General features: G+C 40.3%; 2 protein-coding genes across 12 annotated transcripts; one reads left to right on the top strand and one right to left on the bottom strand.

Moving 5' to 3' along the window:
- Nucleotides 1-29104: 29104 nt before the first annotated feature.
- ZPBP (zona pellucida binding protein) lies at nucleotides 29105-167354 on the bottom strand. Of its 11 annotated transcripts, none has more exons than XR_015163268.1 (9): nucleotides 167030-167270; nucleotides 163124-163204; nucleotides 153409-153534; nucleotides 143579-143728; nucleotides 123537-123755; nucleotides 104682-104758; nucleotides 83714-83891; nucleotides 62581-62671; nucleotides 29105-29315 (listed from the first exon to the last, which is right to left on the bottom strand). XR_015163268.1 is itself a non-coding variant. In XM_086398602.1 (8 exons), exons 1-8 carry the CDS (start codon nucleotides 167154-167156, stop codon nucleotides 29221-29223), a joined length of 1053 nt encoding a protein of 350 aa, XP_086254728.1. In that variant the 5' UTR covers nucleotides 167157-167354; the 3' UTR covers nucleotides 29105-29220. The 11 variants fall into 11 exon arrangements, 6 of the variants coding, with proteins under 6 accessions (XP_086254728.1, XP_086254729.1, XP_086254730.1 ...); XR_015163269.1 differs by having other exon boundaries at nucleotides 166914-167119; XM_086398602.1 differs by lacking the exon at nucleotides 62581-62671 and having other exon boundaries at nucleotides 167030-167354.
- Nucleotides 167355-169387: 2033 nt separating this feature from the next.
- Nucleotides 169388-233921, top strand: SPMIP7 (sperm microtubule inner protein 7). Its single transcript, XM_086398610.1, has 9 exons — nucleotides 169388-170780; nucleotides 179159-179256; nucleotides 202188-202264; nucleotides 205410-205548; nucleotides 207361-207428; nucleotides 220932-220973; nucleotides 222289-222396; nucleotides 232442-232549; nucleotides 233701-233921. The coding sequence occupies exons 1-9, from the start codon at nucleotides 170222-170224 to the stop codon at nucleotides 233822-233824; spliced, it is 1323 nt and encodes a 440-aa protein (XP_086254736.1). The 5' UTR covers nucleotides 169388-170221; the 3' UTR covers nucleotides 233825-233921.
- Nucleotides 233922-288358: the final 54437 nt, after the last annotated feature.

Consider the following 288358-nt stretch of genomic DNA (forward strand, 5'->3'; position numbering starts at 1 on the left):
TACTGGAGTGGGTCGCCATATCCTTCTCCAGGAGATCTTCCTGACCCAGGAATTGAACCTGAGTCTCTTGTGTCTCCTGCGTTGCAGCAGATTCTTCCCCCACTTGCCCCGTTAGTGGCACCACTGATTACAGCACATGGTTTCTCTGGCCAGTGTAATTTGGAACATAATGCTCTCACTAGATGCCCACTCACTAGCACTCTAATGGCTGATGCAGTCATTTTCCCTGAATAATCTGGTTTACAGCGAGCAATACACATATTCTAGAAAAAAATGCATTTTTATGGTTCGTCTTTTCACATTGCAACTGCCACTCCTCACTGTTCCATGCTCCTCACTGCAAATCAACCTCCCAGTCTACTTTATTTTCCTAAACATAGATTTCCATTTTGACTGAATTCTCCCAACTGCACACAGAACTGCCAGACTCCTCAGCATGGCAGACTAGCATCTTCACAAATAGGTCCAGGTCCACACTCCGACCCAGCCACTGGCTCATAGCACTTAGGCCCTGGGGGCCTCAGACAGTGCTCTGAGGATGTCTCAACCTCCCACCCCTGCCTTTTCAGTGCTGGGAGAGTGGAGCCACTTTTCAGGATGAACCTTAAGGGTCATTACTTGTGAGGAGCCTTCCTTCGTCCAGATTCTATGGTCATTCTATGCCCCACCATACTATTCACTTGGTATCTTATTTTAGCATGCTTTACTTTCTAAAATTAAATTATTGTTGATTTACAATGTTATGTTAATCCTGCTGTACAGCTAAGTGATTTAACTGTACATATAAGCACATTCTTTTTTGTATTCCGTTGTGGTTTATCACAGGATACTGAATACCGTTCCCTGTGCTGTACAGCAGGACTTTGTTGTCTATCCATTCTCTATATAATAGTTTGCATCTGCTGACCTCACACTCCCTATCCATCCCTCCCCCACCCCGCCCTCTCTCGGCAGCCACAAGTCTGTTCTCTATGTCTGTGAATCTATTTCTGTTTCATTGATAAGTTCTTCTGTGTAATATTTTGGATTCCACATATAAGTGATATCACATATTCATCTTTATCTTACTTCATTTAGTACAATCATATCTAGCTGTATCCATACTGCTGGAAGTGGCATTATTTTGTTTTCTAAGGCTGAGTAATACTCTATTGTATATATACCACATCTTCTTTATCCATTCCTCTGTCAATGAACATTTAGTTTGCTTCTGTGTCTTGGCTATTGTGAATAGTGTATTTAAGCATGATTTCAAAATCATATCATACTTTGCCTTATGGTTCATTTTATTTTTACTCTGTTCTTTAAAAGCTCTTTGATTCAGGCTATTAGCCAATCCCTACTGTTGCAGAGTTTAGGTTCAGCAGCCATAAGACAGTCATTGGCCATTTCTGATGTAAGTCAGGGAAGTTTAGTGAAGTGAAAGTCGCTCAGTTGTGTCCAACTCTTTCTAACCCCATGAACTGTAACACGCCAGGTTCTGCCCATGAGATTCTCCAGGCAAGAATACTGGAGAAGGTAGTCTTTCCCTCCTCCAGGGAATATTTTGGTGTAAACTTTCTGATGCTGAACATAACTATTTCTTATACTGAGGAGACACTGGTACTCACTGATGATAAAGCAAGTCTACAGTTTTGGTATTTATTTCCTGTTTTTGGAATGTAAATCTCTTATTTTAGACCTTCTTACACAGTTGTGAGTGCTCCTGCACATTTGAACTTTTTACATGATTAAACCACTCGATAGTATCTAATGAATCAATGAATCAATGAACTGAGTTATCAGTACAGAAAAGTTTCCATTCAGTTCAGTTCAGTTCAGTTGCTCAGTCATGTGTGACTCTTTGAAACCCCATGGACTGCAGCAGCCAGGCCTCCCCGTCCACTGCCAACTCCTGGAGTTTACTCAAACTCATGTCCATTGAGTCAGTGATGCCATCCAACTATCTTATCCTCTGTCGTCCCCTTCTCCTCCCACCTTCAATCTTTCCCAGTATCAGGGTCTTTTCAAATGAGTCAGTTCTTCACATCAGGTGGCCAAAGTATTGGAGTTTCAGCTTCAACATCAGTCCTTCCAATAAATATTCAGGATTGATTTCCTTCAGGATGTACTGGTTGGATCTCCTTGCAGGCCAAGGGACTCTCAAGTCTTCTCCAACACAACTGTTCAAAAGCATTAATTCTTTGGCCCTAAGCTTTCTTTATAGTCCAACTCTCACATCCATACATGACTAGTGGGAAAACCATACCTTTGACTAGATGGACCTTTGTTGGCAAAGTAATGTCTCTGCTTTTTAATATGCTGTCTAGGTTGGTCATAACTTTCCTTCCAAGGAGCAAGCGCCTTTTAATTTCATGGCTGCAATCACCATCTGCAGGGATTTTGGAGCCCAGAAAAATAAAGTCTGTCACTGTTTCCCCATTTTCCATGAAGTTATGGGACCAGATGCCATGATCTTCATTTTTTGAATGTTGAGCTTTAAGCCAACTTTTTCACTCTCCTCTTTCACTTTCATCAAGAGGCTTTTTAGTTCCTCTTCACTTTCTGCCATAAGGGTGGTGTCATCTGCATATCTGAGGTTATTGATATTTCTCCCAGCAATCTTGATTCCAGCTTGTGCTTCTTCCAGCCCAGCGTTTCTCATGATGTACTCTGCATATAAGTTAAATAAGCAGGGTGACAATATACATCCTTTCCCTATTTGGAACCAGTCTGTTGTTCCATGTCCAGTTCTTGCTGTTGCTTCCTGATCTACATACAGATTTCCACAGCCTATTGGAAAAGTGTTAAAAATTTATGGTTGTCTATATTTAGGGCTTTCCCATTGTCTCAGTATGTAAAGAATCTGCCGGCAAGTGTCAAACTTCAATCTGAATTTGTAAAGAACCTGCTGTTCTAACCTAACATAGAAATGTGGCAATTAAGTCCACATGCCTAATTTTAAAAGTAATAAATCTCATTGAACATTAAGTGACACATGACAGTCATGCCAGCTGAGAATACTCAACCGAAGTTTCACTAACATTCAGAAAACGTAAATGAAAATGTGGTCTAACTGCTTGGCACATGGGCATTTTTTGGTGTAAGGAATACATTTTATTTAATTCCTACCTGTTAGGTTCAGATAAGTACACAAAGCCTGTGGCTGCCACATGATTTAGACACAGAATCAAAAATAATCAGGATTTTTGAGCACATTATTGACAAAGTCTGATGAATAAAAAAAATTTTTTAATAGTTACACCTAAGTTTTAATTCAATTTTCAGAAAATATAAACATTTCTCAATTTTACATAACATTTAATAATTAATTTCTTACTTTAAAAAATCTTGGAAATAATTTCAGGCAAACTGTTCTTCAATATACTTTCTTAGCATATTTGTTTTCCCATTTTACTTACCTTATCAAAAGAACACAACTATTTTTCTGTATAATTTGAGGGGTTTTTTTTCTTCATAAGCATATATTTTCCTATAATTAAAGAGTGAAAATATGCAGTAATATGTATAGTTATATACATATTACATATATATACATATTACATATGTATACATATATACATATTACATATATATACATATATAGTAATATAAATAGTTAGTAAACTAACAGACTAGTTTATTTCATAGTCTGAAATAACCCATTTAGGCAATCAAGAAACACAAATTGTAAGCCAAGAATTATGCAATTTACCCAGGCAGGATTTAACGTATCTTTTTTTTTTTTTTTTGGCAGAAAAGTAAATGTAGACTCAGAAATTAAAAAACTGACTCTAGTTTCAGCCTACTCACTCAATGATGGAACCAGATTCTACTTTATACCAGAGCCAGAGACTTGAAGTCTTATCATTTGCTTTAATAGCAGACACTCTAGTAATTAGAGAGAAATTTCCAAAATGCTCTTCTACTCTAACCCACAAACATACAGGGAATGAACAGCCACAGATTCCTCTAATTCAGCTATGGTGATTTTGACAGTTGTGAGACTGAAATTTTTTCCTCACAAAATATGACTCTCTAAAGATTCGGAGAAGGCGATGGCACCCTACTCCAATACTCTTGCCTGGAAAATCCCATGGACAGAGGAGCCCAGTAGGCTGCAGTCCACGGGGTCGCTCAGAGTCAGACAGGACTGAGCGACTTCACTTTCACTTTTCACCTTCATGCATTGGAGAAGGAAATGGCAACCCACTCCAGTATTCTTGCCTGGAGAATCCCAGGGACAGGGGAGCCTGGTGGGCTGCTGTCTATGGGGTCGCACAGAGTCAGACACGACTGAAGTGACTTAGCAGTCTAAAGATTTGTCATATGATTTTTACTTCTAACCAAACTGTACCAGCATCCCTTGTTAAGAATGTTCAGTAATCAGTGGTGTTTTATATCTTGTTTAGGTATGGTTCTTGCATTGAAATGTATAAAATGTGACCAAATATTAGGACTCATCTTCCTGAAACTAAGCCAGTTTTATGATATGCAGCACAACAGACATTTCAGATTCTTTCATCTGATTTCTTCCTTTTGTCAACTCTGCTGTATCAATGCGGGGATGGTGGATGACTTGTCTATATTTCAGTGTTGGGACTGAAGCCACATCTGTCTGGTCCATTTCTCTGCATGGGTCGTAGTCAGGGCTGGAATGGGTGGTTCCACCTTCATCAAATTTTCCAGGGCAGCATCTACTGACCTTCCTTAACCACTGAAGTCATATTACAGATATTTTTTGAGTGTATCCTGTATGATGAGTATGGTTTAGGCCTGGAAGACCAAAAAATACCTGGCCTTTTGGCCCAGGGAGCTCTTGTTTAGGACACCGACTCTTTGTGATTCCATGGACTGTAGCCTGCCAGACTCTGTTGTCAATGGGATTTCCCAGGAAAGAATACTGGAATGGTTGCCATTCCCTTCTCCAGGGTATCTTCCTGACCCAGGCATCAAACCCGGGTCTCCCATATAGCAGGCAGATTCTTTACTGTCTGGGCCTTAGGTCAGTAAAAACAGCTCTGGCATCACATTCCACTTTGAACTTTTGCACTAAAGTCATAAATTTGCATCAGTACCACCATTTAAAATTTAAAAACCTCACGATCTCCTGATATATAGTAGGGAGTGAATTACGAGGTTAAGATCGTATGGAACCAAGAACAGTATTAAGTGCTTTCTTGGGTTAGTTATACTCCACCCACATTTTATTTTCATTTAATCCTTGTAAACTTTAGTTTAATATAAATTAATTATAAATGTAATCTGCCCACATTGTGCATGTGCTCAGTCACTCAGTTGTGTCCAACTCTATGGACTGTAGCCCACCAGGCCCCTCTGTCCTTGGAATTTTCCAGGCAAGAGTACTAGAGTGCATCGCCATTTCCTTCTCCAGGGGATCTTCCTGACCCACAGATCACACCCACGTCTTGCATCTCCTGCATTAGCAGGTGGATTCTTTACCATTGTGCCATCTGGGGAAAGCCCAATATGCCTACATTCCATGTTTAATCTGTGGTTTCAAAGCACTTGTTAAGTCTCAAAACAAAGGCAAAGACTGTCCCCATTGGTAACAATCACAGCGGTGGTGATGGTGGTTTGGGGCAGTGAGAAGGTCCCTCTGGGCATCAGTCTTGACTGGCCAGGTCAGTCCAGCGGCCGCCACCCTCCATTTTTCTCTAAAAGAATTTCTACTTAAAAATAGGCATCAGTGCAATAAAGGATATTATTTCCTATCTTTTTATAGATTTGGATTAATTATAATGAATCAATACCATAAAAGGTACAGATCTTACAAACAGAAACACTAAAGAATCAAAATGTGTCCTCTATTTATGCAAAAAAAATTGAACGTCTTTACATAGAGAAGAGACTGGTGGTCACCAAGAGAGAGTGAGGGAAGGATGGACTGGGAATTCAGTCTCAGCAGAGGCAAACTGTTACAGACAGGATGGGTAACAACACGGTCCTGCTGCGTCCTACAGGGAACTACAGTCAACATCCCATGATAACTGTAATGGAAAAGAATATTAAAAAAGAAGGTATATATATATACGCTGCTAAGTCGCTTCAGTCATGTCCGACTCTGTGCGACCCCATTGACAGCAGCCCACCAGGCTCCCCCGTCCCTGGGATTCTCCAGGCAAGAACACTGGAGTGGGTTGCCATTTCCTTCTCCAATGCATGAAAGTGAAAAGTGAAAGTGAAGTCGCTCAGTCGTGTTCGACTCTTCACGAACCCATGGACTGCAGCCTACCAGGCTCCTCCGTCCATGGGATTTTCCAGGAAAGAGTACTGGAGTGGGGTGCCATTGCCTTCTCAGTTATACATACATACATACGTATGTATGTATGTATGTATAACTGAATCACTGCTACACAGAGAGGTAATTAACACAATATTGTAAATCAAATGTACTTCAATTAAAAAGAAAAAACTGAATGTCTTTAAAATAAACATAATGTGCTTTTTTAGTACAATAAGCAACATGCCTATACTTTAAAGGACAGATAAGGCTATATAATAAGGGAAACATAAATGAAATTATTAATTTGTATCTGGAACCAAAAGGTGGAAATTTATACTAGTATAGATTTTTAACAGTGTATTAGAAAATTTTAAAATATTGAGAAGCATGATTTTCCCTTAAGGAAAAAAAGACATTTTAAAAAGCAGTCTTTTTGTGAGATAATTTCCCTCAATTTATTCCTCAGAATTATCTATATTTTCCAGCTGGACATTTTCTTCCCATATATGCATTGCATCTAAACAAATGGATGAACAGTTATGCTCTGAGTTCACTGAGATCTGAAGTATAAGTATAAGCAGCATCAGATTAAAACAAAACAAACAAAAGACAAGCAATGCATCACTGGGTAGACATTTCTTTTATGTCTGACATCAAAGAAAGTTAGATGGAAGCAGTAAAAAGTGTGCAGAGCAGATTGAAAGAGATGCCGCATGGTGGACTTTGCCATTCTAATTTGCCCATGTAATTCATAAGGTCTATAACCATTTGCTCATAACTATAAGCATAACCTGTATATACACATGTGTATTTGTGTTACTACTTATCATTTAATTTTTATATAATTGCAGATACTGATTCCATAGATCCAATATTTGAAAATAAAAAAAAATTTTAAAGGGCATCATTTATAAGTATGTGTGATGACTTATAAGGTAACAGGTGAACATCAAACCATAGGTCTCTGTTTTCATTTTTAGCAGACTGTTGTAGGGATTGTACTCACTGCATTTATGAATTACACAGTTTCCTGTAGACTGAGGTGATATATATATGTATTTTTAGTACAATAAACAACATGCCTGTACTTGAAAGGACAGATAAGGCTACATAATGTGGGAAATGCAAAGGAAACTATTAATTTGGATCTGGAACCAAAATGGAAAGGTGGAAATAGTCAATACTTTATAATAAAACATTTTTGAAGATTCTATTTAAGTAAAAGTATTGTCTTAATTTGGATTTCCCAGGTAGCTCAGTGTGTAAAGAATCTGCCTGCAATGCAAGAAACACAAGAGATGCAGGTCCGATCCCTGGGTCAGGAAGATCCCCTGGAGGAGGACATAGCAACCCATTCCAGTATTCTTGCCTGGAGAATCCCATGGACAAAGGAGCCTGGCAGGCTACAGTCCACAGGGTCGCAAAGAGTTGGACATGACTGAAGCGACTGAGCACAGCACAGCAAAGGACTCATTTTATGCCTCTAAAATATATAAATTTAAAACATACAATAACTTAGTTGTACCCCATTAATATATAATATCTGCCAATAATATGTTTTATAATACTTTAACTATGTACGGAGCTGATTTTATAGGATTAGGTCCAATGTGCATGCATTGGTTTAAGGGTATGTGTGTTGAGCAGATTTATTAAGTGAACGATTAAGCTGGGTTTTGCACTTCCACACAGAGTCACATTTAAAAGAATACTTCTAAAATATTTCAGGCTTTTAAACTCTATTAAACAAGAAGAGTAATATGTGTGTCATTAAAAAAATACTCAAAATGCTACAAATACTTTGATTTATTTCAATATAATCCTCAAGACTTAAATATACACTGTGGTTTTCACTTCTTATTTAAACAAAGGATGGACATTACACTGAAGCAGTATCTATAATAGAAACATCCCACGGTACAGACAGTAATGACAAGGCATTCTCACTTTGTCACTTCTAAAATTAAATGCAATGCTCACTAAGCTGCATAACTAGAAATAAGGTCTAATAATCAGTAAATACCTTGCAAATTTTCACTAGTTTCCTTCATGTTAGCTTGGAGGAAGAAGTCTTTAAAAAGAAACAAAAAACAAAAATTTTCAATTTAAAGCTAAGAATGTCACATTCTTGAATTGGAAGATTAGTTAACTTAGAAAAATTTTCCTGTCAAAAGCAACAAAAAAATATGGGCAGAAGATATAATTCTTTTGGTATCAAAAGGAACCATGGAATTCTGAAGACAGTGTGGGTCTTCAATGTGCTAAAGGAAAACCACTGCCACCTTAGATTTCATATGCAGAAACAGTACCCTCCAGACTGCAGAATGCATGCGTGCCTTATTAAGATGTCATATTTACTGATGCTTTTATCATTTTTACAATGCCAAGTCATAGTATGATTTAACTCCATTTACCTCTTCCTTATGTATGTTATTTAATGCACTTTAATTCTATGCACTTTAACCTTGTCTTTACTATTATTTTTCTGATACTCATTATTCATTTAGCTATATCCCTGTATTTGCTATTTTACTATTTTTCATTTGATCTTTCATTGAAAATCATATTTTTTCTGCAATACTTTTTGGTATCTCTTTTAGTGAATTTCTATAGTTAGTGATTTTTTTCAGTTTTCATTTAACTGAAAATACCTTTATGTCAACTGCATTCTTAAAATATAAGGATATAAGATGGTAAAAAAATAAACATTAGATCTAGATAAAAATATATATGATAGTTTATACAGTAGTATTTTTATATATAACTGGTAAAATGAATAGGAGACAAAATACTCTTTTATAAAAGAGACATTTACCAACCTGATTAACTTCATTAACAAGGCTGACCTGGTGGACATGTACATAATTTTTCCTTAAAAAATTACATAATACATACTGTTTTTACAAGTACATGTGGAAATTTATAAACAATGACTTTAGACTGAGCTACAAAGAAGTCTCAACACATAAAGAACTGACATCATCCAGACTGTAAATCCTGACAACAGTTCAATTAAACTATAAATCAATAAGAGCTAAGTAAAAAGTCTCCATATGTTGCTAATAGAATTCCAAATATCCCAGAGGACAAATGAGATGTCACAGTAAAAATTATACATCTAATGGACAAAAAGAAAGACAAGGCACAAATAACGTCAGGAATGGAAAAGGCAGTCACTTGAGACTTGCAAAATATTAAGATAGTAAAATTATACTTCAGGAGACATCTGGTTCTGCCAGACAGAGCAGTTCCATTCCTCCAAGATTCTTCCTCTTATTACTAAAAACCCTGGACATAACAAAGAAACAAAAGACAACTCTGGAAATTCCAAAGAAGCAGGAGGCCGCCTAAGTGAAGTGGGATTTGAGGAGCACCACGGAAAGAGTTCCCTGGTTTCCTTACTGCCTCCCCTAGAATCCAGACCCACCACAGGCACAGACAAAAGTGCTCCAAGAAAGGCTGAGCATGGGAAGAGGATGACCAATAGCAGGAGACTTTTTGCCCATACCTCACTTACCCTGGGTGCACACCCTCAGAAAAGTGTATCCCGCCCTTGGTTTCAGCAGCCTTGGCCCTCCCACCTGCCCTCCACCTGAAGAAGCAGATGGCATTCCTGATCCTCTACTGGGTGGTGAGGTGTTCACTCCTGCACCTTCTACTCTGTGGAGTGGTCCCAGAGTGGTCCCATCCCTGGCTGGCTACTCTTCTGGGCAGGATTGCATGCCTAGAGGTCAGGGCTCCTGAGAAGCAGTGCTGAACATAATGGCTGAACAGTTATTCAAAGGACGGCCCGTTGAAAGAAGATAAATCAGCGACTTGCTATCAAGTTGCTGCGTCCTTGAGGAGCAGGGCTGTACTGGGGACTCAGTGTTGGTCTCTGTTTCAGGCAGGCTGACATGAGCTAGAAGAGTCCAGGAAAACGGGACTCCATGCCGCTGGGGGCACATGTAGCTTCACCTCGCTGTCCTGGCTCTTCTGTCCATGTGTCCACATGGGGTTCTTGTGCTGCCAATGATGAAAGCCAAGTGTCACCTGGTTGGAACATTTTACCCACTTGCTTGTTCAAGGCTCTTCCAGAGTACATGCCCCATCTATCCTGGGCACTGCGGTCCTCAGTTCACTCTGCCACAGGACACAAAGGTGCTTGGACACGCCACTGAGAACCCCAGCCTTCCTCTCTGTGTCCAGAGTGCTCGGAACCCAAACTCCTCTGAACATTAGAATCAGTCCCTCTGACCTGAGTCACCTCTGTTTTAACATGTTGATTCAAGAGCATGAGGTGGAAGTTCCAGGTTACAGTTTAATACAAGTGTTCCTACCTTGGTAAATACTATAGAATATCTCTAAACTAGCAGAGTCCATAGCTGCAGAGGCCAAGAGGCAGGTTGGCCAGTAGACCTGCAGGGTAAATGTTAGAAGCCGCATCTGTCACCTGCCCCCCAACACACACACAATCTTTTTTTTTTTTTTTTTTATGGAATTTATTTATTTTTTTTTATTCTTCCAATTTTATTTTATTTTTAAACTTTACATAATTGTATTAGTTTTGCCAAATATCAAAATGAATCCGCCACAGGTATACATGTGTTCCCCATCCCGAACCCTCCTCCCTCCTCCCTCCCCATACCATCCCTCTGGGCCGTCCCAGTGCACCAGCCCCAAGCATCCAGCATCATGCATCGAACCTGGACTGGCAACTCGTTTCCTACATGATATTTTACATGTTTCATTGCCATTCTCCCAAATCTTCCCACCCTCTCCCTCTCCCACAGAGTCCATAAGACTGTTCTATACATCAGTGTCTCTTTTGCTGTCTCGTACACCGGGTTATTGTTACCATCTTTCTAAATTCCACATATGTGCGTTAGTATACTGTATTTACGTTTTTCCTTCTGGCTTACTTCACTCTGTATAATAGGCTCCAGTTTCATCCACCTCATTAGAACTGATTCAAATGTATTCTTTTTAATGGCTGAGTAATACTCTATTGTGTATATGTACCACAGCTTTCTTATCCATTCATCTGCTGATGGACATCTAGGTTGCTTCCATGTCTTGGCTATTATAAACAGTGCTGCGATGAACATTGGGGTACACGTGTCTCTTTCCCTTCTGGTTTCCTCAGTGTGTATGCCCAGCAGTGGGGTTGCTGGATCATAAGGCAGTTCTATTTCCAGTTTTTTAAGGAATCTCCACACTGTTCTCCATAGTGGCTGTACTAGTTTGCATTCCCACCAACAGTGTAAGAGAGTTCCCTTTTCTCCACACCCTCTCCAGCATTTATTATTTGTAGACTTTTGGATCGCAGCCATTCTGACTGGTGTGAAATGGTACCTCATAGTGGTTTTGATTTGCATTTCTCTGATAATGAGTGATGTTGAGCATCTTTTCATGTGTTTGTTAGCCATCTGTATGTCTTTTTTGGAGAAATGTCTATTTAGTTCTTTGGCCCATTTATTGATTGGGTCGTTTATTTTTCTGGAGTTGAGCTGTAGGAGTTGCTTGTATATTTTTGAGATTAGTTGTTTGTCGGTTGCTTCATTTGCTATTATTTTCTCCCATTCTGAAGGCTGTCTTTTCACCTTGCTAATAGTTTCCTTTGATGTGCAGAAGCTTTTAAGGTTAATTAGGTCCCATTTGTTTATTTTTGCTTTTATTTCCAATATTCTGGGAGGTGGGTCATAGAGGATCCTGCTGTGATGTATGTCGGAGAGTGTTTTGCCTATCTTCTCCTCTAGGAGTTTTATAGTTTCTGGTCTTACGTTTAGATCTTTAATCCATTTTGAGTTTATTTTTGTGTATGGTGTTAGAAAGTGGTCCAGTTTCATTCTTTTACAAGTGGTTGACCAGATTTCCCAGCACCACTTGTTAAAGAGATTGTCTTTAATCCATTGTATATTCTTGCCTCCTTTGTCGAAGATAAGGTGTCCATATGTGCGTGGATTTATCTCTGGGCTTTCTATTTTATTCCATTGATCAATAATTCTGTCTTTGTGCCAGTACCATACTGTCTTGATAACTGTGGCTTTGTAGTAGAGCCTGAAGTCAGGTAGGTTGATTCCTCCAGTTCCATTCTTCTTTCTCAAGATCGCTTTGGCTATTCGAGGTTTTTTGTATTTCCATACAAATTGTGAAATTATTTGTTCTAGCTCTGTGAAGAATACTGTTGGTAGCTTGATAGGGATTGCGTTGAATCTATAAATTGCTTTGGGTAGTATACTCATTTTCACTATATTGATTCTTCCAATCCATGAACATGGTATATTTCTCCATCTATTAGTGTCCTCTTTGATTTCTTTCACCAGTGTTTTATAGTTTTCTATATATAGGTCTTTAGTTTCTTTAGGTAGATATATTCCTAAGTATTTTATTCTTTCCGTTGCAATGGTGAATGGAATTGTTTCCTTAATTTCTCTTTCTGTTTTCTCATTATTAGTGTATAGGAATGCCAGGGATTTCTGTGTGTTGATTTTATATCCTGCAACTTTACTGTAGTCATTGATTATTTCTAGTAATTTTCTGGTGGACTCTTTAGGGTTTTCTATGTAGAGGATCATGTCATCTGCAAATAGTGAGAGTTTTACTTCTTCTTTTCCAATTTGGATTCCTTTTATTTCTTTTTCTGCTCTGATTGCTGTGGCCAAAACTTCCAAAACTATGTTGAATAGTAATGGTGAAAGTGGGCACCCTTGTCTTGTTCCTGACTTTAGAGGAAATGCTTTCAATTTTTCACCATTGAGGATAATGTTTGCAGTGGGTTTGTCATATATAGCTTTTATTATGTTGAGGTATGTTCCTTCTATTCCTGCTTTCTGGAGAGTTTTTATCATAAATGGATGTTGAATTTTGTCAAAGGCTTTCTCTGCATCTATTGAGATAATCATATGGTTTTTATTTTTCAATTTGTTAATGTGGTGTATTACATTGATTGATTTGCGGATATTGAAGAATCCTTGCATCCCTGGGATAAAGCCCACTTGATCATGGTGTATGATCTTTTTAATGTGTTGTTGGATTCTGATTGCTAGAATTTTGTTAAGGATTTTTGCATCTATGTTCATCAGTGATATTGGCCTGTAGTTTTCTTTTTTTGTGGGATCTTTGTCAGGTTTTGGTATTAGGGTGATGGTGGCCTCATAGAATGAGTTTGGAAGTTTACCTTCCTCTGCAATTTTCTGGAAGAGTTTGAGCAGGATAGGTGTTAGCTCTTCTCTAAATTTTTGGTAGAATTCAGCTGTGAAGCCGTCTGGACCGGGGCTTTTGTTTGCTGGAAGATTTTTGATTACAGTTTCAATTTCCATGCTTGTGATGGGTCTGTTAAGATTTTCTATTTCTTCCTGGTCCAGTTTTGGAAAGTTGTACTTTTCTAAGAATTTGTCCATTTCTTCCATGTTGTCCATTTTATTGGCATATAATTGTTGATAGTAGTCTCTTATGATCCTTTGTATTTCTGTGTTGTCTGTTGTGATCTCTCCATTTTCGTTTCTAATTTTGTTGATTTGATTTTTCTCCCTTTGTTTCTTGATGAGTCTGGCTAATGGTTTGTCAATTTTATTTATCCTTTCAAAGAACCAGCTTTTGGTTTTGTTGATTTTTGCTATGGTCTCTTTTGTTTCTTTTGCATTTATTTCTGCTCTAATTTTTAAGATTTCTTTCCTTCTACTAACCCTGGGGTTCTTCATTTCTTCCTTTTCTAGTTGCTTTAGGTGTAGAGTTAGGTTATTTATTTGACTTTTTTCTTGTTTCTTGAGGTGTGCCTGTATTGCTATGAACTTTCCCCTTAGGACTGCTTTTACCGTGTCCCACAGGTTTTGGGTTGTTGTGTTTTCATTTTCATTCGTTTCTATGCAAATTTTGATTTCTTTTTTGATTTCTTCTGTGATTTGTTGGTTATTCAGCAGCGTGTTGTTCAGCCTCCATATGTTGGAATTTTTAATAGTTTTTCTCCTGTAATTGAGATCTAATCTTACTGCATTGTGGTCAGAAAAAATGCTTGGAATGATTTCTATTTTTTTGAATTTACCAAGGCTAGCTTTATGGCCCACACACACAATCTTAAGTACAGAAGTGACTCTGTATACTATCGTCATACAGGAAGGGCCTGTCCTTCCACTTTGCCCTTCTTCAAATAATCACTATAATTCTGTAGGTGAAAGTCAGTGAGGAGAATGTGGCCAGTTGCTATTGGTCACTGATTCAGAGCATAGATCACACCCAAGAATACATTACCTGAGCTCCACCGAGTGATCCATTCAGGCGGCACCAGAAGAGTCTTCACCAGACCAACCTACCATCCTGTTAGTAAGGATGTCTCACAGCAACAGGGAATAGGGTACGGCCAGGACATTGTAAGAGCACAAGTCTATTGCCAGGATTTACCTCCTATAGAATGAACTCAACAGCAGTGTTACGGGGAACATAACCACAGCAACAATGGCATTTGGTAAGTGGTAAAGTATCTGCCTGCAATGCAGGAACCATGGATTTGATCTCTGGGTCAGGAAGATCCCCTGGAGAAGGGCATGGCAACCTACTCCAGTATTCTTGTCTGGAGAATCCCATGGACAGAGCAGCCTGGAAGGCTACAGTCCATGGGGTCACAGAGAGTCAAACAGGACTTAGTGACTTAATCACCATTACAAACCTGCAGGCAGTGGTTTTGGCAGAGATATTGGAACACAGACCTGTACCCTGTTCCAGAATGAACAAAGTCCAGCCCCTGTCATAATGGTCTTGGTGCCCCACTGCTGCACTCGCTACCTGGGCAGCTGGCCACCTCCCTGGTAAAAGCTGCCATAATGGGGGCTTCTTGTTGGAAGATAAGGCTCTCAGAACATGTTGCAGCCAGGTTGTGTCTTGATAAACAGACAGATCTTGCATCTTTGTCACCATAGCAACTTGGTTCATGGTGAGGGAGAGAGGCAGACCACTGTCCACAGAGCTGTTTGTCACCTTGGTCATCAGGTGGTCAGGCTCTCCCAGCTGACTTCACCTTCAGTGTGTTTATTTCAGGAGATCTCGTCACACACATTTCCTCCTTGTCACCAAATTTCCAATCCTGTCCCACTATACTTTTGCTTACTGCTGAAGAATTTATGCAGATCCCGATGTCTAATCAACTCTCATTTCTGACCAAGTGGAAACAAAAGGGCACAGCTTAAAGTCTGTCTCTTGGGATTATTTCCCTCCCCTACTGTTAGGGGAACACCTTGAGTATGGCTTAGAACTGTCTACTTCTGGGTGCTTCCAACATATTGTGTACAATCTTCTATAAATCAGGCTAAAACAGTTTCTCCCCAGTGAATATGTCACAGAGATCCCTGTGAGGTCACAGGTGCAGGTGTGGTGAGGAGGCAGGAGTGGGAACCAGGGGAGTTGGAGCACAAGCCTGCGGGAGCCGCCCAAGCCCTTCCCCTGCACACCTGTCTGGCTCGCCCGTGGCTGGTCACATGGGGAACACCAGCCTGGGTGGGGAGCAGCATGTGCAGGGCCTGCAATGGCTACAGAGCCATCTCTTGCTCTGAGTCTCATTCAAAACTGGCAGCTTCGTAGGTAACTTAGTAAATGAGCAAGAGAAACACATTAGTAGAAATAAATACTGATTCCAAAACCAAGAGAACTCCCCTCTTTGGCTTTGTTTCCCCTTTCTTACTGGAAGCAGCCAGATGAAGAAATTTTTCCACAGTCATGGAAGGAGATCGACAAAACCCCTAGAAATGTCATCAAGGTGGCAGGCTCCTGAATTCCTGTGGGGCATATATCCAACTTTCTGACACGTGTATCTTACCACATGGTGGAAGAATATGATAATTCCTGTTTACCACTGCAACCAGCACGGTGCCTTTCGTGTAGGGGGTCAACCTGTGCGCCTTGGAGTGCCAGCTGTCTGCACTTGGAACCTGGCATGTCCTGCAGCAGGACAGTAAAACTGTTATTTCTGGATGCCCAGCTGAAAGCAAACTGCTTCTGGTGGACTTCAAAGAAGAAAGCATTCACCAGATCAGCAGCTGTGGACCACATATTAGCCTATTTCAATTTATTCTAGTAAATAAATGACTGGAAAGGAAGTTGCAACTGGAACCTCACCTAATGGGTTGGATGGTCATTCTCTAAGGTCCAGCATCTTCTGCGCAGGCCAGAGAGATGATATGGGTATGATGATGTGTGAGGAATCACTATCCTTCATCTTCTAGTCTTTGAAAACAGAACTAATCTCCTAAATCCCTCCAGAAATGCAACGTTGCTTTTCATTTATTATTTTCATAGGCAGGGACAGTTCTAGGGATTCCACCGGGCCTTTCCAGTCTGTTTCATTGTTCATGGAACCAACAAGAGGAATTCATCCAGCTGCTATTTTAACTATGTATCCTGGAACTCGGAAAAGTAGGCCATGCAGTGGATCACGGGACCCATCCAGCCCACTGATCCCATACTCCTTTACTAGCCCCCACCCTGAGCAGAGTGGTGTTCAGATCCTGGCAGTAACATCAGTTGAGAGCCAGACTCAAGTAACCTCCAAAGTACTCAATATTTTTCACTCTCTATTATGCATCCATTTTAGCAAATGGCCATGGGTTTCTCTGGGAAGGCTGGTGAAATGTGCAGCATAAATCTTGGGCAGCATGGCAGTCATTTCTGAAGAGCCACTGCGGCTGCCTGTGCCCCAAGGTATCTGTCAGACTGTGAACTGATTCAGTTCTGGCGATTAGCTAAGAAGCCAGGATTCTCAGCAGGCCTGGAGCTGATGAACCAACCCAAGTTTGAATTCAACAGACTGAACTGCCCTCCAACTCCTTCAGTCCTGGGGGCGTCATGAGCAACACAACAAGATCCCTAGCTAGATATACCAACACAACTAGATCAGGATCTAGTCATCCTGATCGCTGTCTCAGCCCTAACATCCACCTGCCTCCAGCCTCTGCACAGCCTTTCTGCAGGATGCCATCACCCTCCAGTGATTCATGGAGTTCATTTCAACTTCCGTCCCTGTACCACAAAGGGCTGTAGAGACATAGGCCTCACGAATGCCAGCACTCTCTTCACCAAGAACTATTCCGAGCCCTAGAAAGGAGTGGCCTCTGGGCTGATCAGGAGCCAATAATAGGGGGGTCAGTATAGAAAGTATATATAAAAAGTCCACGTAAGCATTCCAGCCTCCCTTAGCTGTCAGATGCTTTACTCAGTATGCCAAGTAATTCCAGGCTGTCAGCTTTGTTCAGGGCAACCCACTGCTGGGTTCAGAGTCCAGTAAATTAGACAAATAAGCAAATTGTGAGTGTGTTTCTCAGCTGTTTGAATAACATTCTGAACCCAGGCTCTCTGGAGATGACACTCACAATACTTTCAGCTGACCCAGCTTGTGCACCCTCCACTCTGGCTGCACTCACTGAAGGCCTACTCCCTGTGCACTGGTTGTTGTTCAGTCACTAAGTCATGTCTGACTCTTTGCCACCCAATGGACCTGCAGCAGAATGCCAGGGTCATCTATCCTCAACATTCTCAAACTCAAGTCCATTCAACCATCTCATCCTCTGCTACCCTCTTCTTCTTTTGCCTTCAATATTTCCCAGCATCAGGGTCTTTTCAAATGAGTCAGGCTTTTAGCATCAGGTGGCCAAAGTATTGGAGCTTCACCTTCAGCATCAGTCCTTCCACTGAATATTCAGGGTTGATTTCCTTTAGGATTGACTGGTTTGATCTCCTTGCTGCCCAGTGGACTCTCAAGAGTCTTCTCCAGCACAATTCAAAGCATCAACTCTTTGGTGCTCAGCCTTCTTTATGGTTCAACTCTCACATCCATACATGACTACTGGAAAAATGATAGCTTTGACTATATTTTTTGTCAGCAAAGTGAGGTCTCTGCTTTTTAAAATGCTGTCTAGGTTTGTCACAGCTTTCCTGCCAAGAAGCAAGCATCTTTTAATTTCACGACCGCAGTCACCACCCACAGTGATTTTGGAGACCAAGAAAATAAAATCTGTGTCCACTGATTCTACTTTTTCCCCTTCTGTTTGGCATGAAGTGATGGGAACCTATGCCATGATCTTAACGTTTTTATTTATTTGGCTGTGTTGGATCTTAGTTGTTGCACACGGGATCTTTGGTCTTCCTTGCAGCATGTGGGATCCATTTCCTGACTAGGGATCGAACCCCAGGCCCCCTGCACTGGGAGCATGACATTTTAGCCACTGGACCACCAGGGAAATCCCATGATCTCAGTTTCTTAATGTTGAGTTTTAAGCCAGCTTTTTCACTCCTATTTCACCCTCATCAAGAGGCTCTTTTAGTTCCTCTTCATTTTCTGCCATTAGAGTGGTATCATCTGCGTATCTGAGGTGGTTGATATTTCTCCTGGCAATCTTGATTCCAGCTTGTGATTCATCCATCCTGGCATTTTCATGATATATTTGCATATAAGTTAAATAAGCAGAGTGACACTATACAGCCTTGTCTTACTCCTTTCCCAATTTTGAACCACTCAGCTTTTCCATGTCCAATTCTAACTGTTGTTTCTTGACCCGAATACAGATTTCTCAGGAGACAGGTAGATGATATGGTATGCCCACATCTTAAAGAATAAAGAAATTCTTGAAAAATGTTCCAGTTTATTGTGATCCACACAGTCAAAAGCTTTAGCACAGTCAATGAAGCAGAAGTTTTTCTGGAAATTCCTTACATTTTCCATGATCCAACAAATGTAGAAATTTGATCTCTAGTTGCTTTACCTTTTTGAAACCTAGCTTGTATACCTGGAAGTTCTCTGTTCACATACTGCTAAAATCTAGCTTGAAGGATTTTGAGCATAACCTTACTAGCACATGAAGTGAGAAAAATTATACAGTAGTTTGAACATTCTTCCACACTGTCTTTCTTTGGAATTGGAATGGAAACTGAAATTTTCCAGTCCCGTGGCCTCTGCTGAGTTTTCCAAATTTGCTGGTATATTGAGTGCAGCACTTTAAAGTCACAGCATCTTTTAGGATTTGAAATAGATCAGCTGGAATTCCAGCTAGCTTTGTTTGTAGTAATGCTTTCTAAGGCCCACTTAACTTCATATTCCAGGATGTCTGGCTCTAGGTGAGCTGATCACACCATCATGGTTATTGGAGTCATTAATATATTTTTGTATAGTTCTGTGTATTTTTGCCACCTATTCTTAACCTCCTCTGCTTCTCATAGGTTCTTAGTGTTTCTGTCTTTACTGTGCCTATCTTTGTATGAAATGTTGAAAACCGATCTCTCCAATTTTCGTAAAGAGATCTCTAGTCTTTCCCACTGTATTATTTTCTTCTGCCTTTATACTGTTCATTTAAGAAGATCTTCTATTCTCTCCTTGCTATTCTCTATAACTCTGCATTCAGTTAGGTATATCTTTCCCTTTCTCCCTTGCCTTTCACTTCTCTTTTTTCCTCAGCTATCTGTAAGGCCTCCTCAGACAACCATCATGCTCTTGCATTTCTTTTTCTTCGGGATGGTTTTGGTCATTGCCTCCTGTACAATGTTATGAACCTTCATCCATAGTTCTTCAGGCACTCTGTCTACCGTATATAATCCCTTGAGTCTATTTGTCACTTCCATGGTATATTCAAAAGGGATTTGATTTAGGTCATACCTGAATGGCCTGGTGGCTTTTCCTGTGCATGCACGCTAAGTTGCTTCAGTTATGTCTGACTTTTTGTGACCCTATGAACTGTAGCCCACCAGGCTCCTCTGTCCATAGGGATTCTCCAGGCAAGAATACTGGAGAGGGTTGCCATACCCTCCTCCAGGGGCTCTTCCAGACCCAGCAATCGAACCTGCATCTCCTGTGATTCCTGCATTGCAGGCGAATTATCTATTGCTGAGCTACCAGGGAAGCCCATGGTTTTCCCTACTTTCTTCAATTTAAGCCTGAATTTTGCAATAAGGAGCTCATAATCTGAGCCTCAGTCAGCTTTGGTCATGTTTTTGCTGATTGTATACAGCTTTTCCATCTTCAACTGCAAAGAATATAATCAATCTGATTTTGGTACTGACTTTCTGGTGATGTCCACATGTAGAGTCACATCTTGGGTTGTTGGAAAAGGGTGTTTGCTATGACCAGTGTGTTCTCTTGATGAAACTGTTAACCTGCTTCATTTTGTACTCAAAGGCCAAACTTTCCTGTTATTCCAGGTATCACCTGACATCCTTCTTTTGCACTCCAACCCCTTATGATGAAAAGGACATCTTTTTTTTTTTTTTTTTTTTGGTGTTAGTTCTAGAAGGTCTTGTAGGTCTTCATAGAACCGGTTAACTTCAGCTTCTTCAGCATCAGTGGTTGGGGCATAGATTTGATCAAAGTGATGTTGAATGGTTTGCCTTGAAAAGGAATCAAGATCTTTGTTGTTTTTGAGACTCACTCAAACTCTTTGTTGACTATGAGGGCTACTCCCCTTCTTCTAAGGAGTTGTTGCCCACAGTTGTCATTGTTCAGTTGCTCAGTTGCATCAGACTCTTTGTGACCCCAAGCATGCCAGGCTTCCTTGGCATGCTTCCCTTTACTATTTCTTGGAGTTTGCTCAAACTCAGGTCCATTGAGTCAGTGATGCTATCCCACCATCTCATCCTCTGTTGCCCCCTTCTCCTCCCGCCCTCAATCTTTCCCAGCATCAGGGTCTTTTACAACGGGTTGGCTCTTTGTATCAGGTGGCCAAAATATTGGAGCTTCAGCATCAGTATTTCCAATGATTATTCAGGGTTGATTTCCTTTAGGATTGACTGGTTTGATCTCCTTGCTGTCCGGGGACTCTCAAGAGCCTCTCCAGCACCACAATTCAAAAGCATCAGTTATTTGGTGCTCAGCCTTATTTATGGTCCAACTCTCACATCCATACATGACCACTGGAAAAACCATAGCTTTGACTAGATGGACCTTTGTCGGCAAAGTAACGTCTCTACTTTTTAATACGCTAAGTTGTCATAGCTTTTCTTCCAAGGAGCAAGTATCTTTGATTTCATGGCTGCAGTCACCATCCGCAGTGATTTTGGAGCCCAAGAAAATAAAGTCTGTCTTATTGTTTCCCCATCTATTTGCCATGAAGTGATGGAACTGGATGCCATGATCTTAAGTTTTTTGAATACTGAGTTTCAAGCCAGATTTTTCACTGTCCTCTTTCACTTTCATCAAGAGGCTCTTTAGTTCCTCTTTGCTTTCTGTCGTTAGGGTGGTGTCATCTGCATATCTGCTGCTGCTGCTGCTGCTGCTAAGTCGCTTCAGTCGTGTCAGACTCTGTGTGACCCCATAGACGACAGCCCATCAGGCTTCCCCATCCTTGGGATTCTCCAGGCAAGAACACTGGAGTGGGTTGCCATTTCCTTCTCCAACTCATGAAAGTAAAAAGTGAAAGTAAAGTCGCTCAGTTGTGTCCGACTCTTAGTGACCCCATGGACTGCAGCCTACCAGGCTCCCCTGTCCATGGATTTTCCAGGCAAGAGTACTGGAGTGGGGTGCCATTGCCTTCTCAGCTGCATATCTGAGGTTAGTGATATTTCTCTCGGCAACCTTGATTGCAGTTTGTGCTTTATCCAGCCTGGCATTTCTCATAATGCATTCTGCATAGAAGTTAAATAAGCAGGGTGACAATATACAGACTTGATGTACTCCTTTCCCAATTTTGAACCAGTCCATGATGCTTGGAAAGACTGAAGGCAGGAGGAGAAGGGGATGACAGAGTACAAGATGGTTGGATGGCATCACCAACTCAACGGACATGAGTTTGAGCAAGCTCCAGAAGATGGTGAAGGACAGGGAATCCTGGCGTGCTGCAGTCCATGGGGTCACAAAGAGTCAGACATGACTGAGCAACTGAACCAAAACAACAACTGCTCCATGTCCAGTTCTAACTACTGCTGCTTGACCTGCACAAAGGCTTCTCAGAAGGCAGGCAAGGTAGTCTGGTATTGCCAACTCTTGAAGAATTTTTCACAGTTTGTGTTGTGATCCATACAGTCAAAGGTTTAATGTAGTCAATGAAGCATTAGTGGATGTTTTTCTGGAATTCCCTTGCTTTCTCTATAACCCAGTGGACAGTGGCAATTTGATTTCTGGTTCCTCTGCCTTTTCTAAACTCAGCTTGTACTCAGTTTCAGTTCACATACTGTTGAAGCCCAGCTCGAAGGATTTTGACCGTTACCTTGCTAGCATGTGAAATGTCCACATTATATATTATATAAATATATCTATATCTAATATATCAATATCTATATATCTGCTGCTAAGTCGCTTCAGTCATGTCTGACTCTGTGCGACCCCATAGACGGCAGCCCACCAGGCTCCCCTGTCCCTGGCATTCTCCAGGCAAGAACACTATCTCTCTATATATACAAAGTAGTAGATATAATGGTCATCTGAATTATATTCGCCCATTCCCATCCATTTTAGTTCACTGATTCCTAAGATGTCAGTGTTCACTCTTGCCATCTCCTGCTTGACCATGTCCAATTTACCCTGATTCGTGGACTTAAAATTCCAGGTTCCTATGCAATTATTGTTCTTTACAGCACCAGACTTTACTTTCACCACCCAACACATCCACAACTGAGCATCATTTCTGCTTTGACCCAGCCGCTTCATTTTTCTAGAGATACTAGTAAATACTCTCCGCTCTTCCACAACAGCATATTGGACACCTTAAGACTGAGGGGGCTCATCTTCCATATCAAAGCTTTTTGTCTTTTCATACTGTTCATGGAGTTCTTGAGGCAAGAATACTGAAATGGGTTGCAATTTCCTCCTCCAATGGACCATGTTTTGTCAGAACTTGTTACTATGACCTACCCATCTTGGGTGGCCCTGCACACACAGTTCATAGCTTCATGGAGTTACACAAGCCCCTTCATCACAAGCCTGTGACCCATGAAGGGGGGCATTGGGTACATACTCTATTGCTGCGTAACACATCACTGTATGCTTCATGACTGGAAACAATCCTGTTTTCATCCCTGTTTGTAAGGAGAGGAGTCTGAGCTATGGTTCAGAGAGGTCCTCTGCCCAGGACAGAGCTGTTGGCAGGGGTTGGCTGGGCTGGGTGCCTTTCTACAGGAGGGTGTCCTCTTCTAAGCTCATGTAGTTTCTGGCAGAATCCAATTCCTTGCGGTCTAAGGACTGAAGCACTGCTTTCTTGCCAGCTGATAGCAGGGGCTGCCTTCAGCTCTCTGAGCCCCCTGCAGGTCCTTACCAGCTGGTCTTCTTATAGGTCCACTCATGACACAGCAGCTCCTTCTGTGCCAGCAGGAGTTTCTCTTGCTCCAGGACACTAATACAGAGCCTCATGTAATACAATTGTGCAAGTGACTCTGTCATCTTTGATACCTTCTATCGTCTAAAATCAAGTCACAGGTTCTACCCACATTCAAGGAGAGAGAGGATTATACAAGACATAACTAACTGGAAGGGTCCCCACTGGGTAATTCTGACACAACCAATGCACATCCCTGATAAGCCAGCAAATACAATTTTCTATACATACTGTAGGTAACCCTTGGAAACCAAACACCCATGGAACTGCTAGGATTCAAGCTTAACCAAGCTTACCCTTGTGGCTCAGCTGGTAAAGAATCTGCCTGCAATGTGGGAGACATGAGTTCGATTCCTGCATTGGGAAGATCCCCTAGAGAAGGGAAAGGCTACCCAATCCAGTTTTCTGGCCTGGAGAATTCCATGGACTGTATAGTCCATGGGGTCACAAAGAGTCAGACACAACTGACTGACTTTCACTTTCACTTTCAAGCTTACCAAGTGTTATCTATTATATGTATCAGAAGATGCTCAACCTCATCAGTACTCCAAAAAAGAAAAAAACATGAGAAACTATTTCCATCTGTTGAAATAAGTCATTTTAAAAATGAATTCAGAGAGGGTGTGGTGAAGTATGTACTCTGATATATATCATTGGTGGGACTATGCTGCTGCTGCTGCTACGTTGCTTCAGTCGTGTCCGACTCTGTGCAACCCCAGAGACAGCAGCCCACCAGGCTCCCCCATCCCTAGGATTCTCCAGGCAAGAACACTGGAGTGGGTTGCTATTTCCTTCTCCAATGCATGAAAGTGAAGTCGCTCCGTTGTGTCCAACTCTTAGCAACCCCATGGACTGCAGCCTACCAGGCTCCTCCATCCATGGGATTTTCCAGGAGAGTACTGGAGTGGGTTGCCATTGCCTTCTCCGTGGTGGAACTATAAATTGGTACAATTCTTTAGGAAAGAAATCTAGCAAATGGTCCTAAGGATTATAATATTCTACTTCTGGGTACTCAGCATAGAGAAGACTTAAAAATACCCAAGTATTAAGAAAGAAGATGTTAACTATAATGCTATATAGAACAGTAAAAATCTGGAAGCAGCAGCAATGTCCAACAACTAGAAATGTTTCACCATATTAATTTTGCTGAAATGTATCAAATGTAATAGTCATTAAAATTATGTTGGTGATTTAGTCACTAAGTCATGTCCGACTCTTTGTGAGCTTATAGACTGTGTAGACCTCCAGGCTCCTCTGTCCACGGGATTCTCCAGACAAGTGGGAGTGGGTTGCCATTTCCTTCTCCAGGGGATCTTCCTGACCCAGGAATTGAACCCAGGTCTCCTGCACTGCAGGCAGATTCTTTACTAACTGAGCTACAAGGGAATCCCAAAATTATGTTGAGGTGAATACAATTCTACAGAAAACATTATATATTAAGGGACATACTGGCTGCATATGCATGAATAAAGAATTCACACAAATGTAGGAAATTTCCCCAAATGTTAACATTGCTGACATCCAGGTTATGAAGCAATAAGTGGTATTCTCCCCCTACTTCTAATTTCCTCTGTTTTACCTATTTCCTATAATGAATGAACACTCTACCAATTAGCATGCTTTTGGTTGCAGAAAACCTAACTTGCTTTAACTAAAGAAGCTTTTGTATCTCACAGAGCTGGGGTATCCAGGACAGGCTGGGATTCAAACAAAATAAGGGCAGTGATTCATCATCACCATCAAGGCCCAGCTCTTCCTGAGTCTCCACTCTGGGTCCTCAGTGTGGGCTCCATCCTCAGGGCATTCACCTCACAGTTTCAACAAAACAGAGGTCAGAGAAAAGCCACATGCTGACTGGCTAAGAAGGACAGTTCTCTGGAGTAAACAAACTTGGTGTTCCACTGGGAAGAAGGTGGGCGAGTAGATACTGAAGAGATGAGCAACAGTGTCTTCCCCAAATGGTTACTCTTGTCATTTGTCAAAATATGTTTACTGCTTCCAGGATTTCCCAAAGTAATTCATTTCATTGCAGAAAATCTGGAAAACAGATGGTATCAAAAAAACCTCACACAGGAATCTATTACAAAGAATGGTCACCCTTAACATTTTGGTTCATTGTGTTTTAAGACCTAAAATTTTAATATTTTATTTTTTAAATTAATTTTTATTGGAGTATAATTGCTTTACAATGCTGTTAGCTTCTGCTGTACAGCAAAGTGAATTGGTTATATGTACACATATAGCCCCTCTTTTCTAGATTTCCTTCCCATTTAGGTCACCACAGAGCACTGAGTAGAGTTCCCTGTGCTATACGGTCCGTTCTCATTAGTTATGTGTCTTACACAAGTATCAGTAATGTGTATATCTCAATCTCAATCTCCCAATTCATCCCACCCCCCTCTTCACAACCCTTGGTGTTCATATGTTTGTTCTCTACCTTTGTGTCTCCATTTCTAAACTCTATATAGTACTACATAACATGCTACCACATGGAAACAACATAATTTATTTAACCATTTTGCTCTTGTAGATAATTTCTATTAATTCCATTTTCATTATTAGTAACCCTAGATGGAATATTTCACCTGATCTCTAATCTGCTTCCTTTGGATAGTGTCCTTTAAGTGAAATTACTGGACCAATATTACATATTGCCAAATGAGTACATATTACACATCTATAATGAGAAAAAATCTAAAAAATAAAATACAAAATGGAATCATATTTGCCATAACTTCACAGGTCAATGTAAACATCAGACTGTGTAATTTAAGAAAAGTTTCGATAAAAATAAATCATTATATAAATGCAAGATATTATTTTGATATTAACAAAAATAATAAACATCGAAACTGCCTTATGTCAACAATCTATCTTAGGGATTAGTTGATAGTTTTTAATCATACACATTGTCAACTGCTTACAACTTTCAACATTCCACAACCAATCTGTCAATACGATAGAGGCAACTTTTATCTTAGTTTTAAAGCATTTATATTGATGGGACATTAATAATCTATTAAGTAACTGAAAACTTACTAAGCTCATAGCTATGTGCTATGAAGAAGGCTAGGAAACTAGGAATACTCTGGTATTAATATTGTTGAATGTGAAAGACAGACATACAGGCAACTAAAATAAATGTGACACGTGATCAAACAGGGCAAAGAACATTTCACTATGGGACCCAAGAAAGAGAAATAATGAACATTTCTCTTTCTTCTCCTAGTCTATTCTCTGTTTCAGTTTCTACAAACTGTTCTCTCTGCCTGCACGCTTAAATCTGGCCTGCTCCGCCCCGTCATTTGCGTGGCCCTGCTTCTGGCCAGCCTCCGTGAGGTGAGAATCTGTAGCTGGCCGTGATCGCCCTGCCCCTTGTCCCCTCTCACCCTGAGTCCTTCTGCCCTCCTCTGCCCACACCACCGCAACACCCCATGCTGCTTCCCAGTTGATCCTGGTCACTCCTTACAAAGACGCATGGGAAATTCAAGTCCTCTGAGCTGTTAAAGAAGAAGAAGAAACTAATCCCAACTCAGGGAGTACAAAGGAAAGAATACGTATCCCAATTCATCATACTATACAATGTAGAAATTTGGAAACTCAAGGAGGCTGCACTGCTTTCACAGATGGAGACTTAATAGGTCTTTTACAAGCTACAGAAAGCATGTGCTAGAAGAACAATAAGCTACCCAAACAGTGAAACAGCAGAAACATGTTACTTAAGGGTAGAAATAAGGTTCCTGAAAAACCTCTCAAAAATAGAGGAAAACAATTACAAAACGATTACAGTCCAAAGGCCTGTTAGAGAAACATCACTAGGGCTCACAAAGAAATGTCATTTCCCTTGCCTCTGTATTTCTGTGAGAATTCCAGGTAACACTTACCTACAGGGAGAACAAATGAGAAGCTAATATAGTAACTGGACCTTTCAAAATGCCATGCAGGGCCTCAGGGTCAGTAAATGCCTCTCTGTAAACTGTCCAGTGTCCTGCACACTTGTGCCCAGATCCAACCTGTGTGCATTTGCCATTCACATGTGTTCATGTCTCAAGAAAGGAAAGATGAAGAGAAACACAGGAAACATTCCAAAGAGAGTATAATAAAGCTGATACAAGTATAATAAAGCAGTAAGTATAAAACTGAGAAGCTACTGATTCTGTGATTTACTCATGTATTTTCCCTGTAATTAATGTCTAAATTTGTGGCAGTTTTTCATATTGGAACACAACACCCCAGGGTGAGAGAGTGTGAGGTGGCTGTAGCAATGCCTGTCACAGATGCTTTAACAGTGAAGGAGTAGAAGAGCTGCTGGACTCTCATCCTTAGAGAGGCTGTTGGGGAAGGGGTTGCTTAGCTCCTCTTTGTCTCCACAAAAGCTCAAATGGCGAATTATTTATTCATTTTTTAAAGACATGCATTTCTTTATTGGGCTGCACTGGGTCTTAGTTGTGGCACGCAGCAGAGACTGTCTAGCTGTGTGTGGGCTAGTTGCTCTTTGGCATGTGGCATCCTAGTTCCCCGAGCAGGGATTGAACCTGTGTCCCCTGCATTGCAAGGCAGATTCTTAACCACTGGACCACCAGAGAAGTCCTTCAAATGTTAATTTAGGCACCTACAATGACTGCTTTATTCTAAGATGTTAAAAAGATAATTTGAGGGACTTTAAACTGAAAAGTTTAAGATCACCACAGTGAACTGTATTAAAAATCCATAATGTGTTTGGGGGTATGTGTCTGTATGGGTCTAGGTCTTAACTAAAGTAGCTAAAAATTGCAATAATAAGACTTGGAGTTTTAAAAAAGTGACTTTGAGCTATGAAAGTTCAAACTGCAAGGAATAAAATTACATAAAATTAAAGAAAAGAACTGAAACAAGCTGAAATTACAATTACTGTAGAAGAATATGGTGGCCTCAGATTAGTTAACATACAATAATGACAACACCTTGCCAACAAAGGTTCGTCTAGTCAAGGCTATGGTTTTTCCAGTGGTCATGTATGGATGTGAGAGTTGGACTGTGAAGAAGGCTGAGTGCCGAAGAATTGATGCTTTTGAACTGTGGTGTTGGAGAAGACTCTTGAGAGTCCCTTGGACTGCAAGGAGATCCAACCAGTCCATTCTGAAGGAGATCAGCCCTGGGATTTCTTTGGAAGGAATGATGCTAAAGCTGAAACTCCAGTCCTTTGGCCACCTCATGCGAAGAGTTGACTCATTGGAAAAGACTCTGATGCTGGGAGGGATTGGGGGCAGGAGGAGAAGGGGACGAAAGAGGATGAGATGGCTGGATGGCATCACTGACTCGATGGACGTGAGTCTCAGTGAACTCCGGGAGCTGGTGATGGACAGGGAGGCCTGGCGTGCTGCGATTCATGGGGTCGCAAAGAGTCAGACACGACTGAGCGACTGAACTGAACTGAACTGAATGACAAAATGGGCAATTTTTGAAAAATAATAAAAACCTTTTGGGTTAACCTAATATAGTATATTTGAAATTATCTTAAATACAGTGACCCAAGAAATATTTTGGAGTCATATGTAGGTCTGGCATTAATGAATAAAGATTATTGGCTGTTCTGTGTATAAAGAATTTGGATATACAGCATTTCAATTAAAATGACATCTTTTTTTTTGTAAAATCTAATACATTTAATTTTGGCATAATAGTGATTTATTATATATTAATACTTCAAAAATATACTTTTGTGTTTGACAAACCATCGACGAGCTCAAAATGGACCTATAAACATGCTTTTGCTCCAAACACCAGGCTGCTATTGCACTGAAGGCAGTGAATTCCATCACGGGAGTTATAAGATCCAGGGCTGCAGATTACTGTGAATAAAAAATAAGTTAATAAGTAACAGTCTCCTAATGCCATGTAGTTTAACTTTAATGGAGAATACATTTTCAAAGAAGATTTTTTTTTTTCTTTTTGGTTTTAAATGTGGTAAAATGCACATAACATAAAATCTGCCATTTTAACCATTTTTTTTTATTATTTGTTTGTTCATCAAGTATTTTATTTTTTTTATACTTTTTTTAAAATTTTATTTTATTTTTAAACTTTACATAATTGTATTAGTTTTGCCAAATATCAAAATGAATCCACCACGGGTATACATGTGTTCCCCATCCTGAACCCTCCTCCCTCCTCCCTCACCATACCATCCCTCTGGATAGTTGAGTAGTGTCAAGTATACTCAAATCATTGCACAACTAATCTCCAGAACTTTTGCATCTGGGACAAACTGCACCTCTACACCCATTAAACACCTCCTTATTCCCCCTTTTCTAGGTCCTGGCAGCCACCATTCCACAATTTGTTTCTATGAGTTTGACTCCTCTAAATGTCTCATGTAAGCTTAAGCCAAGACAGCCCACAGTGTTGACATTAGAAGGCTTATTGGCCATCCTGGAAATTCTAGAACAATGTGACTACCAGATGGTCCATAGTAAGCATACTCCAGATGTATAAAGACAGCCGCAAATATGGGAAGGACTTGCAGATTATTTTTAACAATCATCTGGTTTCAAATTCTATTTCTATCATGGGCTAAAAGTGTAATTTTAGAAAAACTACTTATCCTAAAATGTAACTCAGTTTGGTCATCCCTAACATAAGGATCTATCATGAGTATTACCAATGCTCCTTCTGCATGATGAGAAATAAAGAAAGGTAGAAAGAAACCAATACGTTATGTTAAATACATTCTTTTTGTTGACTAAGTTTGGGATCCTGGGCAAAGTAGTCAATTCTCTTAGTTCTAGCTTCCTCATTTCTTGGCCACCTGATACGAAGAACTGACTCATTTGAAAAGACCCTGATGCTGGGAAAGATTGAAGGCAGGAGGAGAAGGGGACAACAGAGGATGAGATGGTTGGATGGCATCACTGACTCAATGGACATGAGTTTTAGTAAACTCTGGGAATTGGTGATGGACAGGGAGGCCTGGCATGCTCCAGTCCATGGAGTCACAAAAAGTCGGACATGACTGAGCAACTGAACTGAACATTTCTAAAAGAGGTACAATGACAGTCAAGTCATAGTGTTATTGTGAGGACTGAAATCAGATGACTTACAAAAGAAAACACCAAGTTTGTGACAAGCATTGACTCAACAAATGCTTAGCCCTGTGCACTGCATGGCTGCTATCTTCACCCACCTCTTCTACGTGTGTACTGCCGTGAAGGTCATGGGAAGACATCAGCCCTCTAACAGGGCTTGGGTCTCCGATTTTCCTATCGCATATGTCATCAGCCAAGGGACCACAAAGATGTTAATAAGAGCACATCCAAGGATGGGTTATCATAGGCCATGAAATAAGATTTTTTTTTTTAGTGCCGTAATTTTAATAATACATGTCACTGATTGGATCTGGGTCATATTATATTATTTAATTTCATATTTCTTTCAAAATACATATTTTCTCAAATTGGGAAATATCTTAACCATCACTCAGAGAAAGTATTCTCTGTTCTAGGTTTCATAGAGTTCCTCGGTTTTAATAGATATTTTATTTGGAAATTAATGTTCCAGATGGAAAAAAAATTGGTAAACAAAATTAAATTGATTTGCTGCAGTAATAAGAAGAGTATTTAAAGTAAAAATGCATGTGGTAAAATTCTAATGATATAGTGTTTCTCAAAGAAGTGTGACCATGGTACACATTCTCTCAAAGAAGCATATTAATATTTCTTGAAGCACAAATATGGAAAGACTGAGCAAAGGTATTAAAAATGTTAAATCATTAAACATGGAGAACAGAAGCCTACATGAAGTCTTACACACATATTTTTACATGACTGTCACAAACAGAACAGAAACTGGCATAAAACCATTGAAACCAAAGCATAAATAATGATATTCTAATAAATATTCTTATATTTAAACAGCTTTCATAATACTGTATATGTATATTGTTTAGTCGCTAAATCATGTCCAACTCTCTTGTGATCCCATGGATTATAGACTGCCAGGCCCTCCTGTCCATGGGATTTCCCAGGCAAGAACACTGGAGTGGGTTGCCATTTCCTTCTCAAGGGGTCTTCCTGACCAAGGGATTGAACCTGTATCTCCTGCATTAGCAGGCAGATTCTTCACCACTGAGTACCAGACCAGGGCCCTTATCTGTAACACTCTCTCCTAGGATATATTCTGAAATATTTTGTTCTCTCTTAAGCAAAATTGAGGAAAAATGCTAAAATATTATTAAATTTAAAGTACAAAATTAGTGAAATTATCTTTCAGGTTTGAGTCTCAGGGAATGGAATATCTCATAGCTACAATTAAAAGAGTAGCCTAATTAAATTTTGATTATTTCAATAAGAAGAGAAGGAACCATTGGTGACTAATCAGTATCAACATATAAAGAAATGGTAAGGAAATACAGGAAAAAAATCTCCATGAATTTTAGATGGGGACTAATTTCTTTAAAAAGAAAGTGACTAGCAATAATAGAAAATAATTGATTCATTTAGTATTAAAATTAGAAACTTAATAAAAAGAAATAAAATTGACAATAGTCAAGCAGGAAACCTAGGAAATAGTTGCAGCTATGTAGCCATCAGAGGACTATCATTCAGAAAACATACATAATTCATATCAATCAATGAGAAAAGGACAGAAAATTAAAAACAGGCCCAAAAGAGAAAATACAAATATCCAATGATTGCTACTTTATTGATCCATAGAATAGTGCTCAGACAAATCAAGAATTTGGGACACACAAATAAAGATCAAACTATAAGACACTGAGCATGCTCTTAATGAGAAGTTCAACTAGGAAATCCCTTGAGATGGGAGCTTAGCATTTTCTTGCAACATCAGGATTAGAAAAAGATGGCGACCATCTCTACTTCCATTGAACACAGTACTGAGTCTTGCCCAGAACAATTAGACAAGAAAAAGGAAGCAAATTCAAATGGTAAAGGAAGAGTGAAGCTATCCCTGTTTTTAGTGGGTATGATCCAAATGGCCAGCATCCACTGGATCATAGAAAAACCAACAGAGTTCCAGAAAAACATCTACTTCTACTTTATTGACTATGCCAAAGCCTTTGACTGTGTGGATCACAACAAACTCTGGAGAATTATTAAAGAGATGGGAATACCAGACCACTTGACCTGCCTCCTGAGAAATATGTATGCAGGTCAGGAAGCAACAGTTAGAACTGGACATGGAACAACAGACTGGTTCCAAATAGGAAAAGGAGTACGTCAAGGTTGAATATTGTCACCCTTCTTATTTAACCTATATGCAGAGTACATCATGAGAAATGCTGGGTTGGATGAAGCATAAGCTGGAACCAAGATTGCCGGGAGAAATATCAGTAACCTCAGATATGCAGATGACACCACCCTTATGGCAGAAAGTGAAGAAGAACTAAAGAGGTTCTTGAAAGTGAAAGAGGAGAGTGGAAAAGGTGGCTTAAAACTCAACATTCAGAAAACTAAGGTCCCATCACTTCATGGGAAATATATGGGAAAACAATGGAAACAGTGACAGACTTTATTTGGGAGGGGGGCTCCAAAATCACTGCAGATGGTGACTGCAGCCATGAAATTAAAAGACGCTTGCTCCTTGGAAGGAAAGTTATGACCAACCTAGACAGCATATTAAAAAGTAGAGACATTACTTTGCCAACAAAGGTCTGTCTAGTCAAAGCTATGGTTTTTCCAGTATCGTGTATGGATGTGAGAGTTGGTCTATAAACAAAGCTGAGTGCCGAAGAATTGATGCTTTTGAACTGTGGTGTTGGAGAAGACTCTTGAGAGTCCCTTGGACTGCAAGGAGATCCAACAAGTCCATCCTAAAGGAGATCAGTCCTGAATGTTCTTTGCAAGGACTGATGCTGAAGCTGAAACTCCAATACTTTAGCTACCTAATGTGAAGAACTGATTCCTTAGAAAAGACCCTGATGCTGGGAAAGATTGAAGGTAGGAGGAGAAGGAGATGACAGAGGATGAGAGGGTTGATAACATCACTGACTCAATGGACATGAGCTTCAGCAAACTCTGGAAGATGATGAAGGACAGGGAAGCCTGGTGTGCTGCAGTCCATGGGGTTGCAAAGGGTTGTACATGACTGAGCGATCAAACTGAACTGATCTCATATGAAGAAAATCCTAAAGATTCCACACTAAAAAATATTGACTGATACAACATTCAGCAAGGTTGCAGGATACAAAATTGACATGCAAAAATCAGTGGTGTTTCTATAGACTAGACAATCTGTAAAGGAAAGGAAAAAAAAAAAAAAAGCAGCTCTACTTACAACAGCATCAAAAATATATGCTATTGTAACTTCACCATGGAGGCAATTTCTTGTGTACTGAAAACTACCAAAAATTGCAGAAATAAACCAAAGACAAATAAACGGAAAGATATCCTATGTTCTTTAGTATTTAATGTTATTAATATGTCAGTACTACTAAAAATTACCCATGAAATCTCTGTCTCTGAAAACTATAGATTCTATGAAATCTCTATCAAAATCTCAGTGGTGGTATTTTCAGAGACAGAAAAATCCATCACAAAACTCATTTGAAATCTCAAGGGATTCAAAATAGCCTAAGCAGGAGGTCGTCCTAAGATGGTGGAGGAATAGGATGGGGAGACCAGTTTCTCCCCCACAAATTCATCAAAAGAACACTTAAACGCTGAGTAAAATCCACAAAACAACTTCTGAATGCTGGCAGATAACATCAGGCACCCAGAAAAGCAGCCCATTGTCTTCGAAAGGAGGTAGGAAAAATATAAAAGACAAAAAAAGAGACAAAAGAGGTAGGGACGGAGCTCCATCCCGGGAAGGGAGTCTTAAAAAGAGAGGTTTCCAAACACCAGGAAACACTCTCACTGCCAAGGCTGTGCCGAGCCTTGGAAGCACTGAGGGCAACATAATAGGGAGGGAAAAATAAGTAAGTAATTAAAACCCACAGATTACGAGCCCAACAGTAACTCAACCAGCGGAGAAGCAGCTCAGACGCCTGCACCCGCCACTAGCAAGCGAGGCTGGGTAGGGAGGCGCTGGCTGCATTGCTTAGACTAAGGTTCGGGCCTGAATGCCCCCAAGGGTAATCAGAGCGAACTAATTTGGGCTAGCAAACCAGACTGTGGGATAGCTACCATGCGAAAAGCCCTAAGACACCGCCAGGCCCGCACACAGAAGGGCTGAACAGAACTAGCCAGCTGCAGACCATCCCCCTCTGGTGACAGGCAGCCAGTGCCGGAAGGGAGCAATCACAGCCCCAGAGAGACATTATCTACCAAACTGCAAGCAGGCTTCTTTGCTAACTAAGACTTCTTGGGGTTCTGGACAGTCATCCGCCTGAGAAGGTGCACAAGTTGTACACCCAGAAAACCGAGCGGCAGGGACGGGAGAGGTGATAAGTCGCAGTGACCGCGCTCGCCAAACACCTCATCACCCGAGCTGCTCGGAGCTGGGAAGGGCACAAAACACAGGCCCAACAGAGTCTGCGACTCTGAGGACTACCCGAGTGCCTGAACCTGAGCAGCTTAGACCTGGGAGGTGCATGCAGCCCAGGGCCAGCCTCGGATGGTTCCCGGTGGAGCAACCTAGAGCCTGAGCTGTGTGGGCAGGGAGGGTGCACACACCATGAGTGGGGGCAGGCCCAGTGTGGCTGAGACATTACAAGTACACGCCAGTGTTATTTGTCTGCAGCGTCCCTCCCTCCCCACAGCACAACTGAACAAGTGAGCCTAAAAAAGTGGCCACCACCGCCCCTTTGTGTCAGGGCGGAAATCAGACACTGAAGAGACCAGCAAACAGAAGCTAAAACCGAGCGAACCGCCTTGGAAGTGATAGGTGCAATAGATTAAAACCCTGTAGTTAGTACCGACTACATAGGAAGGGGCCTATAGATCTTGAGAAATATAAGCCGGACCAAGGAATTATCTGAAAATGAACTGACCCCACACTGCCCACAATACCACCGGAGAAAGTCCTAGATATATTTTTACTATTTTTATGATCATTATTTTTCTTTTCTTTTTTTAAATTTTTAAGTCCTCTATTACTCCTTTAATTTTTATAACCTACTATTACTTTTCCAAAAAAAGACTATTTTTTAAAGCACACTTCATACATATATATATTTAACAACTTTTGTGACTTTGTTTTTTTTCTTCTTCTTCTTTTCTTTAATATTGTATTTTTGAAAATCCAACCTCTACTCTAGAATTTTAATCTTTGCTTTTTGGTATTTGTTATCAATTTTGTACCTTTAAGAACCCAACCTTCGGTACCCATTTTTACTTGGGAGCGAGATTACTGGCTTGACTGCTCTCTCCCCCTTTGGACTCTCCTTTCTCTCCACTAGGTCGCCTCTGTCTTCTCCCTCCCCCTTCTCTTTTCTACCCAACTCTCTGCATCTCTGTGTATTCCAGATGGTGAAGGACACTTAGGGAACTGATTACTGGTGGGATCTGTCTCTCTCCTTTTCATTCCCGCCTTTTATCCTCCTGGCCACCTCTGTCTCCTTCCTCCCTCTTCTCTTCTCTGTATAACTCCATGAACATCTCTGAGTGGTCCAGACTGTGGAACGCACATAAGGAAGTGATTACTGGCTAGCTTGCTCTCTCCTCTTCTGATTCCACCTAATCTCATTTGGGTCACCTCTAACTCCCTTCCTCTCTCTTCTCTTCTCCATGTAACTCTGTGAACCTCTCTGGGTGTCCCTCACTGTGGAGAAACTTTTCATCTTTAACCTAGATGTTTTATCAATGGTGCTGTACAGAAGGAGAAGTCTTGAGACTACTGTAAAAATAAGACTGAAAACCAGAAGCAGGAGGCTTAAGTCCAAATCCTGAGAACATCATAGAACACCTGACTCCAAGGAACATTAAGCAATAGGAGCTCATCAAACGCCTCCATACCTACACTGAAACCAAGCACCACCCAAGGGCCAGCAAGTTCCAGAGCAAGACATACCACACAAATTCTCCAGCAACACAGGAACACGGCCCTGAGCTTCAATACACAGGCTGCCCAAAGTTACTCCAAAACCACTGACATCTCATAACTCATTACTAGACACTTCATTGCACTCCAGAGAGAAGAAATCCAGCTCCACCCACCAGAACACCAACACAAGCTTCCCTAACCAAGAAACCTTGACAAGCCACGGATACAACCCCACCCACAGTGAGGAAACTCCATAATAAAGATAACTCCACAAACTGCCAGAATACAAAAAGGCCACCCCAAACTCAGCAATATAAACAAGATGAAGAGAGGAGGAATACCTAGCAGGTAAAGGAACAGGATAAATGCCCACCAAACCAAACCAAAGAGGAAGAGAGAGGGAATCTACCTGATAAAGAATTCTGAATAATGATAGTGAAAATGACCCAAAATCTTGAAATCAAAATGGAATCACAGATAAATAGCCTGGAGGCAAGGATTGAGAAAATGCAAGAAAGGTTTAACAAGGACCTAGAAGAAATAAAAAAGAGTCAATATATAATGAATAATGTAATAAATGAGATCAAAAACACTCTGGAGGCAACAAATAGTAGAATAACAGAGGCAGAAGATCGGATTAGTGAAATAGAAGATAGATGGTAGAAATAAATGAATCAGAGAGGAAAAAAGGAAAACGAATTAAAAATGAGGACAATCTCAGAGACCTCCAGGACAATATTAAACGCCACAACATTCGAATCATAGGAGTCCCAGAAGAAGACAAAAAGAGACCATGAGAAAATACTTGAGGAGATAATAGTTGAAAACTTCCCTAAAATGGGGAAGGAAATAATCACCCAAGTCCAAGAAACCCAGAGAGTCCCAAACAGGATAAACCCAAGGCAAAACACCCCAAGTCACATATTAATCAAATTAACAAAGATCAAACACAAAGAAAAAATATTAAAAGCAGCAAGGGAAAAACAACAAATAACACACAAGGGAATTCCCATAAGGATAACAGCTGATCTTTCAATAGAAACTCTTCAAGCCAGGAGGGAATGGCAGGACATACTTAAAGAGATGAAAGAAAATAACCTACAGCCCAGATTACTGTACCAAGCAAGGATCTCATTCAAATATGAAGGAGAAGTCAAAAGCTTTACAGACAAGCAAAAGCTGAGAGAATTCAGCACCACCAAACCAGCTCTCCAACAAATGCTAAAGGATATTCTCTAGACAAGAGACACAAAAACGGTGTATAAACCTGAACCCAAAACAATAAAGTAAATGGCAATGGGATCATACTTATCAATAATTACCTTAAATGTAAATGGGTTGAATGCCCCAAACAAAAGACAAAGACTGGCTGAATGGCTACAAAAACAAGACCCCTATATATGTTGTCTACAAGAGACCCACCTCAAAACAGGGGACACGTACAGACTGAAAGTGAAGGGCTGGAAAAAGATATTCCATGCAAATAGAGATGAAAAGAAAGCAGGAGTAACAATACTCGTATCAGATAAAATAGACTTTAAAACAAAGGCTGTAAAAAGAGACAAAGAAGGACACTACATAATGATCAAAGGATCAATCCAAGAAGAAGATATAGCAATTATAAATATATATGCACCCAACATAGATGCACCACAATATGTAAGACAAATTTTAACAAGTATGAAAGGGGAAATTAACAATAACACAATAATAGTGGGAGACTTTAATACCCCATTCACACCTATGGATAGATCAACTAAACGAAAATTAACAAAGAAACACAAACTTTAAATGATACAATAGACCAGTTAGACCTAATTGATATCTATAGGACATTTCACCCCAAAACAATGAATTTCACCTTTTTCTCAAGTGCACATGGAACTTCTCCAGGATAGATCACATCCTGGGCCATAAATCTAGCCTTGGTAAATTAAAAAAATTGAAATCATTCCAAGCATCTTTTCTGACCACAATGCAGTAAGATTAGATCTCAATTACAGGAGAAAAACTATTAAAATTCCAACATATGGAGGCTGAAGAACATGCTGCTGAATCACCAACAAATCACAGAAGAAATCAGAAAAGAAATCAAAATATGCATAGAAATGAATGAAAATGAAAACACAACAACCCAAAACCTATGGGACACTGTAAAAGCAGTGCTAAGGGGAAAGTTCATAGCAATACAGGCATACCTCAAGAAACAAGAAAAAAGTCAAATAAATAACCTAACTCTACACCTAAAGCAACTAGAAAAGGAAGAAATGAAGAACCCCAGGGTTAGTAGAAGGAAAGAAATCTTAAAAATTAGGGCAGAAATAAATGCAAAAGAAACAAAGGAGACCATAGTAAAAATCAACAAAGCCAAAAGCTGGTTCTTTGAAAGGATAAATAAAATTGACAAACCATTAGCCAGACTCATCAAGAAACAAAGGGAGAAAACTCAAATCAATAAAATTAGAAATGAAAATGGAGAGATCACAACAGACAACACACAAATACAAAGGATCATAAGAGATTACTATCAGCAATTATATGCCAATAAAATGGACAACGTGGAAGAAATGGACAAATTCTTAGACAAGTAAAACTTTTCAAAACTGAACCAGGAAGAAATAGAAAATCTTAACAAAATAGCCTAAGCAAATTTGTGAAAGAATACAGTTGAACATCTCACACTTGCTGATTTAAATACTCCAAATCTACAGTAATTTAAATGGCCTGATACTGGCATAAAGACAGAATCATAGACAAAAGGAATAGAAAGCTTAGAAATAAACTCTCAAATAATTTTTAACAAGGATACCAAGATCATCCAATGAGGAAAGGACAGTTTTTTCACAAATGGTGCTGGGAAAACTGACATGAGAATGAAGGAGGCTGCACTCTCAGCTTACACAATATATATAAAAATTAACTCACAGACCATAAGAGCTAAAACTGTAAAATTCTTGGAAGAAAACAGAAGAAGCTTTATGACTTCAGATTTTACAATTATTTTTATGACACCAAAATACAGGTTGAGAAAGGGTGAAGAAGGGTTTAACAGAGGATGAGATCATTGGATGATATCACTGATTCAATGGCAATAAGTCTGAGCAAATTGTGGGAGATAATGAAGGACAGGGAAGCCTGTGTGCTGCAGTAAACAGTCCAACACAACTTGCCAACTGAACGTTAACAAAAGCACAAGGACAAAGGACAAACAGATGAAGTGAACTACATCAAAGACCAAAACTTTTTCTTGAACCAAGGAAATACCACGTAAGGACAATGGGACAGTGACCCCCTATGCCACCTGCAAGCCAGAAGAGCACTCATTGGAAATGAGTCACCAATACCTCAAACTTGGTGTTCCAATCTTCACAAGTGCAAAAAATGAATTTCTGGTGTTCAATCCATTCAGTTTGGAATTTTGTTATGTAGCCCAACGTAATACAGTATTGGAGAAGGCAGTGGCAATCCACTCCAGTACTCTTGCCTGGAAAATCCCATGGATGGAGGAGCCTGGTAGGCTGCAGTCCATGGGGTCGCTAAGAGTCGGACACGACTGAACGACTTCACTTTCACTTTTCACTTTCATGCATTGGAGAAGGAAATGGCAACCCACTCCAGTGTTCTTGCCTGGAGAATCCCAGGGACGGGGGAGCCTGATGGGCTGCCGTCTATGGGGTCGCACAGAGTCGGACACGACTGGAGCAACTTAGCAGTACAGTATTTATCTAAAAGAACCAGAAGCAGGATCTTGAAGAGGTATTTGCACACCCATGTAATAAGTGTAGCGTTATCCAAAATAGCCAAGGGACGGAAGCAACCCAATGTCCACTGACAGATGAAGGGATAAAGACAATATGGCACACACACGTGGATAAAGAAAATGTATTAATGTGGGAATATGAACTTACAAAAAGTGCTGTGAAATGGGATGAAAATGTGTTATGGGCACACATTATACATGTTGGAGGTGGGAATGTGATACACACACACACACAAACGCTGTGGAATATTATTTAGCCTTAAAAAGGAAGGAAATTCTGACATATCCTACAACACAGATGCCAAGTTAAATAAACCAATCACAAAAGGACAAATGCTGTATGATTTCATTCACACAGGTGCCTGGAGCAGTCGTATCTACAGGGACAGAAGAAGCACGACGGTTGCCAGCACCGAAGGGGAGGGGAAATGGGGAGTCAGGGTCTCATAGGCACGGAAGTTCAGTTCAGGAAGATGAAAAAGTTCTGGACGTGAAAGGTATTAACACACAACAGAGTGAATATGCTTACTGCCACTAATTTGTACTTTTTAATATGCTTAAAATATTAAATCTTTGAAATATTTTACCATAAAAATGTGATGCGTGAAATACTCATCAGATAGCCAATATTTAAAAGTTTAGTTATGTCAAGAATGACAAACCTAGACAGTGTGTTGAAAAGCAGAGACATTACTCTGCCAACAAAGGTCCATACAGTCAAGGCCATGGTCTTCCCATTGGTCACGTATGGATGTGAAAGCTGGACTATAAAGAAGGCAGAGCACCAAAGAATTGATGTCTTTGAACTGTGGTGCTGGTGAAGACTCCTGAGAGTCCCTTGGACAGCGAGGAGATTAAACCAGTCAATCTTAAGGGAAATCAACCCTGAATATTCATTGGGAGGATTGATGCTGAAGCGCCAGTATTTTGGTCACCTGATGCAAACAGCTGACTCACTGGAAAAGTCCCTGATGCTGGGAAAGATTGAGGGCAGAAGGAGAAGGCCGTGTCAGAGGATTAGATGGCTGGATGTCATTACTGATGCAATGGACATGAACTTGGACAAACTTTGGGAGATGGTGAGGGTAGGGAGGCCTGACATACTGCAGTCCATGGGGTTGCAAAGAGTCAGACACAACTAGGCAACTGAAAACAACAGGCCAAGAACTGGCAGAGATATAGAACAATAGGATATGTCCTACACTGCTGTTGTAAAAGTGTTTTCTAAATTTGATGTATTGATCCAGTTTGACATATTTTAATGTATTTCTTAAAGTCCAATATTAGCCAAAGACTTATCATATACAAACAAAAATATTCACAACACCACTGTTTGTCACAGCAGTAAAACTGAAGAGTAGAAAGAAATTTCAACCAACAATAAAACAGATATATCTCCCTTGATATATTCATAAAATAAGAGTATTACACCCAGAAAAGAAAAAAAAATTTAATTGTGCTGTAACCACAAAAATGTGAATGAATCTCACAGATATAATTTTCAATAACATGAATCAGTTAAACTAGCATATCACTGGACAGATTCTCAGACTGAATTTTTAAAAATTCAACTTTATGCTGTTAATGGAAAAATGTAAATTTTAAACAAATTAATCTATACCCGCACTGAACTCACAAATAAAACCTCAATGATTTTATGTTACTTGACAAATCAATTAAAAGAAAAAAGGAAGGCTATTTACCCTACATATCAAGATATTTAATTACAAGGGAATAGTAAAACAAAAAAGAGGATCCTGTAAAAGACATATATATATATATATATATATATATTTATGTGAATGTACACATATGTGTTCAGTTCAGTTCAGTTGCTCAGTCGTGTCCGACTCTTTGCGACCCCATGAATCACAGCACGCCAGGCCTCCCTGTCCATCACCAACTCCCGGAGTTCACTCAGACTCACGTCCATCGAGTCAGTGATGCCATCCAGCCATCTCATCCTCTGTCGTCCCCTTCTCCTCCTGCCCCCAATCCCTCCCAGCATCAGAGTCTTTTCCAATGAGTCAACTCTTTGCATGAGGCGGCCAAAGTACTGGAGTTTCAGCTTTAGCATCATTCCTTCCAAAGAAATCCCAGGGCTGATCTCCTTCAGAATGGACTGGTTGGATCTCCCTGTAGTCCAAGGGACTCTCAAGAGTCTTCTCCAACACCACAGTTCAAAAGCATCAATTCTTCGGCACTCAGCCTTCTTCACAGTCCAACTCTCACATCCATACATGACCACAGGAAAAACCATAGCCTTGACTAGACGGACCTTTGTTGGCAAAGTAATGTCTCTGCTTTTCAATACGCTATCTAGGTTGGTCATAACTTTCCTTCCAAGGAGTAAGCGTCTTTTAATTTCATGGCTGCAGTCACCATCTGCAGTGATTTTGGAGCCCCGAAAAATAAAGTCTGACACTGTTTCCACTGTTTCCCCATCTATTTCCCATGAAGTGATGGGACCGGATGCCATGATCTTTGTTTTCTGAATGTTGAGCTTTAAGCCAACTTTTTTATATGTGTATATACATGTAATTTGTGTGTATATATATATATCATATAGGTATACATGTACATACACATGTAAGTATACACACACACACATATGTGCCCTTATTTCATGGATCTGAGAGTAAAGAAACACAATTTGAAACAATAAAAATACATTACTAGAGAATTTTTTCCTGGTTGTGAGGCTGGTTAAGACTTTTATAAGAGGAAACAGAGAAAATAAACAATTAGACTTATACAATATTAAACCAAAAAGTGTACCACGGAAAAATGTTTACAATGATAAAAAAAAGTAGCAAAGAATTCTAGTACTAGCTATATTGAATTAATCAATCTGTAGAAAACAATGATAACATGTGAAAGAGGAAACACATTATTTGACAGCACTGCAGGGTAGCAAAGACAGGCTAATACTAGTCAGGTTACCTGAAGGAAGAAAACTGTGCTGGGGAAAATCGCTGTCATAACCCATTTCAGCAGTGAGCCCTGATCAGTCCATATGGCACGTGGGTGGCGAAAACTGAAGCAAAAATCATGTCTAATTGGTTACAAAAAATAGGAGGACAGACTTCTGGGCCACCAGAAGATAAGGTAAGTAATGGGAGAAATTCAAGGTAACAGGCAGAAACAGAACAAGAGTTCTAAAATCTGTATATAAACTCCATACACATGACTGGCTGCTGTGTGGCCTTCACATGAGTCAATAATATTATAAGAAGTTCAAAACCAGAAAGAGTTGGAAAGCTGAACAAAGAAGATGCTGCCCACAGTGGAAGAGGCAGTTTAGATTTTGAATCTAGCATATTATTCGAATATAAATCAATACTCTTTAGAGGAAGAAAAATTCTTCCTCTATGTATGTAGAAGACTCTATGTATGTATGTATGTAGAAGACTCTACATACCACTATCAATGAGGTGGATGAAACTGGAGCCTATTATACAGAGTGAAGTAAGCCAGAAAGAAAAACACCAATACAGTATACTAACGCATATATATGGAATTTAGAAAGATGGTAACAATAATCCTGTATACGAGACAGCAAAACAGACACTGATGTATAGAACAGTCTTTTGGACTCTGTGGGAGAGGGAGAGGGTGGGATGATTTGGGAGAATGGCATTGAAATACGTATAATATCATATATGGAAGGAGTCGCCAGTCCAGGTTCGATGCACGATACTGGATGCTTGGGGCTGGTACACTGGGACGACCCAGAGGGATGGTATGGGGAGGGAGGAGGGAGGAGGGTTCAGGATGGGGAACACATGTATACCTGTGGCGGATTCATTTCAATATTTGGCAAAACCAATATAATATTGTAAAGTTTAAAAATAAAATAAAATTAAAAAAAAAAGCAGAGCTATCACTTTGCCATAAAAATCATTAGATTGTTAAAGATACAGAAAATTAACACATAGTCAAGAAAAAAACTCTAATAAAAACATTCAAAATAACACAGATGTGGTAGTTAGCACATAAGACTTTAAAGCAGCAAGCGTAAGTGTATCTGCCTGCAATGCAGGAGACCCAGGGTCGATTCCTGGGTCAGGAAGATCCTCTGGAGAAGGAAATGGCAATCCACTCTAGTATTTTTGTCTTGAGAATCAGATGGACAGAGAAGCCTGGTGGGCTACAGTCCATGGGATCACAAGAGGTGGTCACGAGTTAGTGATTAAACCACCACCACCCTGGTTCAATTTCTGGGTTGGGAAGATCTGCTGGAGAAGAGATAGGCTACTCACGCCAGTATTCTTGGGCTTCCCTTGTGGCTCAGCTGGTAAAGAATCCCCCTGCAATGCAGGGGACCTGGGTTTGATCCCTGGGTTTAGAAGAGTCCCTGGAGAAGGGAAAGGCTACCCATTCCAGTATTCTGGCCTGAAGAATTCCAAGGACTGTATAGTCCATGGGGTCACAGAGAATCAGACATTACTGAGTGACTTTCACTTCACTCACTTCATTCAAAATACAACAATTAAAAATTTTAGATCCCAAAAGTAAAATACCTGAAGTAAAACAAAACAAACCTGGATGTGCCTAACAGCAGAATAAAGACAAAAATAGAATATGTCAGTAAACACAAAGACTTATCTATTTATATAAACTGTTCATTAAGAAGAGAAATAAAAGTTTAAGAATAGATCAACATCAGCACTGCTACTGGCAGCTCCAAAAGGTAGTCCAACTAAAGAAAAATGAGTGATCAAGCAAAAACTTTCAGAAATAATTTTTAGAAGAAGTCTTAAAAACAAGCAAGATACAGGAAATAGTAAAATGGCATAAATAAGTCCTTTCTTGTCAGTAATTACTTTTAATGTGAATGGATTAAACTCTACAATCAGAACACATAGAGACTGGCAGAATGAATTAAAAAAAACATGATCCAACTATATGCAATTTCTGGAAGAGATTCACTTTAGACCAAATGAAGCAACTAGGTTGAAAGAGAAAAAGATATTCTATGGAAATTGTAATTTTTAAAAAGCTGGGACTTATTCAGTCTAAATAGACTTTAAGTCTAAAACTGTTATAAGAGAAAAAGGAAATTACATATTCCTAAAAGGATTAAATCACCAAGAAGATACAATAATTATCAAAACTATTTCACACCAAAAACAGGTACAGAAAATACATAAAGCAAACACTGACAGGATTAAGGGAGACATAGATAGCTCTACAATAATAATTGGAGATTTCATTACCTCACTTCCAATAATAGATAGTTTCTAGACAGAGGATTAAAACAGAAACAGAATTTGACAACTCTATAAACCAACTAAATTCAATAGATATACCTAACACTTCATTTACAGAAACAAAATATCCATTTTTATCAAGTACACATGGATTATTTTCTAGGATGGACAACATTTTAGGACACAAGACAATTATTCATAAGTTAAACGGCATCACACAAATCATCTACGATCACAAGAGAATGAAGCTACTGAAGAAATCAGTAGCATAAGTAAAAGTGGAATGCTCACAAAAATGTAGAAATTAAACAACACACTCCTAAAAGGCCACCAGGATAAAGAAGATATCAAAAGGGAAACTGGAAAACATATTGAGAATTAGAATGAAAACAGAACACACCAAACCATATGAGATTAAGTGAAAGCAGAGGAGTATTTATCATCACTACATGCCTACACTGAAAAAACAAAAGAGAAAGATCCTAAATTTATAAGATAACTATATACCTGAATGGATGAGAAAGTGAAAGTGAAAGTGAAGTCGCTCAGTCGTGTCCGACTCTCTGCACCCCGTGGACTGTAGCCCACCAGGCTCCTCCGCCATGGGATTCTCCAGGCAAGAATACTGGAGTGGGTTGCCATTTCCTTCTCCAGGAATGGATGAGAAAGGAGCAAACTAAATCAAAAGTGGCAGAAGGAAGAAAACCTTTTAGAAAGATTAAAGTGAATATTAATGACAGAGGGAATTTAAAAAATAGAGAAAAGCAAGGGAAAGAAAAGTCAAGTTTTGTAAAGACTAAAACAACTGACAAGCTTCTAGCTAGATAAAAAAAAAAAAAAAGATGATGATTCAAATTTCTAAAATCAGAAAACACAGGACATCACTACCAAACTTACAGAAATAAAAAGGATAAGCCAATTCTAAGAAAAATTATATATGAACAAATTTGGTAAGCTAGACAAAAATGAAAAATATCTGGAAACACATGCACTACAAACTGAAGAAGAAACAGAAAATCTAAAGAAAACTGTAACAAGTAAAGATATTCGGTTATTAACTGAAAACTTCCAATAATGAAAATCTCAAGGTAAGATGACTTCACTGATGAATACTACCAAATAGTTAAAGAAAAATTAAACCAATTCTTCTCAAACTATTTCAAAAACAGAAATAAAAAAACACTTTTGAATCAATCTGTGATATCAAAGTCAGACAGAGATATTACTAAGACAATGAAATAAAAGGCAATAACTCTTGAATGCAGATGCAAACATCCTCAACAAAATACTAGTAACAACTTGCAGCACTATATGAAAATGTCACCGTAATAAAGTGGGGTAAATCCGAGGAACCAAAAAGGTAACTAAATGTATAAAAATTCAATCAAAGTAATACATCATACAAACATAAGGGGGGGAGGGACTACATAATCATCTCAATTGACGCAGATAAAGAATTTGATAAAATCCAAAACACTCAATAAACTAGGAATAAATTGAAAAAATTCAAACTAACGAAGGCCTTTATGAAAAATGCAAAGGTAGTAGCATCGTTAACAGTTAAATATTGAAAGTTTTCCCCCTAAGGTAAAGAACAAGGCAAGGATATTCTACAGAAAGATCTAGAGAGAGCAATTAAGCAAGAAAAAAGAATAAAAGGCACCTGAATTATAAAAGAAAAAGTTATTTATCTAACTGTAGCTTACAAGATTGTGTGGGTGTATATATACACATGGCAGGGATGGGAAGAGGGAGAGAAGGAGTAGGAAACAGGGAGAGAAACCTGAGAACACATAGACAGTCAGTTCAGTTCAGTTCAGTTCAGTTCAGTCGCTCAGTCGTGTCTGACTCTTTGCGACCCCATGAGTCACAGCACACCAGGCCTCCCTGTCCATCACCAACTCCCAGAGTTCATTCAGACTCACGTCCATCGAGTCAGTGATGCCATCCAGCCATCTCATCCTCTGTCGTCCCCTTCTCCTCCTGCCCCCAATCCCTCCCAGCATCAGAGTCCTTTCCAATGAGTCAACTCTGCACATGAGGTGGCCAGAGGACTGGAGTTTCAGCTTTAGCATCATTCCTTCCAAAGAAATCCCAGGGCTGATCAGCTTCAGAATGGACTTGTTGGATCTCCTTGCAGTCCAAGGGACTCTCAAGAGTCTTCTCCAACACCACAGTTCAAAATCATTGATTCTTCGGCACTCAGCCTTCTTCACAGTCCAACTCTCACATCCATAAATGACCACAGGAAAAACCATAGCCTTGACTAGATGGACCTTTGTTGGTAAAGTAATGTCTCTGCTTTTCAATACGCTGTCTAGGTTGGGTATAACTTTCCTTCCAAGGAGTAAGCGTCTTTTTAATTTCATGGCCGCAGTCACCATCTGCAGTGATTTTGGAGCCCAGAAAAATAAAGTCTGACACTGTTTCCACTGTTTCCCCATCTATTTCCCATGAAGTGATGGGACTGGATGCCATGATCTTGGTTTTCGGAATGTTGACCTTTAAGCCAACTTTTTCACTCTCCTCTTTCACTTTCATCAAGAGGCTTTTGAGTTCCTCTTCACTTTCTGCCATAAGGGTGGTGTAGTCTGCATATCTGAGGTTATTGATATTTCTCCCGGCAATCTTGATTCCAGCTTGTGTTTCTTCCAGTCCAGCGTTTCTCATGATGCACTCTGCATATAAGTTAAATAAGCAGGGTGACAATATACAGCCTTGACGTACTCCTTTTCCTATTTGGAACCAGTCTGTTGTTCCATGTCCAGTTCTAACTGTTGCTTCCTGACCTACATATAGGTTTCTCAAGAGGCAGGTCAGGTGGTCTGGTATTCCCATCTCTTTCAGAATTTCCCACAGTTTTTTGTGATCCACACAGTCAAAAGCTTTCGCATAGTCAATAAAGCAGAAATAGATGTTTTTCTGGAACTCTCTTGCTTTTTCCATGATCCAGCGGATGTTGGCAATTTGATCTCTGGTTCCTCTGCCTTTTCTAAAACCAGATTGAACATCAGGAAGTTCACTGTTCATGTATTGCTGAAGCCTGGCTTGTAGAATTTTGAGCATTACTTTACTAGCGTGTTGAGATGAGTGCAATTGTGCGGTAGTTTGAGCATTCTTTGGCATTGCCTTTCTTTGGGATTGGAATGAAAACTGACCTTTTCCAGTCCTGTGGCCACTGCTGAGTTTTCCAAAATTGCTGGCATATTGAGTGCAGCACTTTCACAGCATCATCTTTCAGGATTTGAAATAGCTCAACTGGAATTCCATCACTTCCACTAGCTTTGTTCGTAGTGATGCTTTCCAAGGCCCACTTGCCTTCACATTCCAGGATGTCTGGCTCTAGGTGAGTGATCACACCATCATGATTATCTTGGTCGTGAAGGTTTTTTTGTACAGTTCTTCTGTGTATTCTTGCCACCTCTTCTTGGTATCGTCTGCTTCTGTTAGGTCCATACCTTTTCTGTCCTTTATCGAGCCCATCTTTGCATGAAATGTTCCCTTGGTATCTCTAATTTTCTTGAAGAGATCTCTAGTCTTTCCCATTCTGTTATTTTCCTCTATTTCTTTGCATTGATCGCTGAGGAAGGCTTTCTTATCTCTTCTTGCTATTCTTTGGAACTCCGCATTCAGATGCTTATGTCTTTCCTTCTCTCCTTTGCTTTTTGCTTCTCTTCTTTACACAGCTATTTAAGGCCTCCTCAGATGGCCATTTTGCTTTTTTGCATTTATTTTCCATGGGGATGGTCTTGATCCCTGTACAATGTCACAAACCTCATTCCATAGTTTGTCAGGCACTCTGACTATCAGATCTAGGCCCTTAAATCTATTTCTCACTTTCACTGTATAATCATAAGGGATTTGATTTAGGTCATACCTGAATGGTCTAGTGGTTTTACCTACTTTCTTCAATTTAAGTCTGAATTTGGTATAATAAGGAGTTCATGATCTGAGCCACAGTCAGCTCCTGGTCTTGTTTTTGCTGACTGTATAGAGCTTCTCCATCTTTGGCTGCAAAGAATATAATCAATCTGATTTCGGTGTTGACCATCTGGTGATGTCCATGTGTAGAGTCTTCTCTTGTGTTGTTGGAAGAGGGTGTTTGCTATGACCAGTGCATTTTCTTGGCAAAACGCTATTAGTCTTTGCCCTGCTTCATTCCATATTCCAATGCCAAATTTGCCTGTTACTCCAGGTGTTTCTTGACTTCCTACTTTTGCATTCCAATCCCCTATAATGAAAAGGACATCTTTTTGGGGTGTTAGTTCTAAAAGGTCTTGTAGGTCTTCATAGAACCATTCAACTTCAGCTTCTTCGGCATTACTGGTTGGGGCATAGACTTGGATTACTGTGATACTGAATGGTTTGCCTTGCAAACGAACAGAGATCATTCTGTCGTTTTTGAGATTGCATCCAAGTACTGGATTTCGGACTCTTTTGTTGACCATGATGGCTACTCCATTTCATCTGAGGGATTCCTGCCTGCAGTAGTAGATATATAATGGTCATCTGAGTTAAATTGACCCATTCCAATCCATTTTAGTTAGCTGATTCCTAGAATGTCAACATTCACTCTTGCCATGTCTTGTTTGACCACTTCTAATTTGCCTTGATTCATGGACCTGACATTCCAGGTTCCTATGCAATATTGCTCTTTACAGCATCAGACCTTGCTTCTATCACCAGTCACATCCACAACTGGGTATTATTTTTGCTTTGGTTCCATCCCTTCATTCTTTCTGGAGTTATTTCTCCATTGATCTCCAGTAGCACATTGGGCACCTACTGACCTGGGGAGTTCCTCTTTCAGTATCCTACCATTTTGCCTTTTCATACTGTTCATGGTGTTCTCAAGGCAAGAATATTGAAGTGGTTTGCCATTCCCTTCTCCAGTGGACCACATTCTGTCAGATCTCTCCACCATGACCCGCCTGTCTTGGGTTGCCCCACGGGCATGGCTTAGTTTCATTGAGTTAGACAGGGCTGTGGTCCTAGTGTGATTAGATTGACTAGTTTTCTGTGAGTATAGTTTCAGTGTGTCTGTCCTTAGTATGATCTAATTGTTTCCAACACAGAGGAGACTTTAAACCTAAATTACCATAGCCTGGTGTTATCTATATAAATCCATCCCATAATTGTGGGAGATTTTTTCCTCCTTTGCTGAAACTTTTCTTGTTGCTCTGATTGAGCTTGAGTAACAGAAAAAAGCTCAAATTTATGGCCAGAGTCAGAGCAGGCATAATTAATTGGCCCAGTGAGGGGATCCCATCTAGTAATATCACAGTAACCTGAATATGACTATAATTTTTTTATAAAGTAAATTTTCTCAGGGCCAACCAGTTAGAGTCTTGTAGTAGAGAAATTTAACAAGGTAACCTGGAACTAGACACAGGTAATTGGCCACAAACCCAACAACTGAATTGATTTCTAAAACTAGCATAGAATCAGGCCTATGATTATATGTGTTTATATACACATGGCAGGGAGGTGGGGATGGGAAGAGGGAGGGAGGGAGTAGGAAAGAGGGAGAGAAATCTGAGAACACATAGATATTACTAGAGCTAAAAAAGGAATTCAGCATGCAAGATACAACATCAACACACAAAAAATCAGTTACATCTATACAGCAGCAGTGAAAATTTCTAAAATTTTATTAGGAAAACAATTTTATCTGCATGATAATCCACAAAAAAAATCCAGATGTAAAGTTAACCAAGGAGGTGAAAAACTTGTACATTAAAATTATAAAACACTACTGTAAGAAATAAGAGACCTACATAGAGGGAAAGACATCCTATGTTCTGGAACTGGAAGACAGTATTATTGAGATCACAGTATGCTGCTGCTGCTGCTGCTAAGTCGCTGCAGTCGTGTCCAACTCTGTGCGACCCCATAGACAGCAGCCCACCAGGATGCCCCGTCCCTGGGATTCTCCAGGCAAGAACACTGGAGTGGGTTGCCATTTCCTTCTCCAGTGCATGAAAGTGAAAAGTGAAAGTGAAGTTGCTCAGTCATGTCTGACTCTTAGCGACCCCATGGACCGCAGCCTACAGGCTCCTCTGTCCTTGGGATTTTCCAGGCAAGAGTACTGGAGTGGGGTGCCATTGCCTTCCCCGAAGATCACAGTAGAGTCCAAAGCAATCTACAGATCCAATGTATTCTGAATCAAAATCCCGCCAACTTGTTTTGAAGAGTTGGAATGATAATCCTCAAATTCACATGGAATTTCAAGGGGGTCTCAAATATACAACATAGTGTTGAAAAAAATGAACAAAGCTAGAGTACTCACAAATTTCAAAACTCCTTACAAAGCTACAATAATCAAAACAGTATCAGTTGGTCAGTTCAGTCAGTCAGTTCATTCGCTCAGTCGTGTCCGACTCTTTGCAACCCCATGAATCTCAGCATGCCAGGCCTCCCTGTCCATCACCAACTCCCTGAGTTCATGCAGTTATACATATATTCTTTTTCAGACTCTTTTACATTATAGATTACTACAAGATATTGAATATAGTTCCCCATTATATAAAGTAAGTTCAGTTCAGTTCAGTCACTCAGTCGTATCCAACTCTTTGCAACCCCGTGAACTGCAGCACGCCAGGCCTCCCTGTCCATCACCAACTCCCGGAGTTCACTCAGACTCATGTCCATCGAGTCAGTGATGCAATCCAGCCATCTCATCCTCTGTCGTCCCCTTTTCCTCCTGCCCCCAATCCCTCCCAGCATTAGACTCTTTTCCCATGAGTCAATTCTTCACATGAGGTGGCCAAAGTACTGGAGTTTCAGCTTTAGCATCATTCCCTCCAAAGAAATCCTAGGGCTGATCTGCTTCAGAATGGACTGGTTGGATCTCCTTGCAGTCCAAGGGACTCTATAGTACTATAAAATGATAGAACATACACAAATGGAATAGAACTGAGAGTCTAGAAATAAACTCGTACATCAACAGCAACTGATTTTCAACAAGGATGACAAAATCACCCAAAGTGACCTTTCTAATGAAAGGTCCCAGGACAACTAGACAACCACATGAAAAGAATAGGTCTGGACCCCTAACTCAAAATGCTTTCTAAAAATTACCACAAATATTTTTCTTTGAGAAAAAGAAAAGTGGTAGATTTTTTTTTACAATTTTGGATTTCACAACAGTTTTTCTTAGATATGACACCAAAAGCATGAGCAATAAATAAGAAAAAGATAAACTGGACTTAATGAAAAAACTTCTATGCACAAATGGACATTATCAGTAAAGTGAAAAAAATATCTGAGAATAGATAAATATTTGCAAACCATACATGGGCTAAATAAAGAGTATGTAAATAGTCCTTAGAACTCAACAAGAATAAGACAAAAACCCAACTTAAAAAATGAACAGAGGACTTGCCTAGACATTTGTTTGAAGATGTAAAAATGGCCACCAAGTATAGGAAAAAATGCTCAGTATCATTAGTCACTTGGGAATACACAGATACTACTAAGTCAATACTAAGATACTACTTCACACACAAGGACAGCTACAATTTTTTAAAGGAAAGTAACAAGGGTTGAGGAAAAATAGACACCCTTGTATATTATTAGAAGCACTGTAAAATTTTGCATGCACTGTGCTTAACAGTTTGACAAGTACTCAAAAAGTTAAACAGAGTTGCCATATAATCCAGAGTAATTTCATTCTTAGTATATAATCAAGACTTGAGAATGAATACTCAAGAAGATGTATGCATCTCAATGTTCACTGCAGCACTGTTCACAATAGCCAAGACATGGGAGCAACCTAAATGTTCATCAACACAAGAATGGATAAATAAGATGTGGTACACATGTACAATTAGATATTACTCAACCATTAAAAAGAATGAAATAATGCCATTTGCAGCAACATGGATGGACCTAGAGACTGTCATACTGAGTGAAGTATGTCAGACACAGGAGAAATATCATGTGCTATCCCTTATATGTGCAATCTATACAAATGAATTCATTTACACAACAGAAACAGACTCGCACAGACTTCTGAGAACAAACAACGGTTGCCAGGGCGAAAGATGGGGTGAGGGTTAGTCAGGGAGTTTGGAGTGGACATGTACGCACTGCTGTTATCTAAAATGGATAATGAACAAGTTCCTAAATTACAGAACAGGGAACGTGGCTCAATGTTATTGAGAGAGTTAATTCTTAGGTAGGTTGATAAGAAGTCCAGGGTCTCCAAGGAGGAGAAAGGGGTCTGGGGCTCTCTCTCAAGGAGGAGAAAAGGAGAAACTTTTTTTTCTGCATTCCTTAGTCCTAGCCACATAAAGCTTTTTCTTTTTTTAATCCTAAACTAATGATTACACAACAATTCATGTCTTGTTGAGACTCTGTACTAAGAATTATATAACAACAATGTACCCTGCTTGAGGATGTGTTTCTTCTTCTTAAGACCCTTCAGACTAATCCTGTCATCTTAAAATGTATATTATGGAAGTGTGTCTGGTAAGATTTTTTCCATTGTTAGTTCTAATCCCATTATCTTAAAATGTAAACTGTGGGAATGGGTCTGATAAGATCTTTACAATCTTGAGACATTCTTGTGATTTACTGTAATAATCAATTGAAAAAGTACATAGCTCCTTTGCTAAGGCTAGCAAGGGGGCACTCTCGGTCCCAATTCTGATGTCCATGTGAGAAGCTTTCTCTGCCCCTTTTTATTTTTATTTTTTTTAAATTTTATTTTATTTAACTTTACAATATTGTATTGGTTTTGCCATATTATCAAAATGAATCTGCCACAGGTATACATGTGTTCCCCATCCTGAACCCTCCTCCCTCCTCCCTCCCCATACCATCCCTCTGGGTCGTCCCAGTGCCCCAGCTCCAAGCATCTAGTATCGTGAATCAAACCTGGACTGGCGACTCGTTTCATATATGATATTATATATGTTTCAATGCCATTCTCCCAAATCATCCCACCCTCTCACTCTCACAGAGTCCAAAAGACTGTTCTATACATCAGTGTCTCTTTTGCTGTCTCGTATACAGGGTTATTGTTACCATCTTTCTAAATTCCATATATATGCATTAGTATACTGTATTGGTGTTTTTCTTTCTGGCTTACTTCACTCTGTATAATAGACTCCAGTTTCATCCACCTCATTAGAACTGATTTAAATGTATTCTTTTTAATGGCTGAGTAATACTCCATTGTGTATATGTACCACAGCTTTCTTATCCATTCATCAGATTTTTACGATCATTCTTTCTTCTTTTTTTTTTTAATTAAAAAAATTTTTTTAAGTCCCCTTTTTATACTTAATAAAACTCTGCTACACAAAAAGCTCTTGAATGATCAAGCCTTGTCCCTGGTCCTGAAGTTAAATCTTCTTTGGAGACCATGAAGCCATCATCGTTCACAGTAAGCCATCATTATGTGGCAGCCTGGATGAGAGAGGGGTTTGGGGGAGAATGGATACATGTATAGCTGAGTCCCTTTGTTGTCCACCTGAAACTATCACAATATTGTTAATCAGTTATACTCTAATATAAAATAAACAAGTTTTTTAAGTTTATTTTTTAAAAACCCTGAAAGGTGAAAAAATAAAAAAGGAATTATTTACCATTTTGCCTGAAATAACCAAAACATATTAATAACCATAGAAATGTATGTAAAATGATTTTCAAGAAACCAGACATCAAACCACAAGTGACAGTGATCAGAAGGGACAGATAAGAAACAAAATACATGAGCTCTACAACTGCTCTGAGAGCTGGACAATAAAAAAGGCTGATTACCAAAGAATTGATGCCTTTGAACTGTGGTGCTGGAAAAGACTCTTACAGAGTCCCTTGGACAGCAAGAAGATCGAATCAGTCAATCCTAAAGGAAATCAACCCTGAATATTCACTGGAAGGACTGATGCTGAATTTGAAGCTCCAATGCTTTTGACCACCTGATACAAAGAACTGACTCATTAGAAAATACCCTGATGCTGGGAAAGACTGCAGGCAGGAGGAGAAGGGGACAACAGAGGACAAGATGGCTGGATGGTATCACCGACTCAACAGATATGAGTTTGAGCAAGCTCCAGGAGACGGTGAAGGACAGGGAGGCCTGGTGTGCTGCAATCCATGGGGTCGCAAAGAGTTAGGACATGACTTAGTGACTGAACAACAACAACTGTTGTAGCTTATTGCCTTCAGTGAGTTTCCAAATTATGGCAAAGGAAACTGCGGTGCAGCTAAGCAAACTGAACTGAAGAGAAAAAACTGAAGTCCAAGAAGAAAAATGCAGTTAGCATTCTTTCCGTGAACCAGAAAGGAGAGAACTTCAGAGACAGAGAGCTCTGGAGATGAGTAGAACATCTTGCTTGAATATAACAACAGAAGCCAACATATGTGTCTGAGGAAGTGACCTGAATCTGGTGAAAGGACTATCAATTTTGATAACACTAGAGGAAAGGGTAACTGGCAATAACTCAGGGTGATGAGGAACAGTGTCTGTTCCCAACAACCAGAATGGAAAATTTATATTCAAAAGGCATTGGGTAGAGCACTTAGCGAAGTCATATAAAATGAACAGCTTTAGACTGAATACTGAACCAGAACATCTAATAAAATTAGAAAAGAAATGATCAAGTTGTCTTTGATAATGTATTAATTACATCTGAAAAGAAAGAAGACAAAATTCACAGGAATATAAAATTATTTAGCCCCAAATAAGATAAAATCACTATATTTGGAACCTACACAAAAATTATGAGGGGTGAAAAAGGGGCAAGAAAACACATAAAAAAGGGAATAATCAAATAAAACTAAACTAGAAAACAGGAGGTAAAATATTTGTATACTAAAAACTACAACACAGTGCTGAAAGAAACAACAGGAGGCCTAAACAAATGGAAATTTATTCTGTGTTCACAGTAGGAAGACTTAATATTAAGATATCAATAGTACATAAAGCAATCTAGTGATTCAATGCAACCTCTAGGAAAATATCACCATGGTTTTTTAAGAAAGAAATTTAAAATTCTCAATTAATATTAAATTGCAAATGGTCCTGAATAGCTAAAACACAGTTTTGAAAAACAACAAACCTGGAGGAGCCATATATCCTCATTTCAAAACAAACTACAAAGCACTAGTAATTAAAGCAGACAGACCTATAGACCAATGGAATATAAATAAACCTATTCATTTATTACCAACTGATTCTTGATAAGGGTGCCAAGTCCATTCAATGTGAAAATTAGTATCCTCAATAAACGGTGCTCAGAAATTTGTATTTCTACAAGCAGAAAAATGAAGTTGGATGCTTAACCCCATACAGATATCAACTGTGACTTAACTACAAGAGCTAAAAATTCCTAGAAGAAAAGATAGGGCTAAATCTTCATGCCACTGGATATGGCAACAAAATTTTTTAAAAATGGATAAACTGGAGTTCATTAAAAGTACAATTTCTGCATATCAGAAGATGTTATCAACATCTCTGTCAAATGGTTAAACAGATGTTAACATGGTCTGTCTCAACTGGCACAAGACAAGCACCAATCATCAGAAAGCTGGAGGGACTATATTAATATCTAACACAGTGGACTTCAGTGCAACCAGCATAACCGGAATGAAAGGTGCATCAGTACGTAATGATGGAGACTCAACTGATCAAGAAAAAAAATAGCAATCCTAGGTACCTATAATTACTGAGTTTCAAAACAGTCCAATCCACAATTACAACTTTGAGTTTCAACATTTCACTCTTACAAATTGATTTAACAAGTGGAAACCAGAACAAGAGAGATAAAGAAAACTTGACTTCTACCTTAAATGCCAGAATAAATATTTTTAAAGAGGACATGGAAACATTCATCAAGATGGGCCATACACTTCTCAAAACAACTAAAAATGCCAAGTAATATACAGCATGTTTTCTAAATAGGAAAAAAAATAGTTAGAAATCAACACTACAAAGATACACTGGAAATGATAAATTATATCGGAATTAAATAGGATACTACAAAAAGAGCCCTGGGACAAATAAAATTACAAAGAAAATTAGAAAACATTTTGTACCAAGTGAAAAACTTAAATAGTGGGATGAAGGTAAAACAAGGGCAGGGAAAAACATATAGCCTTAAATACTTATATAAGAAAAGAAAAAGATATAAATCAATGTAATATGCTGCTCTCTTAAACTAAATAAAGTGGAGCACATTGTTTCAGATGAGAAAGAGAGCAAAAATATTTTTAAAATGTTTAAGTAAGATCAGATATAAGAAAGAAATCAGATAAATGAAAAATTCAATAAACTAAAAGTTGGCTCCTTGAAGATACTAACAAAATCCATAAATTTCCAACTAGAGCTTGTAAAACCAGGAACAAATTAGTCAAGATAAATGAGTAACACCAGAATGATGGAAGAAATATCACTACAGATTCTATGACATTAGTGGTAAAATAAGATAATACTGCTAAGTTTGTGGAATAGATTTGACCATTTAAAGAAAACGGACAAACATCTTGCACATAAAATTATAAAAATGGACCCAGAAAAGCCAAAAAGCACTTTGTCGATTAACCGTTTTAATTACAACTCTTCCCACAGGGAGCTACAGTTCGGCTGTGGTGGTGGTCTAATGCCAAATGCTGAATGGGCTAGTGCCCTTTCAGCCCAATGGTTATGACTAAAACTAGAACTAAAAACGAAATAACTACCTCAGGGTCTCTAAAAAGCAAAGACTTTAGGTGAATTTGTAAAGGTAGTTAAGAGAAGCAACTCACAGCAAGACAAGTGTCTCATTTATTTTAATTTTCTCTCTCAGCCATGCCACCAAGGTTGACTGATTTGCAAAGCATTGCTGTACAGGCAGATAAAACTTCAACTGAAGACATGACACACTTCTGGTCAATGGAATCAAGGAATAAAGCCCAGAGAGACAACAGGGTGAGAGGGAAGTCTTGGAGGCAACTGATGCTAAGAAAGAGTTCCCTTACTTCTGTATATGAGCCTGTACAAGACTCAGCAAAATTCCTGTGCCACATGTACACTACATAGACCCAAGCCAACATACAAAGACTTTAGAGAACTAAACTTAGATCTGAAACCATACAAATTGCTGTCTAACTCCTGAACATATAATCAGGGAAAAGACCCCAAACCAGCAATAACAAAGTCTTTGAGAAGAATTGAACTGGATTTGAATTAGATTTCCTACTAAAACAAAAACATCAACCTTTTCCAGATGATTATAACAGAATTCAGAGGATATACAACATAACATTCACTAGTTATAATGTTAGAAAGTAAATCAACATCTAAAAATCCAAGAAAATGTGACCTATTAACAAGAGAAAAGATAAACAAATGCTAACCTCAAGATAACAGATGCTTGAACTATCAGACAGTATCAGTCTAAGGTAGATAAATAAATAAACTGAAGAACAGACAGAAAACCTTGAAAAACACTAAACCCTCAGGCACCTATATTACAGTAGCAATAGGCATAATATATGGGTATCACTGTCAATACTGAAGAAGAAAAGAGAAATAGTTAATCTAGCAATATATATAAATGATATTACATAATTTGGTGAAAGACAAATTCACAGATTCAAGGATCTCATAGAATCCTAAACAGGTACTATTTTTTTAAATGTCTAAAAATATCACATTCAAAAGGTTGACAATATATAATAAAAATCCAGAAAGCAGTTGGACAGAAATGACAAACTATATACAAGGAAACAATAATTCAAGAGACTGTAGATTTCTAAATCAGAGTCTGCAGTGGTCAGAAGACAGTGGAACAACAGTTTTAAGAACTGAAAAAAAAAAAAAAAAAAAAAACTTCAACCCAAAATTCTATACTCAGAGAAAATATCCATCAAAAAATGAAGAACAGAGATCTATAAATAGAGAAGTATCATCTTTAGACAGAGAAAAGTTAAGACAATTTGCCACCAGCATACCTGCTCTACAAGAATTGTTGAGGAAATTCTTTTAGATGACATAATATCTGAAAGATACTATGTGAAAGATAATATCTGGCAGACAACATCTGGAAGAGGAAACTTCCATCAGCAATGGAAACATCTGGATAAATACGAAAGACTATTTTCTCCTTAAGTTATTTAAATATGTAAGATTATTAAAAGTAAAAATCACAATAGGGTTTGGAGAACTTTTCAGTGTGAAAAGTGAAAGTAAAAGTCAATCAGTTGTGTCCACCCCATGGACTATACAGTCCAAGGAATTTTCTAGGCCAGAATACTGGAATGGGTAGCCTTTCCCTTCTCCAGGGGATCTTCCCAACCCAGGGATCGAACCCAGGTCTCCAGCACTGCAGGTGGATTCTTTGCCACCTGAGCCACAAGGGAAGCTGTTTCAGTGTACCAATAAGTAATAAATATGATTATAAAATAAATAGCAGTGAGATGGTACCCAGATAAGGGATTTCAAGCATTGTAATGTTTCTACATTTTTGTGGACTGGTGTAATATCAACTCTTAAGTAGACAATGAAATTTTAAATTTGTATAGTCTTTAGACTACCAAAAACATATAAAAAGTACAGTCAAAAAGGAAATTAAATGAATCAAATACAACTAAAATGGCATTAAGTGTTTTAACTATAATACTTAAAATAATCAAATAATATAAAAAAGGCAGCTTAACTAATTGAAAATGTTATAAGAAAAAACAAATGAGCTAGAATAGCTAAGACAACTTTGCAAGAGAATAAAAGAGAATCACACTACCCAATCTTAGTACTCAGTAGCTACAGTACAGTACAAGTTTTGGTACAAAAACTGACACAAAGATCAATGAAACAGATCACCTTCCTGAGTAACCCATCAAATATTAAAAGATGAAATAATATCAGTTTTACAGAAACTCTTTTGGAAAATAAAGTTGGAGGGAAAATTGCCCAAGTCATTTTATGATGCCAACATAACTGTATTTCATAAACATGACAAAAACATTTAAAAAAATAGATGAATACTCTTGTTGAAAAAGATATAAATATTAACAAATGAAATAAAACAGTAAGTCAAAAGAATAAAAGATCACGATTGGTAGAGTTTATCTCAGGAATGCAAGGTTAGTTCAACATTAGAAAATCAACCAACGTAAATTTCTATACTAATATAATAAAAATGTATTTTTTAAAAATTCAGATAAAGAATGGGACAAAATTCATTAACTACTCATGATCATGACTTTAGAACAGCAGGAGACTGGGCTTCCCTGGTGGTACAGTGGTTAAGAATCTGCCTGCCAATGCAGATTCAATCCCTGCTCTGGCAAGATCCCAAATGCTACAAGGCAGCTAAGCCCATGAGTCACAACTACTGAGCTCACACACCTAGAGCCTGTGCTCTTCAACAAGAGAAGCCACTGCAATGAGAAACCCGTGCACTGCAACAAAGAGTAGCCCCTGCCTGCCACAACTAGAGAAAGCCTGCACACAGCAATGAGATCTAGTATGGCCAAAAATGAACAAATACATCTTAAAAAAAGAAAATAATAGTCAGGGACTACACCAAGCTGAAAACAAGTATCTAAGACAGTCCTAGTGCTAATATCATTCTGAAAACAAAAAAGTTATCTCTAATATTGGAAACAGGATAAGAATGCCTGTTTTTACTCAACACTGTATTGGAAGACCTAGTCTTGGCAATAAAACAAGGAAAAAAATGGCACAAATACCAGAAAAAATAAAATTTATTTGAAGATGATATATTTATTCTTGAAAAAATATATATAGGGTCTAGAAAATAATTATGAGCTCTCATCATTTGAATTAAACAGAGACACTGGATCCAGGTTAATATTTAAAAATCAACTGTATTCTTATATGTTATAGTAATTCAGAAACACAGAATAAGCAAAGAAATTTTTAAATAAAGTACTTACTATGCTGCTAATTCGCTTCAGTCATGTCCGACTCTGTGCGACCCCGTAGACGGCAGCCCACCAGGCTCCCCCGTCCCTGGAATTCTCCAGGCAAGAACACTGGAGTGGGTTGCCATTTCCTTCTCCAATGCATGAAAGTGAAAAGTGAAAGTGAAGTCGCTCAGTTGTGTTCAACTCTTAGCGACCCCATGGACTGCAGCCCACCAGGCTCCTCCATCCATGGGATTTTCCAGGCAAGAGTACTGGAGTGGGGTGCCATTGCCTTCTCCAGTACTTACTATAAAGCTACATTAATAAAGACACATGGTATTGGTGAAATGATAAATATAAGGATAAGTGGACCAGAATTAATTCAGTATAATTTTTGACTTTTGACAGCAGTACCAAGGAGCTTCCCAGGTGGCGCTAGTGGTAAAGAATCTGCCTGCCAATGTAGGAGACGTAAAGATGTGGGTTCAATCCCTGGGTCGGGAAGATCCCCTGGAGGAAGGTATGGAAACCCACTCCAGTATTCTTGCCTGGAGAATTCCATGGACAGAGGAGTCTGGCAGGCTACAGTCCATAGGGTCACACAGAGTCGGAAACAATTGAAGCAACTTAGCACGCACCAAGGAAAATGTAATGAGAAAAGAAAAGTCTTCCACAAATGGTTCTGGATCACCAAGATGGGCTACCTGTATTGTGAAAAATGAATACTGACCCTTATCCTCATACCAAACAGAAATATTAATTCAAGCATAGACTTAAATGCTCAAGCCAAAAGTACTAAATAAAAAGCACAGTAGAAATCTTTGTGACATTAGGGTAGGAAAAGTTTTATTAAATCACAAAAATGAACCACAGAATAAAAAAAAAAAAACAACTTAATAAACTGGACTTTTTCAACTTTTGCTTTGAAAACAAAACTACAAGCCTTAGTCTGGAAGAATATATTCATAGTATATATATCAGAAAATAACTTTTGTCTATACTAAACTAAGAACTCTGTAACAACTCAGTAAGACAAATAACCCACTTTAAAAACTGCAAAGATATTTGAACAGACATTGTGCAAAACAAAACCAACATCCAAAAGAAACTTGAAAATATCTTATTAAAAGAAAAATTAAAATTAAAACCACAATGAGATACCACTACACATACACAGATTAGAATGGTTAAAATTAAAAAGAGTGACTACTCTATGCTTTGGAAAATATTTATTAAATAGAACAACAGGAACTCCACAACTTTGCTGGTAGAACATGAAAATTTTACAGCCACTTTAAAAATAATTTGGCTTTTTTTAAAAAATAAAGTTAAACATAAACTTACCGTATGACCCAGCAATCGCAGTCATAGGTATTGTCCACACAAAGACTTGTACAGGAATGTTCATAGCAGCATTATTTGTAATGGCCTAAAACTGGAAACAACCCAAATGTCCATCATCAGCTGAATGGATAAACAAATGTGGTATATCCATACAATGGACGACTACTCAGCAATAAAGAGGAGCAAACTATTACTACACGCAATAATACTGATGAACCTCAAAATCATTATGCTGAGTGAAAGAATTCAGACAAAGATTATATATTGCATCAGTTCAGTTCAGTTCAGTTGCTCAGTCGTGTCCGACTTTTTGCAACCCTATGAATCGCAGCACGCCAGGCCTCCCTGTCCATCACCAACTCCTGGAGTTCACTCAGACTCACGTTCATCGAGTCAGTGATGCCATCCAGCCATCTCATCCTCTGTCGTCCCCTTCTCCTCCTGCCCCCAATCCCTCCCAGCATCAGAGTCTTTTCCAATGAGTCAACTCTTCGCATGAGGTGGCCAAAGGACTGGAGTTTCGGCTTTAGCATCATTCCCTCCAAAGAAATCCCAGGGCTGATCTCCTTCAGAATGGACTGGTTGGATCTCCTTGCAGTCCAAGGGACTCTCAAGAGTCTTCTCCAACACCACAGTTCAAAAGCATCGATTCTTTGGTGCTCAGCCTTCTTCACAGTCCAACTCTCACATCCATACATGACCACAGGAAAAACCATAGCCTTGACTAGACAGACCTTTGTTGGCAAAGTAATGTCTCTGCTTTTCAACATGCTGTCTAGGTTGGACATAACTTTCCTTCCAAGGAGTAAGCGTCTTTTAATTTCATGGCTGCAGTCACCATCTGCAGTGATTTTGGAGCCCAGAAAAATAAAGTCTGACACTGTTTCCCCATCTATTCCCCATGAAGTGATGGGACCGGATGCCATGATCTTTGTTTTCTGAAGCCAACTTTTTCTAAGCCAACTTTTTCTAAGCCAACTTTTTCACTCTCCACTTTCACTTTCATCAAGAGGCTTTTGAGTTCCTCTTCACTTTCTGCCATAAGGGTGGTGTCATCTGCATATCTGAGGTTATTGATATTTCTCCTGGCAATCTTGATTCCAGCTTGTGTTTCTTCTAGTCCAGCGTTTCTCATGATGTACTCTGCATATAAGTTAAATAAGCAGGGTGACAATATACAGCCTTGACATACTCCTTTTCCTATTAGGAACCAGTCTGTTGTTCCACGTCCAGTTCTAACTGTTGCTTCCTGACCTGCATACAGATTTCTCAAGAGGCGGCAGGTCAGGTGGTCTGGTATTCCCATCTCTTTCAGAATTTTCCACAGTTTTTTGTGATCCACACAGTCAAAGGCTTTGGCATAGTCAATAAAGCAGAAATTGATGTTTTTCTGGAAACCTCTTGCTTTTTCCATGATCCAGCGGATGTTGGCAATTTGATCTCTGGTTCCTCTGCCTTTTCTAAAACCAGCTTGAACATATACTGCATAAGTCCACTTATTAAAAATTATAAAATGTATGTAAATATGTAGTGATACAGAGCAGAATATCAAAGTTAGCCTGGGAATGGATATTGAAGGACTGATTACAAAAAGGTATAAGCAAAGTTCAGGATTATGGCAGAGATCCTCTTCTTTATCACAGTAATAGTTTCATGGATGAATACAGTCCAAGTCATTAAACTGCGTAATTTCAACATGTATACTAAATTGTATGTCAATGTTGAGCCCAAACAAAGCAAGTTGCAGAAGTTATTTAAGATAAGACACTACTCATTGATTATCATGCAAACCAATTATTTGCTAGTGTTGACTGCTACAATAGGGTTGAAAGCATAAAATCCTGAAGTTTGGTAAAAAATATCAAATTCTGATAATAGATATATCTGAGCAGAAGCAAAGACAATAGATTGTCGAGGCCTTCACAGGAAGCGTCACCTGTGTTCTAGTTAAATCACTTTAGCGTGGCCTTGCTAAAACTCATAGTTCTAAGTGTTTATTTTTTATTTTTAGGAGTTTTCATACCCATTCTTCTCACATATGAATAAAGACAGTTTCAGTGCTTTATTTACAGTTTTCATGGTCTTGATTTCTTATTAGTCTTCCTAGAATGTTCAGAAAAGTATTCACCAAAAGTGGTGAGGGTTGGCATTCCTTTTCTCTTCCAGTTGTCAGGGCCCACAGGCTTTCCCAACTAGGTGTGATACTAGTTGGAGGCTTTTCAGAGATGCCATTAATTGGATTGATAAGGGAAGTATCAGTCAGTTTAATACACGTTTACTTGGAAACTCAGGAGGAGAAAAAGTAGTTAATAGGAAAATTTTTTTTTCCTTCTTCACATTTTTTAGCCTAGTATTTTTTTTTAATTTTATTTTATTTTTAAACTTTACATAATTGTATTAGTTTTGCCAAATATCAAAATGAATCCGCCACAGGTATATATGTGTTCCCCATGAATAAATACAATTTTCCAAATTTGAAGATCACTTAGTCCACAAATCCAAGAAACTCAACAACAAACTACTAACAAAGAATCACAAAAAAAAACACCACCAAAATGCATCATATTTATATTCCTCAAAAGCGTAATAAAAAGAAAATCTTAAAAGAATTCTCAAAAAAAAAAAAAAACCATATTCCTCCACATATTGCATAGAGAAACAAAATGAGGATGATACAGATTTCCAACTGGAACAATTCAAGTGAGAATACAGGGTCAACATTTAAATATGTTCAATATCCAGTATACAAAACTTTCAAAAATGAAAACAAAAAAATATGACTATTCATCAGTAGCAAACTCACACCAGAAGAAATGTTAAATAAAATCCTTCAGGCCATAGGAAGAGAATTGTACATGGAATTGAGTCTACACCAAGAATGAAGACTAACTGATAGGATAATTAGATGGGTAAGTACTGTAGAATATTCTTAAAGAAATGGGAATACCATACCACCCTATCTGCCTCCTGAGAAACCTGTGTGCAGGTCAAGAAGCAACAGTTAGAACTGGACATGGAACAACAGACTGGTTCAAAATTGGGAAACAAGTATGTCAAGGCTGTATACTGTTACCCTGCTTATTTAACTTAAATGTAGAATATATCATAAGAAACACTGGGCTGGATGACTTACAAACTGGAATCAAGACTGCTGGCAGAAATATCAACAACCTCAGATATGCAGATAATACCACTTTAATGGCAGAAAGCTAAGAGGAACTAAAGAGCCTCTTGGGGAAGGTGAAAGAGGAAACTGAATAGCTGACTTAAAATTCAATATTCACAATATGAAGAACATAGGATTTGGTCCCATCACTTCATGGCAAATAGATGCGGAAAAAGTGGAAACAGTGTCAGATTTCATTTTCTTGGGCTCCAAAATCACTTCAGAGGGTGACTGCAGCCACAAAATTAAGACACTTGCTCTTTGGAAGAAAAATCTAAACAGCGTATTAAAAATCAGAGATATCACTTTACCGACAAATGTCCATATATGTCAAAGCTATGGTTTTTCCAGCAGTCATGTATGGATGTGAGAGTTTGGCCATAAAGAAGGCTGAGTGCTGAAGAATTGATATTTTTGAACTGTGGTGTTGGAGAAGACTCTTGAAAGTCCCTTAGACAGCAAGGAGATCAAACCAGTGAATTCTAAAGGAAATCAACTCTGAATACTCACTGGAAGGTCTGGTGCTGAAATTGAAACTCCAATACTTTGGCCACCTGATGGGAAGGGTCGACTGACTGAAAAAGATCCTGATGCTGGGAAAGACTGAGGGCAAGCGGAGAAGGGGATGACAGAGGATGAGATGGTTGGATGGTATCACCAACTCAATGGACATGAATTTGAGCAAACTTAGGGAGATAGTGAAGGACAGGGAAGCCTGGCGTGATGCAGTTCCTGAGGTCACAAAGAGTCGGATATGACTTAGTGACTGAACAACAAATACATGTAACTTTTTCTTATTATTTTTATCCCCATAAAAGATAAACTGTTTAATAAACAGAACAACAGTGTGGGATTTGTGACACAGGTAAGCTAAACTGGATGGATGTCAACAATAAGGAGGGGAAGAAATGGAAGTATATTTTAAGATGCTTATACTTTATATGAAGTGGTATAATAATAAATACAGACTGTGATAAATTAATGACATACACTATAAACCTAAAATAACCATTACAATAAAAACACACAGAGTTGTAACAGGTCAATAAGCCAGATATGTAGAAGAACAAACACTTCAACTGATTTAATCGAATGCAGAAAAATAGTAAAAAAGGAACAAAAAATAAGTTGGGGAAACATAAAGTGGTGAGATGATACACTTGAACTTGACAATAAGAGCAGTTATAGTAAATTGGGTTTAAAGATCCCAATTAAAAGACATATTTTATAAACAAATTGAAACATTTATCTTTTCTCTATATCTAAACTCTCCAGAGATTGGAAGCTCTTATTTTCCAGTAACTTTATAAGTTAGGAAGGTTATCTCAATAACAGGTACAGAAATCTCAAGGAATTTTGGAGACCCTGAGAAGGGAGGAAATTACTTAGATCTGTTAGGCAAAATCTGTGATAGCCTCTGACATGGCTTTCCGCAGGGAAGTGCGCCGACTGTGACAGACCATGCAGAAGCATGGCCGAGAGGAGCTACCCCTCGCCCGATGTCAGGGGTGGCAGCCGGGAGGAGCTACCCCATGCCCGAGGTTAGGGGCGGCGGCTGAGAGGAGCAACCCCACGTCCAAGGAGCAGTGGCTGCACGGGCACAAGAGGGCTGACAGGAGCTACTCCACATTCAAGGTCAAGAGGGGTGGCTGTGAGGAGATATCCCTCGTCCAAGGTAAGGAGCAGTGGCTGCACTTTGCTAGAGCAGCCGTGAAGAGATATCCCACGTCCAAGGTAAGAGAAGCCCAAGTAAGATGGTAGGTGTTGCGAGAGGCATCAGAAGGCAGAAACACAAACCATAATTACAGAAAACTAGTCAGTCTAATTACACGGACCACAGCCTTGTCTAACTCAATGAAACTAAGCCAAGCCCTGCAGGGCCACCCAAGATGGGCAGGTCATGGTGGAGAGGGCTGATGGAATGTCGTCCAGTGGAGAAGGGAATGGCAAACCAATTCAGTATTCTTGCCTTGAGAACCCCATGAACAGTATGAAAAGGCAAAATGATAGGATACTGAAAGAGGAATTCCCCAGGTCAGTAGGTGCTCAATATGCTACTGGAGATCAGTGGAGATATAACTCCAGAAAGAATGAAGGGATGGAGCCAAAGCAAAAAGAATATCCAGCTATGGATGTGACTGGTGATAGAAGCAAGGTCCAATGCTGTAAAGAGCAATATTGCATAGGAACCTGGAATGTCAGGTCCATGAATCAAGGCAAATTGGAAGTAGTCAAACAGGAGATGGCAAGAGTGAATGTTGACATTCTAGGAATCAGCGAACTAAAATGGACTGGAATGGGTGAATTTAACTCAGATGACCATTATATCTACTACTGTGGGCAGGAATCCCTTAGAAGAAATGGAGTAGCCATCATGGTCAACAAGAGTCTGAAATGCAGTACTTGGATGCAATCTCAAAAATGAAAGAATGATCTCTGTTCATTTCCAAGGCAAACCATTCAATATCATAGTAATCCAAGTTTATGCCCCAACCAGTAACGCTGAAGAAGCTGAACTGTTCTATGAAGAGCTACAAGACCTTTAAGAACTAACACTCAAAAAAGATGTCCTTTTCATTATAGGGGACTGGAATGCAATAGGAAGTCAAGAAACACCTGGGGTAACAGGCAAATTTGGCCTTGGAATACGGAATGAAGCAGGGCAAAGGCTAAAAGACTTTTGCCAAGAGAACACACTAGTCATAGCAAACACCCTCTTCCAACACAAGAGAAGACTCTACACATGGATAACACCAGATGATCAACACCGAAATCAGACTGATTATATTCTTTGCAGCCAAAGATGCAGAAGCTCTATACAGTCAGCAAAAACAAGACCAGGAGCTGACTATGGCTCAGATCATGAACTCCTTATAGCCAAATTCAGACTGAAATTGAAGAAAGTAGGGAAAACTACTAGACCATTCAGGTATGATCTAAATCAAATCCCTTATGATTATACAGTGGAAGTGAGAAATAGATTTAAGGGACTAGATCTGATAGAGTGCCTGATGAAATATGGACGGAGGTTCGTGACATTGTACAGGAGACAGGGATCAAGATCATCCTCAGGAAAAAGAAATGCAAAGAGGCAAAATGGCTGTCTAAGGAGGCCTTACAAATAGCTGTTAAAAGAAGAGAAGTGAAAAGCAAAGGAGAAAAGGAAAGATATAAGTATCTGAATGCAGAGTTCCAAAGAATAGCAAGAAGAGATAAGAAAGCCTTCCTCAGTGATCAATGCAAATAAATAGAGGAAAACAACAGAATGGGAAAGACGAGAGAACTCTTCAAGAAAATCAGAGATACCAAGAGAATATTTCATGCAAAGATGGGTCGATAAAGGACAGAAAAGGTATGGACTTAACAGAAGCATAAGATATTAAGAAGAGGTGGCAGGAATACACAGAAGAACTGTACAAAAAAGATCTTCATGACCAAGATAATCACAGTGGTGTGATAACTCACCTAGAGCCAGACATCCTGGAATGTGAAGTCAAGTGGGCCTTAGAAAGCATCACTGCAAACAAAGCCAGTAGAGGTGATGGAATTCTAGTTGAGCTATTTCAAATCCTGAAAGATGATACAGCGAAAGTGTTGTACTCAATATGCCAGCAAATTTGGAAAACTCAGCAGTGGCCACAGGATTGGAAAAGGTCAGTTTTCATTCCAAACGCAAAGAAAGGCAATGCCAAAGAATGCTCAAACTATCACACAATTGCACTCATCTCACATGCTAGTAAAGTAATGCTCAAAATTCTCCAAGCCAGGCTTCAGCAATACATGAACCATGAACTTCCAGATGTTCAAGCTGGTTTTAGAAAAGGCAGAGGAACCAGAGATCAAATCGCCAACATTCGCTGGATCATGGAAGAAGAGAGTTTCAGAAAAACATCTATTTCTGCTTTACTGACTATGCCAAAGCCTTTGACTGTGTGGATCACAATAAACTGTGGAAAATTCTGAAAGAGATGGGAATACCAGACCACCTGACCTGCTGCCTCTTGAGAAACCTATATGCAGGTCAGGAAGCAACAGTTAGAACTGGACATGGAACAACAGACTGGTTCCAAATAGGAAAAGGAGTACGTTAAGGCTGTATATTGTCACCCTGCTTATTTAACTTATATGCAGAGTACATCATGAGAAACACTGGGCTGGAAGAAGCACAAGCTGGAATCAAGATTGCCAGGAGAAATATCAATAACCTCAGATATGCAGATGACACCACCCTTATGGCAGAAAGTAAAGAGGAACTAAAAAGCCTCTTGATGAAAGTGAAAGAAAGAGGAGAGTGAAAAAGTTGGCTTAAAACTCAACATTTAGAAAACTAAGATCGTGGCCTCTGGTCCCATCACTTCATGGGGAATAGATGGGGAAACAGTGGAAACAGTGTCAGACTTTATTTTGGGGGGCTCCAAAATCACTCAGATGGTGACTGCAGCCATGAAATTAAAAGACGCTTACTCCTTGGAAGGAAAGTTATGACCAACCTAGATAGCATATTCAAAAGCAGAGACATTACTTTGCCAACAAAGGTCCGTCTAGTCAAGGCTATGGTTTTTCCTGTGGTCACGTATGGATGTGAGAGTTGGACCATGAAGAATGCTGAGTGCCGAAGAATTGATGCTTTTGAACTGTGGTATTGGAGAAGACTCTTGAGAGTCCCTTGGACTGCAAGGAGATTCAACCAGTCCATCCTAAAGGAGATCAGTCCTGGGTGTTGTTTGGAAGGACTGATGCTAAAGCTGAAACTCCAGTACTTTGCCATCTCATGCGAAGAGCTGACTCATTGGAAAAGACTCTGATGCTGGGAGGGATTGAGGGCAGGAGGAGAAGGGGACGACAGAGGATGAGATGGCTGGATGGCATCACCGACTCAATGGATGTGAGTTTGGGTGAACTCTGGGAGTTGGTGATGGACAGGGAGGCCTGATGTGCTGCAATTCATGGGGTCGCAGAGTCAGACACGACTGAATGACTGAAGTGAAACAATGGTTTTCCTAGCCCTGAAAGGCTTTATTTTAAAAGTTTAGTCTGACAGCAAAAGAGACACAGATGTATAGAACAGTCTTTGGACTCTGTGGGAGAGGGCGAGGGTGGGATGATTTGGGAGAATAGCCTTGAAACATGTATAATATCATATGTGAAATGAATTGCCAATCCAGGTTTAATGCACCATACAGGGTGCTAGGGGCTGGTGCACTGGGATGACCCAGAGGGATGGTATGGGGAGGGAGGTAGGAGGGGGGTTCAGGATGGGGAACACATGTACACCCATCACAGATTCATGTTGATGTATGGCAAAACCAATACAGTATTGTAAAGTAATTAGCCTCCAGTTAAAATAATTAATTTATAATTAAAAAAAAAGTTCAGTCTGAGACTCTATAAAAGTCTCAGCAAAGCACAAAAGTCTATGATCAATTATGGTTATATAAGTCATCAGGCCAAGTTTATTGAGAACAGATCTATACTACAAACAGGTCTTAATTTGGTTAGATTTGGTACAAATGATGGTGATTTTAAGGAGGAAGAGATGTTTCAATGAATGTTAAATCCCAGTTTGTTAATGGAGGCTTTTCTTCTAAGCCTCAGTTATCTACTAAGACTAACAACTAAGTCTTAGTTATCTACTAAGACTCATTTCCTGGATAGTTCTTTGCTGTTAGGGTATATTAATGTAAAAATTGAACTGAATTATTAAAGAACTTTAATAATGGCTTCCCTGGTGGCTCAGACGGTAAAGCCTGCAACGCGGGAGACCTGAGTTTGATCCCTGGGCTGGGAAGATCCCCTGGAGAAGGAAATGGCAACCCATTCTAGAACTCTTGCCTGGAAAATTCCATGGACAGAGGAGCCTTGTAGGCTACAGTCCATGGGGTCCCAAAGAATTGGACACAACTGAGTGACTTCACTTCACTTCACTTCACTGACAGACTAGATTTAGAAAGCAAGATCAAAATTACATGTTATCTAAATAAGTGCATCTTAACATAAAGACATAAGTTTAAAGTAAGGGTCTAGTAAAAGATACAGCATTTGTACTGATCAATTTTATGTGTCAACCTGGCTAAGTGATACTCACTAGTTATTCAGTCAAACACTAACCCAGGCATTGCTGTAAAGATACTTTGTAGATAAGATGATTGTTTACAATCAGTTGACTTTAAGTAAATGAGATAACCTGGTGGGACTGTTTTAATCCGTCAAAAGGCTAACAACAGTATTACAACTCCCCTAAATAAGAAGAAATTCTGCCTGTGGGCTGCAGCTTCAGACCGTGGCCAACAGTTTTTTGCCTGCCCTTCCTGAGAGCCTGTCCTATAAATTTTGGAATTGTCTCACTAGTTGTCATAATCATATCAAACAATTTCTTGCAATAAATTTCTCATATGTATCTCCTACTGACTGTCTTCTCTAGTGGAACCATGACTGATAATCCATGATAACACCAATAAAAATAAATCTGTAGTTGGTAGTATTAATATTAGACAAAACAGAAGTCAGAGGATAGATTATTACAAGGAATAAAAAATACCTCACAATGATAAGGGCATGAATATAACCAGAAACATATAGCAGAAAACATGTTTCAATAATTAAAAAGTCTGACTCTTTGTGACCCTATGGGCTGTAGCCCACCAGGACTGTAGGAGTGGGTTGCCATACCCTTTTTCAGGAGATTTTCCCAACCCAGGGATCAAAGTCGCTCTCTTATGTCTCCTGCATTGGCTTTTTTGTCTCCTGCATTGGCAGGAGGGTTCTTTACTACTAGTGCCATCTGGAAAGCCCCAAAAGTATTCACATACCACACATTCCCTTTAACAATTGAATTACATTAGATTTCAATAAAAGAAAGACCTCTGGAAATTTCCATAACAGTTGGTAATTAAACACAGTTTTAATAATCAATTGCCTGAAGAAGAAATCAGAGAAGAAATGAGCATTTTGAAATAAATGGAAATGAAAATAAAACATGACAAAATGTGTGAAGTGCCACTAAAGCTAGGGACAAATATATACCTTACAGGCCACACATTATCAGAATGTTATCCCTTACTCAACCTAATTAATCATATGTATTAAAGAAATTGAATTTTTAGTAAAACAAAACACACTTCTCAAAAAAGAAGACAAAATAGAAGGTATTCTCTGTCTTTGCCTTGATGATTCTATATAAGACTAAGCTAATTTCTCTCTCCTGAAGCCAGCAGTGAGTAGGAAGATATATTTAAAGTGCTGGGGGAAAAGCATCAACTGAGAATTATATATCTGGCAACAATGTCCTTTAAAAATTTGGGAGACATAAAGCCATTCCAAGATAAAGAAAAGATGAAGAGATTCATTACCAGTACATCTGTCCTACAAGGAATATTAAACGGAGTCCTTTTAAAGTAGAAATTAAAGGATGCTAGACAATAACTCCAAGTCAGATGAACAAATACAGATCTCTAGTAAAGGCAGACACACAGTGGGTATAAATGTCAAAATTATGGCAATTCTGGCTTGTAACCACTATTTTTATTTTCTGTAAAATTTAAAAAACAAATGCATAAGAACAATTATCAATTATGTTATTGGGCACACAATATTAAAGATAAAATTTGTTGTGGCTGTTTGGTCACTAAGTCACATCTCATTCTTTGCAACCCCATGGACTGTAGCCCACCAGACACCTCTGTCCATGGGATTCCCCAGGCAAGAATACAGAGTGGGTTGCCATCTCCTTCTCCAGGAGATCTTCCTGACCCAGGGATCAAACCCACATCTCCTGAAATGGCAGGCAGATTCTTTACTGTTGAGCCACCAGGGAAGCCTCTAAAGATATAATTTAGAACATCAATAAGTTAAGGGGAATGCAGAGTTGTAAAGAGGGAGAGTGTATATACTTGAATGAAGCTAAGTTGATACCAGTTATAATTAGATTGTTATAATAAGATGCTATATTTCATCTCTAATGGAGCCACAGAGTAAAGAACTTTACAAAGGAAATGAGAAGGGAATCAAAAAGTGTCACTATAAGAAATCAACTAAACATAAAAGAAGGCAGGAATGGAAGAAATGAGGAACAAAAAGGTATGAGAAATACAGAGAACAAACAGCAAAATGACAGTACTCCTTTCGTAAGCAGTAACTTTAAACATTAATGGATTCACCTCTCCAGTCAAGAAGAGATACCGGCAACATGGATCAAAGGAAAAAAAAAAAGGAAATGTTTCACCCAGTGTTAACTACAAGAGACTCATTCAGTTCTTAAGCACAAAAAGGCTGAAAGTGAGAGAACAGAAAAAGATCTTACATAGAAAAAAAAAATTTTACCTGCAAAGATTAACCAAAAGAAAGCTAGGTGACTATACTAGTATCAGAAAAAATAGACTTTCAGACAAAAATTATTATAAGATACAAAGAATATTACATATGATAGAAAATTCAGTTTATCAAGAAGAAATAACAATTATAAATGTATATGTAGTTTTCACAACAAAACTCCAAAATATATAAGGCAAACACTGAAAGAACTGAAAGGAAATAGAGTTTTATATAATATTAGTGACTTCAATAACTCATTTTAAAAAATAACAACCATACAAAAACTCAATAAGGAAACGGAGAACTTGAACAACACTATAAATACATTAGACCTAAGAGACATATATAGAGGCCTCCATCAGAATAGCTAAATATACATTTTTATCAAGTGAACATGGAACATTCTTCAGGATAGATCATATGTTAGGTCCCTAAAAAGTCTCAATAAACTTCAAAAGATTGAAATCATACAAAGTGCCTTTTCTGATTACAATAGAATAAAGCTGGAAATCAGTACATTAAGGAACACAGGAAAATACATAAATATTTGGAAATCAAATAATACTGTTAATTAATGAATCAATTGATAAACACAAGGGAAACAGGTACTTTGAGAAAATGAAAATGACAATAAACTTATGAGATGCAGCAAAAGAAGTGCTAAGAGAGTTATTTATAACTCTAAATACTTAGATCCAAAAAGAAAGATCTCAAATTAATAAACTGACTGCTCAAAGTCAAAGTGAAAGTCTCTCAGTCATGTCCGACTCTTTGCAACTCCATGGACTGTTTTCCAGGCCAGAATACTGGAGTGGCTAGCCTTTCCCCTCTCCAGGGGATCTTCCCAACCCAGGGATCAAACCCAGGTCTCCCACATTGCAGGCAGATTCTTTACCAGCTAAGCCGTCAGGGAAGCCCGACTTTGCTTAAGGAAATAGGAAACGTGAAACAAACAGAGCACAAAGCCAACAGAATGATGAAGATAATAAAGATTAAAACTGAGGCAAAAAAAATACACATAAATATACAGGAAAGTATATTAACAAAAACACAAAGCTGATTCTTTGAAAAAACTAACAAAATTAATCACTTTAGCTAGACTATGAATAAAAGAGAAAAGACTTAAAACACTAAAATAACAATCTGAGTAAAAGTTGGGATATTACTACTGATTTTATACAAAAAGAAATATAAAAGTACACTATGAATAACTGAACACCAATAAATTAGATAACTGAAATGAAATGGACACATTTCTAACAACACATAATCTACCAAAATGACACATAAAGAAATAGAAAATCTGAATAAACCTGTAACTAGTAAGACATTAAATTAGCAATCGAAAACCTCCTCATAAAGAAAAGCCCAGGGCCAGATAGCTACACTGGTGAATTCTATTAAAATTTAAAGAGGCAACATAATTCCTTTTTCAAACTCATCCAGTAATGCAGAGACACTTCCTAACTCATAAAGTTATCATTATCCTGATACCAAAGCCTCAAGAAAATTAAGCTAATATCCTTTATGAATGCTGACAAAAATCCTCAACAAAATACACCAAATTTAGCAACATATTTAGAAGACTGTATGCTGTGACCAAGTGGGTTTTATTCCCAGAATGCAAGGATGATTCAACATACAAAAACTTGATCAATTATATATACCACATTAACAGTATGAAGCAGGGGAAAAAATGCTCATCTCAATTTATACAAAACATTTTGCCAATGTCAATACTCTTTCATAATAACAATAGTCAACTATGTATGGAAGAAAACTCTCTTAAAAGTCATATATGAAAAACTAACAACTAATATCATACTTAACAGTTAAAGATTGAAAGCTTTTTCTCCTAAGAACAACATGAATGGCCACATTTGCCACTTATATTCAACATACTGGAAATTTTTGACAGGGTAATTTGGTAAGAAGAATAAATGAATATGATTTTAAAAGAAGAATAAAAGTATTTCTGTTCATAGATGTCATGATCACATGTATAAAATACTAAAAAAAAACTTACTAAATCCAATAAACAAATTCAGCAAAATTGTACCATATGGAACCAATATGCTAAAACAGGTGCATTTCTAGAAATCAGTAATGAATAATCCAACATGGGAGCCAAGAAAACAATTCACTTAGAATAGAATAACAAAGAACAAAATGGCTAGGAAAAAATTCATCCAAGAAGGCTGAATTTGTAGCTTTCACGCACTGAAAACTACAAAACACTGCTGAAAGAGTTTTGAAACAGGATACAGAAAGTTGAAAAGATATCCTGTGTTCATGGATTACAGGACTTAAATAATAAGATAAAAATACCACCTAAAGCAATCTACAGGTGCAAAGCAATTCCTATCAAAATCACAATTTGAGTGTGTGGTTTTTTCTTTTCAGAAATAGTAAAACTCATCCTAAAATCCACAAGGAACTCTAGGATCCATGAATAACAAAACAATCTTGAAAAAGAAAGATTTAGGTCAATCACATTTCTTGATTTCAGAATTCATTTTTGTAGTAAATTTTGCTATAGTAATCAAAACTGTGTGATATTAGCATAAACACAGATATACAGACCAACAGATCAAAACAGAGGTCCCAGAAACATACATGGTTAACTGATGTTCAACATGGAAGCTAAGACCATTCCATGGGTAAAGCGTAATCTTTTCAACAACTGGTGCTGGAAAACTGAATATCCACATGCAAAACAATAAAGATGGACTCTTACATTGTATACAAAAATCAACTCCCAAAGACCTCACCACCAAATAGAACCACACTGGGGATTAGGTTTCAGCACACGAATTTGAAGGGATATAACTTTGGTAAAAAGTATAGCAGAATTCTTTGAACTATTTTCCTAACTTTTCTGAAGTCTAAATTTTATATCAAAACTAAAAGTTTAAAACAATCAGTTACCTAGATACAAATCTAAGTAAAATATTTCTAAGACATCTATAAGAACAATTATAACTGGGATACATTTAAACAAAAACTTAACGGGATATATTTCAATGAAGATGCACAAGCATATGCACACGCACACTCAGATACACATCATGCTCATGAGTTGGAAGACTCAGTATTGGTAGGATGACAATTCTACCAAAGAGACTGATAGATTCAATGAAGTGACAATGAAAATCCAACAGCTATTTTTATAGAACTTGACAAGATGATTTCAAAAGTCTGACCGGAAAAAAAAAAAAAAAAGTCTGACTGGAGAGGTAATGGACCTCATAGCACATAGTGAAAGTTGCTCCGTTGTGTACGACCCCATGGATTATGGAATTCTCCAGGCCAGAATACTGGACTGGGCGGCTTTTCCCTTCTCCAGGGGATCCTCCCAACCCAGGGATCGAACCCAGGTCTCCCACATTGCAGGCAGATTCTTTACCAGTGAGCCACCAGGGAAGCCCAAAAATACTGGAGTGGGTAGCCTATCCCTTCGCCAGGGGATCTTCCCAATCCAGGAATTAAACTGGGGTCTCCTGCATTGCAGGCAGATTCTTTACCAACTGAGCTATCAGGGAAGCCCTCATAGTACATAAGGACACGGCTTATCAGAGATTTGAGACTCATTAAAAGTTGTAACTATTTGTTGAAGGGATAGACTAACGCATTAGTGGAACAAGAAAGTATTCAGAAACATATCTACCTATAGAGACAAAAATATGTAGCAGTGGGTAAAGGATGATACTATTGAAGGTTTTAAAGTAATGAGATGATTACATTTGGAATTCACAAGTATAATCAGAAGCAATATGGTATACGGACTGAAAAGGAGAAAAAGTAAAGGGGCACCAGTTAGGAAAAGACTATAATCATTCCAGGCAAAAAACAATGAAATCCAAATTACAGTGGGAATGAAATCAAGCAGATAAATTTGGGTAAAACCTCTGAACAAGAAATTAACTGTAGAAGAGCAGTGAGGGAGAGCGAAGAGAAGGAAAAGTTGGAAAGTGCAAAGGACTGCTGTCCAGTTAACAAGTCCTGAGTGGCAGACCTGTGAAATCTCCCAGATAAAAGAATCAGTCTAAGCAGATGCAGCAGAGACATGGTCCTGACTTCAAGGGCTATAAAATTTTGCTTTTTAATTTTTGAAAAGTCATACTCAGAATCTATTAAAAGACATACCAAATGTCTGTTGTTACATATACATTATAACACTGCAATACATTATAACATTGTAATACCCTGTTACACACGTATTTTAAGAGATTAAGATAGGGTAAACATGCTAAACTATTATAAAACACACCAAAAATGTAAAATATCAAAATGTCCATTATTTAAGATTAATACTCATTTTTCTATAAATTTATACAAAGAAGTAACTAAAAAAAATAAGCTGGTTAAGTAAAAGTGTAAACATTTAATACAATAATAAAAAAAGAAATAATCTAATTTCTAACATAAACAAAATGTTTAAATGTAATTCCTAAGATTAGTTAGCTATTTTTAATAAATAAAAGTAATATGCAGAGAGTAGAGTAACATGCAATTGCATTTATAACTTAATGGTCAATAGAAAAAAAGTCACAATAATTTCACTATTTCTGCTGAACCATTTATTGATATAGCTCTGTTAAAATTATAAATTTATGAAGACAAAGATCAGGTGATACCATACACAAATGATAAATTTGAATTATTAGAGAAAGGAAACACTTGTGAATATTTTTCTTTAGCATGCCTTTAGTGTTTAAACAATGGTGCTCAAGCTTTAAGGGAAAATTTTAAATTTTTACCTTTTTATTCTGAACTCTAACACACAAAAAAAAATAAGATAGAAATGTACAATATAATGAATGCTTGCACAGAAGACCTGTCTAGAAACAATTAAGGAACATAAAATAGGAGCCTGCCACCTCTCAACACTGCTCCTGTCCCACTCCACTCATTCCCCGTCCCCATCACAAGTCAGCACTAGTCATGTGCGTCACGGTGATAATTTCCGTCAACTGCACTGCAGTTTTAGCTTTCAGCATTCATAAATAAACCTCCATAAAACACAGTTCAGTTATGCCAAACTGTATGGATTACACTGTGGTTGATTGGCTTCTTTTCCATCAGTTATGTTTATAAAATTTATCCACACGGTTGTAATTCCCATTCACCCATTATAGCCATTCCTATATAACACTCCCATTGTATGAATATATCACTCTTTTATTTGCACATTTTAACATGAATGGACATTTCGGTTGTCTCTAGTTTGGGACTATGAAAACATATGCTGTGAAGAAATTTTCCTGAGAGTCAAATGCTAGATCACAGAGTATGGGCATCATCACGTTTACAGTAATGCCAAACTGCTTCTCCGGGCACACGACTTACATCCATTGAGGCAGTGTACTCCAAGTCTCCACAGCTTTTTAAACATATAGTGTATTAAGACTGTTTACTTTTCGTCCATCTGATAATTGCGTAGCAGGATCTCATTTAGTTTTTAATTTACATTTTCCTGATTACAAAAAGGTTGAACATATTTTCACGGACCCACTGACCATCTGGAATTACTCTCTTGTGAATTACTTGTTCAAACCTCTTTCCATTTTTTCAATATTGTCTTGTCTTTTTCAAAAATGTTTTCTTACAGGTTTTTTATATGACCTAGTCTTTTGTTGGTTATATCCATTACAAATATATTTCCCACTCTTTGGATTATCTTCTCTTTGGAATATCTTTTGATAAACCTAAGTACTTAATTTTTATGTAGACAAATTCAACAACCTTTTTTAATAAAAATCAGTGATTTTTGTGTTTTTTTAATCTTTTTCTGATGCTGAAGATGTGATGATATTTGCTTGTTATATTCTAAAATGTTTACAGTTCTTGATCTATTTATGTTTGTAATACATCTGTAAGTGATTTTTAGCTGAGTCCAATCTCAATTTTTTCTATACTGCTTTATATGCCAGTATTACCTGACAATTTTCATGTATTTCAGACCTATGTTAAGTCCTCACAAATTCAGAAATACTGTATTGTCACCTCTTCTTATTAGACCCATCCTTTCATCACTATGTAAAGCCTCCTTGTATAACTAGTAAGACTTCTTGCCTTAAAGTTTGCTTTGCTGACATCAGCTTTTTTTGTTATTATTTTTCTTGGTGCTTGGATATAAAATTAAAGTACGAGTTCACACTTACATGTGTGAGCAGAATAAATTTTTAGAGTCTAAAATACCTTATTAAAAACAACTATACTCCTAAATAATTCACTTTCACTGAAAAATTGAAGTGTGAAAGTATACTTTATTAATAAAATTATCCAGTGTTTAACCTGTAAGCTGATTACTTCTAACACAGACATTATATCATCATGATAATCTTGCTAAAGTTTCCTGGGACTCCCCAAAGCTTTGGATGTGCAACAGAAAGCTTTATTTATAAAGAAAGTAACAGAAAACAACAGTGCTGCATAAAGTGTCAGAAAGCTATCTCTTCACCCATTATAATCAATGAAAACCAGTCTACTGCTTCAGCAGGAGGAAAGGCATCCCATCTAGGTACTGCTTTATCAATACCAATATTCAGCAGGTTTAAACTTTCATGCACATCAACCCACCTAGGACACTTATAAATGTAGCTGACTGGCTCCCACACCTCGGATATATTTTTGAGAAGATCTTCAGGTAACTTTAAGACAGTGCCATAGTTTAAAGAAGAAGAAAAAGGAGGAGTGGGATATTATGTCCAAAAATGCTATTTGATGAGGTTAAATAGGAATAAAATAAAGAGGAAAACAAGATATACAGAGTCTTACAGAAATAATAGAAACCACAGAAATTATACAGTGAAACATATTTTAGAATCTGGATTGTAAAAAAATTCTATCAGAAACAGTATAATATTCCATCTGGACTTCAGTTGTAGTACTTTTATAATTTATGAAATTAGATATCTATAATTAACAAATTAGAACTTCATTATTCATGTCAAAATTATAGGCAAAATGATGCATATAATAAGCAATGCTAAATGTGAAGTTGAAGTTTTTTAGTAAAAATCAATTTAAAATGCTAAGTTAACTAGAAATGATAAAATAGTAGAGGTAGAAATGTTAAGTTTCCAAGCTTATAAGCAAACAATCTTTATCTGTGGTCTAGATGTGAAAATTAAATGAGTAAAGTAAGATATCCAGAAAAAAAGAAAACCTCACTGTTTACTTAACGGACTGTTGAGAAAGTAAATAAACTCACATAATAGATCTGCTTATCTCAGTCTGTGCTGAACATAGAGTGTCTTCATTTTGGAAGTAAGTTATTTTACACAGTACCTCATACATTTTATGTGCTTCTATCTAGTATTTCATTTCACACTTGAATGGATTTTAAGTTCATTTAATATGTTAATGTTGTCTTGTAAGTATTGTTGTATTTTATGTTGTTTTTGTTTAGTCATTAAGCTGGGTCTTACTCTTTTGCGACCCCATGGACTGTAGTTCGCCAGGCTCTTCGGTCTATGGGATTTCCCAGGCAAGAATACTAGAGTGAATTGCCATATTGTTCTCCAGGGAATCTTCCCAATCCAAGGATCAAACCCACGTCTCATGCACTGCAGGTGGATTCTTCACCACTGAGCCACCAGAGAAGCCCATTATATTTTTACAGAGTCTTGCAATTTGCAGAACAAAGTAAATGTGCTTCTGAGTAGCAGGTGCTCTTTAAAATTTTTAGAACGATAGCCTCATATGATATAGACAAAAATAACTGTATATGACGCGGACTTGAAGGTCACATTGTACTTAATGAGTTCTGTGCAAAAAGGGAGCTCCATCTTGCTTAAGTAGTCTAACAGAGATGATAATAACACAAAAGTAATCTAAATTAAAATATTTATTTATCATTGAATGACACAAATTGAAATATAACAAATCATTAGTTGATAAGTATACTGAGCAATGATAATAATCCCATAAAATTCAAGAAATAAATGACATTTCTCTCCTCTATTCAAAGATATAGCTCATACTGCCACATTAAATTTGAATTCTCCCACTTTGCTCTCAAAGCCTGCCATGCCCTTCTGATACTAATCCTCTAGCTCCAGTCAAGTGAAATCCCCCCAGAAATCTGAAGCTCAATCACACCCTTGCTTGGGTGGTACTTGCTAAGCCTGAATCTTCAGAGTCCTACGTCAAGTGTCAAATTACTCAGAAGGGCTTTTTGCCAATTACATTAATCCTTTAGGATCCATCCTATCTCTAATTTGGTTTGTTTTATATAATCTTTCTGTTCTTTTCCCTGTGGTGTAATGGTCTCTTGTTCACTAATTGTTTCCTGGATATATCTCCTGTATCGCTAAGCTCTGTGGGCCAAGACATGCATGTGGGACAGCATTGCAGAGCCAGAAAATATTTTAGATATTTATACATATTTTATTTATACTTCCCAAGGTGTCTGTTGTCAAGAATAAGAGAGGTACTTAATAAACCTGATCAAACAGTATAACACATAGTAACCTGAATGTTATAATTACATGGTAAAATGAGAATATCTGAAAATTATGCTATCTGAACTTTTATAAATGCAAAAAAATTAATGATGAAATTATTATTATCACAATAATAATTATGATGAAACCTATTATTTCACATGAAAGAGCTACATTTAACTATTTCAAATTCTTGGAGTTAATGATATACAACTATTTAAATGTTTTAGCTTGTCTTAAAAGACTTTATTGATGGATAATGTAAATACATTTAAGAGACAGCTAAACTACCGGGTTTTGTTTTCACTGTTTGGCATTCCTAGGATTTTCTTCATCATTTTCTGTGCTCTAGTGATGTATGTAAGCACAGATTTGCAAAACAGTCTCTAGGTTGGTACTCGTAAGTGTGTTATTTGTTAAATTTGTATTTCCTAAGACAAATTTTTAGAACATTCTGTCAAAATTCGTATCCTTAAACAAAAACAAAATTATGAAAAAACAGAGCAAAATCTAACCAAGTTAAGTAAAGCGAAGTAAAAATAATATTTAGAGCTCTATCAAATGAACAGGTTTTTCATCTAACATAAGATAACAGAAGAGAAGGGGAAGAAACAGAGACTTGGAAAATGGTACTAATTTAGTGGTATTTTTATTAGAAAGTCTCTGAGGATTAATTGGCTCAATCAACAACTGAAAATAGAAATTCAAAGACTTTGCATCCATGTCCCAGTGCTAACAGCCTCTACAGGTGCTTCAATAAGAGCACACGATGGAGGAAATCCAGACAGCAGCTCAGACGCTTCAGTGGGAGGATCAAAGGCCAGAAGGAGGACTGGCAGTAAAGCAACTCACACATTTATGGTTTAAAAAAGTAAAAAGATATCTAACCTAGGCAATATGAATGTAAACTCCTCAAAAATTGGTTCTAAAATAAATATAGTTTGGCCACTAAGATAAGTAACTCTAGGTGTCTCCTAACCAGCATTTGTTTTTCCTCCCAGACAACTGCCTGATGCCCCAACCCCTCTTTACTCTAATATTAAAACAAGGCCAGAATTAAGCCAGATGTGTTCTTTTAAATCTTCAGGCTGAGTCTTTTAAAACACACTACTTCAAACCTAAATGACAGTAAATAAAAGTGAGAGACATTCACTTAGGCATAATGAAGGTAAGTGAATAAATCATAAAATCAGATTTCATTACATACCACAGCACTCAGGACATCGTGGGTGTTTCAGGATATTCATTCCATACCCTGGGAAGCAGCGATTAATCCAAACCATTTGGAGGGTACCTTCAATATAGTATATCTCAGGCAATGGCTCTGCACGTCTGCCCAAAACTTCCACTTGTTGATTAAAAAACCGCTCTATGAGATTTTTAGCCTGAGACAGAAATACAGTATGAAAAATCATTATTGAATAAATGTAAATATTAGAACAAATAAGGATTCATATGTTTTTAGAAACAGGAAAAATTCTCAAGGTCCTTATTTTTTCTGAATTCAAAGGATATAAATAGCATCTATAAAACTGAAAAGATTTCAACTATAAACCTCAAATATTTTCAAATACAACACAGAGAAACTATTTCAGTATATAACCAAAAATTTTGGTCTCTTTGGTTTTGAATAATATGTGAAAGTGTTACAGTCACTAAGTCATGTCTGACTCTTTGCATCCCCATAGACTGCAGCCTGCAAGGCTCTTCTGTCCAAGGAATTCTCCAGGGAAGAATACTGAAGTGGGTAACATTCCCTTCTCCAGGAAATCTTTCTGATCCAGGGATCAAACTTGGGTCTCCTGCACTGTAGATTCTTTATGGCATAAGAGCAAAAATAAGACAGTTCTTTGAAATAAAATGTACTTTCAGAAATGTACTCTAACAATTAAATGTTCTTTAAAAAATGTACTTTAAGAATCTTTAAGAAGCAAATGCTGAGGCATCTGCTCCACTCTTTCCATAAAGAAAAATTAGGTTTAAAAACAAGAGGGAATACAGCCCATATTAAAACTTCTAGCTCTGTTTCAAAAATAAAATTTACAAAATAATTAAGGCATAATTCTGACCTATAATTAATTAACTTTTTACTTATAGTAATTATTCTGTCTTGACTCCTAAAAGTAAGGAGAGGCTTATACTTTTCGGTGACTAGTAAGCTTTACCTGGTAAAACATGAGGTATGGTCATGAGTTAACACCCTCTGTAAGTCAGTTAGTTCAGCTCAGTTCTTCTGTGCTAACATTCACCTCTAACACAGTAAGAAGCAGGGATGAAGGAACTCATGTACATCTATAACCACTAATGATGTATCTCAATCTACTGACTTCCTCAGATATCTTTCAAATTATATTCCTGCCATAAAAATTTCTACAAGTGATTGTAAAAATGTTTTTCAGTATACTACATTCAATCAGTCTATTAATGAATTACTACATTTTTACAGTCTACATGGTTTTCTTTTATTTCTAATAAATTCTGTCAAATTTGCTGCTATTTATTTTTAGTTAAGGAAGTGCTTACAAATTAATTAGCTACAAGTCTGGTATGTAATTAACTATATTTAAATAGTGAGTGAAAGTCACTCAGTCATATCCAGCTCTTTGCAACTCCATGCTATACAGTCCACGGAATTCTCCAGGCTATAACAGTGGAGCTGTTAGCCATTCCATTCTCCAGGCGAAGCTGTTCCCTTCCCAACCCAGGGATCAAACCCAGGTCTCCCTCATTGAAGGCAGATTCATTACGAGCTGAGCCACTAGGGAAGCCCAAGAATACTGGAGTGGGTAGCCTATCCCTTCTCCAGCGGATCTTTCTGACCCAGGAGTCAAACTGGGGTCTCCTGCATTGCCAGCGGATTCTTTACCAGCTGAGCTACCAGGTGAAAGTGAAAGCATTAATCACTCAGTTGTGTTGGACTCTTTGCGAGCCCACGGACTGTAGCCTGCCAGGCTGCTCCATCCAGGGGATTTTCCAGGCAAGAATACTGGAGTGGGTTGCCATTTCCTTCTCCAGGGGATCTCCCAGACCCAGGGATCAAACCCAGGTCTCCTGCATTGCAAGCAGACTCTTTACCATATGAGCTACCAGGGAAGCACAAGACTACAAATAAAATTTTCAGGAGACACACTCATAATCACTTAGCTTTCTAACATGCTATGCAGAAAACAACAACAACAACAATGAAACTAGATCTGGAAAACTGGACTTGATGAACAAAAATAATCATGCAAATCAGATTTCTGTTTCCTATTTTTCTTCTAAAAAGCAGAATGAGGATAAGTATCTCATTTGGTAGAAATAGAAAGAAAGTAAATTACTTGAATCACTGACTCAGTTTTTTAAATAATGAGTATGTTGATGGTTGACAAGGGTCAACTGTACCAAATAAAGGGTGAAATTGGGGAATTCTCTGAGTTGGGTAAGAATGAAAGATTTTAAAGGAAAAATTTTTGGATGACATAAGAACAAATCATGATTATAGAAATTCTTCATAGTTTAATTACCTAACTTAAGATATGAAGAATACTACAGAACAAAAAAAAAAAGAATACTACAGAACAAACATCATAGTGCCTAGCCTAAGCTACTATTCCCTTCATCCCAAACTTTACAGAATGATTAAACATATATGGAAGGAATATGTTCTATAGTTATCAGTTATTGATTAAAAGACTAGAACAAGAAATCATTAAATATATATATATACATATATATATATATATATAACTTCTGCATGGGGAAGTTGAACAGCTTCCTTTGAGAATCATAATCTGTTCCTATGATCATGCCAAGTTAGGTACTAAAAAGGTGACTAGGAAGGCTTTTACTATTTGCACTACATTAGTCCAGCAAGCCCAGAAAGCAACAATGACTTAAAATTATAGAACTCCTAGGATAGGCAAAAAATGCTATACATTATACAGGATCAGATTTAGACTGGAGCTCCAATAACCATGAGGGGAGATTTCATTATGTACCAGCTATTACAAACAATACACTTCTAAGATAGAATCTGTTGCAAAACTTTGGTTAACATCCATATTTGGGAATCTCTTTGGAAAATGACTAGAGTCACTGAATAGGACTGGAATTAAGAAGCAAAACTAAAACAAACAAACAAACAAAAAAAAAAAAAGAAAAGGAGATAGAGGCTTAAGGTATCTTGAATGAAATGGAAAGAACTGTGAATTTGCACAGAAAAAAACTGGTGATCTTGGTGCTCAGTGAGCAAATAAGAGGTAAGGTGTCCAGATATTACAGGAGAATGTTCCAATGTCCGTATCTTATAGGAGAATGTCCTTTAACTGTTGAAGAAGATTAAATGAAAACACAAAGTCCTCCCTCTCATGGTAGGAACACCAACACAAACGATGTATACACACTCAGATCAGGAAGGAAAGTAAAAGGTTATACAACAGTTTGAATTCCTTGGAAGGTGGAATCCACTCCTAAGAAGCATAACCAATCCTAGAACTCTAGAATAAAGAAAAATTTAACTTTGCAATGTAGAGTCTACATGAGTCCTGAAGCAACAGGCAAAAGGATCAACTCTTCACTCAGAGTTAGTCACTGAAGCTGTAGTTGTTCCACAGGAAATGAAACCTGCACTGGAAAACCAGATTCTTTAGAAGAAAGATGAGAGATAATTCATAATTCAGGTTTTAAACTTATTAGAGATTTAGCTGTCATATTAAGTTTTTTATATTGGTATATTTCTAACTGATAAAAGCAGACAAGATGGAAGTAGAGGACAGAAATGACATTTAAAAATACAGAAAAAGATTTCCCATTTTCAACCATATGATGCACCAGATATTCTGGAAAATCCTCCTGCTAAATATCAACTAACCACATAAACAGAGCAAAGATCTTGTGTAGCTATGTTTCAACAATAAGAGAGAAAGAAAAAGCAAAAAGGAAGACAGGGAGAAAAAGATGCTAAAAATGAAAATTACAAACCAAACATTGGCTACTATTAATGGTGTGGATCACAATAAACTGTGGAAAATTCTGAAACAGATGGGAATACCAGACTACCTGACATGCCTCTTGAAGAAACCTATATACAGGTCAGGAAGCAACAGTTAGAACTGGACATGGAACAACAGACTGGTTCCTAATAGGAAAAGGAGTATGTCAAGGCTGTATATTGTCACCCTGATTATTTAATTTATATGCAGAGTACATCATGAGAAACGCTGGGCTGGAAGAAGCACAAGCTGGAATCAAGATTGCTGGGAGAAATATCAATAACCTCAGATATGCAGATGACACCACCCTTATGTCAGAAAGTGAAGAGGAACTAAAGAGCCTCTTGATGAAAGTGAAAGAGGAGAGTGAAAAAGTTGGCTTAAAGCTCAACATTCAGAAAACTAAGATCATGGCATCTGGTCCCATCACTTCATGGCAAATAGATGGGGAAACAGTGGCTGATTTTATTTTTCTGGTCTCCAAAATCCCTGCAGATGGTGACTGCAGCCATGAAATTAAAAGACGCTTACTCCTTGGAAGGAAAGTTATGAACAACCTGGACAGCCTATTAAAAAGCAGAGACATTATTTTGTAAACAAAGGTCCGTCTAGTCAAGACTATGGTTTTTCCAGGTTAAATGATATGTAATGGAATAATCAAAACCCATCTACATAAAGCAGTACTATGATTTAAAAACAATAAAGCAAAAAAGGGCAACGCCAAAGAATGTTCAAACTAGTGTACAACTGCTATACACAATTCATGTCATATGCTAGTAAGGTTATGCTCAAAATCCTTCAAGCAAGCCTTGGCAGTACATGAACTGAGAACTTGCAGATGTACAGCAGTAGTAGTGTTAGCCCCTGAGTCGTGTCCAAAACTTTGTGACCCCATTGACCACGTGACACCAGGCTCCTCTGCCCATGGGACTCTTAAGGCAAGAATACTGGAGTGGGTTGCCATTCCTTTCTCCAGGGGATATTCCCGACCTAGGGATCAAGCCCAGGTCTCCTGCACTACAGGCAGATTCTTTACCATATGAGCTATATGGAAGCCCAGACATACAAACTGAATTTAAAAAAGGCAGAAGAACAAGAGATCACATTGTCAAAATTCATCGGCTCATAGAAAAAGCAAGAGAATTCCAGAAAAACATCTACTTCTGCTTCACTGACTACACTAAATCTTTCAACTGTGTAGATCACAAGAAACTGTGGAAAATCTTAAAGAGACGGGAATACCAGACCACCTTAACTGTTTCCTGAGAAACCTCTATGAGGGTCAGGAAACAACAGAACTGCACATGGAACAATGGACTGGTTCAAAATTGGGAAAGGAGTAAGACAAGGCTATCTATTGTCACCCTGCATATTCAACTTTTATGCAGAGTACATCATGTGAAATGCCAGCCTAGATAATCACAAGCTTGAAACAAGACTGCCAGAGAAATATCAAAAACCTTAGATATGCAGATGACATCACCCTAATGGCAGAAAGTGAAGAGGAACTAAAGAGGCTCTTGATAAGGGTGAAAAAAAAGAGTGAAAAAGCCAGCTTAAAACTCAACATTCAAAAAACTAAGACCATGGCAACTTGTCCCATCACTTCATGGCAAGAAGAAGGGGAAAGAGTGGAAGCAATGACAGATTTTATTTTCTTGGGCTCCAAAATCACTGTGGACAGCAACTGCAGCCATGAAATTAAAGACCCTTGCTCCTTAGAAGGAAAGCTATGACAAATCTAGACAGCATATTTAAAAGCAAAGACATCACTTCACTGACAAAGGTCTGTAGAGCGAAAACTATGGTTTTTCCAGTAGTCATGTAAGAATGTGACAGTTAGACCATAAAGAAGACTGGGAACTGAAGAATGATGCTTTTGAACTGTGGTATTGGAGAAAACTCTTGAGAGTCCCTTGGATGGCAAAGAGATCAAACCAGTCAATCCTAAAGGAAATCAACCCTGAATATGTATTGGAAGGACTGATGCTGAAGCTGAAGCTCCAATACTTTGGCCACCTGATACAAAGAGTCAATTCATCAGAAAAGATCCTAATGCTAGGGAAGACTGAAGGCAAAAGGAGAAGAGGGAGGCAGAGGATGAAATGGTTAGCTAGCATCATGGACTCAATGGACATGAAGCTGAGCAAACTTTGGGAGACAGTGAAGGACAGGGAAGCCTGGAGTGTTGCAGTCCATGGGGGTCACAAAGAGTTGGACATGACTTAGCAACTGAACAAAAACAACAACACAAAGCAATGAACAAGACTATAAAATAGCAGCACTAAAGAAAAGGTTACAACAGATGTGACAAAAAGGGAAAAAATGGGGAAACGGTGGATTTAAATCCAAATGGCAGGTAATTTAAATGTAACTGGTCTAAATATTCTAACTGAGAGGCAGGGATTGTTAACAGTTAACAATGTTCAGCAGCATAGCAGAACAGGAGGTTCATTTCCACTGCACAAAAACACTGATTTGACAATCATTCAGGGATGAAAATACTTTTCTAAGAACTAGAGATTATAGCAGAAAGGCTCCAGCATCCCCATGGACAACAAAGCCCAAGATCAGACCTACTGAAAATTGTAGGAGAAACAGTTTTACTTTGACCACATCACCACTTCCCCAGGTCATCAAAACTCAGCCTGGGGAGAGATCCCTCTAACTCACAACTTCTCCCTCAGGGGAAAGAAAATGAAAAGTGAAAGTCTGATAGTCCCAGCGTTTGTGTCATTCCCCACAAGGACTGCTTCTGGATGAGAAGAAAAGGGCTGGAAACCCACAGCACCTGGCATGTATGCCCCCACAGACAGCACATAGATGTAAGCAGCCAGTACGGAATCCAGCAACTAGTTTAACGCTACAAAATTTGGTAATGGCACACAACCCTGAGACTGTCCCTTCAGGAGAGAAGAAGAGAGATGGAGAATCTACATGCTACCCTGGAGAAAAGAAAAAGTTAACTCTCGAGCACTTGGCATGACTCGGCATGCAACAGAGAAGGAGCGAAGTCCAAGACATCCCCTTCAGGAAGGAAGGAGAGAAACAGAAAATTCACAAAAAGTCTTGACATTTCAGGCACTGCTGTCTAGAAAAGGACTGGTTCTCACTTAGCACCTGATATGACTCTCAGACCCTAATATGACTCAGTGAGACTGAGAGAAGAAACAATTCAAAACATCCTCCACACCCCCAAGGAAAAAGCAGGAGCTGAGAAGAAAGGCTTGAGAGACGCCTAGAAGCTCTAGTCTGGTAAAGACCATTATCCCTGGAAAGTGAAAGTGAAGTCGCTCAGTCGTGTCCGACTCTTTGCGACCCCGTGGACTGTAGCCTACCAGGCTCCTCCGTCCATGGGATTCTCCAGGCAAGAATACTGGAGTGGATTGCCATTTCCTTCTCCAGGGGATCTTCCCGACCCAGGGATCGATCCCAGTTCTCCCACATTGCAGGCAGATGCTTTAACCTCTGAGCCACCTGGGAAGCCAGAATACAAAGATTGAAGAGGAAACTTTTCTTTAAATGCCCAGGCACCAACGCAAGGTTACCAGGATCATAAGAATCAAGAAAACATGAGAGCATAGAAGAACTAAAAAAAGGTCAAATAACCAGCTACAAAGACATAAAAATCTATGAATTACCTAAAAAGAATTCAAAATGATCTTAAAGAAACTCAGTAAGCTACACTGAGAGACAAACATCAAAAAAACAACGTATATACATATAGATACATACAAAAGCCAAGAAGTGGAACAAAGAAACACAAACCATAAAAAAGAATTAAACAGAAATTCTAGCAAGAAGAATATAGTGACTGAACTTAAAAATTCAACAGAGAAAGTTTCAAAGGCAGACTCAAACAGAAAAAAAGAATCAGTGAATTAAGGACAGATCATTTGAAATGACCCAGTCACAGAAACAAAAAGAAGAAAAGAGTAAAGAAATCCAATGAAACTCACTTGACATCATCACTAAATCAGTACATTCACTAAGGGAGTTCCCTCAAGAAGAGGAAGTACCAGTAAGCTTATTTCAAAAAATAATGCCAAAGAAATCTGCAGAGGGAATGGACATTCGGATTTATAAACCTCGGATATAAGCAAATACATTGTCCTAAAGAAAACCACACCAAGAAATACTGTTATTAACATTAACAAGAGAGAAGCTAGAGAAGAGAAATTCATCAAATAAAAGGGACATCCTCCTCCTCAAATAATACTATCAGAGGAGTTCTTGGCACAAACCTTTTAGGTTAGGAGAGTATATGGTGATACATTCAAACTGCGGAAACAAGGCTATGAACAAAAAATATTGACTGTTCTGTTGTTCAGTTGCTAGGTCGTGGCCCTTTCTTTGTGACCCTACGTACTTCACCAAATGCCAGAGTTTGCTCAACACCATGTTCACTGAGTCCATGATGCTGTCTACACCTCTCATCTGCTGCTGCCCCTTCATCCTTCTGCCCTCTATCCTTCCCAGGATGAGGATCTTTTCCAATGAGTCGGGTCTTGTGTCAGGTGGCCAAAGTAATGGAGCTTCAGATCAGTCTTTTCAACGAATATTCAGGGTTGATTTCCTTTAGGATTTACTGGCTTGATATACTTTCAGTCCAAGGGACTCTCAGGAGTCTTCTCTGGTACAACAATTTGAAAGTACCAATTATTTGGCCCTCAGCTTTCTTCATGGTCTAACTCTAATGTCCATACATGACTACTGGGAAAAAAATAGCTTTGACTATATGGAACTTCATTAGCAAAGTGATGCCTCTGCTTTTTAATACACTGTCTAGGTTTGTCATAGCATTTCTTCCAAGGAGCAAGGAAGAAATATCATGGCTGCAGTCACCATCAGCCGTGATTTTGGAGCCCAAGAAAATAAAATCTGTCACCATTTCCATTTTTTCCCCATCTATTTGCGATGAAGTAATGGGACTGGATGCCATGATTTTAGTTTTCTGAATGCTGAGTTTTAAGCCAGGTTTTCACTCTCCCCTTTCACATTCATCAAAAGGCTCTTCAGTTCCTCTTTACTTTCTACCATTAGAGTGGTACCATCTGCATATCTGAGGCTTTTGAATTTTCTCCAAGCAATCTTTATTTCAGCTTGTGATTCATTCAGTCCAGCCTTTTGCATGATGTACTCTGCACAGAAGTTAAATAAGCACGGTGACATTATATAGCCTTGCCCTACTCCTTCCCGCTCCCTACTTCTGAGGTCAGGGCAGCTGCCGAAGGGGAAGGGAATGGCAAGCCACTTCAGTATTCTTGCCTTGAGAACCCCATGAACAGTATGAAAATGCAAAATTATAGGATACTGAAAGAGGAACTCCCCAGGTTGGTAAGTGCCCAATATGCTACTGGAGATCAGTGGAGAAATAACTACAGAAAGAATGAAGGGATGGAGACAAAGCAAAAACAATACCCAGTTCTGTATGTGACTGGTGATATAAGCAAGGTCCGATGCTGTAAAGAGCAATATTGCATAGGAACCTGGAATGTCAGGTCCATGAATCAAGGCAAATTGGGAGTGGTCAAACAGGAGATGGCAAAGGTGAACGTCGACATTCTAGGAATCAGTGAACTCAAATGGACTGGAATGGGTGATTTTAACTCAGATGACCATTATATCTACTACTGTGGGCAGGAATCCCTTAGAAGAAATGGAGTAGCCATCATGGTCAACAAAAGAATCCAAAATGCAGTAACTGGATGCAATCTCAAAAATGACAGAATGATCTCTGTTCATTTCCAAGGCAAACCATTCAATATCACAGTGATCCAAGCCTATGCCCCAACCAGGAATGCTGAAGAAGCTGAAGTTGAACGGTTCTATGAAGATCTACAAGACCTTTTAGAACTAACATCCAAAAAAGATGTCCTTTTAATTATAGGGGGCTGGAATGCAAAAGTAGGAAGTCAAGAAACACCTGGGGTAACAGGCAAATTTGGCCTTGGAATACAGTATGAAGCAGGGCAAAGGCTAATAGAGTTTTGCCAAGAGAATGCACTGGTCATAGCAAATACCCTCTTCCAACAACACAAGAGAAGACTCTACACATGGACATCACCAGATGGTCAACAGCAAAATCAGACTGATTATATTCCTTGTAGCCAAAGACGAAGAAGCTTTATACAGTCAGCAAAAACAAAACCAGGAGCTGACTGTGGCTCAGATCATGAACTCCTATTGCCAAATTCAGACTTGAAGAAAGTAGGGAAAACCACCAGACCATTCAAGTATGACCTAAATCAAATCCCTTATGATTATACAGTGGAAGTGAGAAATAGATTTAAGGGACTAGATAGAGTGTCTGATGAACTATGGAATGAGGTTTGTGACACTGTACAGGAGACAGGGATCAAGATCATCCCCGTGGAAAAGAAATGCAAAAAAGCAAAATGGCTGTCTGAGGAGGCCTTAAAATACCTGTGAAAAGAAGAGAAGCGAAAAGCAAAGGAGAAAAGGAAAGATATAAGCATCTGAATGCAGAGTTCCAAAAAATAGCAAGGAGAGATAAGATAGCCTTCCTCAGCATTCAATGCAAAGAAACAGAGGAAAACAACAGAATGGGAAAGACTAGAGTTCTCTTCAAGAATATTAGTGATACCAAGGGAACATTTCATGCAAAGATGGGCTCAATAAAGGACAGAAATGGTATGGACCTAACAGAAGCAGAAGATATTAAGAAGAGGTGGCAAGAATACACAGAAGAACTATACAAAAAAGATCTTCATGACCCAGATAATCATGATGGTGTGAACACTCATCTAGAGCCAGACATCCTAGAATGTGAAGTCAAGTGGCCCTTAGAAAGCATCACTATGAACAAAGCTAGTGGAGATGATGAAATTCCAGTTGACCTATTTCAAATCCTCAAAGATGATGCTGTAAAAGTGCTGCACTCAACATGCCAGCAAATTTGGAAAACTCAGCAGTGGCCACACGACTGGAAAAAGTTAGTTTTCATTCCAATCCCAAAGAAAGGCAATGCCAAAGAATGTGCAAACTACCACACAATTGCACTCATCTCACACGCAAGTAAGGTAATGCTTAAAATTCTCCAAGCCAACCTTTAACAGTACGTGAACTGTGAATTTCCAGATGTTCAAGGCGGTTTTAGAAAAGGCAGAGGAACCAGAGACCTCCTAAAGCAGATCAGTCCTGGGTGTTCATTGGAAGATATGATGCTGAAACTGAAACCCCAATACTTTGGCCACCTCATGCGAAGGGTTGACTCACTGGAAAAGACCCTGATGCTGGGAGGGATTAGGGGCAGGAGGAGAAGGGGACGACAGAGGATGAGATGGCTGGATGACATCACCGACTCGATGGACATGAGTTTGGGTAAACTCCGGGAACTGGTAATGGACAGGGAAGCCTGGTGTGCTGCAATTCATGGGGTCACAAAGAGTCAGACACGACTGAGTGACTGAACTGAACTACTCCTTCCCTAATTTTGAACCAGTGTGCTGTTCCATGTGCAGTTCTGTTGTTTCTTGACCCTCATATGGGTTTCTCAGGAGACAGGTAAGGTGGTCTTGTATTCCCATCTCTTTAACCATTTTTCACAGTTTGCTGTGATTCACACAGTCAAAGGCTTTAACGTAGTCAATGAAGCAGAAGTAGATTCAGGATTCCCTTCCTTTCTCTATGATCCAACAAATGTTGGCAATTTGATCTCCCGTTCCTCTTTCCTTACCCAGTTTGTACATCTGGAAGTTTCTGTTTCATGTACTGCTGAAGCCTAGCTTGAAGGATTTTGAGGATAACCTTACCAGCATGTGAAATGAGTGCAATTGTTGGTAGTCTGAACACTCTTTGGCATTGTCCTTCTTTGGGACTGGAATGAAAACTGAGCTTTTGCAGTCCTGCGGCCTCTGTTGAGTTTTACACATTTGCTTGTATACTGAGTGCAGCACTTTCACAGCATCCTCTTTTAGGATTAGAAATAGTTCAGCCAGAATTCCATCACCTCCACTAGCTTTGTTGTAGTAATGCTTCCTAAGGCCTACTTGATTTCATACTTCAGGACGTCTGGCTTTAGGTAACCATATCATCATGGTTATCCAGGTCATCAAGACCATTTTTGTATAGTTCTGTGTATTCTTGCTACCTCTTTTTTTTAAACAGGTGAAATGAGTTTATTTTAGGAACACATTTTATTTAATCCAGTATATCAACATACATCATAACATGAAATCAATGAAAATTATTGATATAATTTGCATCTTTATTTTTACAGTAAATCTCTGAAATTCTATGTATATTTTATACATAAAAACATCTCAATTTCAGCTAGATGTTTTTTCTCTTTGTAAAAATTTTATTTTTAACTGGAAGATAATTGCTTTACAATATTGTATTGGTTTCCACCAGAGATCAACATGAATCAGCCATAGGTATACGTATGTCCACTCCCCTTTGAACCTCCTTCATACATCCCACCCCACCCCACCTCTCTAGACTGTCACCAAGCCCCAGTTTCAGTTCCCTGAGTCATAAGGCAAATCCCCACTGGCTATCTACTTCACATACGGTAGTGTATGTTCCTCCACGCTGCTCTCTCCATTTGTCCCATTCTCTCCTTCCCTCACCCCTGAGCCCCATGTGCACAAGTCTGTTCTCTATATCTGCATCTCCATTGCCGCCCTGCAAATAAGTTCATCAGTACTATCTTTCTAGATTCCATAAATATGCATTAATACATGATACTTGTTTTTCTTTCTGACTTACTTCACTCTGTATAATAGGCTCTAGGTTTATCCACCTCATAACCACTGACTCAAATGCATTCCTTTTTAAGACTGAGTAATAGTTGCTTATACATATGTACCACAGCTTCTTTATCCGTTCACCTGTTGATGGACATTTAGAATGTGCCCATGTTCTGGCCATTGTAAATAGTGCTGCAATGAACATTGGGGTACATGTGTCTTTTTCAATTTTGGTTTTCTCAGGGTCTATGCCCAGTACTGGGATTCTTGGGTCATATGGTAGTTTTAATTCCTAGCTTTTTAAGGAATCTCCATAGTGTTTTCCGTAGTAGTTGTATCAATTACATTTCCACCAACAACTGCCACCTCTGCTTAATCTCTTCTGCTTCTGTTAGGTACCTACCATTCCTGTCCCTTATTGCATCCATCCTTGGATGAAATGTTCCCTTGATATCTCCAATTTTATTGAAGAGATTGTTAGTCTTTCCCATTCTATTTCTCTGCATTGTTCATGTAAGAAGGTCTTCTTATTTCTCTTTGCTATTCTCTGGAACTGTGTATTCAGTTGGGTGCACCTTTCCCTTAACTTTGCCTTTCGCTTCTCTTCTTTCCTCAGCTATTTGTAAAGCCTCCTCAGACAACCACTTTACCTTCTTGCATTTCTTTTTCTTTGGGATGGTTTTGATCATTGCTTCCTGTACAATATTACAAACTTCTGTCCATAGTTCTTCAGGCACTCTGTCTACCAGATCTAATCTCTTGAATCTATTCATCACCTCCACTGTATAATCATAAGGGATATGATTTAGGTCATACCTGAATGGTCTAGTGGACTTCCCTACTTTCTTTAAGCCTGAACTTTGCAATAAGGAGCTCATGATCTGTCATGGCATAGGAGCATGCATAACAACAAAGCCACAAGCCAAACCATGCAGAGCTGCCCAAGAAGACAGTTCTGGAGAAGGATATGGCAAACCACTCCAGGGTTCTTGCTGTGAGAAACCCATGAACAGTATGAAAAGGCAAAAAGATATGACATGAATCCCACATTAGGGAGTAGCCCCCTAATGTGCTACCCGAGAAGAGTTGGGGGCAATTACTAATACCTCCAGAAATAATGAAGTGGCTGGACAAAAGCATAAATGATGTTCAATTGTGGATGTGCCTAGTGGTGAAAGCAAAGTCCAATGCTGTATAATATTGCATAGGAACCTGGAACATGAGGTCCATGAATCAAGGTAAATTGGACATGGTCAACAGGAGATGGCAAAGGTGAACACTGATGTCTAAGGAATCAGTGAACTAAAATGGACATGAATGGTTGAATTTAATTCAGATTACCATTCTATCAACTTCTACAGGCAAGAATCTTTTAGAAGAAATGGAGTAGCCTTCATTGTCAACAAAAGAATTCAAAATGCAGTAACTTGGGTGCAATCTCAAATATGACAGAATGACTTGATTCATTTCCAAGGCAAACCATTCAATGTAACAGTAATCCAAGTCTATGCCCCAACTACTAATGCTGAAGAAGCTGAAGTTGAACAGTTCTATGAAGACTTACAAGACCTTCCAGAAATAACACCAAAAAAAGATGCCCTTTTCATCATAAGGGATTAGAATGCAAAAGTAAGAAGTCAAGAGATACTTAAAAGTAACAGGTAAGTTTGGCCTTGGATTACAAAATGAAGCAGGGCAAGGCTAACAGAGTTTTGTCCAGAGAACACACTGGTCATAGCAAACAAACTTTTCCAACCACACAAGAGATGACTCTACATGTGGACATCACCAAATAGACAGTACCAAAATCAGATTGATTCTATTACAGCCAAACATGGAGAAGCTGTAAGTATATATATGTATGTATCTATCTGTAAAAGTGTATATATCTGTAAAACTATCATTTTAAATGAAGGAGACATGAAGAATTTCCTAGACAAACAAACGTGAAAGCATTTAACAGCACTAGAAGTCCGAGCTATATATACAAGCATACATTTGCAAAACCATATATCTATAAAAGTATATAATATTATTGTATATATCTTTAAATTATCTTTTTAAAATGAAGGAGACATGAAGAATTTCGTTGATGAACAAAAAATGAAAGAGTTTAATACCACTAGAAGTCTGAGCATCTCAGGGCTCTGCCCTGGTGAGTGTACTGCCTTATAAGAAGTGCTAAAGAGAGTCCAACAAACAAATTGAAAGAGCATTTAAAAGCAACATAAAAAAATATAAATCTCACAGCAAATACAGAATAATGTAATACTATAAGGATGACACATAAATCACATTTTAAACCAGTAGAAACGTTAGAGAAAAAAGTATAATAATAAAGAGAAAAAAGTATAAAAATCTATAATTACATACACAATACAAAAGATCCGAATTGTGACATCAATAACATACCAGGTCAGTTCAGTTCAGTTCAGTCACTCAGTCGTGTCCAACTCTTTGCGACCCAATGAATTGCAGCACACCAGGCCTCCCTGTCCATCACTAACTCCCGGAGTTCACTCAAACTCACGTCCATCAAGTCGGTGATGCCATCCAGCCATCTCATCCTCTGTCATCCCATTCTCCTCCTGCCCCCAATCCCTCCCAGCATCAGAGTCTTTTCCAATGAGTCAACTCTTTGCATGAGGTGGCCAAAGTACTGGAGTTTCAGCTTTAGCATCAGTCCTTCCAAACAACACCCAGGACTGATCTCCTTTAGAATGGACTGGTTGAATCTCCTTGCAGTCCAAGGGACTCTCAAGAGTCTTCTCCAACACCACAGTTCAAAAGCATCAATTCTTTGGTGCTTAGCCTTCTTCACAGTCCAACTCTCACATCCATACGTGACCACAGGAAAAACCATAGCCTTGACTAGATGGACCTTTGTTGGCAAAGTAATGTCTCTGCTTTTGAATATGCTGTCTAGGTTGGTCATAACTTTCCTTCCAAGGAGTAAGCGTCTTTTAATTTCATGGCTGCACCAGGTCAGGGATGAGTATAAATATAGACTTTTGTATGCAATTGAGGTTATCAGATTAAAATAGACTATTATAACTAAAATATTTATATATAAGCTTGATGGTAACAACAAAGAAAATAACTTTTTAAAAAAGAAAGGAATCAAAGAGTATCAATGCAAAAAAAAAAAAAGCATCAAATAAAAAAGAAAGACAGCAACACTGGAAGAAAGGAACAAAGGAACTATAAAACATACATAAAATAATTAACAAAATGACCACTGTAGGCCCTTACCTATCAATAATAACCATAAATATAAACCGATTAAACTCTCTAGTGAAAAATATACCATTGCTTAATGGATAAAACAAGATGATCCAACTACATGCTGTCTACAGAGATGAACTTTAGATTTAAGTACACTTCACCGAGAGGCTGAAAGTGAAACATGGAAAAAGATATCCTGATTTAAATGCATTGGGTGTTTATACACTCCCAATTTCTCACTGGGTGTATATAAACACCAATGCATTTAAATAAATGTATAAAGCAATCACTGATAGATCTGAAAGCAAGAACAGACATCAATACAATAATAATAGGCTTCAATACTCCAATTTGAATAACCAATAGAATATTCAGAGAGCAAAACACTAAAGAACCCTCAGGCTTGAACAATACAACAGATCAAGTGAACTTAACAGATACATAGAATGCTCCACAGAATGTTCCAAATGAACTTAAGACACATAGAATGCTCCAGAGAACGTTCCAATGTTAGCAGAAGAATATGTATTCTTCTCAAGTGCATACAAACATTCTACAGGATGGATCACAAAACATGTCATTATGAATATGAAAATACTAAACTCGAACAAAGTATTATCTTCCAACCACAATGAAATGAACCTAGAAATCAATAACAGAAGGAAAATGAAACAACTTACAAATATGTGGAATTTAACACATCCTGGAACCACTGGGCCAAAGAAGGCAAATAAGAAAATATCATGAGACAAATGTAAACAAAACACAAAATACTAAAATTTATAAGATGCAGAAAAAACAATATTACAAGGTACATTAACAACTATAAAAGCCTATATTAGAAAAAAAGAAAAATATTAAATAAACAACTTAACTTTATATCTGAAGAAACCAGAAAAAGAAAGACAAACGAATCTCAAAGTTAGAAGAAATAAAGAAAAAAAAATACTATGGCAGAAATAAACTAGAAAAGAGAAAAACAATAGAACAATGAGGAAACCAAGAGCTGTTTTTTAAAAGATAATCTAAAAAGACAAACAATTATCAAGACTAACAACAACAAAAAAGAGAGAACACTTGAATACATAAAATCAGAAGTGAAAGGGGACATATTACAACTGATACCACAGAAAGATAAAAGGTGATAAAGGACTATTATGAAAAACTATATGCCAATAAACTGAATAAGTTAGAATATATGGCAATTTCCTATAAACACACAAAATACAGAGACTGAATTAAAAATTTTTTAAAAATTAAAAAGATAAACAGATCAATAACAAGAAGACTGAACCAGTTATCAAAAACCTACTAGCTAAAAAACTCCAGGACCAGATGTCTGATACATGAATTATACCAAATATTTAAAGAATTAATACCAAAACTGCTTAAACTTCATTCAAAAATGGAAGAGGGAACACTTCCAAACATGTTTTGTGAGGCCAGTACCACTCTGATACCAAAACCAAACAAAGACACCAAAATTTAAAAAACAATTATAATATTCCTGATTCACACACATATAAGAATCCTCAACTAAACACTAGAAAATCAAATTCAACAATATATTAAAAGGATCATACACCATGACCAAGTGAGATGTATCCCTGGGATGCAAGCATCTTTCAACATACACAAATCAGTCATTAACAGAATGAAAAATAGAAATCATGTATTATCACAAGAGATGTAGAAAAGCTTGATTTCACATCCATTCATAATGAAATTTCTCAGTAAAGTAGGAATATTAGGAACTTACTTAAACACAACACTGCAATTAAGTTCATATACAAAAATTCCACAGCTAGCATCATATTCAAAAGTGAAAAACTGAAAGTTTTTTTCTTTAAGAGCAGGACAAAGAAAGGATACCCAACTTGCCACTTTAATTTCAGAGTACTGAAATTCCTAAAGAGAACAATTAGAAAAGAAAAACAAATAAGAGGCATCTAAATCTGACAGGAAGAAGTAAAATCATCTCAGTTTACAGATGACATGTTCATTTATGCAAGAAACTCTAAGGACTCCACAAAGGAATCTTAGAATCAGCAAATTCAGTAAAAGCTGCATGATATAAAATCAACAGAAGAAAAGCTTCATTTCTATACATAAGCAAGAAACTATCTAAAAAGGAAATCAAGAAAATAATAACATTTACATGAATACCAAGAAAAATAAAATACTTATAAATAATACAAAGTACAAAGATGAGAAACTTTATAAAACACTGATGAGAAAAAATTTTTAAATAAATAAATTGAAAGACACCCTACATTCAGATGGAAGAATATTATTAAAATGTCCAGAATAACTAGCGGTCTCTAGACGTTCAATGCAATGTTTCCAAATCCCAATGGTATTTCCCCCCCCAAAAAAAATTCATATGGAACTACAAAATACACCAAAGAGTCAAAGCAACTTTGAGTAAGATAAATAAATTACTTTACAAAGCTATATTGACCAAACAATACGATACTGGCAATAAAAACAGACATACTGATCAATGAAACAGAAAAGAGTATTCAGAAATAAACCCACATATATATTGTCCACTGGTCTTACACAGACAGTGATAGAGTCAAGAATGCACAATGTTGAAAGAAGAGTCTCTTCAATAAATGGTGTTGGGCAAATGATTTTTCTAGATGAAGAACAGAAGTAAATCTTTATCTTACACCTTATACAAAAATAAATTCAAATATACTAAAGATTTAAATGTAAGGTATGAAACTAAAATATCTAAGAAAATATTGAGAAAAAAAGTTTGATATTGGCTTTAGCAATGACAACCTCGAGCGCAGCGGCTGCAACGGCACTCATCTCACACGCTAGTAAAGTAATGCTCAAAATTCTCCAAGCCAGGCTTCAGCAATACATGAACCATGAACTTCCAGTTGTTCAAGCTGGTTTTAGAAAAGGCAGAGGAACCAGAGATCAAATTGCCAATATCTGCTGGATCATCAAAAAAGCAAGAGAATTCCAGAAAAACATATATTTCTGCTTTAATGACTATGCCAAAGCCTTTGACTGTGTAGATCACAAATAAACTGTGGAAAATTCTGAAAGAGATGGGAATACCAGACCACCTGACATGCCTCTTGAGAATTCTATATCCAGGTCAGGAAGCAACAGTTAGAACTGGATATGGAACAACATACTGGTTCCAAATAGGAAAAGGAGTACGTCAAGGCTGTATATTGTCACCCTGCTTATTTAAATCATATGCTGAGTACATCATGAGAAACGCTGGGCAGGATGAAGCACAAGCTGGAATCAAGATTGCCGGGAGAAATATCAATAACCTCAGATATGCAGATGACACCACCCTTACGGCAGAAAGTGAAGAGGAATTCAAAAGCCTCTTGATGAAAGTAAAAGAGGAGAGCAAAAAAGTTGGCTTGAAGCTCAGCATTCAGAAAACCAAGATCATGGCATCCAGTCCCGTCACTTCATGGCAAATAGATGGGAAAACAGTGGAAACAGTGGCTGACTTTATTTTTCTGGGCTCCAAAATCACTACAGATGGTGACTGCAGCCATGAAATTAGAAGACGCTTACTCCTTGGAAGGAAAGTTATGACCAACTTAGACAGCCTATTAAAAAGCAGAGACATTACTTTACCAACAAAGGTCTGTCTAGTCAAGGCTACGGTTTTTCCAGTGGTCATGTGGTAGTGAAAGTTGGACTATAAAGAAAACGGAGTGCCAAAGAATTGATGCTTTTTACTGTGGTGTTGGAGAAGACTCTTGAGAGTCCCTTGGACTGCAAGGAGATCCAAGCAGTCCATCCTAAAGGATATTGGTCCTGGGTGTTCATTGGAAGGACTGATATTGAAGCTGAAACTCCAATATTTTGGCCACCTGATGCCAAGAGCTGACTCATTTGAAAAGACCCTGATGCTGGGAAAGATTGAGGGCAGAAGGAGAAGGGGATGACAGAGGATGAGATGGTTGGATGGCATCACTGACTCGATGGACATGGGTTTGGGTGGACTCCGGGAGTTGGTGATGGACAGGGAGGCCTGGCGTGCTGCGGTTCATGGGTTCGCAGAGTCGGACACGACTGAGTGAACTGAAATGAACTGAACTGGAGCTATCTTTTAGGAGGCTCTAAGTTACTTAGTTGCTCAGTTTTGTCTGACTCTTTGCAACCCCATGGACTGTAGCCTGCCAGGCTCCTCTGTCCATGGAATTTTCCAGGTAAGAATACTGGAGTGGGTGGACATTTCCTTCTCCAGGGGATTTTCCTGACCCAGGGACTGAACCTAGGTCTCTTGCATTGCAGGTAGATTCTTTACCATCTGAGCCACCAGGGAAGCCCTTCAGGAGGTTTAGTGAGTACTAATTTAAGAAATCATTCTCCTGTCAATTTCACTGGGTAAACATAATAAATATTGACCTATGAAATATGCATTACCTATGATTTTCATAAGAAACTGTCACAATCATCATAATGTAAATTATTTCATATCCTAAATATTTTAAAATATTATTTTAAATAAAGCGTTCAGGGTCATTGTGATTCCCAGGTGGCACTAGTGGTAAAGAATCCGCCTGCAATATACTGAGACTTTGGTTCAATCCCAGGGTTGGGAAGATCTCCTAGAGAAGGGAATGGGTACCCACTCCAGTATTCTTGCCTGGAGAATTCCATGGACAGTGGAGCCTGGCAGGCTACAGCCCATGGAGTTGTAAAAAGAGGAACATAACTGAGTGACTAACACTTTTACTTTCAGGATCATTGAAGAGTAATTTGAAGTAGGAAAATCTGCCATAAATTTACTGAGCATAAATAATATGTTAAGTATAATGTAAAAGAGAAACTAAACTAAACTGCTACTGGAAATTACAGCGTAATTTTCATCCTAGGCATAGATACAAGGTGCTGGGTACAGAGCAATATAAAAACAGTTAACAAACAGTATAGATCAAATTTATTATTTAGGATGAATAATAGTGACATGGAGAGAATTCTGATTATTAGTTATAAATTAATTTGCAATAGCAAATAAGACCATATAAATGGGAAAATCCAATTTCCTAATATAATCAGTTAAAAATGCTAAATTTCAAAGCATTTCTTAAAAATATCAATTCTACTAAATTCTTATTTATTATTTGATGTTATTTGATGAAGTTTTATTTTTATTGTTGAATTCCCTAAGACTGTGTTTTGGGGGTAGTGGTGATGTGTTTTATAAATAGCTAAGATGCTTACTTACACACTGAGTATGTTCTCTTTTTCCTCGCCTCACGTAACATACCTTAGATAGTCTTTTGGAAGATTCACAACTATGGTCTGCACATGGCTTGGGTCCTTTTTCGGTGTCTAGAGATGAAACTGAGAAAATAAATTATGTTTTATCATGGTTCTAAAGTACTATATTACAATATTTAAATGGGCTTTTGAAATATAAAACAGGCCATGTGTCTAATATTTCTATTCCAATAAAAACTAAAGCAATTTTCCACATGTTAAATCACTCTTTTTAACTAAAAATCTAAGGTAATAATATGTTTTATATAAGTTAGGAAAACCTCAGAATTGCAGTAAACTTAAGAATTAATCAACTAATTTGATAGTATTTGGCAATTCATTTCATACAATTTTTGACAATAAAATTATTTTATCTTTTGTACCATATAATGTATATATGTATTTATTTTACCTTTTGTACTATATATGTGGATATATGTATGTATAAATGTATTTATTCATTCAATAGTCTACTTAGCTCCACCCATATAATCCTGTGTATATCATCTGACCGACTCAATTCTTAATCTCCACAAAGAGATATATCATTATAATACTGGGAAATGAAAGAAGCTGAACTACAGTAGTAGCCATGGTAACTAAAATGAACATGTTCATAAAAGAGTGCATTCGTGTACCTATTTATTCATTAAGTAGTTATCAAGAGTCTATTACTTACTAAGAGTTAGTCTAGGAGCTTCAAATACATAAGTGATCAAAATCTACAAACTCCCTGAATTTTTGAAATTACATTCTAATGCATAAAATTAGAATAACCAATGATATATACAAACAATAAACAATAATCATTAGAGAAACATTTTGTGTTGTAGGGTGATAAATACAAGAAAAGAAAGAACAAGGAAGAATTCTATAGTGCACAAAACTGCCCTTCAAGACTGAGAGAGAAATTAAAATTTTCTTAAATAAGACGAGCTGAGGGAGTTTGTGATCACTAGACTTGCCAGCAAGAACCTCTCAGCAAAGTCCTAAGGTGAAATGAAAAAACACTAGATAGTAACATGAAGCTATGTGAAGAGAAATAAAGACTTCAACGAAGGTAAATACATGGACAAGGATAAAAGCTACCATGACTGGATTCAGATTGGATTGTAACAGTGATTTTATATATATGACTTAAGAGTTTAATATACTTAACAAAAAAACAGTCTACAAGCTAGTATTACTGTAACTTTGGTTTGTAACTCCACATTTTGTTTTATATAATTTGAGAGACTAATTAATTTAAAATAATTATTAATTTATATTTTGGGGGACACAATTTATAAAGTAGTAATTCTATGTTATCAACAACTGAAAAGAGTGGGAATAGAGCTCTTAAGGGAGATTTTTCACATATAGTATAGAAGCTGCTCCTGCTGCTGCTGCCAAGTCGCTTCAGTCGTGTCCGACTCTGTGTGACCCCAGAGATGGCAGCCCACCAGGCTCCCCCGTCCCTGGGATTCTCCAGGCAAGAACACTGGAGTGGGTTGCCATTTCCTTCTCCAATGCATGAAAGTGAAAAGTGAAAGTGAAGTCGCTAGCGACCCCATGGACTGCAGCCTACCAGGCTCCTCCATCCATGGGATTTTCCAGGCAAGAGTACTAGAGTGGGGTGCCACTGCCTTCTCCGAGTATAGAAGCTAGGTTTGTGTAATTCATACTACAGTGTTATAAAATTAGGAATGTTAAATGTAATTCCGACAGAACAACAAAGAAAAATAAATACAGAATATACACAAAAAGAAATGAGAAAAATTTCACATTTAACTACAAAAAAGTCAACTAGACAAAAAAGACTATAATGAAGGAAATGAAAAACAAAAGCAAAAAGAAAGTAACAAAATGGCACAGGTAAATCCTGCATTATCAATAATCAATTTGAAAGTAAATGGGATATTTCTCCATCTATTAGTGTCCTCTTTGATTTCTTTCACCAGTGGTTTAGTTTTCTATATACAGGTCTTTAGTTTCCTTAGGTAGATATATTCCTAAGTATTTTATTCTTTTCATTGCAATGGTGAATGGGATTGTTTCCTTAATTTCTCTATTTTCTCATTAATAGTGTATAGGAATGCAAGGGATTTCTGTGTGTTGATTTCATATCCTGCAACTTTACTATATTCATTGATTAGCTCTAGTAATTTTCTGGTGGAGTCTTTAGGGTTTTCTTTGTAGAGGATCATGTCATTGGCAAAGAGTGAGAGTTTTACTTCTTCTTTTCCAATTTGGATTCCTTTTATTTCTTTTTCTGCTCTGATTGCTGTGGCCAAAACTTCCAAAACTATGTTGAATTGTAATGGTGAAAGTGGGCACCCTTGTCTTGTTCCTGACTTTAGAGGAAATGCTTTCAATTTTTCACCATTGAGGATAATGTTTGCTGTGGGTTTGTCATATATAGCTTTTATTACGTTGAGGTATGTTCCTTCTATTCCTGCTTTCTGGAGAGTTTTTATCATAAATGGATGTTGAATTTTGTCAAAGGCTTTCTCTGCATCTATTGAGATAATCATATGGCTTTTATTTTTCACTTTGTTAATGTGGAGTATTACATTGATTGATTTTCAGATATTGATGAATCCTTGCATCCCTGGGATAAAGCCCACTTGGTCATGGTGTATGATCTTTTTAATATGTTGTTGGATTCTGATTGCTAGAAGTTTGTTAAGGATTTTTGCATCTATGTTCATCAGTGATATTGGCCTGTAGTTTTCTTTTTTTGTGGCATCTTTGTCAGGTTTTGGTATTAGGGTGATGGTGGCCTCATAGAATGATTTTGGAAATTTACTTTGCTCTGCAATTTTCTGGAAGAATTTGAATAGGATAGGTGTTAGCTCGTCTCTATATTTTTGGTAGAATTCATCTGTGAAGCCGTCTGGACCTGGGCTTTTGTTTGCTGGAAGATTTCTGATTACAGTTTCAATTTCCGTGCTTATGATGGGTCTAACTTAAGATTTTCTATTTCTTCCTGGTTCAGTTTTGGAAAGTTGTACTTTTCTAAGAATTTGTTCATTTCTTCCACTTTATTGGCATTTTATTGGCATATATTTGTCCATTTTATTGGCATATAATTGCTGATAGTAGTCTCTTATGATCCTTTGTGTGTTGTCTGTTGTGATCTCTCCATTTTCATTTCTAATTTTATTGAGTTTTCTCCCTTTGTTTCTTATGAGTCTGGCTAATGGTTTGTCAATTTTATTTATCCTTTCAAAGAACCAGCTTTTGGCTTTGTTGATTTTTACTATGGTCTCCTTTGTTTCTTTTGCATTTATTTCTGCCCTAATTTTTAAGATTTCTTTCCTTCTACTAACCCTGGGGTTCTTCATTTCTTCCTTTTCTAGTTGCTTTAGGTGTAGAGTTAGGTTATTTATTTGACTTTTTTCTTGTTTCTTGAGGTATGCCTGTATTGCTATGAACTTTCCCCTTAGCACTGCTTTTACAGTGTCCCATAGGTTTTGGGTTGTTGTGTTTTCATTTTCATTCATTTCTATGCATATTTTGATTTCTTTTTTGATTTCTTCTGTGATTTGTTGGTTATTCAGCAGCGTGTTGTTCAGCCTCCATATGTTGGAATTTTTAATAGTTTTTCTCCTGTATTTGAGATCTAATCTTACTGTATTGTGGTCAGAAAAGATGCTTGGAATGATTTCAATTTTTTTGAATTTACCAAGGCTGATTTATGGCCCAGAATGTGAACTATCCTGGAGAAGGTTCCGTGTGTGCTTGAGAAAAAGGTGAAATTCATTGTTTTGGGGTGAAATGTCCTATAGATATCAATTAGGTCTAGCTGGTCTATTGTATCATTTAAAGTTTGTGTTTCTTTGTTAATTTTCTTTTTAGTTGATCTGTCCATATGAGTATACTACCCAAAGCAATCTATAGATCCAATGCAATCCCTATCAAGCTACCAACAGTATTTTTCACAGAGCTAGAACAAATAATTTCACAATTTGTATAGAAATACAAAAAACCTCAAATAGCCAAAGCAATCTTGAGAAAGAAGAATGGAACTGGAGGAATCAACCTGCCTGACTTCAGGCTCTACTACAAAGCCACAGTCATCAAGACAGTATGGTACTGGACCAAAGACAGAAATATAGATCAGCGGAACAAAATAGAAAGCCCAGAGATAAACCCACATACCTATGGACACCTTATCTTTGACAAAGGAGGCAAGAATATACAATGGAGAAAAGACAATCTCTTTAACAAGTGGTGCTGGGAAATCTGGTCAACCACTTGTCAAAGAATGAAACTAGAACACTTCCTAACACCATACACAAAAATAAACTCAAAATGGATTAAAGATCTAAACATAAGACCAGAAACTATAAAACTCTTAGAGGAGAACACAGGCAAAACACTCTCCGACATAAATTACAGCAGGATCCTCTATGACCCACCTCCCAGAATATTGGAAATAAAAGCAAAAATAAACAAATGGGATCTAATTAAAATTAAAGCTTCTGCACAACAAAAGTAACTATAAGCAAGGTGAAAAGACAGCCTTCAGAATGGGAGAAAATAATAGCAAAAGAAGCAACTGACAAACAACTAATCTCAAAAATATACAAGCAACTCCTACAGCTCAATTCCAGAAAAATAAACGACCCAATCAAAAAATGGGCCAAAGAACTAAATAGACATTTCTCCAAAGAAGACATACAGATGGCTAACAAACACATGAAAAGATGCTCAACATCACTCATTATCAGAGAAATGCAAATCAAAACCACAATCAGGTACCATTTCACGCCAGTCAGAATGGCTGTGATCCAAAAGTCTATACACAATAAATGCTGGAAAGGATGTGGAGATAAGGGAACCCTCTTACACTGTTGGTGGGAATGCAAACTAGTACAGCCAGTATGGAGAATAGTGTGGAGATTCCTTAAAAAACTGGAAATAGAACTGCCATATGACCCAGCAATCCCACTGCTGGGCATACACACCGGGGAAACCAGAATTGAAAGAAACATGTGTACCCCAATGTTCATCACAACACTGTTTATAATAGCCAGGACATGGAAGCAACCTAGATGTCCATCAGCAGATGAATGGATAAGAAAGCTGTGGTGCATATACACAATGGAGTATTGTGCAGCCATTAAAAAGAATACATCTGATGTTCTAATGAAGTGGATGAAACTGGAGCCAATTATACAAAGTGAAGTAAGCTAGAAAGAAAAACACCAATACAGTATACTAACACATATATATGGAATTTAGAAAGATGGTAATGATAACCCTGTATGCAAGACAGCAAAAGAGACACAGATGTATAGGACAGTCTTTTGGATTCTGTGGGGTGGGGGGGATGATTTGGCAGAATGGCATTGAAACATGTATAATATCATATAAGAAATGAATCACCAGTCCAGGTTTGATGCAGGATACAGGATGCTTGGGGCTGGTGCACTGGGATGACCCAGAGGGATGGTATGGGGAGGGAGATGGGAGGGGTGTTCAGGATGGGGAACATGTGTACACCTGTGGTGGATTCATGTTGATGTATGGCAAAACCAATATAATATTGTAAAGTAATTAGCCTCTAATTAAAATAAATAAATTTAAATTAAAAAATAATAATAAAATCACTGTTGGAAGTTTAAAACAAAAAATAAATAAATAAATAAATAAAAGTAAATGCGTTAAATTCTCAAATCAAATGATAAAGATTTAATAAGGAATAAAAAACATAATCCAACTATATAATGTCTCAATTAAGAGTTGCTATACTCATGAGAGATAGAATAGACTTAAAATCAAGAAAGGGTATAAGAGAATAGACTTAAAATCAAGAAAGGGTATAAAAGACAAATAAAGATACTATATATTTATAAAAGGTATAACACAGCAAGAATATGTAACAATTATAAACACATACAAATCAGACCATGAAAATTTTTGAAGTAAAAATTAACAATTCAAAAAAGAAATACAATATTATTTGGAGACTTCAATATCTCACAATATTGGATAGAAGAGTCAGAAAGAAGATAACTAAGGAAATAGAGGTTATTAATAAACAGTAATAACCCCAAATCGGATAACTGTAGTGGTGGATTCTAACAAAAGTCAGAAGAAGAATTGATACCAGTCCTCTCAAACATTTCTAAAAAGTTGAAGAGGAGCTAACACTTCTAAACTCATCTTTAAAGGCCAGCATTACCTGAACACAAAAGCCAGACAGACACGGTAAGAACAGAAAACTACAGATCATAATCCTAATTAACAATGATGCAAAACTCGACAAAAGACTAACAAATCGAATTCAAGTGCTTATTAACAGGATTATATACCACGAGTAAGTTGGATTTATTGCCAGAATTCAAGAATGGGTCAACGTAAAAAAATTAATCATTGTTATATACCACATGAAGAGTGAAGGGGAAAATCCCATAGGAACATCTCATTTGACGCAGGAAAGGCATTTTACAAAGGTCAATATAATTTCATGATGAAAAAGGTTAAAAAATACAGGAATAGGAGGAAAATAATAGAGCATAATAAAACCATATATGAAAATCCACAGCAAACATCATGTTGATGAGCAAAAGACTAAAAACCTCACCTCTACATCGAGGAACAAGCAACAAGGTGCACACTTGCCATTATATCTCAAGACACGAATGAAGTTCTAGCCAGTGTGTTGTGGCAAGAAAACAAAATAAGAAGTATCCAAACTGGAAAAGAGGTAGGAAAATTATTTCTATTCACAGATGATATGATCTCATATGTAGACATTTAAAGTTTCCAAAAATAAAACTGTAAGAACTAATAAATAAATGCAGCAAAGCTGTACAATACAAAGTCAACATGCAAATCAGTTGCATTTCTATACACTACAGTGAATACCCTTCTGGTGTTATTACAAATGAATCACTATTATATGTATAATAGCATCAAAAAGAATAAAATAAAATACTTCGGAATTAACTAAACCAAGGGGATGAAAGACTTATATCATGAAAACTACAAAGCATTGTTAAAAGTGAAAGAAAATATAAGTAAATACAAATGTATCCAATGTTCATAGATTGGAAAATATAATATTGCTAAAATGTCAATACCAGACAAAATCTATAGACTCAGTGCGATCAATATCAAAATTGCAACCACATTTTTTGCAGAAATAGAAAAACCCAATTTAAAATTCATGTGGAATCACAGGGGACTTCATATAGCCAAAACTCCTGAAGAAGACTAAAGCTAGAGATCACAATTCCTGATTTTCATAGTTCACTACAAAGCTGCAGTAACCAAAACACTGTGTTATTGGCATAAAGACAGAAATATATACTAATGGAATAGACAACACAGAAATAAGTTCTTACATAATTGGTCAAATGATTTTTGACAAAGTATCAAGACTATTCAATGGGAAAAGGATGGTCTTTTAATAAATGGTGCTGAGAAAACTGGATATCCACATGCAGAAGAATGATTTTGAATCCTTACCTAATAGCATATATACAAATTAACTCAAAATGGATCAAACGTCTAAATTTAAGAGCTAAAACTACAAAGTTCTTAGAAGAAAACTTATGGCAAAAGCTTAACTGGACTTGGCAATGGTTTCTTTGATATGCTATCAAGGGTACAAGCAAGAAAAGAAAAATTAGACAAAAATTTGAAAAAAAAATTATGTGCATGAAAACACAATTTGTCAAAAGGCAACCTATAGAATGTGAGAAAATATTTGAAAATTGCATATCTGCTATGAGATAAAGATACAGAATATTTGGAGAATTCCTAAAACTCAATATCAAAAAAACAGTCAGATTTAAAAAATGGGCAATGAATGTGAATAGACATTTCCCCAAATATAAGATCTACAAATGGCCCATAAGCTCAGAAAAAGGTATTTAACAAAACCAATTACTAGGGAAATGCAAATCAAAACTATAATGAGACATTATTATCCATCAGGATGATTACGATGAAAACAAAAGAAAATAACAAGCTGTTAAGACGTGGTGAACTGGAACTCTTGTACACTGTTGGTGGGAATGTAAAATGGTGTAGCTACTGCAGAAAACAGTGCAGCAGTTCCTCAAGAAAAAAGTTATCATTATGACCTAGGAAATACACCACTGAGTATATACCCGAAAAAAGAACTGAATGTGGGGTCTCAAAGAGATACGTATACACCTGTAAGCAGCATTATCCACAACAGTAAACTGTGAAAACAACCCAAGTGGCCATTGGTGCATCCACGGAGAAGCAAAATGTTTATGTTATACGGAATGAAATATTATTAGATCTCAGAAAGGAAGGAAATCCTGCCATATGTTACAACATGGATGAAATTTGAGGACCTGTTGCTAAGTGAAATTAGCCAGAACAAAAAGAAAACTACGGTACGATTCCACTTACATGTGGATTTAGTTAAAATCACATAGATAAGAAACTAGAATGGTAGATGCTAGGGGATACAGTGATATTAGCAGCTTATTGTTTAACAGAAAGAGAATATCAGCTTTCTAAGATGAAAGTGTTTTGGAGACGAATAATGAAAACAAATAGGCATGAATGAATTTAGTACAATTTAACTATATACTGAAATGATCAAGATTAATTTTATGTTATATGTATTTTACCACAATAAGAAAAATGTAAAAAAAAATAAAAGAATTAAATCAGACTTCTCTTTGGAAACCATGCAAACAAGAAGAGAATAGTGTGAATGATTTTAAACACAGTATTGAAAGGGGAAAAAAAATGCCACCAAACTAAAATACTAAATTCCATGAAATTATTCTTTAAAACTGAAGTTAAAAACAAACACCTTCTCAGAAAAACAAAAATTGAATCTGTCACCAGAAACTCAGCCTTGCAAGAAACATTAAAAGAAGCTCTCATAAAGAAGAAAAATAATATGTACCTAAAACTCAGATCTTCCCTGGAGGTACAGTGGTTAAGACTCCATGCTTCCAACGTAGGGAGCGTGGGTTCAGTCTCTGCTCTGAGACGATTTCACATGCCTTGGAGCAACTAAGCGCATGCACCACAACCACTGAGGCTGCACGCCACAACTACAGAAGCCCTGCATCAAGAGCCTGTGCTCTGCAACATGAGAAACCGCCACGATGAAAAGCCCATGCACTGCAATGGGAAGTAGCCCCTATGCTCCACAACTAGAGAAAGCCTGTGCACAGCAAAGAAGACCAAACTCAGCCAATAATAATAATAATAAATAGATAAAATACATAATATTTGAAAAAATAAAATATAGGAAGAGCATAAGAGAAGGAATAAAAGAGGGTAATATAAATATTTTTCTTATTTTTAATTGATTTCACAATAGCTTGTTCAAATAACAGTATGAATAAGATAACCCCATGAACAGTATGAAAATACAAAATGATAGGATACTGAAAGAGGAACTCCCCAGGTCAGTAGGTGCCCAATATGCTACTGGAGATCAGTGGAGAAATAACTACAGAAAGAAGGAAGGGACAGAGCCAAAGCAAAAACAATACCCAGTTGTGGATGGGACTGGTGATATAAGCAAGGTCCAGTGCTGTAAAGAGCAATATTGCATAGGAACCTGGAATGTTAGGTCCATGAATCAAGGCAAATTGGAAGAGGTCAAACAGGAGATGGCAAGAGTGAACATCGACATTCTAGGAATCAGAGAACTAAGACGGACTGGAATGGGTGAATTTAACTCAGATGACCATGATATCTATTACTGCAGACAGGAATCTCTCAGAAGAAATGGAGTAGCCATCATGGTCAACAAAAGAGTCCGAAATCCAGTACTTGGATGCAATCTCAAAAACGACAGAATGATCTCTGTTCGTTTCAAAGGAAAACCATTCAATATCACAGTAATCCAAGTCTATGCCCCAACCAGTAACGCTGAACAAGCTGAACTTGAACGGTTCTATGAAGACCTACAAGACCTTTTAGAACTAACACCCAAAAAAGATGTACTTTTCATTATAGGGGGCTGGAATGCAAAAGTAGGAAGTCAAGAAACACATGGAGTAACAGGCAAATTTGGCATTGGAATATGGAATGAAGCAGGGCAAAGGCTAATAGAGTTTTGCCAAGAGAACACACTGGTCATAGCAAACACCCTCTTCCAACAACACAAGAGAAGACTCTACACATGGACCTCACCAGATGGTCAACACCAAAATCAGATTGATTATATTCTTTGCAGCCAAAGATAGAGAAGTTCTATACAGTAAGCAAAAACAAGACCGGGAGCTGACTGTGGTTCAGATCATGAACTCCTTATTGCTAAATTCAGACTTAAATTGAAGAAAGTAGGGAAAACCACTAGACCATTTAGGTATGACCTAAATCAAATCCTAGATCGGATAGATAGAGTGCCTGATGAACTATGAACGGAGGTTCGTGACATTGTACAGGAGACAGGGATCAAGACCATTCCCATGGAAAAGAAATGCAAAAAAGCAAAATGGCTGTCTGGGGAGGCCTTATAAATGGCTGTGAAAAGAGGAGAAGTGAAAAGCAAAAGAGAAAAGGAAAGATATAAGCATCTGAATGCAGAGTTACAAAGAATAGCAAAGAGAGATAAGAAAGCCTTCCTCAGCGATCAATACAAAGAAATAGAGGAAAACAACAGAATGGGAAAGACTAGAGATCTCTTCAAGAAAATTAGAGATACCAAAGGAATATTTCATGCAAAGACGGGCTCGATAAAGGACAGAAATGGTATGGACCTAACAGAAGCAGAAGATATTAAGAAGAGGTGGCATGAATACACAGAAGAACTGTACAAAAAAGATCTTCATGACCAAGACAATCACGATGGTGTGATCACTCACCTAGAGCCAGATATCCTGGAATGTGAAGGCAAGTGGGCCTTAGAAAGCATCACTATGAACAAAGCTAGTGGAGATGATGGAATTCCAGTTGACCTATTTCAAATCCTCAAAGATGATGCTGTAAAAGTGCTGCACTCAACATGCCAGCAAATTTGGAAAACTCAGCAGTGGCCACAGGACTGGAAAAGGTCAGTTTTCATTCCAATCCCAAAGAAAGGCAATGCCAAAGAATGCTCAAACTACGGCACAATTGCACTCATCTCACACGCTAGTAAAGTAATGCTTAAAATTCTCAAAGCCAGGCTTCAGCAATACATGAACCGTGAACTTCCCAATGTTCAAGTTGGTTTTAGAAAAGGCAGAGGAACCAGAGATCAAATGGCCAACATCCGCTGGATTATGGAAAAAGCAAGAGAGTTCCAGAAAAACATGTATTTCTGCTTTATTGACTATGCCAAAGCCTTTGACTGTGTGGATCACAGTACACTGTGGAAAATTCTGAAAGAAATGGGAATACCAGACCACCTGACCTGCCTCTTGAGAAATCTGTATGCAGGTCAAGAAGCAACAGTTAGAACTGGACATGGAACAACAGACTGGTTCCAAATAGGGAAGGGAGTACCTCAAGGCTGTATATTGTCACCCTGCTTATTTAACTGATATGCAGAGTACATCATGAGAAACGCTGGGCTGGAAGAAGCACAAGCTGGAATCAAGATTGCTGGGAGAAATACCAATAACCTCAGATATGCAGATGACACCACCCTTATGGCAGAATGTGAAGAGGAACTAAAAAGCCTCTTGTTGAAAGTGAAAGAGGAGAGTGAAACACTTGGCCAAAGTTCAACATTCAGAAAACGAAGATCATGGCATCCCGTCCCATCACTTCATGGGAAATAGATGGGGAAATAGTGGAAACAGTGTCAGACTTTATTTGGGCGGGGGGGGAGGGGGCTCCAAAATCACTGCAGATGGTGCCTGCAGCCATGAAATTAAAAGACGCTTACTCCTTGGAAGGAAAGTGATGACCAACCTAGATAGCATATTCAAAAGCATAGACATTACTTTGCCAACAAAGGTCCGTCTAGTCATGGCTATGGTTTTTCCAGTAGTCATGTATGGATGTGAGAGTTGGACTGTGAAGAAAGCTGAGTGCTGAAGAATTGATGCTTTTGAACTGTGGTGTTGGAGAAGACTCTTGAGAGTCCCTTGGACTGCAAGGAGATCCAACCAGTTCATCCTAAAGGAAATCAGTCCTGGGTGTTCATTGGAAGGACTGATGCTGAAGCTGAAATGCCAATACTTTGGCCACTTCATGCGAAGAGTTGACTCATTGGAAAAGACCCTGATGCTGGGAAAGATTGTGGGTAGGAAGAAAAAGAGACAACAGAGGATGAGATGACTGGATGGCATCACTGACTCGATGGACATGAGTTTGGGTAAACTCTGAGAGTTGGTGATGGATAGGGAGGCCTGGCATGCTGCGATTCATGGGGTCGCAAAGAGTCGGACACAACTGAGCAACTGATCTGATCTGATACAAAGGGAAATTGACTGTAACACAATAATACTAGATGACTTTAACACACCCTACTCACACCAATGGACAGATAATCCAGATAGAAAATTAAAAAGAAATACAAGCCTTAAATGACTCATTGGACCAGGTGGACCTAATTGATATCTCCAGGATATTTCATCCAAAAACAATGGAATTCATTTTTTCTCAAGTGTACATGGAACCCAGGATAGATCACATCTTAGGTTAGGAATCAACCCTTGGTAAATTAAAAAAAAAAAAATTGAATCAGGCATTTTTTTCTGAGCATAATGCTATAAAATTAGATATGAAATACAAGAAGAGAACTGTGAAAAATACAAACACAGGGAGGCTAAATAAAATGCTTCTGAATAACCAAGAGATCACTGAAGAAATCAAAGAGAAAATTAAAAAAAAAAAAAAAACCTAGAAACAAATGACAATGAAAACACAGCTCAAAACCTACGGGATGTAAATGCTAAGAAGGAAGTTAATAGCAATAGAAGCCTACCTCAAGAAACAAGAAAAACACCAAACAAACAACTTAATCTTACCCCTAAAGCAATTAGAAAAAGAAGTTTTAAATACCTCTAAGTTAGAAGAAGGAAAGAAATCATAAAGAGCAGAGCAGAAAAGAATGAAAAAGACAATAGCAAAGATCAATAAAACTAAAAGCTGGTTCTTTGAGAAGATAAACAAAATTTACAAGCCATTAGACAGACTCATCAAGAAAAAGGGAAAAGACTCAAATCAACAAAATTTAAAATGAAAAAGGGAAAGTTATGACAATGAAGAAATATAAAGAATCTTAACAGACTAATACACACAATAATTTACCAAGAAAATGGACAACCTGGAAGAAATGGACAAATTCTTTACAGTACAACCTTCCAAGACTGAACTAGGAAGAAACAAAATATGAGCAGAGCAATCACAACCACTGAAATCAAAACTGTGGTGAAAAATCTTCCAACAAACAAAAGCCCAGGGCCAAATGGCTTCACAAATGAATTCTACCATACATTTAAAGAACTAACACCTATCCTGCTCAAACTCTTCCAGAAAATTGCAGAGAAAGGAAAACTAGCAAGGTCATTCTACATGGCCACCATCACCCTGATACCAAAACCAGACAAAGATGATACCAGAGAAAAGAAAATTACAGGTCAATATCACTGATGAACATACACACAAAAGTCCTCAACAAAATTCTAGCAGACTCCAAAAACACATTAAAAAGATCACACACCATGATCAAGTGGAGTTTATCCCAGGCATGGAAGGATTCCTCAAAGCAATCTACAGATTCAATGCAATCTCTATATAACTAGCAATGGCATTTTTCACAGAAGTAAAACAAAAAAATTCCACAATTTGTATGGATATACAAAAAGACCCAAAGAGTCAAAGCAATTCTGAGAAAGAAAAACAGCTGGAGGAATCACTCTTCCTGACTTCAGACTATATTACAAAGCGACAGTCATCATGATAGTATGGTACTGGCACAAAAAACAGAAATATAGACCAATGGAACAAGATAGAAAGCCCAAAGTTAAACCCATGCACCTATGGGCACCTTATCTTTGACAAAGGAGGCGAGAATATACAATGGAGAAAAGACAGGCTCTTCAATAAGTGGTTCTGGGAAAACTGGACAGCTACATGTAAAAGAATGCCATTAGAATGCTTCCTAACATCATACACAAAAATAAACTCTGAATGGATTAGACTTAAATGTAAAGACAGAAAGTGTAAAGCTCTGTAGAGGAAAACTTAGGCAATACCTCTTTGACATAAATCACAGCAAGATCTTCTTTGACCCACCTCCTAGAGTAATGGAAATAAAAACAAAAATAAACAAATGGGATCTAATTAAATTTAAAAGCTTTTGCACAGCAAAGGAAACAATAAACAAAAGGAAAATATAACTCCCATAATGGTAAAAAATAATTGCAAATGAAGCAACTGACAAAGGATTAATCTCCAAGATATTATAAGCAGCTCATACAGCTCAATATGAGAAAAACAAACAGTCCAATGAAAAAATGGGCAGAAGACCAAAACAGACATTTCTCCAAAGATAATATGCAGATGGACAAAAAACGTATGAAAAGGTACTCAACACTGCTCATTATTAGAAAAATGCAAATCATAACTACAATGAGTTTATTACCTCATACCAGTCAGAATGGCCGTCATCAAAAAATCTACAAACAGTAAATGCTGGAGAAGATGTGGAAAAAAGGGAACCCGACTGCACTGTTGGTGGGAATGTAAATCGGTACAGTCACTATGGAGAGCGATATGGAGATTTCTTAGCAAACTAGGAATACAACTACTGTGTGACCCAGCAATCCCAGTACTGGGTATATACCTTGAGATAACAAAAATTCAAAATGACATATGTACCCCAACGTTCACTGCAGCACATAATACCAGGACATGGAAGCAACTTAGATGTCCATCAACAGGTGAATGAATAAAGAAGTTGTACTACATGTATACAATGGAATATTAGCCATAAAAAGGAACAATTTGAGTCAGATATAGTGAGGTGGGTGAAACTAGAGCCTGTTATAGTGTCAGAAAGGGAAAAACAAGTATCATTTATTAATGCACATATATGGAATCTAGAAAAATAGTAGAAATGAACCTATTTAGAGAAGAAAGAGAGATACAGACGTAGAGAATGGACTGGTGGACAAATTGAGAAAGTAGCACTGACATGTCCATCAGATTTTCCAGGCAAGAATACTGGAGTGGGCTGCCATTTCCTTCTCCAGCTCATCTTCCCAACACAAGAATCAAACCCATGCTCTTGTGTCTCCTGCACTGGCAGGTGGATTTTTTACCACTGAGCCACCAGGGAAGTTCCCATATGTACACTATCACCTGAACTAACACTCAAAAAAGATGTGCTTTTCATTATAGGGGACTGGAATGCAAAAGTAGGAAATCAAGAAACACCTAGAGTAACAGGCAAATTTGGCCTTGGAATACGGAATGAAGCAGGGCAAAGACTAATAGAGTTTTGCCAAGAAAATGCATTGGTCATAACAACACCCTCTTCCAACAACACAAAAGAAGACTCTATACATGGACATCACCAAATGGTCAACACCGAAGTCAGACTGATTATATTCTTTGCAGCCAAAGATGGAGAAGCTCTATATAGTCAGCAAAAACAAGACCAGGAGCTGACTGTGGCTCAGACCATCAACTCCTTATTGCCAAATTCAGACTTAAATTGAAGAAAGTAGGGAAAACCACTAGACCATTCAGGTATGACCTAAATCAAATCCCTTATGATTATACAGTAGAAATGAGAAATAGATTTAAGGGCCTAGATCTGATAGATAGAGTGCCTGATGAAAATATGGAATGAGGTTTGTGACACTGTACAGGAGACAGGGATTAAGACCATCCCCATAGAAAAGAAATGCAAAAAAGCAAAATGGCTGCCTGGGGAGGCCTTACAAATAGCTGTGAAAAGAAGAAAAGCAAAAAGCAAAGGAGAAAAGGAAAGATATAAACATCTAAATGCAGAGTTCCAAAGAATAGCAAGAAGAGATAAGAAAGCCTTCTTCAGCGATCAATGCAAAGAAATAGAGGAAAACAACAGAATGGGCAAGACTAGGGATCTCTTCAAGAAAATCAGAGATACAAAAGGAACATTTCATGCAAAGATGAGCTCAATAAAGGACAGAAAAGGTATGGACCTAACAGAAGCAGAAGATATTAAGAAGAGATGGCAAGAATACACAGAAGAACTGTACAAAAAAGATCTTCATGACCCAGATAATCACGATGGTGTGATCACTGACCTAGAGACAGACATCCTAGAATGAGAAGTCAAGTGGGCCTTAGAAAGCATCACTATGAACAAAGCTAGTGGAGGTGATGGAACTCCAGTTGAGCTATTCCAAATCCTGAAAGATGATGCTGTAAAAGTGCTGCACTCAATATGCCAGAAAATTTGGAAAACTCAGCAGTAGCCACAGGACTGGAAAAGGTCAGTTTTCATTCCAATCCCAAAGAAAGGCAATGCCAAAGAATGCTCAAACTACTGCACAATTGCGCTCATCTCACACGCTAGTAAAGTAATACTCAAAATTTTCTAAGCCAGGCTTCAGCAATATGTGAACCGTGAACTTCCTGATGTTCAAGCTGGTTTTAGAAAAGGCAGAGGAACCAGAGATCAAATGGCCAACATCCGCTGGATCATGGAAAAAGCAAGAGAGTTCCAGAAAAACATCTATTTCTGCTTTATTGACTATGCCAAAGCCTTTGACTGTGTGGATCACAAAAAACTGTGGGAAATTCTGAAAGAGATGGGAATACCAGACCACCTGACCTGCCTCTTGAGAAATTTGTATGCAGGTCAGGAAGCAACAGTTAGAACTGGACATGGAACAACAGACTGGTTCCAAATAGGAAAAGGAGTTTGTCAAGGCTGTATATTGTCACCCTGTTTATTTAACTTATATGCAGAGTACATCATGAGAAACGCTGGACTGGAACAAACACAAGCTGGAATCAAGATTGCCGGGAGAAATATCAATAACCTCAGATATGCAGATGACACCACCCTTATGGCAGAAAGTGAAGAGGAACTCAAAAGCCTCTTGATGAAAGTGAAAGTGGAGAGTGAAAAAGTTGGCTTAAAGCTCAACATTCAGAAAATGAAGATCATGGCATCCGGTTCCATCACTTCATGGGAAATAGATGGGAAATAGTGTCAGACTTTATTTTTCTCGTCTCCAATATCACTACAGATGGTGCCTGCAGCCATGAAATTAAAAGACGTTTACTCCTTGGAAGGAAAGTTATGACCAACCTAGATAGCATATTCAAAAGCAGAGACATTACTTTGACAACAAAGGTCCGTCTAGTCAAGGCTATGGTTTTTCCAGTAGTCGTGTATGGATGTGAGAGTTGGACTGTGAAGAAGGCTGAGCGTCGAAGAATTGATGCTTTTGAAATGTGGTGTTGGAGAAGACTCTTGAGAGTCCCTTGGACTGCAAGGAGATCCAACCAGTCCATTCTGAAGGAGATCAGTCCTGGGTGTTCTTTGGAAGGAATGATGCTAAAGCTGAAACTCCAGTACTCTGGCCACCTCATGCGAAGAGTTGACTCATTGGAAAAGACTCTGATGCTGGGAGGGATTGGGGGCAGGAGGAGAAGGGGACGACAGAGGATGAGATGGCTGGATGGCATCACTGACTCGATGGATGTGAGTCTGAGTGAACTCTAGAAGTTGGTGATGGACAGGGAGGCCTGGCGTGCTGCTATTCATGGGGTCTCAAAGAGTCGGACACAACTGAGGACTGATCTGATCTGATCTGATCTGTAAAACAGATAACTAGTAGCAAGCTAAAAAGGGAGCCTAGTCCGGCACTTGGTGATGACCTAGAGTGCTGGAATGGAAGGGAGGCACAAGAGGGAGGGGAGATATACATACATACATATATATGTGTGTGTGTGTGTGTGTGTGTGTGTGTGTTGTATTACGGCTGATTTACGTTGGTGTACGGTAGAGACCACCACAACATTATAAAGAAATTATCCTCCAATTAAAAATATAAAAATAAGTATTAAATACCTACTGATAGCATTTATTAAACACACCAGGTACAAATACCCCATAATCTCATAAATGCTAACAGTGGGTCTGTGATGAGCTAAGGAAAGCATCTTTCATAATTCGTCTTTCATAGTTTGCCTCAGACACTGGAAAACAACTCTCCAAGTTTTTCGGCAGAAGAAAAAATGAGTAAAGAAGACAAAAGACTGGAAAATGGTGTTGAACCCAACTTACTCTTTTCCCTGAAAGCCTCACATCTCTCACTCATATCTAATCATTCAATTCTAGATGTACCAAGAAAAGGCAAAGGGAATATCAGAGAAATGGTAAGTGCAATCAAACACCGAAAATAGATGAATCAAGGACGGAGAGTAAAGAAGAAAGAAAGGAAACAGCAAACAGCACACTGAGATTGCCACCGGGCCTCATTAAAAACATATGCATGGCTATTCCTAAATGCTAACTCATAAACAGGCCCTTTATAAACCTAAGGCCTCAGATATGAAGTCCAATTCTTGGTTTTCCAGAAAATATTGGGCTTTTACTCTGCACTATTAGGAAAAACACACTAAGTTGTTAGAACGGTCTCTCTGGTCTACACTATTAACCTATTTATTATATAATTATATGGTTTTACAAATTACATCTTGGGAGCTAAATACCATGATAGATATTCTTTATATTAAATTCTATTCTGTAGTAAATTATGATAGTAATGTTTAAATTATTTGGGAATCCAAACTTTTCATTAAGTACATGAATTAACAGAAATTTATTTGAGGGCTATTAGAACTAAGATGTGAAAGTAAAGAATACGAAACATTCAGATCTATAGTATTTACATTCTAAAAACGCTTCTGGTAATTTACAACACAGCTCTAGAATTAGTTCACATTCTAACTTCGTTTTCCTTAAAGAATTGTGTATACTTACCTGAAAATGTAAAAAACAATTCATTTTGCAAACCAGCTCTTTGCATTTTAACACGATGACATTCAGACTTAAGTAAGGAAACTTCACATGAAAGGTCAAGAACAAGTTTGCTTAAAATCTGAAGAAGTTTCTTCTCAAAAGAAATATTATAGATACTGTTGCAGGGAGCTGCATGATATCGAGCTGTGAACTGGTAATAATAATGCGGCTCACGATAAGCTGCAAAAAATTAAACAGAGAACACGGTGACGGTTATTTAAGGAATTCAAATACATCTCAACTCTTCAAGACAAATTATTATTTTGAAAAAGTTCATAATACAGTTAAGCCTTGAACAACACAACACAGGGTGAGGAATGCCAACACCCCGCCTGCCAGTCACAGTTGAAAATCCACGTGTAATTTATAGTCAGTCCTCCTTACCTGTTTCTCTGTATCCTGGGCTCTGCATCCCAGGATGTGGATCATGTTTGCTGCTGAAAGTATCCATGTATGATTGGACCCACACAGTTCAAACCCATGTTGTTCAAATGTCAACTGTGTATGTTTTTATATATAGCTGTATATACATATTATTTTTAATTTAACAAATACTCATCTAGCAGTTACAAGTGACTTACAGGTACTATTAGAGGCCCTTTACAAACAGTAATTCATTTAAATCTCTTTAATTTATTAATATTGGATAATCTTTACATCCATCATGAGGAAACTGAGGGAGGCAGGGATTACATCACATGACTAATGTCCATGCTATGAAAACTGAGACTCCAGCTCTGGACCCTGGCCCAGAGGCTACGCCCTTTACCACCATGTCTTGATGCCTCAAACTCAGAAGGGAAACTTCTATAAGTTCAAATATTTATTTTGGAAGAAATTAGTCATTTAACAATAGGTTAAAAAAAAAAAAAAAAAAAGCATGCTTCTAACATATCTACAAGCTATATTGAGTTCAACTGTTGTTTTGTCGCTAAGTCATGTCTTTTGCAATCCTATGGACTTAGCCCAGCAGGCTTCTCTGTCCATTGGATTTCCCAGGCAAGGATGCTGAAGTGGTTACCATTTCCTTCTCTAAGGGATTTTACCGATCCAGGGGTGGAATCTGTGTCTGCTGCTTGGCAGGCTAATCCTTTACCTCTGAGCCACCAGGGAAGTCCCTTGAGTTTAATTATAACATCTGAAACTGAGAATGCCTTTTTTTCCCCTATAAATTTCAAAATCTCACTGAAATGATACAAGAAATATAAAAATGATAAGAAATCTACAATACTAAAAATCAGAAAAGTTTACTTTCCAAGACAGGGAGCTCTGTTGCTATTTTTGCTAATAAGGGGCCTGTTCCCGGCTCTCAGGCCACGGCAACACTCACCACCAGCACTGAGATGAGAGCCACCACCGTTCACTTTCCTACCTGTTCATTTGAGCCAAAGTTAAATGCAGAGATTGAGTACTGCCAGGCTTTGTCTTCAAGGCTGACATCAGACAGCTTATAATTAGTGAGAAAACTACCAGTTTAATTTACAATCATGAATGAAAACCAGACTTTCCTAACCAAATCTGGGGAAATACAGGAGCATTAAAGAAAAATATGAAAATGAAAAAACAAGGGAAAATAACATAAAAGAAATTAATGTTGGAATCATTTGTAAATATGTAAAATTCTAACTAGTAAATATAAAAAACATATCCATAAAACTACTATAAAGCTACTGTAGAAGAGAGGAGATGGTAAATATGAAAATAATTCTGGAAAAATTTTTAAATACAAATACTGAAAATTTTAAAAGCAACTGCATACATGAAAATGAGGTTAAAAATATAATTATATGTTTGTAAATGAAGTAATGGAATTCTTGTGTAGTGCAGAGCAAAATTAGAAGAGCAAAATAAGGGAAAAGGAAGAGAGATCCTAGATATACAATGTCAAATGGAAGGAGTTCCAGGAAAGGACAGAGAAGACAGAGAAGAAATTAATCAGGGATAAAAAGGGACAATGCTCTGTAAGCTAAAGGAAGATTTGTGTCCCCACACCAAAAAGGTCCATGAAACTATGAATAAGAAAACTGAAAATGTCACATTTCTACATAAATCTTAAAAACTTATCACGCATTCACTGACACATACATCGCTGCCACTGCTAAGTCGCTTCAGTTGTGTCCGACTCTGTGCGACCCCACAGACGGCAGCCTACCAGGCTCCCCTGTCTCTGGGATTCTCCAGGTAAGAACACTGGAGTGGGTTGCCATTTCCTTCTTCAATGCATAAAAGTGAAAAGTGAAAGTGAGGCTGCTCAGTCATGCCGACTCTTAGCGACCCCATGGACTGCAGCCCACCAGGCTCCTCCGTCCATGGGATTTTCTAGGCCAGAGTATTGGAGTGGGTTGCCATTGCCTTCTCCGATACATACATTGCCATATGATAAATAATTGATTTATAATGATTGTATCATGACTGATCACATCAAAGCCATGTGATGTGATACAAGCACCAATAGAAGAGTGAACCTCAAAAAAAAAAAAAAAAAGAGTGAATCTCACTAGATGAAGCTGGAAGCTGGGGCAAGACTCACCACAAGGACTGCAAACAGAGCAAGTGTTCCCTATTCATGGACCAAAAAGGAACTCTCTTTTCTTTCAAGAATTCTGGCATATATCATGTTACTGCCTTCCATAGAAAGAAGCCTGAATATAAGCCACAATACTTCCAAAATGATCTCAAAAACTGTGTCAAGAGTATCCTCTTCTGAAGAGTGCGCCTTAACTTTGGGAGAAGTACACATTAACACACACAGCAATTCAGGATCCATGTGTAGGTGTCAAAGAGTTATTAACAAGTTGTATAAAAGAGAACACCGCAGGCTGCCTACAGGACTGGCCCTTGGCTGGTAAACATTTCCTACCTAAACAGGCGTTGTTCCCCACGTGATAAAACTGGTTCTCACTCGAGGAAGTAAACCCTGCGCCTCTGAAGTCTGGGACTTTTGTTGTCAGCCTCTATGACTAGCTCCTAATCAATGCTTGGGTACTGGGTCGGCACACAGGCTACTGGATTCTCACCACTAAATAAGCGAGAGTTTCAATGTGGCCTCACACTGGAAGGACTGAGCACAGGAGGCCTCAACTGGACTCCTCCGGGTTCAGTCCATGCCAATCCCCATGCTGCTCCTACTGTATATTCCTCGCCTTAGCCACCTATATAACTCCAAGTCCTTGCAGTGAACCCTTGCAACAATTCACAAAATCAAACCCTCGTGCAAAAATCAGAGGCTTTAAAAGACGATAGATATATATGGCTCTAGAAAAATAAAAATGATAAAAAATGACAGGAAAAATCTACAGAAGCTGTTCTCAAAAGTTTTGGTTTTGATCCCTTTACATCCATTCTTAAAAATCCCTAAGAATCCATCAAAGAACTTTTATGTAGGATGTAGCTACCAATATTTAAATTACTAGATATTCAAACTGAAAAACTTTAAAAATGTTTATTAATCAAATTTAAGATAGTAAAAACTCATCAGGCAGTAATATTTAAAAACCCTTTTAGGCACAATAACATTCTTCAAAAAGAATCAGTGAGAAGAGCAGTATTGTTTTATACGTTGAAAAGCTGTTTAATGCCTGGTTTAAGAGAAGTTAGCTGGATTTGTACACTGGCTTGTGCATTCAATGACATGTGACATGCTGGTTTATTGCCTCATAAAAATATGTAGTTGGTTGGCAAGAAACATTTTAACAGCTTTTTTTGGGTAATTGTGGATTACTCCACAATAGTTTACCCACTGTAACTGCAAATCTCAACACAGCTAAATCAGTAAATAATATCAGTATAATTATAAAATAGTTTTCACCTTATTGACCCACTGAAAGGGACTCAGGACTCCCAGGAGTCCCTAGACCACTATAGAAAAATTACTCATATATACATTCAGAGTTAGAGTACTTGAACTTACTAGAAATTGGTAAGAACAAAACTTAGAAAACCAGGTAAAAAACAGAAATAGAACACCTCAGAAGGAATAATAAACACAGAATATGATGCTCAGAGATACTAGTACTAAGGAAACTGCAATCATGACAATGGCATAGCATTTTATACTCACTATACAAATTAAAGAGCAATAACACCTATTTTTGTGAAGGATATGGATACAAACAAGTTTTCACACATATTATGAAAATTTAAAAACAAAATTAAGAAATGTATCTCAAAGTATTAAAGTAGTAAATAAGAATAGGAAATTACAGAACAAAGTCCAGCAGACATGACTAAACAATAAGTGGAGATTTTAGAGGCAAAGATACAACTGGAAATACTGGAGGTGGAAAATACGGTCACTGAAACAGAAAAACAAATGGCACCAAAGTTAAAACATTAAGTGAACAGACTAGCTGAACTGCAGACATAACATCCTTGAAGAATAGTTTGACAAATCGCATAAAGATACCTAAAACACAGGGCTATAAACATTTAAAGATCTGCATATATTGATACTATACAAGCCAAAAATATGGACGATAAATTGAGAAACCCTAATAAATATGTACGTGAACCACGAACTTCCAGATGTTCAAGCTGGTTTTAGAAAAGGCAGAGGAACCAGAGATCAAATGGCCAACATCCACTGGATCATCGAAAAAGCAAGAGTTCCAGGAAAACATGTATTTCTGCTTTATTGATTACACCAAAGCCTTTGACTGTGTGCATCACAATAAACTATGGGAAATTCTGAAAGAGATGGGAATACCAGATCACCTGACCTGTCTCTTGAGAAACCTATATGCAGGTCAGGAAGCAACAGTTAGAACTGGACATGGAACAACAGACTGGTTCCACATAGGAAAAGGAGTACGTCAAGACTGTATATTGTCACTCTGCTTATTTAACTTATATGCAGAGTACATCATGAGAAACGCTGGACTGGAACAAACACAAGCTGGAATCAAGATTGCCGGGAGAAATATCAATAACCTCAGATATGCAGATGACACCACCCTTATGGCAGAAAGTGAAGAGGAACTAAAAAGCCTCTTGTTGAAAGTGAAAGAGCAGAGTGAAAACGTTGGCTTAAAGCTCAACATTCAGAAAATGAAGATCATGCCATCTGGTCCCATCACTTCATGGGAAATAGATGGGGAAATAGTGGAAACAGTGACTGACTTTATTTTTCTGGGCTCCAAAATCACTGCAGATGGTGACTGCAGCCATGAAATTAAAAGACGCTTACTCCTTGGAAGGAAAGTTATGACCAACCTAGATAGCATATTCAAAAGCAGAGACATTGCTTTGCCAGCAAAGGTCCGTCTAGTCAAGGCTATGGTTTTTCCAGTGGTCATGTATGGATGTGAGAGTTGGACTGTGAAGAAAGCTGAGTGCCGAAGAATTGATGCTTTTGAACTGTGGTGTTGGAAAAAACTCTTGAGAGTCCCTTGGACTGCAAGGAGATCCAACCAGTCCATTCTAAAAGAGATCAGTCCTGGGTGTTCTTTGGAAGGAATGATGCTAAAGTTGAAACTCCAGTACTTTGGCCACCTCATGCAAAGAGCTGACTCATTGGAAAAGACCCTGATGCTGGGAGGGATTGGGGGCAGGAGGAGAAGGGGACGACAGAGGATGAGATGGCTGGATGGCATCACCGACTCGATGGACGTGAGTTTGACCTGGTGTGCTGCAATTCATGGGGTCGAAAGAGTCAGACACGACTGAGTGACTGAACTGAACTGAATAAATATGTTTAATTAGTATTCCAGAAATAAAAATAGTCAAAGGGCAAGATTTTTAGAGATTCCAAAGGAGTCAACAAATTTAAATATTAATTATGTAAACCACATTCTCTGACACATTGAATTAAAAGTAAAATCAACAATTAAAATCCCTCAGACATTTCTAGGGGACTTCTCTGATGGTCCAGTGGTTAAGATCCCACCTTGCAATGCAAAAAAAATGGGTTTGATCCCTGGTCAGGAAACTAAGATCCCCCATGCCTAGGAGCAACTAAGCTCTCATGACACAACTACTGAGCCCATGTACCATAAGTAGACAGCCCATGCCCCACAACCAGAGAGCCCACACACCACAACTAGAGTCCATGCCCCACAACCAGATAGCCCACACACCACAACTAGAGAGCCCACACACCACAAATAAAGTCTATGCCCCACAACCAGAGAGTCCACACACCACAACTAGAGAGCCCACACACCACAACTAGAGAGCCCATGCCCCACAACTAGAGAGCCCACACACCACAACTAGAGAGCCCATGCCCCACAACTATAGAGCCCATGCCCCACAACCAGAGAGCCCACACATGACAACTAGAGAGCCCACACACCACAAATAGAGTCCATGAACCACAACCAGAGAGCCCACACACCACAACTAGAGAGCCCACACACCACAAATAGAGTCCATGCCCCACAACCAGAGAGCCCACATACCACAAATAGAGTCCATGCCCCAAACTAGAGATTCCACACACGACAACTAGAGTCCATGCCCCACAACCAGAGAGCCCACGCACCACAACTAGAGTCCATGCCCCACAACCCGAGAGCCCATGCACAACAACTAGAGAGCCCACACACCACAACTAGAGTCCATGCCCCACAACTAGAGAGCCCACACACCACAACTAGAGTCCATGCCCCACAACTAGAGAGCCCACACACCACAACTAGAGTCCATGCCCCACAACCAGAGAGGCCACATACCACAACTAGAGAGCCCACGCACCACAACTAGAGTCCATGCCCCACAACCTGAGAGCCCATGCACAACAACTAGAGAGCCCACACACCACAACTAGAGAGCCCATGCTCCACCACCAGACAGCCCACACACGGCAACTAGAGAGCCCACGCACCACAACTAGAGTCCATGCCCCACAACTAGAGAACCCACGCACCACAAACAGTGAGCCCACACATCACAACTAGAGTCCATGAACCACAACTAGAGATACCACAAATCACAACTATAGTCCTTGCCCCACAACTAGAGAGCCTACACACCACAACTAGAGAGTCCACGCACCACAACTAGACAGCCCATGCACCACAAACAGAGTCCATGCCCCACAACTAGAGATTCCATGCCCCACAACTAGAGAGCTCACACACCACAAATAGAGTCCATGCCCCACAACTAGAGAGCCCACGCACCACAATGAAAGATCCTGCATGACACAAAGACGATACCATGTGCCATAGCTAAGACCCTATGAAGCCAAAAAACCTCCTCAAGCATGTCTGAACAGAATACTCCAGCCCTGCCACATGCGTGCTCAGTCATGTCTGACTCTCTGCGACCCCTTATGGTCCAGCAGGTTCCTCTGACCATGGGATTTTCTTCGCAAGAATACTGGAGTGGGCTTCCACTTCCTCCTCCAGGGGACCTTCCCCATCTAGGAATCAAACCCGCATCTCCTACGTCTCCTGCATTGCAGGCAGAAGCTTTTAACTCCGAGCCACTGGGAAAGAAACAGAATAACACTAAACACTCTTACTGCAAGTCAGTAAGAACAGTGGGACTCTGTGGATCTGAACCCAGGTTCTTTCTCTCTTTCCACTTCTCAGCTCAACTGAGGGAAACCCAGATTGGTACAGATAAGAAAGGACAAGAAAAAGTCTTTCTTGTGCAGACCAGAGGTATCTGGTGCTACATGGAAGTTGCAGGTGAGGACAGCTGAGAGGTGAGGGCTCGCACCCTCCTCTGTCATCCCCACATTGTAAGTTGGAGGCTCTAACCTGGCTACAGCAATTCTGAGAAAATTGGGAGCCCATCACCCTGATCTAGCTCATCGCATGAAGGCTCCACACCAGGAGAAACACACTGAAGAGCTCTGAGGCTGCTACTGCTACCCCTCCACCAAATACTAAGTTCCTAACGCAGTCAAAGTCACTCAGTCCTATCCGACTCTTGGTGATCCCATGGACTATACAGCCCATGAAATTCTCCAGGCCAGAATACTAGAGTGAGTAGCCTTTCCTTTTTCCAGGGGATCTTCCCAACCCAGGGGTTGAACCCAGGTCTCCTGCATTGCAGGTAGATTTTTTACCATCTTAGCCACAGAGGAAGTCCAAGAATACTGGAGTGGGTAGCCTATCCCTTCTCCAGAGGATCTTCCTGACCCAGGAATCAAACCAGGTCTTCTGCATTGCAGGCAGATTCTTTACCAACTACCAGGGAAGCCTAATGCAGGGTGTCACTCAAAGAGAAGAATGCCACTGTCCCCAGCCTCAGCTCCAGAGCTGCAGCTCAGAGTCTGTCAGGGATGAGAACACAAAGAGACCACAGAACAGAGAGTTCAGAATCTCTTCTCGAAGGAACTTTGTGATCAACTGTGGGGCACTTTCAGAAACACTGGCAGTATGGAGAAAGACAACCTGGAGAAGGTTTGTAGACTCATTGGAGATACAGGCTTAATGGCAGGTGGCCTAGTCTGTCAGAGAGCAACACTGGAAGAGTCAGATGGAAGGAACAGCCCTGAGGTCAGAACACATCTCAAAGGAGAACCTGGGGAACCCACATTTAATTGGATCAGTTTTGGAGGAATTTATGCCCCAGGGGATTATTGAAAACAATAGATATGCACATTAAACTGAGAAAGGAATCCACAGGGCACAACCTTTAAAAGGATGACAAAGCCTGAGGTTATGACATAAACTGATTAGAAGCAAATAGGTTCAAGATGGTCAGGGAGTAAACTTCCACTAGACCTTGCGCCTCAGTACAGGCTCAGTGTGACACATCAGCAAGCTAAATAACACACCTACAGGCGCCATTGACAGTTCCAAACCATAAAGGTCAAAAGGTGGGCAATGGCCTAATTTAATTCCTGGAAATCCCCACCCCTTCCCCAAAATAGCTGGAATACTCCTCCCACTCATTAGCCTATGAAATTAGCCAGCCCTATAAAAAGTGATAATCCCCATACTCAGGTGTCTCCTGTCCTCCAAGATGGCCCATACTCTGTCTATGGAGTGTGTATCTCCCTGAATAAGCTTTCTTTCTCTTTACTATGGCTCTTTCTTGAATTCTGTCCTGCTAGAAGCCAAGAACCCATGCTTGGCAGCCATCCCAGGGACTCTAAGACCTGGGACCTGACAATCCTCTTGTGCGCCACTTTCTTTCCTTCAACATCTTTTCTGTTGCCCAAGAGGGGCCTCAAAGAGCATAATCTCCATCCACCTGTTGGGCTACAGCTCCCGCTCTGAAGGGTGACAGGGACTTGTCACAAGCCATGTAGATTCAAGTAGTCCCTTAGGTGGTAGCTGACGCTGCCTGCAGGATCTGGCAGAGACCAGTTATCTGGCTGTGAAGGAGCCCACAAGGCCAAGGGCCCTCGATCTTTTGCTTTCCTCTATTGTTCTATCTCTGTGAACTTGAGGAGATCCACAAGATGACCATTGGACATTCAAATAAAGACTGTGTCACACGCAACTGACAACTTGCTTGGCTGAGTTTCCCCTGTGGCTCCTCCCCTCCCTGCTCATCCTTCATCCCAGCCCCAGTTCCAGGATGCTGGAACTATGAGAGGGCCCAAACTGAGAAATTCCCTGAATCCTCCTCCAGATTTGTAGCCTGGCCCTCCCCGAATACTTTTGGGGCTTACAGCATCATTGCACCCCCAAGAGAATGTCGTGGGCAAGCACTTCCCTCCAGAGTCCTCCCTGCAATGAAGCTTGCAGCTGTGCACCTTCCTAGCCCCACTCAGTCTTCCTCCTTATTTCAACCCCATCATCAGTTGTGATACCAAGCCAGGTGTCATGCTCCTCTTAAGGGTCACATCTGGTAGGGCGCCCAGACACCCTTGAATAGAAGTATGGGTAAGCACTTATCTCATGGGGGTCACAGGCAGACTTTACCAACCCCTGAGAGGAGGTAGTGGGCTTACAAATGTCTCTTGGGAAGCATCATGACTGTACATCTTCCCTCCTGTCCTAGATTTCTCTTATATCCTCCTCTCTTGACCTCTTGGACTATCTATTGACCCCTGCTCCTGCTTGCTGGCTTTGCCGGCAGATTGGGTTTTGCCTCTTTTAATTCTATGAAGAGGTAGCTCTTCTCTGTCCTCCACTGTCTCCCAGAGTTTGCTCAATTGGTAGGAGACTGAGCAAACTCGGAGAGATAGTGGAGGTCACAGGAGTCTGGCATGCTACCATCCATGAGATCGCAAAGAATGGACATGACTTAGTGACTCAACAACAGCCCTCCTCAACATCACATGGACCACATCCTGAGGAGAGATACCCTTCAGTTCTATTTGTTTCTTTCAGTGATAAAGGTAATCTGTTCAGCTGGCTCAGGGAGGTCTCCTCCCTCTGTCTCTAACGGATCTAGGCCCTGGGATTCTGGTTGCTTCTTCCCCCACTGCCTTTTATTCCTTTTCTTAACTAATCCAAGGGGCCTCCTCAAGCTAACCAATGTGGCAGATTTCAGGCATTCACAGGGACCCCATTGTTGACACTGGGAAAATGCCAGGACAAATAACTACTGTCTGACAAGGATCAATCAGACCCCTGTCTTATCAAAATATCCCAACAAAAAACGGGGGCGACTACAAGCATCCTGAAGGACTCCCTGCTAGGATGCATATTAGCTAAATGGAGAAAATTTAGACAGGATGGTTTAAGGAAAAGAAATTAATTTTCTTTTGCAATACTGCATGATCCCAATACATACTAAGAAACCAAGAGATGCGGCCAAAAAAAAAAGTTGGATGACTGAATTACAATACCATCTTGCAGCTGGGCCTATTTTGTAAAAGGAAAGGAAAATGGCGGGGGGAGTAAGTCCCATCCATCCAAAGGTCCATGACGCTATTACAAAATCCAGGTCTAAAGAACTCCAGCCAGGTGTGCCTGGTTCACATCCCTTCAAAGTGCCTTCTTCCCCTTCAGGAGCTTGATGTTTCAGATGATCCCCTTATGACTTCACCTCCCTGAGATCCACAGCTGGGAAATCCTACTCCCCCCAATTCTGAGTGGGGACAGTCATCTAGACCATTTATCTGTAACTCCCATCTGGGGACCTGGAAACCCTGCTGCTGCTGCTGCTAAGTCGCTTCAGTCATGTCCAACTCTGTGCGACCCCACAGACGGCAGCCCATCAGGCTCCCCTGTCCCTGGGATTCTCCAGGCAAGAACGCTGGAGTGGGTTGCCATTTCCTTCTCCAATGCATGAAAGTGAAAAGTCAAAGTGAAACCCTAGACCCCCCTAAATCAGCTCATGGATTTGGCCTTTGTAGTATTTAACAATAGAGATAGGGTTGAAAGGGCAAAAAGGATTCAAAAGTTAACAGCACAATTACCAGAGGCAGCCCTAACCCCTGCACCACCTCAGGGTTACCCACCCTTGTGAAAACCCATGGTGAGGACAAGAACCAGGAAGCCTGGATCAGAGCTTCTGTCTCACTGAGAAAATATCTGTTGTTTTAAGTGTGACCAATAGGGTCACTGGAAAAACAAATGCTGCCTGTATGGAAAAAGTCCACTAGGACTCTGCTTGATATGAAAATGAGAAGGTCACTGGAAAAGGAACTGCCCTCAGTCCCAAAGGGGACCTGGGGCTACCAAACCAATGATGGTAAGAGGACCGAAGACTAATGGAGCCCAGGACTTTCCCTGGCTCCCAAAGGATACCTGATCATTTCTCCAGAGGAACCTCTGGTAATCTTTGATGTGGCAGGTAGGAAAGCCATTTTCTTCCTAAATATGGGGACTGTCTACTGTGTGCTAACTGATGTCCCTGGACACTTGTCTTCTCAATGTTGTATAACAGGGATGGACAGAAAGCCCAAACCAAGTAATCTACCCCTCCCGTCAACTGCTTGCTAGAAGGCTTTACCTTTGCACATCCATTTCTGCTCACATCCAAGTGCCCCATCTGCTTGTCGGGAGGGACTTGCTCACTAAATTCCAGAAAACAGCCCAAGCTGAAGATCCTTATGGAGATGGCAGCCACCAGGACAAACAATTGGTCTTGGCCAGAGGAATCTAACACAGTCTCAAACTAGAGGAGATCACCATTCCATCCTGTTAGATACAAAATGACACCTGCCAAGAGCACTGCCAGTGACTGAACAACTAGGATATCTGCCATCTGCCTCTGAGGAGACTGAACCTGTGCTGCAGCTGTTGACCTTCAACACCCCTGAAGGAGTTCAGGGTGGAGTGAGGCACTCTGTGCTCCAGGGAATCTGCTGGGACAGGGCTTTAGATAGTTAGATATTTTCAGGAACTGACCTCATGATCCCAATTCTTGCATCTCTTCATATCTAGAAAAGCACTAAATCCCTTCATGAGGACCTCAGCATCTCATGACTAGCAGAAAATCTTTTATAAATTGAGTGCGTAATTGTACTGAACTTCCCCTTCACCAAAATTTTATATATTGACCTTCCCCCACTGCCTCTTGGGAGCAGTCTCTCAGAGCTATTTGAGGTGCTGCCTCCTGGGATGCTATCCTCATTTTGCCCCAAATAAAACTTGACTCACTACTCTCAAGTTGCATATCTCTTTCAGTTGACAAGCCCATCTAAGCTGTAAAACTATGGGTGGCTGAACTGGTTCACAGTGCTAGAACTAAAGGTGGTTTTCTTCTCTGCACCCAGACTCCCATTATCTATTTACCTTTGAATGGACAAATCCAGACCCCATAGTGTCATGAATGGTTCCATCTGTGTGCTTAAAGAATTCAAGCAGAGGGTGCCAGTGGGAGAGGCTGTAGGCAAGCCTCCTCAGATCAAAGGTCTGAACACAAATATGCATGCTCATTCATGTCCAATTCTGCAACCCTATGGGCTGTCGCCCACCTGGCTCTTCTGTCCATGGAATTTTCCAGGCAAGAATACTGCCACTTCCACCTCTAGGGGATATTCCCAACTTGGGGATCCAACCCACATCTCCTGTGTCTCCCGCATTGCAGGCAGAAGATTTTTCACTATTTGAGCTATGTGGGAAGCTTCTTAAAGCCAGGGAGGATACCCAAAAGTATTTGAAAATAGAGTACCAAAATGGGAGGCCACTGATCCAACTAAGCTAACCATGTGTATGTGCATTGCTCAGTCGCTCAGTCGTGCCAACTCTTTTCGGCCCCATGGATTGTAGCCTGCCGGGCTCCTCTATCCATGCGATTCTCAAGGTAAGACTACTGCCCTGGGTAGTCATTCCCTTCTCCAGGGGATCTTCCTGGATAGAAATTTCAAAGAGGCCTTCTCCCCTAACCTACAGGAGGGAAAGTAAAACATCCAAACATAGGTAAATGGTTATATTAGTCCCTCAGTATCACTGAGAAGCCACCCAATCCTTTTTAAAAGGGGAAAAAAAAAACCAAAAACTTTCCTTGTTCTACAACTCTAGTCTTTACAGGACCAGAGGTGTAGCTCCAAAAATAATTCAAAACCCAGCAATATTTTTAGCACTCCCAAAACCTTCCACATCTATCTTAAGAGGCTTATAAGTACTAAACAAAGGGGAAACAAAGTTATCCTAGGAGGGATTTGCCTGTGCCTTTGAGATGCAAATATCCTACCTGGTTTTTCTCTAGAAACCTTTCTCTATGCCATCTTTTTTAAATGCAAATTTTGAAAAAGAGAGTAAGTAATTTGGAACTTGTCAAGGAAAAATACAAACTTTGAGCATCTTTCCCTAAATATTAGTGAAACGGATTTAGCCATCTAGAGAAGTGAGCTTGATTTGTTCCATCTGCTAGAAATCCAAATTTAAACCAAACTCTTGCAGACAGATGGGTTTTACATTGCTGTACCTGATTCATGGCTGAAATTTTGGAAGAGGAAATAAGAGGCCTCTGTGTTTGTGTCTTAATTCACAAAAGAAGCTATATTTAATTGACTTAAGGAAAATTAAGTGCTTATATAAATACTCAGACATATAAAGTAATGTGGCCAGAATGAAGTCATCTGGAAAGTATCCAGTACCAAACTGACATCTGGTACCGAAGGTAGCTTAAGCTTGTTGGTTTGATTAATATAGATTAATACAGACATAATACAGTCTCAGGAGTGATCAATGTTAAGCATGATACTTTTGTTGTACGTAGGTTTACTAGACTTTTGATCTCTTGAAAATCTGTCAGCAAGAAAAGTAATTTGGTGTGGAAAAATCTTTTAAGGAAAGTAAAACATACGTTTTCAGTAAAAGAAGGCATGAGAATTTATGAAAACGTATTGAAAGAGTTATGCACGATCAGGATTTTCTAAGATTGGATTGAATTCAGTTGGGTAAACTGATTATGTTGGGAGCAAGCTAAGGTAAGGCTTGGATTAAATTTTTCTTTCTGTTAAGAAAATAAAGTTTTCTTGGAATGCGATTTCTGATAAAACATTATGTGAGGTTCTTTGCTTTTAAGTGGTTTTCCGTTTACTTTCGTTATCTCTTGTAACTCTGGTTAAGAAATAAGTATTGTCTCACAGTGACTGATGATTTTTGACCAAGTGTTTTAAAACTTTTTTCACAAACTTCCCAATACGAAATTTTAATCAAAGTGGATAAAACTAATTAGATCTTCAAATTTTCTTGAATTTTCAAGACTGAAAGAATATGACCTCAGTACACAAAAAACAAGGTACACCAGTAAATTATGTAATTATAAAGACAGAATAAGTGCTTATTTCTACTTTTCCTCTTTACTGATTTAAAAAGCAATTGTATAAAAGAATTTGTGTGCATGATGTTATCACTGGGACCAAACATAAATACAGATTTTCCAATAGAAACAGAAAGGAAGTAGGTAGAAGCAAGGCTGTACTAGCTTAAGAAATGATTACAGATGGAAGCTTGGAAGAATAGGAACATTTTAAGAAAATAAAAAATGATAAACAAGATTAATGTAAAAAAGTCTACAAGTATACACTTGTTCTAATTTCAGCTTCTCTGAGATATATAAAATTATACAAAAAATAAATATAGAAATGTATTGTTAGTTTTGGAACATTTACAGATATAATATTTAAAATATACCACAAAAAGCATGGAAAAGGAATGCATCTACTTAAGTTTAAGGTTTCTATATCTCACTAGAATTAAGTTAGTAAAGATATCAAGCTGATTCTGATAGGTTAAGATATATGTGGTAATCTCTAGAGAAATCAATAAGGAAATGACTCAAAATATATAGAGTAAAAATCACTAAAGTAATTAAAATGCTACATTAGAAAATATTCACTTAATTCACAAGATGTAATGTGAGAGTTGGACTGTGAAGAAAGCTGAGTGCCAAAGAATTGATGCCTTTGAACTGTGGTGTTGGAGAAGACTCTTGAGAGTCCCATGGACTGCAAGGAGATCCAACCAGTCCATCCTAAAGGAGACCCGTCCTGGGTGTTCATTGGAAGGACTGATGCTGAGGCTGAAACTCCAATACTTTGGCCACCTCATGCAAAGAGTTGATTCATTGGAAAAGACTCTGATGCTGGGAGGGATTGCGGGCAGGAGGAGAAGGGGACGACAGAGGATGAGATGGCTGGATGGCATCACTGACTTGATGCACATGAGTTTGGGTGAACTCCGGGAATTGGTGATGGACAGGGAGACCTGGCGTGCTGCGATTCACGGGATCGCAAAGAGTCGGACATGACTGAGCGACTGAACTGAATGAGAAACAGAGCAACACACAAGACAGGGAAATATAAAGTAAAATGATAAAGTATACCCAATTGTATAAATAACATTAAATGTGAATGAATTATTATATAATCAAAAGGCAGAGACTGTGAATCGATTTAAAAAGCAATGAACTTAGTGTCTACATGAGACACGCATTAGATGCAAAGATACAAATAGACTTAAAGTGATGGTGGAAAATAATACACCATATATACAGCAATCACAAGAAAGTAGGAATGGCTATTCAACTGTCAAGCAGAGTAAACTTTAGAATGAACAAAAAATGCTACCATAGATAAAGGGCAACATTTTTTTATGATTAAAAAAGACAACCTATCAGGAAGAGAGAAAAATATAAACACACACATCTAAGAACAAAGCACTAAAATGAAGCAAAAAAAGAAAAAAAGAAATAATCAAAGAAATAAACAATTAAAAATATTGCTCAGAGAATTCAATACCTCACTTACAATAATAAACAACTATGCAGAAATCAACAAGGACATACAACACTTAAATAATGCCAAAACCTAACATACATAAATGGTATCTACAGAACTCTCCATCTAGCAGCTGCAGAATATACATTCTTCCCAAGTGCTCATGGCACATTCTCAGGATAGAAACTATTTTAAGGGACAAATCAAAATAAATTTTAAAGGACTGAAATAACACAGAGTATTTTCTTTGACTGCTACTGCTAAGTCACTTCAGTCATGTCCGATTCTGGGTGACCCCATAATATAATAAAATTAGAGTAATAGAAAAAATATGAAAAATTCACAAATGTGTAGAAATTAAAGAACATAATTCTAAGTAGCCAATGTGTCAAAGAAGAAATCAAAAGAGAAGTTAGGAAAAAAAAAATCTGAAGGACTTCCCTGGTGGTCCTGTGGTTAAGAATCCAACTGCCAATGCAGGAACACACATTTGATCCCTAGTCTGGTAAGACTCCACATGCTGCAGCGCAACTAAGCCCATGTGCCACAACTACTGAGATCAAGCCCTAGAACCCATGTTCTGCAACAAGAGAAGCCACTGCAATGAGAAGCCCACCCACTGCAACTGGAAACTAGCCCCCACTCACCACAACTAGCGAAAGCCTGTGCACAGCAACGAAGATCCAGCATAGCCAAAAATAAATTAAAAACTCTAAAAAGAATGCCTTGCAAAAATAAGTATTGTATGTGTTTTGCTCTTACTATGCTGCTGCTGCTGCTAAGTCACTTCAGTCGTGTCCGACTCTGTGCGACCCCATAGACGGCAGCCCACCAGGCTCCCCCGTCCCTGGGATTCTCCAGGCAAGAACACTGGAGTGGGCTGCCATTTCCTTCTCCAATGCATGAAAGTGGAAAGTGAAAGTGAAGTCGCTCAGTCGTGCCGACTCTTAGCGACCCCATGGACTGTAGCCTACCAGGCTCCTCCATCCATGGGATTTTCCAGGCAAGAGTACTGGAGTGGGGTGCCATTGCCTTCTCCCTTACAATTATACATTAAAACATAGCATTACCTGGCACATAATAAATGCTCAGCAAATATTAGCTATCATTTTCCTTACTATAAATCAGCATTCATTTTAAGCACTGTTACATTTCTTAGCTTATGTGAATATACCCTTATGAGAGATTCCAAAGTATAGCTGCTATAAACTATATAAACTACATAAAATAACATATCTATATCATCAGTTTAGTTCAGTCGCTCAGTCATGTCCCACTCTTTCCGACCCCATGGACAGCAGCATGCCAGGCATCCCTGTCGATCAACAACTCCCAGAGTTCGTTCAAACTCATGTCCATCAAGTCAGTGATGCCATCCAACCATCTCATCCTCTGTCATCCCCTTCTCATGCCTTCAATCTTTCCCAGCATCGGGGTCTTTTCCAGTGAGTTAGTTCTTTGCATCAGGTGGCCAAAGTACTGGAGCTTCAGCTTCAGCATCAGTCCTTCTAAAGAATATTCAGGAGATTTCCTTCAGGATTGACTGGTTTGATCTCCTTGCAATCCAAGGGACTCTCAAGAGTCTTCTCCAACACCACAGTTCAAAAGCATCAGTTCTTTGGCACTTAGCTTTCTTTGTGATCTAACTCTCACATCCATACATGCTGCTGCTGATGCTGCTGCTAGTCGGTTCAGTCATGTCCGACTCTGTGCGACCCCAGAGATGGCTGCCCACCAGGCTCCCCCATCCCTGACTACTGGAAAAACCATAGCTTTGACTAGATGGACCTTTATTGGTAAAGTAATGTCTCTGCTTTTGAATATGCTGTCTAGGTTGGTCATAACTTTTCTTTCAAGGAGCAAGCATCTTTTAATTTCATGGCTGCAGTCACCATCTGCAGTGATTTTGGAGCCCAAGAAAATAAAGTCGGTCACTGTTTCCACTGTTTCCCCATCTATTTGCCATGAAGTGATGGGACCAGGTGCCATGATCTTAGTTTTCTGAATATTGAGTTTCAAGCCAACTTTTTCTCTCTCTTCTTTCACTTTTATCAAGAGGCTCTTCAGTTCTTCTTCACTTTCTGCCATAAGGGGGTGTCATCTGCATATCTGAGGTTATTGATATTTCCCCAGCAATCCTGATTCCAGTTTGTGCTTCATCCAGTGCAGCATTTCTCATGATGTACTCTGCATTTAAGTTAAATAAGCAGGGTGACAATATACAGCCTTCATATAATCCTTTCCCGATTTGGAACCAGTCTGCTGTTCCATGTCCAATTCCAACTGTTGCTTCATGATCTGAATACAGATTTCTCAGGAGGCAGGTCGGATGGTCTGGTATTCCCATCTCTTGAAGAATTTTCCACAGTTTGTTGTGATCTACACAGTCAAAGGCTTTGGCATAATCAATAAAGCAGAAATAAAGGCTTTGGCGTAATCAATAAAGCAGAAACAGATGCTTTTCTGGAACTCTCTTGCTTTTTCTATGAAGCAATGGATGTTAGCAATTGATCTCTCGTTCCTCTGCCTTTTTTAAATCCAGCTTGAATATCTGGAAGTTCACGATTCACGTACTGTTGAAGCCTGGCTTGGAGAATTTTGAGTACTGCTTTGCAAGCGTGTGATATGAGTGCAATTATGCAACAGTTTGAACATTCTTTGGCATTGCCCTTCTTTGGGAATGGAATGAAAACTGACCTTTTCCAGTCCTGTGGCCACTGCTGAGTTTTCCAAACTTGCTGGCATACTGAGTGCAGCACTTTAACAGCATCATCTTTTAGGATTTGAAATAGCTCAACTGGAGCTATATCAAGTCTCTATCATATATTATAGAAAAAAAACTACAACAAAAATGAAGAGTGGCTGATTATAAAGTTTAAACAAATTATTTGCCTAACAAAGTTAATATAATTTCTCATGAAAATTATGTCTTTCTCTGGATATATGGGATAGTGTTTTTTATTGACCAAAAAATGATCAAGAAACTATTAATAATTCAGCCATTTTTTCTGTATCCCAGCTGTGAAAATAATGGTACATTAGTTTCCTACTGCTTCCAATGGTATATTAACTTCTTAAGCTACATACATAGTCACTTAAAATAACACAAATATATTATCTTACAGTTTCAGAAATCAGAAATTCAAGGTGAGTCTTACAAGACTGAAATCAAGGTACATTCAATTTGGAAGCTCCAGGGGGTTCCCACTTCTTTGCCACCTCCAGGATCTAGAGATCTGCTGCCTCCTTGGCTTGCAGCCCCTCCCTCCAGCCTCTCATTTCATCATATTTTCTTTTTTCTGCCTTTGGCCTTCTTGCATTCCTCTTTAAGGACTCTTGTGACTGCCCAGGACCAGTCCAAGTAATTAAGGATGCTCTCTCGTCTCAAGATCTTCACTTAATTGTACCTATAAAACCTGCTACTGTAGGGTAACAGGTTTAGAAACTCTGAAGGTGAGACAAGGGCATCCTTGACGACCATGACTCTGTCTCCATATGAAGGTCCCACCAATGAGAGGGAACCTCCATTCAGGCTGTTCCCCTGGCCACTCCACTACTAATTCAGCTGTTGGTCTCAGATATCAACAGATCCAACTGTTTTCACAAAAGCGTTTTACACACAGTGGCAACTCATGTTCTTGTTCAGGAGGACGGCAGTGAACCATCAAAAATGATACTCAGAATTTAAAGGCAGAACAGAATACAGTATCACCCTCATACTCTGAAAACATGACTTCTCTACCATCCTGTTCTAATTCACTGTCTTAAATTGATCTGTAAAAGTCAACATTCTCCTGAAGAAAAAAGATCTTCCCTTACCACTAACTGCTTACAAAGCACTTTAGAAAATAAAAGCAGGCATAAATTTTTCTTTAAGACTAAAAATAACAAAATCTCTTTAAAACAAACTTGTTAAAGTATGTAAATATTTGAAAACATTAAGAAATGTTAAACTAGAACTAAAACCTTTTCTTACCATATACAACATATTTCAGTTGGAGATTTTTGATGACTTCTTCCACAGTAGGTTTATACTCCAGAAAACATGTATAAACACCACTCATGCTTTCCTCAAAGTTCTGGAATACAAGGCTTCCTGTGGAGGTGATTTGTGCAGTGCTGTTTTCTAATAGAATAAGAAGATACAGTGATCAGTGGCTTAAATAACATGAGACGGAGATAAAGTAACAAGCTATTTTCTAAACAGAGAAAAGCCATCCAAATTTACCTGCTATACATTAAAGAAGTCGAGGGAACACAGTCATTGTGTCTGGTGTTTCTTGATAGTGGGTGCCAAGATGTACTTCTGAGTGTCAGAATTTCACTAATCAGAGTTCATGAAGTGTGTAGCTGCCTAAGTGGTAAGAACGGCTAAAAATCACACATACATGATGTGCTCCTAATGTGCCTGCTGCATTGAGATGGCATGATCAACATTCACAAACATATCAAATAGTATATATTTATATATGCTGTCAAATAACTATATCTATATACATGTATATAAATATTTTATAGATGAGTTATATTCTCAGTAAGCATACAAACTATATATTAAAGGGATGAAACACTGTATCCAGAACAAAGACTTAACTCAATATGCTGCTGCTGCTGCTGCTGCTAAGTCACTTCACTCGTGTCTGACTCTGTGCGACCCCATAGACAGCAGCCCATCAGGCTCCCCCGTCCCTGGGATTCTCCAGGCAAGAACACTGGAGTGGGTTGCCATTTCCTTCTCCAATGCATGAAAGTAAAAAGTGAAAGTGAAGTCGCTCAGTCGTACCCGACTCCTAGTGACCCCATGGACTGCAGCCTACCAGGCTCCTCCATCCATGGGATTTTCCAGGCAAGAGTACTGGAGTGGGGTGCCACTGCCTTCTCCAAACTCAATATAATCACTGACAACTAGGGATTGGTTGTCATTACACAGGTACTAGGCAAAAGCTGGATTACAACTCTAAGGGTTGCACAAGAAAGAAAATACAGGTTGGATAACTTCATGCCTAGAGTCACAATCAGAACTGCTGTGCTAGAAGTCAGAACTGGATGTAAGATCTCTTGCAACTTCAACATTACTTAAAGTAGCAAATGGGAGAAAGCCATGTTATGTGAGGGAAAAGAAGCCTGATTTAAAAGGATTAAGACCTGGATTTGAGGTGTACCTTTCTCACAAACTGTAACTAAGGGATATTCACAATCTTTTTGAAGTCTAGCTCCTTCATTTGTACAGCAAAGAATCATAAAATATGATAATATATCTCATAGAATTGTTTTTGTATAACAAATACAAGGAACGCTAAAGTACTTGAAAAAGCTATAAGTCATTAAGCAATTAAAGGTTGTTATTCTGAAAGTTCATAACCATGGTTCTGCAATAGAAAAATTATTAGACATTAAAACTCACTTACTTAATAATTTAATAAACCGTAACAACTGAAAATATTATCTCAGTAAATAATTGCTCATCATTTTCTATTTTAAGAAAATAATTTATTGCCTATAGTTGTCAAATTGAAATTTATTCTGAAGCAATTACTTCAAAATAAGACCAAAAAAATTAGTGTTATTATTAAGCAATTTTCATCATTAATTTTTCACTAAAAATTTGTTCAGTTTCTAGACATGCAAAGCCCTATTTCAGATATTGAAGGAGAAATGAATAGATGGATACACCTGCCCTCAAGTGCTTTACATAGAGCATTATGCCTTGAGAATTACCATTTCTATATCCTGGATGAAACTGAAAAATGTGACATAAATTTAGAATGCATTTCTATTATATTGCCTATTTCGTCTTGAATATCTTTTAATGAAAGAGTATATATTTATTATAACATATTGTCTCTTTTTTGGAACAGATAAAACTTTTTCAAGTGCCTGATATACTGTATTTCAGCAAAGATTCATATATCATATCATACAATAAAAGGTGCCCACAAGTTGTAAAGAAATTTTAGAATAATATGTCAGCAATGAGGCTATGTATTCCCTGGCATTAATTTGAAACAGAAATTTCCCCAAACAGAAGCATCAATTAAAAAATGTATCAATATATATGAGTGCCTACTACAACATTAAATATAATGACAACCAGAAAATCTAATATCATACAATTTGTAAGAAAATACTCTCTGGCTACATTCTTATTTTAAAACATTTAAAATTCGCACACTTTGAAGAAATGCCCAGAGGATTTCACAGCCAGGAGAAGAATCCACTTAACAAATACCACTTACCAAACTGACTTTTAAATAACTAAGTTTAAATAGGATGCAATAACATATCACTATAAGAACTCATATAACAACAGTCAATAAATAATTGAATTAAACTACTTCTCTCTCTAGAATTTAGCTTGGTCATCTAAAAATTTAGAGTTGGATTCAATTTCTAGAAACCCATACCTCAGAGCTCTCTAAAATTACATGGCAGAATTTAAGCACAATTTCATTTTAGCTTACTCTTTCAAAAGATAGGTTTATACTTTTGCTTTCTGCTCAGATACACAGAGTGAATATAAGAGCATCAACATCATATAACAATAAGGGAAAAGACAGACAAAGTGTCAATCAATGAACTCTCTTGAACCTATCAAACCCCTCAGGCAGGTAGGGCCACCAATCACCTGAAATCTAGGAATGTACAGTGCCTACAAGGAGAGCCTGAACCCAAGCATTTGCTTCAAAACTAGGTGAAATGCTTCAGTGAATTGCTAAAAGCCAAGTGCTAACTAGGAATCAGCCAACTAAAATGGACTGGAGTGGGTGAATTTAACTCAGATGACCATTATATCTACTACTGTGGGCAGGAATCCCTCAGAAGAAATGGAGTAGCCATCATGGTCAACAAAAGAGTCTGAAATGCAGTATTTGGATGCAATCTCAAAAACGAAAGAATGATCTCTGTTCGTTTCCAAGGCAAACCATTCAATATCACAGTAATCCAAGCCTATGCCTCAACCAGGAATGCTGAAGAAGCTGAACTTGAACGGTTCTATGAAGACCTACAAGACCTTTTAGAACTAACACCCAAAAAAGATGTCCTTTTCATTATAGGAGACTGGAATGCAAAAGTAGGAAGTCAAGAAACACCTGGGGTAACAGGCAAATTTGGCCTTGGAATATGGAATGAAGCAGGGCAAAGGCTAATAGAGGTTTGCCAAGAGGACACACTGGTCATAGCAAACACCCTCTTCCAACAACACAAGAGAAGACTCTACACATGGACAACACCAGATGGTCAACACTGAAATCAGACTGATTATATTCTTTGCAGCCAAAGATGGAGACGCTCTACACAGTCAGCAAACATAAGACCAGGAGCTGACTATGGCTCAGATCATGAACTCCTTACTGCCAAATTCAGACTTAAACTGAAGAAAGTAGGGAAAACCACTAGACCACTCAGATATGACCAAAATCAAATGCCTTATGATTATTCAGTGGAAGTGAGAAATAGATTTAAGGGACTAGATAGGATAGAGTGCCTGATGAATTATGGAGAAAGGTTCATGACATTGTACAGGAGACAGGGATCAAGACCATCCCCATGGAAAAGAAATGCAAAGAGGCAAAATGGCTGTCTGGGGAGGCCTTACAAATAGCTGTGAAAAGAAGAGAAGCAAAAAGCAAAGGAGAAAAGGAAAGATACAAACATCTGAATGCAGAGTTCCAAAGAATAGCAAGAAGAGATAAGAAAGCCTTCTTCAGCGATCAATGCAAAGAAATAGAGGAAAACACAGAATGGGAAAGACTAGGGATCTCTTCAAGAAAATTAGAGATACCAAGGGAACATTTCATGCAAAGATGGGCTTGAAAAAGGACAGAAATGGTATGGACCTAACAGAAGCAGAAGATATTAAGAAGAGGTGGCAAGAATACACAGAGAACTGTACAAAAAAGATCTTAACAATGATGTGAAGATAATCACGATGGTGTGATCACTCACCTATTGCCAGACATCCTGGAATGTGAAGGCAAGTGGGCCTTAGAAAGCATCACTACAAACAAAGCTAGTGGAGGTGATGGAATTCCAGTTGAGCTATTTCAAATCCTGAAAGATGATGTTATAAAACTGCTGCACTCAATATGCCAGCAAATTTGGAAAATTCAGCAGTGGCCACAGGACTGGAAAAGGTCAGTTTTCATTCCAATCCCAAAGAAAGGCAATGCCAAAGAATGCTCAAACTACTGCACAATTGCACTCATCTCACACGCTAGTAAAGTAATGCTCAAAATTCTCCAAACCAGGTTTCAGTAATACGTGAACCGTGAACTTCCACATGTTCAAGCTGGTTTTACAAAAGGCAAGGGAACCAGAGATCAAATTGCCAATATCTGTTGGATCATCAAAAAAGCAAGAGATTTCCAGAAAAATATCTATTTCTGCTTTATTGACTATGCCAAAGCCTTTGACTGTGTAGATCACAATAAACTGTGGAAAATTCTGAAAGAGATGGGAATACCAGACCACCTGACCTGCCTCTTGAGAAATCTGTATGCAGGTCAGGAAGCAACAGTTAGAAATGGACATGGAACAAGAGACTGGTTCCAAATAGGAAAAGGAGTACGTCAAGGCTATATATTGTCACCCTGCTTATTTAACATACGCAGAGTACATCATGAGAAATGCTGGGCTGGAAGAAGCACAAGCTGGAATCAAAATTGCCGGGAGAAATATCAATAACCTCAGATATGTACATGACACCACCCTAATGGCAGAAAGTGAAGGGGAACTAAAAACCCTCTTGATAAAAGTGAAAGAGGAGAGTGAAAAAGTTGGCTTAAAGCTCAACATTCAGAAAACGAAGATCATGGCATCTGGTCCCGTCACTTCATGGGAAATAGATGGGCAAACAGTGGAAACAGTGTCAGACTTTATTTTGGGGGCTCCAAAATCACTACAGATGGTGACTGCAGCCATGAAATTAAAAGACGCTTACTCCTTGGAAGGAAAGTTATGGCCAACCTAGACACTATATTCAAAAGCATAGACATTACTTTGCCAACAAAGGTCCATCTAGTCAAGGCTATGGTTTTTCCAGTGGTCATGTATGGATATGAGAGTTGGACTGTGAAGAAAGCTGAGTGCCAAAAAATTGAAGCTTTTGAACTGTGGTGTTGGAGAAGACTCTTGAGAGTCCCTTGGACTGCAAGGAGATCCAACTAGTCCATCCTAAACGAGATCAGTCCTGGGTGTTCATTGGAAGGACTGATGCTAAAGCTGTAGCTCCAGTACTTTGGCCACCTCATGCAAAGAGTTGACTCATTGAAAAAGACCATGATGCTGGGAGGGATTGAGGGCAGGAAGAGAAGGGGACGACAGAGGATGAGATGGCTGGATGGCATCACCGACTCGATGGACATGAGTCTGTGTGAACTCCGGGAGTTGGTGATGGACAGGGAGGCCTGGCGTGCTGCAAGTCATGGGGTCGCAAAAAGTCAGACATGGTTGAGCGACTGAACTGAACTGGCTGAACCAGTGTGTGCATGTGAGACCTCTGAGGATCAGAGATGGGGGTGGATAGAGGAAGTTTCACCCTCCTACAGGCTTTGACCTTTATGAAAATCTCTGGTGTTCAAAAGGAAGATCAAGGAAACCCTGAGCAAGAGTCTCACAGGGTGCTGGCTGGAGGGGGTCTAGCAGCCCTGTCAAAACACTACCCACATCCATTTCCCCTGCCTCTAGGTAAGGAGCAATGTTTTAACCTACAATGGGAGAAGAAACAAAAATCATTATCAAGAGCACTGGGGAAACATGTTGCCACTAGGGAAGGAAACAGGAAGGAAAAAAAAATCATCCTTGAGGCAGAGTCAGCAAAAAGTACCAGGCCAACACTAAAGCTGGATGGAAGATAAAATTAAGCAATTCTGAAGGCCATACCCACAAGATCAGGGATACCACACCTATCTAAGGCTTAATCCGAACACTAGAGATCTCCTCTCTCCCAACTGCCCACCATTAATAAGAACCTAGCAACACACTGAAATCAAACTAAGAGAGTAATAAAAAAGAGATTCTCTCTGAGGAAATAAAAATAAGAGAAATCAAAGCCAAAGATGAGATACTGGACATAAAAAATTTTTTAGTAACCATGGCAATAACCAATATCAAAGTCAGACAATTCTTAACTAATAAAAACTCCTAATAGTAAGGGTTTAATACTATCTTTAAAAGTGTTCATCTCAAATATAACAATACTTATCTCAATGTTTACTATCTTATTCAAAATGTCAAACTTTAACAAAAATTAAGAAGCATACAGATAAGTAAGAAATGACACATTTCCAAAACACCAAGCTATGACACAGATGTCAGAAGTATCAGACAGTTTACTTAAAATAACTATGAAAGATACATTAAATAATTTAATGGAAAATTTTGTAGAAAGCATGCAAGATCAGATAGGAGATTTCAGTAGAGATTGAAACTCTATGAAGTAATCAAATGGAAATGTTGAAACTAAAACCAAAACAAACAAAAACTATTAAAAAAAAAAAAGTAATACAGATGAAGTTTTCCTCCAATGGGCTCATAAAGAGGCTTGACATGGCTAAGAAAAGAATCAATGACTTGAAGTTAGGTCAAAAGAAATTTACCTAGCCAGAATCACAAAGAGAAAAATACGTCCAAGAAGAGTTATAGAACAATTTCAAACAGTGTTCATAAGGGTGATAGAAACCTCAGAAAGAGCAGAGGAACAGGAATGAGCAGAAGAAACACTAGAAAATAAAGTGACTGAGAATTTAAAAATCAATGACAAAAAAACAGATTCAAGCTTATAGAAAACAAAGCAGAATAATACAAATAACAAGAAAAAAATGCATTTAGTGTTTAAATCACTGAAGTGAAAGGAAAAGAGAAAACCTTGAAATTAATTAAAAAAAAAAAATGGCAGTGTCTACAGAGAGACAAGAACAAGTCTATAGCAGCCTTCTCATAAGAAACCATGAAAGCAAAAAGAATACAGAATGCCATCTTTGGAATGCTGGAAAAAAACTGCCAGTCCAGAATTCTACAACCATCAAAAGAAAAAGATAAGCCAATTTAGGATATAATCAGAAATCAATGAAACTGAAAACAGAAAAGGACCAAAGAAAAATTAAGTCAAAAGCTGGTCCCTTAAAGTGACTGATAAAACTGTTAAGCCTGCAGCCAGAAAGACCAAAATGAAGAAGAGACACAATCAATGTCTGGAGTGAATAAGGGCATATCATAGAGATCCTGAATATATAAAAAGATAACAAGAAAATGTCATAGACGATGCACATTAACTCAACAAGTTGAAAAAATCTAAGATGGACAAAGTTCCTTGAAAGATACAAACTACAAAAAGTCACAAAACAGTGAGAGGGGAAAATCCTAGTCCTACCTTCTTTAGATTACTATCTGTGCACTCTAAAGCCAGACTTCAAAGGCATATGCCTTCCAGAAAAGTACCTTGCTCTCTCAGTGCCTTCATTTTCCACATATAAAAGGGCAAAAATGGCTGTACTTACTGCAAAGAGCTATGAAATTTAAATGACTAGTATATGTAAATTGCTCAGAACAGTATCTGCTACATGATGAAAGTACACCTGCTGATTATTTTTATAAAAGTGAAAATAAAAACAGTAAAATAAAAACACATTTGCAGAATATATCCATATATGTGTGTATGCACACATTCACTACATGTATGAATACACATGCAATAGATATATGTATGTATTTGTGTGTGTATTCATACATGTAGTAAATGTATTAAAAAAAGTTAAGGAATAATATTGTAAAAGTTTAGGACAGAATTTAGCTGACAGGGGTTGGGGACAGAAGAATGGGATTTTTAAACATCAGAAGGTTCAACAGTCTTGAGAATGGTATACCTTGGCTTCTATTGTAAGATGTTGGTTTTATTATGCTTCATAATTTATACACACACACACACACATATATATATATATATATCTTACCCAGATTTGTATATATCAGATACTTCATAACAAAAATATCAGAGTAAGAAATAATCTACAATCTCATTTTTAAAAAACATAATAAAGATGCAATTACAGGGTAGAGCTCAACATACATGTGTGCATGTGTTTTCATAGGTTCGTGTGAATATTTAGAAAAATGGGTAAGTCCACACACCAAAACAGAGTTAATTCATCAGAATAGTATTAGGACTGAAGTAAGAGATACAGGTCTCCTTGTAATAAATGTATTACTTTTCTAAACCAAAAATTCTGGAAGAGAGACAGAGACCAGGGGAGGCGTGGGAATGGGCAGGGGAGGGAAAGAGAATGAGAACTGACCAAATCTAAGACTTGGTCCCTACACTTCCAAACCATCTAAACAGTCTGGGTATTTCTCTCCAAAGGAATGCTCAAGTACATAATTACAAGTTTCTTTGGGTCAACTGGAGGAGAACTATCTTTGGAATAGCCATAAAAATATAACAAGTACAGTGTAGTTTAACCTACAGTCCAAAAAGCTCTATTTTTCAGGCTTCAAGAAAAGCAGACATTTCCTAGGTCTTTCAACAATAAGAGTGATAGGGTTGAGCTTTAAAGCCAGCTGACAGCAAACTGTGATATGACACTGCACTGAAAAACAAACTGTAATCATGCTGTCAGAATTCTAGAATTTTCTGGGAATAGTTTTTATAAGTATAAAACCATTGCATTAATATGATTTTATCCTTACCTGGAAACAGCTACATTTTTGACATCTATTTTCCATTATGAAAGTGAGTAAAATAAAATATCACTTCCAGTTAAAGGATTACAAATTCATGTACATTCTATACACTGCAATACAAACTGCAAGACCTCTCCTGGTTTCTTACAGAAGAACAACTTTCACATCTCAATTTCCAAGTCAAAGGGGTAACAAACTACAAATCAGTAAGTTAAATGCCTCTTTTTTGAACTCTCAGAGTTTTAATATCAAATGTAAAATATACATAGTGTATATCTTTTCATTATATTATGTGCTTTAAGAGAGCAATAAAAATAAAATCTGATTATATTTTCAGTATTGGATGCCTTTACACTTGGCGCATTTCACTGATTTGTATCAACTGCTCAACTTCTCAGAATTTCTGTTACCTACGCAGATTCCTTTCTATATTCTAGTACTACAGTCAGGCAGAGATTAAGTCTGCTTTTCACATCTCCCACAAAGCTCATTAGCACAATGGCATCCACCAAGTAGTCACTAGCTAAGAGCTGAATAATTCACTTTGAAGACACATCACCTAACCTAGAAAGTGAAGTAGCTCTTTAAACTTTGAGCTATTTTAGAATCAAGTTAATTTAAGTTAAATTCAAACATAATCCATATTGTCTGGTCAGGATTTTAGTCAGAATGAAATATAAGATAAGAAATATAAAATCATAACTACTAATAAAGTCTCAAGTTATCCCTATTTGGGGTTATATAAAGCAAACAAGACCAGAGTTTTAAATCTAGAGCTCAAAGTACTCATTTGTATTTTTAACAAAAGCAAGAATCATACTTGTTTCTTCATACATACTTTGTTAACAAAAGTATAACAGGTAACCAAAATGATTTTATGAAGTTCATAATAAAAGGAACATTTTTTGAAATATGAATGCTTAGAGAATTCCCAGTTTAATCATTATGTCTCTATCTCAAATTAAGATCTATGAAAAATGGTCACACTATCTACATTTTTAGATTCTAACTCCAAGAACAAATCAGTGCGCTACTAGATAAATGTATATGAGCTAAAAATATTGTTTTTGTTCTGAGTTCATTTCATATATATCATTTTTAATTATGACAACTGAAACAGAGTCCTACCTGAAATGATTTTTCCTTTAGGCCCATGCCACTGGAATGATGGGTCTACCAGTTCAGAATTCCGCAGCCGCTGGGTTACACATAACACATGTGGACTCTTTTGATGGAGCATAACATATACTTTCACTGAAAATACAATATTAAAATGTCCCAATAATATCTTATGTTCATTCATGTTCTATAATGGCTTACATTTTTGTAGTCTGGGCAACTTGTGTTCAGAAGTTTTCTTTGGATTATTGCTATTGCTTGGTAAGAATTAAATTTAACTGCATTCCAGTAACTAGCTTTCAAAAATATACACTTATTTTATTTGTGTGTATGGGTATATCTTAATCTTAGCATAAATTATTGGCCTTTTTATTCAGAGTTCATGTATACTTATTGCACTTTCAGAAAACTATTTTAATTACAAAGTATTAAGATAATTCTATATCACAACTTATTTTGCCAAGATACCAAACCTGAAAGAAACTGACATGATAAGTTTGTTTAGATCATAGGAATGATACATTATCCACAGTGATCTAACACAACATACTGAATTTTAGAATTGTAATGTGATTAAAAAATTGACAAATATGTGCTTTGATTGATTTTAATTACCAAGCATTTTCTCAATTTGCTTTAAAATTTAAACAATACTGTTCATTAAACAAGCAAAAATAGTATTGTCTAGGAGATACAAAAGGAACACAGTGAAGATTCAGTTATTTTGAATTTACTCATAAGGAAGATTTTAGAAAAGCTTCTAGCAACTCCTCAGTAATTTCATAGCAATACTTCACTGATCAACCATATACTAAGATTTCTGTGATCCAGTAAGATAAAAATTGTTTATGAGAATTAAAATTCTCCTTGACTTTGTACAGAGACTCTCTCTAAACTTTTACCATACAGCATCGTGTGTATTGAATGCCGCTTTTAGATAGCTACTCTTGCTTAGGTTAAGAAAGTTCCCCTCTATTCTTCGTAGTATGTTTTCCTGGGACACTTACACCTATATTCATAAGTGTAATGTGCATAATTTTCTTATATTATCCTTTGTCTTTTCCAATTTGTACAAAATTTGTGATTTAGTATTTAGCATTATTGTTATTATTTAGCATTATTAAGTTAGGCATCTAATATTATAATAGACACATAAAAAGAATTAGGCAGATTTTTCCTATTAATGTTCCCTGAAAGAATATGTAAAGTGTTTTTGTCCCTGGAAACTGTATAGTCTGGTACTTACTTTTGGCAAGGAAGGAAACAGCAAAACAAACTTTTTATTACCAATCAGGAAAATTTAATTATTAGTTTACTAAGTACTTTAATCAAGTCTGTTTTAGAATCTTATATTTTGATAGTTATTCATTACAAGATTATTACATAAAATTATTCAGAATATTAAGCTATGATATTTAAATTTCACCATATCTTAATTTATTCATAATATTTTTATACATGAGTTATTTTTTCATGATACAAGGCAGCTTTTAGTTTCATTCCACTTCTTCTCTGGTCTTAATTTTTCCTCTTATTTTCTACTTACCTCAGTTTAAATGTTTCTTCTTTTTTCTACTTTTAATAAATGCTTCTAGTATTAAAGTGTCACTCCTCAGCACAAGTTACTGGCCCTTTGGTAAGGACACTATTTGAGTGGGATTTGGGCTTACCCTGATGACTTCATTTTAACTTGATTACTTCTATAAAAATTTTGTCTCCAAATAAGTTCATTTTCTAGGAAACTGAGGATTAGGACTTAAACATATGACTTTACAGAGAAGCGTAATTTAGCCCGCCATACTGAGACTCAATTGTTTTTCTTAACTGAAATATTAATTCATTTTAAGGATGCATGTGAGCATATCCTATAAAAGAAAGTAATAAAAAGGGAAGGTAGCTACATATGACTGTTTTATAACTCAGGTTTAAAAACTATAGCTTTAAAACAAAAGCTGCAATAAAAGTTGTAATATCAGTGAAAATGGCAGAGTAAGGAACCCCAAAATCACCCCCTTTATAAATGTAATATGAAAAATAACAATGTGGCACATACTTTTAGAATCAACATTTTTAGAACTCTAGAAATTAATCAAAGACTTGCAGCAACCCAGGAAAAATGTATTTAAAAAAACCAACTGAATTGTATGGTCATGTATGGATGTGAGAGTTGGATTGTTAAGAAGGCTGAGTGCCGAAGAATTGATGCTTTTGAACTGTGGTGTTGGAGAAGACTCTTGAGAGTCCCTTGGACTGCAAGGAGATCCAACCAGTCCATTATAAAGATCAGCCCTGGGATTTCTTTGGAAGGAATGATGCTAAAGCTGAAACTCCAGTACTTTGGCCACCTCATGCAAAGAGTTGACTCATTGGAAAAGACCATGATGCTGGGAGGGATTGGGGACAGGAGGAGAAGGGGACGACAGAGGACGAGATGGCTGGATGGCATCACTGACTCGATGGACGTGAGTCTGAGTGAACTCCAGGAGTTGGTGATGGACAGGGCGGCCTGGCGTGCTGCAATTCACGGGGTCACAAAGAGTCAGACACGACTGAGCGACTAAACTGAACTGAATTTGAGCATTCTTTGGCACTGCCTTTCTTTGGGATTGGAATGAAAACTGACCTTTTCCAGTCCTGTGGCCACTGCTGAGTTTTCCAAATTTGCTGGCATATTGAGTGCAGCATTTTCACAGCATCATCTTTCAGGATTTGGAATAGCTCAACTGGAATTCCATCACCTCCACTAGCTTTGTTTGTAGTGATGCTTTCTAAGGCCCACTTGACTTCACATTCCAGGATGGCTGGCTCTAGGTCAGTGATCACACCATCATGATTATCTGGGTCATGAAGATCTTTTTGTACAGTTCTTGTGTGTATTCTTGCCACCTCTTCTTAATATCTTCTGCTTCATTAAGGTCCATACCATTTCTGTCCTTTATCGAGCCCATCTTTGCATGAAATCTTCCCTTGGTATCTCTAATTTTCTTGAAGAGATCTCTAGTCTTTCCCATTCTGTTGTTTTCCTCTATTTCTTTGTATTGATCACTGAGGAAGGCTTACTTATCTCTCCTTGCCATTCTTTGGAACTCTGCATTCAGATGCTTTATCTTTCCTTTTCTCCTTTGCTTTTTGCTTCCCTTCTTTTCACAGCTATTTGTAAGGCCTCCTCAGACAGCCATTTTGCTTTTTTGCATTTCTTTTCCATGGAGATGGTCTTGATCCCTGTCTCCTGTACAATGTCAGGAACCTCTATCCACAGTTCATTAGGCACTCTATCAGATCTAGTCCCTTAAATCTATTTCTCACTTCCACTGTATAATCATAAGGGATTTGATTTAGCTCATACCTGACCTAATTTAGAGCACACCCACTGTAAAAAAGGCTTTCCCCACAAAGAATCTGTTTAAAAACAACTACAGGCTACTTAACTTTGTAAATGCCTGAAGCAGTGGGAGCATCTGAGGTAAACATCATTCTAACCAAAACCTTACAAGGAAAAGCTGGGTATGACATGTCTATGGGAGCTTTGAGAAGTTTGATCACATTCCTAGGAAAAAAGAAGGCCACAAGCATGCACAGAGTAGGGCACGTGGGCAAGACTGAGAGTGCTCAGTAAGAATCAGATGCCTTAAAGTTCTCACCTCTGGCTGAAACTGAGTCTCTGCAAAGCAGAAAGTGAAGGATACAACAGAGCTGTCGACTGTCTGGCTGAATGTTTAAGGTATGCCACAATAGGCACACAAAGATTCTCAGAAAATACTAGGAGACTAACTTGTTTGGGTGTTCAGTGTAATCTCTGTTGAACCATCTAATGAAGCAGAGACTTCAGTGACCACAGATGGCAAAGAATACAGAATTTAAAGCAAGTTCAGATAAGTCACTCAACAAATGCTAAAGGAATACCTCATTCTATTATACTCTGCTTTACTGTATCTAACAGATTTTACATTTTTTATCTTCAATGGTTTATAGCAACTCTGAGTTTCAAATGATGGCTAGCATTTTTAGCAATAAAGTATTTTCTTCTCTTTTTAAAAAGATTTTATTGTAGTATAATTGATTAACAGTGTTGTATTAGTTACAGGTGTACAAGCAAAGTGAATCATTTATACCTATAACCACTCTTCAAAATTCCTTTCTCATATAGGCCATTACAGAGTATTGAGTAGAAGCAGGCTCTTATTTGGGGCTTCCGTGGTGGCTCAGTTGGTAAAGAATCTGCCTGCAATTCAGGAGACTCCAGCTCGATCCCTGGGTTGGGAAGATCCACTGAAGAAGGGATAGGCTACCCACTGCAGTATTCTGGCCTGGAGAATTCCCTGGACTGTATAGTCCATGGGGTCGCAAAGACTCAGACAGGACTGAGCGACTTTCACTTCTGGCTTCCCTGGTGGCTCATATGGTAAAGCGTCTGCCTGCAATGCGGGAGACCCTGGTTCAATCCCTGGGTTGAGAAGATCCCCTGGAGAAGGAAATGGCAACCCACTCCAGTAGTCTTGCCTGGAAAATCCCATGGATGGAAGAGCCTGATAGGCTACAGTCCATGGGGTCACAAAGAGTCGGGCACGTCTGAGCCACTTCACTTTACTTTGGTGGCTCAGCGGGAAAGAATCAGCCTGCAGTGCAGGAGACCTGGGTTCATTCCCTGGGTCAGGAAGATCTCCTGGAGGAGGGCATGGCAACCCACTCCAGCATTCTTCCCTAGAGAGTCCCAGGGACAGAGAAGCCTGGTGGGCTATAGTCCACAGGATTGCACAGAGTCAGACGCGACTGAGCACAGCACAGCAAAGGCTCTTACCAGTTATCTATTTTATACCTGTATGTGTGTGCACATTCAGCCATGTCCAAAGTGTTGCAACCCCATGGACTGCAGCCTGCCAGAGACCTCTGTCTGTGGAATTTTTATAGTCATGCCTATATGTCAATCCAAATCTCCCAATTTATACCTCCCGCCCTTATCCTCTGGTAACCATAAGTTTGTTTTCTACATCTGTGACTCTGCTTCTATTTTGTAAGTTCATCTGTACCCTTCTTTTGGTTCCACATATAAGCAATATCACATGATACTTGTATTTCTGTGTCTGACTTACTTTACTTACTTACTTTACTATGACAATCTGTAGGTCCATCCATGTTGCTGCAAACAGCATTTTTTATGGCTGAGTAATATTCCATTGTATATATGTACCACATTTTTTTAAATCCATTTCTCTTTTGATACACATTTAAGTTGCTTTTGTGTCCTGGCTATTGTAAATAGTGCTGCTATTTAACAGCAAAAAATACATGAACACTGAGGTGCACATATCTTTTCAAGTTACTATTTTCTCCAGATATATGCCCAGGAGAAGGATAAAGTATTTATTATTTAAGGTACATATACTGGTTTTTTAACCAAATGCTATCGTACACTTAGCATACTATAGTATAGTGTAAATATAACTTTTATGTGCACTGGTAAACCAAAAAAATTCATGTGCTTTGCTTTATTGTGATACTCACTTTATTGTGATGACCTGTAACCAAACTTGCAATATCTGAGTATGCCTGTGCAACAAACAGCAACTACAAAAATACTGAGTAAGGAAGAAGAATCGGATTTCCAGAGTACTACATAATATTACCTATAAAAATCCAGTTTTCAACTAAAAATATGAGTCATGTAATAAACTAAGGAAACATAGTCATAGGCAGGAAAAAAAAGCAACCAACAGAAACTGTCTCTCAGGAAAGCCAAAGTCTGGAGCTACTGGAAAAAGACTTTAAATCAATTATTTTAAACATGACCAAAGAACATCATGGCTTTAAAAAGGTATGAAAATGTTGTCTCTCCAAATAGAAAATATCAATAACAGAATAGAAATTATCTTAAAAAGAGAAATTCTGGATTAAAACACACAATAGCAACTAAAAATTGACAATAAAGAATAAACAGCAGATCTGAGCAGACAGGAGAAAAAAGTCAGCAAATTTTACGATATATCAGTGTGAGAGACACAAAATCTGAGAGATAGAACAATAAACTGATAAAAACAGTTTTCAGAGACCTTTGGGAAACCATCAAACGTGTTAGTGTATATACATATGTATACACACATACACACACATATGTATACACACACATATATAAAAGTCCCATGGAATAGTGGAGAGAAAAGGACAGAAATAACAGCACTTTCCCAAACTGATGAAAAACAATCCACACATCAAAGAAGCTCAATAAACTCAAACTAGCATAAATTAAATAGATCCACACCTTAGACACATCATAATCAACTGTGAAAATCCAAAAATAAAGAATCTTGAAAGCAGCAAGAGAGAAGCAACTCACTACATACATGTGACCCTCAATAAAAGCAGCTTATATTTCAACAGAAACCATAATGAAACAGCAAGTCTGAAGAGACCTAAAACTTCCTTCAAGAAAAATTCCAGCACCAGTTGAATTCACTTCTGAATACTGCCAAACAAGTAAAGTAGAATGAATACTTCACAAACTTCCAAAAAAAAAAAAGAAGAGGAAGGAACACACCCAAAACACAACCCAACTCATTTTATGAAGCAATTATTGCTCTAAAACCAAAATCAGACAAAGATAAGAAAGCTACAGACCACTTTTCCTGAAAAATATGTACATAATAATCCTCAAAATACCAAACCCAGCAGCAGGAAAAAGTGTTATACATCCTAATCAACTCAGATTTATTCCAGAAATGCAAGGCTAGTTCAAACTACAGAAATCAATCAATGCAATACCTTATTATATCATTATAATGGACGAAAACCACATAATTATCATAGTATATGGATAAAAGCATCTGACTGAATCCAACACCCCTTCACAATAAAAACAGTAAGCAAACTGAGTGCATTCATGGGCACTCAGTAATGTCTGACTCTTTGTGACCCCATGGACTGTAGCCCGCCAGGCTCCTCTGTCTATGGAATTTTCCAGGCAAGAATACTGGAGAAGGTTGCCATTTTCTTCTCCTGGGGATCTTCTCAACACAGGGCCTGAACCAGTGGTGGATTTTTACTAGCTGAGCCACTAAGAACAGTTCTCTTGCAACAGAAGAGAACTTTCTTAATTTGATCAAGGGCATCTACAAAAATTTACTGCTAACATAGTACTTAATATTTAAAAATAAAACCTTTCCCAGCCCTCCAAGTTCAGGAACAAAAGGTTATCTGTTAACAGCAATACTGAACTGGAAGTTCTACCTAAAACAACTGGCAAGGGGAAAAAAGGCATTCAGATTGTAAAGGAAGAAATAAAACTACATCAATTTGCAGATCACATGATATTATATGCATAAAATTTAAAAAAAACTCCCCCTGCCTCCTGTTAAAAATAGACCTAATAAATGATTCAGCAAGATGAAGGATACCATATCAATTTGCAAATCTCAATTATATACAATTCTATACAACAGCACTGAGCAATCAAAACACTAAATTGAGAAAAACATCCTATTTACAGTAGCATCAAAAAAATGAATAAAATATTCAGGGATAAATTTAACAAAAGTAGCACAAGACATACACTGAAAATTGTAAAACATCACTGAGAGAAACTAAAGAATACCAAGGGCTTCCCTTGTGGCTCAGCTGGTAAAGAATTCGCCTGCAATGTAGGAGACCTGGGTTTGATCCCTGGGTTGGGAAGACCCCTGGAGAAGGGAAAGGCTACCCACTCCAGTATTCTGGCCTGGAGAATTCCATGAACAAAGACATTCCATGTTCATGAACTGGAAAACTATAGTGTTAAGGTGATAATACTCCCAAAATTGATCTACAGTTTCAATAAAATCCCAATGGGTTTTTTCCCCAAAACTTGATAAAGCTGATTCTAGAATAACATAGAATTTCAAGGGACCCGAAGGAACCAAATCAATCTTGATAAAGAGAAAACCTGCAGTACTCATACTTGATAATTTCAAAGCTTACTATAAAGCAACAGAAATTAAGACAGTATGTGTGGTACTGGCATAAAGACAGACGTAAAACCAAAGGAAAAAAATTCAGAGTCCACAAAAAAACATACATCTATGGCAAACTGTTCTTCAACAAGGGCACCAAGACATTCAATAGAGAAGGAAAAGTTTCTTAAAACCAATGGTGCTGGAACAAATGAATATCCACACACAAAAGAAAGAAATTTGACTTCTGCTGCATACCATATGCAAAATTCAATTAAAAATGGATCAAAGACCAAAATATAAGCACTAAAACTGTAAAATTCTTTTAAGGAAATGGAGGAATAACACTTTATGGCTGTTGATTTAGCAATTATTTCTGATACATGACTCCAGAAGCACTAGTACCAAAGAAAAAGTAGAAATCAGATTTTATCAAAGTTTAAAATGTGTACTTTAAAAAGCACTATTAAAAAGTGAAAACACAATCCACAGAACAGAAGAAAATATTTGATAATGCTCTACTATCCAGAACATATTTTAAAAAAACACTCTTCCATCTCAACAACATAATAAACAACCAAATTAAAAAATTGGCAAAGGACTTGAAAAGGCATTTCCGTAAAGAAGCTATCCAAGTGGTCAATAATCACATGAAGAGCGGTTCCACATTATTACTCAAATATGGAAATGCAAATAAAAACCACAATGAGACTCCACTTCATACACACTAGGATGGCTACAATTTTAAAATTTGGACAAAAATCAATGTCAATGTGGATGCTGGGAAATTTGAATCCTCATAAATTTCTGGTGTCAAAGTACAATAGTTCAGGCTCTTTGAAAAATAGTTTGGAAGTTCTTCAAAATGTTAAACACAGAGTTACCATATGTCCCAGCAACTTTACTCCAGCGTACATACCCAAGAGAATTGAAAACATATGTTCACGTAGAAACTTGTCCAGAAATGTTCATAACAGCATTTTTCAAAACAGTCAAAAAGTGGAAACTTCCTAAATATCCATCAGTTGATGGATACACAATTGTAGTATATCCATTCAATGGAATATTATTCAGCCATAAGTGAAATACTAACACATTATATAATATAAATGAACCTTGAAAACACTATTCTAAGTGAAAGAAGCCAGACACATCACACAGAGTGACTGCACTTAAATGCAATGTCCAGAATGGGCAAATTCATGGAGACAGAAAGTAGATTAGTGGTTTCCAGGGGCTGGAGTGTGACTATTTAATGGGTAATAGTGGTTTTCTTTTTTTTTTACAGTGATGAAAATGTTGTGAAATTACACAGTGCTGATGATTTCACAATCTGGTCAATTTACTAAAAACTACTCATTGGATACTTTAAATAAGGAAGTTTAAAGCATGTGGATTTACCTCAATTTAAAAAATGCAAAAAAGTTATAGATGCTATACCTCATGTTACTACTGCAAAATCTCTTTAATCCAAAATCTTTATGATATATAGATCTCATTTTTAAAAAATTTTAGCATAAGAACTGCATATACCTAATATTATGTTTATTATACAAGCAAAAACACTGTAGGCCACTTTAATTAGATAACTTTTAGAAATAATTATTTTTGTACTTTTAAGCAGTTACAACAAACAAAATTGGACTATATGAATCTAACTCTGTGGAAATAACTTTAATCCATTTCCACAGAAGGAAAAGGGCCATAGGAGACAATATAGGGAACACTAGTTTTTGGCAAAAGATTGACAAAATTTAAAACAAATGCCACTTACTTTCTTACACTTACTGATAATCTAATAATACCTGGAATATTTGGTGATCCCACTATTTTCACTGAATCTTGGGGCAACTGAGCACTTCTTGGTAATCGATCCAAATACCCAACTATTAAAAAAAAAAAGAGAAATAATCAACAGTCTGGTTCACCAGAAATTTCAAAACATTCAAATAGTACACTGTCTTACAATATTTGATGTTTGTTTAAGGGAAGCCATAAGTCAACATCTGACATCTGGTACCTGTTCCAGCGCCAATGAAATTAACATACCTACCGCTTCCCCTATTTATCTCAGCTCCAACTTTTTCTACATCCACTTAGAATACTCTCATTTTTAAAAATCCAAATCCCCACCCTTCGAGATGCACATCATAAGTCCTTCCTCCCTCAAACCTTCTGTTTGCCTTCCTCATTCTTACCTCTTTAGTACATCATCTGCAACACTCACTCTACACTGTATCATAGTTCTTCATGCAGATATAATTTTCCTTATTTCATTATAAGCTCAAGAGTAGTATCAATGTTTGTGTCAACTTATCAAGAACTGGTATCTTTTGGCTGCCTTCATCCAATTCTGCCCACTCCCTTTCCTTTGGTAACCACAAATCTGATCTCTTTTTCCATGAGTTTGTTTTTGAAATATAATTACTCCACAACACTACACTAGTTCCTGTTATACACATAGTAATTTGGCGTTTGTATAGATTTAAAAATGATCACCATGGTAGGCCTAGTTATGATAAATCACCATACAAAGACATTACATACCATTGCCTATACTCCTCATGCTGTATATTTCAAACCTGTGACTCATTTATTTTGCAACTAGAATTTCATACCACTTAATCTCCCTCACCTATTTCTTTCCTCCCATCTGGCAAACACCTTTTGTTCTCCATCTGCAACTTTTTATGTTTTGATGTCTGTTCACTTGGGTTTTTTTTTTAGATTCCACACAGAAGTGAAATCATGCAGTGTTAGTCTTTCTCTGTCAGACTTATTTCACTTAGCATAATTCTGTCTAGGTCAAAATCCATGTTGCTCACAAATGGCAAGATTTCATCATTTTTTTTATGGCTGAGTAAGAGTTTACTGTATGTACATATATCTTCATTATCCATTCATTTGTTGATGGACTCTTATGTTGTTCCGATATTTTGGCTATTTAGTAACGCTGCAATCAACACAGGGGTTCATATACCTTTTCTAACTAGTGTTTTTGTTTTCTTCAGATAAACACCCAGGAGGGATACTGTTGGGTCATATGGTAGTTCTATTTTTAATTTTCTGTGGACCCTCCATACTGTTTTCCATGGTGGCTATATCAAATTTACATTTCTACAAAGAATGCACAGGATTCCCCTCTCCACATCCTCTCAAACACTTATTTATTGCCTTTCTGATCACAGCCATTCTGACAAGTGTGACGTGATGTCTCATTCTGTTTCTGACTTGCATTTCCCTGATGATTAGTGATGTTGAACATCTTTTCACATGGTGTACTGGCTATCTGTATGTCTTCCTTGGAAAATGTCTATTAGATCCTCTGCCCTTTTTCTAATCAGGCTCTTCATTTTTTGATGTTGCATTGTGCAAGTTGCTTGTATATTCTAGATATTAATCCCTTATCATTTATATTCTTTGCAAACATCTTCTCCCATTCGGTAGGTGGTAGTTGAAAGGTGCAAATTTCCAGTTATAAGTAAGTGCTTGGGATGTAATATGCCATCAGTTCAGTTCAGTTCAGTTCAGTCACTCAGTCGTGTCCGACTCTTTGCGACCCCATGAATCGCAGCACGCCAGGCCTCCCTGTCCATCCCAGAGTTCACTCAGACTCATGTCCATCGAGTCAGTGATGCCATCCAGCCATCTCATCTTCTATCGTCCCCTTCCCCTCCTGCCCCCAATCCCTCCCAGCATCAGAGTCTTTTCCAATGAGTCAACTCTTCACATGAGGTGGCCAAAGTACTGGAGTTTCAGATTTAGCATCATTCCTTCCAAAGAACACCCAGGGCTGATCTCCTTCAGAGTGGACTGGTTGGATCTCCTTGCAGTCCAAGGGACTCTCAAGAGTCTTCTCCAACACCACAGTTCAAAAGAATCAATTCTTCGGTGCTCAGCCTTCTTCACAGTCCAACTCTCACATCCATACATGACCACTGGAAAAAACATAGCCTTGACTAGACGGACCTTTATTGGCAAAGTAATGTCTCTGCTTTTCAATATGCTATCCAGGTTGGTCATACAATAATATAAATTATGATAAATATATTATTAATGTAATAAACACTGCTAAGTTATATATGAATCATTGAGAGAATAAATCTGAAGTTTACAACACAAGAAAACAATTTTTTCTCATTATGTTGTATACCTTAAAATTATACAATGCTGCATATCAACTATATTTCAATGAAACTAGAATAAAAAGTAAGTTTGTTAAACCTGGAGAAGACAGGGATGGGAAGCAGAAGAGGAAGCTGGGTGATACTAGGGAGGTCTTTGTAAGTCATTCTTTCACTCTGCAAAAACCAGCAAGTAAATAAAAGACTTAAGAAAAAAATAATAATCTGTACCAGGCACTATACCTCGCACATAGCAAATATTAAATATATATATTATGATGTTGTTCAGTTATCCTTGAACAAGCAAATGTGATGGACACAGGTGTGTGCACAGAACAAATGGAAGAACAACAAAAAAATGCAATATGACTTGGAACTAGTCCTCTTTGTTGTTAACAGAGAGTGGGTATAGCACAAAGAAGAGTATGGTATTCAAAGTCAGATGACCTAGATTTAAATCCCAGTTTCCACTGAGTGTTTGGAAACTCACTTAAAACTCCAGGAGCTTCAGTTTTCTCATCTGTAAAGTGAGATTAAATTCTAGATTTATTGTAGGAACTAAATGGACTATTGTACAAACTATAAAATGCTACATAAACGTTGCCTTCACTATTCATACCTTACATATTAAGATATAGCCTTCTTATTCTATGTCTTATACCCTCAAGCCTGATCTTATTCTTGGATCAAAAAACACAGTCGTATCTAATATTAATATAAGATCGTGGGCCATGGTCAGGAGGCATCCTTCTCCTACAGAAGTAACTAAAGGCTATTGGCTATTGTCTAGTTATACTGCAGTGACCTTTGGACAGCTAATGCCAAGACTTTGGCATATTTTGTAACATCTACTCACTCCATTTCTTTCCATTCTCCTCCTATACCTGCCTATCTATGCAGCCCTTCCTCACTCAAATTCTTGGTGGGATTCTTTTCTCACCGCCCCTTATCTACACAACTTTTATCTAAACACACCTCTTTTATCCTTTCTATGATTCAATTCTGGTAGAAACGTTATTAAAGATTTCTAAAAAGTCTAAAACTTGAACGCAAAATAACGCAGCCAAAACCTTTCAGGTTAAATGACGACAGTTTAATTAAGCTCTCCCTTCAATATCTTAACTGTATTTTGAAAATGTGAAGTATCTCGGATTTCTGGATACAAAGCAGGAAACAAATGGCGACAGCAAAATATCAAAAGTTTAAAATCCCAGGCTTTGTACTTTATAGCTAAAACCAACAGATGGAGCTCCAGGTCCACGGGAAGTGACAAAGCCGTAGGATGTCTGCTGGTTTTGAAATATACTTAAATCCAGAGCCCAGAACATCGTGGAAAGCTGGCAAAGGACCCGTGGGCTGATTAGGGGGTTATGAACAGCCCGTCTGACCTCCAGCCTTGAGCGGTGGGTGCTTCAATAACCTCATCCATCTAGACATAAATGTGACAAGTCCTTGGTTCCTGAGCACTTACATCTTATTAAATATATGGGCGGGACCTGTGATACAGGCTTTCCCATCAGAGGGCGCACGTGTGATACACAAAAATCTCCGGGAGCTGCGGCCCCGCGCCGCTCGCCGCCGCCTCACCTGACGGGGGCGCCCAGAGCACCAGCGCGGAGACCACCAGGACCACCGCGGCCCGGGAGAGCGGGGAGCCCGCGGCCCGGGCCCGCCGCCAGCCCCGCCGCGCCCGGCCCGGGGCCGAAGCCTCCATTCACACGCCGCCGCCGCCTGCCGACCGTCGGCCCAGAAGGTCGTTAGGCGGCGCGCGCACACCCGCCCGCCGGAAGCTGGAGGGATGTGGGCCGGAAGGGTGGCCGGAAAGAGGGCAGTCGTTTCCGGCAGGGCGGGGGCGGGGCTTGGCAGGTAGGTTAGCCTCGTCGGCTCGACGCCCACGGAGGATCTAAATGTTGTTCGTCTTCCGGACGTCGCAGCATCTCAGGGAATCCGAATTGCGTAGGCGACCTATGGAAGGTTCTGGAGCCAGAAAAGAGCCGCGGGCCCCGCAGTTCGCCAGTGTTCGTGGGCCTACAGACTGCTTGGCCGAATCTGAGTGTTGAGGCCAAACCCGGCCTGCGGTGTGAGGGTCAGGGAAGCGAGTGCTGGTGCAGCCCCAGAGGGCTGCCTGCTTCTCCCAACCTTGGCTGCTGCTACCTTCAGATGTACTGGCCCCACACAGCAGGCTAGAGTGGAAGTGGACCCTGAGCCCCTGGAAGAGCCTGAGTGGAAAGAACGGGGAAACAACCTTATATGGAATTGACCGCATGCAACATTATCACCTGAGTTCAGGAAGATGTATAAAACCACCTGTCCCCCCTAAGTGGGTGTTCGTTTATAGCCAGAACAAGTTAGAGTCTTCTGCATTTCTGCAGCAGAAAGATTTACTTAACATGAGCAGAGCTACAGTAGAAGCAAATACGCTGCTAAGTCGCTTCAGTCGTGTCCGACTCTGTGTGACCCCATAGGACGGCAGCTCACTAGGCTCCCCCGTCCCTGGGATTCTACAGGCAAGAACACTGGAGTGGGTTTCCATTTCCTTCTCCAATGCATGAAAGTGAAAAGTAAAAGTGAAGTCGCTCAGTCGTGTCCGACTCTAGCGACCCCATGGACTGCAACCTATCAGGCTCCTCCGTCCATGGGATTTTCTAGGCAAAAGTAGTGGAGTGGGGTGCCATTGCCTTCTCTGAGCAAATATGCAATTAACTCAAATACTTGGATGAATGGGGTTTAAGAAACTGAAGACATAATGCTTAATAACCATGTATAAAAGGAAGGTATGAGTGAACTAGAATGGACTGAAAGCCGTCTGTGGTTGTCCATTGCACAGGAGGAATCTCATACTGACAGCCTAACCTCCACTCTTTGGTAGAGTGACTCCAGTAGTGATACCTTCGGGTGTATCTTGGTTGCACCACAGATAGACCCCTTGCTGTCTTTTAGCTGGACTGCTTTACATGCTGTATCTTCAGAGCTAGGATTGTGTCTGTTTGCAAATATTTTAACTTCAACTGCTGGGCTAGTTTCTGGTATAATGCAAGCATTCCAGTAGTCATACACTTTTTTGAAAAGGAAACATCTAGTAGAAAGGAGTTAAGAGTTCTTTTGAGACGAGGACCAGGACCACGATGGAGACATTTCTTAAAGACTACTTCTGAAGAAGTCCTTGGTTCTTATTAGCAAAGGGAGTTGAAATTTCTGCATATTGCCCGGACTTTCTGGATATATTTATGCAGGTGTTAATAGGTAAAATGTATGGAGTACAGTTTATTCCACTGAGTAGATTCACTTCTTTAGAAATGCTTGCTAATCTGTATAAACTCCTAAATTGAATTTTACCTGTCTAGGCATGTCTTAGTAAACAGAGACCTGGATGATTTAGATCCAACCAGTATTTTGGTCAAGGTCTTGCACTTGTTTGAGCATACCTGGAAAACAAATTTCAGTGAATAGTACTCAATAAATCACTGTGTTTGAGGATGTGTTCTGCTAAAACTTCTTGTAATTTTTATAAACAACTCAACCTGCACAACATGATTTTTAGCAAATGACCTTGGACTGTGGGCCTCTAGTAAATAAAGGGTAGAGAAGACTATCACACCACGCAAAATTCTGAACTCTCTGTTTTCTGTCTTCAAGAATTTGCTTCAGTTCACCAGTCCCCCCTGCCTTAGTCTGCTATGGAAATTCCTAATATTCAACCTGAGAATATGAAGTAATATTGGAAATCTTAGTTAATATGTGGTGTGATTCTAAAGATGAAAGCTGATTGCTGAAAATCAGAAGGTAGGTCTGTCATTTGTATTTGCATGTTTTATTCCAGTAAGGATAGTGTGAGTTTCATGCCCAAATTCTACTGTCTGGAATTCCTTTGATAGCTGTTTTCGTGCAAGACCAAGTTATCTAGTTGAAATGAGCTATTAAATAAACAGTGTATTGATGTCTTTTTTTTTTTTTTTTTGCATTGAGCTAATAGCTGGTGCTTACTGTAGTTTTCTTGAAATGAGTTTAAGAACCTCATTGCTCTTACTCTGTCCATCATGGTGGAAAAAAGGTAAGTAAGGCTAATGTAGGACATGTAAAAGATAAACCCATGCTTTGATTATAAATGTAAAATTTCTTTAAAAATTAGATATATTGATTTAACTGTAGGGTAATATATGTTCATTTTTTGCACTTTTCAGTTTACATTTGTATAGGTAACATGTTTTGTAGTTTATTATATCTATGAGGTAAAATATTTAAAATATATGAGAGAATACTTTAAAAAATATATTGCCTCTTCATTAACTGCTTTATTTATACCCTTTACTGAATATTATTTGCCCATAAAGTATCAACTTATGGAAAAATTGAAAAATAAATGAGCACAGTTTTCCTGAGCAGTGCTGAAGAAACTATCATGGAAGTTTTACTAACAAGTCTGTTTAATTGTTTTTCCTAAGAATTACATTATAATGTGTATACTGATACAGTGTGTTACCTAAGAATTAAATTATGCTGTATATAGTGATACAGTGGGTTAGAGTTCTAACTGTTGCCAAGCAACATGGGCTCTGTTTTTTGTTTTTTCTGTGCTGGTCCCTTACTTCCTTTACTGGAGAAAAAATATTTGCCTTAAAAAAAAAAAAAAACTACTCTATTGGCATTGAGAAAGCCAAATCAATAACTCTATTAGTTTAACGAGTCTTCAGTTATTAAAAATAGTTTTTTAGTTAAAGAGAAAGAAGCCATCAGAAGCAATTAATATACTGTCAATCCACAATTTTAAAGTGAGAGGCCATGGATACATATTCACAGCTCATACCTGGAAAGATAAGTATCTCTGAAGGATCCTTCCTTTCAAGAACAAAGGCTGTTGAGAACATAGATTACCCCCACTACTGTGCTCTCTTAAGAAAACTGAACATGCCTTTTGTGAAAGGAGTTGAGGACAGACATGACTATGGCAGAATGGAGAAGAAATGCAACCCTACTTTTCTTAAATTTCACCCTTATCCCCCTTCAGTCCTGCCGGACTATCATTTACACTATCCATATCCCCCGCCATATGGGCCAGATTATCCATTATTTCCACTTCGGGATGATGTACCCTTACAAGACCCCTGTTCAGGGTTTTTGAGCCCTGGTGGTGATGCTGACCTAAAGCCTGGCGTTGGCAGGACCATACCAAGCCTAGTAGATTTCAGTGATGTGAAACCTCAACATCGAGTTCCCAGGCCAGACACAGGATTTCAGACGACATTAAAAAGGAAAACAATTTTATTGGAAGAACTGAAACAGGACAGAAGGTGGAATTCCAGGGCAGTACCAGACATTTCCATCAGAGCAAGACTTGGAGGTAAATGAAGTGATACGGGCTTTGTAATTTTTAAAACTTTCAAATGACAGAAGAGCATGGATCTAAGATTCATTCAGTACTTAGCAGTTCATTTGACATAAAATTGTAAAGAACCAAATAAGGAATTCTTATTTTTAAATTACAGACTGTAAGGAAAATGTAGTAAGAATGATAAGCTTTTTATAAACCTGTTTGTAAAAAAAAAAAATGGTTTTCAAAAAGTGCATTTATTGGTGTAAGTGACAAACACAAAGTGTATATCAGATAACTTATTCTAAACATACAGATAACCTAATTTTGCCACAAAGGAATATATTTAACTCTGATAATTGCGTATCATGCCACCTTATCTGTTTCCCTTGGAAAAAATAACTTAGCTGATGATTATCAAAAAGTTTACACAGGCTGAAATGCAGTGAGAAAGTAGCTGAAAGAAAATTTGAGGGTCTGGTAAGAACCAAAGCTGAAGAAAGGCAACCCCTGCATAAATTACTCCACAACAACCCTGGAGGCAGAATTGATGACAGTTACTGACAGCTGCACCTTATGGATTCTCTGTAAGACCCCCAGAGAGTGTCACAAGCCTGGTCCAGAAGTGCTGAGAAACACTTTCGGAGAAAAACCATGGGCAGTGTTCCTGTATGGAATGTGTCTGACAGGCAGGGAGTGAAAAGAGATTAACACGTTTGAGTTTCTGGGAAAGGAAATGGCCGGCTGCTATAGCAAGAGATGCTGAGCCTTAGGCTAGCCTTCCGGGGCTGCGCCCACTTCCCTGCTCCTCTGGAGCACCCAACCACAGACCAGAGGCCTAGGGAGGCTGTGTGGAGAAACTGTGACATCACCATTTTTCGCAGCAGTGGGTACTCAACGATTCCTGCCGCTCCTCCATGAAGAGAAGCCATAGGCACTTGGGACTGGGAAGGGAATAAGGGTAAAGGCTAAAGGTAGTAGCAGTGCAAAGCCCCACAAGGTAGTGGTCCCAAGCAACTCCCTCTAGATGCCAACTTTTAAATGAGATAAGAGTACTTTAGTGAGAGAGAAGTGCAGGGTAATAGTTACACTTTTAATGTGCACTACAGTTGGGGCCTCAGCAGCTAAGCTTGGGGACATTCCTTAGTTTGGAATTTTCATGTAAATAATGCATACAAGGTTCACTACCTTTTTTAAGAAATATTTTTGTTGTTGTTCAGACACTTGGTCATGTTTGACTCTACAACCCCGTGGACTAAAGCCCACCAGGTCCCTCTGTCCATAGGATTTCCCAGGCAAGAATACTAGCATGGGTTGCCATTACCTTCTCCAGCAGATCTTCCCGACCAGAGACTGAACCCACAATTCTTTACCACTGAACCACCAGGGAGGTCAATTATTTTTCTATAATTCATTGGAAATACCATCTAGGGTAATAAGATATTACAAGAAACAAATGCACTTCACACTGAAGGAACCACTGATGAGTTCATGTCAATCTCACAGCCATAGTACATTTTCACTGATTCTGCACTAGTGACCCAATTCTGTGTCAAGAAAGGAGCTTGAGTTCAGTCTTTTGCTAATGTTTCAATGTATAATAAAAATAGTCATTGTCAAGGACACTTCTTTAAAGGAATCAAAATTATTTTTCATTGTCCTATTTTAGACAAGTATGTCACCTTGCTGGTAAGCAGAAAATCGCAGCCTAGTGTAATTTTTAAGAACATTATTGTTGGTTTTTGGGGAGGTGACTTTTTCAAAGAGTGAACTGTCAAAACATTCCAGCACATTAGAGGTTGAAGGAATAATTTGTTAAGGCTAACCTATGACTAACATAGGGTTAACAGACGTGCACTGAGAACCAAGCATAGAGGTCATCTAGCCTCTATGTCACTGCTTAGATCAGTACAACAGAATTCAGAAGATAGGCTCTAGAGTCACACTATCTGCACTCAGATCCTAGCAGAAAGCTTACTTGCACTATAACCCAGGAGCCATTGCTCATCTCCGTGCCTGTGTATCCTTATTTGTAAAACTGATATACTAGTTATACTTTATAAATCAATAGCAAGGGCTATTTAATGTTATTCACGTAAAAATATCTGACAGAGAGGAATGAAACAATAACATTTGTTAGATGTTAGAAAGTTAAGCAAAGTTCAGAATTTTCAGTTCCTTTGTATTTAAATTCTTTTATAAAATTGTAAGAACTGAATTAGCTAAGATAGGCAAAGGACTTAGCAAAATTCATGGAACCCGGTAAAGCATTTAATTAATAGTAGCTGTTACTAGCTTTTAACAGTTCAAAGAACAATCAAAGTTTAGGGATTGCATTCAATATAATTTGTCCTGTGCTTTCAAAGATGTTGTGGCTTCTGGAAATAATCATTAATTATAAATAATAAGTACTTTCAGATTTTAGCCAACCTAATACACATAATTTCTGATACATTCTGATAAAGAAGAATATCTTATCAGACTTAATTATATCACATTCCAGTGGGATTTCTTAGATATCAAAACAAGATCCTGAAAGGTTATATTGCTGAATTTTTATCCTATTTTAACCTTATCTAGACATCTAACTTTGTTCAGTTGTTTTTTTGTACCTGGTTCCATCCTGTCATGGGAGCCACACCTCCATGGCCTTATCCAAACCTAATTACTTCCCAAAGGCCCCACCTCCAAATATCATCATATTGTTGATGATATGATGCATCATAAGAGCTGCACCATGAATTTGGGGGTACACAAGCCTTCCCTCAATCACCATCTAAACCGTTTTTAAGTGTGTAGTTCATCGATATTAAGCACATTATTGTACAGCCGTTAGAACTGTTGATCTTCAAAATTTTTCATCTTGCAGAATTGAAATCTATGTCCGTTGAACACAACTCCATACCATCCCCATTCTCACCCGCTAGCAATCAGTTTACTTTCTGTCTCTGAATTTGACCACTTTACCTACCTCATATGAGAAAATTATACAGTACAGACCTGTTTATATTTTTTGTTTCCTTATGATTCAATCTTGGTAGGTCATGTGTTTTTAGGAAATTTGTCCATTTCATGCAGATTATAAAGTTATTTGGTATACAACTGTTGATAGTACTTTCTTATAATCCTTTTTATTTCTATAAAATTGTTGGTTCAAAATCTCAGGAGTTCCTCAGGTGAAATACAGAACTGAACCTGTACTCAAAAGGCAAAGAGGAAGAGGCAGACATCCCAGATGGGTGGGTGGCAGGTTAAATGAGCAGAGAAATTATTTATGGTGCTTGTCATAGGTGCCTCAAGATGAGTAGATCTCCACACCTGCCTGCCAGAATCTTAAAGTCTACGTAGAAGACTTGACAGGGCTCAATCATGTACACTGTGGCCTCAACAACCATACTCTAGTCTCTGCGTTGTATCCTTGAAACAGCTCCAACTGTGGGAACAGTGGACAGAGTATACATTCTATGGACAGGGGAGGGGACGAGGAGCCTTGGATTGCCTGAGTTCAGCTCATGGGCCAGTGGGTGGTCACAGCCTCTCAATGACCTCCTCGGACAAACATCAGCTGTCATGTCCCCTCTTTCATTTGTAATTTTAGTTATCTAAGTCTTCTTTCTTTTTCTCTGAGTCGGCCCAGCTAAATGCTTATCAATTTTGTTGATTTTTTTCAAGAACCAACTCTTGCTGTCATTGATTTTCCCTATTATTTTTCTATTCTCTATTCTGTCTATCTCTGACTTAATCTTTATTATTTTGTTTTCTTCTGGCTTTGATTTAGTTTCTTCTTTTGATAGTTTTTTTAAGGTGTAAGTTGAGGTAGTTGATTTGAGATCTATTTCTTTTTTAATATAAGCATTTATATACCTATAAGTTTTCCTCTTAGCATTACTTTTGTTGAATCCCATAACTTCTGTTGTATTTTAGTTTTCATATGTCTCAAGATAGTTTTTAATTTTCCATGTTATTTCTTCTTTGACCCATTGGTGTTTTAGGGGTGTGGTGTTTAATTTTCATATATCAATGTTTAATTTTATTTCACTTTATTGTTTTCTGGTTGTGATCAGAAAATATAGTTTGCATGCTTTTGGTCCTTTTAAATTTACCAAGACTTGCTTTGTCACCTACAGTATAGACTAGAGAATGTTCCATATGCACCTGAGCAAAATGTGTATTCTGCTTGGGTGTTCTGTTGGTTAGAGTGTTCTGTATATGTCTGTTGGATCAAATTATTGTTCAAGTCCTCTATTTCCTTATTGACCTTTGTTTGGCTGTTCTATTTGTTATTGAAAGTAGAGTTCTAAAGTCTTCAACTATTATTGTACAGTTGTTTCCTCCCTTCAAGTCTGTCAATATTTGCATCATATATTTTGAAGGTCAAATGTTTGGTTTATAGAAATAAAATAGAGAATAGAAAAATAGTAAAAATAAAATAAATAAACTAAACCTAAATTTGGTTATTTGAAAATGTCAACATAATTCACCTACCTTTTGCTATATTGAGAGAGAAAATTTACGGAAAATAACTTACAAAGGGTATTATGTGTGTGTGTGTGTGTGTGTGTGTGTGTGTGTGTGTGTGTATGTGTATTAAAGACCTAGTGTAACCGTTAGAGGAGAGATAACACATGAATTTAAAAAATACTTAGAATAGCCCTCAAATCTTTCTTGTAATGTTTTGGTTTCCTTAAAGGCAGCATATTGTAGAAATACTTTATAATAAAAATAAAGCCTATAGGAGAATAGTGTTCATGATAGACTCTTCCGGACTCATATAATTTTGGGTTACACAGAAAACCCATTCAATGTAAAAAAAAAAAAATCACAATTTTGAACATGTTAAATATCTAATAAATGAGGAAGTACCATAGTGCTTTCCTTGACAAAAGACTTAGATATGTATTTGGTAGCATGAAGTGAGACTGTGGGTTTTGAAGGAGAGGAGTGTAATAGCTGTTCCCAAAAGTGCTTTTGGCAACGCACCGCCTTCTGATGTGTGCTTGCTAACTCTCTTACCATGAAATGAGGTCTGTTTCCTTCTCACCTTGACTCTGGACTTGGACATGTGAGTGGCTTTCACCAATAAGATATTAGCAAGTGTGATGCAAGTGGAAGCTTGGTAAGTACTTACACATTGAGATTGGTCCTTTTGGGATTCTTCCCCTGAAGTTTCAGTCACTATTTTGGGAGAGACCCAATCTAGATCCATAGTAAAAAAATAACAGGCACTGGTCTTCAGGCCCAGCCTAGCTCATAGCTAATAGTCAACACCAACCTGTCAGCCATGTGAGTGAGGTCATTTTGGACCTTTCCAGCTATCGAAGCTATGCCATATCACATAGCTTCAGAATCCCAGGAGATGATGAATGGTTGTTTACATGACCAGGTTTGGTGGTGTTTGTTGTGCAGCAGTAGATCCTGAAACAGTAAAAGAAAGGGCATCATCATACTTAGATGCAAGTGTGATGTCCTGAGGTATTAATACAGTGTAGCCGTAATTCATTGCCCTGTTTACTTCTGCTGCTGCTGCTAAGTCGCTTCAGTCATGTCCGACTCTGTGCGATCCCATAGACGGCAGCCCACCAGGCTCCCCCATCCCTGGGATTCTCCAGGCAAGAACACTGGAGTGGATTGCCACTTCCTTCTCCACTCTGGCTTAAAATCAGAATTTTAGTTTTCTTGTTTTTCTATTTTCTTTTGTTTTTTTTCTAAGCATCTGGTAAAAATGGCTTCAAATCAGAGGATACCAAAAAGTGCCACGTGTCTGCTGTTGGCATGAGAATCTTCTGGAGGATTTTCTTTGGCCAGCTGAGTCACAGAATTATCATTCTCAAAGCTGAAATGATTGTGGAAATTAGCACTGCCTCTTGGCCTCTCGCCTCTGCCTCTGTATTAATTTCTCTTGCCACTGTAACAAACTGCCACAGACTTAGCAGCTTTAAATGAAACACATTTATTACTCACAAGTTTGTGGGTCAGAAGCCTCTCTGTTCTTTGTTTGAGATCCAACGATGCCACAGTCCAGGTATACTCTTTGTTTATATCTAGAGAGTCTGGGGGAAATCTGCTTTGGGGTTTATTCCAGTTGTGCAGAATTCAGTCCCTGACATCTGAGGCACCCGTTTCCTTGCTCTTTGATGTCCAAGGGACACACTGTGCTCCTGGAGCCCTCTCACATGGCCAGCTCCATCTTCACAGTCAGCAGTGCTGTTAAAGGCCTTCTCACATGCTGCTCTCTGACTTCCCTCAGGATCCACTGCTGCTGCTACTGCTAAGGCGCTTCAGTCACGTCCGACTCTGTGCGACCCCATAGACGGCAGCCCACCAGGCTCCTCCGTCCCTGGAATTCTCCAGGCAAGAACACTGGAGTGGGTTTCCATTTCCTTCTCCAATGCATGAAAGTGAAAAGTCAAAGTGAAGTTGCTCAGTCGTGTCTGACTCTTAGCGACCCCATGGAGCCTACTGGAACCTACTGGGCTCCTCTGTCCATGGGATTTTCCAGGCAAGAGTACTGGAGTGGGGTGCCATTGCCTTCTCCACAGAGGGTCCCAATTCTCTGGCCCTCCATTGCCACTTCTCTTTTCAGATTCTGTCCTGAGTTCCTTGGTTAAATACTGACTGAATCTTCATCATCATTATGAAAATGATATTACTTCCATGGGTACTAATAATGTTATAGCTCCTAATTGATAATTCATAAAGTTGTAAATAAAGGTGTGAACTTCATGCCGATTTGCCAGTTCCTTTAAATACAGTTGTAGTTTTTACAACTGTGACAGCAGTCATTAAAGGTGAGGAAAATAAGACTCAGAGGAGGTCAAATAATTCATGAGGTCACACTGGCATCTTAGCCAGGAAGTATATATGTTATTAAGCCCTAAGAATTGCAGCCCTCTCTTATAGAGCTCCACCAGATTGGTATCAATGGTAACCATGGTACTCCTGTGTTATCCCAAACCCCTCTAACTATGTTTAAACATCTATGTACTGTCCATCTAGCCCCACATTTTAACATTTTAGTTTCATCATCTGCTAAGTTAGATTAATTTATGGGGTTTCAAAGGTAAACAGTTGAAAAGTTGAAAGTGAAAGTTGCTCGGTCGTTTCTGACTGCAACCCCATGCACTGTACAGTCCTTGGAATTCTCCAGGCCAGAATACTAAAGTGGGTAATCGTTCTCTTCTCCAGGGGATCTTCCCAACCCAGGGATTGAACCCAGGTCTCCTGCATTGCAAGTAGATTCTTTACCAGCTGAGCCACCAGGGAAGGCCAAGTATACTGGAGTGGGTAGCCTGTCTCTTCTGCAGGCGATCTTCCTGACCCAGGAATTGAACCAGGGTCTCCTGCATTGTAGGCGGATTCTTTACCAGCTGAACTCCCAGGGAAGCCCCAAGCTAAAAAGTAGAGGACCAAATTAGAAGCCCCCATACAGTAGGAAAAGGATTTCTGTGGTACAAGCATTATCTACACCTACACTAGTCTCCTGTCCAAACCAGAGTAATTTGCAAAGTTATCAGTCTCTCTGATTAAGGACTTTGTAATGGCCATCTCTCTGAAGGTTAAGTCCAAGACTTTCATGTCCTGACTTTGGCTGACCTCTTTTGTTTATCTTCTACCACTCGCTGGCTGCTGTTCCAACATGTAGCTATACCCAACCTTCAGTAATTTCTCATAAGAGTTTTGATATTGCTCAACATGTCTAGCCTGCCATCACACATACTGTTCCTCTGTCTGGAATGACTCTACTTCTGCCACTTCCGTTGTTAACCGAGTTGTAATCAGTTGTCAAATGAAGTCAGGTCTTTTGTCGGAAAGATGTTCCTAACTTCCTGCAATCTGGCTGGATTAGATGTCCCTCCTCTGCACTCCCTCAGCACTTAGAGCTCAACTGTTATTAGAGTTAACACATTATACTGCATTACCTACTTGACATGTCTGTTTTTCCATTTGTTCATGAGCACCTAAAAACCAGGAAACCTGTTTTCCATCTTTAAATATTCATCCTCTTTCATTTATAGGGCAGTAAATATTTGTTGAAGACAGCTTTTATATTTGCTAGTCTCTTATCATTAGGTTGAATTATCTACATAGTAAACTCCTTTGTGTCACCACCATCTCCAGCATGTCTTACATGCACATACACAGATTAATAGTACCCAAGAGATCTCTTACAATAATAAGTAATAAGTATCTGATAATTGTACACTATTATCATTATACTAAAATACAAATCTCAGGGCTGTTCTGTTCTCAATGAGAAAAGTTTTTAGATAACCCATTGAAAAATAAACACCACCTGAGTTCAGCTTTCTAGTAGAAAACAGTTCTGGTGGAAAAATAAATTTCTATTGCATTTTGTTTGTATGTATTTCATATGTATGTACCCAAACCACATACATTTTTGTTTTCAGGTTGGACGAGCCCACTGAAAGTTACTCCTTCCCAACCGCATCATGGAGAACACTCAATAAATCACCCATATATATTTGATGAGGAAGCAACATGTACAGTAAGAATTTCTTACTAGATGGGTTATGTAATATTTGTAATCAACTTATTTCATTGTGTATTTGATAGTTTATGTCCTATAAACAAATAGCTATCATACTGAATCTTAAGAGAGAGAAATATTGTTGATAGCACTTAAAATGATACAAATGAACTTATTTACAAAGCAGAAACAAACTCACAGACTTAAAGAACTAACAAACATATGGTTGCTAGAGGGTAAGGGTGGGGAGAGGGATAGTTTGGGATTGACATTTACATGCTGTTATATTTAAAATGGATGAATAACGAGGACCTATTGTATAACACAGGGAACTCTGCTCAGTATTTTGTAATAACCTAAATGGGAAAAGAATTAGAAGAAGAATGGTACATGTATAATGGAATCACTTTGCTGTATACCTGAAACTATCACAGCATTGTTAGTCAACTAGCATATAAGTTTTTTTTTTTTTTTTAATAGCTACCATTTATAAAGTACTCCTTACCTGTCAGGCCCTGTGCAGAAGTTCACAGTCATTGTAGAGTCTCATTGTCTGTGCATCCCTACAGCAACACTATGGAAGAGGAGTGAGTAGTGGATGATGGTATGTTCAACCCAGGCCCCCTCTGCTGGCAAGCGCACCCTCCCCAGTAGCAGCGGGCAGTGGACACTATGTGTCTGACGGCCACCAGCTGGACAATACACCCTCCCTCATGACCACTCAGACTTGCCAGTGACTGACTTCCTTGAAGAAAGAATAAAGCCATACTTCAGCTGAAACCACATTCCCATCAGTGTCCTTTCCTTGTTGTATCCTACACTTCACCTGGAGCACTCCTACCATGTATTAATTGGGGAAAAAAAAAAAAGTGTGTTTCAGTTCCTGCTTCTAGACAAGACGATGTGTTTATCTCATATTATTTGAGAAAGCTGAAACCCAGTGATGTAAAACAACTGACTTGACCACAAAGATAAAGTCAAACTTTAAAGCTGGATATATTTCTGAATCTTCCTATGTGGATTTAATAGACTCTAATTACTTGGAGACTCCTCCAGAGATACATAGATATGACATGTTTTCTTTTTTTTAAGCAGCTTTACTGAGGTTTATTTTACAAAACATAAAACTTGCCCATTTGAAGTATTCAGTTCAGTGGGGTTTTTCTTTGGCTCTCCACTGAATTGTGCAACCATTACTACAGTCTAATTTTTTAACATTTTCATCACCCCCACCCCCCAAAAAACATGTCTATTAGCAGTAAAGTTATGGATATCTTCAAGGAATCTATTTCCATTTTTGTAACTCTTGTATTTATTCCTTCCTAAAGTTGATCTGCCTAAATTTATCTGTAGTTTCTCAAGTTGATTTCTCCTTTTCCCACCTCTCCCTTTGCTTTTTCTAATTCTACCACAAAGAGAAATGGAGCATACCTCCCACAGGTCATCAGGTACACAAGGGTGTATGGCCATGGAATAAAAAGGTTACTCAAAATGTATGTCACCTGTGTCTCCTTTACTCAAGATACCGTCCACCATGCCAGGACTTCATGTCTATTCTTGTCTGCATTTTTTTCTATAAGAAAATCGTGGCATTAAAATGGGGGAGATTTTCCCTGTTTTGAACTATTCTAAATTCAGATGAAATGGAGAATTTGATTTCAATAGTAAGGAGAATTTGTATTTGTTAATTTTGCTTATTCCATCTCCAGACTCTTGAAAGAATCCATTGCTCCTTCTGATAAGTCCTGTGAGAGCTTGGAAAGGGGACATTATTATTGAAGGCACTGATGCTTTTTTCCCCCCATCAAAGGCTGTAAATTTATGGCAAGGCTATACGCTTTACCTAGCTATCTATTTTAGAATTAGAATTCTGAAGTTCTTGTCATGCAACAACTCATAAAGCATCCTTATTTAAATTTAAGCATAGAGTTGTATGTCAAAATAAATCTTGATATTTTCCTACCAGTAATGGAAGCTAACTAAGTAACATGGGACAATATTTCCAATGGAAATAACTAGATTAATATTTACTTTTTTAATATCAAAAAGCTAATGGAGAGAAATTGCTGAACCAATGAAAAGTTAGAAACTTTAAAATGTAAGCCAGCACTTAGGGTCACTTTGGCCTGATAGGAATTTGCTGCTCTGAAAGGGGAAACTACTCTTAACTGAACATTTGCTAGTCTCATATAGGTATAAGTCATCAAAAATTAGAATTGATCTTTGAAAACCACCCACTATTTTGAGCTAAATGCCTGAAGGCTGGCACCTTAAAGGTAAGGGTAGATCAATAGTAAAAAAAAAAAAAACTACAACTGGCTTCAGAATAAATGAGAAAACTTTAAGTCTTTAACCAGTGTTAAAGTGACCCAAGATTGCTATCATTTCCAGGCAGATACAAAGAAAACTTATTTGGAGGAAAATAATATACTAATTACTAAGCCTTAAATTATTTCTGTCAATAACTTTTAAAATATAGTGTTTAATACACAATCAACTGTAACCAAACACAAAAAGAGAATGGACACCATGAGTGAGAACCAGAAAAAAATGAGAAAAAAACAAAAAGACTCACAAATTGATTATGAACATTGGAAGTAGCACAAAATGTTTGAAAAGAAAAAGAAATGAGCTAACACTTTAGTAAACAAGTTGGAAATTGTGAAATGCAAAGTTCAAAAATTGAGGAAAATGTAGTTTCAGAACTGGAAAATAAAACAGAGAACATAAATGGATCCTGTAGTGAATCAGACATGGTTAGAGAACTGGAGAACAGTAGATAAAAGAGAGGAAACTACTCTTGATGCACAAATTTATAAAAAGATGGAAAATACCAAATTGTTTACTTTTATGGGAAAGTAAAAAACATAGAAAATACAGTGAAAAAGAACATATGTTTATTTGGAACCCCAGATCTGTAGAAGACTAGTATAGAAGCAATATATGAAGATACAATTATTATACCCACTGCTGTTTATTTCTGGAGTTCCCTGGGGCATCCCCTCACAGTGTCTGCTGTACATTAAGGGTTAGTTATGGTTCCATACAGAATGCCAAACATGACAGCAGAAGCTGTCAGTGTCAACCAATAAACATGGCAGCAAAGTCTTAAAGACAAAGCATGGGAGACACAAAAGTGGAAAGAAGTAGAGAGTTTTTGAAAGTTTTTTCTTCATATTGTTTACAGTAATTGTATTGTTTAAAAATCTGAGCATTAGTTGTTAACTTTTGTTAGGTCTTGTTCAACATGAAGAAGCTCTAGGAAACTGAAACATTCATGATGATGGTGATGGAAGATCTTAATGGAATGATGCTCAAGTATTAGCACATAAAGAGGTCTCCTTCAGTGTCATCAATCTTGTCATAGAATCTAAGAAATTAGATCCAGAGTCATTAGTAGAAGTATCCATTGAATCAGATTCCAAGAACACCAAAGATGAAGTCAAAGAGCAAATTTAATCACTTCTTTATGAAATAGTACACGCAAAACATTCAGAAAATAGAAGTAGAAAGAAGATGCACCTGCAAAAGAATAGCTAGTAGAAAATGAATGTTTATTAGGAAATGATGTAGATTATGTAAAGTTGAGGACCTGGAAACTGAAACAGTTCATAAAGAAATTGAAGATACATAACATAGAAGTGTTGTCTTACAAGACTAATCAGGAAATGGAAGAGATTGTGTATTTGAGAAAAATCCAGTTTCCAGTGAAAGACTGTGCATGATACCAAGGATGTGATACACCAAGATGACGATGGACACTAATAGGGATCACCAGAAAGTGAAGAGGCATAATTTCAGACCCTGTTAGTTATCTTCTTAAGAACAATAAGAAATGACAGATTTCAGAAATTTTGCACTAAAACTAGAAGAGGACCAGTCTTAGGCACACATCACTCACCAATTTTATCAATAATTAGCCATGGGAAACAAGTTAATTGTGACAGATCTTGTAAATTGCTGAAAAGCTCACAATCTAAAATATTTTAAATGAATTGTAATTTAGAATGCTTTTTAGAAATTGAAAAAATGATCTGATTTTGTATTTTTCCATGCCTCGTTTTTAACAGTAGATCCCATTGGTTTTACTTGTTCGTTCCATCTCTCAGTTCAGTTCAGTTCAGTTAAGCCACTCAGTCATGTCTGACTCTTTGTGACCCCATGGACAGTGCAGCAAGCCAGGCCTCCCTGTCCCTCACCAACTCCTGGAGTTTATTCAAACTCAGGTCCATTGAGTTGGTGATGCCATCCAACCATCTCATCCTTGTTGTCTCCCTCTTCTCCCACCTTCAATCTTTCCTAGCATCAGGGGTTTTTCCAGTAAGTCAGTTCTTCACATCAGGTGGCCAAAATATTGGAGCTTCAGTTTCAGCATCAGACCTTCCAATCAATATTCAGGACTGATTTCCTTTGATCTCCTTGCAGTCCAAGGGACTTTCAAGAGTCTTCTCCAACACCACAGTTCAAAAGAACCAATTCTTAGGCACTCAGCTTTCTTAATGGTCCAACTCTCATATCCATATATGACTACTGGAAAAACTGTAGTATGACTAGAAGGACTTTTGTTGGTAAAGTCATGTCTCTGCTTTTGAATATGCTGTCTAGGTTGGTCATAACTTTTCTTCCAAGGAGCAAATATCTTTTAATTTCATGGCTGCAGTCACCATCTGCAGTGATTTTGGAGCCCAGAAAAATAAAGTCTCTCATTCTTTCTACTGTTTCCCCATCTATTTGCCATGAAGTGATGGGACCATCTCTAACACAGCTCTTATTCTTTCCTATGTGTATGGGTCAGATGTAGAAATTATATTGAGGTAGCACCAATTTGTTTGGCATAAATTTCGTATTTGTTAGTCATGCATAACACTAACAGTGTTGGTTTGATTTTGGTGACTTCTGCGCTAAACATGGATTTTTATCTGCAAAGGCACTGAAATATTTGCTGATGACTTGCTAATATGAGTCATCATAAACTGTGCTAATTAACATGACAATGGGATACTGGGGAGTATAGTACCTAGAGATAACCTAGAACTATAAACACTGTAATAAAAACAGTTAATAACTTGATCTAATAGACATACATAAATAAATATTTTTGCAATAATCATTGATAAAAATTACTACACATTACATATAAAACAAGTCTAATTTTTTTTAATGTTTTAAACCATACAGAATATATTCTTTGCCTACAAGACAATTAAATCAAAATATACTTAAAGATTATGTATTTGAAAATATAAAAATATGTTTTTCAATGAGTTACTGACCAGAGAAGAAAGCATAAGGGAAAAGTAGAAAATATCTTGAACAATAATAAGATATCGTACAACACAAGGAATATAACCTGTATTTTATAATAACCTATAAATGGAATATAATCTTTAAAAATTGTGAGTCACTATATTGTACACCTATAACATATAATATTGTACATCAACTATAGTTTCAGTTAAAAATGGAAGTACTGTAGCAACATGTGTGGGAATGCAATTACAATAATCTCTGGAGGAAAATATATAATCTTAAAAAATACAGCAGAAGAAGTCCTGGAAATTTAAGAACTATGCAAGCATCCATCTCAAAAAGTGAGAAAAAGAGGAATTTTTTTTTTTAACTGAAGGGAGGATATAATAAAGATAAAATAAGAAATTATGGAAATAGAAAACAAACACATTTTAAAAGATCAGCAGTGCCACAGGTTGGTTCACTGAAAAACATTTGATAGTTATCTGTCAGTGCCAGTCAAGAAGAATAAAAATATAACTTTGGGGGAGCCAGTATAATGGTGGCCACATAAAACTGGCCTTCTCCACAGAAACTCAGAAACAATTCATAATAAGACAAATAATAGTTTTCAAGAGCCTATTATACACAGTGAAGTAAGTTAAAAGAGAAAGATAAATATCGTATACTAACACATATATACAGAACTAGAAAAATGGTACTGAAGAATTTACTTACAGGGCAACAGTGGAGAAACAGACATAGAGAAGAGACCTATGGACATGGGGAGAGGGGAGGAGAGGGTGAGATGTTTAGAGAGAGTAACATGGAAACTTACATTACCGTATGTAAAATAGATAGCCAATGGGAATGTGCTGTATGTCTCAGGAAACTCAAACAGGAGCTCTGTATCAACCTAGAGGGGTGAGATGGGGAGGGACATGTGAGGGAGGTTCAATAGGGAGGGGATATACGTATACTTAGGCTGATCCATGTTGAGGTTTGACAGAAAACAAAAAAATTCTGTAAAGCAATTATCCTTCAATAAAAAAATAATTTTTAAAAATCAGCATAACTAGAAGACAGAGAAACTCTAAAATTGAAATTACTGCAAGTTAAAAATAAAACAAGTCATGCCTCAAGTTCTCAACAGAAAACTTTTTATGGTAAATGAAAATAGTCTTGCAAAAATTACATGGTAAATAGAAGGCAGCGTAAATTTTTTTTTTTTTTTTTTTAAACCTGGATAGATAGACTAAGTCTCTGGTGATTTAGACAGGAATCTGCCTGCAGTGCAGGAGATCCAGGTTTGATCCTCAGTCGGTAAAATCCCCTGGAGAATGGAATGGCCTCCCACTCCAGTATTCTTGCCTGGAGAATTCCATGGACAGAGTCTGACAGGCTGAGGGGTCACAAAGAGTTGGACAAAATTGAGCAACAAACACTACTAAGACTGAAAATATAAATGATGCCTAAACCTAAGTATGAGTCTGCAGAGAATGAGTTAGAATAGCAGGTGATTTGTGATGGCAGTTTCTGAAGGGAATTGGTTGTGTAGGAGAAGAAGATTAAAAGGAATGAGAGTCACTTTTTGGAGGTTGGGTTACAAAGGGTCAAAAAAGGAAGGAAAGAAGAAAATTTAAGATCCTGAAAGGCAAAAAGAATTACTTAATTGGAGATTACACAGCCCATCTTCTAATAGTCAAATAAGATTGAAAAAAAAAAAGGAATTGTACTTGGCTACACTGACAAAAGAGGGCACAATTGAACTTTAAATTTTATAAACCACATGAAATTCACAGATTGAATTAAACTGTAATAAAACAGAAAACAAGAATTAGAATACTTCAGTGAAGACAATTACTCCCCAAACCAACTATAAAGCAGAAGAGCATTGTAATACACTCCGAAGTTTGTTATATATTTTCAAACAACCATTTGGGGGTGTGAAAAAGTACAGAAATTTCATACAGAAATTCAAAGAATAATTGCAAATAAAATTTTAGGTAAAATAAAGATTCATTCAGAAATTATGACTTCATTACATGAAACCCAAGAAAAAGGCAATTAAAATAAAAATTTAATGAAAATCATCCAAGAGAATAAAAAGGCAATAAAGAATTAGTTCAAAATAGCTAAGGGAAAATGGTTGAAAAGGAAGATATGCAAAGAAGAAACAGTTCAGTTCAGTCACTCAGTCATGTCCGACTCTTTGCAACCCCATGGACTACAGTAAGCCAGGCTTCCCTGTCCATCACCAACTCACAGACTTGCTCAGACTCATGTACATGGAGTCAGTGATGCAGTCCAACCATCTCATCCTCTGTTGTCCCCTTCTCCTCCTGCCTTTGATCTTTCCCAGCATCAGGGTCTTTTTCAGTGAGACAGTTATTCGCATCAGGTGGCCAGTGTATTGGAGCTTCAGCTTCAGCATGAGACCTTCCAATGAATATTCAGGACTGACTGGCTTGATCTCCTTGCAGTCCAAGGGACTCTCAAGAGTCTTCTCCAACACCACAGTTCAAAAGCATCAATTCTTCGGCGCTCAGCCTTCTTCACAGTCCAACTCTCACATCCATACATGACCACAGGAAAAACCATAGCCTTGACTAGATGGACCTTTGTCACCAAAGTAATGTCTCTGCTTTTTAATATCCTGTCTAGGTTTGGCTTAGCTTTTCTTCCAAGGAGCAAGTGTCTTTTACTTTCAGGGCTGCAGTCACCATCCATAGTGATTTTGGAACCCAAGGTAATAAAGTCTGTCACTATTTCCATTGTTTCCCCATCTATTTGCCATGAAGTGATGGGCCTGGATGCCATGATCTTAGTTTTTTGAATGTTGAGTTTTAAGCCAGCTTTTTCACTCTGACTTTCATCAAGAGGTTCTTTAGTTCCTCTTTGCTTTCTGCTATAAGGTGGTATCATCTGCATATCTGAGGTTATTGGTATGACATCTTGTACTTCATCCAGCCTGGCATTTCATATGATGTACTCTGCATGTAAGTTAAATTAGCAGGGTGACAGTATACAGCCTTGACGTACTCCTTTCCCAATTTGGAACCAGTCTGTTGTTCCATGTCTGGTTCTAACTGTTGCTTCTTGACCTGCATACAGATTTCTCAGGAGGCAGGTTAGGTGGTCTGGTATTCCCATCTCTTGAAGAATTTTCCAGAGTTTGTTGTGATCCACACAGTCAAAGGCTTTGGTGTAGTCAGTAAATCAGAAGGAGATGGGTTTTTTTGGGAACACTCTTTCTGAAACTTTCTGTGATCCAGTGGATGTTGGCAATTTGATCTCTGATTCCTCTGCCTTCTCTAAATCCAACTGGAACATCTGGAAGGTCTCAGTTCACATACTGTTGAAGCCTTGCTTGGAGAATTTTGAGCATAACTTTTCTAGCATGTGAAATGAGTGCAATTGTGTGGTAGTTTGAGCATTCTTTGGCATTGCCTTTCTTTGGAGTTGGAATGAAAATGGACTATATCCAGTCCTGTGGCCACTGCTGAGTTCCCCAAATTTGCTGGCATATTAAGTGCAGCACTTTCACAGCATCATCTTTTAGGATTTGAAATAGCTCAACTGGAATTCCATCACCTCCACTAGCTTTGTTCTTAGTGATGCTTCCTAAAGCCCACTTGACTTTGCATTCCAGAATGTCTGGCTCTGGTGAGTGATCACACTATCATAGTTATCTGGGTCATTAAGATTTTTTTGTATAGTTCTTCTTTGTATTCTTTCCACCTCTTGATATCGTCTGCTCCTGTTAGGTCCATACCGTCTCTGTCCTGTATTGAGCCCATCTTTGCATGAAATGCTCCCTTGGTATCTCTAATTTTCTTTAAGAGATCTCTAGTCTTTCCCATTCTATTGTTTTCCTCCATTTCTTTGCACTGATCACTGAGGAAGGCTTTCTTATCTCTCCTTGCTATTCTTTGGAATTCTCCATTCAGATGGGTATATCTTTCCTTTTCTCCTTTGCCTTTAGCTTCTCTTCCTTTCTCAGCTATTTGTAATGCCTCCTCCAACAACCATTTTTCCTTTTTGCATTTATTTTTCTTGGGGATGGTCTTGATCACTGTCTCCTCTACAGTGTCATGAACTTCCATCCATAATTCTTTAGGCACTCTGTCTATCAAATATAATGCCTTAAATCTATTTCTCACTTCCACTGTATAATCATAAGGGATTTGATTTAGGTCATACCTGAATGGTCTAGAGGTTTTCTGTACTTTCTTCAATTTAAGTCTGAATTTTGCAATAAAGTATGTTTGTGTGCAGTCAGCTCCTCATCTTGTTTTTGCTGACTGTATAGAGCTTCTCCATCTTTGGCTGTAAAGAATATAATCAATCTGATTTCAGTATTGACCATCTGGTGATGTCTATGTGTGGAATCATCTCTTGTGTTGTTGGAAGAGGGTTTTGCTATGACCAGTCCATTTTTTTGGCAAAACTCTGTTAGCCTTTGCCCTGCTTCAATACTCCAAGGCCAGACTTGCCGGTTACTCCAGGTATTTCTTGACTTCCTCCTTTTGCATTCCAGACCCCTATGATGAAAAGGACATCTTTTTTTTGGTGTTAGTTCTAGAAGGTCTTGTAGGTCATCATAGAACTGTTCAATTTCAGCTTCTTTGACTTTAGTGGTTTGGGCATAGACTTGGATTACTGTAATATTGAATGGCTTGCCTTGGAAATGAACAGAAATCATTCTGTCATTTTTGAGATTGCAACCAAGTACTGCATTTCGTACTCTTTTGTTGACTATGAGGGATACTCCATTTCTTCTAAGGGATTCAGTGGAGTAGAAGGTCATACACTCATCTTCTCCTGTGAGATCTCCAAAATTGCAGCTCACCGGTCAACAGTGGCCTGCTGTGGAGATGGGGGCTCTGGCTGCTGCAGACCTGGGACACGCAGCATGTGCAGAAGCCCTGTTGGAGGAGGTCGCCATTAGCCCCACCATAGAGCTGCCGAGCAGACAACCACAAACTGCAGAACAATTATACCAAAATAATTTTCAACCTGTTAAGAAAGTTCTAGGACCCACAATAGATTTCCCAACCTGGGAATTTGGCAAAGGGACTGAGGAACCCCAAGGAATCTGACTTTGGAGGCCAGTGGGATTTGATTACAGAACTTCCACAGGACTGGGGAAACAGACTCTTGGAGGGCACAAACAAAACCTTGTGTGCACCAGGAGCCAGGAGAAAGGAGCAGTGTCCCACAAGAGAGTGAGAAAGACTTGCCTGTGAGTGTCCAGGAGTCTCTGGTAGAGGCATGGGTGGCCTTCTGCGGGGTCAGGGGCACTGAACACAGCAGCATGGGCATGAGTCCTTTTGAAGGAGGTCACCATTCTCATTACCTCTGCCATGATTTGGCTTCAGGCCAAACAACAGGGAGGGAATGCAGCCCCACCTATCAACAGAAAATTGGATTAAAGTTTTACTGAGCATGGCCCTGCCCATCAGAACAAGACCCAGATTCCCCCTCAGTCAGTCTCTCCCATCAGGAAACTTCCACAAGCCTCTCATTCTTAACCATCAGAGGGCAGGCAGAATGAAAGAAGAAACAATATATGTATAATTAGAGTCCCTGAAGAAGAGCTAAATAATAGACTGGGTATAATATGTCAAACCAGTGTTTCTCAACCTTGATACAATTGACATTTGGTGGTGGTGGTGGTGGTATTTAGTGGCTAAGTCATGTCGGACTCATTTTTGGCCCACGGACTGTGTAGCCTACCAGGCTCCTCTGTCCATGGAATTTCCCAGGCAAGAATACTGGAGTGGGTTGCCATTTTCTTCTCCAGGAGATATTCCTAACCCAGGGATAGAACCCACATCTCGTGAATCAGCTGGCAGATTCTTTACCGCTGAGCTACCAGGGAAGCCCCACACTGACATTAAGGGCTGGGTAATTCTTTGTTGTGCGGGACATTGTGTGCAATGTAGGATCATTAGCAGCTTTCCTAGTTTCTCCCCACTAAACGCCAGTAAAACTCTCCTTGCTGAATTAATATACCTTCTCAGAAAGCTAGAAAATGGGCAGCAAAGTGGAGACAAAATAGACAAAATAGTGACAGTTTCCAAACCACAGCCCAAGGAAAGGAAATCATACAAAGCTTTTCATGCTTATGCAGTTGAGGAAATTGGAGTTGCAGGTGACTAAGTCAAGCAAAATGTGCATAGTAGGATATCTGGGTGGAGGGAGCTACATAGAAGGGGCTCTGGATACCTGGGTGTGGGGCAAAGAATGCACAGGTCTCTGAGTGTAGATCTGCATGTCCTTAAGAGGAAATTACCAAAGCTGGGCAAAGACCTATTGTACAGAACTTCATGATCATTCTCTTGACACTCAGACAGTCAAAGGATGGTTCATGTCCCCACAAAGAAGGAAGACACCTAATACATGGGATATCAGTAGATGCTTCAGGAGGATATCACCTCTAGTCAGGTCAAGACAGTCCTCTAAAGGTTCCTCTGGACTTCAACAAAGTTTAAAAGGAGCCCTCGAAAGCACCCAACTGATTTCAATTATTGAACTTTGCACTGAAATAGAGTCTAATACTGAGTATAAAACTACTTCTAGCAACCAACAAACTAAAGTGCAAAACAGACGCACAATAAAAAAAATCATTTTTATGCAGAGAAGAAGAAAAATATTACCCTAGTCAAGAGAAAAACAAATCAATAATACCAGACACAGGAGTGACAGACATGAAGAAACAACAGGAATATGTTACAAATTTGTTCCCTACATTCAGGCTGTGGAGGAGACCACAACCATGACAGCGTGGAAAATTGGCTGCACAAACAAGACGCAAAAGGATTTATAGAGAAAAATACAGCGTCTAAAATTAAAGATAAACAGCTCCAAAAGCAGATTAGACCCTGCAAAATAAAAGAATAATGAAAGACATAGGAATAGGAACTATCCAAAATAAACACAGGGAAAAGATCTGCAGTCAACTGTGGGACAATTTCAAGCAGCCTAACATACATGTAGTTGGAATCCCAGGGGAGAAAAGAAGGTGGGAAAAATTATTGGGGGAAATAATGGCCAAAATTATTCCTAACGGATGGAAATTATAAATCTGCAGACCCAAGAAATTCAGCAGATGCCAAGCTGAATATAGATGAACCCATGTACATCAATCACATTGCTGAAAAACAGTGATAAAAGAGAAGATCCTAAAACAGGTAGAGGAAGAAATGTATATACAAAGAAGCACATATAAAAATGGCAGAGGCTTCTTGTTAGAATCCGTACAAGCCAGAAGAAAATGAGAACACAGTAAATTTTTAAAAAGTCATCTAAGAACGCTTTAACCAGCAGTTACAAATATTTGGGAACCCTCTGGCAAAAATACAAAGTGTATTGAGAAACATTAAAAAGTATGCAAATAGAGCAATTTGCTCTCATCTGGATTGGAAGGCTCAGTGTTAAAATTTTTTTAGACCTTTCTAAGTTGATTTTTAGTCTTAGTGCAATTCCAATCAACATCCAAGCTTTTTTTTTTTTTTTTTTTAACTTATTTTTGTTTCAGATGGTTGGATGAGGCATCTACATTCTAGCACATCTTCTTAATCACTAAACAAGTGAAAAACAGCTTGCTGCTGCTGCTGCTAAGTCGCTTCAGTCGTGTCCGACTCTGTACGACCCCATAGACGGCAGCCCACCAGGCTCCTCCGTCCCTGGGATTCTCCAGGCAAGAACACTGGAGTGGGTTGCCATTTCCTTCTCCAATGCAGGAAAGTGAAAAATGAAAGTGAAGTCTCTCAGTCATGTCTGACCCTTAGCGACCCCATGGATTGCAGCCCACCAGGCTCCTCCATCCATGGGATTTTCCAGGCAAGAGTACTGGAGTGGGGTGCCATTGCCTTCTCCGGAAAAACAGCTTACTTACATATAAAAAGGCTACTTACATATAAAAAGGCAACGGGAAAAGGTCATGATTGTCTAATAGGGGACTGGAATCCCCCAATAAATTATCTTACAAAAATATCAAACTTGGTTTTCCACTTTTCTACTCTTAAAAATGGAAAAAAAATTCACATTAAAAAGAAAAGATCTTAGGCTGGTAAATAGCAAATAATCATGTTTACATCCAAGTCCTTCAAATAAATATTTTAAACAGACTTGTTTCCCAAAAAATAGGTCAAGTGTTTAGCCTACACTTGTTGGTCCACTAAAAGACCATTCATGAACTGGACTGCAACTCAGACCCTACCAAGAGCGACATGCAAGTCACTGAGGCTGGATATGCACCAGTGCATACTTCATACATGGGACATAGCTATTAATAACACTGCTATGCATACTACTGCCATAAGTAGTTTTACCCTGTAAAACCCCTCAAACCCAACTGGGAATGGAACTGCAAGGAAAGAACAAAAGAAAACACTTTGCCTGTTGTAGACATTTGCTCAGTAATTTTTAAAACTTATCACACTTTTGGGACTTAAAGATTACTGAACATGAGATAAAATTCAATACTGCTTACAAATCCCTGAAGTTGAAGAGCATATTCAACACTCCTGTGGAGAGCACACAAGGGAGTGTCCGTCACAGCATACATTATAGCATATTTTGCCTGGTCTAGTCCTGGCTTTTCATTCTAAAGTCTTAAATGGCCTTGGATCTTTAAAAGATGGAGACAATAAAAAATGGTGTTATGTTGCATTTTTCTGTTCTTACAACCAACTTTAGAAGTACAGTGGAAGGGTTGATAGGGCTTTCTGTATCTCCTCATACTTTAAAAGCCAATTTTAATGTGTTAATTGGAATATGACATCACAATAAAAATCAAATTGGCTTTTAAAGTATGAGGAGATACAGAAAGCCCTATGAACACCCAAGCTTTTTGAAAATTGAAAATTTCTCTATAAAATGAATACAGAAATCTAAGAATCATAAATAACCAAGACTAGTCTTAGCAAGGGAGTGGAATCAATATTCATTTTTAATCAAAGCTATGAACAGATTAAATTTATAAGGGGACTTCCTGAACCTGATTTTGGACATCTGTGGTACACTAAGGTTAAAGTAATGATAAAAGACAACTTTTTTTCCTTAGAATCAGGAATAAGAAATGCCTGCTCTTGCCATTTTTCTTTTCCATCTCATAGAGGTAATAGCTATTGCAGTAACATAAGGAAGAGAAGTAGAAGTCATAGATATTGGAAAGGAAGAAACAAATCCATCTTTACATAGATATTATATAGAAAACCCTCAGGAATCTGAAAAACAACTACTGAAAATAGTTGCTGAGTCAATTAAAGGCACAGGTTTATTGTTTAATGTACAAAAACCAATTGTATCTTTACATATCAGAAGCAAACAATTGGAAAATGAAAATTTAAGATTGTATTTTACAAACCAAAACTAACATAGAATTTTGTCCCAAACATGTCCCAAAGAAAGGCAATGCCAAAGAATGCTCAAACTACCACACAATTGCACTCATCTCACATGCCAGTAAAGTAATGCTTAAAATTCTCCAAGCCAGGCTGCAGCAATACATGAACCGTGAACTTCCAGATGTTCAAGCTGGTTTTAGAAAAGGCAGAGGAACCAGAGATCAAATTGCCAACATGCGCTGGATAGTCAAAAAACCAAAAAAGTTCCAAAAAAACATATATTTCTGCTTTATTGACTATGCTAAAGCCTTTGACTATGTGGATCACAATAAACTGTGGAAAATTCTGAAAGAGATGGGAATACCAGACCACCTGATCTGCCTCTTGAGAAACCTATATGCAGGTCAAGAAGCAACAGTTAGAACTGGACATGGAACAACAGACTGGTTCCAAATAGGAGAAGGAGTACGTCAAGGCTGTATATTGTCACCCTGCTTATTTAACTTCTGTGCAGAGTACATCATGAGAAACACTGGGCTGGATGAAGCACAAGCTGGAATCAAGATTGCCGGGAGAAATATCAATAACCTCAGATATGCAGATGACACCACCCTTATGGCAGAAAGCGAAGAATAACTAAAGAGCCTCTTAATGAAAGTGAAAGAGGAGAATGAAAAAGTTGACTTAAAGCTCAACATTCAGAAAACGAAGATCATGGTATCCAGTCCCATCACTTCATGGCAAATAGATGGGAAAACAGTGGAAACAGTGTCAGACTTTATTTTTGGGGGCTCCAAAATCACTGCAGATGGTGACTGCAGCCATGAAATTAAAAGACGCTTACTCTTAGAAGGAAAGTTATGACTAACCTAGAGCAGAGACATTACTTTGCCAACAAAGGTCCGTCTAGTCAAGGCTGTTGTTTTTCCAGTGGTCATGTATGGATGTGAGAGTTGGACTATGAAGAAAGCTGAGTGCTGAAGAATTGATGCTTTTGAACTGTGGTGTTGGAGAAGACTCTTGAGAGCCTGTTGGACTGCAAGGAGATCTAAGAAGTCCATCCTAAAGGAGATCAGTCCTGGGTGTTCATTGGAAGGACTGATGTTGAAGCTGAAACTCCAATACTTTGGCCACCTGATGCGAAGAGCTGACTCATTTGAAAAGACCCTGGTGCTAGGAAAGATTGAGGGCAGGAGGAGAAGGGGATGACAGAGGATGAGATGGTTGGATGGCATCACCGACTTGATGGACATGGGTTTGGGTTAACTCCAGGAGTTGGTGATGGCAGGGAGGCCTGGCATGCTGCGGTTCATGGGGTCACAAAGAGTCGGACACGACTGAGCGACTGAACTGAACTGAACTGAACTGATGCACATTTTCTTCCCCGAAACTAGAGTACTATACTGAGTGAAGTAAAGAAGACCTAAATAAATGGAAAGCAAACCAGGCTTATAGACAGAAAGACGTATTAGTGTTAAAAATCCTAAGAGGCACTTTTAAAGAAATTGGCAAGCTGATTGTAAAATCAGTATACAATGGAAACCTGAAATAGCTAAAATTATTTTGAATAAAAAGGACAAGTTGGAGGATTTATTCCACCTGATTTCAAGTCTTACTATAAAGCTACAATAATCAGTGAGTGAGTGTGAGTGAAGTCGCACAGTCGTGTCTGACTCTTTGCGACCCCATGGACTGTAGCTACCAGATTCCTCTGTCGATGGGATTTTCCAGGCAAGAGTACTGGAGTGGGTTGCCATTTACCAATAGGCAAATGATAGACATACAGATTAATGGAACCTAAGAGTCCAGAAATACAGCCACGAATGTGCCAAACATTTTAGTGAAGAAAGGAAAGTCTTTTAATGTATTATAGAAACAGCTGGATATACCATTAACCTGTACAAAAAATAATCTTAAATGGATAATAAGCCTTAATATAAAATTAAGGTTATAAAATTTTTTAAATATTTAGATTTTCAAAATGCATTATTAAGAAAATTAATCAGCAAGCCTCATAATGGGAAAATATTCACATTCATATAAATAAGAAAGGATTTGTTTCTAAGATGTATAAAGATCGCTTAAAATCAATCAGGAACAAGATGAACACCCCAAATGAAAAATTTTCAAAAAATCTGAAGAGACACCTCAGAAAAAAATATAAGAATGGCTAATGGACATATTAAAAAATGCTTGATGTGCTGAGTCATTAGTGAAATACAACTTAAATACAGTATATCTCCACAATAGCTAAAAATTTTTTATAAATAAAATTTTATTTTAACTCACAAAAAATAAGAATATACAAATAGTTCACTGAATTAGGAAGAAGAGAAAACTAACATGCCTAACAGCTGCACTCATCTCACATGCTAGTAAAGTAATGCTCAAAATTCTCCAAACCAGGCTTCAGCAATACATGAACCGTGAACTTCCAGATGTTCAAGCTGGTTTTATTTTTTTATTTTTTTATTTTTAATTTTATTTTATTTTTAAACATTACATAATTGTATTAGTTTTGCCAAATATCAAAATGAATCCGCCACAGGTATACATGTGTTCCCCATCCTGAACCCTCCTCCCTCCTCCCTCCCCATACCATCCCTCTGGGTCGTCCCAGTGCACCAGCCCCAAGCATCCAGTATCGTGCATCGAACCTGGACTGGCAACTCGTTTCATACATGATATTTTACATGTTTCAATGTCACTCTCCCAAATCTTCCCACCCTCTCCCTCTCCCACAGAGTCCATAAGACTGTTCTATACATCAGTGTCTCTTTTGCTGTCTCGTACACCGGGTTATTGTTACCATCTTTCTAAAGTCCATATATATGCGTTCGTATACTCTATTGGTGTTTTTCCTTCTGGCTTACTTCACTCTGTATAATAGGCTCCAGTTTCATCCACCTCATTAGAACTGATTCAAATGTATTCTTTTTAATGGCTGAGTAATACTCCATTGTGTATATGTACCACAGCTTTCTTATCCATTCATCTGCTGATGGACATCTAGGTTGCTTCCATGTCCTGGCTATTATAAACAGTGCTGCGATGAACATTGGGGTACACATGTCTCTTTCAATTCTGGTTTCCTCAGTGTGTATGCCCAGCAGTGGGATTGCTGGATCATAAGGCAGTTCTATTTCCAGTTTTTTAAGGAATCTCCACACTGTTCTCCATAGTGGCTGTACTAGTTTGCATTCCCACCAACAGTGTAAGAGGGTTCCCTTTTCTCCACACCCTCTCCAGCATTTATTATTTGTAGACTTTTGGATCGCAGCCATTCTGACAGGTGTGAAATGGTACCTCATAGTGGTTTTGATTTGCATTTCTCTGATAATGAGTGATGTTGAGCATCTTTTCATGTGTTTGTTAGCCATCTGTATGTCTTCTTTGGAGAAATGTCTATTTAGTTCTTTGGCCCATTTTTTGATTGGGTCATTTATTTTTCTGGAGTTGAGCTGTAGGAGTTGCTTGTATATTTTTGAGATTAGTTGTTTGTCAGTTGCTTCATTTGCTATTATTTTCTCCCATTCTGAAGGCTGTCTTTTCACCTTGCTAATAGTTTCCTTCGTTGTGCAGAAGCTTTTAGGGTTAATTAGGTCCCATTTGTTTATTTTCGCTTTTATTTCCAATATTCTGGGAGGTGGGTCATAGAGGATCCTGCTGTGATGTATGTCAGAGAGTGTTTTGCCTATGTTCTCCTCTAGGAGTTTTATAGTTTCTGGTCTTACGTTGAGATCTTTAATCCATTTTGAGTTTATTTTTGTGTATGGTGTTAGAAAGCGTTCTAGTTTCATTCTTTTACAAGTGGTTGACCAGATTTCCCAGCACCACTTGTTAAAGAGATTGTCTTTTCTCCATTGTATATTCTTGCCTTCTTTGTCAAAGATAAGGTGTCCATATGTGCGTGGATTTATCTCTGGGCTTTCTATTTTGTTCCATTGATCTATATTTCTGTCTTTGTGCCAGTACCATACTGTCTTGATAACTGTGGCTTTGTAGTAGAGCCTGGAGTCAGGTAGGTTGATTCCTCCAGTTCCATTCTTCTTTCTCAAGATCACTTTGGCTATTCGAGGTTTTTTGTATTTCCATACAAATTGTGAAATTATTTGTTTTAGCTCTGTGAAGAATACCTTTGTTAGCTTGATAGGGATTGCATTGAATCTATGAATTGCTTTGGGTAGTATACTCATTTTCACTATATTGATTCTTCAAATCCATGAACATGGTATATTTCTCCATCTATTAGTGTCCTCTTTGATTTCTTTCACCAGTGTTTTATAGTTTTCTATATATAGGTCTTTAGTTTCTTTAGGTAGATATATTCCTAAGTATTTTATTTTTTCCGTTGCAATGGTGAATGGAATTGTTTCCTTAATTTCTCTTTCTGTTTTCTCATTATTAGTGTATAGGAATGCAAGGGATTTCTGTGTGTTGATTTTATATCCTGCAACTTTACTATAATCATTGATTAGTTCTAGTAATTTTCTGGTGGAGTCTTTAGGGTTTTCTATGTAGAGGATCATGTCATCTGCAAATAGTGAGAGTTTTACTTCTTCTTTTCCAGTTTGGATTCCTTTTATTTCTTTTTCTGCTCTGATTGCTGTGGCCAAAACTTCAAAAACTATGTTGAATAGTAATGGTGAAAGTGGGCACCCTTGTCTTGTTCCTGACTTTAGAGGAAATGCTTTCAATTTTTCACCATTGAGGATAATGTTTGCTGTGGGTTTGTCATATATAGCTTTTATTATGTTGAGGTATGTTCCTTCTATTCCTGCTTTCTGGAGAGTTTTTATCATAAATGGATATTGAATTTTGTCAAAGGTTTTCTCTGCATCTATTGAGATACTCATATGGTTTTTATTTTTCAATTTGTTAATGTGGTGTATTACATTGATTGATTTGCGGATACTGAAGAATCCTTGCATCCCTGGGATAAAGCCCACTTGGTCATGGTGTATGATCTTTTTAATGTGTTGTTGGATTCTGATTGCTAGAATTTTGTTAAGGATAAAATTTAAAAGACTGAAAATTCCAACTGTTGACAAGGATCCAGAACGCTGGACCTCTTACACCCTGCTGGTGGGAATGTGAATTGTTACAAATACTGCAGAAACTTTAACACTTTGTTCAGAAGTTAGACACACACCTATCAAGTGTCCAGACATGCTACTCTTAGATATTTACACAAGACAAATTTGAATATATGTCCACACAATGACTTGAGCATAAATACTCAGAGAAGCTTTATTCCTTGTTGACAAAAAGTGGAAACAAATTGTTGATGTGCATGTGAAAGTATGAACACATTGTAGCGTCCATACAATAGAATAATATCCAGCAAGTAAGGTCTGTTATTCTAATACATGTGACAGCAGGAATGAAACTGAAAATCGTTATACTGAATGAAAGTAGCCAGAAACATATTAGCTGATTCTACTTAACTAAAGCTCTAAAAATGCAAAACAGCATAGAGTGACAAAAAAAGCAGATTACTTGTTGACCTGGACTGGGAACATAGGGATATATGGATACAAAGAAGCATGAGAAATCCTTTTTCAAAATATAAATACTCTGAATCTTGTCTGTTGTGGTGGTTTCATGAAAAAAAAAATATATATATATAGCTATAATATCAAATCATATGCATTAATCAGATTTAGTTCATTAGAGATCTCAATATAGTTTATCTTTTAATGAAGGATATGGTAAACAACTTTATGTCAGTGAACTTGACATTTTAGTTAAAATGAGCAAATTCCTTGAAAACACAGCTTATCACAACTGACATAATAAAGTCTGAGTGACAGAGGAACCAGAGATCAAATTGCCAACATCCACTGGATCATAGAAAAAGCAAGAGGGTTCCAGAAAAACATCTACTTCTGCTTTATTGACTACGCCAAAGACATTCACTGTGTGGATCACAAAAAAAAAAAAAAAAAACTGTGGAAAATTCTTAAAGAGATGGGAATACCAGACCACCTTACCTGCCTCCTGAGAAATCTGTATGTAGATCAGGAAGCAACAGATAGAACTGGACATGGAACAATGGACTGGTTCCTAATTGGAGGAGTATGTCAAGGCTGTACTGTCACCCTGCTTATTTAACTTATATGCAGAGTACATCATGCATAATGCCAGGCTGGATGAAGCACAAGCTGGAATCAAGATTGCTGGGAAGAATATCAGTAACCTCAGATATGCAGATGACACCACCCTTATAGCAGAAAGTGAAGAAGAACTAAAGAGCCTCTTGATGAAAGTGAAAGAGAAGAGTGAATAAGCTGGCTTAAAACTCATTATTCAAAAAACTAAGATCATGATATCCAGTCCCATCACTTTATGACAAATAGATGGGGAAACAGTGACTGACTGTATTTTCTTGGGCTCCAAAATCACTGCAGATGGTGACTGCAGGCTTGAAATTAAAAAATACTTGGTCCTTTGAGGAAAAGCTATGACCAACCTAGACAGCATACTAAAAAGCAGAGACGTTACTTTGCCAACAAAGGTCCGTCTAGTCCAAGCTATGGTTTTTCTGATAGTCTTGTATGAATGTAAGAGTTGAACCATAAAGAAAGCTGAATACTGAAGAATTGATGCTTTTGAACTGTGGTGTTGGAGAAGACACTTGAGAGTCCCTTGGACTGCAAGGAGATCAAACCAGTCAATGCTGAAGGAAATCAGTCCTGAATATTCATTGGAAGGTCTGATGTTGAAGCTGAAGCTTCACTATTTTGGCCACCTGATGTGAAGAACTGACTCACTGGGAAAACACCTGATGCTGGGAAAGATTGAAGGTGGAAGGAGAAGGGGACGACAGAGGATGAGATGGTTGGATGGCATCACTGACTCAATGGACATGAGTTTGAGCAAGCTCTGGGAGTTGATGATGGACAGAGAAGCCTGGGGTGCCTCAGTCCATGGGGTTGGAAAGAGTCAGACACAACTGAGTGACTGAACTGAGCTGAACAGAATAGCCCTTTATCTATTAAAATAGTTTAATTGATTATTAAAACACTTTTCACAGAAAAACTCCAGGGTTAGATAGTTTTACTGATGAATAAAAGGATGTTTAAGGCAGAAATAATATCATCTGATCCAAATAATATATCTGAGAACAAAAGAAGCCTGTCATCAAAATGTGAAAAAGATCCTACAACAAAAATTAGTCTGATATGCCTATGAACAGGCATATGAAAAATATTCTTAGCAAAATTTTACTAAATTGAATTTGCATGTTAAGTCGCTTCAGTCATGTCCGCCTCTTTGTGACCCTATGCCTGTAGCCCACCAGGCTCCTCTGTCCCTGGGATTCTCCAGGCAGGAATACTAGAGTGGGTTGCCATGACCTTCTCCAGGGGATCTTTCCAACCCAAGGATTGAACGTGCATCTCCTCAGTCTCCTGCATTGGCAGGTGGGTTCTTTACCACTCGCACCATCTGGGAAGACCAATTGGTGATATATAAAAAGGATAAGACATTAGGTCTAAGTGCTGATTATTCCAGGATTGCAAATTTGGTTCAGAATTCCAAGTCAGTGACTATAGTTTACTATATGTGTTCTCAAACTACCACATACTAAGTCACTTCAGTTGTGTCTGACTCTTTGTGACCCTTTGGACCATAGCCCGTCAGGCTCCTCTGTCCATGAGATTCTCCAGGCCAGAATACAGAATGGGTTACCATTTCCTCCTTCATGGGCTATTCGCTACCCAGGGATCTAACCCACATCTTGCGTCTTCTGCACTGGTAGGTGGGTTCTTTACCACTAGCAGCACCTGGGAAGCCCCTAACTACCACAGAGTTAAAAATAAATAATACAAGATGTCTGGGGAAGCATCAAATATTTTAAAATGAAGTACCACGGCTCTAAATAATTCATGGGTCAAAGAAGAAATCATGGGAGAAATTAGAAAATGCTTTTTTAACCTAAATTATAAATTTGAAAATAAAACTGATAATTTTATATAAAGGAGTTAAAAGTGTTCTAGGAAGAAACAATTTGTCTTTTGTGTGTATATAAGAAAATAAGAAAGGTCTAGAATTAATTACATAAATTGCAATCTTAAACTGAGAAAATGATTAAGCCAAAAATCAGGGAGATTAAAAAGATGAGTAGAATAATATATATTTGTAAATTTTAATGTAATCAGTAGCAATGTGTGTGTGTGTGTGTGTAAACAATGTAAATTTTCAAGATAATAGAGGACAGTAGGAAAGCATTAAATCTGGTTGATCCAAGAGATGCTTTGAAAGAAGAAAAATGCAGAAAGATGAGAAAAGAAATAGATGAATAGAAAACATTAGCAATTCTCATTTATATCTTATCTTTTTAACATTATTCACCCCTTCTAGGATAATGGAGAACCAGTTTTACAATCAAACAAGAAATATAGTGCAAAAGACTCATTTTACAAGTCCTCTACACAAAAGTAAGCATTTTTTCCCCAATAGAATTTGATTTAAAAATATATTTCTATTTATTTTTTCTTTAATAACACATCTCCTTCCTGTGCACAATATTCAGGGTCCTGCGAGGACTTCAAAGAACTTCAGACACAATTCTTTACTTACTTACATTGATTGCTAAAATAAACAGTTCAACGGAGAAAAACCTACATTTAATAGAAAAATAAAACCAGAACAGAAAGGAAATGGTCAGAGAGAGAGGATGAGATAAGGGTACAGCATCATAGAAAAGGAGAGCAGAGAAGTTTGAAGGAGAGAATCAAAGTATCTGTTATATGTCTACGCCCCAGGCTGAGATTCTCCAGTGAGTACTCACTCTAAAGGGAGATGGACGCTAAACCACAAGCCTAATAGGTAGACAGATCATATCTTAGAAGGTAATAAGTCAATGCAAAAATGAGAAAAAAAAGTAAAACATGATAAGATCAGGAGTGCCTGGAGGTCTGGGTGGGCCTCCTTGCACAGTGAGATTTGAGCAGAAACTTGGAGGAGATGAGGGGATGTGCAGATGTCTGGAGGGACTGTTTTCCAGTCAAAGGGATTACAGAGTAACAGCCCCATGTCAGACATGTGACTGAGGTGTCTATCAAGGAAGAACAAAGGCCAGGGTCTGCAGCAGAGTAAGGGGGCGGTAGTAGAAGAAGTCAGGAAGTGCCAGAACCCAGATCTCATGGGGCACATTAAGAAACTGTAAATAGTAGGGCACTGGCAGTGAAGTGGCCAGATCCGGTGTGTATATCAACAGTCATGGTGGCTGTTGGATTCAGAGTGGACTGAGTGAGAGAATAAGCTGGCAGACCAGTTAGAAGGCTGCCACTGTCATCTAGGTCAGAGGTAATAGCAGGTAGGAGGAGTTCAGTAGGAAGTTTTAACAGTTATTGGCCTCTGGATACATTTTGAAAGCAGAGCCAACACAATTTCCAGGCTGGAGAGTATGAGTCTGAAATAAGGAGGCATGGAGAATGATTCCAAGGTTTTAGGTTCTGCAGCCGCATGGACTGAAGCTATTGCTTATCACAGTGAAGGCAGGTAGAGAAGGTTTGGAGTGAAAGAAGAGAAGTCACTTTTAGACATGCTGAATATCAGAGTTGCTCATTAGGCATCCTAGTGGATATATCAACTGGGCTGTGGGTCTGCAGTCTGTGGGGAGAGGGCTGGGCTGGAGGAATACATCTGGTTGTCATGATTTATAGGCAGGGATGCCAAACCACAGCATTGAATGAACCAAAGAAGAGCAGAGCTTGAGTCTTGGCATGTGTACATCAAGGAAAAGGAGAGAAGGAAGCCCGCAAAAGAGACCAAGAGGAGGCAACAGGTAGAGGAGGAAGAAGATGCAGAGATGGCTTTAGGGAGGAGGGGGGTGAACTGCTTCACATCATGTGAATATAACTGACCCTTCAGAAGCCAGTAATCGAGATGGGAGTCCTAACTGACCATCAGTGGCTGAGTGACCTCAAGCAAACAAACTCAGTTCTCTAAGCCATAGTTTATTTATGTGTTAATGTTCTTCTTGTCCTGCTGCAGAGACCAAATGAAAAAAAAAAAAGTGTGTAACAGATTACCACAATGTATCAGCTTTAAATCATGCCCATTTATCATCTCACATTTCCATAAGATGAAAGTGCTGGCATGTCTACACTGTGTTCAATGCTCAGGGTTTCTCAGGCTGGAATCAAGACATCAGTGACAGTTGGGTTCTCATCTCCCAGGATCATTTGGATTGTTGGCAGACCTCAGCTCAGTGCAGCTGTGGGACTCACCGGTTTTGTTTAAGGATAACTGAAGAGTGTCTCCTGCTGTTTTCTTGCCTCTTTTAGGGCTCACCTGTTTAGGTTAGAACCACTTAGGATAAGCCACCTTTTGATTCACTCAGATTCAGCTGATTACAGACCTTAATTACATGTGTGCAATCCCTTTTGCTTAAAGCTCAACATTCAGAAAACAAAGATCATGGCATCTGGTCCCATCACTTCATGGGAAATAGATGGGGAAACAGTGGAAACAGTATCAGACTTTAATTTTGGGGGCTCCAAAATCACTGCATATCGTGACTGCAGCCATGAAATTAAAAGACACTTACTCCTTGGAAGGAAAGTTATGACCAACCTGCTGCTGCTGCTGCTTCTAAGTCGCTTCAGTCATGTCCGACTCTGTGCGACCCCATAGACGCCAGCCCACCAGGCTCCCCCGTCCCTGGGATTCTCCAGGCAAGAACACTGGAGTGGGTTGCCATTTCCTTCTCCAATGCATGAAAGTGAAAAGTGAAAGTGAAGTCGTTCAGTCGTGTCCAACTCTTAGCGACCCCATGGATTGCAGCCTACCAGCCTCCATCCATGGGATTTTCCAGGCAAGAGTAATGGAGTGGGGTGCCATTGCCTTCTCCGTATGACCAACCTAGACAGCATATTAAAAAGCAGAGACATTACTTTGCCAACAAAGGTCCGTCTAGTCAAGGCTGTGGTTTTTCCAGTGGTCATGTATGGATGTGAGAGTTGGACTGTGAAGAAAGGTGAGCGTCGAAGAATTGATGCTTTTGAACTGTGGTGTTGGAGAAGGCTCTTGAGAGTCCCTTGGACTGCAAGGAGATCCAACCAGTCCATTCTGAAGGAGATCAGCCCTGGGTGTTCTTTGGAAGGAATGATGCTAAAGCTGAAACTCCAGTACTTTGGCCACCTCATGCGAAGAGTTGACTCATTGGAAAAGACTCTGATGGTGGGAGGGATTGGGGGCAGGAGGAGAAGGGGACAACAGAGGATGAGATGGCTGGATGGCATCACTGACTCGATGGACTGAGTGAACTCCGGGAGTTGGTGATGGACAGGGAGGCCTGGCGTGCTGCGATTCATGGGGTCGCAAAGAGTCGGACACGACTGAGCGACTAAACTGAACTGAATCCCTCTTGCCATATAAATTTGCCGTAGAAACTGTCATAGGAGTGGTACCTCTCACAGTCATTTGCTCTGCTCACACTAGTGGTTGTGCACAGTGTGTACACGAGGGGCAGGAGTCTTGAGGGACATCTTCCTACTACAGAATGCGATATTGTTAGCAACCATGCTAGTTGGATATGTATGTTTCACAAAATGTCATTATTTAATAATTTTATAGAGCTTATGAAATGGTTCCTTGGGACAAGATGCTACCACCAAAACTTGATCCAGAAGAAACAACAGTGGAAAAAGCCGCTGACCCTGTTTCACATTGTTTTACACTGAAAAGATATGAAGGATTGCCAGCAATAACACAGGTCAGTGATTAGGGACCTTAATTATTTGTGCACAATCCCTTTTACTTTATAGTTACATTTTTTTGAAATAATGCATTTATTACTGAACCAAACTTTAAAGCACAATAATATTTATTTTATTGTTATGAAAAGAGCAAAGCAAATATATACATTTATGGAACTGAAACTTCCAAAATCATAAGTCATCAATAACCTCAAATGCATTCATACCTATATTGAAACTTTTCAAATTTCATTTAAAGACCACCTCTTTCTCAAAAGTTATTTTCAAATACTGTGTTTACTTTAAAAATTGCAAAAGAAGGAGTAAGTAATGAAGACAGAGATATGATTATGATTCCTCCAGAGAGCCTATGCTGAGAACAGTCCTTAAATCCAGAACTTAGCTCTGCGCTTTTTGAGGCAGAATGGGAAAATCCATGAATCATAAAGCTTTTGTGACAGACATACCCAATTATTGGTAGAGATGTTCATTGTTTTCATTTCTGACATCAAGAACTCATCTTGGGGGGTGGGGGAGTCATCACAGGGATTATTATATCCACATAAAAGCCAGGGTGCTTTCCTTAAAGGATGAATCACTCCATGTTACCACACTGATTAAAACCCATCACCTTCTAGAAGGTAAAACTCATTCTCCTTGCATGGCACATACCCAGGTCTCTGTTATTTGCCCATGAACTCCGTCTTATCCTCAGCTCTCTCCATCTCTTCCTCTAGCTTCTACTCCACCACTGACATCTCACCCTCCACATTGCACATCACATTCTGTGCTGAGCTGCTCTCAAATCTCCGAGTCCACCTGCTGCTTCCTCCAGCCTTGTCTTTTGCAGATAGTGGTCCGTTGCCTTCACCACTGTTTTCTCTGGGCTATATCTCGAGAACCATTCAGGTATTACTTTAGGCCTCACAGTTGCATGGGATGTCCTTGCTCTGTGCTTGCAAAACACCTTCTGCTTCCCTCGATTCCCTCATCTTTTGGGGGGAAATCTGAGCCCTGGAACCACCTTTCAGAATGAAGTTTTTAATATGTAAAATACACGGGACTATAAAAGAGATCAGCTATGTATTGAAATACAGTTCTAAACATGGACTCCTAAGACTTTCATGAGCTATAGGTTAAGAAGTCTAGATTATCTTGAAACACTTCAGCTTTTACAGTGAAAAAAATGATAATAAGAGGAGAAAATAAAGCATTAGTATAAAATCTCAGCATGTGATTTGCACACAGAAATTAAAACCAATTAAAGGACCAAAAATATGCCTGGATTCCTAACTATTAATATTTTTAAGGCTCTCTCAACTCCTTTAAAATATTTTATACCTTGTGAGAGCTGGTCTTTTATTACATATTCTTTGGTGTTGAATTATACTTGTGTCCAAAGTCCTTCACAGCAGGATGAGATTCAGAGTTCAGGCTCTGGGTGGGAGAGACTACCCTGAGGCTGAGGAGCCAAGAAAGCACCATCTTGAGATGAGAACTCAAGTCAGACCTTTCACAAGGGCTTCAGTCTGGAGGAGGTGGCTAACGAGGCAGAGTCCAGCTCCGGAAAACAGAGTTGACACTGAGGGCCTGAGGGCAAAGCAGAGAGCAGGAGCAGTTCCAGAGCAGCCCCTGAGTGGGTAACGATGCTCCAGCAGTGCCTCCACTAGGTGCCCTGGGCCTGTGCCTGTGATAGGAGGGACTGAGCTTGTGTACTAGGAATTACGGTACTTGAAACTTGCATACCAGAAATAGCAGCAATTGAAATTTAAATACTAGAAATTACAGTCACTTTGCTAAATACTTGTCATTCATTTTGATGATTTTAGATGGTTGGTGGACTCTGGGACAGATTTCAAACAAGATCTTTCTTGGCCCCAGTCAAGCCAGTTAATTTGTAAGTTTTATCTCCTAATGTTCTCATCACTGTCACATATTTACCTTTAATCATCGGATGCTCTAGCCCACAGGTGAGGAGCACATCCTCTGGAGAGTATCCTAGAGGCCCTCAAGCTTCATCCTTGTGGCTGGAGAGAGAACCCAAACCCCAGTGCGTGTTCCAGCTTTCTCTGGTTTTCCCTTAACCCTTCTTAAAGTGTAGACTATCAAATATACCACAACCACTTAAAAATAAGGAGTGTTTTTATATCATTTGATATGAAGATTTATAGTGTTGTAAAATACCTGGGCTTCAAGGGATTATAAATTATTTTCCATCAACTTTTGTATCTTATAGTTATTTTGTGTTCTGTTAACACTAAAAGCAATGACTTTATTACTAACCGTTCCACAAATATAATTTTATGCGTTTAGTCTAAAAATACTTGGTATTTCTGTCTTTGAAAATGTCACTGTTTGGGGTTTTTTTCTTCTAATTTTAACTCACAATCCAGCCATCACCTGTTTTTATTTTTTTTAATTTAATTTTGAATATTTCCTATATAAAAATGTAAAATAGAAATATGATATAACCTATATATCTACTTCCCAGCTTTAGAAACAAACTATTACTAATACCCAGAACCCCCTATGTACTTCTCTCCAAGAAGATGTGCCTTCCTCAGGGATCACATTATTCTGGATTTGATGTTTCATATATTCCTGCACCCTTAAAACATATATGTTATTCTTAACTAAGATATGAAATTATGTTCCATATGTGGAGACTCAGTATAAGTGATATCAGATGTACAGTCATACAGCTTAACGTTTTTGTTCCTCATTGTGTTTGTGAGACCCACACATGCTGGCTTCTCTAGGTATTCACTTTCTCTGACACACAGTCTTCCATTGAATGGATATACTGCCATTTAGTCATCCATTCTCGTAATTTAATTTTTTGTCTGATTTCTCTTGCAGTTGGAAACAATGTCCCTGCATCTTTATAAAGTATAAAGATATTTCTGGGCTTTGTATATGCATCCTTACATCTATAATTGCTGCATCTAGAGATGTGAACTCCTTTATGTTCTTATCATTGCAGCATTATTCTCCAAATGAGTTTTGCCAGTGGACCAACCATCAACAATGCTTGAGTTCCCACTGCTGCATTCTGTAGCCTGCATTTGGAATTTCCAAATTTTAAACATCTAACTTTAAAAGTATAAAATTGTGCTTCATTATAATTTTAATATTTCACAGTTACTAATATTTTTTTGTAAGTTGTGACTTACTTGCATGCTCATGTGTATAAGTTACCTTTTCATATATTTTGCATCTGGGTTATTTGTCTTTTACTTTTTGATTGTAGAAAGTTTTATGTCTTTATTCTGGATAAAAATCCTTTATTGGTAATATGCGTCAAGATATCTCCTTCTAGTCTGTGACTTTTCTATTTTGTGGTGCCCTTTGCTGAACTGAAGTTTTGAATTTTAATATGACTGAAGTCATCGATATTTCCCTCAGTATATTGTTATTTTCTGTGGAATTTTAAATAGATCTTTCCCTGTCCAGAAGTAATAAGGATATTATCCTTCTTTACTTTTTTCCTAAAACAATTAAAATTTTGCTGTTCACATTTATTTCTTTAAACCTTTTGAAATTGATTCTTACTTATGGCCTGAGCAAGGAACCTATTTCTCAGCAGGACTAGGCAGGTGTCCTGGCCCAGTTTAGTGAGTAGACTGCTGAGTAGTGGCCTGTTGGTTGCAGCCCATTAGTGGAGAGTCACAACCAGAATTTTTGTGAAAATTAAGTAGAATATAAAATATAAGAATGAATCACATGGAACCTTAAAGAGATAGTTTTATTTTGCAACAAATACTGTGGCCAGTTATGAAGAATAGTGTGAGACAGATAATGTATAAGAAAAATACATGTGCCCACAGTGAGATTATCCCATCTTTTGTTCCCTGTAATTTCATCACCTCAGTGGAAGGGTGTTAACCTTGTACATTTAATTTTATATTTACCTAATCCACAATTCATTGTAAAGCAAAGTATGGGAGATTTTAGCCTTAGCAAAATCAGTAAGTTATTTAAAAATTTAAGTTATGGAAAAATAATATCAAAGTGACATTTTTCAAATATTTTAACAATTTTATCACTTCAATAGAGCCAACATAAATTTCCCTTTATAGAAGGATTTTTTATTATTATAAGAAAAAAGACTAATGAAGTGGAAACATGCAAAATCATAATCAAGTTTAAATGCTGAATCTGAAGTTGCAAATAATGACAATGTTGAGAAAAATAATTGAGTCTCATCAGCAAACAGATTTTATTGAGCCATATTCTAAAAATAATCTGTTAAGTTCTAATAAAGATTATTTAAAAGATGGTTTTAACATGTGTAAAGCACCCCAATAAAAATAATAGATTCTCATGTATAAATTGAATGGTAATAATGTAAATAATAGATTGAAACATTCAAAATTTAAGATCATTTAAACATAACAAGCTGAAATAGTTGATAATCTCACTCAAACATCTTTTAAGAGAATAAAGATATAAATTATGGGTACTATTAATGTTATGTGAGAGCTAATGAAAAAACCTTTTTTTGCAGGAATTCGCTAGAGGTTCAGTTGTTGGGACTAGGTGCTTTCACTGCCGTGGGCCCAGGTTCAATCCCTGATAGGGGAACTAAAATCTCACAAGCCATGTGGCATGGCCAAAAAAGGAAAAGAAAAGAAAAAAGTTTATAAACATTTTTTTTTATTTACATGTCATGTAGTGAAACAGCAAATAGCTCAACCAGTTTCTATGGATCCTTTGCATTTATTGTTTTAATGATGAATCATTTAATGAACTAAAAGCCATATATCTTACCAGTTCTGTCATGTCTCAGAACTCCTGAGAGTTCCACTCACCCTGGAACCTTTATCTAGCAAATGCTGCTCTCGTGAGCAACAAAAATCTATATATGAATGCCCATAACAGCTCTACTCATATCTTCAAAATCTGGAAACAACCAAGATTGCTTTCAAGAGGTGAATGGAAAACATCTAGTAGATGAAGATACTAGAGTAGAGCCATGTAGTGGAATACTATTCAGCAATGAGAGAGAGCAAGCACAGCACACAGCTCACAAGTCAATTTTCAATGCATTTTGTTCAGTGAAAGCAGCCAGACCCAAAAGCCTCATACTGCACAATTCCATTTATATGACACTCTAGAAAAGGCAAAACTACCAGGGTGGGAGTGGGTTGGTGGCTGCCAGGAATTGGAGGAGAGGGAAAGAGCTGCAGACAAAGAGCCTGTAAACTAACATTAGGGAGATGGGACAGTATGGTTCTGTGGTGCTGGCCACAGGACACTCTGTCACACCCACAGAACTGTATACCACAGAGAGCAAACTTTACTGAACACAAAGAAAGACATAGATTGATAGATACCATGATGGTGGGAAAATCTAGATTGGGATGCAGATGGTGACAAGTAAATCTGTGTTACAGACAAATGACATAACTACATTTAAGTGGATGGAGAAAATCAGGAGTGGTCTTAAATTTGAACCTTCATAATCTTGGAAACTGTGTTTGGACCAAAGACTGTAAGATTCAAGACAAAAAGAACTGTATATAAGTGCTATCTATACTCTATTTGGTAAATGTGTTTCTCACCAGAAATGGATTGGCAGTTTTAAAACTTCTTACATGTATGCTAGGTTTGAACAAAAAAGTAGGCCTTTGGTAGATAGCTAGAGTCAGGTTTCATACTGTCAGAGAGAAAAGGTTAAGATGAACCCTGTGATGCTGTTTAGATTTGGGGACGTTCCAGGAAGCTTACGTTGACAGGCACACCCTCCTTTTGTTGTGCTTCACAGATACTGTGATTTTGCTTTGGATTTTTGGGTTTGTTCTTTTCTTGTTTCGTTTTTTTTTTACAAATTGAAGATTTGTGGGAACCTGGCATCAAGTGAGTCTTTTGGTGCCATTTTTCCAACAGCATTTGCTCACTTCGCATCTCTGTGACACATTTTTGTAATTCTCACAATATTCCAAACATTTTCATTATTATATTTGTAATGGTGATCTGTGATCAGTGATCTCTGTTAATAGTATGTCACGGTCTTCATAGACCAGGACCTGGGGTCTGGAGTCGATGAGAAGAAGGACGCAGGGGACCCAAGTCTCGAGTGAAACAAGGGTACTTTATTTGCAGAAATTCATGCTTATATATCTTCATACAAGGCAGCTTTAGGCAGTAAAAAACAGAGCCAAGCAAATAACAGTCTTCAAGGGGCCAGAGGATATTCCATATCCTGAGTAAGAGGGGCATAACTGAATAGATTACCTTTAAGAAGGGAATCCAAGCAGGTGCTCTTTCTCATGATCTCAGTACTGAGAACTGCGTGCAGCTCTGCTCATTCCTTATCAGTTCCAGGAACTGATAAGGAATAGAGAGTCCTTGAGAAATGGCACACAGAGGAAGAAAATGACATATTGGATCCCTTAAAGTTGAACATCCCCTGACAATTCCCCCTTTTTTATTTCTTCATAATTGGGGATGACTGTAGATACTTTTGTGAAAAAGGCCCTGACCAATTGAGTTTGTTTAGTTTGAACAATTTTAGTTGAAAGGCATCAGTATACTACAAATATAATCACCAGGACAATTATCAGCATTATAGTTCCAGATCCAATACTGTGTGTAATGCTTTGAAACCCTCCTCAAGGGTCCAGCCCAGATAATTGATCCATTAGCTGTTCAGCTAAGGTTTCCAAATTGTTGGAAGAGGGTAGACTCTTAGAGAAGGTTTCAAAGATTTCCTTTTGCAACAAATGTACATTTAAGGAAGTGTTATTATGTATATCTTGCAAATGAAATTTGATTTGTTCCCAATTTTAAGCACTATGGTTGAACTGAACAGGAGAGATACAAAATTAAGTAGAATTCCAATCACATTTTAATAATACTTGATTTTGTAAATCTGTTAATTCATCTCCAACCCTTTGGATGGCTGTTTCTAATTCCTGAATTTTATCCTGAACTTCCTCATCTGTCTGAGCCTGAGTGGCCCACATAGTATGAGCATCTTTAGTCCAATTTTGAATAAAGTTTTGTGTTTGAATTGAAGTCTGTAAAGCAATGCTTGCGACAGCAACAGTGGTGCAAATGGCTATTAACCCCAAAAGGCCAAGAATTAACCATCCAATGAATCGCTTAGATCATCAGAGTAATTTAGTGAGTAACTGGGAGGCAAGTCCTGCCATGGGACTCTCTTCCCAGGGTCGATGGAGATCTACTGGCAACCACAGACTACATCGAGATCGAAGAATCAAAAGGGATTTGTTTTTTAGAGAAATAGAGGAATTAAGACAAGCATACAATTTGCAATCTATACAAGTCACAGAATGTAAAATCTTATTAAATTGTAAGTTCCCTATGGCTATAACAAAAGGAAGGGGAACACAAGCTTGTATAAAATATGAATGATTATAATGGAAGGAATGGTTACTATGACTATGACTGGTCCCTGTGAAATATCCAGTCCAAGTTCCAAGTTTTTCAGTACTCATAGCAAGTTTCCAGATGCCCCATTATTCAGGTCCAATCCGTTTATTTAGGACAATTTGAGGGCGAGGAGGTGCCATTCCACCTTCAAGCCAGCCAAGGAGTCCTTTGTCATGGAAGTGTTCCATTGAACTGTTGGTAACCTTCCATGCTACTTGAGTAACATAATCACACATAGTACTATTAATACCATCTGAGCAGTTAGATAACCACATACCATGGGGTCCCCAATCAACAATGGTGTAATTGGCCACAAACATTAATTTTCCTGATTTAGCTTGACATTTATCCCAATAAACAGGAATATATTTAAAGTCCTTATAAGTAAACCCCTTACATTCCCACATTTGTCCTTTTCCTAGAGTTTTGGTAGTATTGACATGGTTCTCATAAAAAGACAGGGCAGCAAACAGTCCAAGCAATGTGTGGAAGTTCCTTTTTGGAGGCAGGACAAAAGCCCACGTTTGTCGACTAACATTAATACATAATTCTGCTGGGCCCATGCATAAAGGAAGGATTTCATAGCCTAGAGAAATGTTATGAGTCTTCCTTCTTCCTCAGGATGAGTGGGCCCCTCTAAGCTCCAAGGAGGAGGCATATGTACTGAGTCATTAGTGGATATGACCGGTCCTATATCTGTCCATTCTACAACCTGCAATAAAGGGAGGTTAAGTATATAAGCCCAATAAGTGTGATTAATCAAGTCAGCCTGAGCGGGGGAAGCAAAAGCAAGCAAAGCAAGCATAGCAACAAAAATATTTTCAGGATTCTGAGGCATTCCCTGTTGAGAAACCACATTTTCAGCTTGATTATTAAGGGTTTTTTATCTTTCCCCAAGTAGGGAGATCATAAGGTGGATGACGTCAAGTGCGGCCTTTCTTGGAAATTTTTAAAGCTGCCATGGCTTGTGCTGGAATCTCCTCCTCCTGGGGATTTCTTCTCTGTCTTGAACGCCAGTGGCTCCCCTGGGGTGGATCTTCCAAAGAGGGAGCCAGCTGATTTCATTGGATCCATCTGAAGAAATACAAGCATACCCCTTCCCCTGTAATATTAATTTTCCAGATTTCCATTGTTTACTCAACCCGTCTTGATACCAAATGGGCAGAGGAAGGGAGGTGTCCTTCAATGCCTCAAATTGTTTTTCTACTTTTGTCAAAATATCTCCTTGTGGTAAGTTTAAAAAATTTAAAACAAAGCTGTATTAACAATAGTTATAGGATTAAAGAATATATTGCATTGGGATCTAGTAAAGTCTGCTCTGGATAAGGAAGATAGAAGTGTTCCTGTGGATTCCCCCTTTTTTAATTTTTTTATTTGTAGTTTCAGTGTGTGGTGTGCTCGTTCAACTATGCCCTGTGCTTGTGGATTATAAGGAATGCCTGTAGTATGTGTAATAGAAAATGATTGTAAAAATTGTTTGAATTGCCTAGAAATACAGGCAGCGCCATTGTCTGTTTTTATAGAACTAGGTGTTCCTATTATTGCAAAGCAAGCTAACAGGTGTGTTATAACATGTCATGTAGCTTCACCTCAGAGAGGTGTGGCCCATATAAAAGAAGAATTTGTATCGATTGAGACATGTAAGAAGGATGAGGAAGAAAGTTTAGGGCAATGAGTTACATCCATTTGCCATAGTTCATTGGGTTGTAATCCTCGAGGATTGAGGCCTTGTGCAATGGGTCAAAGACGTAGGGGCTACAAGTAGAGGGATCATTAATGATTTCTTTAGCATGTCAGTATGGAATTTTCCAAATTTGATGTAATGAGCCAGCGTTATTGTGTAATAGAACATGCTACTCTTCAGGAGTAGCAAAAGAGACAAGTTTATCAGCTTGTTCATTGCCATGAGCCATAGGGCCAGGAAGACAAGAATGTGCTCGAATATGGGTAATAGAAATGGGGGAAGTGTGGTTCCTAATAATAGATTATAGTTCAAGGAAAAGTTGTTGGATAATAGATTGATTCAAATTTATGGTAGAAGTTTCTATATTTCTTAATACAAAAACTGAATATAAGGAGTCAGAAACTATATTAATAGGATAAGAATGTAGGTGAATAACCTGAATGAGAGCATATAATTGTTGAGCAGAGTGAAATTTCGTATAAAAGACTTTATATTCTTTGAGAGACCAGAATGAGGCTTTGGCGTTTTTAGTCCCATCTATATAGAAAACATCACCTTGAGGTGTAGGTTGTGATGTGACAAGGCGAGAGATAAATTCAGTATTTTTGAAGAAATTCCAGTGTTTGTTAGAAAGATAATGAAATGAAATTTCTCCAAAATATTCCAGAAAGGCTATTTGGAAATTGGTAGAAGTTTATAATGCATTCTTGAATGGAGATTTATTAATAGGTACTACAGTTTTATGAGGATCGGAGACAATTAGAGTCTTAGCTCTGTTTCTTCCATTGATAATGATTACAGTGATCAAATCAAGATTGGGTGTAAGTGACCTTGTCCCTCTAAAATGGGTATAGATCCATTCTACCTGGTATTATTGTTGGGTAAGAAGTCCTGTGGGAGAATGGAGAGAGGGGAGTATAAATAACTCTAGAAGTAAATCAAGTCTAATACGAGTAAGAAACTGCTTTTGCAACTTATTTTGTACTAAACAGAGTTCCTCCCGTGCCTCTTGTAAAAGTGAATGAGGGCTATTTAAATTGGGATCTCCTTTTAAAGTGTTAAATAAATTAGTTGATAATTTGCAATGCCTAAAGAGTGTCTAATCCAATTTATATCGCCTAAAAGTTTTTTAAAATCATTCAAGGTGATAATTTATCAATACGAATCTGTGTTAGTTGGGGAGTAATATGTTGTCTATTAACAACAAATCTTAAGTAATAGTAAGGTGTAGATGTTTGAATCTTTTCAGGGGCAATGATTAATCCAGAAGCTTTAAAGCATTGTTGAGCTATGTCAAACATCTGCTGAGTTTATAAAACAGATGGAGCTGAAAACAATATATCATCCATATAATGAATAACAAGAAAGTCAGGAAATTGTTTTCTCACAGGTTCAAGGACTTTGGCTACATAATACTGACACATGGTGGGAGAAGTCATCATTCCTTGAGCCAGCACAGTCCATTGATACTGTTTATGAGGCCCGATATGATTAGGATAAGGAAGAGAGAAAGCAAATCTCTCTCGGTCTAGAGGGTGTAAAGGTATAGTAAAAAAGCAGTCTTGTAAATCTATAATAATAATATGCCAGTTTTTTTTTTTTTTTTTTTTTTTTTTTTTTTGCCCCACCCGCGACCAGCACTGAGTTATTGCCCTTTTCAAATTCAAACAATGGCGGCCAGGGTCCCGCATTGAACGCTGGGAGTGGGCGGAGCTTCCGGAAAGACGCGTTGGAGCGCCGCGGTCTCTCTCTGTGGATCATAATATGCCAGTTTTGAGGAGTAGTGGTAGGTGATGGAATTCCTGATTGCAATGCACCCATAGGTTTCATAGATGTATTAACTTTTCGAAGATCTGTTAAGAGATGCCATTTGCCAGATTTCTTTTTTTGACAAAAATGGGAGAATTCCAAGGGGAACAAGATTCCTCAATATGTTTAAATTTCAATTGTGTATCTATAAGTTCCTTAGCAGCCTCTAATTTCTCTTTTACAAGGGGCCACTGCTCTGTCCAAATAGGCTCGTCATTTTTCCAAGTTATTTTAATAATTGTATTGTTTATTAAATGAGCAGTGGCCCCTAGGAAAAATGTGGATTATATATTTGAGTTTGCCATTGCATAAGTAAATCTCTTCCTGTTGAGGGGTGCATCTATCACATAAGGTCATGTTGCAGGCTGGCCTTCTGATCCCTCACATGGATATATTTGGGCATTTTGATAAACCTCTTGTACTTTGGTTTGAGAAACTCCTGCAATTTGGCAAGAAATTCTCTGTATAGGCCAAGATTTGGGCCATAAATGTTTGGAAATAATAGTAATATCGGATCCAGTATCAAGAAGACCAGAAAATATTTTGCCATTAATTTTGATATGTATATTTGGTCATGCATATTCAGATACTATTGATGTCCATAAGGATTGCTTTTGATCTGTACTACCAAATCTACCTGTCCGTATACCATTAGAGGAGTTAATAGAAATGTAAGGTAAAAGAAGTAATTGGGCAATTTTGTCCCCCTTTTTGAATTGCCATAGTATCTGAGATGACATGATAATTTGAATTTCTCCCTTATATTCTGAATCAATTATTCCAGGGTGAACAGTAATTCCCTTAAAAGTCAGACTAGATCGGCCAAGTATAAGGCCAAAGGTTTGTGGGGGTAGGGGTCCATAAGGTCCGGTCGGTATTCTAGAAGGGACTGCTTGAGGAAAAAGGATAAAATCATTTAGAGCTGGTATATCGACTGCCGGATGTTGAGGGTTTGAGGGAAAAGATGGAGTTTGCCCCTGGTTTTTGTTGATGGGGACCCGGGGAGTCCCCATCTTTGAGTTTTCTGAATTAGGATTTCCCTCAACATCATATTTAGATTGACATTCTTTAGCCTAGTGTACCCCCTTACAACAGCGAGGGCAGACTCCTGGCGGTTTTTTAACAGTTTTAACTTTTTCTGTGCGTTTTTTAGGGCAATCCTTTTTTAAATGGCTCTTATCCCCACAAACAAAACATCCTTCATATCCCTTTTTAAAGGCAGCAGCCATTGCTTCAGCTAACATTTGCATTTTCTGAGTTTCTGATCCTAAGTTGCGACAAGCCTTCAAATAATCAATATTCCTGGACTCAATAATCGGAGTGATGGCTCTCTGACACTTCTGATTCATATTCTCATATGCAAGCAGTTTTTCTAACTGCACTCTGACTTCCTCTCCGACAACACTACGGGAGATAGCAACTCCCAGTCTAGCTAAAAAACCAGCATAGGCTTCATTAGGCCCTTGTAATATCTTTGTGTAGCTACCTTTAGGTTCCCCTTGAGGAGTAATTCGATCCCAAGCTTCAAGGGCAACTTCTTTCAATTGCTCATGCAACAAAGGAGGGCATTGTATCTGAGCTTCCACTGAATCAAATTGCCTCATACCGGTTAACATTTCAAAAGTAATTTGGTTTTGGGGAGTGCCAGCTCTAGCATTAGAATTGGCACGGTCTCGGACCACATCATGAAACCACATTATCCATTGAAGATATTCTCCTGGTTTAAGAAGAGCTTTTATCAAAATTCACCAATCATAAGGAATAAAATTTCCAATAGAAGATGCCATAGCGTTTAGAAAAAGGTGAATGAGGGCCGTACATAGTTACAGCCTTTTTCATTTGTTGCATGTGAGAAAAACCAATGCCTTCATATTGAGGTATTAGTTGTCCTTGAGCATTAACATTTCTTAACACGGGAAGGGCAAAAAGATCATTGGCCTCAGAGACTTGAGATTGCAAAGCCAGTAAATCAGAAGGCCTTCGTCATGAAGGAGAATGAGTGGATCATCCGTTTTCATAAATATGAGTGCGTGTTAGGGGTTTATCATTGTCATCAAAAAAAATATTGTTGGCTTTAGTGTCAAAGAGAGCATCAGAAGAAGCATTATCAGATTCATTTTGTCCTCGAATCCAGGGGACCTTCGGTTTCATGCCCGTTACAAGAGGAGGAGGAGCGCATGGGACAGCTGGAGCAGGGATGGTGGGAAAGTTCTGAAACATTTTATGTTGCTCTAACTGGGCCTTTTGTAAAGTCTCATCATCTAATTCATATTCATATAATGAGCATTCTGCTTGTTGACGAATATCAGGGGGGCTAGAGTTGCCTTGAAATGGCAAGATCACGGCTTTAATGAGGGCCCATAAGGGCCAGAAATCTATTGGAATATTTTTTCCCTGTCTTGTGGCTCATTCAACATTCTCTTTAGCCCACTTACAAATTTCTAAATTGAAACTGCCTTCATCAGGGAACCAGGGATTATATTCAACCACTGTTTGAAGACAAGCCTCTATCCGTTGACATGAAACCAAAAGTCCCTGAACCTTAAATAAATGCTGAAGTAAAGTAGAAAAGTGGTGGGGCTTTCCACCCGTTTGTCCCATAACCCTGCACTTACTGACCTCCGTTGGTTCTAATAGTCATTCCATCCGCTTACCAAGGGTGTTCACCACGTCCGTTTGGGCGCCAATTGTCACACTGTTCGTAGACCGGGACCTGGGGACTGGAGTCGACGAGAAGGACGCAGGGGACCCAAGTCTTGAGTGAAACAAGGGTACTTTATTTGCAGAAATGCATGCTTATATATCTTCATACAAGGCAACTTTAGGCAGTAAAAAAAAAATTTGAGCAAAAACAGAGCCAAGAAAATAACAATCTTCAAAGGGCCAGAAAACATTCCATATCCTGAGTAAGACGGGCATAACTGAATAGATTACCTTTAAGTAAAAGGTTACGGAAGGGAGTCACTGAAAGGAATCCAAGCAGGTGCTCTTTCTCATGATCTCAGTCCTGAGAACTGCATGCAGCTCTGCTCGCTCCTGTTTTTCAGAAACTGATAAGGAATAGAGAGTCCTTGAGAAACGGCACACAAAGGAAGAAAAGGACAAATTGGATCCCTTAAAGTTGAATGTCCCCTGACAATAGTATGATAATTTTACAACTCGCTAAAGGCTCAGAGTATGGTGAACATTTTTTAGCAGTTAAGTATTTTTAAAGTAACATATTGATTTTAGGCATAATACCATTGTACACTTAATAGACTACAGTATAGTATAAACATAATTGTTATAGGCACTGGGAAATCAAAATATTGGTGTAACTCACTTTACCGGTGGTATTCATTCGCTTTTATTGCCATGATCTATTACCAAGCTCTTAATATCTCTGTTGTATCCCTTTATTTTAATACATATATATATATATATATGTGTGTGTGTGTGTGTGTGCATGTATATATAAGTATACATATATATATATATTTAAAAATATATGTAGACATGTAGGTACACAGGCTTCCCTGGTGGCTCAGACAGTAAAGAATATGCCTGCAATGCAGGAGACATGAGTGTGATCCTTGGGTGGGGAATATTCCCTGGGGAAGGGAATGGCTTCCCACTCCAGTATTCTTGCCTAGAGAGTTCCATGGACAGAGGAGTTAGGGCAGGGTACAGTTCATGGGGTCGCAAAGAGTTGGACATGACTAAATAGCTAGCACTATCACTTCCTTTTCAGGCACACACGGGTTCATATACACTCATACATACATTTGAAGCATATCCAGCTCCAAAATGTTGGTTTAAAATGCCCTTCTCCAATAGAAGACATTGTAAGATCCTTGGAGAAATGGCTAATTCTGGGGTTGGAGCAGGGAAAGTACAAAATAAACCCTAAGCTCCCTGAAGTGCCCTAGGTAACTGTAGTCTTGTCTGAGACACCAAACTTCTTTGGGCCACGGAGGCTTTCTCTCCACCATGGAGGGTTACACCCAAGGCTCAGTCAACTCAAATGTCTGCCTTCTTTGTGTCTCTTTACAATCCCATGGACTGTAGCCTGCCAGGCTCCTCTGTCCCTGGAATTCTCCAGGCAAGAATCCTGGAGTGGGTTGTCATTCCCTTCTCCAGGAGATCTTCCCAACCCAGAGATTGAAGCCGGGCCTCCTGCATTGCAGGCCGATTGTTTACCATCTGAGTCACCAGAGAAGCCCCTAAGAAAACTAGAGGTCAACTTTGCCAATGTAATCATTGAGGATGAAAACAGCAAAGAAAAACTAGGAGAAGAGGCTTTGGAACTAAATCATAGGAGTCAGCAAGGATTTACTCGTCCTTGGCTGTTCTGTGTTTGCTTTTCATCACTTAAAGCTACATTTTCAAGTCTCTTCTGTTTAAAATTACAAACTTTTGGAAACACAGTCTTTTGAGATGTATCTGAAAACTTAATAAGAGAAGTACTCTGACAACCTAATTTTTCTTAACATCAGTAACTCAGTCGCCCATATTTTCTTTTTTTCTAAGTGTGAGTCCAAGTTCCAGAAGCAAATACATTCCTCTCTATACGTAAGTAACATTTCTTAATGTTTTAAAAGTTACTAGATTTACATCTGTATTGTTACTTTCAGCTCAGTCACGTTTGTAACTCACTCTTTAAAACAACATACACTTTCTAGCAGATTTGTAATGTTTTCCTAGCATGGTGCCTGTCGACAGTTTCATCAAAAATGTGTTAAAGATTTTGATAAAAGAAATAAAGCGTTAGCATTTTTTTCAGTTTTCCCAAATTGGTTATTTTATGAAGTAAAATACCTTGGATACTGCTCATATTAGGTGTTGTCAACCAGAAAGACTTTTACAGTTGACGTGGAAGCTGTAATGGGCTCACATGCTGAAGGGCAGGAAATGCGACCTCTCGCTTTTCTAAATTTAAATTTGACTTCCCGTGGGTGGCACAGAAGTGCGTCACCCTCCACTCGGGTCTTCTGTGCTTTATACTGGAGAAACACCTTGTGTTTTAGAAGTCTTGGGGTGTTGGCACAGCCCGGCACAGACTGGGGCTGATAACAGCAGACATTTATTTCCTGCAGTTCTGCAGTCTTGACTTCGGGGATGGCCCAGGAACGGCCCTGGTCACACGTTTGTGTCCACAGGAGGTATAGGGAATGAGGGGCTTGTGGGATCCCTTTTATAAGGACACTAATGACTCAAGTACCTCCCGCCTCCTGATACCATCACCTTTGGGTGTTAGTATTGCAGCATATACGTTTCATTGGGGGGACATACACATTCAGATCACAGTAACTTGGAACAAAGAAAATGCAAGAAGTGGAAGAATCTGGGCCTTTCATCTTTACCCCCGCTCCCCCCGTTACTCTAGCCTCTTCTGCTCCCCAGCTAAGTTGACTCCTTTTTCTCTGAGTGGCCCCAGAAATGCTTCCAGGACACCCTCTCACTTCCTCTGATGGATTGGGCCTTCTCTCAGGCCCGGAGGCACACTGCTGGTTTCCCAGAACCCCAGGCCCGTTTCCATCTCCACAGAAGCCTCCTCCACTCTGGGACACCACTCCTGCCCGCCCCAGGCCATCTCCAGGCTCCAGGGAAGGACTTGGCTCATGGCTTTAGACAGCCTACTTCTTTGCTCAGTAACACAGGCCAGCTGTTACTCACTCTGGCCCAAACTGAAGATCAATTCTTACTCTAAAAAGGAAAATCTCCTTACTTTATTTTTTAGGACAAATTGTTCCATCACCATGGTTAATGTATTACATTTTGAATTTTGATCTGTTTTGGAAAAATTTCCTTTGCAAGTTAGGGTGTGTTCACCTATGTTTTCTATGTTTCTAATAAAAACTATAAAAAAGTATTTTCATCCCAACAGTGGTTGCGTTCAGTCTACAAATGCTGATGACATTGACAACCCCTGTGGAGACATCACATCTCTCGCCAAGCCTCGTAGCTCTGAAATCCTTTATACAAACTCAAGTCGGTGAGTTCCACCTGTGATTATGCCTCTTACGTTATTATTAAGGAAGAAATGTGGTCATTAAGGCTTTGCAGTGAATGAAGCAATAGAAGAATGGCCTTGAATAAACAAGTTCCTACTGAATAGTGCAGGGAACTATATTCAGTGTCTTGTGATAAATTCATAATGGAAAAGAATATAAAAAAGAATGTGTATATAACTGAGTCACTTTGCCATATAGCAGAAATTGGAACAACATTCTAAATCAACTGTACTTCAATAATTAAAAAAACAGAAAATGGCCTGGTACTGACCACAACTTAAGAAGAAACATATTGTTTCCTGAAAGAACTATAGTTTCTCACAAAGGAGATTACAGTTTTGAACACTGACTAACCTGGGTTTACCTCCAATGTTGTATGAATATATATGTGTGTGTGTGTGTGTGTGTGTATATATATGTATATATATATATTTGCTTTCACCCATGGAAATACTGAAGCTCAGAAATTGCTTCATTAGGATAATTCACAAGACACACTACAATAAGCCGATGTTCTGTGTGGTTTTTTTAAAAAATGTGTTGAAGTAGATTTACAATGTTGTGTTAGTCTCTGCTGTACGGCAAAGTGAATCAGTTACACATATATATATATATTCCACTCTTTTTTAGATTCTTTTCCCATATAGATCATTACAGAGTGTTGAGTAGAGCTCCCTGTGCTATTCAGCAGGGATTATGTTAGTTATATATTAGTTATATACTGCATATATACTCATGTCTGTACAAGGGCTTCCCAGGTAGCTCAACAGTAAAAGAATCTACCTGCCAAGCCAGAGACTCAAGTTCAATCCCTGGGTCAGGAAGTTCCCCTGGAGGAGGGCATGGCAACCCACTCCAGTGTTCTTGCCTGGGAAATCCCATGGACAGAGGAGCCCGGTAGGCTATAGTCCCTGGGGTTGCAAAGAATTGGACAGAAGCAGCGACCAAACAACAGCAAAACAGTATGTGTATGTCAATCCCAGTCTGCTGTTTCTCTCTCCCAACCCTTATTCCCCAGTAACCATAAGTTTGTTTTCTGTGTCTATGACTCGTTTGTTTTGTAAGTAAGTTCATTGGCAGCATTTTTGTCTAGATTCCACGTGTAAGTGATAGCATATGGCGTTTGTCTTTGTCTTCACTCAGTATGACAATCTGTAGGTCCATGCATGTTGATGCAAATGGCATTATGTTGTTCTTTTTCTGGCTGAGTAGTATTCTGTGATAATCATGGACCAAATCTTCTGTATTAGGCCCTGAGCTGTTGCACATCACTGCTGGTACACCTTCAGTTTCTGTGACGACTGGAAGGCTTGCAGGAGAGTGTAAGCCTGTATCGTGAATCACCAACAGTATTTTAAATGTCAGTTGCTCTATTTTTTTTTTAAACATCCGTTTTGCCAAAATAACAAACCAGCTCAGTTTCACATTGGCTGTCCTTCATACCTGCTCTACATCCCCTAATAATTTTGAATTTTCATGTGTTACACATTCTGACACCCTAATTCTTTTGACTACTTGACCAAAGTAAACTATCTTTCAAAAGTAACTTTGGTTTTAAATTATATTTCTATAACTTAATGCATTGAAGAAATAAATGAGTTGTTATATTTCAACCAGTAAGAAATAAAGGAAGAAAAGAAGAGAGAGTACATAAAGTATCCCAGGTACTGTACCAAACACTTGGCCCTCACGTAGCTTGCAAGCCTGCAGGGCCGGTAAGCTCCACACCCCAGTAATGATAGTATAAGGCAGGATGGAGTGAGGCTCCTGAGAAGCAAGTTTAGTGTTCTTGATCTTGGTTGTACAGAGAGGTCACTTTTATCCACAAGCCTTGAAGGCTGTGATGTTTTAGCTAAGTCCTAAGAAAGGATTTGTCTCTTATGATTCTTGCCTAATTTCTGCAGGGAAAGGATTGCTATTAAAAGTAGAGATTGTAAAAAAAAGAGTTTAAGAGTGAACACAAGGATAAACTCAATTGAAAACCTTCTGGCATCAAATTTTCTAGTATTTTTCCTTTGAAATATACATTTGAATTTTGAAGTGTTTTATGAAACATTCTTGCTGAAGAATAGAATGTATTCTTCTGGATCACTCTTCAAGGAGAGTAAAGAGCAGTCTGGCAGCATTTTAAAAATTTGATGTATAACATACTGTTTAACTTGAGTAAATTTGGGAGCATGCCCTTCTACCTCATCTTGATGTTAGTGTTTTTAAGAAAAGGAAATTTGAGCGGATCATGTACAATTGGACATTAACTGTACTTACTTAAATTGGGCACTAGAGGGCATCCAAGGTTGCAAAGTTTCTTCTTTGGATGAGGTTTCAATTTTTAATAGAATTTTAATGGAGCATAGGTGGTTAGTGGTAGAGTTCTCACTTGCCCCACGGGAGGCCGGCGTTGGATTTCCCACCCATGCAGCTGCAGCGTCCCCTTTAAGGATTCCCTGGTGGCTCAGACAGAAAAGAATCTGCCTGCAATGCAGAAGACCTGGCTTTGATTCCTGGGTCATCAGGAAGATCCCCTGGAGAACTGAACGGCTACCAACTCCAGTATTCTTGCCTGGAGAATTGCATGGACAGAGGAACCTGGTGGGCTATGGTCCATGGTGTCACAAAGAGTCGGACGTGACTGAGCAACTAACACTTTTATTCACTGTAACTTTTTAACACAGGAAAAGACTTTCTGTTTTTATTATGAGATATAGATATAAAATATGTAGTGTCATATTTAAAATATAAAGCAAAATAACAAGGAAATGCCTATGTCCCAGGCCTAGCTAAGGAAATAGTATTTTATTCACATCTCTTACGCTGCCTGTATACCCCTTACAACCTCGTCTCCTGAGTTTCCTTCCCCAACCCAGAAGTCATCGCATCAGTCTTCGTGCTTATCCTCTGCTTGCTTTGCTTGGTAGCTTTGCTACATATACTTGAACCTCTAAACAAAATGCTGTGTTGTTTCCTCAGTACCACACTGAGCCAAGTACAGAAGACGCATGCAATGTGATGTCATCTGCGTGAGGTCCAAACCCCAGAAACACATAAACTTACTTTGTGCCCAGTAGAATACCATCCTACTCGAAAGCAAAAATGACTCTTCCTTGGTTTTCTCACCTTAAACTTTCCTAAAGGGAAAAGTCTTTATGAGATCATCTTTAAGGATTTCCTCATAACCCATGACACTTAGGCCAGGAACACTGCCTGCCCCGCCCTTTCAGTGGAAGCCGCATTTCAGACAGAGTCAAGGCTACAGACTCTTGGGTTCAGTGGTTGGAATCACCAGTTTCCCCAAAAGGTGAATGCTTTCGAATGTTCCTTATTCATTGATTTTGTATTCTGGGCACCAAATCATTTGACATGCCCAGTGTATTGGTGGTGATTATGCTAATGGTTTTAAAATTAACTTTTAAAATTGTAGAACGGAATCTGATCATTATAGAAAAAAGTACAGAAAAAATTAATGATAATAAAAATATAACTAAACTGTCACATAAAAACATAGCTGTTATGAAGATTTTGGCATATTTCCATCTGTCATCTGCATCCTTCATCTTCCTTGTATTTATACAGCTATGATGATGCTACATATGTAATTTTTACTGCATTCACTTTATAGCATCATCATGGGCACATGTTATTATGAACTCATCATAGTATTTTATTTGTGTAGACCATAATTTTTTTTATTTTTATAGATGTACTGTCATTGACTTCCAGGGGGCTTCCCTGGTAGCTCAGCCAGTAAAGAATCTGCCTGCAATGCTGGAGACCCCAGTTTGATTCCTGAGTCGGGAAGATCCCCTGGAAAAGGGATAGGCTACCCATTCCAGTATTCTTGGGCTTCCCTGGTGGTTCAGATGGTAAAGAATCCTCCTGCAGTGTGGGAGACCTGGGTTCGATCCCTGGGTTGGGAAGATCCCCCGGAGGAGGGCATGGCAACCCACTCCAGTATTCTTGCCTGGAGAATCCCAAAGGACATAGGCGCTTTACGAGCTATTCCATGGGGTCTCAAAGAGCTGGACATGACTGAGCAACTAAGCACAGCACACAGCACTGTCATTGACTAGCGCGTCTAGGTTACATGTGTAAATGTTTTCTGTTTCTTACTATGATAAATAATGTTGTCAAATACTTGTTAAGTGAATCTTTTCCATAACTTGGAGTTATTTACTAAAGGGAGACTTCTTGCAATGGACTATGAGGTCAAAACATATAAATATATTTGCAGTGGAACCATAGTTTACATCTAGTGTGTGTCCTCACACCTTCAGTGCTCGCATTTACGCTCACCAGATAGCACCTTCTTTTCCTTCCAAATGTGCTTATTATAAAAATAATTCAATTATATTTGTAAAAAGTAAATTACCTCTTCCTTTGAGTCTCAGTGTTGAAAGTTGATGCATATTTTAGACTTTGCTGCCAGGCCTGCATGAATGTCTGTGTGCAGGCAGCTGCACATCGGTGTGTGTGCAGGGGGGCGGTGTGGGGAGGTGTGAGATTGACAGGCGCAGCGGACACTCTCCTCAGCAGTGGGCGGGGCTGTGAAGACCCTTTTTAATGGCTGTGTGATACTCCACTGCAAGGTATAGTTTACGTGGGCCAAGTAGTTATTGAAATTTTTTTCTGTTGTTAAAAAAATAAAGCAACAAACCTCCACATTATCTTTGCACAATCATGCACACATTTCTTTTAGAACAAATCCCTAAAAGCATAATTCTTGCATGAGTTTTGCATTAAAATATTTTTTGATTCGGCAGGCATGACCTATTATTAAAGGATATTCAGAGTTAAGGGATTCAAGACAGTAATTCAGTCTCCACTGAAGTTTCTAACTTCTAACTTGAGCCTCCTTTGGGAACTAGAATCCATAGTATCCGCTAGATTCAACAGGAGTTCTGGAAGTTCAGGGAACTGAGTAATAAAAAAAAAAAAAAAGATACAAAGTCACTCCTCACTTATAATGTGTCAAGCAAGCAAGGGAAACATAAGGAACCCCCAATTTTTACCAAATCTGTTCTTTATCTTTCTCCTAAATACTAGAGCCATATTCTTTGCAAGAGCGTAATGAACAGGGTGGAAGGGAAGTTTTTTTCTGTTAGTACCTATCTTGTGGTTCCACATGGTTTCAAAACAGCAGATCTGTGCCAAGTCAGGACCCCAAAGCATGGAACCTTGCCCTTTCCTAAGAAAAGGGAATGGGGCTTTCTTCTGAAAGGGACCACACGGGGTCTCGGTATGTGCATCTCAGCTGGCCCAGCCCCTCCCTTGTTTTACCAAGGAGGACAGGAGGGGGCACATCCAGGTGACAGAGCAGAGCCCGCGCCCTCTGACCCACACCCAACCCCACCACACCCGGTGCTTTCCAGACCACCGTTTCCCAAACCCGCTTGGTGCTTCCACCATGCCATCTTCCACTAAATCTCCATCTTTTAGTTCAGGACTTCACCCGGTTTCACATTCGCTGTGCCTTTACCTCAGTCATCTCTCTGATGAAGCATTTGCAAATAACACATAACTGTCCAAAGTGATCCCAGGGCGGCCATGGGCCGAGTCCTGAGCCAGCAGAGGGGACCGCCCTGACCTCCTGGGTGTGCTGCACCTTTAACAAAATCTTAACCACAGCCCAGCTTCAAGCCAGGCTATGAATAGCAGTTCCTTACATTGGCCCACACTTCTGCCTTTTCAGAGAACTTTCACATCGACTCTCTCATTTGTTTTTCAAAGTAGTGTGATGAGGCCAAAGGTGGGGGAACAGGCTCTCTCCCCACTTTACAGATGAGGAGGCTGAGGCAGAGTAAATGATTAAAGAGCCCCAGACACTCATTTTGTGAGCAGTTAAGAGAACAGGGCTCCCACTCCCCTGGGCCGCCTGCAGCCAGTGAATGCTTCCTGGGGCCTCAGCCCTGCTCTGGTCGGGGCTGTTGGCTCATTTCTGTGTCCCTTTTGGATGGAAGAGGTAAAGGTTCCCTGAGAACAGAAGGAGAAAAGCATGTCCTGTAGAGCACGATGATGATAAGAGTGAAACTAATTTTTGAGCAGATCCTGGGACCACAGTATCTCATTATATTCAGGGACGCACAGCCCAGTGACCAGAAGCACGCTGATGCTATTAGGACTTCTCAGCTGTTCCCTCAGCCTTCCCTCCCCTTGCCCCACCTTCCCAGGCCTGCCTCCTCCTCTCCCTACTCTTGCGCTAGGCCAACACTTTGCCCAGGTACCCTGACCCCACACTCCCTGTAAAGGAACTGTGAATTTCATCACCCCAACCTGGGGAGACGTGGTCCTGAAAGACCCCGTCCAGGGTCACAGGGCAGGGGTGCCACCCTGGAGGCAGATGCCAGCCCCCAACACAGTCAGCGCAAGCATCTGGCTGCATCCCTCTCTGATGCCCCTGCTCCTAATTTGCATCAGTCATCTTTGCCCCACTTGGGTTCTGTTCCTCCTTAATGTGAAAGCGATCAGGAGCCTAGCCTGTTTGAGTCCTGACATAGAATAGCTCTCGATAAACAAGGCTCCAGGTGACTTGAACTTGTGCTACACTTAACGCAGAACAGATGCCGCTCAGCTGGGAGCCTGGGTTTCAGGGCCTTCCAGGGCCCCTCGGTTCCACCACCCGCCAGCCTTGTTGTCTCTGGGCACATGGCTTAGACTTGTGCTCAAGCCTCAGTGCCCACATCTCTACCATGGCATGGTCTCAGGACCAAGGACATGGAGTGTTGGGAGATTAAATAAAGCAGCCCACGTAAGTGTCACAAAGGGTACGGGCTCCTGAGGATTATTCGGGCCTGTGTTACAGACAGAGAGCCTGTTCCTGTTGGCATTCTCATCCACGTATGCATGACTTATAATCTACATATAACATGGTTTTCTCCATGTTTCCTTTATTTTTCTATTTGTCTTTTAATTATATGCCATCTGGGCCCCTTTTTCTCTAACTGATTTACTAAACTTCCTTATATTTTTCAAGTTATTTAATTTCTATTTTATTATGCTTTGTTGAGAAAAGCCAGTTAGTTATAAACTTAGGCAGTAATGTATTCAGTTAGCCATAGTGGGCAACCCTAGGCTTATTTTGGGAATCGGGTGCCACAGAGGGTGTTCAGAAGACTAGCAACTATGGAGCAAAGACAGACATGAAGACGACTTATTTTTAAATGGGTTCCTGCTTCCCTTAGCTTTCCTTAAATGAGGGAATGGGTCTGATCATGCAGCTGACTTGGAAACTCTCTCAGAGCCTGTACTTTTCAGTGTCTTTCATCTGAAAAAGCTTATCACCCATCAGCCATGGGTCTATAGAGCATCCCCCAGAATCTGCTCTCCTCTAGTCTTGTTGCACTTAAGATGGAAAAAAGTTCCCCTTTGTTGTCCCTGAAAAAGGGTTAAATGGAGTAGATTCTAGAAGCAGCGTGGGTGAGGACTTTCATTTTCAAATAGGTGGCAGTTTATTATGCAACTGCATTCGTTTCTCAAGCCCAAGCAGCTTATCATTAATTCAGTCCTCTGGTTCATGTTTGTTATTTTTAGACATGATGTAATAAATCTCATTATTAGAACATGACGTAGAATACTATTCAACATCAGTAACCTGTACGCCACAGGTAAAGCACCGATAGTCGAATGGTGTTTTAGATCCAGCCCTTGCCGAGCTTCCATCTCGGCTTCTTACTGCTCTGATGGAAGGCTGTGACCTCAGAGGCATTTTCATTCTGCAGGTGTTTTAGAGGCAGTGGAAAAAAACTCTCACGCAGAGGAAGGGGGTTTCCTTCATAACATGCATGGAACCTTTGATGAATTCGGGGAGAGATATAACATATGAATGACTTTGCCCCACTTTTTGCTCCCACTCTGCATACAGCTGCAATTCTAGGAGAAGATTCCAAGAAATCCTGAAGGGTCCTGCCTAGAATTTGGCAGCGGTGGTTCACTCACCCAGGTCCCTCCAACAAACCTGAAACCTGAAACAGAGACTTCCAAACTTGACTGCCCATGAGAGTTATCTGGAGAGATTAAAAAAAAAAAAAAAAAACAATTTCCAGCTCACAGCACTTACCAATTAAATTAGCATGTCTGGTGGGTGGGAATCAGGCGTTGGTACCTTTGAAAAATCCCCGAGTTGTCAGGCGCAGCAGCTTCGGGAAACCACTGTCTTTACCTCTCTCCAGCTGCCTGTCCCGGATCAACTGCATTCTTCACTGCCAGGCTGCTATTTCATACATTTCTTATTTCTTTGAAATCTTGTATTATGACTACAATTAGTTGAGCACCTACTAAGTGCTAACGGCTTGCCAGCTGCTTTTACCTTCACTGAATCCCTCTGACCCCAAGGCCCTGGGAGGCCACGTGCGCTCTTGGCTGCAGCCGCTGAGGGCTCTCCCCACTTAATCTCACAGCTGCTGGAGGGGTGGAGGCAGGCCTGGCTCCCTGATTTCCCAGCCTACCATATCCGTTAACTTGCACCGCTCATTCTGCTATGGCCCCTGATGTGCTTGCCCTTCCCTTTGTCTGCATTGGGTCTCCTATTTTATTACCTGAAAGCCGGCTAGTCACAGACTGACGTGCTTGGAAGAGACACAGAATGTTTACTGGCGCAGGCTCTGCCCTGTATGTCCTGTCCCCTCGTGTGCTAATGCCCGGAAGGAGCCCAGAGGACCTGCCTGCCCACAGACACAGGTAGACTCTGGCCTCCCTCTCGACTGCAGCCTTGAGCTTGGTCCTGTCACCCTGCTCGTAGCCGAGGCAGCGAGGCTTCCAGGGGCTCAGTCTGTGTGCGGGTCTGCGAGTCAACAAGCAGAGTCAGAGGCCCAGGTCTGAGGCCCGGCCCCTGAGCACTCACCATTCACTGCCCTGCCCTGCACTGCCTGCTTGTCACCTGCCACTGCATGTGTATCCTCTCTGAAACTGAATGTTTTGACAATTCCTCCAGCCGTCAGTGGTGCTTGGAGGTCCCCTTATTGGACATGTGGACAGGATGGGATCAAACCAGGGGCCCCTCAGAGGAGCCGACCCTGCGCCTCCCATAGGACTCAGTCCTCGCTGCTCCTTACCTTGTGTCTGGGCATCCATGGAGGGTAAGGGCCCTCGCCGAGGAATGTCCCGCTCCCAGAGGAGGGACCAGGGAGTGGCCGGGGCAAGCTGACCTTCCTCTGTCCTTACTGTGGCACCAGGAGGACCCTGAGAGCTGCACTTAACAAAGACGGTGTTATCTGAAGTGCCCTGTGATTGCAGAGAGCATGTTTCTGCTCTTTGAGATAGTCTTAGCCTCACGTCTTCCCTCGCACCTGGAGATGAGGTCCCGTGTCTCAAGCAGCACTCGGACTGGCCCCACCTCTTCCCAGAAAATGATCCATGGAAAGGGCTTTGTATGCTGTAGAAATGTCAAAACAGTAGTTATTATTCACTCACCTCTGAATTACCCAATAGAATATTTGTTTTGGATGTTTGCTTGCCTTTATCAAGATGAATTTCATACCCACACTGAAAAACCTGCCATACATTCTAGTGTTTTTCTTTTACTCTCTCTGAAGGGAAAAGGGCCATGATCACAGAGGAGTATGTGGAAGTGAGCTAAATTTCATAAACTGTATGAAGTCAGTACATTAGTGGTGGCGAGAAAGAAGTATTATTTAAAAATCATGCTGTGTGTCCACCAGCATTGGAGTTGGCACCTCAGAGCTCTGTTCGGGGGCCAGGTCTGCTTTTTGGTAAGGAAAGCATGTCCACCTTCCTTAGGAAACAGAGCTCCATGGTGGATCAGGTATGAAAAACACATGCAAATTCAAGCAGCAGAGAAACATGGACTTGAAATAAGCTTCTTCATTCTGAGAGGAAGGCTGTCACCTACTCATCTCTGCCCCCTGCCTGCATGCTTTCCTGTCTGGCAATCCGACTTCCAGACCTTCATGTGGGACAAAACCCTTAGATTACATCCTTCTTTATGTTTTCATAATTGGGTGCTGGTGACCGTGACTCTTTGGCAGATTGTTGTGTTCATTTTCTTTCTTCCCCTCTTTTCACTCTTTCCTTTAGCTCTGCAAATATTCCAGGATACACTGGTAAGGTTCATTTCACAGCCACCCATCCAGCAAATTCTGATCGTCCATCAACGACCCCCTCACCAGATTCAGAAGTGCACCAGTAAGTATGAATCCTATTACTCAACATGCTTGGATATACTGGGGAGGGGGAAATCCTAATGATGATTATTCGATTAAAGAACAATTAAGTATTAGGAGTAAATTTACATTGTTTAAAAAATAGGGTGTCAAGTCCAAAAGGCAGAAGAGTTCATTTTCCCACTGTTGTTGCTAGAAGGAGGGCATTAAGAGATTGAAAGCATCTTAGCGGACAGCATCTTAGCCTCTTGGACTCAACTCTGCATACTTATCACCCTTCTGCATTATCCTTAGAACATGCATAGAACATACTACATGAGACACACGTTCACTTATTGTGGATAGCCATCTTACTTTTCATAAAAGACAACATTCTGTTAAAAGCCATATATATATATTTAAACACCATTTTGCAAATTGAAAACAGGAGGCATTTGATGGGAGGTTAGTGCAGACTCCGTGCTTTGAAGCTTCCAATGAGAAGCAGGTGGTTATTGCTCATTATATCTCAAATTTGAAAACATTTGATGAAAGTCCTGCCTTGCCAGTAAGGTGACACAGCTCTGAAAATGCAAATGCATCTTAGCCAGGTCCAGAGACTGGCCTCATGTAAATATAAGCTCTCAAGTTAGGTCAGTGTGCATCTGGGAGGAGAAGGAAGGCAGTCCCCCAAAAGGGTGCCTTTTCTCCTTTGTTGGTGGAAGGTGGAGAAGCCATTCATTTCTCAAAACCAGAAAGGTCCCTTTCCACTCTAGAAAGATGCCTTTACCTCTGGGCAGCCTCACACCCTGAGCCCACACCCCCAGGGCTTTGTGTGGTAGCTGTTGGTTACTCATTGGCCTCTCTGCAGCTTCACCTCCTTCTGTCTGTATTTTCTGTCTTCTTGGCACAAACTGTGATTCTAGGCACAAGGTAGATTTTCAGTCCGTGATGTAATGCATAGTATGCAGTCAATAAACTGAACGCAAATAAATGAAATAAAGGAAACAGTACTCACAAGGATTAACCATTCCCACCCTCTCTCTGTTCTGTGCATCCTTTTTCTCTCTCCCTCTACTCCTATAGCTTTCTCTCTTCATCTCTCCCATATTTGTGTATCATTAGTTGGAGAATACATGAGGTTATATGTTCTCATTTTATTTCACATGTCTTTTTTTCTCTCCATTTTGTTAGTGTCTTACGGAAAAGAATGGCAGTTGACCTCTTCCGTCACCAGGGGCCGCTCTCTCGAATGGTCACAACTGTGACACCCTACAATCCCTTCAATAAGAAGGATAAGGAAACTATAAGCTACTGAAAGGGACCCGCCCTGAGTGCCCCCCTAGCCTGGGAGGGGTGCTGGGTATGATGTGATGGGGAGGTAACAGAAGCCAAATAAAGGCACATTCTCCGTGTGTCTGGCTGGGCCTTGGCCAAGCGGAGCTCCAGCTCCAGAACCACGTGGTCATGGAAATGGACTGTGTGAGATCCTCCATCCTCTCACATGAGGTTGTATTTGTATCCACACGGCTGTGGATGCCATGAGCTTTCATAAACCTTAGCTCGTTCGCCCTCGCAACCCCGCAGTGGGCATTTTGCGACTATCTTACTATTTTATGAATAAGCAGGCTGAGATTAGGAGAAGGAAAATATTAATCAAAGGTCACACAACTCATAGTGGAGTTAGAACTAGAACCCAGCTTTCTGAATTTAGAAACCTTTGCTGCTGTTTTTCACTATAGATCAAATAACCTTCCCTGAGTTATTGAAAAAAAAGAATTACCCAGAGACAGAATGCCTCTTCTCCCAAAAGATTCAGAATTGAGCTATGGATCCCGCAGAACTCCATGCAAATGTGTAAGTCCTTCGGAGGTAGCTTGGCCTTGCTTTCCCATCAGAAGGGCGAAATCAGATGTTTTTGCTTGAGGATCATGTGTTGCCTCAGCTGACACCTACACAGACTTGGGTGCTGACTGCTGCCGTCCCTGGCTGCTGCCTTCTGCCAGGATACACAGGAAGGCTGCCGTCCACCCTCCATCTGTGCTATGGAGCTGATCGGCCTTCACAGAAAAGTAATGGCTTCTGAACCCAATCTTGCAGCCTTAATTATTTTCAGAAAAGAGCAATTCTGTCAAAAAATCTGACCAAAAAAAATCTTCGTCTCTTGGAAGATTCTCACCCAGACACAGATGGGAATGATGAGCCCTGTCCAGGGAGCAGATGAATGCAGGGACCTGAGATTACATTTTGCGGTAAACATCCCTGGCAGGCCACTTTGTCAGGAGGCACAGCTGCCCCGGGTCCGAGGCCTTGTTTATCATTCTGGGCCTTTCTGAGCAGGGTACCAGCGGCACCCGGTCCTGACGCCCCTCAGCCTCAGGCGACTATTCGCACCCTCCATGCCGCCAGCCCCTGGACACTATCCAAGGACTGAGCGCCTCCAGAGCTGCTCCTGGAAGGATAGTGGCCTTGTCTGCAGAGTCCCAGGGCCACCTCCAGGAGAGGTGAGGTGGCAGCTCTTCATTTTCACTGTAACTAGCTCAAACTTCTCACGCATAAAGGTCAAATGCAAACCCTGCTCACCATGGATCCAGAATTCTGGCCTGACTGACTACCAGAACCTCTGAGTGTTTTAAGTCCTGTGACCTGGGTTTCCATGGTCAGCAGTTCAACTGAAAATCATAAAAGTCAAGGAAGAGAGCTGCAGGGATTTCCATCTGCTCATCAAGTTCTGAATTGGGTCTTGGTTTATTCCGACGGGCTGGGAGCCAACATCCCTGTTCCTCCTCAGGGCAGCCACTTGCCTTCGGCTCCTCTCCCCAAGCTCAGTCTTTCTGACAGTTACTGCCTCAGCTTTTATTTATCCCCAGGGATAACACACACACACACACACACACACACACACACACACACACACACACACACACAGAACCTATGTGGGTTTTGTAAAACATAGGTGGAAGACAGTGTCAGAAATCACTAAATAATTCACTTGGAAGAGAAAATGCATTCTAATGAGCTTGTTCTCGCAAATAAGGATATTACAACATAATATTGTAAAAATATTACACAAGTACTATGAAGATATGACACTCGTGGGAGAGCAGAAGAGAAAGTCTAGAAGTGGACAGATAATCATTTTAAACCTGAGCCCAGAACAGACTTTTTTTCAATTGATGATACTGTTAGGTAGTTAAAACAGAAAGTGTGAGGTGAAAGTCGCTCAGTCGTGTCCGACTCTGTGACCCCACGGACTGTATAGTCCATGGAATTCTCCAGGCTAAAACAGTGGAGGGAAAGGCCTTCTCCAGGGGACCTTCCCAACCCAGGGTTGGAACCCAGGTCTCCCGCATTGTGGGTGGATTCTTTACCAGCTGGGCCACAAGGGAAGCCCTAGAATAGGGAAAAGGAGTCCAAAATGGTGGTAGCTGAAGGCAAAGAAAGGGAGAAGCCTGTGAAAAGGGAAAAAAGGAAAAATCCACAGACCAGAGTGAGAACCTCAGGTGAAACAAACACGCCCCCTTCCTGGCCCGCCCTAATTTGCACAGGGCAGGCTCAGTGGGGAGGAGACAAAGAAGGAGCCAAGATGGGTGGAGGCCTCTCCTTTGGGTTGGCCTGTCCTCATGCCTCAAGTGTGTACTATTCTTTGTTTGCGAATAAAATGCTGAGCTATAACCGAGCTGTAACTGGTCCACAATTTCTGTTGCAGCAAAACAGAACCAAAGAACTTACACACTCTCCTGTACAGAGACAACTGGAAACAAAACAGAAGGGAAGATCCAGGTCTCAGCCATAAGAGAAAGAGAACCGCTCTTATAATACAGGTTTAAATGGATAATTTACAGCCTCAGACAGGCGACATCAAAATTCAGGAGAATTGGTTTATAACATGTGGATAGTGGGAAATTTTCCCAAAGAGGCCACTGAAGCCAGAAATTATGAAGAAATAACTGCTTTTAACATCAAAAATACCACCGATTTTTTTTTTCAGACGAGACTATTGGGAAAGGATATCGAACAGAAGGTTCATATCCTTATAAAAACAGCCAATGACAAAAAGTAGTATACCAATAGAAATAAGTCAAAGGATATTAACAAATACATTAAAAATATCAATGACCAATAAATAAGTCTTTATATCTATGGAATATTAGAAAAACAGGGTGGTATTTCTTTTTTCACCCATGGTCAGTGCTCATGGGAAGAGGTCTCTATCTTTACCTTCCACTGGTTGGTCTTGACCTTGCTAACCCTTTCCATTTGGAAAAATGTCTCAAGAGTTTTTCCAGGTGATAAAAGTTCAGACTTAGCAATTTCATTCTTATGATTTTTTTCAAGCAAATAATTTCACCCGTGAGCAAATATATTTTACAAAGAGATTGAAGGCACAACATTTCATAACAGAAATTAGCAACAACTTAATGCTCATCAAGAGAAAAGTTAGTAAAGTGCTGTCCATGAATATATAAAAATACATGTATTAAAAGACGATGGAGTTTATTATCTGTGTGTTTTGTTATCTCTGTGTATTATTATGTTTATCTCTGTGTATTTATATCATGGAAAGGCATACATGCAATTATTGGTAAGTGCCAAAATCAGATTTACAACAGTATGTATTTTGTTATCTTAATTTTATATATGAATATATAGAATAATGTAGGAAAATATTTTTAAAAAGTTAATAGTTTTAATTCTATATTTTATACCATTACTATAGTAGACATGTATTTCTTTAAAGTTGAAAATTTTGAAAAGTTATGAAAAGACTATCTTTAAAACTTTGAAATCCCTTATAAAGGAAACTATCCCCTGACACACACACACACATTTCTTCTATGAATCAAGTACCAGGAAGACATTTGTCCCTCTTGAAGTACTGGTGTCAGAGTATGAGAATTATGTTAGCCATTTGCCTCAGTATATTCTAAAATTTGATGATTTTTAATATATACAGGAGTGAAATTGCAGTTCCCATAAGTGGAAATGCTGAAATGGGAAGTGCTCCCATTTCCCCATGCCTGCCAGGAAGCTCAAAGCCAAATTAGCTTACAGCCCAGGACAGATCTGAACCAGGCGCCTGGTTCAACACGCACGCAGGCCCCTGCAGTCCTCTGGCCCACACCCAAGTCTGAGACCACTGATTCTGCGGGACACTGTACCTGCTTTTCCCTCTTTCCACGTGGGTTCAGATTTTTCTATTTCTGCCAAAAGAGACTTATACTTTAGGGAGACGCCTTCACCCTTGGGGAAATTTCTAGGATATACATTACATTAAGTGTTTAATGTTTCTCCATTAGTGTTTCATGCAAAAAAAAGTAAAAAGAGCACTGGCTAAGGAAGGAAAAGCCCAAGCTGGGACCGAGTGGTCAAAACTGTCCCAACTGCCTTTGTTGGGGGCACCCTTCAGCCCTGTTGGTCCTGCCCAAAGCAGATTGGTGGCAGGAGAGAGTCAAGTCACCCTGCAGCAGGCATGACCTGGTGACCAGGACTGTCTTCTAATAAGTGAGAATATTCCACGGTACATTCATTCCTTGCCCCTTGGCCTAGAGTAGACTGGGTTGTCTTCATCTTTGGGAATCCAAGAGTTCTGCTTTATGATCTGTAAACTAGCATATAAAAGGTGAATAAGAAAAGGCAAAATAACTACGATGAACTAAGATGCGTTTCTCTGCAAAATACATTTTCAGGGTTGATTTTTTTTAAAAATCAGCTTTAAAGATGTTGTTTTTTCATCTCCATTCTTCTGTAAAGCCGGGGAGGTGAGGAGACCTTCTGGCTACAAGCATGGGTTTGAGAATCAGCCTGGATGGGGTCCAAGTCCTGGTTCCCATACTGTCCACATGAGCTGCTTCCTGGCTCTGAGGCACACTTTAGAAAGGGAAGGAGTATAATATGTTCATGTATTCATAGGAGGCTTCCCAGACAAAGCAGTAATAAAGAATCTGCCTGCTAGTACAGGAGACACAAAAGACATGGGTTTGAGCCCTGGGTCAGGAAGATCCCCTGAAAGAAGGCATGGCAACCCACTCCCTGGAAAATCCCATGGACAGAAGGAGCCTGGCAGGCTACAGTTCATGGGGTTGCAAAGAGTCAAACACGACTCAGCACACACACTTTTATTGATAGGAATATAGAGGTAGTGCTATGATTGCAGTCACACACCTGGGTATGATGGTAGCCACAACGGTGCTGAGCACCTCGTTCTCTGAGACAATGAAGGAGATGGCTATACTCATCTGGTGCACATTCATCATTCAACAAATATTCTGAGGTGAAACATCATGTGAGATGAGATGCCTGAGGTTCGGGAGCTGTGGCCCTCACCCAGCATTCACACCGGCAAGCAAATAGGAGCAGTGGAAAATGTAACAATGTGTTGATTGTGCTAAGGAGACAGATAGTACCCGTGTGCTCATCTCAGCTCAGACACGTGCACAAATTAAATTCTTATTGTCATAAACAGTAATCTTTCTTCAAAAACACCACTTTGCATTTTTAAAAATAAAAATATTTCCTATCGTCAGGCATTCTTGTATATATGCATCCACGCAAATACACATAAGGGATCATCTAGTGGAACGAATCTATCTTTGCCATTAAAAATCTTGGTTTATCCAAATCAATGCTGTTCTTGAAAATGGGAATAAATTATATTAGCTTTGGGGAGGGGGGAGATAGCAACTGCTAAACTGTAGGAGTGCTGGGTATCCACTATACTCCCTTAATTTTTTTAATACAGTTTCATGCACGGGCAGTATCTGGACGCCCTGATTTTTAGCACTTTTTTTTCTGACTTTGACTCACAGTCAGTCCTGTGTTCTATCCAAATGGTTCACACACTGCACTATGGTTTCATTTGATGTGCTTGTATTTTCTTACTATGGTTGGTTTTGAGTACACTCGCTGTCATCAAAGCAGTTCGTCTCACCCCCCAGCATAGGTTCCCCACACCCTGGTGGAAATTGACATGAAAGGCTGCTCCCGCCCGGCACACCTTCTCATGGCAGGTGCACAGGAAGAGGGCCGCCCCCACAGGGCACTCACCCAGGGTGGGTGTTAAGGGCAAACCCCACCGCTTCAACTTCTAAACTGTGAATGCAAACAACTTTACTTCCTTGCATTCCCACTTTGGAAATAAAGTGTCACATTAAATTTACAGAAATCGTCTTCTGTGGGCAGGGCCAGGATGCCGCAGACAGACCAGCCTTGGTGGTGTGCCCTGGGTGGGAGGCTGCTGGGGAGGAGGGCAGGCGGGCACGGGTCCTCGGGGTTGTTGGGTGTTGGTGGGGAGAGCCCCGGGGACCTGTCGAGAGGACAGAACAGCCCTGGGCTCCCAGCAGGGCGGATCTGGGGAGGGGGTGAGCAGCAGGGTGGGGCTGCCCTGGCGAAGCAGAGCTGAGGAAAAAGGAGACCTAAACAGTGGTCCCATGGTCTAATTTCTGCAGATCAGAGATTTCAAGCCCATCTCACTAGATGGGGTAAATATTCTCTAGCGTTTACTGTTTTAGGGCCACTCTCTCATCTCAACTAGTTACCTAAGCAGACAAACACAGCATGTCTTCCCGGAAAGCGTCACTCAAAGTCACACTGATTTGAGCCAGATGTCTTAGGGGTCCTTACTGAGACAACCAAGAGGCTGCTGCAGACCCTAGTCCAACATGGAAGCTAGGCCAAGATCGCAAGGTCACAGTCGAGAAGGACCCTTGGCTTCCAGAGACACTTTGGCCATCAGGTCCCCTCTGCTCCTATGACCTCAGCTCTGCTTACAGGGTTTTACTCCCTCAGCCGAACTCTGCTGGCAGTGTGGACGTGGCAGGAGGGGGCACTGCGGCTCAACTGCCTGGACCCAGCAGGGTGCAGGTTCGTGCAAAACAAATCAGATGTTGAGGGCAGGTTCAGTCCTAGAGGTGCTGACAGCCATGACCAGCACTGATGCAGACAGAGGGACTTGCGGCTGCGCCCTGGAGTCATGGCTGCCGTGCACTCTGATCCCTGGCTTTCTCTCCCACCTGTTCTGTCATCCAGGTACTAAGTGTGCGTGTGTGTTAGTTGCTCAGTCGTGCCCAACTCTTTGCGACCCCAAGGACTATAGCTGGCCAGGCTCCTCTGTCCATGCGATTCTCCAGACAAGAATACTGGAGGGGGTTGCCATTCCCTTTTATGTGATCCTTTAAAAACTCAAGTAAGTTACCTGACATATAACAAGGAACTGTTGTATAAAGCACTACAGCACATCGAAAGATGGAACTTAATCATGTCTGCAAAACATTGGAATCATCTATTTATCTGTCATCTATCTGATAGCATCTGTTGAGTTTCTGTTCCCTTTGGGAAAAGAGTTCTCTCTCTTAATTTGTTTATCAAACTAAGGTCAGTTCTATGTACTTTAGGTGATCCGTTTTGTTGCATTTGCTATTTAGAAGAATATGTCTCAACTGCCGTCTCATAAAGGTCACAGAAATCTTAATGCACTTCTAAATCCAGAGGACCCAGAGGCTGTGCTTTCAACACAGGTTAAAGTGTGGTGATGCAAATTGCAGGAAATCAGTGGCCTGTATCTCTCTAAGAATTACTTAATGATGAACCTACCAGTTGAAAAATAAAAGGATCTCTCTGGGGTCAGCGGGGAAAGAGACAAGGGGCTTTCAAAGAGACCTTCTGACAACAACAGGGGGACAGGGGGCTAAGGTCCACATGCCCTGCGGGTGAGTGATCGAGACCTGATCCAAGGTGCTGGGGGACCAGAGCAAGCCAGTTTCCTGGAATGGGGTGTGTGTGTGTGTCTGTGTGCAGAGGAAGACTGTGCAGGGTGCATGGCAGGAAGTTGGGTGTAGGGACCTGTCCCCTCCCTAGGTTCCTGAGGGGCAATATGGTGGACAACACCCCGCCCCCATGCAGTTTCCCCCAGCAGACCCAGATGGGGCTCCTGGCCACCCGCAGAGGTCTGGGTGCTGCGTGTTTGAGGAGAAGAACACTGAGGTGTCCGCAGACCCCTGCAGTTGGAGATGGATCTGCAAGGGCCAATGAGGGAGGCTCTGCCTGGGCTGTGGGTGGTGCAGCTGTCCTCCTATGGGCCTGGAAAGCACACCCTCGTGCCGGGTGCTGGGCTGCCTTCTGAGAGGGCCCCCCGTGACTCGGGTGGAGACCACCACACCATGGAGGTGGAAGCACCGGACATTTCTCCAAAGCCCAGGAACCTCTGCAGAACCTTTTGCCCTCTTCTGCTCAGAAGGTGAAGTTATTGAAGGCGGGGACAATGTTTGTGTTGCCTGTGGTTTGATCACAGTTCCTTTGAATTCTTCATGGCTCGCCCTTCGTGGTGCCTGAAGCAGGCTCCTGAGAGAAGCTGCTGTTCTTCAGAAATCCTCAGCCCTCTTCAATCACAGCCACCACACCCCTCCCTTCCCCACAGGCCGCACCACAGAGAGGTAAACCTTTCCATCAGAAGCACCTCTTGTGAGCAACTTTTCACTTCCTGCTTGAAAAGAAAGTAAGGTCTGAACTGGAGGGAGACTGGGAGAAATAGGAGGACAGGGCCTCCCTGGGGTCCAGAGCGGAGAACCCATCCTAGGTGTGCGGGTAGGGGACCCCAGATTTCCAAAATTCACATGTATAGCCCATGAAGACAGTGACCTATCCCCTTGAGAGGGGGCTTTGAGTCCATGAGACCAGCTCTCACAGCCAACTCTCCAGCCCAGGTCAAAGTCAGTGTTCCCCCAAAGCAGGTGGGCTTGGGGGAAGGAGACTGCATGGCACCTGCTTTGATTTGTGGCAGGAAATTTGTGTCCTCACATTTCTCATTAAGGAAATGCTGGGTGGTTGAGGGTATCAAAGGAGAGAATATTCTTGGGTAACTGGTGCCTTAGAGATATTGAATAATACTAATAATTATTGTTATTATGAAAAATAACATTCCTCTTGAACAAACCTTAGCTTCCCTTCTTAGACTGGAAGCACCATTCACGTAATAACTGGCCAGTCTCCCGCCACTAACCATGTCCTGTGGCTTCCAACCCAACTCAGCCTCCGCAATTTCAATGAGCCAGTGATTCCATGACTCACCACAAGTTGAAGCTGGAAGCTGGGAGTCATCGTACATCCAATTTGAATTCTACTTGTTCTCTCTTTTGCTACAGCTCTCAAATGAGCCTTCCGATTTCCATGCCTGCTAATATTGTGTTACTAAGATTTTGTATGTAATGTATTATAGCAGCTGTCATGATAGGATCTGTTTATGTGTTTTCCTTTTCCATCCCTTGTAGTCTAGAATTGTGTTTTATTTATCTCGGTGTCAACCAAGTTCTATACCTGAAAGTGAACGTCGCTCAGTTGTGTCTGACTCTTTGTGACCCCATGGACTGTACAGTCCATGGACTTCTCCAGACCAGAATACTGGAGTGGGTTACCATTCCCTTCTCCAGGGGATCTTCCCAACTCAGGGATCAAGCCCAGGTCTCCCACATTGCAGGCCGATTCTTTACCAGCTGAGCTACCAGGGAAGCCCAAGTTCTATACCTAGCCAGGCACTTATTAAGTAGTTAAAACTATCTACATAATAGTGAATGGGTGGGTGGATGGAGGGAGGGATGTATGCATGGATGAATGATGGATAGTTGGATGAATGGGTAGATGAATGGATGGATGGATTGATGAATGTACGGACAGGCACAGGGATGGATGGACAGATGGGTAATTGTTCACCCCATACTCTGAGCAGTTCCCTTAGCAGAAGGTGAATTTGACCCTACAACCAATAAAACTGAAAATCAGGATTCCTTATACTTTTTTTCTCTGGCTGTACCTCCACTTACTCCCTCCTTTTGTTTCCTGTGTTTCCTCCCTCAAACCACTTTCCTTTACCTTGTGCTCAGGTATCATCCTTCCTACTCTTGTCTTCTGCTTCCCGCTGCTCTCCCCATCCCTACCTCATTGCCTACAATTTGAATCGGCTGCTCCGTCCCCATTAGGGAGCATTTGGCAAAGCATTTAATTTCTGCTTATTGCTGAGAAGAGGTATCAGCATTTCTCCCTTCCCAGCTGGGGGACCTTGAACTTTCTGAAATCACATGTATGCAAGCATGCACACACATCTGGGACACAGAACAGGTTAAGTTCTTCTATTAGCTTAAGAATCTTGATTAACCATATATCACCAAGGGCTAAATTATATATTGCAAACTATACATATGTTGGAGCTTCAGAGAAAACTTTTAGGTCAAGGAAATTGAGAACAACCTTGAAAGATGCGGAAATGGATGAAAATAGAAAAGAATCACAAAAGTCAATTTTAAAGGTTATTTTTATCCAGTACAATCTCACTAACTCAGACCCTGGTGGCTCAGAGGTTAAAGCATCTGCCTGGAATGCAGGAGACCCGGGTTCGATCCCTGGGTCGGGAAGATCCCCTGGAGAAGGAAATGGCAACCCACTCCAGTACTCTTGCCTGGAGAATCCCATGGAGGGAGGAGCCTGGTAGGCTACAGTCCACGGGGTCGCAAAGAGTCGGACACGACTGAGCGACTTCACTTTCTTTCACTTTCACAGTCTCACTAACTCGGACCCAGTCATCAGGATTCTTAAATAATCTTACTATACTTTCTCTGAATTTGTAAAGTGAAGAGGTAAACAGCACTGTAAGAGGAATGATGAATGTGGACTGGAGACCTCACCTTGAGTTAAGTAAAAGTGGGGGAGCAGACAGAAGGGAAGGGAAGCAAAGGGGTGCAAGTGCCTCCAGCCCCGTCTACCCTGTGGGGGACAGTATTATTTCTTGCATGTTGCAGACAAGGAACTGAATTCAGACAGGTGCCCAAGGCTACACCCTGCTTCTTGGTGGCATGAGGAATCTAGCTGGTGTTTGGTTTCCTCAAAACACTTGGCATCTGTAGATCTGCTATCTCTAACCCCCTCAGACACCTGAGAATTTTTTTGCAACTTGTGTGTGCTAAGTCACTTCAGCCACGTCCAGCTCTTTGGGACCTCATGAACTGCAGCCTGCCTGACTTCTCTGTTCACAGAATTTTCCAGTCAAGAAAACTGGAGTGGGTTGCCATGCCCTATTCCAGGGGATCTTCCCAACCCATGGATCGAATTGGTGTCTTCTTACATCTCTTGCATTGGCAAGCAGGGTCTTCTGCAAACTATATTTAATAAAGCACCACTCATTTTAATTGTCAGTGAAGGAGAAGAGACTATTTCTTGGAAACTACCCTGTAATTCAGATTTTACCTTTCAGATGGGACTGCCAAATTCTTTCAAAAAAGCAGCACCTTACTGCACATGTATGTTCCATTCCAGAAAGATTGTCCTCAGCTGTTTCTCTGGGCATGAGATCCACTTTATTGAATGTAGATACACCCACTGTCTTTCTTTTGTATCAAGCTCCTTGTACATCTCTGTCTTCAGCATGGAACTGAGTGTGCTGTGCCAACTGGTCTGGTTCCTCAGCTAAGGCATCTCAGGTTGGGGTCTCACTCTAGAAAAACTAGGTTCTGGAGGGTGGGTGAAATGTGGCCCGGTCACAGAGATAAGTAGTGTGAGGGACGACAATGTCCTAGATGTAGCTAGGGAGCTATTAGAGAGGAATGGAAAACAGACGGCGCTTCGTGGGGGTCCGTGACTCTAGCAGTTCACTAAGGGAATGGGAAAAGAGACTGTTCGAGGCAGAGAGGAGGCAGAGCACAGGAAGAAATACACATCTGCATCTGAGCAGACTTCCTACATCATGTGGACTGGCAGTCCTCAAACATTTGAACTCAGGACTCCTTGACACTCTTAAAAATGATGAAAGTCACCAAGGGCATTTGCTCATCTGGGTTATGTCATTCATGTTTACTGTTTTAGAAATTAAAACTAATAATTTTAAAAATTTTTATTAATTTTTAAAACCACAATGTCATTACATGTGACTTCTTATGAAAATAACTATATTTTGCAAAACAACAAAAATTAAAGGCGTTTCATTGTTTTAATTTTTGCAAATCTCTCTGGTATCTGGCTTACTGGCAGACAGCTGGATTCTTGTAACTACTTCAGTGTTGCCAATCTGTGGCAACGGGTGCTTTTGGTTGAAGTATGCAAGAAGAGTGAGGTCTCACATAGGCGGTTGGTAACGAGAAGCAAGTCTTAACAGACTTGTTAGACAAGTGGAACTATTCTTCTTTTGATTCTATGTAAAAAGTGAACCCGTGGTAGTTTCCTCAAGCTTAATTACAATGTGGAAACTGAACCATACTCACACTCTGTGATGGCCACTCCCAGAATTCCTCATCTAGGGTGTTTCCTGTCAGGGCAAGATAGAGGGAGATTTTCTCCTCAGAGTTAAGGTGGAAGGGAGGCAGTGGCATTTTGGAACTCTGTCATCCAGATGCTCAAAGATTAGTCCGTCAAACACAAGGAGTGGAGGGCATTCTGCCAGCCTCCTGTCCTCCTGGGAGTGTGAGTGTGGTTACTGAGGAAGGACCTGATGTTCCCAGGAAACCTCACCACTAAGAGCAGAGGCAGCAAGAACAGGCACAGCTTCCCTTGGGTCCTCATAATGCCCCAGCTCCACCTGGGGGTTCCAGCCTGCTCACAATCACTCGTCCTGATGGCCCCCAGTGGGCTCGGGGCTCCAGCCTCGGGTGCGGGACAGCCTTCTGTATTGGGTGCATTGAAAATGGTGTGGAATACTGGAGTGGGTTGCCATGGCCTCCTCCAGGCTGTGTGTATGTGCATTTGTACATATACATCTGTATGAAATTGAAAGTTGCCCAGTCGTGTCCGACTCTTTGTGACCCCAAGGACTGCATAGTCCCTGGAATTCTCCAGGCCAGAATACTGGAGTGGGTAGCGTTTTCCTTCTCCAGGGGGTCTTCCCAACCCAGGGATTGAACCCAGGTCTCCTGCATTGCAGGCAGATTCTTTACCAGCTGAGCCACAAGGGAAGCCCATACATCTGTTTATCTACATACAAATATACAAATTATCTACATACAAATATACATACACACACACACACCTATATGTGTATACACCTACACATATACATATATGTTACAGGTTCTGCTTTTCTGGTTTGTCAACTAAAGAAAAATCACAGCCTAGAAGTTGAGAATGATGTTTTATTCAGTGGACTTTTTTTGAGGACTTAAGCCCTAGACACAGCCTCTCAGATAGCTCTGAAGGACTGCTCTGAAGAAGTACGGAGTGGGAGCAGCCAAAATATATAGGAGTTTTTGCAACACAGGCCAGGCAATCACAACATGAAGAGATGACTGTTAATTAAAGAAACTAGACACCTCAAGTTACAGAATGCAGTGCTTTTCTATATGTGGGAAGAGGCAGGAGGCTGGGCACACTGGAATCATCCCTCTGATCTGCACCTCAGGTACCCAGGCCAGTGCCCTGTGTTTCACATCCCGAGTCTGCTCAGGGTACACCTTGGGGAGGGCGGCGACTGCAGCGGATGATGGTTACGTGGGTTTGGCAGTGGGCGGTTGGTTTCTTTTCCTTCTGAGTTCTCTCCGGGGCAGCATCTGGTGGCTGTGGTGTGACGGCTTGACGGCTTCAGCATTCTTGGTTTACTGATGTGGCAGCAGCGTCTCTCGTCCCTAAGACCTCCTTCATCCCAGGTCGGATATTTCTGTAACATCCTCCAGTGTGTTCTGTCACCCTCTCCTTCATTCTGTTTCTCAGTGTTGCTCGAGGAAAACTTAAAACACACATCTGCTTAACTTTTTTTTCTAAAAGTCCATCTACCTTCAGGAAAAATCCTAACAAATCCCAGACCAGATCCTCAGCCTTTAGCAGGGCATCCACGCTGTTACACGGCACAGACCCGACCTTTCCTTCCCGGATCATATTCTGCCTGCCTCCTGCTCATTCCACATCACCATCACAAGGTGGCCAGTTTTGTTTATACCTCCTTAAGAACTCTCTAAATGAAAGTGAAAGAGGAGAGTGAAAAAGCTGACTTAAAACTCAACATTCATAAAGATCATGACATCCGGTCCCATCACTTCATGGCAAATAGATGGGGGGAAACAGTGGAAACAGTGGCAGATTTTATTTTCTTGGGCTCTAAAATCACTGTGGACAGTGACTGCAGCCATGAAAATAAAAGACACTTGCTCCTTGGAAGGAAAGCTATGACAAACCTAGACCGCATATTAAAAAGCAGAGACATCGCTTTTCCAACAAAGGTCCATCTAGTCAAGGCTATGGTTTTTCCAGTGGTCGTGTATGGATGTGAGAGTTGGACTATAAAGAAAGCTGAACACTGAAGAATTGATGCTTTTCAACTGTAGTGCTGGAGAAGACTCTCAAGAGTCCCTTGGACTGCAAGGAGATCCAACCAGTCCATCCTAAAGGAAATCAGTCCTGGGTGTTCACTGGAAGGACTGATGTTGAAGCTGAAACTCCAATATTTGGCCACCTGATGCGAAGAGCTTACTCACTGGAAAAGACTCTGATGCTGGGAGGGATTGAAGGCAGGAGGAGAAGAGGGCGACAGTGGATGAGACAGTTGGATGGTATCACGGACTCAATGGACATGAGTTTGAGCAAACTCCTTGAGTTAGTGAAGGACAGGGAAGCCTGGCATGCTGCAGTCCATGGGGTCACAAAGAGTCAGACAAGACTTAGTGACTGAACAACAATAACAGGAATTCACTTGCTTTGCCTGGAAGGTCTGCCTTTCCTACAAACTTCCTCACACCAAACCTAAAGACTTGGTAGTAATATTCCAGGCCCTGCTAACCCCCTGGTGGAATTAATTATTCTATCGTTTTAATTGCATTTTGTACATATATCTATTTACTTAATAAAAGTGAAGCGAAGTCACTCAGTCGTGTCCGACTCTTAGCGACCCCATGGACTGCAGCCTACCAGGCTCCTCCATCCATGGGAGTTTCCAGGCAAGAGTACTAGAGTGGGTTGCCATTGCCTTCTCCGATTTACTTAATATACTTAATAAACTCCCTCATAATTGTTAAGCTATATGCCTGTTTGTCCTGTAATGCTGGAAATTATGTCCTGTAAGGGTAGAAACATTGCCTAGAGTATACTGAGAATTCAATGGGTGTTGGAAGAAGTAAACTGAGGTTCAGACGTGTGAAAATAGATTGAAAGTGAAAGTGTTGGTTGCTCAGTTGTGTCCAACTCTTTGTGACCCCATGGACTGTAGCCCACCAATCCATGAAGATTGTAGAAGAGCTGTAGTCCACCAGGCTTTTCTGTCCATGGAATTCCCTAGGCAAGAATACTGGACTGGGTTGCCATTTGTTTCTCCAGGGGATTTTCCGGACCCAGGGATAGAACCTGGGTCTCCTGAATTGCTGGAAGAAAGAGAGATCATGTATTCATTTATACCTCTACCATCTTATCTAACATCTTATCTATTCCTAAGATGTTGAAGGAGTATGTCCAGGCTGTATATTGTCACCCTGCTTATTTAACTTATATGCAGAGTACATCATGAGAAACACTGGACTGGAAGAAGCACAAGCTGGAATCAAGATTGCCAGGAGAAATATCAATAACCTCAGATATGCAGATGATACCATCCTTATGGCAGAAAGTGAAGAGGAACTCAAAAGCCTCTTGATGAAAGTGAAAGTGGAGAGTGAAAAAGTTGGCTTAAAGCTCAACATTCAGAAAACGAAGATCATGGCATCCGGTCCCATCGCTTCATAGGAAATAGATGGAGAAACTGTAGAAACAGTGTCAGACTTTATTTTTGGGGGCTCCAAAATCACTGCAGATGGTGACTGCAGCCATGAAATTAAAAGACGCTTACTCCTTGGAAGGAAAGTTATGACCAACCTAGATAGCATATTCAAAAGCAGAGACATTACTTTGCTAACAAAGGTCCATCTAGTCAAGGCTATGGTTTTTCCTGTGGTCATGTATGGATGTGAGAGTTAGACTGTGAAGAAGGCTGAGCGCCGAAGAATTGATGCTTTTGAACTGTGGTGTTGGAGAAGACTCTTGAGAGTCCCTTGGACTGCAAGGAGATCCAACCAGTCCATTCTGAAGAAGATCAGCCCTGGGTGTTGTTTGGAAGGATTGATGCTAAAGCTGAAACTCCAGTACTTTGGCCACCTCATGCTAAGAGTTGACTCATTGGAAAAGACTCTGATGCTGGGAGGGATTGGGGACAGGAGGAGAAGGGGACGACAGAGGATGAGATGGCTAGATGGCATCACTGACCCGATGGAAGTAAGTCTGAGTGAACTCCGGGAGTTGGTGATGAACAGGGAGGCCTGGCGTGCTGCAATTCATGGTTTTGCAAAGAGTCAGACACGATTGAGCGACTGAACCTAACCGAAGATGTTGAAGATGAGAGAGGAAAATTGCAAACTCATTTACTTCAATGTCTCACTATTTTAGGAAACACCAAAAACCTACAATAGCCCAGGAAAAAAGTACCCTATGTTCTACCTCCAGATAGGAATGAATAAAATAGAAACATTTCCCCATCTAGTCTGGCACAGAGACCTGGTCAAGTAGGAGAGGAAATGATCAGGACAAATGTATTGGTTCTGCCATCTGATAGTGAAATTTGATCCAGCTCTACTCCTCAAGGATTTCTACTCCTCAAGCATTTCTACTACCAGTGAGAGTCCTTTGCTCACATCCAGGTCACTGGTTGGTTCAGGTGGGAGAATATGCCACCGAACCATCTCATATCCTTCCCCTGTGAGACTGATTTTCTGCTATCTTAACTCAAAAGAAATGTTTCCATCTGCTCATTAGCTGTAAACCTACTTCCTCGATTTCATGGCCCAGGTGAGATCTCTTCCTAACATCCCAGATAATTCCTGAGTTCATTTTGAAGCACAGTTTCTGCTTTTCTGCTATTAATTTTACTTACAGAACACTTGGGTACTTTGTGTGGCTGACCATCATGTCAAAATGTTTTTCTTAGGCAACTGGAGTATTAAAACTTAGGTAAATAGCCCATAATTATTTAGGCAAAAGTATTTTACATAATCATACTTTTATTTTTATGATGACCTCAGAGCTTGGGCTTCCCTGGTGGCCCAGTCAGTAAAGTATCTGCCTGCAATGTGGAAGACCTGGGTTTGATCCCTGGGTTGGGAAGATCCCCTGGAGGAGGGCACAGCAACCCACTCCAATATTCTTGCCTGGAGAATCCCCATGGACAGAGGAGCCTGGTGGGCTACAGTCAATGGGAGTCACAGAGTCAGACATGATTGAGTGACTGAGCACAAGCACACAGCACATAAATAATATAAGAAATTTTAATAAAATTATAATAAAATATAAGAATTTTCTTATATAATGTCAACTGGTCTATAAGGAGCTGTGGAAGCAGAAATAACTTAGAAAAGACATTGGGACAGTTAGCTTCTGCCTTTGATCAACTGCAATATGTCAAGGAGGTCATATGGCATCCTTGGGCCTCAGGTGCACCCCTCCTCCCCCGTAAGTTAAGGTTTAGATTTCAAGAATTTCTAAGCTCTTATCCACCTCTTCAGAATATTGTGAGTAGCTACAAACTTCATGACCGTATCCGGAGAAGGCAATGGCACCCCACTCCAGTATTCTTGCCTGGAAAATCCCATAGACGGAGGGGCCTGGTAAGCTGCAGTCCATGGGGTCACTAGGAGTTGGACACAACTGAGCGACTTCACTTTCACTTTTCACTTTCATGCATTGGAGAAGGAAAGGGCAACCCACTCCAGTGTTCTTGCCTGGAGAATCCCGGGGACGGGGGAGTCTGGTGGGCTGCCGTCTATGGGGTCGCACAGAGTCGGATACGACTGAAGCGACTTAGCAGCAGCAGCATGACCGTATCGGCCAGCTGTGAAGCACCTGTGAGAACCATACGGGCTACTTGAGAGGCTTGTTGGGTTTATATGATTCCTTAGCTCTCCGGGTCCTCATTTGACTATTCACTTACTGCCTAAACAGAATCGCAGAGGAGGGTTCACACAAAGTACATTGGGTATAAAGCTGGACCATGCGGTTTTGCTAACTTTGGCCTTCAGCTCCCAATTCTCAGGGTCTAGGTCCCTATCTTAAGGGTCCTAGGTGCCTAAGCTTCACCCAATAGCATTTCTGGGTGGGGAGTGTGTGGGATGAGATGGCAGACAGAAAAGTGACCCAACAGCATTCTGTCAGCTTCTGTGGGGCGACTCAAGTTGCTCCAGGGATCCTTGCCCAGCCCTGGAGCCCAGCTTGGCCAAGCCCTTCCAGACTGTGGTGGGCTTCATAGCACACTACTCCAGGTGCACCTTGCTGCATGCAGACCAGACCTCTGAGGGACCAAGGCTGGGCCAAGGACTCGTCGAGGGTGTCAAAGGTCCATGGGGTTCACAGTGGCCACTGTGTGACCACGTTCCCTGCCCTGCTGTGCGCGTACTTTTTTCACTTCTTCCCTCTCAGTCTTCTTCATGTTTAGGTCCTCCTCCAACACTTTGGGCAATTTGTATTAACTCTTCAGCTTCCAGAACCATGGCTTGGATCAGAGTCATGGCTTGGATTTATTGGGTGTGTTGTCCTATTTCAGACCTCCTGGAAGAGGGTTCTCTTCTTCTTGTTCTAAACCCATCAATGGTGGTAAAAATGTTCAGCTGGTAGAAATGCCAAACGAAGGAGCACGATTCTGGTCTGTGTGCAAGGTATGCACACAGATTAGACTGAGGCACAAATCCAATATTCATTAGCCATGAATAGATCACTCAATTGACAAATATTTGCTAGATTAGGTGTTGGTAAACACAAATATGGCAGGACAAGATTATTTTGTCTTTTAGGATGTGTTTTTTGGCTTTAACCTTCCCATTCCTTTTAACAAATAAAAATCTTGTTAGCATAAAACATGCTATGAGAGAAGATTGATCCTTGACTTACATCATATCAAAAATTTCCTCAAAATGGATCAAACACCTAAATATAAGACCTAAAACTAGAAAAGTGTTAGAAGAAAACATGGAGGCAATGCTTCATGACATTGAACTTGGCAATGATTTCTTGGATTTAACACCAAAATCATAGTCAACAAAAATAAAACTGGGTAAGTTGGACTATGACACTAAAAACTCCTGTAGATCAAAAGACATGATCAACAGAGTGAAAAGGCAACGAATAGAGTAAGGAAAGATATTTGCAAATTACAAGCCTGATGAGGAGTTAATAACCATAATGTATAAATAACTCAGAGCATAACAGAGAAGGATAAATAACTCAATTAAAAATGAAGAAAGGACTTGAGTAGACATTCCTTCACATTAGATAGACAAATGGTCAACAAGAATATGAAAACACTCTCAAGTCACTAACCCTTTGGGAAATACAAATGAAAACCACAATGAGATGTTACCACATATCACTTAGATTACTATCAAAGGAAAAGAAAAGAAAAAAAGAAAAGAAAATGCCAAGGGTTGGTAAGGGTGTTGAGAAATTAGAACTCTTGCGCACAGCTGGTAGAAATGTAAAATGGTGTGGCCGCTATGGAAAATAGTATGGAGGTTCCTCAAAAAATTTAAAATATGATTCAGCAATTCCACTTCTGGTATAAATCTGAAAGAACTGAAAAAGGGTCTCAGGGAGATATTTGCATGCCCATGTTTTGTCAAGATTATTCACAATAACAAAAGAGTGGAAGAAACCCAAGTGTCTGCCCAGGGATGAATGGACAATAGAACAAGGTCTGTACATAGAATAAAATATTGTTCAGCTTTAGAAGGAATAAGAAGCAAATTCTGACATGTGCGACAACATGAATGAGCCTTAAGGACATTGTATTCAGTGAAATGAGCTACACAGACACACACAAACCCAATACCAAATACTGTGTGATTCCATCATATGAGCTATATAGAGAAGTCTGATCATCAAGACAGAAAACCAGATGGTGGTTGCCAGGAGCTGGACGGGGCAGAGGGGAAGGGCAGTATTTTCAAGGGAACAGAGTGCCATTTTTGCAAGATGAAAAACTTCTGGAGATTGCCCAATGATGGGAATGTACTGAACCCAAGCTTCACACTTAAAAATAGGTACATTTTGTTATGTGTATTCTGACACAGTTTAAAAAAAATTCTTATGCTATGAGAAATGGTCAATATTGGCAACAGGAAGAAAGAAGGGAGAAGACTAACAAGAGATGAGTCATCGGATGCTCCAGGGAGCCAGGTCTGGAGGAAGAGCAGCTCTCTCAGTCAGATTGGTGCATATATATTTTGCACCATTCCTTGGGTATATCTTGTGTATTCCTGGTCAACTGAGAGTTAGGTGGTATTCTTTGGTGTTGGTTTATGCCAGGACAGGCTTCCAGGCCGTTGTGGGCATACAGAGAATAAACATATACCCCACACCTTTAGGTAGCTAGGGAGACAGACACGTATCCAGTTAGCCAGCATGATAATTTCATCAGTGCTCTTAGGGGCATATAAGCAATGTGTCCTGAAAGCAGCTCCTTTTCCCCTGAGAACATTAGAGAAGCTGTTATAGGGAACGTGAACTTCAGAACAAGACAATGAAGGAAGGTGCCGACTGGGCAACAGCACAGAGATGCTGAAGGGACCACTCCACGTGCTGAAGCAGGCTTTGGAGACCTAGCCGTGAAGTGCCTCAACAGGTAATGAAGACAGGCAGGGCTGGCTGCAGTGGCCATCTGAGCTGGACAGGCCTGGCCTCCCTGCTGCACCCCACTCCCGCCTCCAGCTGTCCCCAGCACTCCCCTTAGGACGTGCTGTGTGCATCCCTGGAAAATGAGATGCATCTCGGTGTAAACCAGGTTCTTGAGGGCATCCAAATGGAAGAAAATTGAGGCTTCAAACTTGAGTTTTCACTCAAGACTGCAATATTCCAATCCCCCACACCCGTCATTCAGCCATCATGTTAAAGTACCTACTATCTGCCAGCATTTGTGTTAGGTTCTGGGAATGTAACAAAAACCAAAGCACATTCCTCACCCTCAGGAGTGCAGGAGAGAACAGAAGATGGACACACAGAGGTGGCTGGGAAGCCAGGAGAATCTGTGGTTGTTTGCAGAAACTGAACTCCAGTTGGAATGTGCCAGACCAGCACTGCCTTGATGCCTCCATAAACCCAAGGGGTGGTGCTGCCATGAGAAATCCCATTTTACAGATGGGAAAACTGAGGCCTGGAGACATTCAGTAACTCAGGGGAAATGGTGTGAAACCCATAGCAGAGTGGGGGATTGGGACCAACACTCTGTCATCACTGTGGGGCAGGGGCATGGGAATGGGCAGAAAGACAAGCCCAGACCAAGACACGACCAGGCTGGTGGCAGAGATGGTATCTTGCAGATGGGAGGGTGGGAGGTATGGGGCAACTGATGCAGCACCTTGAACGCCAAGTCATTCATTTTTCCATTGTGCCCAGAGATTGGGCAGCTTTCCTCTGGGTTCCACTGGCAATTCTGCTTTTGCTTTAGCCTTAGACTTCATTAAATGAATGTGCTGGCCGTGATAGCCGTGCAATTATATGCCCTGAGCGCCTTCACACATGGCTGGGCTTTATGCCAGCAGATTAACAACCTGGCTGCCATGGTGCCTTCAGCGAGTCCAGCCCAGATCTCTGACCGAATCAGCTTCTGAGGGGTCCAGACCACAGAGCTGGGTCTGGGGGCCTAGTGAGCCCGGGAGGAACCCCTGCAAGACCCTGGTGAGTTCCAGCTCAGAACAGCCACGTGGACCCCAGGCATGCCAGGGGCAAAGGCACAAAGCAAGCACCAGGCCCAGTGGTGCCCATTTGTCAAACTTTCCAGGAAAGGAATCTTGTCAACTTTACCAAGTTCCCCCTCTCTCCAGACACTTCCATCAGAAACGCGTTTTTGTGTATAATAAATTGCTTCTCCCTGGCGGAAAATCATTTCTTGCTGTTATCTCTGCGATCAGTAACTTCTGGTGTCCTTTAATGGACTTGCCCTGATTATATGGCTAGTCATTAAAAGCTTAGTCCCCGGCACAATGGTATCTTATGTAGACTGATCCCTGAGAGCTTTGAGGGGCTCACCAGCCGCGGCCTTAATTTTACTCATTCGTCTTAATTTTTTGTAATCATTTTTTGTAAAGAGGGTATAATGTCAGGCTTGCTTCCCTGCCTCTGACAGATCCAATCTAGCAGATAATTACCATAAGGAAATTGATGCTTTAGAGTGCAGGAGAGGATTTAATTTACTCAGACATCCTACAGTACAATGCATTCCAGAAGATATGAGGATTTAAGTTTTTAAGAAATTAAATTTTACTATTTAACATGATTACTTATGTTGAACATCATTAACTAGCTTTTTTAACTGTTTGAAATAATTACGAGCTCACTTGCTGTGTCTCAAATCCGGAGGCTGCATTAAATATGGGTTAAGGATCCATGAAATGAAAAGAATATCCCGTCCTCTTTTCTTCTCTCCAGTCTTCCAAATTCTGCTCTTCAAAACCCATGGAGGGGGGCCGAGAAGATGCCCTCTTTGAAAAATATATATCCTTTACTGCATGAAGTTTCAGTGCAGACTTTAGTAGAAGTATTATAGTAATGGGTCTGGCCTTGGGCCAGGTTATTGGCATAAAAGTTTGGAAGAAAGAGAACAGCATTCGGGGATGGAGTGACCACAGTTACTCAGGCACTTTGCAGAGTAGGCTGTGTTGTAGACGTGAGCCACTTACAGTATTTCCTGTTTTTCTTTTTTTTTTTTCTTTTGAGACCTGGAGGAAGAAAAAAGCATCGACAATGCCAAGTGCAAGCTCAGGACCACCCGCAAGTCGAGACAAAAAGGCAAGGCGTAAAACCACCTCCTCATAACACAACCTTCCACCCACTGTCGGGAAGCAGCGTCCCAGGCTCTGAGGAGGGGCTTGGGTGGAGAACGGCTTTTCTTTGAGTCTAAACCTTTGTTAACTAGATTCCCAAGAGTTCCTCAATCCTTTCCTAAACGTGAAGTGAAACACTTGACAGGAAATTTCTGGACGAAGCCAGCCCAGAAGTTCCCTTTATCCAGCACCTCTGCTCGATCACATTTCCTCTCAGGAGAAACTTTCAGAGAAGCCCGTCCTGTGCTTGGTCCCAGACAGATACCCTGTGACCGTTTGGGTAACAGCGGGGGATTGCCCAAGGGTCCCAACCAAAAAGTCCCCCAGTGCCTGGGCTGAGGAAGCTGGGGGCCAGCTGACCTCTGCGGTGGTCCTGCTGTAGGGGCTTCTGGGATCCATGCTTGCAGCCCCAGCCATCTTGGCGACATCCTCCTGGGATTTCAGGGAGGGAAGTGTAGGTTTCAGACGCATGCTTGCATGCATGCTAAGTCACTTCAGTTTTATCTGACTCTTTTCAACCCCATGGACTGTAGCCCACCAGGCTCCTCTGTCCATAGGATTCTCTAGGCAAGAATACTGGAGTGGGTAGCCATTCCCTTCTCCAGGGAATCTTCCTGAGCCAGGGATCAAACCCTTGTCCTTACATCTCCTGCATTGGCAGGTGGGTTCTTTACCACTAGCGCCACCTGGGAAGCATTGACTCCTGGAAATGATGCTTCGTTGGGACTGATGAGGCCCCTGAGATGGAGGGCCATTCCATAAACCAGGACCATAAATGCCAAGATTTACAAACCATGTTCATCAGGTACAAGAATGATGCATTCTGTCCTTACCTCTCTCTGCTAATTGCTAAATCATTTGAAACTTTAATTATCATTTTATTTTGGAACATATTTGCATTCTGTGTATGTACTTTTCAGCTATGAGGGACAAAAAAGGAAGCAAAAATGCGGGCAATACAAAATTGTAACTGGATGGTCTCGGTCTGAAACAGTCAAGTGATAAGGGAAGTCTGGGGTCAGATTCCATCTGCCTCATTATTGCATTCATCTTTTACAGTCATCTCCTCCTGCAAAGGAGATAAATGTTTATACATACAGTCAGAAAATGTGAAAATTGGAACTTAGACTACATAGGTGTCCAAATATATACAGCTGCCATTACAACTAATAATACTAGCTAATAATTTCAGACACTTAGCTCTGTGCTAGGCATGGTTCTAAGCATCTCACTTATGGTGGCAGAGTTCACACACACACAATACACACACACACATACATGGTACTATTATTGTTCCCTTTTAAAATTGGGGAAACCTGCATATGGAGAGTTAAATAACACACTCATGGCCTCAGTTAATAAGTGGCAGAGCTCGAATTTGAACCTCAAACTAAACAGGGTCCATGAGCTTAACTACAAGGCTATGCTGAGGGAAAGGGGACAACAGATGATGAGATGATTGGATGGCATCACTGACGTGATGGACATGAGTTTGAGTAGGCTCTGGGAGTAGGTGATGGACAGGGAAGCCTGGAGTGCTGCGGTCAGTAGGGTCACAAAGAGTCATTCAGGACTGAGCAACTGAACTGAACTGATAATGAGGAGAAAGTGGGGTGGCTCACAAGCCTAGATCCATCTCCAAGGCACCAAACACAACTTCAGCACTCAGTATTGCTATTATAATCAAGCTTCTACCATTTCTCCACTCCCTCCCTCAGCCAGGCTTTTATTCTCAAACACTCACTGATATCCGCTCTGAGCCAGATGCCAGACCGTGAGGATGCCAGATTAAAACCCCCCACCCCTCTATGTCTGCCTAGAGACACATGTTCACATCCTCCCTTAGCCTCTCAGACAGCCGTGTTTGTCGTGGAGAACAGGACTGAGTCCCCCAAGCGCAGGCAGCCCCTTGTCCAGCTCCTGCCTCGTCCTTCCCCATCCTGACCACACCAGCTTCCTCTTTCTACCAGGGCAGCTCTTCCCAGAGTGCTAGCTCCTGCCTTCTGCCTCGTGGAAGCACACACCACTGGGCAGTGCAGCTTAACCAGTTCATGAGCGGACTCAGTCTGAAGTCTGGTCTACCACCCTTAAGTTCTCTGATTGTCTGAAAGGCTCTATTCTGAGTTCTAAATCAATGCAGCATCCTGACCTGTATCTATAGCGACACAACTGGCCTGGTTCCCTAGCTGATGGGAGGCAGGGCCCCTGATACTCACTTGCTTTGCTCAGAACCTTCCCCGAAGGAGGGGCTGAGCCCAGGGAGGGGGCATCAGGGATGCACTGGGCAGGGACCAGATGCCACAGACTTATGCTCATGTTCATAAAACGTGCCACACAGCAGTTCTAAAGTCATCACTGTGATGTACCAGGTACGTTAGCAGAAAGGGCTTCATTTAGGGACCAAGATTGCCCACACACCTTGCCCTCCAGCTTTCTAAAATTTCCCATGATGGAACATGGCAAGGGTCACAAATGGAAACCATCTCCAAGTCCAGAATTGTCAAGGAAAAGTTTTCAGGAGTTCAGGATCTAAGAAGACTCCAGGAAGCTTCTAGCAGGTGATAACCAGGGGCCACCCCTATGTGTGATAGGACAGTGCTTCCTCGTCCAGCGACTCCTCCAGTGATCAGGCTTGTTCACTGATGACCGCTTCCAAGGCAGTAAGTTCCATGTTGATTTAGAATGTTATATTAATTTCAGGTGTATGGCAAAGTGATTCAGTTATACATGTGTCTTCTTTATCAGATTCTTTCCCACTGTGGTTTATTACAGAGTGTTGACTAGAGTTACCTGTTCTATACAGTAGGGCCGTGTTGTCTATCTGTTTCACATATGGTGATGTATGTATGTTAATCTCAACCTCATAGTTTATCCCTCCCACCTTTCCCCTTTGGCAACCATAAGTTTGTTTCCTATCTGGGAGTCTGTTTCTGTTTTGTAAACAAGTTCACTTGTACTATTTTTTAGATTCCACCTATCAGTTCAGTTCAGTCGCTCAGCCATGTCCAACTCTTTGCGACCCCATGAATCACAGCACGCCAGGCCTCCCTGTCCATCACCAACTCCCGGAGTTCACCCAGACTCACATCCATCGAGTCAGTGATGCCATCCAGCCATCTCATCCTCTGTCGTCCCCTTTTCCTCCTGCCCTGAATCCCTCCCAGCATCAGAGTCTTTTCCAATGAGTCAACTCTTCGCATGAGGTGGCCAAAGTACTGGAGTTTCAGCTTTAGCATCATTCCTTCCAAAGAACACCCAGGGCTGACCTCCTTCAGAATGGACTGGTTGGATCTCCTTGCAGTCCAAGGGACTCTCAAGAGTCTTCTCCAACACCACCGTTCAAAAGCATCAATTCTTTGGCGCTCAGCCTTCTTCACAGTCCAACTCTCACATCCATACATGATCACAGGAAAAACCATAGCCTTGACTAGACGGACCTTTGTTGTCAAAGTAATGTCTCTGCTTTTGAATATGCTATCTAGGTTGGTCATAACTTTCCTTCCAAGGAGTAATAAGTGATATCATATGGTATTTGTCTTTTTCTGTCTGACTTACTTCACTTAGTATGACAATCTCTAGGTTCATCCATGTTGCTGCAAATGGCATTTAACTCTTTTTTATGGCTGAGCAGTATTCCATTGTATAAATGTACCACATCTTCTTTACCCGTTCATCTGTCTTTGAACATTTAGGTTTTTCCATGTCTTGACTATTGTGAACCGTGCTGCTGTGGACACTGGGGAGCTTTGCGTCTTTCCAAATTAGAGTTTTCTCTGAACATACACCCAGGAGTGGGATTGCCAGATCTTATCGTAGCTCTATTTTTCGTTTTTAAAAGACTCTCCGTATTGTTTTCCATAGTTGACTGCACCAATGTACTTTCCCACGGACAGTGTAGGAGGGTTCCTGTTTCTCCACAGCCTCTCCAGCACGTGTTACATGTGGACTTGTTGATGACAGCCATTCATCATTGTCCTTCATTCATCATTGTCCTTGCCAGGGATACCTCATTCTAGTTTTGAACCTGTGGAACTCTTTAAGAACTCAACTCACTAAATTAGAAGCTAAGGAGGTGTGGTCTATAACAGACATATTTGCAGAAGTCTTTCAGCAAAATTTCAGTGAGGAAACTGATCCTCACACTCAGCCTAGTAACTGCCAGGGCTGGTCTACAGTCCTGGGTTCACTGACCGTGGGTTTGCTGTCTGTACTTCTACACACAGGGCACCTGACTCCGTCCATAGCCAGGTCCTCAGACCCTGGTGGTTACTGGGGGCAGGGCCCTCAATGGGCTCTGTCCTCAGAGAGCTGGGTCCCCAGGTCGACACCCTCCTCCATAAACTGAAAACCTCTATCTCAGGGGAACTTCCTTTTCAATTGCGGGGGGTGGTGTAATTCTTAAAATCAGTTTGTATTTTACAGTCAGAGACGCTATCCATGCACTAAAAATCTTTTCTACTCATTGAAAAATAAGCTGGTTTGGCTTCCTTCAGGCTCATCTTGCCCTTTTCTAGATGGGAAGGCAGGATTGCAACCTTGAGGGGGCACTTGATTAAATTCCACCCCATCCTCTACCAAGTCCATTTAACAAGGGACCCCTATCCCCTCCCTCACTTCCTGTGGACACGTGTGTTTGTCTGACCTAATAGCATGTGGTCACAGTTGGAGCCAAAGAGACCGGGTGAAATGGAGCTTCACTCCACCTGCTCTCATTAGCAAAACTGGAATGGAGGCCTTTCAGCTCCGAGGCAGGGATTTCACCTCTTCATAACTCCGTGTTATGCTAACTAAACTTCTTGAGACAAAGTCCCTTTTTCACTTAAGTGGGTCATTTCTGCTGCTTGCCATGCAGACCGTAACACCCTGTTGCCGTCCCCACCACGTGTGCTCATTCTCTTGTCGCCGAGTCCTGATGATTCTACCCGTGAATGAAGCCGCAGAGTCCTCATCCTGCCCTGCCTGGACCACCATGGCAGCCCCATGACTGGTCCCAACACCCAGCTCTCCTGCCTGCACCCACCTTGCTCCTGTCACACATGCAGCCATGTGGTCAGCCTAACCCAGACACTTGATGGCCCAACTTCTGGAGTCCCTGCCTTCCTTGAGGGCTCCCCATCATCAGCTGGACCAAACCCCCAGCACTGCAGGGCCTCAGGGCCCACTGTGATCTGCCCCACCTCCTGCTTGCCACTTCCTCTTCTCTCCCTATATCCTGCCCCGCCCATCACCAGGAAGTCAGCTTCAGTAACACTGCATGTGGTTCCCAAAACAAGAGAGGACCTTGACCTCCAGGCTTCAGTGCAGACTATTTCTTCAACTGGGAATTTTCCTCTCTTCTTGTTCACTTGGCAAGTTCTCACTCAAGCATTGAGATTCCAGTCAGATGGTGCTTCCTCCATGCAGCCTCCTCGGGTTTTCCCTTTGTGCTTTCTGTCTTCCTTCCACTCTGGAGCCCTGTGGGGTGGTTGAAATCTCACACTCTGTGGTCAGACTACAGAGACGTACATACTGATCCTGTTTCCTGATGGTCGCATCACCTGGCAGAGGTCATTTACCTCTCTTGACCTCAGTTGCCCCACATGGAACATGTTCCTTCATAGGATTCACTATGAGGACTGATCCACATTGAGCCTGTTGGCACCTAGGACAGAGGCTCAGTAAAGCCCAGTACTGTCATGGCCATTACCTCATTATCTCATACACTGCGCTGCTCACACCTGCATTTCTGCACTGAACTCTAGGCAACTCCTTTCCTACCAGAGGCTAGATCTTTCCACATACGTGTGCCCAGCACTCAGAGCTCTGGCACAACTTGCTTTGGGTAAATGCGTTGGCTCAATGCCCAGCTGCAGCAGAGCCTGGCTGGCTGATGCTGGCAGGTTTTGAATGCACTTTGCACTTTGTTGAACCAGAAAAGGAAGACTCCCTGGGGGGAGTCTGTGAGACCCACTTCTTGTGGTCTTTGCTGTCAGTAGAGACCTTCAGAAACACCATCAATGAAAGACAAGCCCTGATGTTTTAGTTCTTGTGATGCTTCCGAAGTTTTGCCCTTGAGAGCTGAGGGCAGAGGTGGGACTCACCACATCCTTGATGGCTGAGGAAGCACCCAGGAGTCTGTTCAGAGAAATGGTCATGGTGGCGGGCTCTGGTCTCCACGGTGAGGGATGCCTGAGGAAAAGGGAACTGAAAAGGGCAGAGGTTTCTGACACAGCAGGCCCAGCTGGAGTCACTTTTCTCTGCTGGACTGGTGGGGAGCATCCTACGTTAGGCCAGGTGCCACCCAGGCCCCTATCGGTGCAGTCATCAAGAGCTTGTGCCACAGTGTCAGATGGAATTTCAGCTCCATCACTTAATAGGCACCTTGTCTATGAATCTGGGGACTTTCTAACATCTTCAAACCTCCGTATCCTCAGATGTAAAGTGGCAAAATAATGCCTACTCTATGGGGCCACTGAGAGGATTGGTGTCCGACCACCTAAGAAAGATTTTCTGGTATTCCTGTCCTGTACAGAAAGTGCAAATGATGATTGGGATGAATATGCATTCTGAGACATTTACTGTATTTTAGCACATATTCTAGATCCAGTGGGAAACTCCGAGCAGTTTGGAAAAAAAAAAGCAACATAACTTTTGGAGAATAGCAGCAAAGATTACAATCTACATGAGAAACAGAGGCTAATCATTGAGTCCTTTTATGTCCCAGGCAGGATGCTAGGCACCTCATGCTTTGTCTTGTTTATTTCCCCGGCATCCAAGGGTTATACACCAACGTGTTTGGAAGCTTCTTCTTCCAGAGATTCTTGGGATGGGAGATCCAGACCATGCATCCAATGGGAGTGGATGAGCATCTGTATTTGAACATCTCTGTACATTGATCAGCAATAACGGGGTTAATGATGCTCTTATGCAAAGAGTCTCAATTATGTCTCAACATTAACACCCATTAAGATGAATGACAATGCATTATAAGTAGCGTTTCAATTTGAAATTGAAATTGTATCAATTAGCCTTTAAACTAGCCTAAATAAATTCCGTTTGTTAGCTCAAAAATGATTCAAATGCCATGGTTTTGAATAAGAGGTTTTTAAAAAGTTTTTTTTTTATTCTCTTCTAAAAAGTCATACTAATAATCATCATATCTCTGTGTATAGTCTCTTAAGAGAGAAGAGGAACAGGGGCCATAGTCAGTAAATTATTCCAGTTGATGAGGGGTGAGCAGCAGTTATAAGAAGGGTGATTTCCCAGAGGAGGAAAGAAGCTCAAGGAACGAGAGTCCGTCCCACTGCTGCCGAGGGAGAGAAATCTTAAACTCTGGGAAGCGGGGGCCTACAAGTTCAGTGGGTCTTATGATGCCACAGCCTCTCAAAGCCATCCTGGGTCCAGCCTTCAGTACATCCTCCACCCCAGGCAGGACCGGGCAGGGCTGTGGCCCCAAAACTAGAAGGTATTCCTGTTCTCAGTTCCCATCCGGCCCCTCCCGCTGCTTCCCTTTGATGATGCACACGCCTGCCTCCCATCTGAGCTCAGGCACCTCTGAAGGCATCAGTACAACTCTGTTCATCTCTCCAGCACCCCCAACCCCTTTACCTGGCAGACATGTGCTAACAACACGCAGTCATGTAAATCAATACTCCATCCTTTAGCCAATGGGCCAGCTCACTGACGTGTACACATATTCAGTGCTTGCCTCTTGATGAAACTTCAAAAATGTAACTCTTCACTAGCTCAGACCAGAACGCTCCTCTCTGTATTCAAGCCCAGGGGTGGACTTTGGCAAAATGCAACCAACATCCAGGCCTTCTGCCTGATGGTCATGGGACCAGCACAGGGTTGGACATAAGGGTCACAAAGAGGAAAATGTTCAAGAATTACCAGCTCTGGCCCGCTGCGGGCTGCAGGGGTGTGGTGCTCACGGGCTCCTGCTGCTGGAAATCCAGCTTCTCCTTCCGGTCCTGGAACGAGGAGCAGCTGGAGCAGAGGGATGAGCCCCTTCCTTATCCTCCTAGTTGCTGCCCTCAGCGTAGCTTACCTGACCCTCAGCATACCCGGGAAGTGGGACGAACACAGCCAGTGTGCAGAGGCGCCCACGTGTCCTGGCCCCGCGCTGGGGACATCATCACAGCACCCTCCTCGGACTCTCCATCACCAGCCCATCCACTCTGCTGAGGGTGACACTCAGCTCCTCTCTGCTGGCGCAGGGCCCTCAATGACTGCCAACGTTTGAGGATGGGCAGTAGAGCATGCCGCTCATGCCCTTGGCCCGAGTGTCTTGCCTCCCTCCATACACACACATACTTTTTGAGAATAATGACTACGAAATTTTTATTAGGGATTAATAGGCCAGACAAAGGCCCGTCTAGTCAAAACTATGGCTTTTCCAACAGTCATGTATGGATATTAGGGAGTTGGACCATAAAGAAAGCTGAGTGCTGAAGAATTGATGGTTTTGAACTGTGGTGTTGGAGAAGATGTTTGAGAGTCCCTTGGACAACAAGGAGATCAAACCAGTCAATTGTAAAGGAAATCAGTCCTGAATATTCATTGGAAGGACTGATGCTGAAGCTGAAGCTCCAATACACTGGCCACCTGATTCGAAGAACTGACTTACTGGAAAAGACCCTGATACTGGAAAAGATTAAAGGCAGGAGAAGGGGATGACAGAGGATAAGATGGTTGGATGGCATCATCAGCTCGATGGACATGAGTTTCAGCAAGCTTTGGGAGGTGGTGATGGACAGGGAAGCTGGTGTGTTGCAGTCCATGGAGTCGCAAAGATTTGGACATGACTGAGCGATTTGAAAAGACCCTGATGCTGGGAAAGATTGGGGGCAGGAGGAGAAGGGGACAACAGAGGATGAGATGGTTGGATGGCATCACTGACTCCATGGACATGAGTTTGGGTAAACTCCAGGAGTTGGTGATAGACAGGGAGGCCTGGCGTGCTGCAGTTCATGGGGTCACAGAGTCAGACACGACTGAGCAACTGAACTGAACTGAACTGAACTGAATAAGCCAGAGTCTCATGGTTGAAGTCCCATTAACTGCATGAGGCAGAAAGTAAACCAACTGACTGACAGTTGGTTCTGTTTCCAAAATTTTTTTAATTGAAGTATAGTTGATTTGGGCTTCTCTGGTGGCTCACTGTAAAGAATCTGCCTGCAGTGCCAGAGGTACAGGTTCAATCCCTGCCTCAGGAAGATCCCCTGGAGGAGGGCATGGCAACCCACTCCAGGATTCTTGCCTGGAGAATCCCATAAACAGAGAAGCCTGGCGGGCTACAGTCCATGTGGTCGCAAAGAGTCGGACATAACTGAGCGACTAACACATACATAGTTGGTTTACAATGTTTCAGGTATACAGCAAACTTATATATATATAATTTTTTTTTCCATTGTAGGTTATTACAGGAAATTGAGTAGAGTTCCCTATGCTAAACACTAGGGCCTTGTTCATCTATTTTACATATAATAGTGTGTATATGTTGAGCCCAAACTCCAAATTTGTCCCTCTCCTCACCTTCCCCCTTTGATAATCATAAGCTTGTTTGTTGTGAGTCTGAGAGGCTCTCAGACCACTGAAGCCACCGTTAGGGAAGGACACACACTCGAGTCTGTTGTGTTTTCTTCCCTGGAAGGCGCTGAGAGGCGCTGTGGGCCACAATCCGTCTCCGTGTGGTGAAACTTCTTATCCTTTTGTAAAATTGTCTTATATCTGAACCCCCATAAGGCCTTTGCTTCTTAAACGTGTTATGGAATATTAATGAGCTCTAAGTAGCTTGTTTTTCAGGACAGGACCAACCAAGCCTCGCTTTAAGACATTTGCTTCCTCTCTCCTTGGACTTCTTGTTTCTCTCGGGTACCTGGGACAGGCTGGAATCTCAGCTCCAATGCGGCTTGGCCTTCTATCCTTAAGCATACTTAGTTTTCAAATGAAGTACAGCTGATTTGAGGAGGGCATGGCAACCCACTCCAGTATTCTTGCTTGGAGAATCCCATGAACAGAGGAGCCTGGCGGGCTACCGTCCATGGGGTCGCAAAGAGTCGGACATGACTGAGTGACTGAGCACAGCAGAGCACCTCGCCGATTTACCATATTGTATTAGTTTCAGGTATACAATGTAGCGATTCAATATTTTTGTAGACTATACTCTGTTTGAATTTATTATAAAACCATGGTTGCTTTTCTCTGTGCTAAACAATATATCCTTATTGTTTATCTATTTTATTCATAGTCGTGTACCTCTTCATCCCATGCTCATAATACGTCCCTCCCCCTTCCCCACTGGTAACCATAAGTTTGTTTTCTCTGTCTGTGAGCCCGTTTTTGTTTTTAATCTTTGAAAGGCTTGGTTTCTTTCTCTATAAGAGAGGTACGCTAATAATACCCATCTTGACGCAAGACAACCCTGGAAAAGAGAAATCCTCACTAAGCGGAAGTGCATGCTTTATGACAATGACACCAGCCCCATGGCCGTAGCCCAGAGACAGTGATGCTGCAGCGGGAAGGATGACGGGCTGAGCGGACACCCCTGTGCTTCACGAGCACTGGTTATATGACCTGGACAAACAAGCTCCTCTACAAGGAGGGGTGATGTCTGTCTCCAAGTGTCTTCCACCCTTGCTGTCTCCAAAGGCACCATGGAACTGGGTCTGAGCAGGTTGGCTGTTAGCCATGCATGTCTGAGGAAGACCCCACCTCCGGGAGCCCAGGCTTGTTTATGAGACGGGGACAGCAGTCCCCATGTGCTCAGCACTGCTGGAAGCCAACACACTCTCTGGCATACGTGCCTGGCATGTAGCACTCAGGAAAGAGACATGATACATGAACCGAGGCAGTGTGAAATCTGTGAACCATCTTCACGGCTCTGTTTTGTGATGACATGACTATAGGACCGTCTGGTGCAGATGCAAAATGGAAAGAAAGAAGAACAGTGAGTGTCCCCTCTTGGGAGAAGACCGAAGTCCCCACTGTTCCTCTTCCTGGGCTCCCACCCCCACCATTTCAAAGTGCACATGTGGCTTCATAGACCACATGCTGGGGGCAAGAATGGATTTTATTTGCAGAGAGGGCTCAGTCATGTCTGGAGAAAGACATGTATGAGTATCCACATTGTGTAATCATGTGAAACAGTGAGAAGTCAAAGCTGTTAGTAACAGTAAAGAACTCTGAAATTGGCCTCCCTTACTTAACAATTGAGTAGCCCCCCAGGACATCTGTTTTCTCCTTGGTAAAATGGGGCTCTGAGCATGGACTAGCTCATGGAGCTCCAGAAGAATTAGGTGAGATACTGTGTGTGGGTATGCTTGGGAAACTGTGTTAGTCACTCAGTCATGTGCAACTCTGCGACCCCATGGACTGTAGCCCACCAGGATCTCTGTTCATAGAATTCTCCAGGCAAGAATACAGGAGTAGGTAGCCATTCTTTTCTCCAGGGGATCTTCTGACCCAGGGATTGAACTCAGGTCTCCCACAGCGCAGGCAGATTTTTTACCACTGAATCACCAGGGAAGCCTGGTAAACCATAAAGCTCTGTGCAAATCTAACAAGATATTACAGGTCCAACCTGGAAAATACTCTTGGAGATTTCCTGGCATAGTACCCTGGGGCATCCTAGAGCCAGGAGGAGGCCACCCTCTTGTAGAAGAGAAGCCCTTGATTAAGCGCCCACCGTCGTATTGCATATGCACAGGCTCCGACTCCTCCCTGTCTGGAAGCAGACCTGTGTGCACCAGCTGTGTCCCGCCTCCCCTCCGTGGACGTCTGCCTTTTCCTCCAGCCACAGCCTGTGGCCGGTTGTCCTCTGGGCTTGCTGACGGCTCTGCGACCACACACAGAAAGGACCCCTGTCTGCTGGCCTGTCCTCCTCAGAGGCAGATGCTGAAGTTAGGCCCAACGAAGAGTGTGAGGGGTGAGGGCATCAGGGGGTGCTTCTCCTCCCCAGGGCTGGAGCCAGAGGACAGATGCCCCTCCTCTGTGACCCCAGGAGCATAATCCTGGGTTCATCCCACAATCCCCTCCAAGGGCCCTGACTGGATGGAGCCCAGGCCCTGAGCTGGACTTTGTCGCCTCTCTCTTCCTATCCAAAATCCCGGGGACCACTCCCTGCCCACCGGCCCTTGCCTCCCTCTCTGTGTTGCTGGGAACCCAGGCTTCATCTCTAAGCCAGGGGGCTGCCCCCAAAGAGGACTCGGCAGTCCCCCTTCCATGGCACTGCTGGCTCCCCCTGAGCTCAGTTGGGTCAGAGCTTGATGGAGCTTCCACATGACTCACTTAGGAGACAGCTCAGAAAGGAGCACAACTTGGCTGAAGCTTTTGCATCCTTGCCTCCACACTGGAGGCAGGAGTCTGGCAGAAAGAGCAGTGCTTAGGAGTTAGAAAGTAAGGCTGAAAAACCAGCTTCATGAGTGACCTCTGGGTGAATCTGGGCAGGTCACTTCAGCTCCCTAAGCCTCACTGCTCCCACCTGTGAAGCTGGGGTAATAACCCGGCTCACTGCACACATGGTGACGGTTACATTAGATGATGGGACAGAGCTGTCACCTGACGCCTGGTGACTCTGATGAGGACAACTCGCAGCAGTTTGTTACCCAGTGCTTTCTGAGTTTGCTCTCTCTGTATAAGGATGGAGAGTCTCTCCCGTGTAATCCTCTCCCTTGATATTTTAAGGCAGTAATAAAAAAATCTCTGACTCCTTTTACCATTCTTTCTGAATTTGTCTCTTCTCCTCTCTTCCCTGGAGCCTTAATTGACCCTTTATTATTCTCTTGCTCCTTCGTTTTCCATTTCCAATATAGTTCCAGGCGGGTAACTCTAAAGCTACCGCGTGAACCTGTCTAACCATAAATACAATTTGACAAACTATTTCCAAGCAGCCAGTAACACGAGAAGGGAGGCAGCCCTCGCTTCTCATCTCATTGAGCCTCACGCATCCTTTCAACGTCCCCGCAGAGCCCAGGGAAATGGTATGATTTTGCTTAGATTTCAGACAATAAAAACCGATCATCAACCTGGGCACCGATTTTCAGACTTGCCTCCTTTCTTTGCTGCTTAGAAGAGTCACGGCCATTATGAGATTGATGGTGCAGGTCCAGGACAAAGAACCCCAGAACCTGCAACTGGTGTACACGATGTCGTTTGTACCAAGAGATTGATGGGGACTTGGTTTCTCATTATAAGGCCACTGAACTGGATGAGGGAGGGGCATCATCAGGAGAAGAGATGAAGGCAAACAATAACAGAATTTTTTAAATAACTTGTATTGGAATATAGTTGATTTATAGTGCTGTGTTAGGTTCAGATATACAGCAAAGTGAAGCAGTTATATGCATACGTACATTCCACTCTTTTTAGAATTCTTTTCCCATATAGGTCTTACAGAGTATTGAGTAGAGTTCCCTGCACTATTCAGCAAGTCCTTACTAATTATCTATTTTATATATAGTAGTGTGTATATGTCGATCCCAATCTCCCAATTCTTCCCACCCCTTCTAACCCTCTGGTAACCAGCAGTTTACTTTCTACATCTGTGACTGTATTAAGCTAAGTTAGCTAAGCTAAGTTAGCTAAACTAAGTCGCTTCAGTCGTGTCTGACTCTGTGTGACCCCATAGACGGCAGCCCACCAGGCTCCCCCGTCCCTGTGATTCTCCAGGCAAGAACACTGGAATGGGTTGCCATTTCCTTCTCTAATGCAGGAAAGTGAAAAAGTGAAAGTGAAGTTGCTCAGTCGTGTCCAACTCTTCGCGACCCCATGGACTGCAGCCTACCAGGCTCCTCTGTCCATGGGAGTTTCCAGGCAAGAGTACTGGAGTGGGGTGCCATTGCCTTCTCCGGTGACTGTATTACTGATATGTAAATAAGTTCAATTGGACCATTATTTTTTAGATTCCACATAATAACAGCATTTAACCTTTGCTAAAATTTTTAGAATGCCCACAGATAATTCCTTCATGTGATATACAGAAAATGCCAGGGTATTGACTTTCCATCACTTTTTCTACAGGTTGTGAGCAAAAAGGATCCATTAGCTGTGTCTGGAGAAGTCAGCTATTTTTACCTACTGGAGTGAAAAACAGTTTTCTCTCTTGATATCCGTATGTGATTTTTTGTGAAAAAAATAAAATCACATTTTATTTCTTATCATTTGCCTAAAGTCAAATAAAAGGTCACTCTATCTTTTCCTGGCTTTTGAGAGATTTAACTCAAATGACTACTTGTCTATTTAACAGACATCCTTTTCAAGGTGGATTTCTGCTTCTGCCACACAAAGTTGCAGTAGAAGTAATTAAATGAATACAAATTTAAAACCAGGTGTTCGTTGTTTAAACACTAGTACACCTGATGTGTAGAGAAAATTAAGCTCTGTCTTGTTGGTGCCCCTTCCTGGCTTCTGCAGTCCCAGCCACCTCTGTTGCCATCTCACACTCTCACAGTAATATTCCTGGCACCTCCCTGATTGGACTCCCACGAGCATCACCTGTGCGGAGGTACGCCCGCCCTGTTTCTCTGACCACCTTGCACTGCAGCTGTACTGGGCTCCTCAGCACAGCCCCAGCTCCCCACCACCTCCACCACGCAGAACACTCAGTGGAGACATCTCCTTCAACTTGGCAGTTCCTTCCATGCTCTCCAGAGCTTGACCAGGAGCAAGAGACTTCCACAGGGGTGTTTTTTACAGCAGCCAATGCATGTAGTATATTTAATGTCTCAAGGGGAGAAACTCTGATTCTTCATTTGTTTAATGGGTCTCATGTAAGGCCAGGCTGTGGAATGGGGTACAGGACAGGGCTCTTTAGGGAATGAGGAAAGACGCAGAGATGGGGAAGGGGTGGGACAGAACCACAGCTGGTCGTGACTGTCCTTCCCCAGCATCTAAGCCACCAAAACACCTGAAGCACTCAGAGAGCAGCCTCCAGCTTCAGGCAACAAGACACCATGGGGTAGCCTGTGCCTCAGCCACAGGGTCCCAGACAAACCCTACGAAGGGGAACAATATTTCATGCTGCTCATACCTTTTCCCCACAGCTACTGAAATCCTCTCCATCCTTCTAACACCTGTTCAAATGCCAAGTCTCAGAAAAACTTCCCCAGATTTCCACAGCTGGCTCTGTAGTTCTTGGAACAGTAGGGCATCAGCTCGGGGTGTGTAACAGACACCACAGGCTGGAGCCTAAACCACAAGCATTTATTTCTCCTGGTCCTGGATGCTGGACATCCAAGGTCAGAACACCAGAAGATTTGGTGTCTGGCAGAGGCCCGCTTCCCGCTTCATGAGAGTGTAAAAGTGCTGGCCGCTCAGTCATGTCTAACTCTCTGTGACCCCATGGGCTGTAGTGCACCAGGCTCCTCTGTCCATGGAATTCTCCAGGCAAGCAGACTGGAGTGGATAACCATGGTTAAGACGCCAAGCTTCCACTGAGACGGTACAGATCTGATCCCTGGTCAGGGAACTAGGGTCCCAGTTGCTGTGCATCACAGCCAAAAACAAAACAAAGCAAACAAAGCAGAGAAGAGATGAAGGGCCAATACACGCTTGATGTGGAAGAACCTCAAGAACACTGTGCTAAGTGAAAGAAGCCCGACACAAAAGTCCACCTATTACATGACTCTGTTTCTATAAAATGTGCAGATTAGGCAAATCTACAGAGATGTAGACTATTGGCTGCCAGGGGCTTGGGGAGGTGAGTTGGGGTGGGGGATATGGTGATTACTAGCAGGTACAAAGTTTCTTTTTCGAGTGATGAAATATGTTAGTTCATGGTGATAGCCGCACAGTTCTGTGAATATATTAAAAAAACACTAAATGGCACAGTTTCAATAGGTGAATTTTACTGTATGGAATAATATATCAATAAAGCTGTGAAAACTTAAATAGAGAAGAAAATAAAAAGAGAAACCTCATACCTATTTATGGGCTGAGCAATGGCATAGATCTGTTTAACGAGACAGGAATACCCATTTCCTGGTGGTGAGAGCTAAGAGCTCGGCCTGACCATGATAGGATGGAAAGACACCCACACAGACAAGCTGACTATGAGGGTGGAGGTGAAAGCCTGGGTCTTCAGGGAGTGGCCAGACCAGCAGAAACAGAATTGGGGTAAAGGGTGCAAGCACGGTGTTTGAATCCACAGAGCTGGATGAGGTTCAGGTAAGGGCAGGTGAACAAGAAAGAGGCCCAGATCGGGGTTGTTGTGCCCAGCAATATCTCAACACTAAGCAGAGAGACAGAAAAGAAGCAGAGATCAGAGGAAGAAAATAGGGTAAAGGTCCCCAGAGGCCTGCAGGAGAAGCAGATTTAAAAAGGAAATGGTGCTGAACACTGGCCGGAGGTTGAATTAGATAAGCTCTGAATGTGTCTTTTGGGTTGTGGCCTGGAGCTCCTCAGTGCCCCAGCAAGAGCTGCAGGGGCTAGGGGGCTGGATAAAGCACAGCAGGGCTGGATAAAGCACCCAGGAACCTCCCTGAAGGGAACTTGGTTGGACAACCAGGAGGAAAAGGGCAGAGGAGCAGGAGAGGTGATATGGGACCAAGAGAGGGTTGTTTTCTTCTTCTTCTTTTAGGATGCCAGATCCTAAAACATGTATATATGTGCATATCCATGATTTAACACACGAGTAGTGTGTGTGGCAGAATTTCTTTTTCCTCAAGAGATCTAGTCTTTGCTCTGAAGACCTTCAACTGATTATATAAGGCCCACCCACAAATGGAGGGCAATCTGCTTAACTCAGTGCCTGCAGATTTCAGTGTTCAGTTCAGTTCAGTTGCTCAGTCGTGTCCAACTCTTTGTGACTCCATGAATCGCAGCACGTCAGGCCTCCTTGTCCCTCACCAACTCCCAGAGTTCACTCAGACTCACATCCATCGAGTCAGTGATGCCATCCAGCCATCTCATCCTCTGTCGTCCCCTTCTCCTCCTGCCCCCAATCCCTCCCAGCATCAAAGTCTTTTCCAATGAGTCAACTCTTTGCATGAGGTGGCCAAAGTACTGGAGTTTCAGCTTTAGCATCATTCCTTCCAAAGAACACCCAGGGCTGATCTCCTTTAGAATGGACTGGTTGGATCTCCTTGCAGTCCAAGGGACTCTCAAGAGTTAATCTCATCTAAAATATAAACAAGCAAAAACCCTTCTTAATAACATCCAGAGTGGTTGTTTGGCCAAAGACTGGCCACAGGAACCTAGCCAAGTTGACACCTAAGATTAGCCATCACACCAAGAGAAAGATTAGACGTTCGGTCTGGGTGTAGGTGGATGTGCGTGGACCAACTGATGTGGGTGGACCTGTCAGTTGGCTGAGGCCATTTTGCTGATATTCAGTATGGGGCAAGGCTTCCCCGATAGCTCAGTTGGTAAAAATCTGCCTGCAATGCAGGAGACCCTGGTTCCATTTCTGGTAGGGAAGATCCACTGGAAAAGGGATAGGCTACACACTCCAGTATTCTTGGGCTTCCCTTGTGGCTCAGCTGGTAAAGAATCCACCTGCAATGCGGGAGGCCTGGGTTTGATCCCTGGGTTGGGAAGATCCCCTGGAGAAGGGAAACGGTACCCACTTGAGTATTCTGGCCTGGAGAATTTCATGGACTGTATAGTCCATAGGGTCTGAAATAGTCAGAAATGACTGAGTGACTTTCACTTTCACTTTAATATGGGGTAAATTCCAATCCAGACAGCCTCCATGGCCCCGGCTGGCCCTTTTCCTTCCCCTGGAGTCTTTGCCTACACACCCCTACCTCTCAATTCTGGCCTTGGGGGTCTCTGTGTTTCTGGATCACATGTATCTTCCCAGGATATGCTCTTAAGCTTGCTTCTTTGCCAGAATTATATATGAATAGATCTTAGATTGAGGACAAACTGAGATTCAATTTATAATAAATTTCTTCTAGAACTGCACTAAAATGGGAGAATTTAAGTGTCACCTGACCACTTCTGGGGCTTCCCTGGTGACTCAACTATAAAGAATCTGCCTGCAAGGCAGGAGACATAGGCTCGATCCCTGGGTCACGAAGATCCCTTGAGGAGGAAATGGCAACCTGCTCCAGTGTTTTTGCTGGGAAAATTCTATGGACAGAGAAGCCTGGAGGGCTACAGTCCATGGGGTTGCAAAGAGTTGGACCCCATAGAGCATGCACACACAGGAAACAGTGTGTGACCACCCCCAGCGTCCCTGCCTTTCCCACCATCGTCACAGTCAGCTCCAGGCTGACCCATCCTCCAAGCAGCCCCCCAAGGAGCTCTCACTTCCCCACATCCATCCTGGTGGGGGCTGTCAGCTCCTGTCATGCCTCCAGGTTTCTAGAAGCCTCCAGCCAGCTCTCGATGAGATCACTGTCAGAGCTTATCCCTTTTAGGCTCAAATCACAGCTACACTCCAGACTGTCACCTCTAACGACTCTCCTCAGGTTTGAAGCTAACACAGGGGATCACCATGTAGAAAGGAAGCATGTCAGCTAGTCCTGCTCCTGGCATCGCTCAGACACTCTTCCTGCAGCCCCTCCTGAACTCAGTTCAGCTGCAATGGTGCTGGGGTTCCCCCTTCTTCCTCAGGATGTCCCCCCAGACTCCAGCTCCATCATTGCCTCCAGCCACAGCCTCAGAACACAGGTGGACTGTGTCAGTCAGAAGCCGCTATGCAACCAAAAGGAGCATCAGATTGCTCTGCGCCCAAGAACAGAGAAAGAACCTTCTGCCAGACTGATTCAACCCCCCGAGACTGTCTCCAAGTAAAAATAACTTATTCGTCTTTGAACCAGCGGGTCCACAAGGCCTGTAGGCTGTGTTCCCTAGTCACAGGAGAAGCTGGGCCCTGGGAACCCGGCACCACAGACATGTAGCCAGGGCAAGAGGCAGGGAGGTTATTGGAGGCTCAGTCTCGGTGAGTCACACCATCGAGCCAGACCCATGTGGGTGACAGATCCCAGTCCCTCTGACTCACCGCCCTCCGTGGGCACAGGGCACCTCCTGCCCACCTTGGTGGGCGTATGGAAATGACAGGCTGTGACTAATGGAGACGCTGCCATCAGCCCGGGCACTTAGTTGTCCAGAGATAAGTGACGTTCCGGTTCCAATTTCTTTTTTGAGCTTAACATGTTGCTGGATATGTAAATACAGTTTGAAAACCTTACATGTAATTTCCAAATCTCTGAGAACTTATTTGAATCACAGAATAAGAAAACAAGACAGAATGTGTCTATTGTATCTTTATAACTAAGAGTATATAGGCTCACTGATGTTAAAAACAAACCTATGGTTACTGGGGTGGGAGGGAGGGATAAATTGGGAGATTGGGATTGACATATATATATCACTATATATAAAATGGATAACTATGAATAATAAGGACCTACTGTAGAGCACAGGGACCTCTACTCAATACTCTGTAAAATCCTATACGGGAAAAAAATCTTAAAAAGAGTGGATATATGTATAACTGATCCACTTTACTGTACACCTGAATCTAATACAGCATTGTAAATCAGCTATACTCCAATTTAAAAAGAAGGCTTTTTCCTATTTTGCTTTTCACAGAAAGAGAATTTGATGAGCCTGCCATGAAGCACAGTTCCTAGTTATTAAAACTGACTGTAAGGAAGAAAACATGAGCTGAAATTTCTCTCCTGATCTTCCACTCTAAATGAGTAGCCATGAGCAAATGTAATTACAACCTTGCCACCAGTAATGCTATGTCTGTAGGACACAGTTTTCCGGGATGAAATGATGAATCCCCCCATTCAAATCTGTTAACTGCCAGGCATCTCTTTACAATGGACGTGTGCTGTGAGAAAACCTAACTTAACCGGAGGAGCCCCCTCCTCACTCTGAACTGCAGCCTCTTGTCCCTTACACCCTTTGCCTCCTCTGTTTCGCCAGCCTCAAATCTCAACCATGCCAACCTTTTCTTTTTGAACTTTAAAATCCACATTTTATTTAATTTTTGGCATAGGGAGAACAGTGTCTATTGGCAACAACGACCCTCCTTCATCCATTCTTCTGTTGACTCTCAAACAGTACTAAAATAATACGAAGTAACCCATTCAAATCTTAACCTCTATGGGTTCCTCATTTTCTGCTTCAAGCTCACATTTTCTTTCCCCTGAGATTTGCAGAGGCCTTTTCCTTTCATTGTTTGGCTGTAACTCACGTCTTCCTCTCCTGAACTCCCGAACGTGTCACCAGCAGGCTGGGTGTTCTGTGCACCTGATCTCGTTTAGGCTTAAGGAGACATGTGGATAGCTCACGGTGGGGCGTGTGGCGGGAGCTCTGGGCACATGCTGGGGGAACTGGAGAGGGAAGGGAGATGCTATGGATCTCTCATGGACCCCGTGGGCAGGGCCTCAAAATGTGGGACGGATGTGGACCTGTGAGGGGTCAGCACAAGGCAAGGGAGGGAGCCGGGAGCAGCAGGCCTGTCCAGGTGTGAGGGCGGCAGGCGTGGCTGCGGGAGACGAGGCGGGAAACCCAAGAGGGTGGGAGTCCGAACCCAAAGCCAGGGGATGCTTTCTGCTGGATGGAGGAATTTGAACATTCACCTGTTATAGTGATAGTTCCAACTTTCTTGTCAAACACAGGGGCTTGAAAAAAAGTGTCACTGGGGGAGCTATATGTGTGTTCACATTTGTTGACTGTTAGGTGGGGGATGCTGGATCAGTTCACTCACCTTCTCTGTGCCCCCAGGTCTTCTGGGGTGAGACAGAGGTATGAACATGCATTTCACAGGGTGACATGTGTGTGAAATAGGAGGACACAGGCAAGTGCCCGCAGATTGCCCGGTAAATCTCTCTGCCCAGCCCAGCCTCCGTGCCCGGGCCGTGCTGCCTGATAGCGAATTGCACGGAGGAAAGAACGTGAGGGTTAGCCTAGATAAGCCAGTAGGGAGACCAGATGTCACTTCTGAGGGTTTTTTAACTGAGTGGAACTTCTTTTGATGGAGGAAAACAAGGTAAAAATTTCCCAAGGGGTTTCTACGAGATTTCCAGCACTTCCTAAATTAGCCCCAACCAGTAAAACCACGAGCGAAGACCTCCTGGCAGGGCTGGCACGGCCATTTCCAGGCCCAACCGAAAGCAGGAAGCCTTGAGACAAGTCATAACTCATCTCTTCAGTTGGCTTCCAAAATTATCCACATTTAGATCCCTGGGCATTTGCACCAAATGTCAAGAAGTATTCTGATTTTATCTGTTTCATGTTATTGACTTGTTTTTGATCAAACCAATTTCAGATTCCCTTCTAGCCACTGGTGATAGTTTCACCTCTGCCTCATCAGCGATGCACGTTGAGCACAGATCCCCATGACGAGCTGTTTCCTGCAAATGGCAAGAGCCCCTCTAAGCCTGAGCTGGTGTGTGGTGAACCGGGGAAAGGAGTGAAAGAAAATCCTTCCCTTCGGATTCAGAGCTCTGAGCGCCATTCCCAGCCCTGCAGCTATTTGCGGGCTGACCTTAAGCAAAGTCTTGAAATGTGCTAAGTCTTCATTTCCTGTTCTACTAAACAAAGAAGCCCCACATTATCCGTTAGGATAACCACTATTAAAAAAGAAAGTGTTGGTGAAGATGGGGAGGATGTGGAGGGACTGGAAGCTTTCGTTGCTGATGGGGATATAAAATGGTGCAGTCACTCTGCAAGATGGTGCAGCCATTTCTCAGAAGATTAAGCAGAGAATCAAGGATGATCAAGGACTAACCACGTGTGGATTTATGCTCCAAAGAATTAGAAGGACAGTCTCAAAAATTATTTGTTGATCCATGTTCATAGCAGCATTATTCATAAAAGCCAAGAGGCAGAAATAACTCAAGTGTCCCTTGATGGATGAATAGATAAACAAATGTGAGATATATATAGATGTGTGTGTGTGTGTGTGTGTGTACATATATAACAAAGGGTATTCATCCTTAAAAAAGAAGGAAATTCTGACAGTTCTACAGCGTGGATGGACTTTGAGGACATTATGCTCAGTGGAATGTTTGATGCAAAAAACTAATTCTGTATGATTACACCATATGAAGCATTTAGTCAAGTTCATAGAGTCAGAAAGGAGAATAGAGGGTGCCAGGGCTGGTGGAGGGATGGAGGAGGTGCCTTAGTGTTGAGTGGGGACAGAGTTTCAGAGGAAGTCCTGGAAACATCACGGCAGCATCATGGCAACAGCTGTACAGCACTGTGAATGTGCTTCACGCCGTGGAAATGTACGTGTGTGTGCTCAGTTGCTCGGTCGTGTGTGACTCCTTGTGAGCCCGTGGACTGTAGCCCCTCAGTCTCCCCTGTCCATGCAATTTTCCAGATAAGAATACTGGAGTGGGTTGCCATGCCCTCCTCCAGGGGATCTCCTGACCCAGGGATAGGACCCGTGTCTCCTGCACTGACAGGCAGATTCTTTTAAACTGAGTTATCTGGAAAGCCCATGAAAATGTGCGGAAGTTTCTTAAAAAACTAAAAACTGAACTACCACATGATCCAGCAATCCCACTCCCGGACATATATCCAGAGAAAGCTCTAATTTGAAAAGATATATGCACCCCAAGTTGGCACTAATGGTAAAAAACCTGCTTGCCAGTGTAGAAGACGCAGGTTCTATTGCTGGGACCCCCTGGACGAGGGCAAGGCAACCAATCCACTCCAGTATTCTTGCCTGGAGAATCCCATGGACAGAGGAGCCTGGCGGGCTACAACCTACAGGGTCGCAAAGAGTTGGACATGAATGAAGCAATTGGGCCCACACGCACAATTGCACTTCTATGTTCAAAGCAGAGATTTTCACAATAGCCAGTATATGGAAACTACCTAAATGGCCTTCGGCTGATGAATGAATGGAGAAGATATGGTACATATACATGATGGAATACTCTTCAGCCACAAAAAGGAATGAAATAATGCCACTGGCAGCATACGGATGACCTAGAGATTACCATACTAACTGAAGTAAGTCAGAAAGAGAAAGACAAATATTCATATGACATCACTTACAAGCAGAGTCTAAAATATATCTATATAAATAAACTCATTTACAAAACAGTAATGGACTCACTGACATAGAAAACAGACTTGTGGTTATTAAAGAGGAAAGGGTATTATGCTGCTACTGCTGCTAAGTCGCTTCAGTCATGTCTGACTCTTAACGACCTCATGGACTGCAGCCTACCAGGCTCCTCCGTCCATGGGATTTTCCAGGTGAGAGTACTGGAGTGGGCCGCCATTGCCTTCTCCAAGGGGTATTATAGGGAGGGATAAATTAGGAGTCTGTGATTGACATAGACACACTCCAGGACAGGAAGCTATATTCAGTATTTTATCATAAAGTAAGGGAAATGAATCTGAAATAGATAATATATAAACATATATGAGTCACTGTGCCGTACACTTGAAACATGATATTGTCAATCAACTATACTCCAAAAAATAAAAATGTTAAATAGTAATTTTATGTTATAGGTATTTTAACACAAAAATTTTAAATGGAAAACCTCCTTTTTTCATAAACAGTGTTTAGCCATTATGATCCTTCCGTATGAGAAATCCTGCTCTAATTCACCCCAGATTCTAGGCAGAGCACACACAGACGTGCAAGGCGGTCCCAGGACATGCTGTCTAGCTGGCCTGACAGACCTCAGGGTGCAGAGAGCTCTGGCTCTGTCTTCAGTGTGCAAACCTCCGGCAGGTGCTGGGTTGCAGCGGTCCAGTGCCTGAAGGTCACTCCAGCCTCTGGACAAGTGGACCTGCAGTTTTCTAGCTTCTCTGGGAGGGAAACTTCAGCCTGGAGACCAGATCCTCCTTCACAGGGAGCCCTTCCACTGAGAGTTTGGAGCAGACAGTCTGAGAGATGATGGTGACTGGCAGGCTGCCTCCCCATTTTCCCTCAGCTAAGTTCTTGTATTGTGCTCTTCTTTCTCTCTTTTCCTGCTCCTCTTGTCTTTTGTTGAATGATTCTGCCTCCTGCAGTTCTTTGATCAAAGACCAGCAAGTTGAGTGGGGAATGTTTCCATCTTTATCAAATAGATTTAGTTGAAATAGAAAGCAAGGAAAGGCTGGGTAGCACTTGCTGCCACAGAGGAAAGGGCCATCCTGGCAGAGGAAACACCCTTTGCAGGGAAGACTTGAGATCATAGAATTGCCAGACTGTTGATCCGAAGGCAATGCCTCCATTTCCCTTTGGAAAATGTTAAATCCTTTAGAGGCTGGCGGAGACTCACAGACATTTAGAAAGGTGTGGATATTTTCCAGGGGGATGAAATCAAATGACATACTTTTTCTTTGAATTATAAGATAATTCCTTCACTTCTGTTCAAATCCCACAGGCATACAGACTTTACGTGGTCACTCTGCAGCGTCACAAGTCATTAAGCCATTTGTTACTGGGGCAGAGATGATCAAACTTCCTGCAAATACCTGGGAACATTGCTGCCAGTATTTTATCCTGTACAGGAGTGGAGGTGGCTGTAAGAACCCTGGGTCAAACCCCATGAACCCCACCAACCCCCCTCTTGCATCCCCCACCTGATTAAGGGCTCCCTAGATTAAGGCATAAAAGGTTTTTCTTCTTTAATTAATTTATTGATTTTAATTGGAGGATAATTACTTTATAATACTGTGACGGTTTCTGCCATATATCAACAGGAATCAGCCATAGTTATACACGTGTTCTCTCTCTCCCAAACCTCCCCACCTCTCTCCTCACCCCACCACTCCAGGTTGTCACAGAGCTCTGACTTTGGGTTCCCTGAGTCATTCATCAGGTGCTGACTTTCCTTCATTCTCCCTCTTCCTCCCTGACCAGGCGATGGATTGAATCCTCCCACCATCAGCCACACGCTTAGACCTGCTTCAACCTCTTCCCATGGCTGACAACCTGCAATGTTAGCTGACAACTTCACTGAAATCTTGTCTCCCTTGGACTTCTTTAAGTTGCTAAACTATGGGACAGCTTGTTACCCAGCAGAAGAGCAGTAGATCCCAACACCACCAGTGTTTCCTTCCACTACATCCTCAGGTTGTGCAGCTCTGCAGAACAGCCAAGAGTGTGGGTCTCAGTCACAGTATTTTTTGACTCACAAGAGTTTTTAGTTCTTGTTCAGTAAAGCCGACAGAACCAAGCCCATCCCTTCTTCTCTGGGGTCCTGGAGGCCTGGTGCCTTCCTTGACTCCCCATTTCCTATGACCAGATGCAGCAGACCTAGACAGGAGCCACTGTTTCCAGAACTTACCGCACTGTCTGACTTCATCTCTGTGGTTGGCGACAAGTGAGTGAAACCAGGTGAGTGCAGGATGCAGGCCAGGTAGACAGTGCAAACATTAGCTCTGCCACTTACTGCTTTTGCACCATTTCTGGGAGGCTCAGTTTCCTAAGCTGTGAAATGGACAAATAAGAGCCTTGCTGGGTTGTTGTGAGGATGGGCGAAATGATGCAGGACAAGTTCCTGGTGTGAAGGACATGATGTTGTTGTGACTTACTGATGCATAACCAATCTCCCCAAAGTTCAGCAGCTTCAGACACCAACGAGTAAGATTTCTGAGGGCCATGAGAATGGCTGCAGCTCCAATCCTCTGGCATCATCTCATCCATTCGGCTACCTTCAGTGCGAGTTCAGCAGGGCTGGGCTCACATGTTGGGTAGTTGGTCTTGGCCTTGGTTCTTCTTGTGTGACCGCTTGGCCTCCAGAAGACAAGATAGGCTCCCCTAGCTGGTGGTCTCAGGGCAGAGTTTCAAAGGGTCAAAAGCAAAACAACCAGATCTCCAGAGGTTTAGACCCTGAACTTGCAAAATCCCATTTCCATCAATTGTATCAACACTAGTCACAACTCCAGATGGCAGGGCTCAGAGATCCACAGCCTTTCTGAATGGAAGAGCCACAGAATCACATTGTCAGGGGATACCAGTGCACTTTAGAAGGAAGCTCTGCCCATGTGGCTCAAGCAGTAAAGAATCTGCTTGCAATGCAGGATGCACAGGAGATGTGGGTTTGATCCCTGGGTCAGGAAGATCCCCTAGAGGAGGAAATGGCAACACACTCCAGTATTCTTGCCTGGGAAATCCCATGGACAGAGGAGCCTGGTGGGCTACAAAGAATAGGGTCGCAAAGAATCAAGTACAACTGAGGACACACACACTGCCCATATTCTGCAGGCTCCCACAAGCGTGCAGGAACCTGCATCTGCACAATCGCCCCCACCCCGGGGTTCCCAGACAGGCACTAGAAAAAAGCTCTGGAGCCCGGTGACCCAGGGCTGCGCCCTCCATGGCAGAGTTCTCTGTGAGGCCTCAGCATGGTTACTTAGCCCCTCTAAGTTTTTCTTTCTTTATCTTAAGTTTTTTTTCATGCCTCCATTGTCTTCAACCCTTATACTTTCACCCTGAATGCTATTTCACAGTCTGACTTCAAAAATCAACACAGCAGAGACAGAAGTGGTGATGTCCCCAAACACCTCTGGAACCTTGGGCCCGGGGCCCCCTGAGCCTCCCATGCAGCCTCAGCAGGGCCCCATGTGTGTCGGACCCTCTGAGCCATGTGGACTGTCTCCAGGGGCACCATCTGCCTAGGCCCAGGAGAGAAGGGGATGAACCCCTTTCCATCTTTGGTTTCCTCCACCTCAACCTGTAACATCATTCCTACCGCTGGGACAGTAAGTGAGGACAGGTCCAGCAAGTAGGAACAGTTCCAGAGATGACAACCAGAGCCACGGAACGAGAAAGCAGGGGTCTGTTTCTGTCGTGTCTCTCAAATGGTCCATTCGTTACCCCTGGACTTGAGCAATCCAGAAACATCCTCCTCATTGAAGCTGAGGGAGAAGAAGTGAAAACTCAGGAGGAGTTGGGAACATCCCTGGGCTGGAGGCCATCTCCTAAGGATGGGGCAGAGGACTTTTTCATTCACTCAGCAAACACTGAGCATCCATGGTGGCTCAGGCACTGCTCTGGGTGCAGACACCCCCGTCTGGGAGGAGCCCCCGCTCTCCTTGCACATCCTCTGAAGGAGCGTTGGACAGTCCACCTCATGGTTCACGCAGCTGTCTGCTCATCTCCCCCAGGACAGAAACCACCCAGGGCTCACTGTGCTTTCTCCCACGGGGCCCCCAGGGGTTGGGTGGGGGACCGCAGCCCAGCAGCCCCCTGCCCCAGCTCATGACTTCTTTCAGATCCTCAAAGAAGCCACTCTGCTTCCTGCCCTGGAAACTGAGCCTCGGCACCTCTGTCGGGGCCATCCCTCCTCTACCTGCAACTGAGATGCCTCTCCTCTGTCTCAGGTTCTTTTCCCCCTTCTTTGGGGAAGCCCATCTGAGCCCAGGCTAGGCGAGTTTCTTAGCTCCATGTTGTCATGTACAAGGTAGCCTTCTCCACGTCACCTCACACCCATCACGTGATATTATGGTGATTTTCCATCTCCCTCTCTGAGAACAGAAACCATAGAGGCTTCATCTTAACATCCTGTCCCCGCCCTGGGTATGATCCTTGGTGGTGAATGCTCAATGATTACTTGATGAGCAAGTGAATGAATGAATGATGGTGGTGTGCAGAGATATCCCACGAGCCTGCAGGTGGCCAAGTAAGGTCCCAGGACAAGCTCTCACACGGGAGTAGGGTCCTTCCCAAGAGACTCGGCCCGCCTTCATCTCCTCCTCCTTCATGTCCTCAACCTGAAGCCTCGTGACTTTGCCTGCATCTGAGAGTCCTTCCTGTTATTTCTCCAAGAATGACTGGGGACACTCCTGTGAGCCTACTCCAGGCCCCTCAGATACTCCAAACCCAAAAGCCAGGTCCCATCCATGCCTTGCTGCAACTCAGAGACAGAGAAAACAGAAAGGCTTGCATAATGCAAGATTCTACACTGGGGATTTGGGGCATCTTAATGGCCACCTGGTCCCGGGGCACAGGTAAGGACACGTGAGAATCAGGGAAGCTGCATCAGAAGCAGGAGCATGAACTCGCGAAGACACCTTCACCCAGATGATACACAGATGTGGCTTCCTGTGGGCTGCTCGCCTGGACAGCCTGCCCGGGCTGATGGCAGAGCCTGGCTTTTAGGACAACTCGACGCCCATGTTTAAGGAGTCAGGTCGTCACTGCAAGGCCCCGAGGACGAGGACACATGGTCACCATCTGCTGGAATGAAGGTCCTGACGGGAGGATGCTGACAGCCCAGAGGGGCGCTGCTGGCGGTCAGTGCTTCCTTGTTTCATGAATGATTGGAGGCACAGGGAAACATAAACCAGCTGGAGTGGCTGGCCGGGCCTGGTATTTAATACACATTTTTAAAATGATTCATTTTGGCTTATGTGCAATCAGTGCTGTTGAAGGCCTGGAGACGAATTTAACCCAGGCCACCCTGAACTCCCACTGGAGGTGGGACAGACATCCTCAGCTCCAGCGCGCTCCTCCCACAGAAGCTGTCTGTGGGAAGCACACATCTGGGTTTGGTGGGAGGTGGGAGAGGAAAGCAAGGGGAGGAGATTCTGGCCCTCTCGCCCTAGAGGAAGCCTTCTTCCCCTAAGATTAGGGAAGGAATGATTGCACCAACCTGAAGATTAGAATTACCTTGCTGGAGCTGAGCCTGCAGGTGAGGTACCTGGCCAGCAGGTGGCAGTAGTGATGGGTCCCTACACCTGTCGGTCAGAGCCCAGCCCAGCCCTGGATGAGAAACAGGCCCACCTGGTGGGTAGCGCTCACGCCTGCGGCTCCCGGTCAGCTGAGCAGCAGCTTGGCATCTTCCCTCTCTTGGGCCAAGTCTGTCCCTTTGCCACCTCAGCTCTCCGTCCCGCATCTGGGGAGCAGGACTAGTCCTGCAGGGATCTAGGCCTGGGGTCTGCAGGGGGCTGCTGTCTGCCTCCCCCAGGCTGGGGGCAGGTGCTCCCAGGAGAAGCCTGCCCCAGAAGCCAGCCTTTGGAGGCTGGGAGCGTGCAACCTAAGGTCGTGCAGGCGGGGTGGGTGAGGAGAGGTGAGAAGCCAAGAGGGCAGCTGGGTCCTTCCTGCATGGGACAGGACAACATCAGAGTCCACTCCTGAGACTGGTCACCCAGGCTGACATCCCTCTTGGACTGAGTGACTGGACCAGGACTTCAGGTGGAGCGGGAACGAGGCAGGGATGGGCCTAGAGGAGTCCACGCACACTCCCACCACCCAGGTCTGAGCCGGGGTCCCCCACGAGCTCCACAGTGTCCCCTGTCACCTCTCTCTTACCAGTGTCCCCGGGGTCACCAACTAACATGTGTGTCGTCCCCGAGATAACACTGAGAGCTCTGGAAACTGCTAGAAAGATGCTCCAGTGCTCACATCAGCGTCATCCTGTTGATAGTGCTACCCACAGCAGTGCCTGGGGGATGGTGCAAGAGGGGGTGGGGGACAGAGCTGTCTGGGGAGGCGGCCACACTGAGGAGGGAAGCAGGAGGAGGCGTGGACGCCTCGGGTGGTGGCCCCAGCTCCTGTCTAGCCCAGGACACTCAGGTCCAGGAGAGAAGCCTGGGTACAAGCCGAGGGGCTCAGGAGAAGCCGCAGTTGGAAAAGTGATGTGTTGGTTGGAACATCAAACTCAGCCACTCAGTATTGCCTGGGCTGAGTGCTGGTGGTAGAGACGGGAAAAAAGGGACCACATCTCCCACAGGGAGCTCAGGCAGAGATAAAGTCAGTGCAGCTATTTTCCTCCCAGGGGTCCGGTGGCGGCTGGGGGTTAGGGCACCCAGGTGATTAGGGGATGCCTCTTTGAGGAAGGGGCTTGAGGAGGACCTGGGCCCTGAAGCTGCCACTCCAGGCACCAGAGGAACAGTGAGGAGGGGAGAGGCAACCCAGCTCCCCTGGGACCTGGAGGCCGGGCAGGAGGCGGGGATTGCAGCCAGCAGGCACCTCAGGTGGGGCACCCAGGTGGGAAGGAAGGCAGGTCTTCCTCTGAGAACAAGGGAGGCCAAGGGGTGTATAGGTGGAGCTAACAGAGGCCAGAGGTGAGTACAGCTGTCTCTCTGGTCTCTTTGTGGAAAGTGATTAGAGGGCAAGCATGCACATGAGGCAGTGGTGGAGGGCCACAGCCGTGGTCCAGGGAGAGGGGGCAGGCGTTTGCAGATGGGATAAAGAGAAGCGTGTAGGTGCAGGATGTTGTTAGAACTGAAGGCAGAGGCGTGAGAATCTGCTGATGGAGTAGACGTGTCAGGGCAGAAAAAGAGGAACAGAGAAAGGAGAGTTGGATGAAATGCCCTTGAAAGATCCACCCTGTGACATTGGGGCGATGCGGCTGCAGATAGTGACATGACATTATCAAAGACTCGGCAGCTCAGTCTGAGGTTTCTGGTGAAAGCCACCTTTCGGTTGATGCAGGATTGAGTGGGAGTAGGGATGCTCAGTTCAGTCAGTCAGTTCAGTCGCTCGGTCATGTCCGACTCTGCAACCCCATGGACCGCAGCACGCCAGGCCTCCCTGTCCATCACCAACTCCCAGAGTTTACTCAAACTCATGTCCATTGAGTCGGTGATGCCATCCAGCCATCTCATCCTCTGTCGTCCCCTTCTCCTCCTGCCTTCAGTCTTTCCCAGCATCAGGGTCTTTTCAAATGAGTCAGTTCTTCACATCAGGTGGCCAAAGTATTGGAGTTTCAGCTTCAATATCAGTCCTTCCAATGAATATTCAGGACTGATTTCGTTTAGGATGGATGCTCATTTGGGTACCGAATAATAAGTGGGAATGTGGATGCTGACTTGAGTACCAAATGATGGCTGGGAATATGGATGCCAACTTGGGTACCAAATAGTGGGTGGGAGTAGGGATGCTGACTTGGGTACCAAGTAACGTAATGTGTGGGAGTATGGCAGCTCACTTGGCTATCAAATAATGAACAGAGAGACTTGGATGCCACCTGAGTCCCCCGGCACCTCTCTCACCAGCACACGTGACGGGCTGGCACTGCCTGGCTGCTGGTCACCGAGCCCTTGGTCCTCATCACAGACTCACACTCCTCCGCAGGCTGGTCACTCAGTCCAGTTAATTTGCCATAAGAAGCTCTGCTTTCTGTGTTGTCAGCCACCTTTCTCCAGCTTGCCTGTGTTATTTTGTTTCTTTATTGTCTTAGCACTGATCAGGGTGAGGTCTCCCACGTCCTCATTAACTACAAAAGGCATCCATATGTCCAAGTCCTTCTGACGGAAGCAGATAGAATGAGGCCATAACTGAAGTCATAGAACTGTCTTGTCAGATTAGAAATTGTTCTCTTCTTTCTTCAAGAAGAGAAACACGCCGTGGAAGACAGAAGCCATTTCTGTTAAGGAACCCCAAACTTTCACGGTGTTACCGTAACCATGACAGAGGTGTCCCGCATACGGGCAACATGCAGAAATTATTTTATGTTTCCCTGAAGAAACTGTCCTCAAGTGTGAAGATCTATGGATCATCACAATACTTTTCAAGAACAAAATATTTTCAAGCACTTACACAGAATCTTAGGCTTTAAAGCAGAAAATTAAGTTGGTTTCCTGACAAAGGGAAAGAGTAAATCCATAAATTGAGATTTTTTTGGTCCCAAATATGCATATATATATTTAAAACATAATACTTTATAGATTGTTTTTTTAAAGCTACCATCCCTAATTTGATTGCTCTAAACTAACAGGCCATTATTTTTCAAATGAGAAAACTTCAGCGTTCATCCAGGAGCACACGGCTTTCCAAGGCAGATTTCAGGCTGGGGTGTAGGGGTGGGTTTCCCACCGACCTGTATGACAGCCAATGTGGAATCCGGAGCAGGGGTCGAAGAGCCACAAGGCAATGGGCACATTCACAATGCCTGCTGGAAAGAATGTTCTCCTGGTTTCCTTCAAAGAACACTTTGAAGATTTTGAAAACCTTTACTGCAAAGTCTGATGGATGTAAATTCACATATTTTCAGTGAGATGACAGGCCAGGCCAGCAGCCTTTGGACTCAAACAGAAGCATCTCTTAGCCAGGAAAGGCGTGGTCACGTGCAGGAGCCCCGGCCCTGTGTGCCTGGCTGGGGTCTGCGTGTCGCTAGCTCTCCCTTTACCTCACTGCCCAGAGTCTGCCCGCTGGACATTCTCCTTCTGTGGTTCCTTTGAGTGTAACTCAGATAACCCCCTGTATCTTCCCCACC

The sequence above is a fragment of the Bos grunniens genome, chromosome 4 (genome assembly GCF_055505025.1).
Source record: "Bos grunniens cultivar Pamir isolate PY7600 chromosome 4, Bosgru_T2T1.0, whole genome shotgun sequence".
Lineage (NCBI taxonomy): Eukaryota > Metazoa > Chordata > Mammalia > Artiodactyla > Bovidae > Bos > Bos grunniens.

Coding starts and splice junctions, on each gene's coding strand:
- ZPBP (XM_086398602.1), bottom strand. CDS start 167,156: ATGGAGGCTTCGGCCCCGGGCCGGGCGCGGCGGGGCTGGCGGCGGGCC. Junction 163,205..167,029: donor GCTCTGGGCGCCCCCGTCAG/GTGAGGCGGCGG, acceptor TTTTTTTAATAG/TTGGGTATTTGGATCGATTA. Junction 123,756..143,578: donor ACTGAAATATGTTGTATATG/GTAAGAAAAGGT, acceptor AATTTTTTGCAG/CTTATCGTGAGCCGCATTAT.
- SPMIP7 (XM_086398610.1), top strand. CDS start 170,222: ATGGATACATATTCACAGCTCATACCTGGAAAGATAAGTATCTCTGAA. Junction 179,257..202,187: donor ATGAGGAAGCAACATGTACA/GTAAGAATTTCT, acceptor CACCCCTTCTAG/GATAATGGAGAACCAGTTTT. Junction 220,974..222,288: donor AAATACATTCCTCTCTATAC/GTAAGTAACATT, acceptor TCATCCCAACAG/TGGTTGCGTTCAGTCTACAA.